General features: G+C 42.9%; 1 protein-coding gene and 1 long non-coding RNA gene across 4 annotated transcripts; both read left to right on the top strand.

Annotated features, from left to right (window-relative positions):
* The first annotated feature begins 56,558 nt into the window (after window positions 1-56,558).
* Window positions 56,559-272,244, top strand: LOC124556744. 3 transcript variants are annotated; one of them, XR_006968676.1, is made up of 7 exons: window positions 56,559-56,753; window positions 160,591-160,684; window positions 221,160-221,305; window positions 251,613-251,699; window positions 251,775-251,986; window positions 252,139-252,382; window positions 272,089-272,244. It is a non-coding gene; the product is annotated as an uncharacterized LOC124556744 (long non-coding RNA). The 3 variants fall into 3 exon arrangements; XR_006968675.1 differs by having other exon boundaries at window positions 160,591-160,700; XR_006968674.1 differs by having other exon boundaries at window positions 160,591-160,704.
* On the top strand, window positions 236,042-238,421 carry LOC124556743. Its single transcript, XM_047130743.1, has 3 exons — window positions 236,042-236,369; window positions 236,615-236,809; window positions 236,902-238,421. Exons 1-3 carry the CDS (start codon window positions 236,312-236,314, stop codon window positions 237,054-237,056), a joined length of 408 nt encoding a protein of 135 aa, XP_046986699.1. The 5' UTR covers window positions 236,042-236,311; the 3' UTR covers window positions 237,057-238,421.
* Window positions 272,245-288,358: the final 16,114 nt, after the last annotated feature.

The following is a 288,358-nucleotide window of genomic DNA, read 5'->3' as shown; positions in this document are numbered from 1 at the left end:
CCAGACCCCACGTTCTGCAAAGAAACATGGATGTCTAACCATTTAGTATCTAGTGGTAGTTTCACTGTCCTACCTCTTTCCATAGATGCTCATGACAGTAGCATGTGAACATTCAACCAGCTACATCATTTTCAAGATACTCACTCACAGGCTCTGAGTAATACTAATCTGCCCTTTGTCAAAGTCATTTATCTCAATAGATTTCCCCATTTGCAGGCCATATCTTCGCTAGGGTGATCCCCTGTACATGTCTTCTCTGCTTACGTACTTTTGTAACTACCGCATCACATGCCTGCAATGCCACCAGGCAGCATCCAACATCACAGTGGGCAGTGATCATAATGTTTTGGCTTATCAGTGTACAATGACAGAGCCGGAGCAGATGTCAGCAGCTCCTTAAGGATCTTTCTTAAACCTAATGCCAGGAAAGTTTGGCATCTCCCTGCAGTAGTTCTTGCAAGGAATATGCATGGTACAGAAGTTCTTTGTGCATCGCTGGTAGTAAGAGTACATTCCAAGAAAACTTCTCACATCATGAATGTGCCAAGGAGTCAGAAAATCTTTGATTGTTTTATTTTGTTTGAAACAGGGTGGACTCATCGCCATTAACTAGGCACCTCAGGCTTTTTATTTCTTGGGAGATGAAGAGGCACTTTTACAAAGTCCTGTGGAGGTCTGCAGTCTGAACACTGAGACAGTACATCCCTGTCAGTGTGACCAGATACCTTAAAAATAGACATGGCCATACACATGCATTTTGTTGTGATGTTAGGAGCAGATGTGGTCAAGTTGGCATGAGTGTTTGACAGCTGAGGAGACATGGTGGCCTAGTCGGGCAGAACTCAGTAGCTGCACGGGTTTTGTGGTGTCATCAATACATGGTGGCACCCTTTGAGCTGCAGTGACTGGCCAACCCTCTGAGTATGAGAATTATGAAGACCACAGGTCAAGTAAACAAATGCTCTGGCCATGTGGTCAGAAAAACTCGGGCATTCCAGCCATTGGCGTGAAATATGGAGGAGTCACAGCCATAGTTGAATTGTGTCCAGAACAAACATCACATAAGACAAAATTCAATAAACCTTAATCCAGCAAGTTACAGAGAAGCAAGTAGCATAGTTGCAAAAACAAAATGAAGTCAAGTGCATGATGAAAATGCGCCCTCGATAAGAAGTAATTTTTTTGTTATTTTATTTTAAGTATTTTATGTACAAATGAACTTTGAAAATCAATACATTGACTATGACTTAAGTGATTTTCACAAACAAAGTCTATACAAATAAGTGAACCATGAATTTACTTTCAAATTTTGTTTTCCTTAAAGAATTGACTTTATTTACTGGCGATTCATCAAGAACATTGACACATTTAATCACACTAGGTGAGCGTGGAAGTAGTTGCCAGGAAGTAACTGATGGAAAACTACTTTTAACAAATATGAATTTTATTCCTAAAAGCTTTTTCAAAACAGAATTAAAATTATAAGCAGAAAAGCACCCTCGAAATATCAAGTCCCAATTTAACAAATGTGAATTTTATTCCTAAAGGCCTTTTCAAAACAGATTTAAAATTATAAGCAGAAAAGCACCTTCAAAATATCAAGTTACAGTTTTATTTAGAGGCAAAGAACAATATTAACAGTAGGAGCCTTCGGGCTGAGAAGCTTGCCTGCTCCCTTTCAACACGGCCGTAGTCATGACCACTCACAATAACCCCTGAAAGAGTACACTGGTGCAAATCTGCAACACACCAGATTACTTTAAACAAAAAATTTTTAACAACTCACACAAACATTTAAACTATGCATGCTGTAAGAGGAATGGAAATGGTACAATCCTCATATTATTTGCCACCGAAAGTGCACCTTTTTTTTTTTTTTTTTTTTTTAAATGCAGACTTACATAAAATGTACAACATGCTCTACATTACACATATACCACCTCGCAAGATGATAGGCAAGACAGAAACATATTTCAAGAATTCGACCTTTAAGGAATAAATTCGTTAACACCAAATCCGACAAACATGACAGAGGCAGCTATTAATGTATGGCAGACTGACAAGGAAGGGACGAGGGGGGGGGGGGGGGGGGTTGTCCACTAAACAACCCGAACTGCAGATTGCTCTAAGCCTCCCCAATTCCACAAAGGAAAAACGGACCACCCAATTCACAATAACCACCTTCCCACTGGTGGGCAAACGGAGAAAGAATGGTGGGATGACCCCAAAACAAAGCGGCTGGTGACCTCACCAAGAAAACAGGTGGAATTTAACAAGTAAATGAAACAACATATCTCCAACCACTTAACTTCTAATAAACTGCGATTTCTGGCGAAGACCTGGTGCAGCACCCCACAATGCTCTCCTGAACCGTCCGCTGACAGCCGCTTCAATGGACACAGGAAAACATGCCGATCTCCCGTCGCACAGCTTTGCAGCTTGCCCCGGCCAGCCCAATGTCGTGGTTTCGCTCCTGCTGCTCTCTTGTGAATCGCGAAGCCATTACCCCTTTCTGTATGGCGCTGCCCACTGTACTCACATGGGGACCTGACATGTGCCAATGCTCAAGACAGACAAATCATCTCGTGTCTCAGTGTGCGACCAACCATCCGACCAATCCAACTGCCAATGACTGTTGCCCGTGCAACTCAAGCAGACTGGTGGCCTAACGCGCAGACTCAGATGCAAGAACTCGGCCCCAACCGAGTGACCACTAGCTGAATTCTGTTACTGGTGGAGTGGCAAGACTCTCATTTTCTGCCTTTAAGGTTTGATCCACACGACAGACATACTAGCACTCTAATGACAGACAGACACTAACTGCCACACAAATGCAAACGAGAGACAGACCAGCAACTGGTGACGCGAGACTGACCTAGCCTCACTCCGACTGACCCCCAGAGGAGCTGATAGCGCCCCTTAAATGCATGTGAACGGGCAACCTTTCCGCTTTCCCACCAGAGGGAGACACCAAAGCTGCGATTACCACAGCGGCGCCACCACCAGAAACAGAGGGCGACTGCTTCACACAACGCGCTGCGGCGTGCTCTTCAGAACAGCAGTTTTTTGCCACGCCTCAACATCCTCCCCTCAAGGTAGAACAGGCGCCCGAATTCAGAGACTTCACCTGGCTCAAATGAACTCGATATTTCCTACCGATCTGATCATGTCTGACTAACATGTTAACCGGCCCCAACACACGGAGCACTGTGCATGGACCTATAAAGCGGGGTATGAACTTCCCTACTTGGCCCCCCATCCTTCGTCGACCCTGAACATTCTTAATACACTCCTGGAAATGGAAAAAAGAACACATTGACACCGGTGTGTCAGACCCACCATACTTGCTCCGGACACTGCGAGAGGCCTGTACAAGCAATGATCACACGCACGGCACAGCGGACACACCAGGAACCGCGGTGTTGGCCGTCGAATGGCGCTAGCTGCGCAGCATTTGTGCACCGCCGCCGTCAGTGTCAGCCAGTTTACCATGGCATACGGAGCTCCATCGCAGTCTTTAACACTGGTAGCATGCCGCGACAGCGTGGACGTGAACTGTATGTGAAGTTGACGGACTTTGAGCGTGGGCGTATAGTGGGCATGCGGGAGGCCGGGTGGACGTACCGCCGAATTGCTCAACACGTGGGGCATGAGGTCTCCACAGTACATCGATGTTGTCGCCAGTGGTCGGCGGAAGGTGCACGTGCCCGTCGACCTGAGACCGGACCGCAGTGACGCACGGATGCACGCCAAGACCGTAGGACCCTACGCAGTGCCGTAGGGGACCGCACCGCCACTTCCCAGCAAATTAGGGACACTGTTGCTCCTGGGGTATCGGCGAGGACCATTCGCAACCGTCTCCACGAAGCTGGGCTACGGTCCCGCACACCGTTAGGCCGTCTTCCGCTCACGCCCCAACATCGTGCAGCCCGCCTCCAGTGGTGTCGCGACAGGCGTGAATGGAGGGACGAATGGAGACGTGTCGTCTTCAGCGATGAGAGTCGCTTCTGCCTTGGTGCCAATGATGGTCGTATGCGTGTTTGGCGCCGTGCAGGTGAGCGCCACAATCGGGACTGCATACGACCGAGGCACACAGGGCCAACACCCGGCATCATGGTGTGGGGAGCGATCTCCTACACTCGCCGTACACCACTGGTGATCGTCGAGGGGACACTGAATAGTGCACGGTACATCCAAACCGTCATCGAACCCATCGTTCTACCATTCCTAGACCGGCAAGGGAACTTGCTGTTCCAACCGGACAATGCACTTCCGCATGTATCCCGTGCCACCCAACGTGCTCTAGAAGGTGTAAGTCAACTACCCTGGCCAGCAAGATCTCCGGATCTGTCCCCCATTGAGCATGTTTGGGACTGGATGAAGCGTCGTCTCACGCGGTCTGCACGTCCAGCACGAACGCTGGTCCAACTGAGGCGCCAGGTGGAAATGGCATGGCAAGCCGTTCCACAGGACTACATCCAGCATCTCTACGATCGTCTCAATGGGAGAATAGCAGCCTGCATTGCTGCGAAAGGTGGATATACACTGTACTAGTGCCGACATTGTGCATGCTCTGTTGCCTGTGTCTATGTGCCTGTGGTTCTGTCAGTGTGATCATGTGATGTATCTGACCCCAGGAATGTGTCAATAAAGTTTCCCCTTCCTGGGACAATGAATTCACGGTGTTCTTATTTCAATTTCCAGGAGTGTATATACTTGATCCTCTGGTTTTCCCTGATAAGGGAGATTGATGACCATGGGCAGCCGCTATATTGCGACAAGACCGATTCCAGTTCTTTCTAATTAATCCCGGGGATACCCACTCAGGAAGTAAGTCTTCGATGCGCCGTAAGTTAGACAAAGGCAAATTGATAGGATAGGCCAATAAGAGAGAGGCCGGAGTAGTCTTCAATGCCTCATGTACCACAGCGTTAAACGCAAAATTAATCCAGGGCAAGTTAGTATCCCACTTACTCAGTTTAACTTGATGGTAAATTATTAAAGCTGAATTTTGGTTGCGATTCACATGTTCAGCAAAGGACCTCTGAGGGTAATACAGTGTTGTGTTTATGTGCTTGATGCCATTCCTATAACGAAAGGCCTTAAACTTATCTGACACAAAAGCAGGGGCATTATCACTAACCAAGCTCTTAGGAGGCCCAAAGATTGAAAAGATGTTAGTAAGGTGAGAAATAGTTACGTTAGTAATACTACTTGTACTGGGAACAAGCCAAGTAAAGCGAGAAAAGGCATCAATTACCACCAAAATATACATATTTCCTCTACTGGAACATGGCAACGGACGCACATAATCGATATAAAGATGATCCATCGGATAATTTTCACGTTCTGAACACAATAGACCTTGCTGTAGGGCATTGCTAGGTTTCGCGGGCCGGCACAAATGACAACTGGCTACTAATTTCTTAACGTCACGCTTAAGATGAGGCCAGGTCACATACTGCTAAATTTTCTGAATTGTTTTATATGTGCCTAAGTGACCTCCCATCAAAGAGCAATGATAATACTGGAATATTGGCTGGATTAATAGTCGTGGCAGACAAATTTGGATGTGGCGCTCTCGACCCACTGCCCTACACAGAATGCCTTTCCTCAAGCTGTAACCTTCAACTACCTCACCCGACCTAATCCACTGCTTGATGGAACCCAATTCAACATCCTGTTCCTGGTTTTCTTCGAGATTACTAAACAGTTGTGGTACTTCCCACAAAACCAAAAGCTGACCCTGAAGTGGACCCTGGTGGTGCTCCTCCGAACAATCGGATGGTGGGTCAAACATCCGGCTGAGGGCATCCACGACCATATTCTTGGAACCTTTAATATGCCTCACCTCAAATTTAAAGGCTGAGATTCTCATGGCCCAACGTGCAATCAGATCGGTCTTATGTGGCCTAGCCAAGACCCAACTCAAGGCTTGATTATTGGTCTCCAGCAAAAAAGGTTTGTGCTCAAGTTAAAACCGGAACTTTTCTAATGCGAATAGGACCACCAAGGTCTCACATTCGTAAACTGAGTACCTTGCCTCAGCATCATTCAAACAGCGTGAGGCATAGGCCAAAGGTTGCCGCTGACCTTGCCATTCTTGTAATAAGATGGCTGACACACCCGCACTCGACACGTCCGTCTGAACTACAAAAGGCTTATCAAAATCAGGCACCACAAGCACCAGTGGATTAGCAATGGTGGTTTTGATCTGTTTGAAGACCGCCTGCTGGGTGGGACCCCAAGTAAATTTAACTCCTTTTTTACGAAGATGATTCAAAGGGGCATCTAAGGCCGCAAAATTCAGAACGAACCTCCTGAAATAATTTGCCATACCAATAAACTTAGTGACTCCCCGCTTATCAGTAGGAGGTGGAAGTGCGCTCAAGGCTTTATTACGATCTTGACTGATCCAAACCGCATCGCCTGAAACAATATGGCCTAAGAAGGAAATCTGGGGCCTTGCAAGTGTGACCTTGGAGAATTTAATGGTTAGACCAGCCTGCTGAAGTTCAGTAAATACTTGGTGCAAATGACTCAAATGTTCGTCAAATGATTTTACTGTATACCACGAGGTCATCCAGGTAATTACAGACAAAGCATAGTTTAAATTCACCCAGTATACTATCTAACAAATGAGTCAAAACAGCAGCTCCAGTGGCCAGGCCAAAGGGCACCCGGTTGAATTCAAATAGATTCCAATTGGTGCAAAACGCTGTGACATGTTTACACTCTTCTGTCAATGGGACCTGGTAATAAGCCTGATTTAAATCAAGAACCGTGAACCAAGACGCACCTGAAAACCAAGTAAAGGAATTGTGTAGGTCAGGCACTGGGACTGACTCCAAAATCACCTTTTCATTTAAACGACAATAATCAACCACCACCCTGAAATCACTACCCTGATCCTTCAGTACCAAGAATATTGGAGAGGCATACGGAGAAGTCGAGGCATGGATAACCCCTTGATCTAACATCTTCTGTGCCTTTTCCGGCAATATTTTCATCTTAGGTGGTGAGAGTCGATATAGGGACTGTCTAACCGGAATATTGTCAGTCAAACGAACATCATATTCTAATTTATTCGTTACCCCAAGCTTATCACTAAATAAGCCAGGAAAGGCATCCAACAACTCATGGACCTGTTGACCTGCCATGGAGAAAGATGACAGAGATCAATATCATTACTAGGAGTGACTGACAAGGAATGAGGCATGGATGTTAACACTGCTCGACATTCACAAAATCCAAACTTCTGATTCAGCGCAAATTTAAAAGAAAACTTACGCGCAGAATAATCCAAAACTAGTTGAGTTTTAGAAATGAAATCACAACCCAGCACCGTATTTACCGGCAAGCTAGCAATGAGAGCAAAGGTCATTGGCCACAAAAACTGCCCTATGGTAACACTAACCCTAACCCACCCGTCAGAGGCAACACCTGACCATTGGCCACACGACATCTCCGAAGCGGGATTTTTTTAGGTCTCAGTTTGATAAGATTGCCAAATTCCAGAAACCAAGCCTCATTAAGCAAGGAATACGTGCTACCAGTATCTAATAAAGTGCACAGAGGTTGCGGGTGATGTACACCCACCAGGACTGCAACACGATGCCTCTCACTCGACGATTATGCCAATTTCGCCAGACGTTTTCGAGCCTGCAACAATAAGTGAGGTTAGGAGTGTGCATGCCTCCAGCTATCAAACACCTTTGTTCCCACCACATGTGCCCTCCCTCATCGACTGTGCAGTTACCTCCCACAGATCTCCGTGCAGTGCGGGACCAATGCCAGTTTCTGCAAATCCTTCATCGGACAACCTACTACCACCAGGACAACGATTTGCACGCTGCAATCCGTGCAGTACCACACGGATACCTGCCACGTGGCTGGAACTGCTTCATCCACAGGTCTACCTCCTCAGCATCCGACCACACCCGCGTCAGCCTCAGTCCAGCATCAGCACATGCCTTCCTACTTCGATACCTCGGCCTGCAACAGTAACAATTACTTGTTATCTGTGCCTGGCCTCCATCTCCGTCCCACTGCTATGCCTCAGTGTTTTGTGCCACGACATTCACCTTATCCGCACACCGTTTTGAGTGGAGTGTCTATGAACAGTGAACATTCACACATTCCGTCCCATGTTCGACATCATTTCCCACACTGTGCTTCTGGACAGTCCGCACCTCCACAGCCTCCCTGCAACACAGGTGGCCCTGGCTCTGATCATACATCGAGCTTTCTGCGGACTAACATGCGTTCTCAAACTTTGAACTTTTTCTCACCTGTCGCCCCCATGCCCGCTCCAGTCGAGCTTCCGCTACCGTTCTCGGCACATCTCGGTGCCTCATCAGCATCGGTCTTCCGCGACACGTCAATCCGAACACACCCACAATGTGTTGAGCTTCCCCAACCACAATCGACACATTATGGTGTCTCACCCGTGTCGGCCTTCCGCGTCGTGACGCATCGCGCTCAACCACAACGTGTCACCTTCACACTGCCACCCAAACAGCCATTGTTGCCACATCCCCTGAGGCACACTCTCCTGTAATACTACAGCAACAACAGCTCAATGCAGGCAGTGCCCCGACAGACTCAACTCAACCTGTTCTTCTGAACATTCTACAGTGCTTACTGACGCTGCCACTGTTTAATCCCGACAGAGCAGGAACCTGGTTCAAAATTGTGGACAAAGAGTTTGACCGACCATTACAAACTCGACGAGTCAACCAGGTTCCTGTGCCTCATCACCCACCTGCACGACCAGGAGGACTTGATTGCTGACCTGGTCGACGCCCCAGACTCATCTCCCCAGTACACTCTAGCCAAAAAGACAGTTCTACTTCAGCTTGCACGCTCAACTGAGGCAGCGATATGGCAAGTGCTCCACATCGAGCAACTAGGCAATGACAAACCTTCCCATCTCTGGAGACGGCTACGTGCCCTGGTCAGCGCTGATTTATTCTCTGACACAGCTCCCCTCACCATCTGGTCAGATAAACTATCTCCTCACATCCGCTTTGCTCTGGCTCAGTTTCCTGAACCTGTCGAGCAAAGAATGACAATTGCTGACAAACTACACGATGCATCACTGCTCCACTTCACCAGCCACTGCCTACCTGACAAGTCTCAGGTTCAGGCTCATCGCCCTACAGCCGGACGCGGCCGGGGCCTACTGTACCGACCATTCCGCTCACTCCAGGAAGCAGTAAACAAGCAACTGGGACGTAACCGGCTCCACCCACCGTCACGCCCCATCCTGCAACCGAACCTGCTGTGGCCACCGAACCTCGGCCACCGCCACTGGCAACGAACTTTCCACAGGAAATGCAACCACACTACCTGTACTGTTACTTCCACACATGGTTTGGTGAGGCAGCACGAAACTGCAGACCATCCTGCTACTTCTCAAACGCCAATCGCAGGTAGGTCCGGGTGCTGCCTCCTGTGCACAACATGACAGACATCCCCAAGTGCTCCATTCTGTCTGGCAATGACCGGATAATTGCGGACGACTTTACATTAAAGACATTTCGTCCGGATACCTTTTCGTCCTGGACACAAGCGCCGATGTTTCACTGCTGCCTACGTCCTTAGCATCGTCGAACATCCACCCTCATCATACTTCACTGCAAGCCGTGAATTCAACTAAACTACAATGCTCGGGTTCAACTTCCCATGCCGTCTCACTCTCCGCAAACTGCAAACTCGAGTGAACTTTCTTAGTGTGCGAAATTGACAAACCTATACTAGGCATTGACTTCTTGCGACACCACAAACTTTCACTGGACCTAGTGTGAAACACCTTGTTTCATCATCCGTCTAAGACTCACTTCCCCTGTGCTCCGTCGAGCAATCCCCCCCGTGACACATCGGTCTGGGCTCATCTAATCCGTACATGCTCGTCTCTGTCGACGATGTTACAAGAAACCATGCACAAGTGCCTTGTCGAGCTCGAACACGTCACTCGCCTACGCAAGGAAAACTTCGAGCTCTCCCTCCGGCTCCACGAAACGCAGCTCCAGCTCTCCGATGCAGCAAAAGGAATTACAGACACTACAGCAAGGACAAAGCAAGGTCAGTAAATGCGCTGAATCTGCTTGCAATCCTAGCAATCGAGCCTTCATGTGTCTACGTCCTGCTACCCCTCACAACCGTGCTATCAAGACTACCATAACGTGTACTGACAGTTCCGGAGGGCCACACCCTCCTAACACGGCAGCGTTTGACACTCGGCCAGCATAAGTGTGCATGCGCGACGAGCGTCACGTGTTCCCGAACTGGCAGCTCCCACTCCGCCCCTTGCGGACAGCACCTCAAACTATGCAACTGCGCGCCGCCGTGCGACCGCCACTGAGAACACAAACAGTGCACTTGCACCAAGCGTTTCGCCCGCGATGGTGTTGCCACAGGCCGCGCCCTCAGACAATGGACTCACTAACGGCTCACGAGCTCTACCGAGCTCGCCCGACCACGGTGCCACTGCTTCGGGCCGGCGGCCATCTTGTCACGTTGACTCCTGGGACACTTCGCCGCCTCAGCTCCCGTCGGATCCGCCGAGTGGCTCCGAACACCAGGACCTCGCCTCGCCTGCCCCGCCTGCCACACATTGTAAACAAACCGCCTCCCGTGCCGCCGGCAACATTTCCGTCGTCACCAACGGCACGGTTCACAAGCTTCGCCTCACGCCAGGTCCCCCGATCTCCAGTAAACCACGTCGACTTTGTCCCGAGCGCCTCTCCGACCTTAAATATCAGAGTTCTGAACTACTAAGCTCTGGCGTCATTGAACCCTCTGCCAGTAGCTGGTCTATGCCTGTACATATGACACCCAAGAAAGACGGGTCCTGGCGCATGTGCAGAGACTACCGTCGACTAAACGCACAAAGAATTATGGACACCTACCCCATACCCAACGTTACCGACTTTACCAGTTCCCTCGCAGGTGCGACCATGTTCTCTGTCATTGATTGCAAACGGTCCCACCACCAGATCCCCATGGCACCTGAACACATCGAGAAGACAGCAATCACCACCCCGATCAGGTTATTTCAGTTTGATTCATGCCCTTCGGTCTGAAAAACGCAACCCAGACCTGGCAACGCTTCATCAACGAAGTGCCATTCGACCTAAAATTCTGCTTTGCATATCTTGATGACATTCTTGTGTTCAGCTCACTCCGTTGTGGACAACATTCGACTTGTGAAAACTGTTATGAACACTCTCGCGGCAGCAGGCATCGAGACCAACTAGGACAAATTGCAGCTACATCAACCCGCTGTCAGTTCTCTTGGTTTTCGGGTCTTTGCCGACGGCATTTCACCGCCCCCTGAGAAAGTACAAACAATACTAAACCTACCCAGACCTTCATCATTCAAAGAGCTCCGGCACTTTCTGGGGACGGTTAATTATTATCGGCCGACATCTACCTCGGGCTGTGGAGATTCAGGCTCCACTGACGGACGCCTTGGCAGGCACCAACACTTCTGGATCTTGGCCCGTTCCATGGACCACTGCTATGACTGACTCTTTCACTGCCCTCAAAAATCTTCTTGCCGAGACCTGCACCATCGCGCATCCTCATCCCAATGCGCAGCTTTTCATCACCACAGATGCGAGCGATACTGCCATTGGCGCTGTCCTTAGCCAGACAATCGACGGCCAAACTTTGTCTCTGCAGTTCTTCTCGCGCAAGCTCACCAATGCACAACGGAAATATTCCGCATTTGACAGGGAGTTGCTCGTGGTCTACGAAGTGATCAAGCATTTTAAGACTGACGTTGAGGGACGCCCTTTCTATGTTTTAACGGACCACAAACCCCTGGCTGCGGCCATTACAAACCCGCCAGCTGACCCACCTCCTCGCTGCTTCAGATACATGGACTTCATATCTCAGTTCACCACTGATGTCAGACACATAAAGGGTGCTGACAACATAGTTGCTGATTTCTTTTCACGAGTTGACGCCGTCCATTCGCTGTTAGACCTCACTGAACTGCCTAACCTCCAACCCGCCGACAAGGAAACACAAAACCTGATTTCAGACTACTTCATCACTACACTTCGTCCGCACCACCTTCCCTGGCATTTCTGGTGAGATCTGGTGCAACGACAGTATGGGCACATTATGCCCCCTCATCCCAACCACACTCCGTCGAGCTATCTTCAACGCATTGCATAATTTAGCCCACCCCGGTGTTCGCACATCTGCCCGCCTCGTAGCAGAGTGCTTTGTGTGGAGAAATGTTAACAAGGACTGCCAGCAATGGGCACACTCCTGCGTCGCGTGCCAACGCTGCAAAGTACACAAGCACACTTCATCCCCCCTCGGCGCCTTTTCGATCCCTCCTGGGCGTTTCCAGCATATTCATATTGACAGTGTTGGCCCTCTCTCCCCCTCTAACGGCTTTCGTTATGTTCTCTCGTCTATCGACCGAACAACTCGCTTGGTCGAGGCTGTGCCCCTCCCCAATATTATGGCAGAAACTTTGCTCGAGCTTTCATCGAGTCATGGGTATATCACGTTTCAGATGTCCAGCTATCTTCACGACTGACCAGGGCAGACAATTTGAGTCGGCCCTGTTCAACGAGATTTGTAACATTTGCGGCATCCAACGCATCCATACCACAGCATATCACCCGCAAAGTAACGGGCTAGTCGAGCACTTTCAAGGCGGCTCTTCAATGCCACGACTCTCTATGGACGGAGGCCCTTCCCCTTGTGCTACTCAGCATTCGTGCGGTCTATAAGGAAGACCCCAAAGGCACAATAGTCGAGTTCATATACGGCCAGAACATTGTTCTCCCTGGCGAACTTGTGAGCCCTTCCACTTCTCTCCTTGAGCCTGACTTACCTTCCTTCGTGGACCACGTCAGACACCACTTCATCAACCTCCATATTCCTCCGCCCGCCAGCCATTCCCGCCCTAAGGTTCACGTCCTGAAATCTCTGGACAATGGCGAGTACGTCATGCTGCGAGGTGACACTGTCTGTGCTCCCCTCCAACCTCCATATACCGGCCCGTACCGAGTTCTCCGGGACTCAGCCAACACCTATGACATCTAGATGAAAGATTCAGCTGTTACAGTTTCTCTCAACAGACTTAAGCCTGCTCATGTCGAGCCTTCTTCTGCCCCCCCCCCTCCTTCAGGCCATGACCACGCCACTCACTGTCGTGGCTCACGATGCTCCAACCATTCCGTCCACGGTCGGACTTACACACTCTGTTGAGAGATTTCCAGTTCCAATCGTCGAGGTCTCCTCCGACCTCACCCTCTACTCCGGTTTCAAGCACTCTGGGTGACCACATGCTCCCCACGTCGAGCTTACCTATGATCATGCCCTCGCCGCCAGCCCCTTCGCCAGTCCCTTCAACCTCTGCACCGTCGCCTGCCTCACCCTGTCAAGGTTTCTCATGGCCCCCCATCTTGAACATGCCCTCACTCGATGTGTTTGTGCCTGTCCCCCCGGACATAATCCATGACATCTCAATAATACTGCGCGATGATACACTGTTCGTTGTGTGTTTCCCTTCATCCAGTGCTCATGGCACAACCTCCGCCATTCCCTGCTACCTGGTGAAATGTGTTCATCTCCCGCCCGACACCGACCTGGGCATGCTTTGTGTGTTCGCCACGCACTCTGGAGACACTGTTATTTTCGCTCCGTTCCACCCGCGAACTGCTGGCCTACCTGTCGCCGCATGCCCGGCTCACTTCAGTGACTTCCTTTATGACATCTACCCACACACCTCCCCAACGACGCTGTCGAGCTGACCGTGGTCCAGCCCCGCCGACCCCTGCTGACACCTTAGTCACCCCAGTGGCACTTTGCTTCATCTCAGACATATGACTTAAGGCATCCACTACTTGGTTATTGGAACCCTTTGTGTGCCTCACTGAAAACATAAAATGCAGATACGTGGATTGCCCAAAGGCAATTCTTCCAATTTTTCAGAGACTCGCGAAAACCCCATTTCATGACTTGGTTACCATCTCTAATTTAAAGCATTTGTGCTTGAGATAGAAGCATAATTTCTCTAAACCAAATAACATGGCCAGGGCTTGCAATTCAGAAACTGGCTATTTCATTTCAACAATAGACATGCAAGCAATAGCCAACATCCCCCATCTTGCTCCTGGAACATAACGGCTGCTACTACAGCATTGGATGTGTACATTTGAAGCACAAATTCTTTCCCAAAATCTGGGATTGTTGGAACCAGTATATTACTCAAAGTCATATTTAGTGTGTCAAATACTGGCTGTTGGCTCTCAGGCTAGTGAAACTCCTCACCATTTCCCTGAAGTAATTTTAATGATGTGAACCACAACACAAATTTTGGGATGAATTTTCGAAAAAAATATTGATCACATCAATGAATCATACTAATCCATTTCTGTCTTTTGGAAGTGAATCTTAATTATATTGGCCCTTTCCTTGTCGGTTTTCATACCTTGAGTGGAAACCAAACGTCCCTGGAAGGAAATTTTGGAACATGCTAAATTAACTTTAGTATGCTTCACTGTAAGACCAGCCTCCCTTAGGCACTTCAAAACCTGCCTTAAGTGATCAAGGTGTTTCATGAAAGTTCTACTGTAAGTGACCATGTCAGCCAAATAATTATACACAATCTCAGATTTTAAATCTCCCAAGATGGAATACAATATGTGAGATAGCACTGCAGCCTCCTTTAGCCAAGCCAAATAGGACTCCAGTGAATTTGATCAGATTCCATTGCATTCCAATGCAGAAGGCTGTAAGGGATTCAGATCTTTTGGTTAAAGGTACCAGATAATAGGCCTGATTTAAATCTATTACAGTGAAATAATGGGCTCCTGCAGTTGTGGAGATCCAGTAGTGAAACTCTGTAACACAACATTCTGGTTTAGGGGCCGATAATCCACAACGGATCGGTACCCCCCAGGTTTCTGTTTGGGAATCAAAAACATAGCGGCTGTGTGAGGCAAAGTAGAGGGCCTAATGATGCCATCCTCTAGCAAATGGTTAAGGGTCAGCTTCAACTCTCTCATCTTAGATGGGAACTGTTAGTTAGGTGACTACCATACTGGCACCAGATCAGTCAATCGAATGTCATATTTGATCTTGTTTGTAATGGCTAACCACTCTGTCAACACAACTGGGAATTTATTCAGCAAATTCAACATCTTTTGGGCTTCTACTGGTTTAATTTGATCTGATTGAAATTTACTTCCAGCATCTACCAGTGTATTAGTACCACAGGCCCGATTATACTCAGACACTATATACTTCTTCTCAGGCAAAATTTATATACGAAGCTTTTCCCAGCATAATCTAGAACCTGCTATGGTGAAGTCATACCCCAAAATATCACATGAAAGAAGACCCCTAGCTACCTTGAAATCCAAAGGACAATCCCGAATTTTCACGTTGACCTGGACCTTAGCGGGCAATGTCAAATTTTTGCCATTCACAGTATGGCATTGCTGATTAAGTGACTGCAAGGGTGGCAATTTACAAATGTGTGTATGACTTTGGTACCATTAAGGACACAAACCCACTCTCAATTAACAGCAGCGCAAATGGAGAGAAGGCCACAGTTCACCCCCATGATCTTGTTGCATTTCAGTGGCCAACAGCTTTGCTGATATCATCAGCTGTTCTTAAGATCCAGGTGCTGAAACTTACAATCTCTAGCCACATTCTCCAGCTGATTACATCAACAAATACACTCCTGGAAATGGAAAAAAGAACACATTGACACCGGTGTGTCAGACCCACCATACTTGCTCCGGACACTGCGAGAGGGCTGTACAAGCAATGATCACACACACGGCACATCGGACACACCAGGAACCGCGGTGTTGGTCGAATGGTGCTAGCTGCGCAGCATTTGTGCACCGCCGCCGTCAGTGTCAGGCAGTTTGCCGTGGCATACGGAGCTCCATCGCAGTCTTTAACACTGGTAGCATGCCGCGACAGCTTGAACCGTATGTGCAGTTGACGGACTTTGAGCGAGGGGGTATAGTGGGCATGCGGGAGGCCGGGTGGACGTACCGCCGAATTACTCAACACGTGGGGCGTGAGGTCTCCATAGTACATCGATGTTGTCGCCAGCGGTCGGCGGAAGGTGCACGTGCCCGTCGACCTGGAACCGGACCGCAGCGACGCACGGATGCACGCCAAGACCGTAAGATCCTACGCAGTGCCGTAGGGGACCGCACCGCCACTTCCCAGCAAATTAGGGACACTGTTGCTCCTGGGGTATCGGCGAGGACCATTCGCAACCATCTCCATGAAGCTGGGGTACGGTCCCGCACACCGTTAGGCCATCTTCCGCTCACGCTCCAACATCGTGCAGCCCGCCTCCAGTGGTGTCACGCCAGGCGTGAATGGAGGGACGAATGGAGACGTGTCGTCTTCAGCGATGAGAGTCGCTTCTGCCTTGGTGCCAATGATGGTCGTATGCGTGTTTGGCGCCGTGCAGGTGAGCGCCACAATCAGGACTGCATACGACCGAGGCACACAGGGCCAACACCCGGCATCATGGTGTGGGGAGCGATCTCCTACACTGGCCGTACACCACTGGTGATCGTCGAGGGGACACTGAATAGTGCACGGTACATCCAAACCGCCATCGAACCCATCGTTCTACCATTCCTAGACCGGCAAGGGAACTTGCTGTTCCAACAGGACAATGCACGTCCGCATGTACCCCGTGCCACCCAACGTGCTCTAGAAGCACTACCCTGGCCAGCAAGATCTCCGGATCTGTCCCCCATTGAGCATATTTGGGACTGGATGAAGCGTCGTCTCACGCGGTCTGCACGTCCAGCACGAACGCTGGTCCAACTGAGGCGCCAGGTGGAAATGGCATGGCAAGCCGTTCCATAGGACTACATCCAGCATCTCTACGATCGTCTCCATGGGAGAATAGCAGCCTGCATTGCTGCGAAAGGTGGATATACACTGTACTAGTGCCGACATTGTGCATGCTCTGTTGCCTGTGTCTATGTGCCTGTGGTTCTGTCAGTGTGATCATGTGATGTATCTGACCCCAGGAATGTGTCAATAAAGTTTCCCCTTCCTGGGACAATGAATTCACGGTGTTCTTATTTCAATTTCCAGGAGTGTATTCCCCGAATGAAAAGAACTATGCCTATTCCTTTCCGCCCTCAGGTTCACTGCACTTGCTGTTATTGATTTGTGGTCAATTGTACTCCTCATTCCGTCATTAAAGAGTAAGCTTTTGATGGCCAAGTTCCACAAAATTTTTAGGCTTCCTCACAAAAACCACTCAAGAGCAGTTCTCAGGGGACATGCCTTCCAAAATATTGTTAATTGTGTCATTTTCAGTAATCTCTAAACATACTATGAGTCTAGCCCTACAGATATCCTCCACATAGTGGGCAAAACTTTCATTACAACCCTGAACTCTAAAATAATACTTATTAGTTAACTTGTTTCTATGCCTACTGAAGCGATTTTCATGAATGATTTTCCTACACAATCTACATCTACATCTACATTTATACTCCGCAAGCCACCCAATAGTGTGTGGCGGAGGGCACTTTATGTGCCACTGTCATTACCTCCCTTTCCTGTTCCAGTTGCGTATGGTTCACGGGAAGAACGACTGTCTGAAAGCCTCTGTGCGCACTCTAATCTCTCTAATTTTACATTCGTGATCTCCTCGGGAGGTATAAGTAGGGGGAAGCAATATATTCGGTACCTCATCCAGAAACGCACCCTCTCGAAACCTGGCAAGCAAGCTACACCGCGATGCAGAGCTTCTCTTGCAGAGTCTGCCACTTGAGTTTATTAAACATCTCCGTAACGCTATCACGGTTACCAAATAACCCTGTGACGAAACGCGCCGCTCTTCTTTGGATCTTCTCTATCTCCTCCGTCAAACCAATCTGGTACGGATCCCACACTGATGAGCAATACTCACGTATAGGTCGAACGAGTGTTTTGTAAGCCACCTCCTTTGTTGATGGACTACATTTTCTAAGGACTCTCCCAATGAATCTCAACCTGGTATCCGCCTTACCAACAATTAATTTTATATGATCATTCCACTTCAAATCGTTCCGCACGCATACTCCCAGATATTTTACAGAAGTAACTGCTACCAGTGTTTGTTCCGCTATCATATAATCATACAATAAAGGATCCTTCTTTCTATGTATTCGCAATACATTACATTTGTCTATGTTAAGGGTCAGTTGCCACTCCCTGCACCAAGTGCCTATCCGCTGCAGATCTTCCTGCATTTCGCTACAATTTTCTAATGCTGCAACTTCTCTGTATACTACAGTATCATCCGCGAAAAGCCGCATGGAACTTCCGACACTATCTACTAGGTCATTTATATATATTGTGAAAAGCAATGGTCCCATAACACTCCCCTGTGGCACGCCAGAGGTTACTTTAACGTCTGTAGACGTCTCTCCATTGATAACAACATGCTGTGTTCTGTTTGCTAAAAACTCTTCAATCCAGCCACACAGCTGGTCTGATATTCCATAGGCTCTTACTTTGTTTATCAGGCGACAGTGCGGAACTGTATCGAACGCCTTCTGGAAGTCAAGAAAAATAGCATCTACCTGGGAGCCTGTATCTAATATTTTCTGGGTCTCATGAACAAATAAAGCGAGTTGGGTCTCACGCGATCGCTGTTTCCAGAATCCATGTTGATTCCTACATAGTAGATTCTGGGTTTCCAAAAACGACATGATACTCGAGCAAAAAACATGTTCTAAAATTCTACAACAGATCGACGTCAGAGATATAGGTCTATAGTTTTGCGCATCTGCTCGACGACCCTTCTTGAAGACTGGGACTACCTGTGCTCTTTTCCAATCATTTGGAACCCTCCGTTCCTCTAGAGACTTGCGGTACACGGCTGTTAGAAGGGGGGCAAGTTCTTTCGCGTACTCTGTGTAGAATCGAATTGGTATCCCGTCAGGTCCAGTGGACTTTCCTCTGTTGAGTGATTCCAGTTGCTTTTCTATTCCTTGGACACTTATTTCGATGTCAGCAATTTTTTCGTTTGTGCGAGGATTTAGAGAAGGAACTGCAGTGCAGTTTTCCTCTGTGAAACAGCTTTGGAAAAAGGTGTTTAGTATTTCAGCTTTACGCGTGTCATCCTCTGTTTCAATGTCATCATCATCCCGGAGTGTCTGGATATGCTGTTTCGAGCCACTTACTGATTTAACGTAAGACCAGAACTTCCTAGGATTTTCTGTCAAGTCAGTACATAGAATTTTACTTTCGAATTCACTGAACGCTTCACGCATAGCCCTCCTTACGCTAACTTTGACATCGTTTAGCTTCTGTTTGTCTGAGAGGTTTTGGCTGCGTTTAAACTTAGAGTGAAGCTCTCTTTGCTTTCGCAGTAGTTTCCTAACTTTGTTGTTGTACCACGGTGGGTTTTTCCCATCCCTCACAGTTTTACTCAGCACGTACCAGTCTAAAATGCATTTTACGATTGCCTTGAACTTTTTCCATAAACACTCAACATTGTCAGTGACAGAACAGAAATTTTCGTTTTGATCTGTTAGGTAGTCTGAAATCTGCCTTCTATTACTCTTGCTAAACAGATAAACCTTCCTCCCTTTTTTTATATTCCTACTAACTTCCATATTCAGGGATGCTGCAACGGCCCTATGATCACTGATTCCCTGTTCTGTACATACAGTGTCAAAAAGTTTGGGTCTGTTTGTTATCAGTAGGTCCAAGATGTTATCTCCATGAGTCGGTTCTCTGTTTAATTGCTCGAGGTAATTTTCGGATAGTGCACTCAGTATAATGTCACTCGATGCTCTGTCCCTACCACCCGTCCTAAACACCTGAGTGTCCCAGTCTATATCTGGTAAATTGAAATCTCCACCTAAGACTATAACATGCTGAGAAAATTTATGTGAAATGTATTCCAAATTTTCTCTCAGTTGTTCTGCCACTAATGCTGCTGAGTCAGGAGGTCGGTAAAAGGAGCCAATTATTAACCTAGCTCGGTTGTTGAGTGTAACCTCCACCCATAATAATTCACAGGAACTATCCACTCCTATTTCACTACAGGATAAACTACTACTAACAGCGACGAACACTCCACCACCGGTTGCCTGCAATCTATCCTTTCTAAACACCGTCTGTACCTTTGTAAAAATTTCGGCAGAATTTATCTCTGGCTTCAACCAGCTTTCTGTACCTATAACGATTTCGGCTTCAGTGCTTTCTATCAGCGCTTGAAGTTCCGGTACTTTACCAACGCAGCTTCGACAGTTTACAATTACAATACCGATTGCTGCTTGGTCCCTGCATGTCCTGACTTTGCCCTGCACCCGTTGAGGCTGTTGCCCTTTCTGTACTTGCCCAAGGCCATCTAACCTAAAAAACCGCCCAGCCCACGCCACATAACCCCTGCTACCCGTGTAGCCGCTTGTTGCATGTAGTGGACTCCTGACCTATCCAGCGGAACCCGAAACCCCACCACCCTATGGCGCAAGTCGAGGAATTTGGAGCCTACACGGTCACAGAACCGTCTCAGCCTCTGATTCAGACCCTCCACTTGGCTCTGTACCAAAGGTCCGCAGTCAGTCTTGTCGACGATGCTGCAGATGGTGAGCTCTGCTTTCATCCCGCTAGCGAGACTGGCAGTCTTCACCAAATCCATAGCGACACACATCGTTGGTGCCGACATGAGCGACCACCTGCAGATGGGTGCACCCTGTACCCTTCATGGCATCCGGAGGGACCCTTTCCACATCTGGAATGACTCCCCCCGGTATGCACACGGAGTGCACATTGGTTTTCTTCCCCTCTCTTGCTGCCATCTCCCTAAGGGGCCCCATTACGCGCCTGACGTTGGAGCTCCCAACTACCAGTATGCCCACCCTCTGCGACCACCCAGATCTTGCAGACTGAGGGGCAACCTCTGGAAAAGGACAAGCAGCCATGTCAGGCCGAAGATCAGTATCAGCCTGAGACAGAGCCTGAAACCGGTTCGTCAGACAAACTGGAGAGGCCTTCCGTTCAGCCCTCCGGAACGTCTTTCGCCCCCTGCCACACCTTGAGACGACCTCCCACTCTACCACAGGTGAGGGATCAGCCTCAATGGGGGCAGTATCCCAGGCAACCACAGTCGTAGTCCGATCGGGGCATGCGTGGGACGAGCTGGCCGTCCCCGACAAACCCCCATCCGGAACCCCACAGTGACGGCCATTGGCAACAGCCTCAAGCTGTGTGACCGAAGCCAACACTGCCTGAAGCTGGGAGCGAAGGGATGCCAACTCAGCCTGCATCCGAACACAGCAGTTGCAGTCCCTATCCATGCTAAAAACTGTTGTGCAAAGAACGTCTGAACTAATCTACAGAGAGCGCAAACAAATTGACACAAAATTTAAACGGTTATTAAAATACAAGATTGCCTAGTAAATGCAGTAATGCTGCTACGTGCGCACTGCTGACACACTGCTCGGCGGCGGAAGGAGACTACGCGATTTTACACTATTCAGGTACTAAAACGCGATGCTACAACTCTCAAATACTATAATACGCCCAAAATTTATGAATTAAACAATGCAATTTCCAAAAACACGCAAAGAAATTAAGAATTAAACTATGTAACAAATGAGTGAGCTAGGAGTATACGACTTGCTGCTGCAGCTGCTTATCCAACGGCGGCATGGAGCACACTGACTGTGACCAACCGACACTGGCCGTTCAAAACAAAAACAGAAGACAAACGACTACGCGAATTTACACTATTCAGGTACTAAAACGCGATGCTACAACTCTCAAATACTATAATACGCCAGAAATTTATGAATTAGACAATGCAAGTACCAAAAACACGCAAAGAAATTAAGAATTAAACTATGTAACAAATGAGTGAGCTAGGAGTATATGACTTGCTGCTGCAGCTGCTTATCCAATGGCAGCACGGAGCACACTGACCCCTCCAATGACCCCTGCTTGTGGATAATTTGGTCAACAAGTCCACTCAGTCTGCCTCTGGCAAAAGGTTAAATCACAGAAATACAAGAATTTGGAACAAATCATGAACTTGACTGGTCAAGTGGCTTAGGAATACAAAATATTTGCTTAGGGGAAGGACTGTTGTTTTGTGAAAACTCAATATTGGCTTGCACTGTGGAGAAGCATTCGGAGCGCAGGTTAGCCATCACACCTATCTCACCTACATCCCTTTTACTCAGTTGTAGTGGGCAGTCTAATGTGCCACAAAATCTCTGTGATAGTTCTGTCACACATCTCTCAACAGAGCAGCCCCTCAGAATGAGTTCATATTGTAAAAACTCATTTAAAAATGCAAGATACCAGTCATCTCTTGGGTGCCCATATGTGCCAGTGAAATAACATGAAACACAACACAAGGAACAGTACTGAGGAATGAAATTCTGTTGACTTAATTTCCTCAAATTCCCAAATTACCTTTATGTTTCCATGTACAAGATCTTCTACATATCACACAACCACATTCTTGCTACCACTTGTAATTTAGCAGTTCACAGAGCAGAGAGTAGTAAGTTGCTTCCACAGCTTTTATTTAATCCTGGAGGTATTAACAAAGGAAAACTTGGCACAATGTAAAAAGACAGTATTCAATATGAGTTGTACAGGATGGGCATATGGGCAGGCAGTGGGTGTTATGAAATGAATAGGACAAAATTTAGACAAAGGCCATTTATTGGCGAAAGCATGTTAAAAAGGGGTCACATGGGCCTAGGGAGGTGAGGGTGAGCCACAGCATAGAGTTTGGCAAAACATAGTTCGTGAAGCTAACATAAGTTGTTGTCTGCCAAAACTAAGTCGACAGTGCCGCAGCACCGGGAGAAGTGGGAAGGTCTAAAATGCTACAGGGCACACGTGCGACTTGTGGGTGAGTAAGAATACAAGAGAGCGGGCCTGGCGACAGGTGGCTGGGTATATTCAATGCACCATGCGGCTTCCGCCGCCCTGACTGGTTGGAATCGAGAAAACCATGTGGGCGGCATGGAAATTTCCAGAGCGTTGCCTACTAAGCGATGCCTGGGTCGATGTTGCCTCGTAAGCACATGAGGGAGGCGCATGTTCAAGGTGCCCTTCCCCGGTGCTGACTTCCTGTTACTAGACCATGCGACGAAAGAATTTACAGGCAGCTAACACTGCCAGCCGTGGCTTGGCCGCAGTGAAAAAATGAAGTTATCACTTGGAAGCTCATATAATAAAGTAAAATCCCCTACTACCTGGTGCATCCTTTACGGAGCTTAAAAGAACAGCAAAATCATTATTTTCCAAATTACATCTTTACAATTTTTTGAAATTAACAAATAGAAGAAAAGTTTCAGTTATTAACAAACTTTCTCCTTCTCTGTAGTAAGTGTGCCAATCAAATACATCATTCCCAGCTGGCCTCTCAAACATGATCATATAGCTTACTAATTCAATTACGAAAAACTGCACTAGCAATACAGTTTACTACGACATAAGAGAACAGAGTTACCTCAAGCAATGCTAATGATTACACAAAAGAGAATGCACACACGTGATTAACAATGAAAATGAAAATTCCTGGCAAAAATAATTACAGCCTAAACACTGCTCAACATGTAACTGGCCATTTAAATAATTTTGCAGATCAAATGGTAAACATTCATGAAAGGATTGATATCAAAACAAGACTTGGCCCATAGCCCCTAAAAGACCTTCTTCTGCAGAAGCACACCTTATCTAAAATAACAAGACTGTTCTCACCATATAAAAATACCCATATCAGAACATGTGAATGACAACTACCACTGTTACTCTTATTTTACTTCCTCAAAGCTAAGCCACAAGAATTATGTTGGTGAAATAATGCCTTCAGTGAAAGCAAATTCTCCTCATTGGTTGCCACAGAGCACCTGAACATCAGTAGATATGCCTCTGGAACTCACGACCAAGAGTTTGAGCCCTGCTTGACTGTAGACTCCCATCGATTAGCTGTGAACTATACATACGAAATGATTATGACTAAATAGCACACTGTGTCACAATAACTATCACTGCATCTCACATGGGACATACACAATAGTTGCAGTCTGTCCAAAGCACAACCTACTACTCCAGAACTGAGAGCTAGCAACAAATACCAAGAATATGGACCAAGACAGACTTGTGAACATGCTCAGAATTACGTTTACTTCTCTGCATACCTCTTATCAAAATTCCACAAAATCCGTCACCTGGCAACGAAATAGCAAAGTCTCTGGCACACTCAAAACTCACTGACACAAGTTGGTGCATGGCTCGAAAGTCATGACCAAAAGATCGTGAAATTCTGATGTTTCTAGGTAACCACTGTCGGTGTACCCCATTGTCACAAAATGTAAAACGGTGCATCCTCCTTCACAAATCTTCACTGATTACCTTCTTTGCCAGCTGTTCAAAGACCTAAGTCTCTCCCCCCCTCACACTCCTATTCCCCCAAGTGTAGCCTTTCTTTCCACCATGTCATGTTTTATCTTATAGGAATATCATGTTCTAGTGTTTCTGTATCAGAATTATGAGGTTAGAAAACCATGTATTTATGCAGCTTCAGAAACATCTGAACCATCATTACTAAGTTTATTTATCTTTGGTTTACTGACATTAACCACGACATTTCTTTTGCTCTCCCTACCTATTGTCCTGGATGTGTCAGTGAACTGCATAGCTGGAGTAACACTGTTTACATCAGTAACAAACTTTTTTAAATATGCAACTGCGGAAGATTATTCAAGGCTTCTTTAGTTTTAGGAAACTCACTAGATGTGCCAAGATAATATTTTCTTGTTTATTTATTTATTTTACTTTTTATTTATTTTTTTCTGTGACAAACTATTCTGCAATTAATTCTTAGGAACGCAGCTAAAATGAAGTGCATGTGTTGGGAATACTGGGCAGTGACTATACCCTACTCACTGGGAAAGAAGCTAATATAATCCTAGGAGGCAATAAAATAAAATACATCTACATAAACACTCTGCACACCACTGTATGGAGTGTGACAGAGGGTAACTTGTACCACTACCAGTCATTTGCTTTCCTGTTCCACTTTCAAATAGAGGAGGCAGGGATTCGCATTTGAGTTTCCTAAGTATTTCCATAGTACTTGCATGCTGATCCAACTTACCAGTAACAACTCTAGCAGCCCACTTCTGAATTACTTCAATGTCTTCCTTTAATCCAACTTGAGCAGGTCCCAAGAATGGGTCGCACTGGGGTTCTATACGTGGTCTGCTTTACAGATGAACCACACGGCTTAGTAGTGTGTGCACTATTAATGAACTTATCGCTTAAATAAGCAAATGCCTTGATAACAAAATGTGCACATTTTGGTATCTTTTGTGACCTCACTAAAGCATTTGAAGTGGTAAACCATAAGCTGCTGCTTTGCAAAATGTCTGCTTATAGTTTACATGGAAAATCTTAAGCTGGTTCTTGTCCTATCTCAAAAATAGAAAATAGATGACAGCAAAACAACAAAGAGGTGGGAGAGCCTGTCCTAACTGGAAACAGATACAAGTGGACCTCAGGAATCCATAACAGGCTCACAACTGTTCCTGTACTAAATAAACAACATGCCATGTAAGATGACTCCATAAACAATATTGTTTGCAGACAGCTCAACACCAGAAGTTGTGGTAGCCCACTGAGCTAGCATCTAGATGTCAGCTGTAGTTGCACAAGTGGCACATACAGCAAGAGAGTCACTCTGCATTCACTATTGTGAAGCTTAGCCACTATGGGGAGACACTGTGGCCAGGTGACCATGCATGATGGCTGCGCATGTGCCTATGAGCCCCACCTGTAACATACTGTCTACGTATGCAGTCATTGCCTGGCAATCGCCCTCAGTCTGCTCTTGCTCATCATGCTATTTACCATGCTAGCTAGAACTGTACTGCACCTGTCTTGCCACGTGGCTACACCATACATTGTATCTGTTGTGAAATATTGTCCTGTGAGATTATTAAATATACTAATACCAGAGGTGCCATATCATGTTTTTTCATGTTATGAGTTACAACATAATTGGCAATGATTGTGGGCATTTTCTGTGTTCATTACATAAGAATGGACCTAGCGCAACAGGTTACCTTACAAGATGTCTTGATGGAAGTCGTACTACAGAAATTCCTACAACAGTACTTAGAGGGACAGAAACATCAGTAAGCCTTTCTGGTGCTGCTCTCCCAGCCATTGGCTACAAATCCACCACCATTCCCCCTTATTCTGAGGCAACAAAAGCATGGGAACCATATGAGAAGCACCTCCAGCAGCACTTTGCTGCATTCCAGATAATGGATCCAGCTGTGGTAAAATCACTTTTTCTGTCACGGATCTCACCCAGTATGTACCAGCTTTTGTGCAAACTGGCATATCTGAACTTTGAGAAAATGTGTGCTCTATTAACAACCTACTTTCACTGGCACTACTATGGCACTGTATCCTGTGTGGAATTTCATCAGTGTCATAAACAGCCAAATCAGGCATGCCACAGATGGATAGCTGAATTGGAGGGACTCAGTAGGAAATGCTGTTTTGTGATTCCAGTAAGCAGGAAATCGTTGGTTGGTTGGTTGACTGGAGGAGGGGACCAAACAGTGAAGCCATTTGTCCTATGATCTAAGGTGGCAGAAACCAAGGGAAGAACTACACAAACAGCACAGTCCAGTCAAGGGGAAGGGAAAGCAGGTAAAAAAAAAAGGTAAAAGGAATGTCAGGGCAGTAGGAAGAGTGCAGAACCGGGGGGGAGGGGTGGGGGGGGGGGGGGGGGTGAGAGCAGGGGCATCCCAATCCCAGAAACATTACTTGCATTGGGGCACCTGCACCACAATGATCCTTCCTCATCCCCACACCATACCATCATCATATGGTCACGACACAATGGGGACAACACCAGGGGAAGAAGACACAAGAAAAGAGGAAACAAAATGACACAAAAGAGCAGATAAAATGTAGGAAAAAGTGGAGAGAACCTGACCGGTGTGAAGGCAGAGCCGAAAACTCCATAACCAACACCAACTGAAGGCTTCCAACTCCAGATGGAAATTCAGGTACTTAAGACTGGGTAGGACAGGCCACTTTCATGAAGAAATATAAGGATCAATGTAACCATGAGAGGATCGTCTGTTAACATGCAGGACAAGAAAGGTGGGTGGGCATATTTGGTGTGGAGGGCAAAAACGGCAGGGGCAGTCCAGTAAAGTATGGATCACTGTGACAGGGACCCCACAACTACAAAGAGGGTTGGGGGGTTTGCTCACGGCCGAGTAAAAAACCATGGGTCACTCTAGAATGGCTGATACAAAGATGGCAGAGGATGGTACAGTCCCATCAAGAGAGGTGAAGTGAAGAAAGCCATGTTGTGGGAGTCTCCTTGATTTCAAGAAGCTTATTAGGCAGAAGTCCACACTTGGGCAAAAAGGAATTTGATTTAAAGCTGGAAATTCACCGTCAGAGGGATCATGGAGATCAGGGGGTAGGTGGCCACCCCTCAGCCAGACAATCGACAAGTTCATTACCCAGGATACTCACCATGGCTGGGAACCCATAGGAAATCAATCAACAAGCAGCAGCATCAAGATCAACGAGAAGGTCGTGGATGGCAGACACCAAGGTATGATGGGAAAAACACTGAATAATAGCTTGAAGGCCACTCATTGAGTCTGTACATAACAGAACTTGGGTGAGGGAGGACCATTTAATAAAGCAGAGGGCCACATAGATGGCCATCAGTTCCACAGTAAACATGCCACACATGGCAGGTAATAGATGGCATTCCGTGTCAACAGAAGAAGTGAAGCCACATCCCATGTGATTTGTGGGTTAAGACCCATTGCTGTAAAAAACAACAGTATCCTGAAACTCCTGTATGAGTGTGCAGAAAAAACAATGGAACACCATTGGAGCAATGAAGGCTTTCAGACCCAGAAGAGAACCAGGCGAATCTGAGGCTGAGGAACTAACTAAGGGGGGTGGTTGGGAGAGGACATGGGGAAGAGGGCAGGGAGGGGAGATGGAAACTGGAATGGAGAGAAGTGAGGCGGAGCCCAACTGGTAGACCCACTTGATGGTTGGCAGTGGGTGGGTTATGTCCCAAAGCTGTGAAAAGAGTAGAATAGGAGGGATAATCAGGGGAAGAGCAGATAGTGATGGCATAGTAGACCAGGAGCTGGGACTGCTGAACTGAAAGGGGAGGAATCCCAGCATCAACCACAAGCCTGTCAACAGGCACCATTGGCTAAATGGATACCATGATTGTGAACCATGTCCAAGAGGAGCAACGTGGAAGGGGCAGCTGATCCATAAACTTGACAACCATAGTCCAGCTGAGATGGAACTAATGTCCGATAAAGACAAAGAACAGTCAAACGATCTGTGCCCCAAGAGGTGTGGGCAAGAAAGCAAATGACATTGAGTTTACAAAAACAGCCAACATTTAGAAGGCAGATATGGGACAACCAAGTAAGCTTGTTGTCAAAAAGAAGAACCATGTAGTGGACCTGGGGACCATGGTCACGTGTTGGGTATTGAGTGAGAGCTCAGGATGGACTGTAGTAAGATGACAGAAATGCATGACCCTTGACTTAAGGGGAGATAATTGAAAACTGTACCAGAACTGGCCAGCAATGAACTGGGCCTGTTGAGCTGGGAATGGCAATGCCGTTTGCACAAATTATCTTATTGGACAAATCACAAACGTCTTCATCAATATAACATGACAAAGAAGGTGTAAACACAGCACAGCAGGGTAACCTGGCCATCAGGAGGTGGGAATTGAATGAGGGAATCAGTGGGAAATGGTCATTATCTCAGAGGTTATCTTGTGGTGACCAGTGTAAGGAAGAAAGAAGGGGAAGGGAAGTGATCAAAAGATCAATGGCAGAGAAAGTGCCATAGGCAGCACTAAAATGACTATGGGAACCATAATTAAGATGGCACAGGTCATGGTCAACAAGAAACTGATCAGTGAGGACTCAACTAGATGAAAAAGCAGTGCCTCACAATGGATGATGGGCATTAAAATCATCAAGGAGGAGGAAGGGAGGGGTAGTTGCTGAAGGAGTTAGTGTAGTGGGTGTGGGTCACCTGTCTGGAGGGAAATTGCAAACTTTGACTGCAGATTCCAACTGGACCTGGATGGCAACTGCTTCCAAAGAGTTATGAAGGGGGAGCCACATACTAATGATGTCCTTATGGACCAATGTGCAGACACCACCAGAGGCTCTCAAAGGGATGATGCCATCCCAGCCATACCCTTATCTCCTTCCGTTTACAGGCTGCCCAAGATGGACCAGATATCAGCAGAAGATCAAACTGTGGTACTGGCCCTGCCCCGCCTACTGTAGTTCCCTTCCATGGTAGTACCCAATGTGGGCATGGAAGGGTCTCCACAACCGGCATCAGAGCCACCAAGGCTCCAACTGCACTGCTGGGCAGGGACCTGCTGGCCATATGCTCCCATCCGCACCAAAGGACATCGGCCATTGTCACACGACTGGCACTTACAATGTGGCAGTCACACCACATCCAATATTGTGAAGTATAGCCACCAGGGGCAGGCACCACGGCTGAGTAACTGTGGACAATGGCTGCACATGCAGCTCCCAGTGCTACCTGTGACACACCATGTACATATATGATCACTGTTCAGTGAACACCCTCAGTTTGATCTTACTTATCATGATATTTACTTTGCTAAGTAGAACTGTACTGTACCAGTTTTGCCACAGGACTACACCATACACTGTATGTGTTGTGACCTATTATCCTGTGAGACCATTAAATATAATTGTTCTGGAGGTGCCATCTTGTGTTTTTATGTTGTGAGTTGTAAAAACAATGAAGAATTAGCACAGAATACTAAACAAGCTCTTCAAGAACTTGAAACTTGGATAAATAGTAACGCTACAAAAATGAACTTTACAAGAACACAAATTGTACATTTCAGTACCAAACAAACTTCTGAAAATATAATACAGGTAAATTATGAGGGCAGATAACAGACTCTGTTAAATTTCTTGAAATTACTGTAAACAAAAACTTGTCATGGACTGATCATGTGGCTTGCTTAGTGAAGCTATTAAACAGTTTCATTTATGCAATGAGAGTTATTATTAGAGAGTTATTATCAGAGTTGTGGTAGGAACAACAATATGCAGATCATTATTCAAATGCCTTGACTTAATAATAATTCATTGTATGTTTATACATGAAATGTTCCTTTCTGAGCTAAAAAAAATCACAATCTTTTTAAGAAAATTCTTTTACACATGCTTACAAAACAAGGCATAGATCAAACTACATGTTGTCTTGTTACAGGCTCAGCTTGTTGGAAAATACCCCACGTTCTACAGCACTGAAGCCTAGCAGTAAAATATGATCCAAGTTCAAGGGCTAAAGTTAAAATCTACAGAAGAAAATGTTGAATAGCATATGTTATTACCATGTGAAAGGTTTTATAAATGAAGAAGCTAAGTAGCAGATACCGTAAATTTCTGCATTATAATCTTAACCCCCCCCCTCTCTCTCTCTCTCTCTCTCTCTCTCTCTCTCTGTCTGTGTGTGTGTGTGTGTGTGTGTGTGTGTGTGTGTGTTTCGATAGCTGACTGCCATGCACAGGACTCGGGTTCTATTCCCAGTATTGCCAAAGATTTTTCCTGTGTGGAAGAACTGGAATGTATGCATTCAGCCTCATGATGCAGAGTGAGAAGATACTTAACTGAGTAGTAGTGGCACCAGGTCTGCTAGCCCAGCAAGAGCCAGAAGTGTGGTGTGCTGAACCCTGTCTATCAGTGCTGCATCCCCATGACACCACTGAGATGTCATGTGATAGTAAAGATTGTATTCTGTTCCACTCAGTAGCTCAGACATCAAGTCATCACTAAACAAAGAAGAGAACACTTGAAAACCTAAGTTGAAACAAGCCTCCTAGTGTACACCTGATTACATCAGAATTATTGAGAGCCTCGGATAATCTAAAACCCTAAGGAGGCAGGAGCTTACAAGTGCAAATATTTCTGAACTATCAGTTGAATAGGCCATGGTTGCAAAATGCTTACAAAAATTATTCACAGAAGAATGGAGAAACTGGTAAAAGCTAACCTCAGGGAAGATCAGTTTGGGTTCCAGAGAAATATAGGAACATGCTAGACAATACTGACCCTATGATGTATCTTAGATGAAAGGCTCAAGAAAGGCAAATCTTTGATTAGATTAGATTAGTTTAGACATATTTTTCATTCCAATTGGCCCATAGTGAGGAGATCCTTTGTGATGTGGAACATGTGGGAAAACAAGAAAACACAATAAATATTTACAAAATAAGAACAGATATGCTAATGTACCTTCCACAGATCCCAAATGAAATTGCCCTTGTGGATGTGGAATCAGTAAAAAAATCTTAAACATCATTACATTTAAAAGGATATAAAACTTGTCACCAAATATTAAATGTTCAGTACAATTAGCTGTATACAATAATTTTTAGGCTATTATAGTCACACATCATCATATAAAAGAAAGTAATTTTTTAAAAAAACATTTTATAGAACTTATTTACAATGATCACATTGCTGCACAAAATTTGTACAGAATTCAGACAGTACGCAGTATTCCCTTTATGTGATATTATTAATAAGATACATGCATCAATTGGTTCTGCTAAGAAATTCATTAGTGGAGTAAAAAAGGAGTTGACCACCAATAAACCCTTCAGACCCTTCTCAAATGTATTGCTGAATAGTGGACACCTTTCCAAACCAAAGCAAGTTACATTAAATCTTTGCGAAAGTTATTCTTATATTTTCGGAAGCAGTAGTTAGTACCTCTCTTTCCTTAAACAGCCATTTGTGGGAAGTGCTTGAGTTCACACAATAAATAATTCATATTGCACATTTTTAGGCTCTTTAGCTTGGCTTGATGAGTTACCCCAGAAAATAGCCCCATGTGACATTATGGAACGAAAGTAAGCATAGTACGCTAGCTTATTTTTATATCCCCTACATCTGACAACATTCGCATAGCAAATGGAGATTTGTTTAGGCACTTCAGCAGTTCTGTGATACATTCCCCCTAAATTTATTATCAAGCTGTAATGCCAAGAATTTAACACGTCAACTTCTTCTATCTGCTTGTCATCATATTTTAGGCACATATTGGCACGAAACATTCTGAACTGTATAGTATGTTTTTTTCAGTGATTAGTAACAGAGAATTGGCTAGAAACCATTTATTAATGTCCATGAAAATTTCATTAGCCAATCTTTCTAAGGCTACACCTGATTTACCATTCATTGCAATGTTTGTATTGTATGCTAACAAAACAAACTTGAGATCTGGTAATGTTACTAATAAAAGGTCATTGATGTTGTTGTTGTCGTTGTTGTGGTTGTGGTTTTCAGTCCTGAGACTGGTTTGATGCAGCTCTCCACGCTACTCTATCCTGTGCAAGCTTCTTCATCTCCCAGTACGTACTGCAGCCTACATCCCTCTGAATCTGCATAGTGTATTCATCTCTTGGTCTCCCTCTATGATTTTTACCCTCCACGCTGCCCTCCAGTACTAAATTGGCCATCCCTTGATGCCTCAGAACACGTCCTATCAACCGATCCCTTCTTCTTGTCAAGTTGTGCCACAGATTTCTCTTCTCCCCAATTTTATTCAGTAACTTCTCATTAGTTATGTGATCTACCCATCTAATCTTCAACATTCTTCTGTAGCACCACATTTCGAAAGCTTCTATTCTCTTCTTGTCCAAACTAGTTATCGTCCATGTTTCGCTTCCATACATGGCTACGCTCCATACAAATACTTTCAGAAACGACTCCCTGACACTTAAATCTATACTTGATGTTAACAAATTTCTCTTCTTCAGAAACGCTTTCCTTGCCATTGCCAGTCTACATTTCATATCCTCTCTACTTTGACCACCATCAGTTATTTTGCTCCCCAAATGAGAAAAAGGAAGGACCTGAAGATGGAACCTTGCGGGATGTCATGTTATTGGTTTCCATTGGATGATGCCTGATAACTCAATAAACGTCTTTTGCCTATTGACAGCCTTTGTTTTTTGTCAGAGATATAGGATTTGAACCATTCTGCAGCATTTCCTGTTACACCATAATATTCTAATTTACTTAAAAGGATATGGTGATTTACACAGTCAAATGCCTTTGACAGATCACAAAATATACCAGCAGCCTGTAATTTGTTACCTAATGAAGTAAGTACATTCTCATTGTATGTGTTAGATAACCTTCTCGATATTGGAACCCTTTAGAAACCCAGTCTTGGATAATATTTTAATTGTGGTCAGAAAGTTAAGAAGATGACTATATTATTTTTTCTAAGACTTTTGAGAATGTGGGCAAAACTAAAATTGGACTGAAGTTTGATGGTATTTCTTTATCTACTTGCTTATACAAAGGCTTAACTGCAGCATATTTCAGCCATTCAGGAAATGTTCTGCTGATAAAAGAATGGTTACACAAATAACTTAAAATGCTACTAAACTCAGAGGCACACTGTTTAATCAATTTTGTTGGTGTATTATCAGAACCACTAGAATTTTTTGATTTTAAGGATTTTTTTGGTGGTCATTACTTCTGCCTGTTGTGAGGATCATACTCATATTATTGTAGTCATTTGCAGTGACTGGTCTGAGATATTCCATGGCAGCAGCTGCTGAATCTGACAACCCCACCTTTACAGTAACAGTTATGAAGTGCTTATTGAAAAGTTCAGCATTATTGCACACATCTGTTACCCATGCATCATTTACTCTTAATGCTATTATGTGCTCCTCTTCAGCTCTGGTTCTAATAGTCACTTCCTTCACTATATCCCATAGTGTCTATATTGTATATGTTCATAAAACTTGCTGGCTGAATGGTGTTGCGAAGCAGATCCAGCAGGGTGCAGTATAACAACAGCCAACACTGCAATACGCTAGTGGAAGGATGGACACCTTTCCTCACTTGCCACCAAGGAAATGTTTAGAGTACATACCTTAAGCCCTAAATGAACATAGTCTGGAGCATATAAGTACTCAGCCATTTGTGTACTAAATCATTCTTGTCTCAGCATCACAGCCTACACCACAAGCCTGTGACACACGGAGTGAAATCCTGGAATGCAGTACGGTGTCCACTGTTCAACCACAAGGTAGTGCAGCCTGCCCTAAGCAATGAGGGAGCCGCCCAGTTGCTGGAGGAAGTTCACGGCTATCATCAGCTGTGCCGCCACACTGTCATCATGGTCGCAGCTGGCGGCATCGCTGACAGTGGCATTCAAGTGATGCCACCCTTGGCCCCATTCTTTGTGCTGTCAGCAATGATGGATGTCTACTGTTCCACGTGAGAGGCAACTGGATGCCTCCACCAAGCTGTTCCTGATGTACTGTGGCTGAGGGCCGGAATAAAGAAATTAATGGTACAACTTGACTTAAAGAAGGGATCGGTTGATTAGACACATCCTCAGCGATGACAGAATAGTCAGTTTGGTAATGGAGGGGAGTGTGACTGGTAAGGTTGTAGAAGTTGCAGAGGGACAAAGAAGCTTGGAAATGGTGGACCAGCGCATAGAGTTGTATTAAACCAAGCTTTAGACTGAAGGCCACAACAACAATAATGTCTAGTTAAAATATTACTAAGATGAAATATGATTTTTTAACAATTTTCAAATGATTATTCTAGCCAGCTGAGATTATATTTACATGCAACTATTTAAAATTACACTGCAACTGATTTGTGTTGATCTGAAAATAAATGTAAAGGTTCTGAAATTCTGTACTTACAAGAAAATCATCTCCATTTAATGTTAATTCCTAGCTCCCCCCCCCCCCCACAGACACACCTGTACTCACCATGTGTCCCTTGATCTGTTTGGAACCTTCTCTCAGAGTCCAAAACTTCTCCAGACACTCACTATATTGTAGGTCAGTCAACAAAAGTGTAATATTTTGGGGCATGCACTGACACCAATGTCTTACTATTTTATCATCATTCAGAATCTGACATGCACAGTCCTAACCAACTAAACACCACAGCGTGTAACAATGTTCTTTACAAATGAGTAGGAACTCATCTTGTTCACATAATATATTTTACTCATTGGTTCCCTTTTGAAAAAAAATCTTACATAATTTGGTCTAATACATCGTGTCGGAAGTTCCATGCGGCTTTTCGCGGATGATGCTGTAGTATACAGAGAAGTTGCAGCATTAGAAAATTTTAGCGAAATGCAGGAAGATCTGCAGCGGATAGGCACTTGGTGCAGGGAGTGGCAACTGTCCCTTAACATAGACAAATGTAATGTATTGCGAATACATAGAAAGAAGGATCCTTTATTGTATGATTATATGATAGCGGAACAAACACTGGTAGCAGTTACTTCTGTAAAATATCTGGGAGTATGCGTGCGGAACAATTTGAAGTGGAATGATCATATAAAATTAATTGTTGGTAAGGCGGGTACCAGGTTGAGATTCATTGGGAGAGTGCTTAGAAAATGTAGTCCATCAACAAAGGAGGTGGCTTACAAAACACTCGTTCGACCTATACTTGAGTATTGCTCATCAGTGTGGGATCCATACCAGATTGGTTTGACGGAGGAGATAGAGAAGATCCAAAGAAGAGCGGCGCGTTTCGTCACAGGGTTATTTGGTAACCGTGATAGCGTTACGGAGATGTTTAATAAACTCAAGTGGCAGACTCTGCAAGAGAGGCGCTCTGCATCGCGGTGTAGATTGCTCGCCAGGTTTCGAGAGGGTGCGTTTCTGGATGAGGTATCGAATATATTGCTTCCCCCTACTTATACCTCCCGAGGAGATCATGAATGTAAAATTAGAGAGATTAGAGTGCGCACGGAGGCTTTCAGACAGTCGTTCTTCCCGCGAACCATACGCGACTGGAACAGGAAAGGGAGGTAATGACAGTGGCATGTAAAGTGCCCTCCGCCACACACCGTTGGGTGGCTTGCGGAGTATAAATGTAGATGTAGATGTAGATCTTGTTATATAATTTAAACCACTTCATGATGATTTTAAAACATGTTTTAGTGCTTATTTAATCTAGGAAATATTCTTGTCTGAAGCACTGTCATAATTTCAAATAGTATACCCGTTTTCATGTCAGACTGCATTACACAATATGGGTTCACATTAAAAGTCTCAAAATATTTATATTAAAGTATACATTGTCTGCTCTCAGCTAAATAGTTTCACCTTTGTTGACTATCACCTGTTTCCTTCTAACACAAAACCTACTATCAGATCATTTTCCTCGATTGTGTAATTTCTATTTTCTGTTTCTTAGAAGTTGCCAGGTATTTTAATATATCAGCTTAGAACAGTCATCAGGTCTGTAAAAGGCTTTTGATACAGTAAATCACAAAACATTACTGACGAAAATTGAACAGTATGGTATAAGAGGACTTGTAAACAAATGGATTAAGTTGAAACAGTCTGTTGTAAATAAAGATTACTTATTATAAGCAACTATTTGGTGTATCTACTCTAACAATCATGTCAGCCATGTGGGATAGCTGTGTGGTTTGGGGCACCTTGCCACGGTTCATGCGGCTCCCCCTGTTGGAGGTTTGAGTCCTCCCTCCGGCATGTGTAGTTTAAGTTATATTAAGTAGTGTGTAAGCCTAGAGTCCAATGACCTCAGCAGTTTTGTCCCATAGGTACTTACCACAAATCATGTTGTTATCAAACATATATTACGCTGCTGGTCCTAAAGAAGAAAAAATGGATTGCATCATTCCTAAATAACTGCACACAGAATGTCAGCATGAAGTACACCAACAAACAATTCACTTCTATAACTGAAATTCTGTCTGGTAGAAAAATCAGTAAGCAAGTTGTGCCTCAGGGTTCATTACTGAGACCTCTGCTATTCCTCCCATATATCGATGGCTTGAGCCAGAATGTCAGTGCTCACAGAAGCATTGTTTTTGCAGATGACACAACTGTACTCTTCAAAGGGAGCAATGCTGAGGTCCTATAGAAAGCTATGAACCTGCCTGCTGAGCAACTGAGTAACTGGGCTACAAACAACAAATTAACCATCAACACTAAAAATACTGTTTCAATGAAATGTCACACCACACAAAACACAAACTCCTCTCAACCACTTGTAACAATAAGTAACCAATCAACACTAACTAACAGCAAATTCAATTTCCTGTGTCAATGTGATGGGATGTTGTAACTGAATGTTACTATCAATTCAGCTCAAACATCCATGGTAGCATAAAAGTTATTTTCTACTATGGTCTATTAAAGGTGGCACTATGCACAGTAGTAATATCAAATTTTACACTTGCATTACAGACCAGCACTAGAACGGAAATGTGACAACACAATAAGAAATAATCAATAACATTTACAAATAGTGAAAATACAGTTTTACTTAACTTTGGTAACAGTTTGATGCATGGAACTAGATGCTCTATATCTAATACAATGAAACACTAAATAACTTTGCAGTCTCTTGGCAGTCTATGATTTAGCCACTAAGACTGAAAGTATTGTGCTGACACTTGTAATCAACTGTTTCATTTGCTTCATAAATAGTGACTGCTATGCTGGAACTGTAGTCTTATAATGAGAATTTCCAGAACCCTCGAACTGCAGGAACTATAGGAACTGCCAGTGTTGCAGTAACTGTAGCAACTGAGTGAGTGTTGGCAGCATTTTGTCTTTTGCGCCTGATGGCAGATGGATCTCCATCTGCACTAGTACTTGGTGGAAATAAAGTTGTCCACAGTTGACAGTGCTTTCTCTGGTGACTGGAAACACTATCAGCAGATGAATTTGGCATGCCAGTAGACGTGGAGTGGAAGCAGGAGGCTTGATTAGTGAGCATCATCTGTAGGCCGCTGCTTGGAACTGAGAAGGTGCCTGTCGAGTGATGTGCCTATGCGATTGTGGCCTCTCGTAGCACTGCTGATTACCTCTTGATAGATATACACAGTGCTGTGGTTACAAGATAACCTGAAATGGAATAAACATACTGAACAAGCAATTGATAGAATAAGTACTGAGTGTGCTGCAAGCATGCATTAACAAGAAAATGATAAATGCATACTACGCATACATGTTGGCTCACCTAAGACGTGATGTGATATTCTGGCAAAATTCTTCAGCTGCCCGTAACACTTTTAGAATCCAGAAGAGAGTTTGAGGGTCATTAAGGGAAGCAAAACTAGGAACTTTTGCAAACCCATTTTCTAGAAGCTGGAGATCTTAACAGTGCCTTGCTTATATGTTTATGAGACTGTAAAATTCTTTTAAAAAAAACAGAGTACCAGCTGAATGGAGGCTTAAGAAAAACAATGAGATTCACAAGTATAACACATTGTAAACTCAGACCTGCATGTGTCGCATATTAACACACAACTCTGTCAAAATGGAGGATTCCACACATGGGCCTACAGCTATTCAGTAAACTCCCCTCAAGTCTAAAATCTACAGAAGATAATACACATATGTGTGAAGCCGTGAAGTCATATTTGCTGTTTCACTCTTTTCATGCTATAAAAGAATACCTAGAGCAGCAAACTTAGTGGTTATGCATAAGTCCAACACAGTAACTATTCAGTGAAGCAGACCTTATATAAACTTGTTGCAATGTCCTGTAATTAAATCATAATCTACTCAATGCAAATATTCATATATTTTGTCCAACGTCCGTAGCACACTGCTTAATATCAGATTACGTGATGAATAAAGAAATAAATAAATGGTGGTTCTTGTGATTCTGCAAGTATATTTAATTAAGTACTGAAATTGTGGAAATGTGAATAGGTATACCTGAGCAAACTTTCCAGTTATTCAGTACTTGACAATGTATTTTGCAGCATAATGTAGTTGGTAACAGGATTGAAAGTTGTTGTAAGTGAGAACTGGGAAAGAACTCATCATACTTAATTAATCCATTCCTAGTTTGATAGATAATTTTCATGATAAACTTTATGATGTGGAATACATCAGTTGAACAAACAATTTTAAAGAATATGAATATGTGTGCAGCATGCTAGCCATTTACAGTGTTACAATCAACTAATTATTTCTGTTCAAGAATTCCTCTGTGGTATAGAAGAAACCATTAAAGAGAAACAACTTTGCTCTAGATCTGTCTGTCACATGTTTTATCTCATTGGGGAGGTTATCACAGAGTTTTATAGCTGAGCACTGCACTCCTTTCTGAGCCAAAGTTAAATTCACTTCAGGGAAGCACATATAATTTTTCTTCTAGTATTATATTGGTGAATATTTTAAGTCCACTTCTTCAAAAACACAGATTTTATGAAGCACAAATAAATATAGAATGTAATAGCTCTTCACTCCTCTGGAAAAACACAAAATGAATAACTTCTCAGAATGGATACCTCTTACCCAACCTAGTACTCTGGAAGTTTGTTAAATAACACATAAGTTAGTGCAGGAGAACCTTGTTTGTAGATTCAGTGGGGAAGCACCCGAATACAAACTGTGCTCTCGGTGCACTCAAATACCATTGGTTTGTTCACTGAAAACAACAGTCAAATGAGAGTTATTCAACAATGGAAAATCCAGGATGGAATTTAACAGTATTATGAAAAGGATAGTTGCTGCCCACCATATAGCAGAGATGCTGAGTCACAGACAGACACAACAGAAAGACTGTCAGAAAATGAGCTTTCGGCCAACAAGGCCTTCGTCAGAGATAGAACGAGAAAACACACACACGCACACACACACACACACACACACACACACACACACACACACAGAGACAGAGCTCACACACTCGACTGCAATCTCTGGCTGCTGAGGCCATGCTGTGAGCAGCAATGCTTGATGGGAGACACAGTTGGGTGGTGAGGGTAAGGAGGAGGCTGGGGCAGTGAGGGGGAGGATAGCAGGGCAGGGGTGGGGGATGGTAAAGTGCTGCTTGCGGGAGCATCCAGGGACAAGGTGGAGAGATGGCCGGGTAACTATGGGCAGTCAGGAGATTAGACTGAAGGCAGGGGAGGATTAACAGAAAAGGAGGGAGGTAAAAAGACTGTAGGCGCATTGGTGGAATAGAGGACTATGTGGTGCTGGAATGGGAATAGAGACAGAAGACTAATGAAGGTTAAGGCCGGGAGAGTTACAGGAATGTAGGATATATTGCAGGGAGAGTTCCCACCTGTGCAATTTGGAGTAGCTGGTGTTCGTGGAAAGGATCCAAATGGCAAAGGTTTTGAAGCAGTCATTGAAATTAAGAACATTGTGTTGGGCGGCGTGCTCAGCAATGGGGTGGCCCAGCCGTTTCTTGTCCACAGTTTGTCAGTGGCCATTCATGTGGACAGACGGTGTTTTGGTTGTCATCCCCACGTAGAATGCAGCACAGTGGTTGCAGCTTAGCTTGTACATCACATGACTGGTTTCATGAGAAGTCCTGCCTTTGATGGAATAGATGATGCTTGTGACCGGACTGGAGGAGGTGGTGGTGGGAGGCTTTCTGGGACAGGTCTTGCATCTAGATCTATTACAGGGCTATGAGCCAGGAGGCAAGGGGTTGGGAGCAGCAGTTGTGTGGAGATGGATGAGGATATTGTGTAGGTTCCATGGGTGGCAGAATACCACTGTAGGAGGGGTGGGAAGGACAGTGGGTAGGACATTCCTCATTTCAGGGCATGATGAGAGGTAGTTGAAACCTTGGTGAAAAATGTGATTCAGTTGCTCTAGTCCTGGGTGGTACTGAGTCACTAGGGGAATGCTCCTTTGTGGCCAGGCAGTGGAACTTTGGGAGGTGGTGAGTGACTGGAGAGATAAGGTATAGGAGATCTGTTTTTGCACAGGGTTGGGAGGATAATTATGGTCTGTGAAGGTCTCAGTGAGACCCTGTGTGTATTTTGGGAAGGACCACTTGTCACTACAGATATGATGGCCACGGGCGGCTAGGCTGTATAGAAGGGACTTCCTGGTATGGAATGCATGGAAACTGTCAAAGTGGAGGTACTGCTGGTGATTGGTAGGCCTGGTATGGACGGAGGTACTGTTGTAGCCATCTTTGAGGTGGAGGTCAACAATGAGGAACCCAACAAGCCGCCTTCCTAGATGTTGACCTCCAGCTCAAAGATCACTACATCAGTATCTCCGTCCATATCAAACCTACCAACTACCTGCAACATGTCCACTTTGACAACTGCCACCCATTCCATACCAAGAAGTCCCTTCCATACAGCCTAGCCACCCATAACCATCACATCTGTAGTGATGAGCGGTCCCTCTTAGAATACACCCAGGGTCTCATTGAGGCCTCCACAGACTTTAATTATCCTCCCATCTTTGTACACAAACAGATCTCCTGTCTTATCTCTCCAGTCACCCACCACCTCTCAAAGGCCCACTGCCCAGACACAGAGAAGCAATCCCCTCATGACTCAGTACTCTCAGGAACGGCACAACTGAATTACATTCTCCACCAGGGTTTTGACTACCTCTTGTCATGCCCTGAAATGAGGAATATCCTACTCACTACCCTTCCCACCCCTCCCAAAGTGGTTTTCCACCACCCACCAAACCTACACAATATCGTCATCCATCCCTACACAACTCCTGCTCAAAACCCCTTGCCTCCTGGCTCATAGTTCTGTCACAGTCCTAGATGCAAGACCTGTCCCATACATCCTCCCATCAACACCTACTCCAGTTGGGTCACAAGCACCACGTGTCCCATCAAAGGCAGGGCTACCTATGAAACCAGTCATGTGATCTTCAAGTCAAGCTGCAACCATTGTGCTTCATTCTATGTGGGCATGACGACCAACAAGCTATCTGTCCACATGAATAGCCACTGAGAAACTGTGGACAAGAAACAGCTGAACCACCCCACTGCTGAGCATGTCACCCAACCCAATGTTCTTCATTTCAATGACTGCTTCAGAGCCTTTGCCATCTGGATCCTTCCCACAAACACCAGCTTTTCTGAATTGCACAGGTTTGAACTCTCCCTGCTATATATCCTATTTTCCCGTAACCCTCCCAGCCTCCATCTAACCTCCTGCCTGCACCTAGCTGCCCGAGCCTCTCTCCACCTTAACCTTGTGTGCTCCTGCAAGCAGTGCTTTACCGTTCCCCACCCCTACCCTGCTACCCCTCCCCCTCCCTGCCTCAACATCCTCCTTATGCCCACAACCCGGTAGTGTCTCCCATCACGTGCCGCTGCTCACAGTGTGGCCTCAGCAGCCAGAGACTGAGACTCAGCATTTCTGCTATATGATAAGTAGCAACTATCCTTTTCATAATATTGTTACTTGCATTAGGTAAACAAACAAGTCCATGTGGTAGCCAAACATTGACAAAAGATAACAACAAAGCCCACACCACAGTCCAGCATAAGACCACATAGTACAGGGTCATTGTCAGTAGGTACACTAGAGAGCTTGTTGTAAACATTGGCTTGTTCTGACAAGTGAGGCCATTGTGGTCTGCAGCAGCCCTTAAATCTGCCATGGATCTTTTGCCACGTGACTTGGTGCTGGCTAGTGTATCCTTTTGTGCCATGCCTAGTGACCTCACCAGACATACGCATAAAAATATTGAGTCATCCTTTGCTAAATCTGGTGGAATTACAAGAAATATATCTTATTGCTCTCAAATTGCCATGTCTTATTGACAACAAATTTCAAGTAGCTGAACCTAAACTTTTTAGCATGTCTACTATATGATTTTTCCAAATTACGTTTTAATCAACTTCCATATTCAGGAACTTAAAACTTTCTACTTTTTTTTTTTTTTTTTTTTTGGTAAATTAGTATTTTTGACAGTGCAAAATCTGATGAGCTGTGTTTCTTAAAGTTCAAAGCTAGTCCATTTCTGCAAAACCATACTATTTTCCCTGTGGGTCTTCTTTGTGCACAGCTGTGGAAGTGGAGCCTGGTCAGGATGGGCATCAGAAGGGAGTTTTTTGAAATAAAAGAGCTGGATAAACTAACTTCTGGTATATTCTAGGCACTTAGGATACAAAAGGTTCACCCGGGCCAGATTGAGAGTCTGTCCACCAGTTTAGATGACAGTAGAATAAAGGAATAATGAGAGGAAGAGAAGGTGGTTTACATCTAAATTAACCAATGGGCAATCAAAAGGAATGGAGCCAGTGACAGGTGGCCTGAGCCATTCAGTATGTAGGAAGGCTGGAACATAGGAGAGATAGAGCCAAACAACATAAAGCCATCTGCTCTGTCTCAGAGCTGAAGTACAAGAGAGTGACGAGACTGGGCTCCTTCAGTCCAAGGCAAGGCCAGTACCTACAACATGCCTCCCATCACTTAACAATGGTGGCACATGTAGTTGGATTTGACAGTCAAGTACAAGAAATGGTGGCATCTGCTGGTACCTTGGTTGTGCCTGGCACATATGCACCATGGAATCTTATGCTGGTAATTGGCTAAAAGGCATACAAAAAACTCAGAATTAAATTTTGCATCAGAATCCTAAAATGTTTCCAGATTGGCTAGGCATCCTGTACATGTTATTGGCTTCAAAATAATGCTTATGTTATCAGCTAAAAAAATTAATTTTGCCTCCTGATTCAAATAAAATGGTACATCACTAACACAAAAAATGGATCAATGATCAAACTCTGCAGAATGCCCATAACAATTTCTCCCCTTGAAGATGATGTGCTGTCCCTATTTATATTACTCGAACATCTTAATGTAACTTTCTGTATCTTGTTTCTTAAATAGGAGCTAAACTAAGCATGAATTGAACCATATATTCCTGAAAAACTTAAATTCTCTACTAGAATGTTGTGATTAATTTCTTCATGCATGCACAGAGGTCTCCGAGAGCATACAGTATCACAGAATTTATTAACAATTTACAACAGCAACATGAAGTCCACTCCACAGTACAGTCCGGGAATGCTACTGACAGAGTGACCCCACATCTAATTTCACAGAGGAATTATGTTTCAATGAAGCTTAAAAAGTTAAATTTTAGTACATTCTGCAACACTGTCAAGGCCTTTTACATTCCAAGATATCACAGCAATGATATCTGCATCACTAGATAATGAGAAGCAAGGAGTTACCCACAAAGAGCCCTCCCCAAGTGTGACATTAAGTGTGTAGTTGGGAAAAATCGAATCTAGTGTTTAAAAAAAAAAAAAAAAAAAAACTTAGAACTTGGTTCTCTGTTTTTCTGTCATATACAAATGATCTCCCAGTGTTGTCAGTCAGTCTACCCACTTCCATATGTGAATATGTTAGTGTGGCACATGATCAGGAGCTAGCCTCTTCTAATCTTGGTCATGAACGAAACTTTTATTTTCTGTACTAGGTCATCAATAGGAATAGAGATCTTGGAATTAAGTTACTGATCACTATTCTATGATCCAGCGTTCTGGTATCTCTTGAGAGCACATGACACTGTCCACGATAATCTATATCTAAGATGTCACTGTTGACTCTTGTTTAGAAAACTTAATATACTCACAGTGTTACTATATATTAAACTGAATGTAAAGGAATTTCAAAAAAGAGGAGATATCCATCAGCTTAACATTAAGGGAAAAATTAAAATGGATACTCCAAAATACAGACTTGTAAAAGTAGCTTACTCACCCAGAGTCAGCTTGCTAAACATTTTTAATTATCACCCTCAGCATGGTCCATGTCTTAGAAATTGTTTCATAGAAAACTGTATAGCTGGTTGGTTGAAAATCCCGTTTGTAATATAAGAGCACTTTTTCATGTATAGATTGTGAACATACATTAAAATTTAAAATATATGACTAAAAGTCTGTAACTGAGTACTTAATTCAGTACATTGATATTACGTATAAGAACGCTATTCCATTGTACATAGGGTCAATGCCAAATAAAGATGAATTATGATCACTTAGCTGTAAGTGAGGGCCAATGGGTACAATCAGAAAATTTAGACTTGCAATATGAAATATCCTCTTGCAGAGAACATTTTGCAACTTACTATTTGTAACCTCAGTTCCAGCTTCCCCTGCAGGTGATCTGAATTCTTACTTCAGCCACCAGTATCTAACAACAAAGTGGGACTTACTCTAAAGCATGTTTCTTGCTATGCATTTCACATCTGACCTTGAGCTACACTTTTTACCATTGGCATTTACCTTCTATTAAATGCCACTTCCTACCCTGTCCCCATCTGTAGTACTGAAATGCATTCCTACTCCACAACTGCTAAAATAAATGGTAGGTATAATGCACAAATGTGCTGTGACCTCTGGTGTCACTGCTAAGTCTCTTGCTTTCCACACCACCTAGAAACTTATAGGTACACCTCACACACATGATTAACTCATTCACGTTTATGAATACAATTGAATATTTTCATGTTGCAGTGTATTATTATTATTATTATTATAACTAGTACCACTACTACTGCTATTAACTTATTTATTAGTTAAATAAACAAACAAATTTGTCTTCATTTAAATGTTTTTCTCTGTATAAAATGTTGTATAAGAGTTCTGGACTTCAACATATGAAATCTGTTGTTTATGATTTTTACAGTTTCACCAACATAACCAAACTCAGGAAGGTTATGACACATGACTTTTCCTACAGTGAGAGAAAACAGCTCTCCTGCTTTCCTCACATTTTGCCTTTCCATACCTGCAACAAGCAAATGGTTCATGATCAGCTTATGGGTATATTGTAAATCTTTGCTGGTGCTTTAAAGTTCTACTACTTTCATGAACTTTTCTTTTGTGAGCAGACTTAAGTCGATATCCATCAACAAACAAATGATTTGTTAACAGCTTTAAGATGTTTCCATAACAACTTTAAGGCATGAGACACACCACAAAAACCCATACTTTCCTGAATTGATCTGATGGATTTTTTATCCCAAGTCTTGAAATGTAACCTTTAGTCTCTGTATAAGTTTGCTACTTGAAGGCCTCATGTCACATATAAATGCTCTTACTTTAAATCAAACATTTTGTATGACTTAGACCATTTCAGTCCTCATAAACAGTCACGTTCTTATGAATAGCTATGTCAAGATTATAATAGATATACTGCATCCATTTTTCTACTAAACCTCTGGTGACCATGACTTTTACATTTTTGTGTGATTCCTCTGACAGTCTCCTCTACCTAGCCAAACATAACTCACTATTTACTCTTATTTCATCAAAGCTCACAATCAGATCATTTTTAGCCAGTAAGTTTGATTGTGTTTTCATGATGTTAAGGATTCAGAACTTGATAGAAAGTTGATGGAAAGCTAAACTGCCTCAGTCTTCTTTTAATAGTGACTACACTAGGAAGAGGATATTTCAGTACATCCCTGACAAAACATAACACTATGTAAGACATACAACATAACGTTGCAGCCCCTCTTCAGATGATCAATTAGTACACAGTCCTTTCATAACCAACTATCATCGGCAGAAAAAAGAATCCTCAACTACCTTTTGAAACTATTTTATTTCAAATAACTAAGGATTACACCAAGAGGGAAAAGCATGTAACTCTGTATTCTTTTACCCAAGTTCTTTATCTATTCCTCAGTCATTTCTGTTCATTGGCACAAACATCCACTGTCACATTTTTGTTTTGTTTTCATTATTAATGTTTTCTTCATTATTAAGTTTCTTCATTAGTTGGCAATATATTTACCCATAAAATCTCCTCTACTTATTTATGCTAACTTAATTTTTGTGTCTGAATTTTTTTCTCATTAGTAGGCCAACTGCAACCACTTAAATCGACTCCTTCAGAGGATGGGAGGAATAGAGCTGGAACAGCATCAGGCATCAACTTCCATTTCATAGAAAGATTAAACAGTCCAGTTTTCAAATCCTTTCGTAACGCCACTCAGCTAAAGTATTGAGCACACACACATTAGCACCTGAAAAAAAATGGCCATGTTTACTAGCATTTATCCATATTTGTTTCATCTCCTTGTTCTTAGAAAATATGTGAAACTTAATCCCTAACTTTCTATTGTTGTCTGCAGTGGTTAGTACAGTTCATGATTGTGCAGCAAACTTTTATTTTTAACTGGCAACAGTTCAAAACACACTCTCAGAACCCTCAATACACTGATTACTTTAGTATAACTACATACTTAATCATCAATAATAAGTAAGAGCTTATAGTCACATAAACAACCTTGTAGTCACTCAAAAGTGCAATGATAACACAATAAATTTATGGTGGTGGGAGCCTACGGAGCAGTGGCTGGGTCAGGTGCAATGCCAGTGTCGCATCTTGCTTCTGCACATATGCCCCCTGATATCTAATGTGCATTCTATTAACCATGTCCTACTCCACTGCATTCCCTCTCTTTTATATTATGCAGCTTATCTGGTTGTATTACCTTTCCTTCATTTACACTAACTGATTCTTCTTTCCCATTCCTATGAATATTTTAAGTTTCCTGCTTCATTATATCATAATTGGTGAATGGCATCTCATTAATCTGCCTCTTATCCCACTGTGCTAAGTCATGCATGAAGTGGTGTGACTTTTCTGTGAGACAATTGTGAATTGTGATTCATTAGTCTCACAACATACACTTACAAATCATGTGATTATGGTACAGGAGACACGTCAAAAATTACAAACTAAAATCTAATATTAATTTTTAAAACTATATTTAGTCTATGTAGCAGTATCTATATTTTTCTTATTTTCCAGCATAGGTAAATATCTTTCTTGATAATGGGGTTGGATTCTGCTCAAATTATCAGTTCATCTTCCATGAACTCTTCTAATGAGTAATAACATTTGTGTATAAGAATTTCATGTAACTTCTTTTTTAGTATCTCTAGTTCCATGTTTAGAATGTTTTTGCCTTTAAGTTTGTTGTAGACTTTCATGCCCATATATTGTGGGGACTGAACATATAATTTCGATCTATGGGCAGGAAGCATAAAATTATCTTTATTCCTTGTACTGTATGGATGATCAAATTGGTTTCCAATGAACAATTCCGGTTTGTTGTGTAAAAATATCATTAGCTCGTATATGTATAGGGAGGAGACAGTCAAAATTTTTAGTTTCTGTAATAATGGACAACATGATTCTCTTTGCTGTGCAGTTCACATATTTCTGATAATTTTCTTCTGGAGCTTCAGTACATGAGATATATTATTGGAGCTCCCCCAGAAAATAATGCCATATCTTATCACTGATTCAAAGTAACTCAAAAATCCCAGAAATGTTTATGTATACCAGATTAGTTAACTATTTGGCAAACATAAGGTTCTCATACCCTCACAACATGGTTTCAGAAAGTGTAAATCTACAGAATCAGCAATTGCCAGTTTAACAGAATACATTTTACAGTCCTTAGATGAGAAAAAGGTTGCCTCTGCAATGTTTCTGGATCTTTCAAAGGCATTTGACACCATTGACCATGAAATGCTGATACAAAAATTAAGCCACTATGGCATTCGAGGGCAACCAGGTGAATGGATAAAATCATACTTGTGCAACCGCAAGCAGTATGTATCATTAGGAAACTCATACCAATCAGAAACCAAACCCATCAAATATGGAGTGCCGCAAGGTTCGGTAATGGGGCCATTGTTACTTAATGTGTTTGTTAATGATATAGGTGTTGAGGAGGAAGAAAAGGAAATATTGTATGCTGATGACATGACAATACTAAATAGTGACCAAAATATGGAACAGCTTGAGAGAAGAGCATACATATCTGCAAATGTCAAAGCTCAATGGCTGTTGGAAAATGAACTTGTTATAAATCTAAAAAAGACTATGTATGCAGTGTTTAAAAACAAGGAAAAAGCTGTAGATATGGATTTAGAGGTTGATGGAACAAGGCTGGAAGAAGTAGAATCTGCTAGATTCTTAGGTATTCTTATGGATAATGCACTGAAATGGAAAAAATATATTAACAATGTCTGCAAGAAACTGAGCTCTGTCATATTCTTAATGATGCAGCTATCACAGTATTCAGACAAGAACCTTCTGTGTACAGTGTATCATGGACTTTTCAAACCATACTTACAGTATGGAGTGACTGTGTGGGGAAACTCAAACAAACAAGAGACAAAACGAGTGTTCACTTTACAAAAAAAAGCAATTAGGACAATTTTAAGAAGAAAGATCTCTGAAACGTGTAGAAACTGTTTCAAGAATTTAGGTATCTTAACTTTTTCATCGTTGTATACATACAAAACAATATTGTACATCACAAAAGGTAGTGAGGACTGGATTGCAAATGCTAGTGTACACACCTACAATACAAGAAGGAAGAATGAAGTACGGAGCATACTCCACCGACTGGTAATGCTAGAAAAAGAACCCCAGTACTCTGGTATCAGACTACTAAGAAGTCTGCCTAAAAACCTGCAAGATAGTGTACTTCACAATGACTTTCCAAAGAAATTTAAAGACTATCTCATTGAAAAAGAGTTTTACAGTGTTTCAGAATACTTATGCCATTAAATTTGTATATATTGTTATTCATTATCAATTATGTAAAAATGTAAGCTAAAGGTGTAGAAAAATAAGTGATAATGAATGGTAATACTTTGAAATGTCCTATATTACACGTACATTTACTGTACACAATGTATCTTACAGGATCCAATTAAATTCAATATGCTACTTTGTGAGTGGACATGTTAGTAGCACTTGACAATATATGCATGGCATATGCAAAGCTACCCAGTTTGCTGCACAGGTACTCAATATGTGTGTTCCAGTTTAAATTCTTATCAAGGTGTAGACCTAGAAATTTGGCAGAATGCACTTCTGTTAATTCTCCACTTTTATGATTTATACTACTTTCCTGGTCTCTTGACTGTCTGGTTCTGAATTCAATCAAGTTTGTTTTTGATATGTTAAGCTTCAGACCATTTAACTGGAACCATGACTCTAGCCTGTTTAATGTACCAGTGACTATCAGGAATCGTTTCCATTCTTTGCTTTCTATCAAGACAGACGTGTCATCAGCAAACAGAATGGATGGTGAATTTGTGTTTAATTGTCATTGACATACAATAGAAAGAGAATTGGACTGAGGATCGAACATGTTGAGAAAGTAGTACAGATTTCACAGCTGAAAAATAATAAACAACAAATTGGCAAAAAGAAATTTTATTTTAAAGCTAGATATTGTGTTGTGCATAAATGGTTACTGAGATCACAACATAAGTAGAAGTTACTGAGTGTAAGTCTGTTGAAGACAAAAGAGCTATGATCAGCACTACACAGTTCATAAGAAAGGCCAAGTATGGTTGTTTTGAGAGCAGCATGACTACAACCAACACCAATATCAAGTTGCATTAATAAGCAAAGCAGAAGAACATCTTAAGATCAAATTTGAAACCAAAGGAAAAAGCTCAAGTTGATGTAAACCAGCAAATAACAGTCCAATGGCAGCCAAAGAATGTCTAGATGCAACAGCAGGGTCATGTTACTTCAGATTATAGGTCCTACTAGAATTAACACACACATCACAGACTCTCATAGATCATAGATTCTCTAACTTAGGTTCCAGTGAAGTGTAAGTAATTAACACTGTCATTGGTTTATCCAATCACAATGGTCTTGTGCTTACAGTTCCCCCAATGTCTGTGAGAGAAACAGCTCCATACCACATATATAAAAGATTTTTTTCTAAAGAAAACTGCACACATTTTGTCAATTGTCTAACTCATGAATGCTGAGCAGCTGTGCTGTCAGAACCAAGTGCAAATAATGCATATAATATCTTTTCTTCTTTATTCATGACATGATTTGAAATTTGTTTCCTAAGAAAATAATGATGCCCAAGTATTCAGAACAAAAAATACATAAACCCTATATAACTACATGTATTAGGATTTCCAGTGTAACTACGAGAAAACTGAAACAAGAAATCAAAATGTGCATAGATCTACAGTTCGTAGACTATGTAAAAACATGCAGAAAAATATACCGAAAGGCATATATAATATATAATGGTATTTCAATCAATAACTTGGACAACAAATCAAAAACTATATAGGAGTTTGTAAGAAATGAAACCAGTATCATTTGAGAAGAAGAAATAAACACTCAAAAACAGTGAAAATTACAATACAGAAAAAAACATTAATAACCATTTTTTATTTATAAAATGCATAGTGAACCATCAGCTGCTTTTATTTTAAACCCACACAGCTACTGGTTTTGGTCTTGCACCGTCATCTTGGATGAAGGGTTAAAATGGCTCATTATTCATTACCTAAAACATGTTTTGCATGTCATGAATGTAAATATGACACATGTCTGTAAAAGCAAACAAACAAATACCAAATGTACCCAGAGCAGTACTGGCGACTATGTTTGACCATCCGCAACATGGCATGTATGTGAAGCTGTCAGTAAGCCATTATGTGTAGTGTGGCCATAAATTCTGTCATACACTATCCTTTCATTTACCTTTGAGAATGCAGGCAGCTGAGAGATGGATCAGTAGGTGAATAGTAAACTTTTGTGGGTTGGCATCACTCCTACTAGTTTTAGTCTAGCTGGAAATTCTACAGTTTTCATTGATTGGTTACACAAATAGCACAATATGGACTAACAAATCTTACTCACTCACCCTAATTTCTAGAGCACTGAGAGCCTTTGAAAAATCTTATGATTTTTATGATTTCTTTAGGAGTTGTGCTTTTTAAATGAAGTACTTTGTATGGTGTAATTGCATGTGATTAAGCTGCTCTAGTCTGTGGGAGATTAGTTATTGTGGTTCCCAGTTTTTTCAGCGACAACTTTGTTTTATTCTGAGGCTGCAACTTTTTGATTATACTGGTCTATAGCATATCCCTGCTTTTTCTGATTTTATGTTTCTATTTGTCTTACATTTTAATATGTTCCAGATGTCTTTTTTTCCTTACTGTTTAGCCTGCTGATTTTTTGTGCATAATGTATGTGTTTGGCCTTTCCAATTACACATGTTAGGATTTAATTGTATTTCTTGTACTTTAATTTCACTGATAGGTTTGTACCAGTGCTATGTTCTATTTACAGATCCCTCTTTTTGGCACATGATATTCTAATCCCAATTGACAACCACTCTCTCCTTCCACTTCAGGTTGGTCCGATTTTAATGTTAATCTGTCTTTGGGGAAAGAAGGCTTCAAAGATTTTGAGAGAAAAGTTTAGGAATGAACTGAGTTTCTCATTCATTGTGTCCGCCTGGTATACTCTCTCCCATTGTTCTTACTGTATACTGTTTCTAAAAAATCTAGTAGATTCAATAACAATGTGAAAAGGATAGATTGCTACTCACAACATAGAGGAGGCATGGAGTGGTAGACAAGCACAATGAAAAAGACAGCTAGATATTATTCAGCTATTAGAGTAAGTCCTTCATCAGACAGAAAAAACTAAACTCACACACACAGCATCACTGTCATCTTCAGATTTTTCATATTTGAAGCCAGTAGATTCATCATTCATTGTTCTAACAAACTTAACTTGAGTGTAACCATTTACTGTGTTCTATTGGCGAGTTTTAAGTTTGTCATAAGACCATCATGATCAGACACACTATATATTACATCCTGTGTTCTTACTTCACTAAAACGTGGGATTCAGGAACAGATTATCACTCATGATCTTGCTGTGCCTATATACCCTTTTTGGGAATGACATCATAGTGAGAAGGTTGAACTTGGACAATCATCATCCCAGTTGTTTATGATTATTATTGTTTGAAGGAAAATTAATGTCCAAATCTCCAAACACTCTACTCTTAATGATGATCAGCCAAGTCATGGTGTCATCAATTGGCTGATAAATCAAGAAGATTTAATCACTGAATCACGGAAAAAACATGCATTCCCATATAATTTCACTGTTGTTCCTGTAAAGTTTTATAAGCCCTGCACCCCTTTGGTGAGGTAACATTGGCATATTTCGGTACTGGATTGCAAGATCTATCATGGTGCAGACTATGGCAGTGACCATACTATGCTGTCCATGAATATGCAGGTAAAACTGAAATTAGGGAAGAAGGCAAGAATAAGACAGGTTCATATTACAGATAAAAGTAATCTCCAGGAGTCTGGAGAAGGAATAAGACTCAAACTCCAGCAAGTAATGGATAAAGCAGTAGCCCCCAAAACATTGGACAAAATGAAGGAAATAATCAGTTCGTCTCTTCCTGAAGAGGTTACTAATATCCTCCAAGTGAAGAATCCCTCGATACTGAATGCTACTCTACTACTGATTGAAGAATGGAGCACACCAAAGAAATGTGGCATACAAACTGCTCAAGATGGAGAAGCAAATAAAGTATTTTGATGCAAAATGCAGTCCAACTGCTGAACTGACAAGACACAGTATCTCACCAGTATTTGTGATGAAATATACCAATACCAAAAGCTAAATCAAATACATCACCTTGTCTAGAAGATAAACAGTCAAGAGTTCAAATCCCACATGTGGGAGATAGAAGTCATAAATGGCAATCTTGTTGATGACAAGAAAGAAGTGATATTACTTAGGTGGAAACAACACTGTTCAGCCTCGCACTGCAAAGGAAATAATGCTGAGGAAGAAAACATTTGTGTGGAATCAGACACGGAACCTGATATGCTATTTGGTGAAACTGACAATGCCATCAAGCATTTGAAAAACAACAGAGCCTTTACATTTAGTTTGTAACATGGTGTGGAAAACTGGTGAATGATCTAAAGACTGGACTACATCTGTTATAATTCCTCTTCACAAAATAGGGTCAGTTAGGGACTTTTCCAATTATTTGGCTGTAGTACGCCAACAAAGTCCTGCTGTACATACTGAAATTTCTGCAATCTCAGATTTCTGCAGAACAAACAAGTTATGTAACATGCAACAGTACACGAGTGGTGTATGTGGATTTGAGACAGATAACTGAAAGATGTCATTAGTTCTGTGTCTCTGCCTTCATTTGTTTCCTAGATTATGAAAAGGCCTTGATTGTGTCACATGGGACAAATGGTGGTGTATGCTCAATGAGTCTGGGGTTTCAAAACACCTAATATCATTATTAAAATACTTTTGCATTGTAACCATAAAAGTGGTTGGTGAATACTTAAAGTTTTTCTTTCTGACAAATGGAGTCAGACAGGATTATATACTGTCAACTCAGCTCTATAACATCTATGCAGACTATGTCATCACAGATGCACTGGGTGGCTGGGATGTAGGAATTTCCAATTGAAAATCAATGATCTGCGTTTTGCTGATGATACTACCCTTATAGCAGGAAATGAAATTTCAGTCCAGAGATAAACATGAAAAAGATCCAATTAATGGTTATTAAGCAATAAGGTTTAGATCAAAGCCAACTTACAGATTGCTTACAGGTTCTTGGCCAATATGAAATGGTTAAACTCACTAAGATCTGCCAGAACCAGGCAATATCCAAAAACAACAAAGATGTACTTGGTGGAATCATTGGTGTTCTCTGTGTTCTTGTGTGGCTGTGAGATCTAGACTACGAAACCTAGTGACAAGAGCCAAATTGATGTCCTCAACATGTGGTGTCGATGGAAGATGTTAAGTGTACCATGAACAGAAAGTATAACCAATGCTCCCAGTACAAAGTAACTTAGCATCACAAGAAGTTTGCCTTACCATTTCAGTCAAAGCTACTCCCAGTTCCTTGGGCACATTTTAAGAAGAAAAGGGGATAATTTAGAAAAGACCATCTTACAACACAAAAGCAAAGGCAGAAGACCACAAGATGGAGCAGCACGCAAATGGTTGGCTCAATCAAAGAAGATTACCTACCTACCTCTTCTGAAAATATTGAGATGAGCTCAAGTTACTATGAATGGAGGCACCTAGCCAAAGATTCAGTTACTTAAACAACGAATGAAGAAATGATGTTACAACATGCAGCATTGATTAAATGGGCTAATCATGACGATGTGGGGATATATATGACTACATGCTTATTTACATAAGTAAGCAAATATTACCTATGAATCACCTGCTATAAAGTTTGCAGCTCATTTTAGTTTCGTCACCTACGCTTCCAACTACGCTCAATGGAGCACATTATCATGATTTCATACGGGATACTCTACCTGTGCTGGTAGAACATGTGCCTTTACAAGTATGACACAACATGTGGTTCATGCACGATGGAGCTCCTGCACATTTCAGTTGAAGTGTTCGTACGCTTCTCAACAACAGATTCGGTGACCGATGGATTGGTAGAGGTGGACCAATTCCATGGCCTCCACGCTCTCCTGACCTCAACCCTCTTGACTTTCATTTATGGGGGCATTTGAAAGCTCTTGTCTACACAACCCCGGTACCAAATGTAGAGACTCTTCGTGCTCGTATTGTGGACGGCTGTGGTACAATACGCCATTCTCCAGGGCTGCATCAGCGCATCAGGGATTCCATGCGACGGAGGGTGGATGCATGTATCCTTGCTAACGGAGGACATTTTGAACATTTCCTGTAACAAAGTGTTTGAAGTCACGCTGGTACGTTCTGTTGCTGTGTGTTTCCATTCCATGATTAATGTGATTTGAAGAGAAGTAATAAAATGAGCTGTAACATGGAAAGTAAGCGTTTCCGGACACATGTCCACATAACATATTTTCTTTCTTTGTGTGTGAGGAAGGTTTCCTGAAAGTTTGGCCGTACCTTTTTGTAACACCCTATATAATGTTCAGCGGTAACTCATCTTTAAGAAAGAATCTTCAGCGCTCAAAAACTTGCTGTACAAATAATTGAGGTGCTCACCCATGATCATATGGTAGACATTTGTTTAAGGAGTTGGGTAGCCTTATTGTTGCTTTACAGTTTATTTATTCTCTCATGGAATTTGTTGTAAATAATCCACTACAGTTCAAAAATTACAATACCAGAAGGAAAAATGGCATTCATTACTCCACATTAAGTTTGTCTTGAAGACAACAAGGGATGCACAATGGCACAATAAAAGGTTTTGTTCACTTGCTCAGTGATATAAAATGTCTGACAGACAACAAAGTAAAATTTGAAAGCAAACTGTGAAAGTTTCTCCTTGACAGTACTTCTATTCGGCAGAAGAATGCCTGTTATTATAATGTGTAAAAGGCGGTGAGTAGGAATTGCTAACTCACATATGTATGTTTTTTTCCAAAAAAATAAATAAATGAAAATCTTATAATGTTTAGCATTTAGCCACATTTACAAATTAATTTGCTACGTGAATGTAAAATGACTTGATTCACATCATAAGGATTTGTCGTGAAAAATGATCCATGCAACATGAAACTAACCAATCTTATTTACAGGTAAAGATCAGAAGAATGAGAAAACTGCATAAGAAATGGATATATTTTTCGGGCGACGCAATCATATATACCGTATTTTCTTTAAGTTTACAGCATATTCATCATGACAGCAATGATTATGAATTGTTTTATTTATTTTACTAGTACTCTGTTTTGTCCACGTGCATTTGCATTCAGAAGAGGAAAGCGAGCTATGTTAACTGCAGAGTTGAGAAGCTCATTTGAACGTGGCGCGTTTCGCTCACCAACGGATTACGTATTTTCAAACATCGACAGTCAAGTGTTCATTGTTTGTGCAACGGGGAAAAGACGTGTGCTTCACTATTTTGCGTATGTGCAGTGATAAATAATTAGTGAGGTGCGTGTGTAATAGGTGTTCTGGGTGCAGGAAGTGCTTATTTGGTTTATAGTGAAGTGAATCTAAAATGTGAAGTGTAGTGCCACGGATAACGTCATATTACCGCCACTTGCAGGTTAACGGTAAGTAATTTGAAATTGACATTGCGGGCATGCAAATTCCGCTTGATTTACAGTCTTTTTCAGTCAAGAGTTTTCGTGTGATGACCTATTAATGCTGTGGAGTTGAAAAAGTAATTCTTCGTATTGACAAGCAATATAATACAGTTAATTTGTTACGACACCGTTAGTGCTTAATGTATCGAGCGGCTATCTTCTGTAGTCGTTTTGGTGTGCCCTTGTACGTAGTAATTCGTGAAGTCTAGAGAGTGAAATCGTTTAGATATTTGCTTCAGCTTACTATAGTTTTAACTTTCCTGGATTTTTATGGAAGTGATATACTTTAAGCCCACAGTCTTCCAATTACCGTATCATTTTCTAGTATATACAACATACAGTATTTCTTTCACGTTAGTGTTAAAGATATGTGTTCTTTTATGCAACATGTATCCCATAGAATTTGCCGTTGTTACTATTGGCTTCCAAATTTTATGACAAAACAGTGATGCAATAGCTGGTGGAGGTAGAGCATTAGGCTACCCACATCATTTCTTCCAACACAAACAATGAATTTTTCTTATTACGATCATATATTGAGATGACGTCTTTATGTGGGCCTAACTGTGTGTCAAGCAGGCTTTACTGATTATGAAACATTCCAGTAACTTTGTAACTTACCGTGCTTTTTAGGACGCTTAGGTGATATCTAGTTTGGATGTACTGTGTGTAGCGCGCGCGCTTTTAATAAAGTTAAAGTCCAAGTTCACATACAAAAAGAAAGAGAAAACATGCTTACCCATCAATAAGTGCTTTCTGTTAAACTGTGTTCAATGTTGCCTTTCTGAAGGTTTTAAATGATTTATTATTATTGCCTACTGAGTTTATAATAGTTCCTTGGTGGACATATTCCTTTGTTTATGAAGGCATGATCTACCAACTGTCAAGTGAAGGGACCCATGTATTCCAGTCTAATATCGCCCTTATTACCTGATTCGGTTAAGCGCTAAGCATCTTCAAATCTGTTAAAACTAAATGAAAGGTGTTTTGTGGGTAAGTGAGCGTTACTAATCCAATAATAAATTAATAAATATAGTTCTATGCAACTAGCGTTGTATCATATAGGTCAACGTTGTTTTATTACATGTAGTTAGGTATAATTAAAAAAATGTGTGCATTGATGAAAAATTGAATTGGAAGAAACACATCGATGATCTGCTGCAACGGTTAGGTACAGCTACTTATGCTATTAGGGTTATTGCAAATTTTGGTGATAAATATACCAGTAAATTAGCCTACTATGCCCATTTTCTTTCAGTGCTTTCATATGTCATCATATTTTGGGGCAATTCGTCATAAAGAGAGAGAGTATTCATTGCACAAAAGCGTGTGATGAGAATAATTGCTGGAGCCCACCCAAGATCATTGCTGAAATTTATTTAAGGAACTCTGGATATTCACAGTAGTTTCACAATACATATCACTTATGAAATTTTTCATTAATAACCCATCACAATTCAGAAATAACAGCGAAGTGCATAGGTACAACACGAGAAGAAAGGATTATATTCACTATTCTGGATTAAATCTCACTTTGGCACAGAAAGGCGTGAATTACGCTTCCACAAAAATCTTTGGTCATTTGCCAAATAGTCTTAAAGGGTCGACAGAAGTGTCCGATCCCACGCGTCGGCTTTGACCCGTGACGTAAGGGTGTGTGGTGTGTGACGTCATGACGGCGCGGAGTTTGGTTTGAGTGTGGCATGTTTGGTAGATGTCGTCGTGTTATGGTTTGTTGTGCCGTCTGGTGGTATGTTCAGGGTTTTCGTTTGTGTGGTGTAATGGGGTCAGTTTGCTCTTGCTCATTATCCAGTATTGTTAGTGTATTTGTAGCGGAATTCGTTTCAGTGAGTTGACGATTTTGTGGTTTTGTGTGAAGGTTAATTTAGTGTTGTTCGCTGCACTTCGTGTGGTATTTTTATTAAATTTAATCGGTTTTTGTTTTTTTTGTTCAGGAATGAATATGACAGACAAAATTAACAGTGCGCGTCTGAGGGTTATGATGGGAAGACTCCTTTGGAACTGATTAAGTTTTTGCAGCTTTTCGGTTTAATTGCCGAGGGTGTCAAATGCTGTATTTGTGGCGAAGATATGAAGCCTAATGACACTAACGGGACAAGCGCGGGAAATGGGGTGTTTTGGGTGGGGGGCAAACTGAATATAAACAAATTTAGACGCCTTGCGTAGCTACAACGTGTAAGTGAAGACAGCCATGCATGAATACCCACCCACCCACCTCCCCAGGGGTCGTAACCCCTGCAACCCATAGAAGATAAAGATGTTTCAGTAGCTGATTAGTGTTTTTTGTCTTTAAAAAAAAAAAAATCTCACGGGATAGAACGAACAGATCAGAAAGATAAATATAATAAACTAAAACAGAAATTCGAGGAAACAGATAATTAAAATAAGTAATAAGTGTTTTCAAATTTTAAAAAAAATCTCACGAGATAGAACGAACAGATCAGAAAAGTAAATAAGATAAAACGGAACTGGAGACAGCCACACTCAAACCAAACTCCGCGCCGTCATGACGTCACACACAACACCCTTACGTCACGGGTCAAAGCCGACGCGTTGGATCAGACGCTTCTGTCGACCCTCGAGGAGTACATAGAACTGGGGTCCACAGTATTTTCAGATGCATTTTCTTCGTATAGGGGGTTGGGTGAGAGGGGATTCCATCATTTAGTAGTTAACCATAGCTTAGAGTTCAAAAATTATGAGACGGGGGCTTGCACCAATACAATACAGGGGATGTGGGGGGGCTGTGAAGTCAGTTCTTGGGAGGGGGAAGAAGTGCTCTTCCAACCTTCAGTCTCATTTAGATGAGTACTGTTGGTGGAAGAGTGTCCCTGAGGGCTATTGTGTTTTTCGGGTTTTCTTAAGGGCTGTCAGTAAAATGTATAGGCCGAAAGTGGTTGGTTAGGGTAGGTAGGTAGGTGGGTGGCTGCGGCTCAGGGTGCGGTGGGTGGTTTATTTAGTGTTTGTGAGAGGGGGGGGGGGAGTGTGTGTGTTGGTTTGTGTTTTAGTTGTGGAGTATCTAGTTTGTTGAAGTTTTTGTTGGGTTGTAGTATGTGACTGAAATTTTATGTTGCATTTGGTTTTTGTTTGTGGTTTTTATTTTGGGATGGGTGGGTTGCTGTGTGGGTAGGTTGGGTCTTTCTTTTGGTTGAGTATTTTTTTTGTTGGGTTGTGTGCGGGCGATTGTGGTGGCCAACCTAGTTTGTGGCCCTGGAACTTTTTTGTGGTAAGTTTTTATTCTTTTGTTTTCAGTATATATGTTGTGTGTTGGGGTCTAGGGAAGTGTTTTATTGAAATATGTGGCTGTGAAGGTTGGTATTGGTACCGGGGGATGTTTCGGAGTCATATAGGTCAAGGGAAGTGTTCCGTCCCAATTTATGGGATCGGGAGCTGCTGTTGAGCTATATAGGTCAGGGGAAGTGTTTGATTCTAATTTATGGGATCAGGAGCTGCTGTCAAAGCAGACAGGTGGGATCGGACGCTTCCGTATTTCCGTATTAAGTCTGACAGCCAACCAACATTTAAAAGCAAGTTAAAAGAATTTCTGAATGACAATTCCTAAACTGTATTTTTAATTTCTAACAAATCTGAAGATGTTCAGCACTAGAACAAATTGGTAACGTAAAAATGATCCTGCGCATGATAGTTTTGCTGAGTACACAGGAAGTAATTTAAGGTGCGCCAGTACTAAGAGAGCTAACATTTGACTTTTCTTTTTGAGATAGCTGATAGTAGGCTTCTGCAAGTAAACTGAATGCCACTGCATTTGTCAGTCATATTCATATAAATTATGAATATAAACACACACACACACACACACACACACACACACACACACACACACACACACACACACACAAATGGAGGGAATCATGTGATTTAAAGTTTCTCTGCCTGTTCATGAACTATTGAAACAATTTTTGACCAAAGTTTTGGGAGTCATCAGGTTTGGCAAGGGACAACTGCAAGTTATAGTACATGCCAGTGAGTAAAATTTGCTGTTGCACAGGCAATGGGACAGTGCAGCAGATCTGTTCTGACGCTGATCTGCCTTTACTGTGACCTCTCGAAGTAAGAGATTAGCAACTAGAGAGCATGTATCTACGTAAAGATAGTAGGCTTCTGCAAGTAAACTGAATGCCACTGCATTTGTCAGTCATCCGCAAAGGAAGGAAGTATGTGAGATATGTCTGGAAAGTACTGTAATGAAATACTTTTTTCTTAGCACTCCTTTTGATACCTACACATTTGGACCGGTTTGTGGGAGGTGCAGTGGATGGTAATATTTTCACCTTTTAATGCTTCCTAGCTCAGTCCTTTCTGCTGTGTAAGTGGACAGCTGTTTCTGTGTGAACCTCCTGAGAATGCATGTGTTACAGTGCACAATTTAGTTCTGTTCTAAAATCAACAAAAGATTTAAGACATCTACCAAGTGAGACAGCAAGCCTGTGGACACTCTGCATGTCATATTCTCAAGTTTTTGAGGGCTGAATTTGTTGGAAGAATTTCCAGGAAAGGGTCCCCCACTCAAAGGCCATCAGCCATAAAAAGTGACAAATATTTTTTTTATCCATAATCTTTCCAACACTGACCATTAACCATGTGATAAATGATAGCAGATACACCCTTTGTGGATGTACACAACAGCTTAAGACAAAAGGGCTTTTCAACCACAAAAGGAGGTATTAAATACCTGTCAGTTGCACCATGACATCACTCTCTGTCCGGTATTTCTTGGTCAAGCACCAGTTTGTGTTGCTGTTCCATCCTATGTGCAGTCCTGACATGGCTCCAGCAAACTTTCCTGTTAGAGACTCAAGCAAAGAGTTTCTTTTGGGGTCTTTAAAGCGATCCAAATGGTCGTGATGTATGCTCTAAACAAAGCTCCATTTGATGACTTTCCAGAAATATGCAGTGCATAGCAGTCAGTGAAATATATTTGTAAATGCCAAAGTGGACCATGTCAAAGAATTTTGTCTGTAACAATATCTTTAATAAATTTTTGTACAGATGTAGTTGCATCATGTTCCAGACACGTCTGGTATGCAGGGACTGGGTAGAGATTCATGTTGGACTGCAGCTCAGTAGAGGCTTACTCTTTTTAAAGAGTTGTGCTAGTATAAATTTCATGATGAAAGCAGACAAATTTTGATGTAGCAAAAATCTTAAACCTGTTTCTCTCCAACAAACATCTGCAGATGATGTACATTCACTGATAGCAGTGTTTGAATATATAATTTGTACAACTTTAGTGAACACACAGCTCTTCTTGTGTTTCCACAAGAAATTCTGACTGTGCAGACCTGTCTTAATTAGGTGCTGCAGTAAGTGCAAAACTAGAAACCCCACAAGAACATGGTGCTCGAGAAAGATTATGATTGCTTCGTACATCACTTGCTGAAACATCTATCACAATTTTATTTAAATCAGAGTATATGTATGGAGGTATTTTTGCAACACCACAGTCCAACTCTTATCATTTATGGCTCATTGTGGAAATGATTTTATTTTTTTTCGTGTAGCAAACTATTCCATGCATGGAGTGACCAGCACTGTTCATTTGCTTATTGATACAGGCAGTTAGCAGTGTGTTTTGTCCGGAACTGATTTATTTTTGTATGTCTTTAATCGTTTTGCTTAGTTTCAGGACACTTTATACACACTTTTGAAACATTTTTATACACATTTGTGTGGGGGGGGGGGGGGGGGGGGCTATTTTTGACAAAGACCTTGTTGGCCGAAAGTTGACTTTCAGACAGTCTTTTTCTTGTGTCTTTCTGTGACTCAGCATCTCTTCTATATATGGAGTAGCAACGATCCTTTTCATAATATTGCTACTTTAAATGTAAATAGTTGGCTGACTGAATTAGGCAAGGCTGGGTACAGCTTGACACTTGCCCACATAAATATGCAGTTTCTCGGGAACCATGTTCAGGATGTTTAGCTTCCTGATGTTTTATGTTTTCCATGTTGTGGATATGTTTAGTCAAGTGCACTGTTGCATTAAGGCAAAAGTGAAAATTTGAGAATGAGCATATTGTGGTGCTATTGGTTGAGTATTAATGATCAGTTATTAATATATAAAAAAACCTTGCTATTTCAGTGCCTATTCATCTTTTGTATTACACCTGAAGTCACCTATAGCTTCGCAGTTCGAAGTATGTTTAATATGGTCTTTGGGCCTACTGCACATACCAGTTTGTTGCCAGAACCTTTAGTTCATATTCACTTCTTTAGATGAAAACCACACTTCTAAACTAACCTAGACCTTGGGACTTGTGTTTGTGATTGTGTTTTTTAATTTCGAATAACACTTTCAGAGATTGTAGCAAATCAACATTGTATCTACTTCTTTGTTTTCATCTGCAATTTCTTTAAGGTCCACATTTATTCAATTTTGTGGTAATGTTAGTCCTCCTCTTCTTGTGTCCACTTTATTCCATTTCCTGAGATATATATATATATATATATATATATATATATATATATATATATATATATATATATAAAAACAAAGATGATGTGACTTACCAAATGAAAGTGCTGGCAGGTCGACAGACACACAAACATACACACAAAATTCAAGCTTTCGCAACAAACCTCATCAGGAAAGAAGGAAGGAGAGGGAAAGACGAAAGGATGTGGGTTTTAAGGGAGAGGGTAAGGAGTCATTCCAATCCCGGGAGCAGAAAGACTTACCTTAGGGGGAAAAAAGGACAGGTATACACTCGTACACACACACATATCCATCCACACATACACAGACACAAGCAGACATATTTAAAATGTTTGAAAGCTCTTGTCTACGCAACCCCGGTACCAAATGTAGAGAGACTCTTCGTGCTCGTATTGTGGACGGCTGTGATACAATACGCCATTCTCCAGGGCTGCATCAGCGCATCAGGGATTCCATGTGACGGAGGGTGGATGCATGTATCCTCGCTAACAGAGGACATTTTGAACATTTCCTGTAACAAAGTGTTTGAAGTCACACTGGTATGTTCTGTTGATGTGTTTCCATTCCATGATTAATGTGATTTGAAGAGAAGTAATAAAATGAGCTCTAACATGGAAAGTAAGCGTTTCCAGACACATATCCACATAACATATTTTCTTTCTTTGTGTGTGAGGAATGTTTCCTGAAAGTTTGGCTGTACCTTTTTGTAACACCCTGTAGAATAAAAAGATTGAAATATGTAATGATGAATCATGACAAAGACACCAGATCTTAGAAATTTTTCGAGTTGTTCAGACTTTATGTCACTTCCCAGACATCAAGACCTTTGATTTTGCCTTCACTAGAGATTAATAAACACCTGCAGAACATAATACAAGTTGTCAAATTTAACTGAGGACCAGTTGAATACGGACCGATTTTCAATGTACCTCCACCCATTCTTTTTTTTGTTTTTTATAAGGGCTTTATATGCTTGCACCGCAAAACCAAAATAGTATATGTGGTTTAGAACATGGGCTATTTAATGAAAAGAGTTTGAAGAAGACACTTTTTTTGTAAAAGTGGGCGAAAAATGACCATTTCTGACGTTTTCGGAAAACTTAACTTTGCCCTCAATTTGTAAACTATTTACAAAAAACTGGAAAGCAGTATGAGAATGAAAATTTATATTCTAATACCTGGTGTTGGTAAAATTATTGTGTGCAAAGGTCCAGCTTTATCCCACAATTACATCCAGTGATATGAAAAACTAAACTTCACATTTTTAAAGCATCTATTTTTTCAGCCAACTTTGTTTCAAATTATCCATATGCAAAACACCCAGGGAATCCTTTTTGTTATTTCACTTACGAGAGTGCAAAAAGTTGTACAAGATGGCCTCCTTTTGTTTCAGTCAATAAAATATTGCCGGGGATACTACGTCCGAAAGTTGCACGAAGCTCACAGGTGCACTGTTGAATGATGTGCTGTGGGGGCAAACGAATGACTATATCTACAGAAGTATAGAATTACTGAGCGTGAAACTTCACCAGCGATTATGGGGAACATGTACTAATTTTCATACAAAACCTGTGAGGATCATATGGGAACCTCTAGACCATACAGCACGGAATGACCCCAAAGAAAGCCACAGACACAAGAATACATAAAATGGAGAAGGTCTTTTAAATAACAAGAAACATACACTAAAAAAAAATCTTTATCCGGGAACAGCGGTCAGACAAAAAATACTCTATGCAGTGGAAACTAAAAACCGTCTACACAGGGTCAGCTATAAAACAAACAATAGGCGTGGGGAGGGGGGGGGGGGGGGAGGAGAACAAGACATGGAAAATACTAGGACCCAAAAGCAGCAAAGAATCAGAAGATCTAGTAATGCAGTGAAGCAGTCAACAGTCTGAAGATTGCTTTGACCACCACAGCACTTTCCTATGGTCAAGGTAGCTTAAGAAACTCCCCGACAGCTCAATGCACTGTTGCAAGCTTTCAACTGTGAAGTGCTAATGCCTGCAAGCGAAAACCATAGCTGCCTTCAGAGCTGTGACAAAACTAAGGTATTGCCACAAAGATGTTGACAAAATTGCGTTGCATTATTGGTTGAGGTAGTACCACGAAGCTGCCACACCAAGCCCACTGCAATTGTCAGGGATCAACTTATGCCGACTCAGCTACCCGCACGGTCCTGCTGTTGCCTTTCTTTGACCTATGATCTGACTTAACCAGCCAGTTACAGGAGGACTTATGGTTTAACCTGGATTCTAAAAATCATTGTGCAACTCAGCATTTTTCACATCAACAAACATTGTCAGAGGTGACAGAAGTGATAAGTGACAGATAAAATCCTAGAATTAATTATAGAACTACAAAATTGGAAAGTGGAGACATGGAATGAAAAAAAAAAGAAATTAAAATTCTATGCACATGCAACCAGAAAGTAAAAGAGTAACAAAACAAATCCCTAGCTTCCTAAATAATTACAAATTTGAAATCATATGGTTGAGAAAAGTAGGAAGAGGTACTGAAAACGCGGGAATCAACACTGACACAATAAGAAACAGAATACTTTTTAAAACAGCAACAGAAAATACAGGCTTTCAGGGGGGGGGGGGGCATATATATATATATATATATATATATAGGGTTATAATAGAGGGAAACATTCCACGTAGGAAAAATATATCTAAAAACAAAGATGATGTGACTTACCAAATGAAAGTGCTGGCAGGTCGACAGACACACAATGAAAGTCAAGAGGGTTGAGGTCAGCAGAGCGTGGAGGCCATGGAATTGGTCCGCCTCTACCAATCCATTGGTTACCGAATCTGTTGTTGAGAAGCGTACGAACACTTCGACTGAAATGTGCAGAAGCTCCATCGTGCATGAACCACATGTTGTGTCGTACTTGAAAAGGAACATGTTCTAGCAGCACAGGTAGAGTATCCCGTATGAAATCATAATAAGTACAGTACATACTGACGAAACTAAAATGAGCTCTAACATGGAAATTAAGCGTTTCCGGACACATGTCCACATAACATCTTTTCTTTATTTGTGTGTGAGGAATGTTTCCTGAAAGTTTGGCCATACCTTTTTGTAACACCCTGTATAACTACAGAATCAAACTGGTTATTAACTTTACAATTTAACTGTGCATTACTAAGACAATGGAAATCATGTTAGTAAAATTGTTGCATAGTTGCTTCAGCGCACTTCATATAAATAACTTTCAGTTTTTACACCATTATCATGTGTAAATTTTGAAGTTCAAAGCAGTCTTCCTGACATTTTTAGAATGGATCCATATTATTAGTTCCCACTGCGGGCCCGTGGGTTAGAATAGGCCTGAGGTGTTCCTGCCTGTCATAAAAGGCGACTAAAAGGAGTCTCACACCTTTTTGCCCTATAAGTTCAGGTCCCATTTTATAATTTGATGCGCCACTTTCAAAATTCTACAGAAGTGCAGGCTATATGGGGAAGGATGCCTTACGTGGTGCAAGAGTTATCCATAGTGCCCTTAGTTTCAATCTCCTGAATCTCTTGTCATGTGTTTGCATCCCCACCTGCAATTCAACTATTTGGGTGAGTACACTTTCCGGGGTCTATCATCTTCCAGTGACTACCGTCCTCTTTTGCCCCCATGTAAATATTGTATTTCTCAGCACCAAATATCCAGCATGGTAGCCAGTCCGTTGTGGTGGGGCCATCATGTACCCATTTGGTAGTAGCCCCCCTGACAACACAGGGATCTCACTGCTGATGCCTAAGCTGTAAACTCCCCATGTATGCTGAGGAGTAGATGTCTGTCTTCATGGGGCATCAGGGCTCCCGGCAATGGCCATCATGCCATGTGGCCTTTGCTGTGGCTGGGTGGTGCCCATGGGGAGAGCCCCTGATCGGAGTGGGTGGCATCAGGGCGGATGACTCGCAATGAAGCGGACTAAGTCATCTCTTGCTGGTGACCGTATGGCACCAACAGTCTCTAAGAAGGGCAATATCGAATACAATGTGACAGTGCTGTCCAAGATACGAAACAGCACAGTCTTGATTCAACAGCATCCCCAGCACAATCCCAAGCGTTACTCGCCTGTGACAAGGTGGATGATATTCCTGTTTCTGTCACTCCTCGTAAAAACCTCAACATGGTCCAGGATATCATTTTCCATCACGATCTCCTTTTGTAGTCTGATGTCGAGCTCCACGCCAATATAAAACGGTGGGGTGTTCATTTCATCTGGTGCATTTACAGGGGACCCAAAGACAACAGGGTTGCTACTGGCACCTTCATCTTCGTCTTTGAGCATGATTCATTGCCTGAAAAGGTCAAGGTGATGGTTTACCACTCTGACGTTAAACCATACATCCCTCCCCCATACGGTGCTTTAAGTACTGGAAGATAAGGCACGTCTCTTCCCGCTGCACTTCCAGCGCAACAGGTCGAGACTGTGGACGTCCACTGCACCCAGATACTCCATGTGCGCTACCTCCCACTTGCATCAACTGTGGAGAGCACCACTCACCCTGCTCACCAGACTGCCCAGTACTCCAAAAGAAGTGGAAAACCATGGAGTACAAGACCCTTGACCGGTTGACTTACACACACACTAAAAAAAATTAAAAGATTACACCCCACTCGCTTGATGTCGACATAGGCTGCAGCTACATCACCATCGCCCTCCCAAGTGCCAGTGGTTCCTCACTCTGTGCCACAAACAGTGGGCCCTCCGGGCAACCAGAATACATCCACCCCCTTGGTGTTAGGGGACAAATCTTCCTCCGTTACTCCCTAAGCACCTACTTCAGGAGCAAGGCCCCCCAAATGCTATATGGCGTGCCTCTGCATGAACCCTCTCAAACGGGTTTCAATTCTCTCCTTTAAAATGGGGGTGGTCCACTTCTGTCGCCGTACTATTGTCCAACCTGAGCCAGAGGTCTACCTCAATGCATAACGATTACCTGTGGTCCCACAGTTTCATTTCCTGGGTCTTCTTTTCGACTATAAGCTCACTTGGCTGCCTCGTATCAGACTTCTGAAGATAGGATGTTTCCGTAAACTGTGTCCTTCACTTCCTTGCCCACACCTCTTGGGGTGCGGATCGTTCCACTCTTCTCCGCCTTTATTGGGCTTCAGTGCTGTCTTGCTTGGACTATGGTTGTCAGGTTTATGGTTTGGTTGCTCCTTCCACACTGCCCCTCCTGGATCTGGTCCGCCATCGTGGTATCCGTTTGGCCATCAGTGCCTTTCATACTAGCCATGTTGATAGTCTCCTGGTTGAAGCTGGGATCTCTCCCCTCCCCTTCCCTTTCTGATTGGTGGTCCCAGCTTCTGGCTTCTTGTGTAATCGCTGTCCGTTCCTCTCCCACTCATCCTTTCAATTTTATCCTGTTCACAGACCAAGATTGTCGCTCACCTGATTCCTGCCTTCAGTCGGGTTTACCGATTGGACTCCGCTGTGAGTCTCTTTGCAGCTTCCTTCTTTGTCCTGTCTCCCACATTCCCTGCCCAACCCCTCCCTCCCCCCCCCCCCCCCCCCCCTTGGTTAGTTCCTCAGCCCCAGATTCAGATGGATATCTGCCGATATCCGAAAGATTCCATTCCCCGATGGTGTTCCGTTGTTTTTTGCGCCGAATTTCATGGGATTTCTGGGATGCTGATGTTTTTTACACCGATAGCTCTAAATCTGCTGATTGTGTGGGATATGCCTTCACACCCTCCTTGGCATGGAAAATAGTCTCCTGTCAACTGCATGTGGGGTGTTTATTGTGGAACTGATGGCAATTTCCCAGGCCCTTACCTTTATTAAACAGTCCCAACTTAACCGCATTATGGTACGGACTCAGTGAGTGGCCTTCAGGCTATTGACTGGTGTTTTTTCCGCCATCCCTTGGTTTCAGCCATCCATGATGATCTTGCTGATCTTCACTATACTGCTTGTTCCATTGACTTGCTTTGGTTTTCTTTTGTGTAATGAGCCACCCCCACTTTGTGGTTGTGGGGCTTTCCATTAAGTAGCCCACATTTTGGTGGAATGCCCCCTTCTTTTGGCTCTGTATGCTAAGTACAGGTGAGGGGTGGGGTGTCTCCCACTGTAAGCTGTGTTTGGAGATTCCTGACTCCCCTCCCTGGCCAAGATACTCTCCTCTCTCCTTTTTACTCTGTTTTTATCGCATTTTAGATTTGGTTAGTTTCCTTTTACAATATGCACTTTTACATTCTAGTTGTTGAACACTTTTGAATAACAGGTGGTCTTGCCTGCACTACATCAGAGGTAACTTCCCTCCTTTTCAATTTCCATCGTAAATTTGATGTTGGGATGAGGGCAATTAAAATGGTCCAATAACCGGTGCAAAGAGTCTATTCCATGTGGCCAAACAAGAAACATCGTCAACATATCTCAGAAAACACGAAGGCTTCAAAAAAGATGTTTTCAGGGCCAAATCCTCAAAGTCCTCCGTAAAAAGATTAGCGGCTATGGGGGATAAAGGACTCCCCATAGCCACGCCGTCGGTTTGTTCAAAATATATGTCATCAAATAAAAAATAGGTGGACATCAGAGCATGTCGGCAGAGCTTCGTCATTTCCATATCAAGTTCTTCATTAATTAAAAGCAATGACTCTTCAAGAGGGACCCGAGTAAAAAGTGACACCACATCAAAACTAACAAGTAAATCAGAAGGACCAAGATGAAGCAACTTTAAACGTTAAATAAAATCCATGGAGTTGGAAATATGGTGTTCAGATTTACCTACATGGGGGCTGAGAGCAGACGCTTACCTGTTTTGGATGTACTAGTTTATAGAAATGAAGACTGAACTCTTGGACACAGTATTCACAGGAAACTGAATCATACCGACAGGTATTTACATGCTACCAGTTGCCATCCACCTTTTCAACATACAGGAATCCTTCGGAACTTGGTTAAAAGAGCATATGCTGTCTCGGATGCTGAAAATTTACCACAGGAGCTGCAACATCTTAAGGAAGAGTTCAATAATAACGGCTATAAGGACCGACAAATTCCACGTGCTTTTGAGTTTGGACCTCTACCTGAACCTTCTAAAGACACCTTTAGTTCTGTGGCTTTTCTTCCTTATGCTGGGAATGTGTCCGCCAAGATAGGTAGACTTTTGAAGAAATGTGAGATCAGATGTGTTTTTCGTCCGCTAGCTAAGATTCAAGCACTTCTTGGCTCTGTCAGAGATGACTTAGGTTTGAGGAAGCCTGGCGATTACAAAATATCGTGTGAGTGGAAAATTTACATTGGCAAAGCTATTCATACCATTGACGACAGATGTATTGAACACCATCGCCATACACAATTATTACAACCAGATAAATCTGTGGTGGCTGAGCATTGCCTTACAGAGGGCCACAGGATGTTATACAACAAGACGCAAGTAGTTGCAAATGCTTCTCGGTACTGGGATTGTGTTTTAAAAGAATCTGTTGAAATCAGACTAGTGGATAATATGATTAATCATGATAATGAATTCCCGCTAAGTAGAACATGGATTCTTGTTTTATCAGACATGAAGAAACAGCGACATCTGAATCGGCCGGCTACGAATAATCATTTGTAACGATATATCATTTTCAACAGTATTCACCACTGGAGGTGCTGCAACTCTCTTGGCACCAGGGGGCAGCAGGAATGATTGAGTGCGTGCGCACTGTATCTAGCGCATGTGCTGTTGTACTTCCAATGCATATAAGGGTGCAGTCATTTGCGAGTGGAATCAGTTATCGGCGAGAGCAGCGTAGCTTTTCTCACCTGATGATGGCGGCCAGGTGTACCGCTGAAATATTGTGCTCAGATGACAGTTTGATCCGGCTGGAAACCCGACAAGAATTTGATGGACTCCGCTGTGGTAGCATCAGAAGGCACAGCACCAGGACCTAATAACATTGACTAAAGCATGTTGTGATGATAGAGTCCTCAGGTTATGGGTTTGAAGGGTAGTTCTCAGATTCAAGGAGGAAAGTAATTGTGGTCCCTTCCTGAAACCAGGAGTACTGTCATACAGAGACAGCTGTGTACTAGAATGTTGTGTTCTTAAGTTATGTGCAAAAAATTCTAAACTGCCACCTCATCTGGATTACAAAAATCTCATGGTTGAATGAGGTTTCAGAAAGTATCTTTCTTTTGGATAACTTTACCAAGGTGGAGTTAGCCATATGAGAGGCAATCCTGAAAAAGCACATATGATAAGCGTTTTATAATAAGAAAGCGTCTGATACTTCCTCTACGTAATTTTTTTATGTCAGTTTCATTCACAAGTTTTTTGGTGCAGAATGGGAGGTACTTACTTTTTTAGCATAGTTCTCTAAAATAATTATATTTCCTGCAGTTGTACTTAAATGCCTCTTTCCTGGCAGTTGCTGTTACCTAAATTTCAACAGTAAGAAATACAATCCCGTGTTGCTTATTTGTAAATATTTTTTATATGTTACTAATTCTCTATCCTTACCACAGTTACTTATCCATTGCAATGAAAATTGTCCAACTGGAGAATTGAACAGGAAATACAAGTTTGTCATTTTCATATGACAAGATTTTTGTGCTGAATTTAATTGTGCATATTTTTACTCCACTGCAGTTGAAAATAGGAGACACCATGTTTTTAAAAATACTGTAAGGTACCTCAGCCTTACTTAGACAGTATATTTATGTGGCATCAAAACCACAAAGATCTTTAAAAAATCAATCAAAGCACTAAAATCCTTAATCCTCTAAGTGACTAAATGGTTTTCCAGCATAACAGTGAAGTAATGTCAGCACTTACCGTTTGGGAATGTTAATGAATAAAATTACTCAATTTATTATTTATTTTTAAGTTCCTGTCCAGGGGGCTCTCAACTCTCTTGTGAGTATGTGCGTGGTTACCACGGGGCCCCAGCCTTTGCATCATTACTTCCTTTCCATGCTGCAAGCTTGTACTTCCACTATCCTTTCCCCCTTCGCCTCTCCATTGGATGGTTTTCTTGATACAGACCCTGCTTGGACTTGGTTTATGATTAGGACGGGATTTTCCATTTCTGTCATTTACTACAACTTTTCATTAAATAAACAAATGATCCCCATTGTTGGGTTTGACCTGCCATCAGTTTTCAAAATTCTCCGGAAGTGTGGATTTTGCAGGGAAGATTGCCCAATGTGGTATGTGCTCCACCTTTGTGCCCTACCATCTTTACACCCTTCCCTTTAATAAGGTAATATACCCAGAACCCAGAATGGTAGCTGTTCCGTTGTCGGGGGGGGGGGGGGGGGGTGTCAAGTACCTGCATGGTAGTAGCCGCCTGACCCCACTGTTGGTACCTGAGCTGAAAACTCCCCATGTATGCCAAGGAGTATGTGCCTGTTGTGACTGGGACACAGGGGCTCTGAGCAATGAATTACTGGCCAGGTAGCAGTCACTAGGACTGGATGGTGCCCATGGGGAGAGCCCCCGTTCAGAAAGGGAGGCACCATGGTGGATGAGCTGCAAATAAAGCGGATGAAGTTATCTCTCACTGGTGGTCATACGGCCCCAGCAGTCTCTATGAAAGGACAATTTTCTTTTAATGCAGAGAGCTATGACCCTAAAAGTTCCATTCCCTGACTACGCTTTGGGAGGAACATAGGGCTGAGTGGCTAGCAGAGAAATACTCCTCCCAGTACTTAGTTTGCGTAAGGACTGATGGGGATTCCTTCTTGGCCACGAAGCCTTTATTCCTTGTAGAAACTATAGAGGTCAAGTTTGGGGGAAGTTGCAGCCATTTCCAAAATGAAAAGTGGGTAAATTTTGATCAACAGCATCCCCTGCCGAATTATGGGCACTGCTCGCCTGTGCAAAGCTAGGTCACATACTGGTGACTGTCACTCCCTATAAAAGCCTTAATATGGTTCAGGGCATCATTTTCCAGGGAGATCTGCTCTTACAATCTGATGACCAGCTACCACCAACTTGGAGCGAAGGGATGTTCACTTTGTATATTCTGGGCAACATTCCCAATGCTGTTTGGGGTGACCATAACTGAATGGAACGGGAACTGTCCACTCAGCCTGTAGAGCCTCTTGACCAAAGGCACGTCAGTGGGATACGACATGCACAGCTCACGCAGAGGCATGCCAGCTCTTATCTCTCGCTGTGGCTGCCATCGCACTCGAAGCTCGGGATGCAGCCCGGGCTCTGCCATCTCTCTGTCACACATGGGTGTTGACAGCTGCACACAGGAGTTAGTGCATGTGGTTGCCTACTGTCAGTTCTTCGCAACGCACAGTGTATGGAAGTAATATTTTAAAGGTTTCTAAAATATTAAGGGGACACATGATAATAGGCTCGGTATAACGGTGGTGACAGTATTAATGTACAGATAATAGTGTGACGCTGCATGAGGGGACAGAACACTGTAACCCAGAGCTAAGAAACAGATCTCTCTGATCACCCCACCTGTAGAACAATAACATAGAACGTAAGATAACATGTATAAAGTAGGTAAAATACACTGACCGAAGGTCATTAATAATATAGTAAGTTACTATTACTATGCTTAAATTTGCGATACCATGGTGTAAGAATGCTTGGAATGCAGGTTTGTGCTGGAAGTGGAAGGTTCCTTGGCTTACATTTAGGTGCCTATGTAGACACAATACATGGGGCAGTGCTGCTTGTCCACAATTAGGTTTCAGTCTACCGAAATGGATGATCTACATAATGGACTGCCAGTTGTATTCCAGCATTGACTTAAGACATGTAATTTGGTAGGGCCCCTCGTATGATGGAGAAAATGTTTTGGTCATCTCCGATTTGATCGAAACGTTCTGCAACAAGACCTAGTCATCTGGTTGATATGGGTGTATACCCGCTCCTTTAATGCTTCTTTGAACCCACTTTGAAGGTGTCTGGAAATTATTTAGCTACACTTTCCTCCAGATATTTTTTAATTAGTGGGCTAGACTTTCCACTTCCCCCGAATCAGCTCCTGGTGACTTTATCTTGTCCACAGTGCAACTCAGTCGCTTTTCATGGAAGTAGAGATTGCTATCTATTACTGACTTCCTGTGCACAGTGTTTACAGAAGGCAACTGACTGTTGGCACGAAACAAAGTTCCTTTGAACTGTGTTTTGGCTGTATGGTACTGTAAAAACTAAAATTCTATGTGGTGTAGGTGTTAATTGTCCTATGTTATACTACTACTGTGAATGTAGGTCAGGACTGCTTAATGCACAGGATACATTGTGTGAAAAATAGCATGACCGCGACTCCCAGGTGCCCATGCTAAATAGTGCCCGGCCACTATTCGGTACCCGCCAAGGGTGGTCACTTCGCCTCACTCTTCCCTCTGAAAGACGAGCTGCAACTCTTGCGGGGTAAGGCCAGACACCGTCACAGTCACTGGCATCAGCTGCTGCTAGAGCACAGAAGTAGAGGAACCTTTTCTGTGGCGAAGGACTGGAGGGCGTGTGCCCGGTCCCTCCACTCCTTGGGTAACCAGCGTGCATAGCCTAACACCAGTGTCGCTACCATTTTCTCTGTATTTGCTTGTTTTCTCACTACCTTATATCACCTTTCTTTCAGGTTTGTTAGTTGTCAAGTTAACCCTCTATTCCATGATTTTTAGGAAATCTATTTCAATGAAAAACATATCTGGGGGTTGCATCTGGCACACAAAATACTGTGTAATAGGTTAAACATAGAAATTTTGATCTAATAGTGATGTATTCAATATTTTAGGTTTGTTGCCATATGGCAACACCATGTGTATGTCAACACACTTCCCAGAAGACTCACAACACTTTCATTTACATACATGTATAAAATGACTTATGAAAGATACACAAATGTGCTTCTACATACATTTATGAAGAGTTTTAGGTGAAAACTTACTTTTCTGTTTTTAAAAAAATATTTTCTCATATTATTCAACAATTCGATACCTCATTTCACCACTCAGTTCAAAAAACAGTTTTTATTTGCAGTGAAACATAAATGCACCTTGCATTTAAAACGCTCCGCTCTCACAATTCCATTGCATGATGGAACTTTGCACCTTCCTTTGATATCCATAAGTCAAGTGTCCTATGCCACCCAGCCACATACCTTTTTCAGGCAGGCAACTGTTGGTTCTTTCTTGTTCTCCGCCATATAGGCTCTCTCAGTGGAATTACTTCTAGGTATTCCATGCTTTCTTGCCTCACTTTTCCCCTGGAACAATGAACCTCTACCTATGGCCTTCTTCAACTCTCTTAAAGTGAGCGTGTTTTTCCAATGCATTCCACTCGGTAGTGCACCTCTTCTGTAAAGAAACCAAGCATTCACTACCACCAGGTCTAGAATATGAAGAAAATATTCTGTGATACTATGTTTTGGAACATATCTGGATTCTATACAATGCTAGAACTGAATCCACAAGATCTACACCTCCCATGAAGTGATTATACTCTACCACTGTGCTGGGGCAAGGCACCTTGAGTGACTTCAACTTTTAGTGACATCCTTGTACTTCAGTCATTGGATTTGCCCCCACATTATTGCTGAGTAATGTCACAAATCTGTTGTATGCTACATAACAGGAAAATACTGCATATTTCTCATGGAACACTGTCTTTTATCTGTTGCACCTCTTCCAGATCCCTTCATTTTCATGCCAGAGTCGAACACACAGTCCTTTAGACGATTGGAATACCCCCCCCCCTCCCCCTCTGTGGGTCTGGGGATTAGAATAGGCCTGAGGTATTCCTGCCTGTCGTAAGAGGCAACTAAAAGGAGTATCGCATTTTTCAGCCTCTGTGATGGTCCCCTGTAGGGTATGATCTCCATTTTTCAAAATTTTCCTGAAGAGCCATTTGGGGAAGGGTGCCTTACATGGTGCATAGTGTTCATCATGCCTTGAGATCATTAGCCCACTTTCTCATTGTCGCGCTTCAGTCCAGCTCATTCTCCATCTCTTGGGTGAGGATGCCTTCCTGGGTGCATTTTCCACCATGCACTGTGCACTGTAGCTTTTTGTGCTGATGACCATGGACCTCTTTGCACCTCGTATCCAGCACAGTAGCTAGTCCATTGTGATGGGGCCACCGTGTACCTTGTTGGTTGTAGCCCCCTGACAACACAGGGATGGCTCTGCTGATGCCTGTGCCGTTAACTCCCCACGTATGTCAAGGAGTAGATGCCCATCATCCTGGGGCATCGGGACTCCCAGCAATGGCCATCCTGCCAGGTGGTCTTTGTTGCAGCTGGGGAGGCCCCCTGGTAGGAGTGGGTGGCATCAGGACAGATGTCTACCAATGAAGTGGACTAAGTCATCTCTTGTTGGTGGTCAAACACCAGCAGTCTCTAAGCATTCCAAGTCTCAGTACAATGCAAGAAAGTAAGACCCTAAATCACTCCCCTCCCTGGCCACACCAGGCTAAAGATGGCAGCGAACCTTATTCACCACTGTACCTCGTATGTACGAGAACTAATGGAGACTCCTTTGTTTCGATGAAGCCACATCTTTTTGTAGAGCACTTAGAGGACAAGTTTGGGGAGGTGGAGGGCTTGTCCAAAATGCAATGTGTCAGTCTTGATAAAAACGGCATCCTCTGCCCAGTCAGGAACATTACTCGCTTGTAACAAGTTGGGGGACATTTCTGTTACCACCACGCCACATAAGAGTGTAAATATGGTCCAGGGTATTATCTTCCACAGGGACCTTCTTTTGCAGTCTGACAAGCTGCGCGCCAATTTAGAGCGGCGAGGTGTAGCGCGTCTATCAGGGTCCGAGGGATAATCTGGTTACCACCGGTGCCTTCATCTTGGCCTTAAAGGGTGACACCTTACCTGAGAAGGTCAAGGTGATGGTCTACCTCTGTGATGTTCAGCCATATATTCCTCCCCCGATGCGGTACTTTAAGTGCTGGATGTTCACCCATATGTCTTCCTGCCGTACTTCCAACATCACATGTCGAGAGTGTGGGCGACCATCACATCCCAATAATCCATGTGCCCTGCCTCCCATCTGTGTCAACTGCGGAGAGCGTCATTCACCTTGCTCGCCAGACTGCAGGATTTTATAGAAAGAGAGGAAAATCATGGCATGCAAGACCCTGGACTGACTTACCTACAATGAGGCTAAGAGAAAATATGAGCGCTTACATCCTGTGGCAGTGACCACCTCATACACTGACTCTACGAGAACCATTGTAGCCCCATCAGTTCCGTGAATACCCAGAAGGCTACACCTGGCCCCTTGATGGTGGGGCACTTCCCCCACTATTGCTCGTGCGCCACCTACTTCAGGAGCAACACCCCCCTGTCTCCCCCCCCCCCCCCCAAACCATTGGGGATATCAGTCCCCACGTTTGAGCTGGAGAAGCACAAGTCTTCTTCGGCTCCTCTCATCAGTTAGGGGTCCCTTTGGTCACTCCCTTCGCAGGTTTGTGCTAATGGGAAAGATGACGCCCGCCAGTGGCTGAAGTGCCGAAAAGCACCTGGTCGTAGGGCTTCACAATCATCCTCAGTCCTGGAGACTGAATCATTGAAGCACTCTCAGCCAGAGAAACCCAAGGAACAGCGAGAAAAGTCCAAAAACAAGCCCTGTAAGACCAAGGAAATAGCGGTGGCACCCACACCACTGCTACCTACAAGCTCTTCGTCTGGGGATAAGGTGGAGATTCTGGCGCCCGCTGAGGACCTAGAGCTCGCCAGACCCTCAGGCAAAATGGATATAGACTGCTCAGGCAATAAGTCGATAGCAGCAGTTGACGCTGAGGCGTAAACTGCTTCATTGAGTGTTCCATGCCTTTCCAGTCTCACAATGACGCCATCCTCTAGTGGAAATGCGGCGGTTTTTTCCACCGCCTGGCTGAGCTACGGGAACTGTTAAGCTTTACACCTGCTTTCTGCATTGCCCTCCAGGAAACCTGGTTCCTGGCAATGCGGACCCCAGCCCTTCACAGCTGTAAGGGATATTACAGGACCCGTAGTGACTATAATCGAGTGTCAGGTGGAGTTTGCGTTTATGTAGTGAACCTGTGACCCTTCAAACCCCTCTTGAAGCTGTGGCTGTCAGAATAAGGACGACGCAGGAAATAACTGTCTGCAATGTATATCTTCCTCCAGATGGTGTAGTACCCCTGAATGTAATACCATAGCTGCACTGATTGATCAACTCCCTAAACGTTTCTTACTTTTGGGAGAGCTTAACGCTCATAACCCCTTGTGGGGTGGCACCATGTTTACTGATCGAGGCAGAGATATCGAAACTTTGCTGTCTCAGTTCGACCTCTGCCTCTTAAATACTGGGGCCGCCACATATTTCAGTATGCTTCGTGGTAGTTACTCGGCCATTGATTTATCAATTTGCAGCCCAGGACGTCTCCCATATATCCACTGGGGAGCACATGACGACCTGTGTGGTAGTGACCACTTTCCCATATTCCTGTCACTGCCACAGCATCAGGCCCACGGACACCTGTCCAGATGGGCTTTAAACAAGGCAGACTGGGAAACTTTCACCTCTGCGGTCACCGTTGACACCCTCCCACACGGGAACATCAATGTGATGGTTGAGCAGGTGACAACAGTCGTTACTGCGGCGGAAAACGCGATCCCGCGCTCTGTAGAGTGCCCCGGCAAAAGGCAGTTCCTTGGTGGTCACCGGAAGTCGCTGAAGCAATAAAGGAGCGTCGGCGAGCTCTACAGCGGCATAAGCGGCACCCTTTCCTGGAGCACCTCGTAGCCTTTAAGCGGCTCCATGCCCGCCAGCTTATCATTAGACTGAAGCAAGAGTGTCGAGAGAGATACGTCTCGACCATTGAGTGCCTTCCCAAGTCTGGGCGAGGATCAGACGTCTTTTTAGGTACCAGACCCCAGCAGGTGTCCCTGCCATTACCATCAATGGCGTGTTACCTACCGACACAAACGCGATTGCTGAGCATTCTGCTGAGTGAGCGCTGTGCTCAAGCCTCAGCGTCAGAAACTACCCCCCCCCCCCCCCCCCCTCCCAGCCTTTTGCGCCCTCAACTGGCGGATGGAAAGGAAAGTCCTCTCGTTCGCTACACACCACAGTGAACCCCATTTACAGAGTGAGAGCTCCTCAGTGCCCTTGCACATTGACCCGACACAGCTCCTGGGCCAAATTGGATCCACGGTCAGATGATTAAACATCTCTCGTCTGACTACAAGCGACATCTCATCATCTTCAACCGGATCTGGTGCGATGGCGTCTTTCCATCTCACTGGCGGGAGAACACCATCATTCCGGTGCTTAAACCCAGTAAAAACATGCTTGATGTGGATAGCTATCGGCCCATCAGCCTCACCAACGTTCTTTGTAAGCTGCTGGAACGTATGTTGTCAGTGGTTGGGTTGGGTCCTAGAGTCACATGGCCTACTGGCTCCATATCAGGGTGGCTTCTGCCATGGTCGCTCTACCACTGATAATCTTGTGTCCCTCGAGCCTGATATCCGAACAGCCTTTTCCAGATGCCAACACATGGTTGCCGTCCTTATTGATTTACGAAGAGCTTATGACACGACCTGGCGATATATCCTTGCCACATTATACAAGTGGAGTCTCAGAGACCTGCTACCGCTTTTTATCCAGAATTTCGTGTCGCTTCGTACTTTACATGTCCAAGTGGTGCCTCCTATATCCGTGAGAATTGGGTCCAGCAGGGCTCCATATTGAGAGTATCGCTATTTTGATGGCCATTAATGGTCTAGCAACAGCTGTAGGGCCGTCCGTCTCACTTTCTCTGTATGCAGACGACTTCTGCTCCACCAGTACTGGTGTTGCTGAGCGGCGCCTACAGGGAGCCATCCACAAGGCACAGTTTTCAGTTTTCTGTCACGAAGTTGTGTGTTATGCACTTCTGTTGGCGTCGTACCGTTCACCCGGAACCAGAACTTTACCTTACTGACGATCCCCTGACTGTAGTGGAGACATATCTATTCTTAGGACTGGTTTTCGACGCCCGATTGACTTTGCTTCTCACCTCCGTCAGCTTAAGTGGAAGTGCTGGCAGCACCTCAATGCCCTCCACTGCCTGAGCAACACCAACTGGGGTGCAGGTCGCTCTACGCTGCTGCAGCTCTACAGAGCCCTTGTTCAATCCCGCCTTGACTATGGGAGTTAGGTTTATGGTTCGGCGGCACCCTCAGCGTTGCGTTTACTCCACCCAGTGCACCAATATGGCGTTCGCCTATCGACAGGAGCTTCTAGAATGAGTCCAGTGACCAACGTCCTAGTGGAGGCCGGAGTCACTCCATTGAAGGTTAAGTGTTTGCAATTGCTCTCCAGTTATGTTGCACACGTTTATAGTTCTCCTGCGAATCTGAATTACCGTCTCCTTTTCACACCCACGGAGGTTCACCTCCCGGATCGGCGGCCCACGTCAGGGCTTACACAATTGCTGTTTGTGCGATCCGTACTCTCTAAACTGTCTTCCTTGCCTTTTCGGCCTATACTGGAGGTTCATTCACAAACACCTCCATGGTGTCCACCTAGGCCGCGGCTTCGCCTGGACCTTTCACATGGCCCTAAGGACTCGGTTAACCCTGCGACTCTCCGCTGTCACTTCCTCTCGATTCTCGACATGTACTGGGGCCGTTAATTGGTGTACACCGATGGCTGATGGTCACGTTGGCTTTGCCTATGTTCATGGAGGACATATAGAACAGTACTCCACCCCCTGCGGGTCCGGGGTAAGAATAGGCCCGAGGTATTCCTGCCTATCGTAAGAGGCGATTAAAAGGTGTGTCAACCATTTCGGCCTTCCATGTGATGGTCCCCCTTGGGGTTTGACCTCCATTTTTCAAAATTCTACAGAAGTACGAGCCTTTTGGGGAAGGACACCTTACGTGGTGTACCACTGGTCCTCAGTGCACTAAGACCTTGGCACTCAGCATTGTACCAGCGTTGTAACCATACCCACTATTCCTCAAATTGGGCCTAAACGCCTGATGGGTTGTACAAGTTACGTCCATAGTGCGTCCCCATCTGCACCTACGATCATGATGGACTTTCCACGGCACCAGAAATCCAGCACGGTAGCCAGCCCATTGTGGTGGGGTCGTCATGTACCCTCTAGGTTGTAGCCCCCTGACAACACAGGGAACGTACTGCCGATACCTGAGCTGCACCCTCCCCACGTCGGCCAAGGAGTAGATGCCCGTCTCCTTGGGGCATCAGGACTCCCGGCAACGGTCATCCTGCCAGGTGGCCCTTGCTGAGGCTGGGTGGCGCCCGTGGGGAGAGCCCCTGGTCGGAGTGGGTGGTATCGGGGCGGACGTTTCGCAGATGAAACGTCAACACGTATCAGGTCGCTCTGCGGCCGAGTCTTTCAAAAGGAAAGGTACTGTCTCTGGTTCTGGTTCTCCTGCCCTTTCCCCCTTGGCCACTCCCTGGGAGGAGGGACAGGCCCGCCGGCTTGGGGCGAAGTACTTCCCCCGCTGTTTGGTCTGTTCTCGAACTGATGGGGGGTACGTTCGCCACCTCCAAGCCCATGTTCTTTGTTCGGCACATTTTGGACATCTTCGGGGAAATCGAGGCTCTCACAAGGGAACCTCTCCATCGCACCCCCCTCAGATTTAGTTATAAGTTGGCACAGTGGATAGGCCTTGAAAAACTGAACACAGATCAATTGAGAAAACAGGAAGAAGTTGTGTAGAACTGTGAAAAAATAAGCAAAATATACCAACTGAGTAGTTCAAGTGAAGATAAGCAACAATAAGGACGATAGGAACGCAGGAGCGCCGTGGTCTCGTGGTAACGTGAGCAGCTGCGGAACGAAAGGTCCTAGGTTCAAATCCTCCATCAAGTGTAAATTTTAATTTTTTTATTTTCAGTTTATGTGACAAACTCTTATGTTTTCATCACTTTTTTGGGAGTGATTATCACATCCACAAGAAAACCTAAATCGGGCAAGGTAGAAGAATCTTTTTACCCATTCGCCAAGTGTACAAGTTAGGTGGGTCGACAACATATTCCTGTCATGTGACGCACATGCCGTCACCAGTGTCGTATAGAATATATCAGATGTGTTTTCCTGTGGAGGAATCGGTTGACCTATGACCTTACGATCAAATGTTTTCTGTTCCCATTGGAGACGCACGCCCTTTCGTCTACTAATCGCACGGTTTTGCAGTGCGGTCGCAAAATACAGACACTAAACTTATTACAGTGAACGGAGGTGTCAATGAACGAACGGACAGATAATAACTATGCAAAATAAAGTAAAATTTTCAGTCGAGGGAAGACTTGAACCAAGGATCTTTCGTTCAGCAGCTGCTCACGCTACCACGGGACCACGGCGCTTCTAAACACACTTCGTCCATGATGTTGCTTATGTGGCCCGTGGACTACTCAGTTTGTATATTTTGCTTATTTTTTCACAGTTCCACACAACTTCTTCCTGTTTTCACAATTGATCTGTGTTCAGTTTATCAAGGCCTATCCACTTTGCCAACTTATAACTAAATCTGGGGGGGGGGGGTGCGATGGGGAGGTTCCCTTGTCAGTAAGATGCGTTCGGGGTCCGTTCTTATAAAGCCCACCTCCGCCACACAGTCGGCGGCGCTCCAGGCGTGCGACCGCCTAGGGGACATCCCAGTGTCCATTGCCCCGCATCTGGCACTAAATAGGACGCAGGGAGTTATTTTTCATCGGGACCTCCTGCTGCAATCTGATGATGAGCTCAGGGCCAACCTGGAGCGCTGAGACGTGCATTTCATCCGGCGAGTCCAGCGCGGCCCCAAAGACCGTCGCATCGACACAGGGGCCTTTATCCTCGCCTTCGAGGGGGACGTTCTCCCAGAGAAGGTAAAGGTGATGTGCTACCGGTGCGACGTGCGACCTTACGTCCCCGCCTCCTATGCGCTGTTTTCGGTGTTTGCGTTTCGGGCACATGTCGTCACGGTGTGAGGCTGAGCCCCTTTGTGGCGATTGTGGATGTCCTCTTCGTGAGGAACATACATGCACCCCACCACCTCAGTGCGTTAATTGTCCTGGCATCCACTCGCCTAGATCCTCAGACTGCCCCGCACATCAGAAGGAGAAGAAGATACAAGAACTCAAAACTTTGGATCGTCTCTCTTATTCTGAGGCCAGGAAGAAGTATGACCGCCTCCATCCCGTGCCGTTGACCACTTCATTTGCCTCAGTTGTGTCCACTCCTTCCGCAGTATCCTCACCCCTATCCTGTCCCCCCTCCGCCTCCTCCCCCCATCCGGGGTCTCTGCCTCCGCCTCCCAAATCCCTCCCTTCCAAATCCTCCCCCCCCCCCATGGCCCCCGCCCCCTCTGCCCCAGGGGCCACCCTTCCTCCTCCTACTACCCCCCCCCCCCCGCCCCCCGCCGCCTGAGAAGCGATCCTCTTCTCAAGCGTCCATCGGGGAAATGTTCCGGACCCCAGCTTCCGAGGTCCGGCATTCCAAAACGGACCCCGCGCGCGAGGACCTTCTTCGGGTCCAGCCCACCATCCCTGTGCCTCCTCGGATTTCCAAGAAGTAGTCTCTATCCCCTCTCCACCCCGGCGCGTTTCGTCTGACGCTCCGTCCGTGAGTCGCTGCTCCCGGCCGTTCTCAGTTTCGCCGGGACGCTCTGCTGCCAGGCGCTCAGCTGGCCTCTCGTCGGCAAATGATGCTGCCCCTCCTACACAACCAGGGACAGCGGCCGCAGCTGGCGACGACTCGATGGAACAGGATCCGCCTCCCGCCGGTTGTAACGTTGTTCGCTCGAAACCTAGCCCTCCGCGGGCGTCGAGGTGACCAGCTCTTCCCCCGTCTCGTTCCCCCTCTTTTTTGACTAGCGATGGCCTTGTTACATTGGAACATAAGAGGTATTCAATCTAATTGGGAGGAATTACAACTGCTCCTCCGCCTGCACTGTCCGCTCGTCCTTGGTCTCCAGGAAACCAAGTTGCGCGTAACTGACCGTATTGCCTTTACCCACTATACCTCGGAGCGGTATGACCTCACCCCTGTGGACGGTATCCCAGCTCATGGTGGGGTCATGTTGCTCGTTCGGGACGATGTCTATTACCATCCCATCCCATTGACAACCCCACTCCAAGCAATAGCTGTCAGTATTACTCTTTCTGCTTTTACTTTTTCAGTTTGTACCATCTACACTCCATCGTCATCCGCTGTTAGTCGGGCTGACATGATGCACCTGTTTGTTCAGCTTCCCCCGCCGTTTTTATTGTTTGGCGACTTCAATGCCCATCATCCCCTTTGGGGCTCTCGTGCATCCTGTCAAAGAGGCTCGCTCTTGGCGGATGTCTTCAACCATCTCAATCTTGTCTGCCTCAATACTGGCGCCCCGACTTTCCTCTCGGACTCTACTCATACCTACTCCCACTTGGACCTCTCGATCTGTTCTACCACTCTTGCCCGTCGGTTCGAGTGGTATGTCCTTTCTGACACCTATTCGAGCAACCACTTCCCCTGTGTCGTTCGTCTCCTGCACCACACCCCATCCCCACGTCCTTCGAGCTGCAACATACCGAAAGCTGACTGGGGACTTTACTCCTCCCTGGCGACCTTTCCGGACCACAATTTTCTCAGTTGTGACAGTCAGGTCGAATACCTCACGGCTGTTATCGTCAATGCTGCCGAACGTTCCATTCCTCGTACTACCTCTTCTTCACGTCGCGTTTCCGTCCCCTGGTGGAACGAGGCTTGTAGAGACGCTATCCGTGCTCGACGACGTGCTTTACGCACCTTTCGCCGCCATCCTACGTTGGCGGATTGTATTGGATACAAACGACTCCGAGCGCAATGCCGTAGAGTCATCAAAGACAGCAAAAAAGCTTGTTGGGCCTCTTTCACCAGCTCCTGTAACAGTTTTACTCCCTCTTCTGTCGTATGGGGTGGCCTCCGCCAGCTGTCGGGCATTAAGGCCCACTCCTCGGTACCTGGCCTGACCTCAGGTAATGAGGTCCTCGTTGATCCTGTGGCTGTCTCCAACGCCTTCGGCCGGTTTTTCGCGGCGGTTTCAAGCTCCGCCCATTACCACCCTGCCTTCCTTCCCAGGAAAGAGGCAGAAGAGGCTCGGCGACCTTCCTTCCACTCGCTGAATCTGGAAACTTTTAATGCCCCCTTTACTATGCGGGAACTCGAACGTGTGCTTGCACTGTCCCGGTCCTCTGCTCCGGGGCCTGATGCCATTCACGTTCAGATGCTGGCACACCTTTCTCCAGCGGGCAAAAGCTTCCTTCTTCGTACCTACAATCGCGTCTGGGCCGAAGGTCAGGTCCCCATGCGTTGGCGTGACGCCGTCGTTGTTCCTATACCCAAATCCGGGAAGGATAGACACCTTCCTTCTAGTTACCGCCCCATTTCTCTTACAAGCTGTGTCTGTAAGGTGATGGAGCGCATGGTTCATGCTCGGTTAGTTTTGATTCTTGAATCTCGACGGCTACTTACCAATGTCCAATGCGGCTTTCGTCGCCGCCGCTCCGCTGTTGACCACCTTGTGACCTTGTCGACATTCATCATGAACAACTTTTTGCGAAGGCGCCAAACGGTAGCCGTGTTCTTCGATTTGGAGAAGGCTTATGATACCTGTTGGAGAGGAGGTATCCTCCACACTATGCACAGGTGGGGCCTACGCAGTCGCCTGCCCCTTTTTTATTGATTCCTTTTTAACGGATCGAAAGTTTAGGGTACGTGTGGGTTCCGTATTGTCCGACGTCTTCCTCCAGGAGAACGGAGTGCCTCAGGGCTCCGTTTTGAGCGTAGCCCTTTTTGCCATCGCGATCAATCCAATTATGGATTGCATTCCACCTAATGTCTCAGGCTCTCTCTTTGTCGATGACTTTGCGATCTACTGCAGTGCCCAGAGAACATGCCTCCTGGAGCGCTGCCTTCAGCGTTGTCTAGACAGCCTCTACTCATGGAGCGTGGCAAATGGCTTCCGGTTCTCTGAAGAGAAGACGGTTTGTATGAACTTTTGGCGATATAAAGCGTTCCTTCCGCCATCCTTACATCTTGGTCCCGTTGTTCTCCCATTCGTGGAAACAACTAAGTTTCTAGGGCTCACACTGGACAGGAAACTGTGTTGGTCTCCGCATGTCTCTTATTTGGCGGCCCGTTGTACACGTTCCCTTAATGTCCTCAGAGTTCTTAGCGGTTCATCTTGGGGAGCGGATCGCACTGTCCTGCTTCGCTTGTATCGGTCCATAGTCCGATCGAAGCTGGATTATGGGAGCTTCATCTACTCGTCTGCTTGGCCATCCCTCTTACGGCGTCTCCACTCCATCCACCATCGGGGGTTACGTCTTGCGACCGGAGCCTTCTACACTAGTCCTGTCGAGAGTCTTTATGCTGAAGCTGCCGAATTACCATTGACCTACCGGCGCGACGTACTGCTGTGTCGGTATGCCTGCCGGCTGTGTCTATGCCCGACGACCCCTCTTATCAGTACTTCTTCGCCGATTCTCTCGACCGTCAGTACGGGTTGTATGTGTCTGCCCTGCTGCCCCCCGGAGTCCGCTTCCGTCGCCTGCTTCGACAATTGGATTTTGCCCTCCCTACCACCTTCAGAGAGGGTGAGAGCCCGACACCACCTTGGCTCCAGGCTCCGGTTCATATTTATCTCGACCTCAGCTCACTCTCGAAGGAGGGTACTCCGGCTGCAGTGTATTGCTCACGGTTTGTCGAACTTCGTGCTCGACTTGCCGGTCACACGTTTATTTACACCGATGGCTCCAAAACTGACGATGGTGTCGGCTGTGCCTTTGTCGTCCGGGCTGCCACCTTTAAATACCGGCTCCTCGACTAATGTTCCAGCTTTACGGCCGAGCTTTTTGCTCTCCATCAGGCCGTTCAGTATGCCCGCCGCCACCGCCATTCATCGTATGTACTCTGCTCTGACTCACTCAGTGCTCTTCAGAGCCTTGGAGCTCCCTATCCGGTCCATCCCTTGGTTCAACGGATACAGCAGTCCCTCTATTCTTTCGCTGATAATGGTTCTCCTGTCAGCTTTCTGTGGGTTCCCGGACATGTAGGAGTGCCTGGGAATGAGGCTGCGGATGCTGCAGCCAAGGCTGCAGTCCTCCTGCCTCGGCCAGCCTCCCATTGTGTCCCGTCATCTGACGTTCGTGGGGCTGTTTGTAAGAGGCTTGTGTCGTTGTGGTGGGATGCTTGGTCATCCCTCCAAGGAAACAAGCTCCGGGCAGTAAAACCGCTCCCAACTGCTTGGACAACCTCCTCCCGACCATCTCGGCGAGAGGAGGTCCTTCTGACCAGGTTGCGGATTGGGTATTGCCGGTTTAGCCACCGCTACCTGCTCTCCGGTGACCCAGCCCCGCAGTGCCCTTGTGGTCAGGCATTAACAGTGCGCCATGTTTTATTGTCGCGTCCCCGCTTTAGTCAATCTCGTGTTGTCCTGTCCCTGCCATCTACTTTACCGGATATTTTAGCTGATGACGCTCGAGCAGCTGCTCGTGTTCTGCGTTTTATAACTTTGACTGGCTTGTCCGAAGACATCTAACTTTTTTACTTATTTTATCTGCATCTTTGTCAAGCCTTTCTGGTGTCCCCCCCTCCCCTTGAGTTTTACTAGATTCCATGTGCTCTAATAACTGTGACTGGGCGCTAATGACCTCAGTAGTTGAGCGCCCTTAAACCCCACCAAAACAAAAAGAACAGTACTCCATACCAGATGGCTGCAGTGTTTTCAGTGCAGAGGTGGCAGCCATATCTCGTGCTCTTGAGCACATCCGCTCATGCCCAGGCGAGTCATTTCTCCTGTGTACTGACTCCTTGAGCAGCCTACAAGCTACCGACCAGTGCTACCCTCGTCATCCTTTCGTAACGACCATCCAGGAGTCCTTCTGTGGCCTGGAACGGTCCAGTCGTTCAGTGGTGTTTGTCTGGAGCCCAGGTCACGCCGAAATCCCAGGCAACGAACTTGCCGCAGGCTGGCCAAACAGGCTACGCGGAAACCGCTTCTGGAGATCGACTTCTCTTAAACTGACCTGCGTTCGGTATTACGCCGCAAGGTTCTGCGGTTTTGGAAGACGGAATGGCATAACCTCAGTACGCACAAGCTGCATGCCATTAAGGAAACTACGAATGTGTGGAAGACGTCCGTGTGCGCCTCTCGCATGGACTCTGTGGTCCTCTATCCGCTCCGCATTGGCCATATGTGGTCCATCCCATGCTGGACTGCCCACTTTAAGCCGCTCTGCGGCGGACTTTTTACTTTCCCAGCACCCTACCTTCAGTGTTGGGTGACAATGCCTCAACAGCAGCGTTAGTTTTACGTTTTATTCGTGAGGGCGAGTTTTATCATTTGCTCTACGTTTTAGCACATGTCCTTTGTCCCTGTGTGTCCCTCGCCTTAATGGTTCCATGGTGGAGGTTTTAATGTGTGGCTGGCTTTTTCTTTTTATCCTCATGGTCAGCCAGCCATTGTAACCTGCTTTCTTGTTTTAACATCTTCTACCTGTTTCTTGAGTCTTTGTGGTTTTCTTGTTGTCCCCTTTTTCCCATTTAAGTGTTTGTTGCCCTTCGGTCATTGTGGTTTTTCCTTTCATTCTGTATTGTGTTGTATGTCTCATTGTCTTATTCTCACCCTTGTGGCATTGTTTCTTTCAGAAAAAGGGACCTATGACCTTGTAGTTTGGTCCCTTCTCCCCTCCTTTAAACCAACCAACGATTGGAACAAACAGTGCCTGGGCTGTAGATTCCTCTTTCTGCCGGTTTCATTTGCAGATGTAAACTACAGAACCAGTTGCACAAAAAATATTTTACTTTTTTTGTGCTCAGGTATTATACTAGCTAGCCTTGGCACAAAATTTCCACTGTATCCTATGTCAGGAAGATATTTATTTTGGTTACTTCTGCCAGTATACAGGGTGGTCCATTGATAGTGACAGGGCCAAATATCTCACGAAATAAGCATCAAACGAAAAAACTACAAAGAACGAAACTCGTCTAGCTTGAATGGGGAAACCAGATAGCGCTATGGTTGGACCGCTAGATGCCGCTGCCATAGGTCAAACGGATATCAACTGCGTTTTTTTAAAAATAGGAGCACCCATTTTTTATTACATATTCGTGTAGTACGTAAAGAAATATGAATGTTTTAGTTAGACCACTTTTTCGCTTTGTGATACATGGCGCTGTAATAGTCACAAACGTTTAAGTAAGCGGTATCACGTAACATGCCGCCAGTGCGGACGGTATTTGCTTCGTGATACATTACCCGTGTTAAAATGGGCCGTTTGCCAATTGCGGAAAAGGTCGATATCGTGTTGATGTATGGCTATTGTGATCAAAATGCCCAACGGGCGTGTGCTATGTATGCTGCTCGGTATCATGGACTACATCATCCAAGTGTCCGGACCGTTCGCTGGATAGTTACATTATTTAAGGAAACAGGAAGTGTTCAGCCACATGTGAAACGTCAACCACGACCAGCAACAAATGATGGCCAAGTATGTGTTTTAGCTGCTGTCGCGTCTAATCCGCACATCAGTAGCAGACAAATTGCGCGAGAATCGGGAATCTCAAAAACGTAGGTGTTGAGAATGCTACATAAACATCGATTGCACCCGTACCATATTTCTATGCACCAGGAATTGCATGGCGACGACTTCGAGCGTCGTGTACAGTTCTGCCACTGGGCACAAGAGAAATTACGGGATGATGACAGATTTTTTGCACGCGTTCTTTTTAGCGACGAAGCGTCATTCACCAACAGCGGTAACGTAAACCTGCATAATATGCACTATTGGGCAACGGAAAATTCACAATGGTTGCGACAAGTGGAACATCAGCGACCTTCGCGGGTTAATGTATGGTGCGGCATTATGGGAGGAAGGATAATTGGCCCCCATTTTATTGATGGCAGTCTAAATGGTGCATTGTATGCTGATTTCCTACGTAATGTTCTACCTATATTATTAAAAGATGTTTCACTGCACGACAGAATGGCGAGGTACTTCCAACATGATGGATATCTGGCATATAGTTCGCGTGCGGTTGAAGCGGTATTGAATAGCATATTTCATGACAGGTGGATTGGTCGTCGAAGCACGGTCCGCACGTTCACCGGATCTGACGTCCCCGGATTTCTTTCTGTGGGGAAAGTTGAAGGATATTTGCTATCGTGATCCACTGACAACGCCTGACAACATGCGTCAGCCCTTTGTCAATGCATGTGCGAACATTAAGGAAGTCGGAGGAATGTCGTTACACGTATTGCCAAATGCATTGAGGTTGACGGACATCACTTTGAGCATCTATTGCATTAATGTGGTATTTACAGATAATCACGCTGTAACAGCATGCATTCTCAGAAATAAGTTCACAAAGGTACATGTATCACATTGGAACTACCGAAATGTTCAAATGTACCTACGTTCTGTAATTTAATTTAAAAAACCTACCTGTTACCAACTGTTCGTCTAAAATTGTGAGCCATATGTTTGTGACTATTACAGCGCCATCTATCACAAATCGAAAATAGTGGTCCAACTAAACCATTCATATTTCTTTACGTGCTACACGAATATGTAATAAAAAGTGGGGCTTCCTATTTAAAAAAAACGCAGTTGATATCCGTTTGAAGTATGGCACCGCCACCTAGCGGCCCAACCATAGCGCCATCTGGTTTCCCCCTTCAATCTAGACAAGTTTCATTCTTTGTAGTTGTTTCGTTTGACGCTTTCGTGAGATATTTGGTCCGGTCACGATCAATGGACCACTCTGAATAGTTCAAAGTTGTATACTAAACCATTCACATCAGATAGTACAAGCATTTTGTAGCCCCATGTCTTTGGTTTCTTTATTCTGTTTCATTGAATGACGCCCTTTGATGGTATAATCTGCTCATCGAGGCTGAATTTTTCCAGCTTCGGTCGCACTTTACACTTAGAAACAGTATGGTCAATAAGGCTTCTAATTTTGTATATAGGATCATACCCTGACCCTCCTTTGGGTATTGTTCTCAAATTATCAGCAAAATGTACGTTACTTTTTATTTGTTCAGTTATTTATACGCATTCTATCAGTTGCAATGGGAACTAGAGTCTCAGGATTCCAGTAATCTCTAGTAGAAGGGAGTCTAACCACAGACATAAAGAACACCATTCCTATCCAAATTTCTAATTCTTGTCTGTCTAGTTTCAGCCCTTTTGTACGATTTTTTTTTAAATGGATACTCTGGCTCCTCAACAATAATGTCCAACATTTCACTTCCAAGAGGCGTATGAAAATATTCTTTCGGATTGCATACGTAAGAAGGGATGTCAAGTGTGCCAGTCCATTTTGGCATAACTAATACTTTCTGGCATTTCTTCCAACTACAACGCATGTTTAGGCCTTTTATTTGGATTTGGAGCACTATTTTCTTCTGCCGCTACAATGTCAGTTTGATGTAACACATCGTTTTTGTCTCGTTCCTTTTCCTCCTCTTCGCGTTCCTTTTCCTCCTCTTCGCGTTCCTTTTCCTCCTCGTCGCGTTCCTTTTCCTCCTCTTCACGTTCCTTTTCCTCCTCTTCGCGTTCTCCTTCATTGTCATAGTCATTCCCAGAAACAACTATAGTCAAGGTTCCATGAGGAGTATTACATCCCTGAATCATCTGCAAATACTTCTTCACTGTTGGTGTTGCCCAATTCCGAAACGTCACCTTCTTCGAGAATATTCCTAATTGCCGCTGAATGTCTGCCACCATAGAAGCATGAAGCTGGAATTGATGTCATATCTATAAAATAAAAGTAATAAACAGCATTGTACTGAATCCGCCCATGTTGAAAAAGGTCATGTTAACATTGGCAAGACCGTAGTGTTGCCATATGACAACAAACCGAAAATACTGAGTAATCATTTATCATTCAGTGACAGAAACATTATCTGTGATATCATTAAACATCATTTTACATACCTTAAAAATATAATTTCTTTAGGTGTGATCTAAGTGGCAGAAATAATTCACTTTTTCCGCTGCTGTAGCGTGTGTTTATGTATTGTGGAACTCCAGCAACGACTGTAGACTATCAGCAGTTTCTGCCAATGTAACGACGCTAAACAGAGTCTAGCGTGACGCAGCCAGACTGTGTGTTGCTATACGGCACCACCACACATATACAAGCAGTTTCCTTAACATTATACATAAATTTATGGTTTGTTGCCATATGACAACACCATGCAATAGAGGATTAACTATAACATGTGCATTTTACAACTGCCTATGGCAGAATGTGGGACGAAACATTGTTTACACACAGGTGGGACCAAATGCCTCCGAAAATACTCGAAAGTACACGTTTGACGCACGCGGCTCGGCATTGTAGAGTCACGTTGTAGTCATAGTGCATTATTATTGCTGTGTGCGTATTTTTAGCGTCTGCTGAAATGGATAGTCATCCCGCAAATATAAGTTATCGAAGAGTACGCTCAGATAGAAAAGTGTTGATAAATAACGTAGTCCAGTTCTGTCGAGAAGGTGGTTTGCTTCGTTTTAAAAAAATGTTAAAATAGGACATTTCTGTTTGAAAAGGGGGCATTCTAGAATGGTGTGCACACTTTCTTAGAACAATGAGAGAAAATGAGGAAGGTGCGAAGTAACCTACAACTGGGATCTGAACCTCAACTCCAGTTATTAGAAAGTAAAACAGCTTTAATTTCGTACTCTTATCTCTCTAGAAAATGTATTAATAGTTTTTTTCATTTCCTACACTTTCCTGTAGAATAATACATTAAAAGCGAAAGTATCGTTGTCTTCCACACGCACAGCTGCATTGTTAGGCTGTAAAACAAGTTTCATATTCCTACTGTTCATTTCAACTGTTTTGCTGTAATTTATATTAACAGAATGTTTGTTTGTTTTATTTGCTGCACGTATACAAAGTAAAATTCTGGGACGTCGTTACATTTTGATTGAGTGCAGTTATATTGCACAAGAGTTATTCAAAAACAACAAATACAACAACACATCAATAGTTCGTAACGCGGTCAGCTAAAACAGCAATTGTAAAATGAACATGTTATACATAGATGTGCGAATAAATTCAGTAATACAGGAAACGCTGTGAACAAAATAATGTAGGTGATATTGTTTCCTGACACGAGGCGGCATAGACTTAAAAAACATGCAGCGTCATTAGCTAACGGCTCCCGGCGTTTTTCAATTTCATTTCCAGCTTCGGTTTATATCGGCAGCGTACTGGGAATGGCAGTTATCGCTAAAACAACCGGTTTTCGGTTATATCGTTTTTTTTTCGGTGTCTTGGCGGCTGCAGTGTAACACGTTTTAAGTTCGGCTCGCGAAATTTAGTTGAATTCGAAGGTGTTCTCGCAGGTGGTGTTGTCTAGTACAAGTGGAAATCGTGAAAACAACAGTGTTCTGTGCAGTAGTGCTATTTTTTTTCTGTGCTCCGCCAATATCTTCGAGAAAATGGTAAACAGAAGAGTCAGCAGCAGCGCGTCCAGCAGCGGGGAAGCGGAAGGTGCGGCCGCGGCTCCCGGTATAGCGGAGCTGGTCCGCTCAGAGGTAAACGCTGCGCTTCGCGATAAAAACATTCTCGATCTGATAGCAGGCACTATATCAGATACTGTAACGGCAGCAGTATTGGCCAAAATGCGTGAAACTGTTGGCCAATACTGCCGAAATTACAGCACTACAAAAGTCTGTGTCTGAATACGAGAAAAAGGCACGAGAGTTGGAAGTGAAACTATCTGCAGCAACTGACGAACTAGAACAGTACCAAAGGCGAAATAGTCTACGACTGTTTGGAGTAGTAGAAAATAAGGAAGACGACACGGACAACCTGCTTATACAGGTTGCGCGTGAAAAATTAGGCGTTGAAGTGACCAAGGCAGACATTGACAGGAGCCATCGGGTGGGACGAAAACTACCAGGTGGCACCAAACCTCTTCCAATAATAATTAAATTTGTCTCGTACCGAAAAAGGGCAGAGATCTTTACCCAGAAGAAGAAGAAGAAGTTAGCAAGGACAGGGCTTACAATAAGGGAAGATCTGACACACGAACGGCTAAAGATTTTAAACAGTGCCATATCCCATTTCGGTCTTCAGAATGTGTGGACTCAGGATGGCAGAGTAATCATTAAGACAGCAGCTGGAAAGAAGACAGTCACAAACATGACAGAACTGAATAGTATTAAGTGAAGCTACTCGAGCCAAAAGTGCAAACTTAACACCATTTGCAAATTGTAACAGCCCTATACTCAGATATAGTCTTGTAATTTTATTAATTTTTTAATTATACCCATATTTGTACCTTCAACTAATTGTTTTTGTAACTGTATTAACTTTTCACTATTTTTTTGTCTGTAGCTCTAACCATTACTTAATTTTAGTTACTGCTAATACTTTTTTCATTTTCTCAGTTTATTCTCTTCCGTTCTGAAATAGTTCTATTGCAATTATTAGTCTCTCCTTTAGTTCATTAATCACCCATCTCTTCGGTTTAAATTGTTCATAACAAAAATCACTATCAGTATCACTTTAGCAATTTTCAATCTAATTGTAGCTGATTTGATCCATTATAAATGGTTTTTGAAAGCCTGCGACTGTAGATACAATAGGTTTGTTTATAAATAAATAAATCTTCTGCTACCAGTCACGATTTTCTTTATTTTACTATTTGCACGACGCGTTTCGAGAAATAATTCCCATTTTCAAGTGCGTTTTTATGATGTGTGTTAAGCCATTTCTTTTGATGTTGTCAGTGTGTGTGAGTCTGCTTCATTTTGTTGACTTTTACTGTAATACATAAGAAACGCGATTTTTAGTTGGGTGTCAATATTTTCTGTGAGGTTAGTGGCTAAAGTTTGAGAACAATTTGTACTTACAATTTTCTAATGGTCCATTTGTGTAGAGAGTCACACACACTTAACATCACACACAACTTGTACATTTTATACATCGAAAATATCTGATATAAACAAAACAGTTACAAAGATCTTCTTATAGGTAGTTCACAGAGATAACATTATAGGTCTTCCACAGATTATGATATGCTTTTGTACAGAGGTTAATTTATCTTTACAATTTGGCTCATGAATTACTTATACTGATTTTACATTTGTGCTTATTTCTATGTTTTACTATTTTTATTTAAGTATATTATCAAAACATCTGAAGAAATTCACTGATTCATTTTCAAGTTTTTCATTTAATATTTTATCTTCATATTTTCTATAATGTGAATATATCTCCAGTTCTTCAAGCAAATCCATTTTATGTCCTTTATCTAGTCGGTGGAGTACTTTGACATTTTGCTCTATTTTTCCAAATGGGTGTCCTGTATTATGTATGTGTGTTGCTATTGCTGATGTAGCGTGTTTGTTGTGGGTGTATGCTCTAATGTGCTCTGTGTACCTGGTGTTGATATTTCGGCCTGTTTGTCCTATGTAGAACTTGGAGCATTCCTGGCATGTTACCTTGTATATTCCAGAGTCTGAATATGGATCATGATTACACTTTATATTATGTATTAGTTTTTGGTGTAGTTTATTGGATGTAGAAAACCCAATTTTTACTCTGTGATTTTTGAAAATATTTGCAATCTTCTGTGATACATTGCCTATGTATGGAATGCTAGATATATATTTGTTTTTCTCTTTTTCTTCTGTGGTGCAGTTTGTACCTGGGTTTCTCTTCATTTTGTCTAAGATTGTGTCAACCATGGAAGCATTGTAACCATTGGCAACTGCAATCTTCTTCACTGTGTTTATTTCTTGTTGCATATTTTCTTGGTTCAATGGTATTTTTGTTGCCCTATGCAGCATTGACCTGTAAGCTGCCTGTTTATGAATATTTGGGTGACATGAGGTTGCAGGGATTGTGGTGTCCGTCATTGTGTTTTTCCTATAAATTTTGAATGTGCATGTGTTGTTGTGTCTTGTAATATTTAGGTCCAGAAAGTTGATACTTTTATTTTGCTCATGTTCCACTGTAAATTTGATTTTCTCATTTAGATTATTGAAATGATTAAGAATGTCTGTGATGTCTTTGGTATCTCCTTTCACTAACAGTAGTGTGTCATCTACATATCTCCTATAAAATTCTATTTTCTTTAGGCAGGGTTCTTGGCTGTCAAATAATTTTTGTTCTAAGTGATTTAAGTATATGTCAGCTATGGTACCGGATATACATGATCCCATTGCTAGGCCATCTGGTTGCTTATAAATGTTGTCATTAAAGGTAAAGTAGTTGTAACTTAGGGTTAGCTGAAGGAGTTCCATAAATTCAACAATCTCTGTGTATGAAAGTTTCTTGTGTTGCATAAGGTTCTTTTGTATTACTGTTAGAGCTTCTTGTATGGGTATGTTTGAATAAAGGTTGGTGATGTCAAGTGATATAAACTGTGCATCTTGGGGGAGCTTTCTGGTTCTTAGTTCTTTGGCTAGAATCATGCTGTTTTTTATGGCATATGTTGTTTCATATGTATAATTTTTCACCAGTATGTTATTCAGTTTTTGAGACAGTTTGTATGCTGGGCTGTTTATAGAGTTGACCATAGGACGTATCGGGTATCCATTTTTGTGTATTTTTTGGTTGTGCTCTTAGGCGTGGTGCTTTTGGATTCATACATGTAAGGTATTTCTTTTCATTTTCTGTCAATAGGAAATGTGTGTTCTTTAATTGTTCCTTAATTTTACTTTGGAATTGTTTGGTTGGGTCTTTTTCAATGTGCTGAATGTTATTAGCAGCAAAAAATTCATTTGTTTTGTCTATGTATTCTTTTTCTTTCATCACAACTAATGTATTACTTTTGTCTGACTTTACAACTATGGATTGGTTGTTTTTCAGTTTATTGTTTATAGATTTTAAAGTTTTTGTATCATTTATTGTATATTTAGATCTAAACTTATCTCTATTCATTTCTTTCTCAAGAAGCTTGCTTACTTTGTGTCCTATTGCTGCTTTTGTATTTGAATTTAATTTTGCAGCATCTGCTGCACTTTTAGTTGCAGCTATAACCTGTTTCAGTGTATGGTTGTTGAGGTTAGGTTCTACGTTGTATTTTAGTCCTTTTTGGAGTAGATCGTTTTCTCTTTGGTTGAACTTTATGTCAGTGTTGTTTACCACTCTACTGTAAAATGTGTGTTTGTTTTTGTCAGTTATCTCAAGGTTGGATCTCTTGTCTTGTTTGGATGTCAAGGTCTGTAGTTTCTTGTTATGTGTGTTGCAAATCGTCAAGTACTCTTTGTCGACTACTTCCTGGATATGCCTGCAAATTCTGTCATAAACTGTAGGTTCCATGTTGTTTGCTGCTTCTATCTGCATGTTGAGTAGCTTTCTGTTTAGTAAGTCCTTTTTCTTATGTAACTGCCTTATTTCGGTTTTCAGCCAGAGTTTTTCTGCTTTATGTTTTATAAGTTTTGCTATGTTGCTGCTAGAACATATTTTCACTTTTATATATTTCGGAATTATGCCTAGTTGTTGACAGTGCTTGTTGAATCTTGTGTGTGCAACTGTTTTTAGTACTTTCATTTTGAGGTTTTTGTATTTATATATAGCTTTCATTGCCTGGCTTGGCACTAATAATCTGATTTGATCCATTATAAATGGTTTTTGAAAGCCTGCGACTGTAGATACAATAGGTTTGTTTATAAATAAATAAATCTTCTGCTACCAGTCACGATTTTCTTTATTTTACTATTTGCACGACGCGTTTCGAGAAATAATTCCCATTTTCAAGTGCGTTTTTATGATGTGTGTTAAGCCATTTCTTTTGATGTTGTCAGTGTGTGTGAGTCTGCTTCATTTTGTTGACTTTTACTGTAATACATAAGAAACGCGATTTTTAGTTGGGTGTCAATATTTTCTGTGAGGTTAGTGGCTAAAGTTTGAGAACAATTTGTACTTACAATTTTCTAATGGTCCATTTGTGTAGAGAGTCACACACACTTAACATCACACACAACTTGTACATTTTATACATCGAAAATATCTGATATAACATTATAGGTCTTCCACAGATTATGATATGCTTTTGTACAGAGGTTAATAGAGCAAAATGTCAAAGTACTCCACCGACTAGATAAAGGACATAAAATGGATTTGCTTGAAGAACTGGAGATATATTCACATTATAGAAAATATGAAGATAAAATATTAAATGAAAAACTTGAAAATGAATCAGTGAATTTCTTCAGATGTTTTGATAATATACTTAAATAAAAATAGTAAAACATAGAAATAAGCACAAATGTAAAATCAGTATAAGTAATTCATGAGCCAAATTGTAAAGATAAATTAACCTCTGTACAAAAGCATATCATAATCTGTGGAAGACCTATAATGTTATCTCTGTGAACTACCTATAAGAAGATCTTTGTAACTGTTTTGTTTATATCAGATATTTTCGATGTATAAAATGTACAAGTTGTGTGTGATATTAAGTGTGTGTGACTCTCTACACAAATGGACCATTAGAAAATTGTAAGTACAAATTGTTCTCAAACTTTAGCCACTAACCTCACAGAAAATATTGACACCCAACTAAAAATCGCGTTTCTTATGTATTACAGTAAAAGTCAACAAAATGAAGCACTCACACACACTGACAACACCAAAAGAAATGGCTTAACACACATCATAAAAACGCACTTGAAAATGGGAATTATTTCTCGAAACGCGTCGTGCAAATAGTAAAATAAAGAAAATCGTGACTGGTAGCAGAAGATTTATTTATTTATAAACAAACCTAATTGTAGCTTCCTACGATAATCACTACCAGTATCACTTTAGTAAATTTCAATTTAATTCTAGCTTCCTACGATAACCTATTAATTATTAAGCTTACTTCTCTCTGCTGGCAGCATCGGCCTCTTAAATCACTCCCTTTTCCCTTATTTCCACCCTAAGCTGTTTCAAATACGCTAATTACATTTCTCCTCTTACGACAGAGGATACACAGTGACACACCGCCGTCACTATTTTGGTCATATTCTACTTGCACCGAATACCACTAATCCATTTTCTATACTCCCGCAACCTCAGGAAATCTCTAGCAGTCGCCTTTCTTTCGGCACTCGCGGTGTCACAAACAGGGCGCGCAAGATCTCGGACACCCCTGTGTTATGTCACTTGGCGGAAGCAGCGGCCAGTGCCCCTCGCGGCAGGTAGTGCCTAACAAAGGGACAAACCAGTCTGCCACCCTACTCCAGGCTGCTCAGCGGAACGCGTCAGAGCTTTTAGCAGCTCACTGCAACATCCAGTCTTTACCTGCGCATTACGAAGAACTTAGCCTCCTCTTCAACCAACTAAACTACCACGTAATCCTCTTATCCGAAACGTGGTTGAAACCACACATATCCTCTGCATCTTTTCATCTCCCAGGGTACACATTTCTTAGGGCAGACAGATCAAAAAAGCGAGGTGGCGGGGTCGGCGCGTATATACGAACAGATCTCAAAGCGAAAGTCTTATGTACGTCAAATCCTGCTGAAGAAAAAGAGGCTGAATTCATGTTCATTGAAATAAATATACAAAGTCGGAAATTCTTGACTGGCGTCGTGTACAAGCCGCCGAAAATAAGCTCAATGAGTTCCTTCCAGTCGGAATTACATTCACTTCAGTGTCAATACGAACATGTCATCGTAATGGGTGACTTGAACATAGACCTGCTAAGAGACACTCCCTCCGCAATAAACCTAAGAAGACTGTTTAGTTGCAATAGCTTGAACATTCTTCCATTACAACCTACACACCATACGGCGCACAGTCATACACTTATAGACGTAATCGCAACGAAACAGACTGACAAAGTAAGAGATGTTGGTCAAACATCGGCCCCTGGGCCTCTCAGCACATGGTGTAATATTCCTGGCCTACTCTGTGCAGCCCCCAAGGATCAAATCGCGTTACATAACTTGTAGGAACATGAAACGTATTGACCTTGACGCTCTAACAGCCGATTGCTCAGAAATCTCATGGCATCAAATAATCAAAAAACCCACAATCGACGGCAAAATTAATGAACTTGGTGATAAACTCGCTGCCCTCTATGACAAACATGCACCTGTGCGCACAATCCGTGTAAGAAAATCTCCTGCTCCATGGCTGACAGCTGAATTACGTCAAATGATGACTAATAGGGATGCTGCCCACAGGCGTTTCAAGGCAGATCCGAAACCCGAGCGTTTCGAAGAATATAGAAAGCTACGGAACAGAGTGAAATAATGCATTCGCAATGCTAAAATCAGGCACGCTCGCTCCCTTGTATGCAGCGATCTGACGCCCACGACTCTATGGAAGAATCTCCGTAGCTTGGGGGTCGGAAAGGCAAAATCGGAAACTACTTTTCATGTGTCAGCTAACGAATTAAATGAATTGTTCTCTGCACCTCTGAATACCAGCACAGCTGATAATTACCGTCCACAAGAATCCCCAAACAGGATAACTAACAACGATACCTTCCATCTAAAACATGGAACAACAAATACGGCAAGAAAAGCAATAATGAGAATCTCTTCTGATGCAATAGGCAACGACAGTATCGGTATAACCATGATTAAGAATGTTGCCGATATCTTAGTACCTGTCTTAACTGACATATTTAATTTTTCCCTCGTGAACGGAATATATCCCACTGCATGGAAAAGAAGCCTAATTCGACCCATCCCTAAGATCGAAAACCCGCAACTGCCTAGTGATTACCGACCAATTAGCATACTGCCTGCTGTTTCCAAAGCACTTGAATATATTGTTCATGGCCAAATCACTGAACACTTGCATGAATTCAGCCTATATGACAAATTTCAATCCGGTTTCCGTAAACATCACAGCACAAACACTGCTCTAATTAAAGTAACTGATAACCTGAAATATGCCATCGGCAATCGAAAGGCAACAATATTGACGCTACTGGACTTCAGCAAAGCTTTTGACACTTAACTTTGACATATTGCTCAGAAAAATGCAACAGCTTAATTTCTCTGATAGTGCAAAGAGATGGTTTGAAAGCTACTTAAAAGACAGACAGCAATGTGTTGTCTGCGTAAATGAAAAATCTTCCTGGAAACATGTTTCCTCGGGAGTGCCACAAGATCAGTCTTCGGACCACTTTTGTTTTCTTTATATGTCAACGATATTTGATCGGTTCTGTCCTCCTGTAAATATCATTTCTATGCCGACGACCTCCAGCTCTACCTAAGCGTCAGATCTGAAGATGTAAACACTGCAATCGCTCAGATGAATGATGATCTGTCTTCAGTAGTGACATAAGCGAAAAACCTGGGGCTTAAACTAAATGCAAAAAAGACGCAAGTAATCTTAATAGCCCATCAGAAATTAATAAGTTCAGATTTCCGCGAACGGCTACCTCCTATTCTGCTCGACGGTACTCCAATACCATATCAGAAAACAGTGAAGAACTTGGGTGTAACTTTGGATGAGCATCTCAACTGGGCGTAGAATACAGTCGCAGTGTGCCGAAAGACGTCTGCTTGTCTATGCTCTCAAAAAGTTTCGGAACATATTTCCACAGGACTTGAAACGCCAGCTCGTGCAAGCACTAGTTCTACCGAACCTCCACTATTGTGATGTAATTCAACAAGGCATGAGTAGTGAAAACAAAAGACGGCTAGAACTAACCATGAATGCCTGTGTGCGTTACACCTGCAACATTCTCCGATATGATCATGTTAGTGCTTCATACTCCGAGCTAGGGTGGCTGCGGCCGGACAAATTGCGTGACTACCACACCCTGTCTACTCCACCGACTCCTCGTCGCGCAAGCACCCCAGTACCTTGCTTCAGAGATTAAAAACCTGTCATGTCATCATAATCGAAACACGAGGTCACTCTTATTTTGCAAACTCCTTCTCAGTTGCCGCTGTCCGCCTCTGGAACAAACTGCCCCTTACCTTGCGCAAAATTCGATCTCCTGCTGCTTTTAAGAAGAAGTTGAAGCATTTCCTACTATCATCCTCATAAAGTTCTCCACAAAATTAATGTACAAGGGCAATCCCCTCATCTGTCAAATAGCAAAGCTAGCGTCTCCTATTTTGCTCCTGAGATGCCTTCCTCTTCATCTATCTCTATTAGCCACGCAATCTTCTTTTCCTTTATATTTCCTTAATTATGTTTCATCATGTGTCTATTCTTCTCCTCCCTTCACCATCAGTCTCCCTCATACTCCCTGCTGCCAGCACTCCTATCTAAAATGTCTCCTCAATAATGTCTAATTATAACAGTACTTGTGATCTAAGAATATAAACTCTATATGTATGTATTTTTCCAGGTGTACCTTTCAGATTGTTTATTTCACTTTTTGTACTAGATGTAGTTTAACATGCCTACTAAAACATATGAATGTAAAATAGACTGCCTGGTTAGATGTAAGAGAGGGCCTGATGGCCCTAATCTTGCCAGGTTAAATAAATCAATAAATAAATAAAAAAATAAATAAATTTAACCTAACTGTTAAAACCACTCCAAATAACCAGTTTCCGAAGTAACGATTTTCGGTTTTTTATTCCTATTATTGCTGTAATAAACGTAGAAATCGAACAAAGATGGAAAAAAATTGACTCCCTCAGTTCCAAGATACGCAGAATCGAAGAATTTAATTAAATTGACAAATAAAAGAAAACTTAGTCCAACCATCGAACGCTACGTTTCTCGAAAAGTGATCAGTAGTTGATACTACAAAAAATCACCAGTATTCTCCTATTAATTCAAATTTTTTGAAACTCTGCTCAAAAATCATGTTGTTATCGAGGATCATACTAGTGTCTGGTCATAACGAATAGTCAGTCCTAAAGGGTGAAAACTGAGGTTGAGGAGCTCTCTTTTTCCTCTTAATTTGTCCGTTTTCAAGGACTGCAAGCAGATACAGATATTCCTGGATACAGACAGAACATAAGCTACTGTCTATATCGTGAACTATGAATGAACTGTTAAGTTTCAAGTCTTCTACCCATATGATGTAGCAAACTTCTTTGTTGTGGCTCCTCCTGTTTTTAATCTTTTAAAGCAAATGGAACATTGTACTTCGTTGATACCACACTTTGTAAAACATACTATGGATGGTGTCATTCTGTAACAACTAAGGTCTGTGAGAAACTACCATGTAGACCAGATGGAGCAAATCTTGCACACTGCATATACAAGCATACCCTCTAATAGGCCACGCCACATCGCATCAGGTACATTACTATCTCAGCAGCACTGTACCAATTCTTAAGCCACGTGTTTGCTGACCGTTTCAGTCGTCGTCATTGTTAAAATAGGACTGATCGCTCTTCGCATTTTCTGTTAGAACGCGAATGGAAATTTTACCAATAATAATTATTCGGTTTTTAGAAAAAAATTATTCAAAAACCAAAAATTTTAGCACTCTTGCTATGGCTAATTGAAATTTCAGTTTTTTACTCAGTTATTAGTAAAAATAAAAAACCTATTAAATCGGAGGCCAAACAAATACCGAAAAATACCGGTAATCGGAGTAAAATACCGGTATTTATTTCAACCAGTTGGTTTTTTCCTATCTTTACAGCGTAAGAGCACGAGAGACGAGGCAGCTCCGCACTCCGCATAGCAGGCTTCAGTAGCCACACATGTGGCGCGCAGCTGTCAACCTCGTTGCGGAGAATCTGCTATATATATCTCACGTATGTTTTCGCGAATGAAAAGAGGTATCGCCCTCCTTCCACCGTTAAAGAAAATTTCGGTATGGTAACTATATTTCGTGTGCAGTACTGGTTGACATAAAACACGCCAAACGTAAGTGGGGAGCGACACATTTTTAACTGCAAATCTTTCAAAATATGCGCAGCATTGTACTTCATTTCGAAGTATCACAATAACTATGGGCGTAACGGAAAGAAAAGAAAGGTCATTGTAAAGCTGGCCACGGTAGAGGACAAGAGGAGTGATGCCGGGACTGACAAACTGGATTCCTTACTGGAAACTTAGGAAAAAGGGTTCTTTAAACATGTGTCTGGAAATGCGTAGTTGCCCAACCGTATAGACAGAAGACCATACACCACGTTATAGTCGTAGGTCATTGTAAATCAACCTCAATGTGCTCCTTCACTTCTACAATCTTGCCACTTTTACCTCGTCTGGCCTGTAATGAGTAGTAGGGCAAAGAGGGCGTAACCCCATTCTGCATTATTGCCAAATTTATCTAAGAAGGCGGCAATAGATATGGCAATGTCGCAGAGAAATCATGGCAGGAAGTTCAAATTTTGAAGAGAAGATAGGTCACTTGGACTACCTACACCAACCTGTCATCCGAGTGCCACCTATTCCTAGGAATTGGTGGGGAAAGGTCTCGGCCTGTGCTGGGCTGCTGGATATGATCGTGCAGGCAGTCTTTATTTAAAGAAATTTCAGGCAGTCTTCATTCAAACAATTTGAGACAGTAGCTCCATCCAGTGTGTTCACCATGAGGTCCAGAGCCCTACTGACCTAGTACACAGTACTCGGCACCATAGGATGCTGTTGTCCCATGGCCATCTTGGGGGAAAATAGTGGGAAAAGGACTCAGGCTATTCTGGGCTGCTGGATAGGAAGGAGTGTACTTTATTTCAGAACAATTTATTTAGGGATGGATTTCACGTTGTTTATTTATTACTCTGATACAAAACACTCACTCTGACGTGCATGGGTCGCAATACACAGCCTACAGACCTGCAAACTACTAGTAAGTCACTAAAATAATGCAGTTCACTGATGTGCAGGCACGCTAACAACTCGTAAATTGTCAAAAAATAATGGATGTAAAAGGCTCTGCAAAGACGCTTACAACACTTAAACAGCCAAAAATAATGCACTGCAAAAACGCTTTCGAACTGTCGTCAACCGCAACGTATCAGTGAACTGCCCTCTACAAAGGTTCCAACGCCACCGAATCTGGAGGCGAGCCACCGCCGGAGAGACGAACCCAGGGGCATGAGCCACTGCTCTCAGGCCGTTGCCATTTACAGTCAGCAGGTGAAAGTCTCGTCTATTGTCGGGTATACAGTTAGAATTCTTAGTGTTTTATGCTGACGGCACATGTCTGTGTAAGTAAAGCCAAGTCACCTTCTGGACGCGCACGTGTTCACCTAATCACCGTGGCTGAGGTGTATCTGCTGGTACAGAGCCGAGAGATATGTTTGCACAGCGGCTCACCCTCAGACACAGCTAAAAGGTTCAAATGTCATAGTGACGTCACAGGTCGTGCAATGAAAATCTGTTCCAATGCTTCCCAGAATAGCACAGGAACATGTGAGCTGTGTCTAGCCGTGCACGCCTTTACCAGCCTAGTGTGGCTGACGCATCACTGCGAAATGTTCGGGTAGCGACTCAACATTGCAGGCGGATCTAAAAGGTTCTCAATGTTATACTTACGTCACATAGCTATGTAAATAAGAGCTAAGTCGACCTCTCCGAAATAGTAAAGTGCTGCAGAAATAGTTAACGATCGCTTTTGTGGGAGCTTTCGTGATGTCTCAGCATGTCTGCATGGAAATTCTTGTTCTGACAGAACCTGTTTACGCAAATAGCCCAGAATAACTCTGAATGCCTTCCTCCTGATGGTCCTAACATGGCACCCCGTCTGTCGAGTTTTGCCGTTCCTGGAAATCATTAAGTCCTGCTTTCAATAAACATCTCTGAAACGTAAACGTTCTCACCGCTATGTAGAGCCTCCTACGTCACGGCACAAAGGATGTCTTGTGAATAAATGGAGCATTATGAATGGCTCTTATAGAATTTACCCACCAAATTACTGATGCTGCCGGTGTGGAAGCACTGTCCGCCATTTTCTTTCTGCAGACGAGACTTTCAGCTGCAAAACTATTTTGTACAGTACAGTTGAACCCTGCAAAATTGGCCTACATATCGTCAAATACGGAAAGACTATTACTCAATTACACTGCTCTGCCGCTGAGGATAGAAACTTGAATATTCCAGCGTGAAACCAATCTCCACATACATATCGATGTAGTAGACACACGATTCGTATCCTGTGCCATACAAAATCGCCACTTTTGCACCAGGCATATGGCTATGGACTGCCAGACATCTTACATATACTCCGATGACAGACAGCATAAGCACATGCACCGTAGTTATGCCCCTCGCAGGACCAGATATTTCCCGCGAGGTCTGGCGGTCATCCACCGCAGTCCATGGTCAAGTCATCCGCTCCTGACACGTGACCAGAGTGCTCTCAGTGGACCGAAGTCACTCAGAAATGTTGTACAAAGTCGGGCACGTTTCCCCTCGGCACAGAGTCGTTACTGTTTCTGGCCCCGGCCCCGACCAGCTTGCTTGCTTTCTACACGCCTCTCCAGACTCGGGGATTACAAGAACATACGTACTTTCACGTGGTTTGCTAGAATATTATACCATTTACGCGATACTTCTCGATATCAAGCACACAGCAATATTGCTTGCATAGCATCACTCGCACAGTATAATTCCGAAGATTATACACTCGAAATTATTTCCCTAGAAACTTGAAACTTTTGTCAGGTGGAGTGTGCTGTAAACCACTGAGTAACTAGAAACTTATTCCGTCTGCGAAGACCTTTACGTTAAAACTCGAAAAAATAGAGGAAACTGATATTTCCACTCGCGAATAGCGATGTCGGTGATGTAACAGATTCCAAATCATCATTATAATCTACAAAGTCAACTAAGGTGTTTGTCAAGTCTTCAGAACCAGCAAACGTGTCCTCCACCCGTCTTTCATCTGCTAGATGCACAAACCACATTCGATGTCTTCTCAACTAAATAAAGGCGCGAAATCTGTAGAAGCAATCAACTGGACAATTTACCTGGGAGGGAATAATGGTCCAGCGCAAACACATGTCGATGTTGAATGTTCTCAAATTTCCACGCGATCACGAAAGCTATCAAACACATACGAAGTATTAGTTCAATATTCGGCCGTCTGAAGCACGACACGATTAAGTGCATCCCAATAAGCCTCTCCATTCAGACAGTTCCTACCGTTAGCCGGAAACGTGAATCTTTCCGCCACCGGCACAGAATATTCCCAGGAAACCAGGCACATAATTATATATTTTATCACTGCAATTACAATTAAATATTACCATCGCAGTCTCAATTGGATGACCTTCGACAATGAGCGAAGTATCGGAAATACACCCCTGCTGACGGCCGTGGCCTCGGATATAGAAATATCTGTACCTTTCTTATAACTTGACATACTTTCCCCTTTGCTATCACAGTATTTCACTTCAAATCCATACCTTCCTTACGAATGGACATAGTCATTACCTTTGCGCATCTCAGAACAGACATACTTATAAGCCTGATGCTCCAGGCAAACCTGTCACGCATCCCTTACTGCTAAGTATAATAGTCCACCAATAACTGATTGCTGGCGATAAGAAATAATACTGACTGAAATCAGCGACAGGCGGACATGTCTCATAAGTTTTTCTTGCAAGTGGTACCACTGTGTCTAGAAAGAGAGACGTAACTGTCTTACAAACCGCCAGATATTAAAAAACCTGACCATATTACTATCACAACCGGTTTTGGTTCTACAGGTTCACACAAGTATCCACGTTAGAAGCTATACCGTCTTTATAAATAGAGATGTGGCATTACCTCTGAATGAGGTGGTTTTTCCAGACAAATACTGTGATGCTGAATATAGATGGTGATCGCCAGAGTGTATATTATTATCAGACCAACAGTGCGGTTATACATCGCCGACGGTGCAACCTCAAAATAAAATTACGTAATATTCAAAGTGATTTGGTTAAGGAGTGTGGTACGAAACCAGTATTTGTAACTCCCTCATCCAACCACTAGACATTTCTCCAGTATTTGTAACGCATTCTGTCTCGATGCCATGTCAGAGGTTTGGCGATATATCGACTGGGTTATAGGCGATAGTTGATTGAGAAGGATCACGAACAGTAATAGATGGTGTGCTGATTGAGGCCATAAAAAAATGTACACCAGCTTTTCAGATCTAGTGCTACGCTTTCCGGTAGAAATGATGCCTATAATTTTAGATAGTTCCTATGTCTCCTGCAACTGCTGCCATTTCTGCAGTTTTGCGCATGTGATTTATCCAATTTGTCGGAACTGAGCAGAAGTCAGAGCTATATCCACCACCTTCTGCAACCCATGTAGAAACAGAGTGATCTGAGTTAGTGCGACAGGAGCATGTTTTGACCATTCGGTGGAAATGGGAACAAGTTGTCATAGCTCTGCCAACAGTGTACGATGTGTAGGGTCAGCCTGCTGCTGCAACATGAGATACTATAAAAGACAACATAGGAACTGGGAGAAGGATGAGGATTTCGCTACTGCATTGTGGTGCTTCCCTAAACTACATACAGATACTGCAGTCCAAAGCAGATCCGCATCCCTCAGGGCCCATTCACGTGTATCACCCCAACATGCTATCATCATTGTTCTGTACCATCCAACAGAGAAAAATTACCAACCATAAAAGCTACACTAACTTCATCCGATAAAGAACTCCATAAGATTTTTACTGCACCTCTCCCCTCCTATATATCGAAAACAAATACCGTCTGCGTACCAGCATCGAGCTCATGTGACGATCCTATTAAGTATACAGGTATTGATCCATTGCACAGGCCAGCGTAAAGTTGCATCGCCTGTACTGTAGGAGGATGACAGTACCCCACAAACTATACTATAAGTAGCAAGACCCTGTGCCGTTGTTTCAAACATTGCTTCTTTTTCTACTATAACACACTTTGTACACTGCCAAACATTTTGTTTTTTCCGCCACGACTTCTAGGTCTGTGTCAGGTTCTAAACTGACATTAACATATTCTGATGCATTGCCTCTCGCAGAAAACTAGACATTGCATGGTGTAAATCATGTTGTTACTGCTGCTACCATAACAAACCACACACACTGGATGATTTTAAATAAAAGACAGTTACAACATAAGGAAACTGGAAGAGTTTGGCGGTGTTGTGTGGAGGTTCCAAACTGCAGTCTGAAGGTGATAGACGACCTCTACATTTAAACTCATCTGTCACAGTGATGGAATAGCTGATGGCTCTGCCTTCCGATTTGACTGATTCCTTATATTGCAGTCATTTACGCTATCACTGTTTTGGTGCTAGCTATCCCCAGAATGCGTTGCCCCTCCACCAAAACTCTCTCCAACTGAAACAAGCGATGTCAGTTAATCATGTGGTAACCAACAGCGTACCAGTGGATGGATGGGATTGAAAAAGACAATGTCGGTGTACTGTAATAATAAGCATCACAGTTGATTGGGCGAACAATTTTACAGTAATTTCAACTCTGACCAATGATGCGACACCATGTTTCCCAATTTCAGTATCATAGCTAAACCGTCCCTTCTCTACTTTGCGAGTATCATTGCGAATGTATGACTGTGCAGTATGTCCATTCACGGTTAATTCTCGAACATATGAGGGTGAGTCAAATGAAAACCTTAAATATTTTTTAAATATTATTTATTGTGCAGAAGTGGTACAAAGGTATATCACGCACTTACAAAGTGCATAAATTCCTTTACAAAAAAATTCTTTTGCTAGTCCGCGCTACCACTCATGCACCGCGTGGCGTACCTCTTGATCAGAACGGAACTTCTTTCCTCCCATTGCGTCTTTGAGCGGTCCAAACATAGGGAAATCACTTCGGGCAAGGTCTGGTGAGTATGGTAGATGAGTGAGACACTCAAAATGCAGGTCTGTGATTGTTGCAGCTGTTATACAGCAGGCAGTGTGGGGCCTTGCATTGTCATGTTGCAAAAGGACACCTGTTGACAGCCATCCACGTCACTTTGATTTGATTGCAGGCCGCAGATGATTTTTTTTTTAGGAGATCTGTGTATGATGCACTGGTGACAGTGGTCCCTGTAGGCATGTAATGCTCCAAGATACGCCATTTTCGTCCCACAAGAGAGTCAGCATAACCTTCCCTGCTGATGGTTCTGTTCGAAACTACTTTGGTTTTGGTGATGAGGAATGGCGCCATTCCTTGCTCGCTCTCTTCGTTTCCGGTTGGTGGAAGTGAACCCAGGTTTCGTCCCCAGTAACGATTCTTACAAGGAAGCCATCACCTTCTCGTTCAAAGCGCCGAAGTAGTTCTTCACAAGCATCAACACGTCGTTCTCTCACTTCAGGAGTCAGCAGCCGTGGCACCCATCTTACACACACTTTGTGAAACTGGAGCTCATCATGCACGATGTGGTGTGCTGACCCATGACTAATCTTTAAAGACGCTGCAGTGTCATTCAGTGTCACTCGGCGGCTTTCCTTCACTATGGTTTCAACTGCTGCAATGTTCTGTGGAGTCACAACTCGTGCCTGACCTGGGCGAGGCGCATCTTCCACTGAAGTCACACCATTTGCGAACTTTCTACTCTACCGTAGTGAACCTTCATTCGTCGATGAATTTCAACAGGTTTCATACCTCTACTACGCAAAAACCGAATAACAGAACGCTGTTCTTCCCTGGCCCAAGGCCGGCCAGAGTGGCCGAGCGGTTCTAGGCGCTACAGTCTGGAACCACGCGACCGCTACGGTCGCAGGTTCGAATCCTGCCTCGAGCATGGATGTGTGTGATGTCCTTAGGTTAGTTAGGTTTAAGTAGTTCTAAGTTCTGGGGAACTGATGACCTCAGAAGTTAAGTCCCATAGTGCTCAGAGCCATTTGAACCTGACGCAAGTCGCAAGTGGGGCGGCCATCTTCATACTGATATTGCGACGGTATATGTGCATCTGCACTATGCTGCCACCTACAGGCCATTCTGCACGCTGTTTGTAGCACGCTTACCAACTTACAGGATAACGGCGCGAAATTTCGATTTATTACAAATTTAAGGTTTTCATTTGACTCACCATCGTATATGTCAAAATATGTCAGATAGTGCTCTATGTATTTCTAGCACCTCGAGCATAATGCTAAATTTGCGATCTGTCTCTATGCGGATGGGTGTCACAGAGCATTATCGCAGTTTTAGCCTGAAAGACCCCCTCGCACTGTCTTTGACCATCCTTCCCTGCAGCACCGTTACCACTTTAATCTGCAGCTGACCAGAAGCAGACCGCTACATTCTGCGTCCCGTGGATGAATGGAGCTTTGCCAAATCCTCGTCCATCCAAGTGCACAAGATTTCTCCAGATTCGTTCCTGCCGAGGTCAGCTCTCCTCGGTGTGTGGTAATAGATTTGAAAGTGTTGTGATGTAATAGTAGACGATTAAGAAGAAGAAGAAACGGGTGATTTTTATGCATGATGGAGCTCTAGACGGAGTTCATAGCAGTTTACGTAAATCAACTACACTATCAATTTTAAAAGTGCTGTTCTAGTGTCTTGGATCATTACCAGGAGAGTATTGGTAAGAGAAAATATAAACACACTCACTCCTAAGGCTACACGGTGCATGGCTGTGAGGCGACTACGACGATGGACACTGTGTTTCCGTTACATCCTGTTGACGTGGACGACGACTACATCGACCAGGTGTTAACCAGACCTGAGGAAGCTCGGCAGTTAGCTTGATTCCACACGCTGCAGGCTCAAGAAAACGATCGCCGAAAATATGACGCGAGCCACCGCCCTGTTGTCTACCACCCTGGTGACCTCGTCTGGATCTCCGCTCCTATTCGGAAGGCTGGTCTCTGTGAGAAGCTGCTCAGGCGCTACTTTGGGCCTTATAAGGTTGTAATACAATTGTCTGATGTTACATATGAAGTTGAAGATTTCGACCTCGACACAAGACGACGAAAGATCAGAGATACGGCCCACGTCCTTCGAATGAAGGATTCTGCAACCCAGGGTAAATGCGAAGCTCCAGCGATAGGCAACAAGCGGAAATGTGACGAAGAGCGTAGCGGCAAAAGAAGTTCTAAGAAGAGCACCGCCAGGGCGAGAATCAGTCATTGGGAGTCAGAGTATGCAGGACCGATGACGTGTTCCCGGACTAGGACGACGTAACATCGAGACGCTGTTCTCTTAAGGAGGGAGCAATGTCGCAGCAGAAGCTGAGTAGCACCGTGGTGTAGTGGTTACGAAAAAACTTTTCCATGAAGGGTCGTGGGTTCAAAACTCACCTGGACTGTAAAATTTTAATTTGTGTATTCGGTTCGAGTAATTCTAGAAGTATCCACAAATGTCAAGAATCATTCTACTGGAATGTTCTGTAGCCGTATATCTACTTTATTATGCATTCGGGCCGGAGGCAGTTCGCTCCATGCTCTTGTATGTGCAAGTGCTGAATATGGCGGATTATGAAGATTTAAGTGAGTTTGATCGTTGTTATAGTCGGCGCACGAGCAATGGGACACAGCATCTCCGAGGTAGCGATGAGGTGGGGATTTTCATGTACGACCATTTCACGAGAGTACCGTGAATATCAGGAATCCGGTAAAACATCAAATCTCAGACATCGCTGCGGCCAGAAAAAAGATCCTGCAGGAACGGGACCAACGACGACTGAAGAGAATGTTCTACGTGACAAAAGTGCAACCCTTCCGCAAATTGTTGCAGATTTTAATGCGGGGCCATCAGCAGATGTCAGCGTGCGAACCATTCAACAAAACGTCATTGATATGGGCTTTCGGAGCCGAAGGCCCAGTCGTGTTCCCTTGATGACTGCACTACACAGTTTTACGCCTCTCCTGGGCTCCTTCAAAACCGACGTTGGACTGTGGACTGGAAACCTGTTACCTGGTCAGACGAGTCACGTTTCAGATTGTGTCGAGATTGTGTAGATTGCATAGACTTCAGCACTGTTTACGATTCAGGTGCCAACTTACTAAAATTATGTAAAGGGGCCTGACTAAAGTGGCCTGACTAAAGAAGATAGTACCTTCTGTTTATAATTTGCAGTGTTTAACCCTGCAAACAAAGAAACATTAATAAAACTGAAAGAAGCGACAGATATAAATCGTACAACTGACGCGTGGCATCAAAACCGTCACCTTCTGATCTATAGTGTAGTGTAGTTGTCTGCGCTGACTGGGAGCAGTTAATAGTCGCTTATCAGTAAGATCTGTATGCCATGTGAGTCATATGTATTTGGAGTCCTAAAATATTTGGACACAGTTTAAAGTGGAATGATTTCATGACACGAAAAGGGATACACGTGGATGACTTATTGGCACTACTACTGATAAAATCCCCAGAAGTCCGCTGATTTAGGGGTATAAGAGGTGGGGCGTGCTCTGTGCGCAACACATTGTGATTTGTCACCAGTAGCGTACTATAGCACTAGTACTTGGTATCTTTGCGTATTTTTATACGCAATAAGTTACATTTAAATGCGTCAAGATCCCTTAGTAATTAACCCAACCTCTGCAGTTAGCTATACCCAACCTCTGCAGTTAGCTATTACATAAAAACGCCGGAAATCTATTTTCAAAGAAAATCATCACTGTGCGACAAATGACGGATGTGTATTGCGGCATTTTTCCATTAATGCATGTTGCTCGAATTCTGCGTACAATTCTATATCACACTTAAAACCTAAAGAATAATAGGGTTGGCTGAAAAGTAATGCCTCCACCTTCTAACTCTTCAACAGTTGGCAACATTGGTGTGCGGCAGGTGCTGGCTTGTTCCGTAGCGTCTTCTCTACAGCTCCAGTTTGCGGGACCTTAGCATTGAGTGGTTGTGTTGTTACAGTGTAAAGTATGGAGCCCTGCGCAGACGGTCGGTCAATGTGATTTAAGCAACGTGTAGTCATTGAATTCTTAACAGCAGAAGATATCATCCCAAAGGAGATTCATCAGAGACTGAAGTTTGAAGATGTTGAGACAGGAACATCTGACCTGTGCAATAGAGTTGGACGTCCTCTGACAGCAACCACAGAGTTTCACAAGCAGAAGTTGACAGATTTAGTACGATCGTCGTACCACTCAGAGAGAGATTGGAAGCACAGTCGGCATTTCACAAGAACGTGTGGGTCACATTATTGCTTTGCTTGGCTATCGGAAGACCTGTGCACGATGGGTGCTGACTCCTGAAATGAAATCGCACAGACTTCAAATTTGCCAGAAACTCCTCTCGCGTAACGAGAATGAAGGTGGTGCCTTTCTCCATTCAATTGTGACAGGAGACGAAACGTGGGTACACCATTGCGATCCGGAGACGAAACGTCATTCCGTGGAATATCGACACAAACTCGCCCCAGAAAAAGAAATTCAAGGTGCAGCCCTCAGCTGGAAAAATCATGACCACAGTGTTCTGGGACGCAGGTGGTGTAATCCATGTTGATTTCCTTGATCGTGGAACAATAAAAAATTCAGAACGTTGCATCACAATTCTGCGAACTCTGAAGCGATGGCTAACAAGGGTCCGAAAGGAAAAGGGAAATGTTTTCCTGCAGCATGACAATGCCAAACACACTTCATGTGCCACCACAGCAGAACTTCAGAGACTGAATCTCACCACCGCATGGCATTCTCCATACAGTCCATACCGTCTGTCTTCCATCTTTTTCCGATAATGAAAGATGATCTGCGGGGACATCATTAGGCTTCTGATGAAGACGTTGAGAGAACTGTGAGACTGTGGTTACGGAAACAGTGTCGACTTCTTCTGTGACGGCTTCAGAAAACTTGGTCTTAGTTGGCAGAAATGTATCCAGTTTGGCTGGTGATTATGTGGAAAAGTGAATATTGGTAATTAAAGATCGCATTCTAAGAATTATTTCTGCGTTTGATTTATTAAAATATTCCCGTCCAAACCCAATTAACGTAGGTGGAGGCATTACTTTTCATTCAACCCTCATATGAGGAAGGGCTTAAGAATGTAATGCTGCTCCGACCTCTAGGCTGCTTTGTGCTTCAAAGTTCATCACGTGTTCATGAAGTCATTTCTGGTTCAGACTGTGAAATTCTAGAATACGTCTATTCTACATACATACATACTCCGCAAACTGTTGGATGGTGCATGGCGAAGGGTACCTTATACCGTTCTTAGACACTCCTTTTCCTGTTCCACTTGCAAACAGAGCGATGGAAAAACAACTATCTGTCTGCCTCTGTATAAGCCCCAATCTCTCTTACCTTCGTGGTCCTTGCGCGAAATGTTTTTTGGTGGCAGTTGAATCGTTCTGCAGTCAACCTCAATTGGCAGTTGCCTAAATTTTCTCATTTGTGTTCCTCGAAAAGAACATTGCCTTCCTTCCAGGGATTCCTATTTAGTTCGCCAAGCATCTCTCTAACACTTGCGTGTTGTTCGAACCTACCGGTAACAAATCGAGCAGCCAACCTCTGAATTGCTTAAATCAGTGATAGTCAACTCAATCCCTACCGCCCTCTTCTGAGCGTTCCAGCTTTCATTGTGGGCAGTAGGTGGTAGGGGTTTTTAATACATTTTCACAAAATTTTGATATGAAGTGCTTGATTAGTAATTATTATATGATGCTTTAACTTTCCGTAACTCGGCTTCATGTATTTTATAAATTAAAATTAGTTCCGAGCTTTATAAATCACCTATAGTGTGGAACAGACGGACGGTTAGAAAAAGTTACTGCTAACAGAGGTACAAAAGTGGGCGGTAGGTAAAAAAGGTTGACTACCACATGACCTAGATTGCTTCCTGTAATCCGCTTTGATGCGGCTACCAAAAGCTCGAGCAGTACAATTGGTCACTTTAGCGTCCTATATGCGGTCTCCATTTAAGTGAACCACACTTGCCCAAAATTCTCCCAGTAAATCGAAGTTGACCATTCGCCTTCCCTACTACCATCTTCACGTGTTCGTTCCGTTTCATATCGCTTTGCAACGTTACGCCCAGACATTCTGAAACGTTCCGTTAGAAAAACTAATGAATTACTGTGCTGATAAAACTCTTCCGTTCTTTGATTTTCAAACTGCTGAGCAGAACTGAACGTACTGAGACATTTCTCTCTTTGCTTATTCTGATCAACACTAAACTGACACACAATATTTTTAGCGCAACGCAATCTGACTTTTAATAATCCCTACAAAAGAATGGTCCTGACCAACATTAACCTATACCTTTCACAAATCACTTACCTCACAAAAATCTTCGTTACTCGAACTACTGCAATACAGCGAGCGCCACTACTGACAGCTAAATAAAAGATTCAAACTACTGAATGCGCTAACTCCTGATAGGCATAGTTAGCAAATGAAAGATTTTGATAGAGAACAAACAATGTATTTACCTTAATAGTGTTCAAAAGTTATAATATATATATCAGTTCATGACATCCAGTCCTACAAATTTACTGCCTCTGATGGACACACGTCCAGATCATCCGCTCTCAAAACTCCATCTCGCTCCCCACATCCACTACTGCTGGCAGCTCACCTCCAACTGCGCAAGGCTACGCGCTGTTAACAGCCAACTGCCCAACACCACAATAGCGAATATTACAACAATGCCAACCAGCCACAGACTGCACACAGCACATTCAGTGATTTTCATACAGAGCGCTACGTGGCGTTACCAATATAAAAACCTAAACAGCCTACTTACATAGCCCCCATGCTCCCCACAAAAAAATTTTACTAATTGTTTTGGGCAGTGGCCAATACAGATTTGGAAAAATTTTTCATAATTACAATAACAAAGAAATCAAATGCACACACGTATTGATACAGTGTTGGTCAAAAGCTAAAATTTTCTCACAGTCCATAAAGACAGTCATGATCATTCATCACAGTAAAATTGCAGTTTTTTTTTTCAAAGTCTGAGCAGTAAAAGAAAATGCACAAGAAAGTAGTGGTTTTCCATGCAGTCTTGAAGAAGTAGTGTTGTCCTTCCAACGGAAAGACAGTGCTGACTCTTGACATGCAGGCAAGTAATGGGCCACAACAGAGCAAACCCACAGCAGAGTCAGTCGAAGTTTTGAAGCATATTGGTAGGTAGGTCATCACAGAGCAGACCCACTGTAGCCCTGGTAGAGATTATGGTATTGGTGGGCCACCAGAGGTGCAGACCCACTGCAGTCCTTGTAGAGACAGCCAGCAGCCATCTGTTGCGACTGTGCAGGTGCACAATCACCATCGAAGAATCTTGTGGACAATATAGCAAGTCCATATACCACCACTTGTGCACTCACAAAGTTTTTGGAATTGTCCTTAGAACCAGCAATGCTGTTAACTAGTCCCTTGCTGAATTATCAACACACGTGCGAGCACTAACAGTCCTCTTTTTTTTTCACATATTGTGCATATAATATGACCAACAGAAATGTGTTAATTTGAAGAAATGGTGTCTATACAATTATACAGTTACAACATAAGAATACAATTACAAAGGTACAAAATACATCATTAAAGAACAGAACAATACAGATAACATTTGTGGTAATATGGGCTTTACAAAAGAATCGAAATATCATACATCAGTGTTACAGGAATTATGACATAAGTACATGCATAAAAGATCAGAATAACTTTTGAAAATATCTAAAAATCTTTACAAAGTAAATAACATATTATTAATGCAAATTATATTTAAAGATAACAGTATTCCTCATCATAGTGAATGTAGCTTAGTACTAGAAATATTCTACAACATAAGGCTTATCAGAAAAACCAGTTTAAGACAGGAAGAACACAAATACACAAGGTACACACACACACATAGTGGAATAACATAAAAGTACAGGACAGGGTTTGCTTTCAGTGTGACATTTGGTACTGCAGTCCAACCCAAAACTTCATTCCATAGATCTTTCCTCTTATTTCAACATTTGTTCCTGCAAAAAAAAAAATAATAATAATAATAATAATAACAATAATAATATAATAATAATCATCATCCTATCCAAGCATGCTTTCTGTATTCTATTAACATCGTCTTTGAAAATAGTTATTCTCCATTGTACACTACTTTTTTGGCCAAACCATTATCTTATAGCATCTCAATGCATTCTTTCCCTATTCTTCATAGTTAGATTCTTATATAGTCTACCCCCTCTTAAGCTAACTTAAATCTGAGTTCAGATGCTAAACTAAGGGACGAGGCAATGCAGCAGCACAAAACAATTTAACACAAACAGCAATGACAAAAAATGCAAATTGCCAAAGCAAATGCAACATTATCATTAATATGAGCCAATGTGCAGAAAAAGAAAAATAAATCGGTAGTAAAACTGGCTTAATACAATGTAAAATTCAGTAGAACTATACCTGGCAAACAGCAGCAAATGCTATAATTTACACCTAAACATGACAAAGCTCAAGCAGAAAAAATATTACAGTAAAAATAGGAAATGTCTAAGACCTACGTCAGAACTTAACACTAGAGTGATGCATCACGATAAATTACTCTATAAAACAAGTTACCCAGTCATTGAAAAAAAATTATGTATGCAATTCCTGTGAAGAGAAATGTTTATTTTTGCTCCCTTTTTTAAGAAAGTAGATCATAAAATTGTTTACTGTGTCTGTAGACAGAAAACGTTTCTATTAGTACATCTATTAAACTTTAATTTAAACAATGCTGCAGTGCAACTAGAAACAAGATATTAAACAAGCAAAGAATGAAACATCATTCACTAGCCATATGGCATTTCATAAGGCAGTAAAAAAATCTCTGCTAGAAAGACAGTAGTCATAATCAGGTGTATAGACATAAAATATTTCTCATCATTTCATTAGGCATTTAAGTAAATGTCAGAAAGTATCTCAAAACTGTAATAATATGTTTCAAGTATGAGCGTGACGTATTTGCGATTCTTTCTGCAAAGAAATGTCAATAGCGAGGAAATGGCCTCTTTTTTTCTCCACCTAATGGCGTTCTTTTTTCAGACGACTGTCTCTCAGCTGGGCGTCCCCTTAGAAAGATTAAAGAATTACTGTGCTGATAAAACGCTTAAGTTATTTGATTTTCAAACAGCTGAGCAGAACTGAACGTACTGAGACATTTCGCTCTTTACTTATTCTGATCAACAGTAAACTGACACAATATTTTTAGCGCAGCGCAATCTGACTTTTAATCATCCCTACAAAAGAATGGCCCTGAATAACATTAACCTATACCTTTCACAAATCACTTACCTCACAAAAATCTTCGTTACTCGAACTGCTGCAATACAGCGAGCGCCACTACTGCCAGCTAAATAAAAGATTCAAACTACTGAATGCACTGATGGGCATAGTTAGCAAATGAAAGATTTTGATAGAGAACAATGTATTTACCTTAATAGTGTTCAAAAGTCATGATATATATATATATATATATATATATATATATATCAGTTCATGACATCCAGTCTTACATATTTACTGTCTCTGATGGACACACGTCCAGATCATCCGCTCTCAAAACTCCGTCATCTCGCTCCCCACATCCACCACTGCTTGCGACTCACCTCCAACTGCGCAACGCTACGCGCTGTTAACGGCCAACTGCCCAACACTACAATAGCGAATATTACAACAATGCCAACCAGCCACAGACTGCACACAGTACATCCAGTGATTTTCATACAGAGCGCTACGTGGCGTTACTAATATAAAAACCTAAACAGCCTACTTACAATTTAAGCGACGTGACTGTGTCAAGCAGGACACTACTAATTCTGTATGCGAACAAGACTGGTTTGGTTTTCCTACCCACCTGCATTAACTTAGATTTTTCTACATTTAGAGCTAGCTGCCATTCATCACACCAACTGGAAATGTTTTCTATGCCATCTTGTATCCTCCTACAGTCACTTAACGACGACATCTTACCGTACACCAGAGCAGCAGCAGCAGCATCAGCAAACAGCTGCTGACTGCTGCTCACCCACTCCGCCGGGTTATTTATGTATATAGAGAACAAGAGCGATCCTATCACACTTAACTGTGGCACCCGTGATGATTCCCCCGGCTTCGAGGACAACGTACTGCTATCTGTTATCTGTGTGGTCGTATCTTCGTTAAGTCTGCAGTGGGTCACTGTGCCAAATGCAGATATAGGAATCTGGAATCTGCTTGTTGCCCTTCATCCATAGTTCTCAGGATATCATGTGAGGAAAGGGCAAGCTGAGTTTCGAACAGCGCTGCTTTCTAAAACCATGCTGATTTGTGGACAGAAGTTCTTCCGTCTCGAGGAAATTTCTTGTATTCGAACTGAGAATGTGTTCCTTTCTGCAGCAAACCTATGTTAAGGATTTGGTCAGTGATTTTGCGGATCCATGCTTTTATCCTTCTTGTATATAGGAATCACCTGCCCCTTTTTTCCAGCATTTTGTGCTGGGCGGGAGATTCGCGATAAATGCAAGAAGCTACGTAAGTGGCCAATGCCATAGAGTACTCATTGTAAAACAGAGTTGACATTCCATCCGGACCTGGCAGCTTACTTGTTGTCACCTCCTTGAGCTGATTCTCTGCGTCAGGGATGCTTATTACTGTGTCGTCCACCCTGTAGTCTGTTCGGTTGTCAAACGACGGTAATTTGTACGATTCTCGTGCGTGAACGTTTTCTTAAACGCGAAATTTAAAACTTGGGTTTTCGTTTTGCTAGCTTCAGCTGCCACACCAGACTGGTGAAAGAGTGACGTCCCTCCAGGAATTCTCATGTGAGTTCATGAAGCATCTCCCTAATATTCGGGCGTTGATCGAACCTATCTGTAACAAAGTGACACTATTGATAAAATCGCGTTACGGGATGTGTCATTTAGTGATGTTTTCGATGTCTGTTAGGTGCTGTTTTCACCTTTATTTCAGCGACCTTACTGCTCTAACGATACACACACAACAGTGTGTGTTGCAGTGCCCATTACACAACACTATTTGTAATACGACGTCCGAACCGATTTAAAACTGGAATTTATCACTTGCATGGCACATTTCGGCCAATGGTTCCGATTTTCAAGTGCGCATTCTTTTCCACATATAATTCGTGGTGTGTTACAAGGATTATGAGAAAGTAAGCGCACTCAAAATGATTGATAAATTATAGTTCATACATGCTGAAGTCTTATGGACCATCAATTTTAATGAATTTTAGGAAAATAACGAAGGTATCATAAACTGATGGTCAGTTACTCACTTGTAATGTAACGATATTAATAACTCGTTACTGGAAATATTGTATGCAATACAATATTTTTATATTTTTATCTTTGGCTTCCTCTGGTACGTAGACGTTGATGGCGGGCAGGTATCTTTCAGAAGCAAAGTAATGCTGGAGCACATTGCTTCTGTGATAAACACCTGCCTTCTCAAAATGTCCAAGGTGTGGAATGCTGAACCGTTGGTGGACGGTGCTGCAAAGAGAGGCCAAGGCCATCTTCCTCTCTATTGTCAACCATGTGTGGGACTCTTTCAGCAGTTTCTGGGTTGCCGGCAGTCAGGGTGTTTGATGTCCGTAAGTTAACAGGTGTCGCCTTCTTATCGAGACGGCCCTGGGTGATCGGATAGCTCTGCTTCTGGCAAGCGCTGATTCCCGCGACTGGGAGCATACTGCTCGACACAGTCACGTCCACTAAATATCTAGGCATAACGTTGCAAAGCAGTATGAACTGGAAGAAGCACGTAACGACGGTAGTAGCGACGGCGACCGGTCAACTTCGGTTTATTAGAAGAATTTTAGTGAAGTGTGATTAATATGCAAAATGGAACGCTAGTGCGACACAGTCTTGAGCATTGCTCGAAGGTCTAGGATCCCCTGGCTGTGGTGGGGTCACTTACGTGCCTCGACGATACAGACAGCTGTACCGTAGGTTCAACTACAATGGTGGGCTGTGTGTTGAGAGGCCAGAAAAACGCGTGGTTTCTGAAGAGTGTCAGTAGCCTTTTCAGTAGCCACAAGGGCAACACTCAGGATGATTGACTGATCTAGTCTTGTATCATCAGCCAACAGGGCCTTGCAGTGCTGGTACTGCCTACGGTTGACTGCAGGGGGAAGCTACAGCCGTAATTTTTGCGGAGAGCATTCAGCTCTTATTTTATAGTTAAATGGTAATGGCATCCTTTTGAGTAAAATATTTCGGAAGTTTGTTTCAGTTTTATTAGCTCTGTCCACATTCGTTCCTTTTAATGTGTGTCAGGGCGCTGATGACCTCGACGTTGAGCGCCCATAAGCCCCAAAAAACACACACACACACACACACACACACACACACACACACACACACACACACACATACACATTTCGGAAGTAAAATAGTCCCCCATTCGGATCTCTGGGTAGAGACTACGCAGGAGGATGTCGTAAGGAAAACAAAACTGGCAGTCTAGGCGCCAGAGCGTGGAATGTTAGATCCCTTAATTTAGCAGGTAGGTTAGAAAATTTAAAAAGCAAAATTGATAGGTTGAAGTTAAACATAGTGGGAGGTAGTGAAAGTTGGTGACAGGATGAACAGTACTTATGCTCAGGTGAGTACCATGTTATAAGTACAGAATCCAATATGGATAATGCATGAGTATAATAATGAATAAGCAAATAGAAATAGGAATGCCGATAAACCACTACCAACAACATAGTGAATCCATTATCGTAGCCAAGGTAGACAAGAAGCCAACACCCGCCACTGTAGTAAAAGTTAATGTGGCAACTAGCTCCGCAGATGAAGAGATGAAAGAAATATACGATGAGGCAAAAGAAGTTATTCAGGTAGTTAAGGAAGTGGGAAATTAAAATTGTGATGGGGATTGGGATTAGATAGCAGGAAAAGGGCGAAAAATAAAAATAGTTGGTGAATATGGACCGAGGGAAAGAACTGAAAGAGAAAGGCGCGTGATAGAATGTTGCACAGAGCATAAATTAATCATCGCTAACACTGGGTTTGAAAATCGTGAAAGTAGGTTGTATACGTGGAGCCGCCGGAAGGTTTCAGAAAGATTACATAATAGTAAGACAGATTTCGGAACCAAATTTTAAACTGCAAGACATTTCCGGGGGCAGATGTGGACTCTGACCACAATTTATTGGTTAGGAACTCTAGATTAAAACTAAAGAAATTGCAAAAAGATAATAAATGAAGGATATGGGACCTGGATGAGTTGAAAGAACCAGAGGTTCTTGAGAGTTTCAGACGGAGCATTCAGTAATGATTGATGACTACAACAGGGAAAGGAATACGGTAGAGGACGATGGGTAGCTTTGAGATATGAAATACTGAAGACAGCAGAGGGTGAAATAAGTAAGAAGGCGAGTGCTTGTATATCACAGGAGATACTGAATTTAATCGGTGAAAGGAGAAAATATAAAAATACAGCAGGTGAAGAGTTGAAAGCAAATACAGACTTTTAAAAAAAAGGAGAGATTGACGGGAAGTGTGAAGTTGGTAAGCAGAAATGGCTAACGGACAGATCACGTGACATAAAAGCATATATCTCAGGAAAGTTAGAGACGTTTGGAGAAAATAAAAGCAGGTGTAACGGAAAACCAGTTCGAAGCAAAGAAGTGAAACGTGGGTGGAGTACATAGAGGGGGCGTGGGGGGGGGGGGGGGGCTATACAAAAGAAATGAAGATGGGGTGGGAGATAAGATACCGCGAGAAGAATTTTGACACAGCACTGAAAGACTTAATTCGAAACAAGGCACCTGGACTAGATGATATTGCGTCAGAACTGCTGATGCCATTGGGAGAGCCAGAGATGACAATTATTCCATCCGGTGTGTTACATGTGAGACTGGTGAAATACCCTGACTTCAAGAAGAATGTAATAATTCCATTTCCGAAGCAAACAGGTGCTGACACGTTAATCCCTAACCCTAAGAAGGCAGATCCTTACACGTGTGTTTATTACCGAACTACCAATGTAATATAAAATGTCGAATCAAAACACCGTCAGCCACCTAAATTTCCAGTTATTTTATTTGAGCAGCCAGTTTCAGCACTACATTACGCTGTCTTCAGGCCCCATGTTCAGTCGGCAAGTGATGATCGAAGGGATCGCCGTGTTAAGAAGAAATCTACGGATAGCAGTCATTGAATGCTCTCCCCTATTTTGACTGGACTACGCGTTGGTCAGGTGGCTGATGATGGCGTAATGTAACGCTGCAACTTGTTGCTCAAATAAAATTACAGCTGGAAATTTAGACGGCTGAAGGTGTATTGATTCGACATTTTATGCTGAACAGTTGGAGTACCGCAACCATATGTATAAAAAAAGACTTAACAGAGACTGCTGGTTTAATAAGTTACGGTTGCAAAATACTAACACTAATTCTTTACAGAAGAATGGAAAAACTTTTAGAAGCCGACTTCTACATCTACATCTACATCTACATCCATACTCCGCAAGCCACCTGACGGTGTGTGGCGGAGGGTACCTTGAGTACCTCTATCGGTTCTCCCTTCTATTCCAGTCTCGTATTGTTCGTGGAAAGAAGGATTGTCGGTATGCCTCTGTGTGGGCTCTAATCTCTCTGATTTTATCCTCATGGTCTCTTCGCGAGATATACGTAGGAGGGAGCAGTATAATGCTTGACTCTTCGGTGAAGGTATGTTCTCGAAACTTTGACAAAAGCCCGTACCGAGCTACTGAGCGTCTCTCCTGCAGAGTCTTCCACTGGAGTTTATCTATCATCTCCGTAACGCTTTCGCGATTACTAAATGATCCTGTAACGAAGCGCGCTGCTCTCCGTTGGATCTTCTCTATATCTTCTATCAACCCTATCTGGTACGGATCCCACACTGCTGAGCAGTATTCAAGCAGTGGGCGAACAAGCGAACTGTAACCTACTTCCTTTGTTTTCGGATTGCATTTCCTTAGGATTCTTCCAATGAATCTCAGTCTGGCGTCTGCTTTACCGACGATCAACATTATATGATCATTCCATTTTAAATCACTCCTGATGCGTACTCCCAGATAATTTATGGTATTAACTGCTTTCAGTTGCTGACCTGCTATTTTGTAGCTAAATGATAAAGGATCTATCTTTCTGTGTATTCGCAGCACATTACACTTGTCTACATTGAGATTCAATTGCCATTCCCTGCACCATGCGTCAATTCGCTGCAGATCCTCCTGCATTTCAGTACAATTTTCCATTGTTACAACCTCTCGATACACCACAGCATCATCTGCAAAAAGCCTCAGTGAACTTCCGATGTCATCCACAAGGTCATTTATGTATATTGTGAATAGCAACGGTCCTATGACACTCCCCTGCGGCACACCTGAAATCACTCTTACTTCGGAAGACTTCTCTCCATTGAGAATGACATGCTGCGTCCTGTTATCTAGGAACTCCTCAATCCAATCACACTATTGGTCTGATAGTCCATATGTTCTTACTTTGTTCATTAAACGACTGTGGGGAACTGTATCGAACGCCTTGCGGAAGCCAAGAAACACGGCATCTACCTGTGAACCCGTGTCTATGGCCCTCTGAGTCTCGTGGACGAATAGCGCGAGCTGGGTTTCACATGACCGTCTTTTTCGAAACCCATGCTGATTCCTACAGAGTAGATTTCTAGTCTCCAGAAAAGTCATTATACTCGAACACAATACGTGTTCCAAAATTCTACAACTGATCGACGTTAGAGATATAGGTCTATAGTTCTGCACATCTGCTCGACGTCCCTTCTTGAAAACGGGGATGACCTGTGCCCTTTTCCAATCCTTTGGAACGCTACGCTCTTCTAGAGACCTACGGTACACCGCTGCAAGAAGGGGGGCAAGTTCCTTCGCGTACTCTGTGTAAAATTGAACTGGTATCCCATCAGGTCCAGAGGCCTTTCCTCTTTTGAGCGATTTTAATTGTTTCTCTATCCCTCTGTCGTCTATTTCGATATCTACCATTTTGTCATCTGTGCGACAATCTAGAGAAGGAACTACAGTGCAATCTTCCTCTGTGAAACAACTTTGGAAAAAGGCATTTAGTATTTCGGCCTTTAGTCTGTCATCCTCTGTTTCAGTACCATTTTGGTCACAGAGTGTCTGGACATTTTGTTTTGATCCACCTACCGCTTTGACATAAGACCAAAATTTCTTAGGATTTTCTGCCAAATCAGTACATAGAACTTTACTTTCGAATTCATTGAACGTCTCTCGCATAGCCCTCCTCACACTACATTTCGCTTCGCGTAATTTTTGTTTGTCTGCAAGGCTTTGGCTATGTTTATGTTTGCTGTGAAGTTCCCTTTGCTTCCGCAGCAGTTTTCTAACTCGGTTGTTGTACCACGGTGGCTCTTTTCCATCTCTTACGACCTTGCTTGGCACATACTCATCTAACGCATTATGTACGACGGTTTTGAACTTTGTCCACTGATCCTCAACACTATCTGTACTTGAGACAAAACTTTTGTGTTGAGCCACCAGGTACTCTGAAATCTGCTTTTTGTCACTTTTTCTAAACAGAAAAATCTTCCTACCCTTTTTAATATTCCTATTTACGGCTGAAATCATCGATGCCGTAACCGCTTTATGATCGCTGATTCCCTGTTCTGCGTTAACTTTTTCAAATACACTCCTGGAAATGGAAAAAAGAACACATTGACACCGGTGTGTCAGACCCACCATACTTGCTCCGGACACTGCGAGAGGGCTGTACAAGCAATGATCACACGCACGGCACAGAGGACACACCAGGAACCGCGGTGTTGGCCATCGAATGGCGCTAGCTGCGCAGCATTTGTGCACCGCCGCCGTCAGTGTCAGCCAGTTTGCCGTGGCATACGGAGCTCCACCAGTCTTTAACACTGGTAGCACGCCGCGACAGCGTGGACGTGAACCGTATGTGCAGTTGACGGACTTTGAGCGAGGGCGTATAGTGGGCATGCGGGAGGCCGGGTGGACGTACCGCCGAATTGCTCAACACGTGGGGCGTGAGGTCTCCACAGTACATCGATGTTGTCGCCAGTGGTCGGCGGAAGGTGCACGTGCCCGTCGACCTGGGACCGGACCGCAGCGACGCACGGATGCACGCCAAGACCGCAGGATCCTACGCAGTGCCGTAGGGGACCGCACCTCCACTTCCCAGCAAATTAGGGACACTGTTGCTCCTGGGGTATCGGCGAGGACCATTCGCAACCGTCTCCATGAAGCTGGGCTACGGTCCCGCACACCGTTAGGCCGTCTTCCGCTCACGCCCCAACATCGTGCAGTCCGCCTCCAGTGGTGTCGCGACAGGCGTGAATGGAGGGACGAATGGAGACGTGTCGTCTTCAGCGATGAGAGTCGCTTCTGCCTTGGTGCCAATGATGGTCGTATGCGTGTTTGGCGCCGTGCAGGTGAGCGCCACAATCAGGACTGCATACGACCGAGGCACACAGGGCCAACACCCGGCATCATGGTGTGGGGAGCGATCTCCTACACTGGCCGTACACCACTGGTGATCGTCGAGGGGACACTGAATAGTGCACGCTACATCCAAACCGTCATCGAACCCATCGTTCTACCATTCCTAGACCGGCAAGGGAACTTGCTGTTCCAACAGGACAATGCACGTCCGCATGTATCCCGTGCCACCCAACGTGCTCTAGAAGGTGTAAGTCAACTACCCTGGCCAGCAAGATCTCTGGATCTGTCCCCCATTGAGCATGTTTGGGACTGGATGAAGCGTCGTCTCACGCGGTCTGCACGTCCAGCACGAACGCTGGTCCAACTGAGGCGCCAGGTGGAAATGGCATGGCAAGCCGTTCCACAGGACTACATCCAGCATCTCTACGATCGTCTCCATGGGAGAATAGCAGCCTGCATTGCTGCGAAAGGTGGATACACACTGTACTAGTGCCGACATTGTGCATGCTCTGTTGCGTGTGTCTATGTGCCTGTGGTTCTGTCAGTGTGATCATGTGATGTATCTGACCCCAGGAATGTGTCAATAAAGTTTCCCCTTCCTGGGACAATGAATTCACGGTGTTCTTATTTCAATTTCCAGGAGTGTAGTTCGGGTCTGTTTGTCACCAGAAGGTCTAATATGTTATCGTCACGAGTCGGTTCTCTGTTTAACTGCTCAAGGTAGTTTTCAGATAAAGCACTTAAAAAAATTTCACTGGATTCTTTGTCCCTGCCACCCGTTGTGAACGTCTGAGTCTCCCAGTCTATATCCGGCAAATTAAAATCTCCACCCAGAACTAAAACATGGTGGGGAAATCTACTCGAAATATTTTCCAAATTATCCTTCAGGTGCTCAGCCACAACAGCTGCTGAGCCAGGGGGCCTATAGAGACATCAAATTACCATGTCTGAGCCTGCTTTAACCGTGACCTTCACCCAAATCATTTCACATTTCGGATCTCCGTCAATTTCCTTCGATACTATTGCACTTCTTATCGCTATAAACACGCCTCCCCCTTCACTGTCCAGCCTGTCTCTGCGGTATACATTCCAGTCTGAGTTTAGGATTTCATTACTATTTACGTCTGGTTTCAGCCAACTTTCTGTCCCTAGTACTATATGAGCGTTGTGACCGTTTATTAATGAGAGCAGTTCTGGGACCTTTCTGTAGACGCTCCTGCAGTTTACTATTAGCACATTAATATTGTTATTCCCTGTTGCATTTTGCCTACTCCTACCTTGCTGCGTCTCAGGCGTCTTGTCGGGCCTAGGGAGGGGATTCTCTAACCTAAGAAACCCCCATGTGCACTCCACACGTACTCCGCTACCCCTGTAGCCGCTTCCGGCGTGTAGTGCACGCCTGACCTATTCAGGGGGACCCTACATTTCTCCACCCGTTAGCGGAGGTCGAGAAATTTGCACCCCAGATCTCCGCAGAATCGTCTGAGCCTCTGGTTTAAGCCTTCCACTCGGCTCCAAACCAGAGGACCGCGATCGGTTCTGGGGACGATACTACAAATAGTTAGCTCTGATTTCACCCCGCGAGCGAGGCTTTGCGCCTTCACCAATTCCGCCAACCGCCTGTACGAACTGAGGATGACCTCTGAACCCAGACGGCAGGAGTCATTGGTGCCGACATGAGCAACAATTTGCAGTCGGGTGCACCCAGTGCTCTCTATCGCCGCCGGTAGGGCCTCCTCCACATCTCGGATGAGACCCCCCGGCAAGCAGACAGAGTGAACACTGGCCTTCTTCGACCTTCCCGCTATTTCCCTAAGGGGCTCCATCACCCGCCTAACGTTGGAGCTGCCAATAACTAATAAACCCCTCCCCCCGTGTGCCTGCTCGGACCTTGCTGAAGGAGCAGCCACATGTCCACTCACAGGCAGAGCGGGCGATGCCACACGGCCAGCCTCCACATTGACCCTCCGCCTCGTGCGCCGCGAACGCCGCTGAACCCGCCACTCCCCTTGGGGAGAGGGTGGCCCAACCGCGCCCAGTACACGCGAAGATGTCTCGACAGCAGGGACAGTGGGTGAAGCATGTAACACCTGGGGTGTACCTTGCGACGCACCAGACTCCCCACTGCCGCTACACTCCGAGGCAGCAGCCTGAAGACGGCTGACCGCGGCCATCAACACGCTCAGCTGTTCGCGAACAGTGGCCAGCTCCTCCTGCGTCCGTACACAGCAGTCACACATCCTATCCATCCTAAGGAATCAATTTACTGAAGAGAGTTAATCAACCTTTAACTAGACTGCTAATTCACTAAAGGCGGCTGTTTATTCACTAAACTGTGGTTGCTGGGCACTTCTTGTAGAAAACAATGGAAATAGCACTACCTGTCTCTGGACTGTATTGCAAACAAACACTAGCACTACTGGCACTATGGTTGACTAAAGGGACTCTCTCTGACTGTATTCAAAACAAACACGAAATCTATGGAACTATTAATAGCACTCGACAATTAAAGCTTCCTAAAAGCAAATACACACGGAAGAAGAAGTGACAAGTAAGAAAAATACAGTTAATACTTAAATTAAGGTAGCTCGCTGCACAACAGACGTGAAGCAGACGGCAGTTACGACGACACTGACTCTACTGGCACTATGGCTGACTAAAGGGACTCTCTCTGATCTTCGGAGAATTGAATTCTAGAGAATGTGGGAACACTGCGAGGCAATACTTTTAAGAAGATAGGTTAAAGAAAGGCAAACCTACGTTTATAGCATTTGTAGGCTTAAATAAGGCTTTTGACAATGTTGACTAGAATACACACTTCGAAATTCTGGGGGTTGCAGGAGTAAAATACAGGGAACAAATGATATTTGCAGCTTGTACGGAAACCCGAAGGCAGGTTAGATGAAGCGAGGGGCATGAAAGGGAGCAGTGGTTGAGAAGGGAGTCAGACAGAGCTGTAACCTATCACCAATGTTGGTCAGTCTCTACATCGAACAAGGCGTAAAGGAATCGAAGGAAAAATTTGGAGAAGAAATTAAAGATGAGTATGAAAAAATTAAAACTTTGAGGTTTGCCGATGACATTATAATTCCGTTAGAGACAGCTCAGGTCATGGAAGAGCAGTTGAATGGAATGCACAGTGCTGTGAAAGGAGGATATAAGATTAACACGAACAAAAACAAAAGAAGGGTAAAGGAATGCAGTCGAATTAAATTAGGTGATGCTGAGGGAAGTAGATTAGGAACCGAGATACAAAAATCGGTAGATGTGTTTTGCTGTTTGGGCAGTAAAAGAACTGACGGTGGCTCAATTAGAGAAGATATGTAATGTAGACTGAGAATGACAAAAACAGTTGTTTACATCGAACATAGATTTAAGTGTTAGGCAGTATTTTCGGAAGATGTTTGTGTGGAATGAAGGACGGTAAACAGTTGAGACAAGAAGAGAATAGAAGCTTTTGAAATTTGGCGCTACGGAAGAATGCTGGAGATCAGATGAGTATATCATGTAACTGAGGAGGCGGTACTGAATAGAGTTGGGGAGAAAAGAAATCTGTGGCTCAACTTGACAAAAAGAAGGGAATGGGTGGCAGGACACATTCTGAAGCATAAAGTGATCACCAGTTTAGTATTGGAGGTGTATGAGGAGGGGTTAAAATTTGGAGGGAAACCAAGGGATGAGTACAGTGGACAGGTTCAACTGGATGGAGGGTGGAGTAGTTACTCAGAGATGAAGAGGCACGCACAGGATAGAGTAGCACAGAGTAGAGATGGGCAAACATGTTCTTTCCACAGATCGAATCAGTGTCACTCACTGGAATGGAGTAGTTTTTTTGATGACTCACCACTCCCACAAATAACTAAAAGGTAGGCACATTGCCCTTTTAATTTAGGCCACTAAACCTGTATTTCATCTGATGTGGTACTATTTTGAAAGAACATATAAAGAGGAGCAATAATTTTGTGTTATGTCCCTAGTAATTTTCAGATAGAAAAGTTTTAAATTTCGTTCGTCTGCTGTAAAAATCATAAACGTTACAACAAAATCCAAAATGTTTTTCATAGAGTGGAAAAATTTTAAGAATGAAGACTGATTCTGGTTGTATTTTGATGCTTTTATTGGAAAAATACGATATAAGAATTGCAAGAATTATAACAACTGTAACTGAAGTGTATCTGCAGTAGTGATTTAAAGTTGGTATTACCATATATATGTATCCAAAAATGAGAAATTAGTCAGTATTGTCATTTATAAATAAAATTTGGCTCATTTTAGTCGATTTGAGTCCGTTTCTCTTCTCAGTGATAAATTCTCCTGCACACAGGGCACTGATGTTGCTGTGATACATAATACTTTTAGAACAGCGTTGGCCACAGGAATTTGCTTGTTTCCCACCAGTCTGAGAGGTCTCTGTTTCTAGGCAAATATCCCATTAAGTATTTGTCCAATCCGACAATTGCCACACTTTTCGGGTCGTGACTTGCTTGAAGCTAATAGTTTCATCGAACTCCTCCCACATTGAAGTAGTCCCGTGCGTACGGTGGTAACTGGTTAGGAATGAGCTGTGTTTTGTTGTTGAACAGCCAACTGTTTCATTTCTGCAATAGCGTTGCTGTAGCAGTCCTGAAATGTTTTGTCGTCTAAAAATCTGTGCCTTAGAATCGGGGTCTCAGCGACGTTGCCTAACCAATCAGTTGGTTGCTGGAGATAACCCCCACATCGTTCTGATAACCGTTTGAGCAAATTATCAACAAATCGCTATTTCTTGAGGATATTATTTATTTTTGTCCTTAATAGATTTTAGTTGTTGTTCCATTAATCTCGGCAAAATTTTCAGTTTTGAAAGGGAGACTCTATTTCCTCAGAGGACACCTCGTTGGTTGCCTCATCGAAAACTTTCAAAATCTGTAAGACCTGTTGTATTATCTCCCAGTCTGTATCTTTTAATTTTAAGGTGATCTATTTTCCACCTAAAAATAGCGAGGCAAGAAATTATGGAATCCTTATTTAAAGTAAAACTTTGCAACATTTCGTAAGTAGAATTGCGTCTGGTTGGTTCATCTTGTTTGTTTCAGTCGGTCTTTTAAAATTTTCTTGCATTTCAGCAAGTTTGATTAAAGCAAAGGATCTCTCCTTAAAAAACATAACAATTCATTTGACCTCGCCAACGCTTTTCTGTATGGGCTTCTGAATTGCCTGTTGCGCAGTGAGGTTCAAAGAACATTGATATTGTATTTGGGATAAGAGACTTAACCCAGTTTGAGATGTTTTCCGCAGTGTGTGCCTGTTTTAGAATTGTGAGCACTTTAAAACGTATGACTTGAGTTGACTCTACTCATATACGAAATGTGCAATGAGTGCGTAGAAACTAATGGTATTTACACTCGTCCACTCATCAGACGTAAGGCAGTCCGCCTTTGCCGTGGCCAAATTAAAACTGTTTAATTTTATCAAACATCGTATGATGCAAACTGGGCGGTAGAGAGTCTGACAACGTTTTTCGACTTGGTAAATTATAACTTCGGCAAAGTATAATCACATTTTAAATTCTGTATGTTAAACTATAGAGAGAAGATGTTCTCTGCAAATCATTTTTAAAAGCTGTACATCTAATACTATATATTTATTTAACGTGAGCGGCTTTATAATATTAAAAAAAATTACGTATTGTTTGTTGTAAATGAAAAGCAGTTAGGGTGAGGGCATCACAAAAGGAAATAAATCAGGACTTGGTCCAAAACCTGACGACACTGATGGGGTGGAGATAGCGTGAGAGTCAGTTTGCCTTTCTGGGAGGATACCTTCACCCGAGATGGAAGCAGACGTCACTGAGGACGGTTCACGAGAAATGGTTTCTCGAACTTCTGCATCGACTGATTGCGATCTTGACCCACATCGTTCCAGAGCTACTGTAGGATGCTGCAGTAAATTAGGACTTAGTTTTATAAAACAGATCTGATGATGGTCATTATAGGCCGAAACCGGTAATCTGTTAACAAGAAGTTTGTGACTATAGAAGTAAATTAAAGGAAACTGCTTGGCAATTATATAGCACACATTCACAGCTCACCTAAACACCTGAATCACTGTCTCCTTTTCCTTAATACAGCGATCCTTCTCCCGCAATGGCAGTCCAGATTGGGGATTACAATTGCAGTCCGTGTCTGTTCTGTTCTCACTGAACTCTAGTTTTTCCTTCTACCAGTTCTCCACCGGGCCATTCACGTGTAGCTCCATGATGTACACCTTCACCACAGCTTTGTCTGGACCTATCGTAAGTCCCAAAAGACTCAGTTCATCTTGCGGCCCATCGCCGCCCAATTCTCTCTGTTCTTGACGAGTCTAAGGGTTCAGAAGTAGTTTACATGGGTGGCTCGGTGATTGATGGTAACGTTGGGTTCGCTTATGCTCATGCAAGACACGCCGACTTGTACTCCTAACTTGGCTGCTGTGTGTTCACTGCAGAGCTAGTAGCCATCTCTTACGCTCTTGAGCATATGCGTTCCTGTGCCTGGGACCCCTTCCTCATTTGCAGCGACTCCTTGAGCGCATTACGAGCTCTCGACCAGTTCTATTCTCGCTATCCTTTGGTAATGACCATGTAAGAGTCCATTTACGTCCTTGAACAATGTGGACAGTGAGTGGTCTTCGTATGGACCCCAGGACATGTCGGAGCTCAGAAAAAGAAATCGACGACAGGCTAGCCAAAGAGGCTACTTGTAAACAAAGTGTGGTGGACAAATTTAAATACCTGGGAGAATTTATAACGGGAAGGAACAGGAGCAAGGAGGGAATAACAGAGAGGATAAAGAAGATGTCAGCCTTCTGCATGACGAGAGAGAGATATACAATAAAAATAATATATCAACAGAGGCAAAGATAAACCACCACAAGGCAACTGCGAGGAATGCAGTATTATATGCTGCTGAGACGATGACACTAGGAGGAAATGGGGCAGAACAACTAGAGAAAGAAGAGAGAAAAATACTGAGAACAATACCAGGTCCCAAAAGAGGTGGATGCGAAGACCTAGGGAAGGACTGTACCGGAACATGAGAACAATATCTGGGGAAATCAGACTCAAAAGGGCAAGGTTTGCTGGACATGTAATTAGGATGAGTATGGACAGAATGACGGAGAGTGTGGGAAACAACAGGGAGGACAAGGGGAAAGACAGGAACCAAGTGGGTTGTTGAACTTTGGAAGGACTGGTTGGAATTGGGGATCAAGGTCGAAGGAAAGGAAAATTGCAGGAACAAATGTACACCGACCAATATGCCGGAGGTCAATGACAGAGAAGAATACAGAAAAAGATTAGTGTGTCACCAGTGGAGCCAACAGGAGAAACGGACACTGAAGATCTCGGAAGAAGAGCGGGAGAGAAGAAGAGAGAAAATGAAGAGGTTCTGGGAGAAGAAGAGGGGAATGCAGTCCACGAAGGGGTTAGCCGTGGTCCTACAGAGGCCGTAACGCAAGAAGAACAAGAAGAAGAAGAAAGTGTGGAGATCGGCATACCGTTATCTGATCTTTGATCGGTATTACGCCACAAAGTTTTTGGATTCTTGAATGCAGAATGGTGCTCCCTGACTTTGTCAAATAAGCTACGAATGTGTGGACGTCCTCCATGCGAGTCTCTCAAAAGGATTCCCTTGTCCTTTGCCGGCTTTGCATCGGCCATACTTGGATGACTTACGGTCGCTTCCTAAGCTGCAAGAACCCACCTCAGTGTCACTGTGGTTCACGTTTGACAGTGGTTACATCTGTTTGGACTGTCCAAATTTAACCGCTCTGAGGCAGACTTTAATCTCCGTGACGAGCTCCCTCCGTTTTTAGATAACAAAGCCTTCAATGTGTAACATAATTTTATCTATGAAGGGTATTTTTATCATTCTATTTAAGTGTGGGGGCCTTCGCCTCATCTTTCAGGTTCTCACCCTACCTGCATTTTACCTCTTCCTCGATCCCTCTGTTCAACTTGGTGTTAGTCTTTTCACCACCTGTGTTTCTCTTGCCTTGTGTTTTTAGGCTGGAGATTTTTAGTGTGTTGCAGAGTGGCTGGCTCATTCTTTTTCATTCTCTCGATCAGCCAACCCCAAGGCTGTCTGCTATATTGTTTTAACGCCTATCACTTTTATCCTTTTAGTTAATGTTTTCAATTTTGGCTTGATTCTTTAGTTTTCTACTTCAGAGCGGCTACACACGCAGTTTTGCGAATTTTGTTTCTTCCAGTCATTTCAGGCAATGCTATTCTGTTAGGATATGGTTGTAATCTCAGACCTGTGACTACGGAAAAAGGGACTGATAACCGTGCAGTTTAGTTCCTCTCATGAACGAACGAACGAACCAACCAACCAACCATCCATGACTTGTTCTCATAAGTATTCAAGGAATAAACTGTGACTGACAACAGGCAGAGACTTTAACTGTATCAGTGTAACTTGAATTTGCAGCGGAGGCAAAAGAGAGAATTTGGGAGACGACTTCCACTCCATTCCTCGACGTGAAAGACAAACTCCATGGATTTATTACAAAACTAACTGTATTGCACAATAAATACGCCCCCCAAAGAGCAGAAATCTGATCGGAAAACTTGCACCTTGGCTAATGGAAGAGCTAAAACAGCTCATTAATCTCGGTGACACTGCACATCGGACTTACAAACGACCCCGTATGCATGAAAATAAAACTGATTACAATTAGCAAGCAAACAGAGTCAATCAATCTGAGGGAAACGATAACTAAAGCATGCCAATACATTAATCTAAAACATAAAGACCACAAGCACAATGGAAAAGCTTCTGTGATCTAGGGAAGAGTGGGCAAAGTAGAAGCTGTAGATGATCCCATTGTCCCAGCCAAGGAACTAAATCAGTACTTGACTTAGTGATAACCGTCAAAAAATGGTTCAAATGGCTCTGAGCACTATGGGACTCAACTGCTGAGGTCATTAGTCTCCTAGAACTTAGAACTAGTTAAACCTAACTAACCTAAGGACATCACAAACATCCATGCCCGAGGCAGGATTCGAACCTGCGACCGTAGCGGTCTTGCGGTTCCAGACTGCAGCGCCTTTAACCGCACGGCCACTTCGGCCGGCATAACTATCATTGAGCTGTAAACAAAAGATAGACTTGAAACTTCCTGGCAGATTAAAACTGTGTGCCGGATCGAGACTCGAACTCGGGACGTTTGCCTTTCGTGGGCAATTGCTCTACCATCTGAGCTACCCAAGCACGACTCACGACCTGTCCTCACAGCTTCAATTTTGTGACCCACTACTGCTCATAATAACTACTGCTCCCTAGATCCTGAAACACATTCCTGGACAACACAACAGAAACATTCAGTCCCATCAGAATACAAGCACTATAGATCCGATTGCTAAGAAGAGTAGCTGCGTACGTTCTGTCTGACAGGAGAATGAATGCAGACTTCAGAAAAGAACTAAGAGTGAAAAACGTAAATAAGCAGAGTAAAAAATACAGAAACAGCTGGGAGGATTATGTCACAAGAATGGAAGGTGACGATTACCAAAATTGATAATTATTACCCAGTGGGCAGAAGATATTTAGGTAGACAGAGGAAAATCAGCTATCTCAACCAGGAGGGCATAACAGGCAGATGCCTAATACACGTGGAGAGAAGAAGCAATATCATATTAAAAATATTATGATTTTTAAATAACTGTGATTTTAATAAGTTTTGTAATTACATGTTAAACTCTGCTCTGATGTAAGAGGGCTCCTGAAGGTATTAGTGTGTTCAGATTAAATGAATAAACACCAAATTAAACATAATGTACAGGTTGCCCCAGGATGAATGGTAAGTATTCTGGGATATGACAGGAACGATCATTTGAAACAAAAAAACTTCATGTGGACATACGCACTGTTCTGAATGGTTTACGACATAAAACAATGTAACGTACAGTATTATTTATTTTCTTTATTATTCAGTGCATTCTCATTGTTTGCAACATACTAAAATAGTGTAGATGAATTCGATACGAATAATTTCATGTAGGACACGTGGTCTACCAAGTTGGGAAACTAAAATCGGCTTACAAAACCTATCTACAACGTAACGAATGCGCGCGCAAGACTTTCATTATTATCTCGGTGTCTTCGCGCAGCCTATAAGTGTTTGAGCAAAATGAATAGGACCTTTTTTTTTATAGGAAATTTAGTGTACTTTAAATTTATACTTCGAAAAGTGTTCGCTAGAGGCAGTGGATTTGTTGTTAGTCAAGAAAAAACGTGCTAAAGTAACTTTAAATGTGTTCCGCGTGTGTTCCGTCTCAGAATCCGTTCGGAATAGGGCATATGTCCATATTCAGTTTTTTGCGTCAAATGGTCATTCCTGTCATATCCTTGAATATTGACCATTGCTCCTGAGACAGTCTATGGACAGTCATGTATGTCAAAATAATTGTGTTATACATACAGTTATTTTTATAGAGAACTGAACTCGGATGGGGAGGTGCTCAGTCAAGAAAGTGAAGTGCAAGCTGTATCACTGTGTCAAGAGAGAATGGAGTGGCGGCTCAAATTGCCATTGCGATCTGCTCCCTGTGATCTCGTCTGCGATAGTGGTAAGGAGCAATGAGGTACCATGAAATCCGATCCGTAAGAGTGATGGGAGCAGTGAGCTACCTTGCAATCCGATCCCTGAGAGCGGTGGGGACCAGTGAGATAGTGAGACAGCTTACGGTCCGATCTGTGGGAGTAGTAGGGAGCGCTGAGTTGTTGGGAGTGGAGTGGTGCCTGGCTCCATTTGTGATATGCTCCGATCGGTGGCTGAAGACCACGACTCCTTTTATGATCACTGACAACATATTCAGTGTGCGATGCTAAGTCATATGATAAAAAGGAACAACTGACTCACAAGTATGTAATGTTTATTAAGCTCCTGAAACTTGAGATATTCTTTTCACATCAAGAGCAGAAACGTAATGCTGGAAGTGTTTCTTGTGTAAATGCAGCATTCTGAAGAACTTATCTGCCGTTTGCCTCGGTTGCTGCGTGGTCAGCATGGCGGATTGCCAATTGAAGAGGCCCAGGTTCGATTCCCGGCCAGGTCGAAGATTTTTTTTTTTCCACTCAGAAACTAGATGTTGTGTTGAGCTTGCTTTCAAATTGTTTTAATTAACATTACTATTGGGATGGCTGAGTGGGTATGGCTCAACAGCCAATACATTAAAAAAAATGGAGCTTGCTTTATATGGCGTTGTGTGCTGTTGTAGCAGCCTACCACAGATTTTCATTTGGCTTGTTATAGCCACAAGAGACGCATTTTAAAATCAGATGAACTACTATACATTTTTTCAAATCACTCTTCAGCCACTTCTTAGAAGGATCTGGCTCTATGAATCAATTCAGGAGCGGACTGCCCATCTGTAAGCAAGGAGATTAGGACCAGATCAGTCTTCGGACTAGAGACGACGACGACGACGTCGACGATGACGACGAGGACAGATTTGATTAGCACGCGAGTATTATGGAGACGTTTCATGATTTTAAATGGGACTCCCTGGATGAAAGACCACATTCTTTTCGCAGAACACCATTGAAAAAATTTGGAGAACCAGCTTTTAAAGATGTCTGCAGGAGGATTTTTCTGTTGCTTACCTGCATTTCACGTAAGAACCATAAAGATACGAGAAATTATGGCTAGTATGGAGACACACAGTCGGTCCTTTCACCCTCACTCTGTTTGCGAGTGGAACAGAAAAGGAAATGACTAGTATTGGTACAAGGTACGCTCCGCCACCTTTGGAAGTGCGCCAATTTTTCAGTGACGTATTTATGTGCTTATTTGGAATAATGGCTGAAAAATAGGCCAAAATAAATTCCAATGGAAGGTGTTAATACATTGAATTGTTTATCCCATTGTTTTTAATGCACAATGATTTCACACTTCAATAATGTTGTGAGAAGTTCCTCGTAGATATATTTTTGCAGTGTGTCAGTTATTCAGTCCCGTTTTTACGTGCGTATTAGGTTGACGATCTTGAAAAGTGGCAGCAAATCAGTCAGGAAGTAACAAATTTTAAATTGCGCTGGTAGCGCTCATACCGCGTGGTCCCTGGTGAATAAACTGCTTTCGATTTTGGCCACCACGTGCAAATCTGGCGCTGTACGCTTTGTATGACGGTATGAAATCCACGCGGTCATTTGGAAAGCCACAATGAGTGAGTATGGCTATTGAGAACAGAGACCATGAAATGTTATCCTTACTGCCTCAGAATGTTCCACACCTCGCTCCACTGCTTTACGGTGCCATGTCCCAGTCTCCCTGGTTGACTGCGGCATACCTTAATGTGATTCGTATGCGGAGACATGCTGTCTGTGTTTTTAACTATCATCCTACGTAGGCGACCTGTATTCATTATAAACAGTTGCCTGTGCAATGTTGGGGTAGCAAAAAAGTAAGCTGGCTTTCCTTCTCTAGTTCTTTTAACAGTTTCGTTCCCTCCTCGGCCGTCTGCGACAACCTCCGTTGACTCTTCAAGCTCAAGTTCCATTCCCCGATTCCCGGCATGGCTGTAGCAGATGATGTCATTGTGGACACTATTGCTCTCTCTTAACACCTTGGGCCGCCATTTTGTGGAGATTTCTAACTTCACTCACTATCACCCCTGCTTCCTCCCTCGGAAAAGAGTGGAGACGGCTTGGCTAATATCCTTCTACTCTCAGAATCGTGAATGCTACAGTCCTGCCTTTACTGTGAGGGAGCTTGACCATGCTCTCACCTCATCCCGATCTTCCGCCACAGGGCTAGACAATGTTCACATTCAGATGTTTTGGCACCTCCCTCTTGTGGGCAAGCACTTTCTCCTTCATACATCCAATTGCATTTGGCACATTTCCCAGAAGCTGGTGTGAAGCCATAATTTTAGGTGAAAAATAGTTTTAAAGTTTTTTTAAGCTTTTTAGAATCATATGGTCAACATTAGAACCCCGAAAAAATGGACTCTCGATAACTTGACACTCCGGGAAACTCTTCAAGCCTGACACATTTTTTGGCTTTGAAAAAAGAAACAAAACAAACACACGGGGTATTTTCGTAAAGAGCTAATTTAATTTACAGTAATAATCATGCTTATGGACTATTAGAGAGCAGTGAATGTGTAGCTCTGAAAAGATTGGAATTATACTTAAATAAATCCTAAACTTAACACTGAAGAAACTGCAAAAAGGTGGGAATTTAAGGATATGGGACCTGGATAAACTGACTAAACCAGAGGTTGTACAGAATTTCAGGGAGAGCATAAGGGAACAATTGACAAGGATGGGGGAAAGAAATGCAGTAGAAGAAGAATGGGTAGCTTTGAGGGATGAAGTAGTGAAGGCAGCAGAGGATCGAGTAGGTAAAAAGACGAAGGCTAGTAGAAATCCTTGGGCAACAGAAGAAACATTGAATTTAATTGATGAAAGGAGAAAATATAAAAATGCAGTAAATGAAGCAGGCAAAAAGGAATACAAACGTCTCAAAAATGAGATCGACAGGGAGTGCAAAATAGCTAAGCAGGCATGGCTAGAGGACAAATGTAAGGATGCAGAGGCTTATCTAACTAGGGGTAAAATAGATAATGCCTACAGGAAAATTAGAGACACCTTTGGAGAAAAGAGAACCACTTGCATGAATATCAAGAGCTCAGATTGAAACCCAGTTCTAAGCAAAGAAGGGAAAGCAGAAAGGTGGAAGGAGTATACAGAGGATCTATACAAGGGCGGTGTACTTGAGGGCAGTATCATGGAAATGGAAGGGGATGTAGATGAAGATGAAATGGGAGATATGATACTGCGTGAAGAGTTTGACACAGCACTGGAAGACCTAAGCCGAAACAAGGCCCCGCGAGTAGACAACATTCTATTAGAACTACTGACAGCCTTGGGAGAGCCAGTCCTGACAAAACTCTACCATTTGGTGAGCAAAATGTATGAGACAGGCGAAATACCCTCAGACTTCAAGAAGAATATAATAATTCCAATCCCAAAGAAAGCAGGTGTTGACAGATGTGAAAATTACCGAACTATCAGTTTAATAAGTCACAGCTGCAAAATACTAACGCGAATTCTTTACAGACGAATGGAGAAACTGGTAGAAGCCTACCTCGGGGAAGATCATTTTGGATTCCGTAGAAATATTGGAACACGTGAGGCAATACTGACCTTACGACTTATCCTAGAAGCTAGATTAAGAAAAGGCAAACCTACGTTTCTAGCATTTGTAGACTTAGAGAAAGCTTTTGACAACGTTGACTGGAATACTCTTTTTCAAATTCTGAAGATGGCAGGGGTAAAATACAGGGAGCGAAAGGCTATTTACAATTTGTACAGAAACCAGATGGCAGTTATAAGAATCGAGGGACATGAAAGGGAAGCAGTGGTTGCGAAGGGAGTGAGACAGGGTTGTAGCCTCGCCCCGATGTTATTCAATCTGTATATTGAGCAAGCAATGAAGGAAACAAAAGGAAAAATTCGGAGTATGTATTAAAATCCATGGAGAAGAAATAAAAACTTTAAGATTCGCCGATGACATTGTAATTGTGTCAGGACTTGGAAGAGCAGTTGAACAGGATGGGCAGTGTCTTGAAAGGATAATCAACAAAAGCAAAACGAAGATAATGGAATGTAGTCGAGTTAACTCCGGTGATGCTGAGGGAATTAGATTAGGGAATGAGGCACGTAAAGTAGTAAAGGAGTTTTGCTATTTGGGGAGCAAAATAACTGATGACGGTCGAAGTAGAGAGGATATAAAATGTAGACTGGCAATGGCAAGGAAAGCGTTTCTGAAGAAGAGATATTTGCTAATATCGAGTATAGATTTGTCAGGAAGTCGTTTCTGAGAGTATTTGTATGGAAGTGAAACATGGACGATAAATAGTTTGGACAAGAAGATGATAGAAGCTTTCGAAATGTGGTGCTACAGAAGAATGCCGAAGATTAGATGGGTAGATCACATAACTAATGAGGAGTTATTGAATAGAATTGGGGAGAAGAGGAGTTTGTGGCACAACTTGACTAGAAGAAGGGATCGGTTGGTAGGACATGTTCTGAGGCATCAAGGGATCACCAATTTACTATTGGAGGGCAGCGTGGAGGGTAAAAATCGTAGAGGGAGACCCAGAGATGAATACACTGAGCAGATTCAGAAGGATGTAGGCTGCAGTACGTACTGGGAGATGAAACAGCTTGCACAGGATAGACCACAACAACAAAAAATCCTAAACTGTAATTAAAAGAATAAAACATAAAGTATTGCTGCCGCACAGTAATAGCACTTTGATTAATAAGTGAAAGAGCTAATTTAAGGTTGCTTTCAATATGGCTCAGGGTTCATTAAATAAGAACAGTAGCTCAATGTTAATGCTTTTATACAGTTAGTAAAGTTAATACAGTACGCCTAATAATTTGTCAAAAAGTTTGTAAATAGAGGGTTTCAATTGGGTCTTACACCCTAAAAATATTTTAAGTATTTGAAAGGAACTAATATAGTGCTAAACTAGTACTAATATTTGAAACTGAAAATGTAACATTATGTATTTAATTCTCTAATTTATAAAGATATTTAATATTGCTCTAAATGTCATTATTAGGGCTAGAGTGTCTTTAGAAAGGTGCAAATGTCGACCGTCTGACTGGATACTGAATATGAAGTTGATGACTGGTCGGATATCCAATTCATCCAAAACATCTCGGTGGGCATGAAGAACAGCCAAGTTGTTCAATGGTTTCTGTTACATTGTTGATCGGAGATATGACTTCAGACGTCTAAGAGCGCTAAATGACCGTTCTGCTGTTGCTGTCGTGATTGGAACTACTTGGAGAAGATTGATGCACTTCACTACTTCACATAACATTTCTCCAACTGCACACTCTTGTGTAGTGTACTTTCTTAAATCACGCATGTTTTTTAAGACCAGTTGTTTTTTATTAACAATATCGGTTAACATATTCAAGTGTAGGCGCAGTCTCGCAATGTCGAGGTCATTTTTGAAAAACTCACTTGCTTTTTCCAAATTTGTTTCACCTCTGTTTACTGAAAGCGGGCACTCTTGTTCAATTGCAATGACCTGTGTGAGTTGAAGCAAACCGCTGAGTAATGTAAGATTGCACCGTTTCACAAACTTCAATGTAAATAACTTTGTAGTATTGCTTAGGGGGTTTGAAAGTGTGCGGTGAGCTGGCTTCGTTGTTTTCATACTTCTTTGGTACACTTCGATTCCGAGGAAGCGAAGGATCATCAACTTGTGAAGGTTTTTCTTTTAAACGCAATTCCCAAAAGTGTTCAAAAACTATCACGCCTTCCATTCAGTATACAAATCAAGCCCTTATAAATTTTTTCCAGATCAGCAACACTTCGATGAGGCACTGAGTTTTTTCATTGACGTCGTCTACTGGGTTCATTGCATGGCAATAAAGACGTAAAAAGAAATAAGTCTTGAATTGTAACATTGGCTCAAGGTAGCCTGCACAGTTGTAACCTGTCCCTGTTTTGTCCTCTGCAGAAAATGTTTCAAAAAACTGTAGAAGTTCTTCAACGTTTTTCAATATGCTCAAGATACTAGAAGCTCACGTAGTCCATCGAGTCGGGCAAAGGGGTCGTAGACCAGCTTGGTCGTTGGCGCTCTCACAGCGTATGTTGGACTCCCTTACGGTGTTTTTGTTTAGTCCTTGGCCAAAGCCATAATATCCCTCATAGACGTAAGATGGTGGACACTGTCTACAACTGCCAAGTCTAAACTGTGAGCAGTGCAGTGCACGTAACGTGCTTTTAGTTGTATATCCAAAACTAACTTTTTTTAGTCCTTTGAATACCTCTCATATTCGAGACACCATCATAGCACTGTCCTCTTAAGTTATCCATTAACAAATCAAGACGAGCAAAAATGTCTTATAAAATACTAAACAGAGTTTTTGATTCAGTGTTGGGGGGTCTTAATAAACCAATAAAGTCTTCTTTGATAATTAAGGAATCATCGACAGTACGAATACAAAATGACACTTGCACGTGAATCGAAGAATTACTTGTTTCGTCAACTACACTCCTGGAAATGGAAAAAAGAACACATTGACACCGGTGTGTCAGACCCACCATACTTGCTCCGGACACTGCGAGAGGGCTGTACAAGCAATGATCACACGCACGGCACAGCGGACACACCAGGAACCGCGGTGTTGGCGGTCGAATGGCGCTAGCTGCGCAGCATTTGTGCACCGCCGCCGTCAGTGTCAGCCAGTTTGCCGTGGCATACGGAGCTCCATCGCAGTCTTTAACACTGGTAGCATGCCGCGACAGCGTGGACGTGAACCGTATGTGCAGTTGACGGACTTTGAGCGAGGGCGTATAGTGGGCATGCGGGAGGCCGGGTGGACGTACCGCCGAATTGCTCAACACGTGGGGCGTGAGGTCTCCACAGTACATCGATGTTGTCGCCAGTGGTCGGCGGAAGGTGCACGTGCCCGTCGACCTGGGACCGGACCGCAGCGACGCACGGATGCACGCCAAGACCGTAGGATCCTACGCAGTGCCGTAGGGGACCGCACCGCCACTTCCCAGCAAATTAGGGACACTGTTGCTCCTGGGGTATCGGCGAGGACCATTCGCAACCGTCTCCATGAAGCTGGGCTACGGTCCCGCACACCGTTAGGCCGTCTTCCGCTCACGCCCCAACATCGTGCAGCCTGCCTCCAGTGGTGTCGCGACAGGCGTGAATGGAGGGACGAATGGAGACGTGTCGTCTTCAGCGATGAGAGTCGCTTCTGCCTTGGTGCCAATGATGGTCGTATGCGTGTTTGGCGCCGTGCAGGTGAGCGCCACAATCAGGACTGCATACGACCGAGGCACACAGGGCCAACACCCGGCATCATGGTGTGGGGAGCGATCTCCTACACTGGCCGTACACCACTGGTGATCGTCGAGGGGACACTGAATAGTGCACGCTACATCCAAACCGTCATCGAACCCATCGTTCTACCATTCCTAGACCGGCAAGGGAACTTGCTGTTCCAACAGGACAATGCACGTCCGCATGTATCCCGTGCCACCCAACGTGCTCTAGAAGGTGTAAGTCAACTACCCTGGCCAGCAAGATCTCCGGATCTGTCCCCCATTGAGCATGTTTGGGACTGGATGAAGCGTCGTCTCACGCGGTCTGCACGTCCAGCACGAACGCTGGTCCAACTGAGGCGCCAGGTGGAAATGGCATGGCAAGCCGTTCCACAGGACTACATCCAGCATCTCTACGATCGTCTCCATGGGAGAATAGCAGCCTGCATTGCTGCGAAAGGTGGATATACACTGTACTAGTGCCGACATTGTGCATGCTCTGTTGCCTGTGTCTATGTGCCTGTGGTTCTGTCAGTGTGATCATGTGATGTATCTGATCCCAGGAATGTGTCAATAAAGTTTCCCCTTCCTGGGACAATGAATTCACGGTGTTCTTTTTTCCATTTCCAGGAGTGTATAATAGAAAAATATTCAGTCTTCTTGATTGAAGCCAATACCTTTCTCAACACAGACTTTCCTACTAGATCAATGACCTCGTTTTGAATATCGTGGGACGTCCACTTACATCCCGAACGCCCTAACCAATCTTTAAACTCAGGTATGTCATTCTTTCGAGGTTCCAAGAATTGAAAAAAATTTGAGTTTACATCTTCGTGCTCTCTGATAGTCCTTGTCGGCATAGAAATTGCACGGTAGTAAAAATTGTCTCAAAAGTTAAACGGCGTTTCTTCATATCACTATCTAACTGTTCATTCAATTGGGAGGCCACACTTTGGTTAGTGATAGAATTTAGTTTCAGAACACCTTCTCTATGCGCAAACGTATTTTCATGAAGACGGAATTTTTCCAAAGCCTTTTTCCCGTTAGAAAACCCTATGGAAGTAAATGCATCTTCTTTTTTTGAAGACAATTGTAATAGATTTTTAGCATCTGCCTCCTTGCATGTACCGGGTGATCAAAAAGTCAGTATAAATTTGAAAACTTAGCAAACCACGGAATAATGTAGATAGAGAGGTAAAATTTGACACACATCCTTGGAATAACACGGGGTTTTATTAGAACAAAAAAAAAAAGTTCACAAAATGTCCGCGTGAAAGATCTCTTGCGCGCGTCGTTTGGTGACGATCGTGTGCTCAGCCGCCACTTTCGTCATGCTTGGCCTCCCAGGTCCCCAGACCTCAGTCCATGCGATTATTGGCTTTGGGATTACCTGAAGTCGCAAGTGCATCGTGATCGACCGACATCTCTAGGAATGCTGAAAGACAACATCCGACGCCAATGCCTGACCATAACTCCGGACATGCTTTACAGTGCTGTTCACATCATCATTCCTCGACTACAGCTATTGTTGAGGAATGATGGTGGACATATTGAGCATTTCCTGTAAAGAACATCATCTTTGCTTTGTCTTACTTTGTTATGCTAATTATTGCTATTCTGATCAGATGAAGCGCCATCTGTCGGACATCTTTTGAACGTGTGTGTGTGGTTTTTTTTTTTCTTCCCCTAATTAAATCCCATGTCATTCCAAGCATGTGTGTCAATTTGTACCTCTCTATCTACATTATTCTGTGGTTTATTCAGTTTTCAAATGTATACTGACTTTTTGTTCACCCGGTGTATTTGATCAACCAAGAATTCTGAAATGATCTTCCCTTACTGGATTGTCCAGGTTTCGCCTGTGAACAGTTCTCGCCTGAAAACGACGAAGCAATTGACGACACAATAATCGTTGGAGGTTGACTTGCAGTATCATCAACTTCCAAGCGCGCCTTTTTTTGTAACAAATTTGTCCATTGCAAACTTAATTCACAATACACTAAGAGACTAAACTAAACGAATAAAATACAACCATATGTAATAGTCCGCTAGATACTAAATTTGGAACACTAAACACGTCTGCAGCATGCACTGAACGAAACTATCAACACTGAATGACTGCGACAGCAGGGTGGGCTTTATATAGCCGTGGCGTCATAATGTCTCGAAGCGGTAAGTCGACGCGAGGCGGAAGGCTCCAGGTGCTTCTGCTCCAGACCTTTTGTCGCCGCCGCGGCAGTAGCGCTGGCACGCCGGCGCCAGACTTCACCCGAAGGTCCGCGCATCGGGACAATTTCTAAGTGTGCCCGCAGCACTGTAACACTATCATGATTCACACCATTCGTTTTCAGTTAAACTGCTTACTACCGTAATAATTATTTGTTTTAACTCATTACTGAATGTATTTTAAAAGGTAACTATCGTCAAACAAGGAAAATACAAAAAGTTCCAACATAATTGTGTGATTTTACAAATCATGATGTAATTAATAATTTTCTTAAATTATTGGGGGGTTACACCCCCCCCCCCCCCCTCAAAATAATTTTTGAAGGGGTTCGGACCACAGGCTCCATGGAGTCAGTGCCATGACAAACACCTTCCATCTAGCTACTGCCCCATTTCGCTCACCAGTTGTGGTTGCAAGGTGATGGAAAGTATGATTTATGGCTGGCTATAATCTGGTGGATCAATTCTCATAATCTATTAACTGCTGCACAATGATGATATTGTGTGCACCGGTCTGCAATTGACCATCTCGTCACATTGTCAGTCCATGTCATGAACGGTTTTCTGCAGAAATACCAAACAGTGCTGTGTTTTTTGATTTGGAGAAAGCCTATGACATCAGCAGGAGGCATGGTATCCCCTGTACTGTATACATGTGGGCTTCGGAGTCCGCCTGTGCCGTTTTCTTCAGGAATTTTTAAAAGACCGAGTTTTCTAGGTACGCGAGGCATCAGCGTTGTCGGACACCCCCTTTCCAGGAGAACGGGATGCTTTAAGGCTCTGGGGAGGGCACGCGCGTGCGCACACCTTATTTTTACGTACACCAGGTATGATGATGCACTATACATACTGTGCACATGCTAGTAGAAGTACTTTGCAAATGTGTCCCCTGAGGAATTCTGACGGGTAAGCTCTGCAAGTGCATACCGCAAATTTCCTAAAAATCCGTACACGTATTCACACCATCTGCGTTGTTCGTTCGCAGCATTCTGAATGCTCGAACTGGTACACACAAAGTTTCTGAATGTTCATTCTCGAATGTGAGTGCTGCATTCCTCAGTATCCCAGTTTTTATACATCTTAACTGTTCTTGAGTATATATTTTTTGAAACATTGTTCATGCAAACAACAGCGGTTGAAAACCACTATTAAAAATTTTAATTAAAAAAAAAAAAGTTGAGCTTCACGGCTTCCCAGATCGGTTCGTGCTCCGTTCCAATCACCAACAGTCATTATGAAGATGATCTCAGACGGATCATAACAGATCAGCTCTTAAAATAAAAATAAATTATTTAATGTGGCCAAGACTGTTTTTTAATTAAAATATTTTAAATGTTCTTGGGTAGGTGTCACCACACATTATGGTGATATCACAGGCGCTTGACTATTGAAAATACGATCTGAGGATTAAACTATAACCAAACGTTCACTACCAGTCGAATTTAGACTGTACATTATAGAGAATAACATCACCTTAACGGGTATGCCATAATAGCGGTCTGAGAAGGGGCGCCGATGACGGCGGTAATGAGAATTCAGTGTTGTGCACCACATAACCGATTCCTACGACGCTGCTGCTGTGGTAGCACAGGGCACAGGCGACAGAACGTCGAACATATGCGTGTCCTGCTCCATGGAGCCTAATACGTATTTTCGAATGTGACAGTCTTTTTGTTATTCTGGTCGGTTGCGATGGCTGATCTATGCTGCTGCTTTATGTTCCTTTTGCTACAGCGTATAGACCACTCGAATGATGAGGTTCATGCAAATTGGAATAATAATAATAACAATAATAATAATAATAATAATGGGGGGAGGGCGTTCCCGCAATTTAAATTTTTTCCCATTGGTCTAGAGCAGCGTATCCGAACTACGGCCTGCGAACACCATCAGTCTGGTATCCGGCCCGCATTAATTTATTTTTAATACAGTCAAACCTTGTTTATCGAGCACCTCCTATAATGAGTGATTTGCACAATAAGTAGAAGATGTAAGAAATTGACTCATTTAACCATCGATGTTTCACATAAAATGTCTGATTAGTGTTATTTTTTCAGTCTTAAATAACCATTTCAAAAACCACCTTCTGGCCTGGATAGATCTCTTTGGCCACTATAAATGAGAACTAAGTCACGCTTTCTCCTGTTAACTACCGCTCTGTAAAGAAGCTCCGGCAATGTTGTATTCAGTGAGCTGCACTGATCGCAGTGGGCCTCGCGCCGCAATTGTTGTCATCCGTACCAGTGCTCGGGCTTCAGCGTCGATATCGCAAATTCTCTTAAAGGATGTTGCAAGATCTTTTCTTCGTCGGCGCGTGCAAACACGTTCGCATGCAGTAGCTCCTTATGAGTTCCAATTCTAATTTTCCGTCATTAACGAACACGAATTCATTTAAAGATGCCCATAACGCAGTAGCTATGCAAGCTGCAAGTTTAATTAACGATAATGCTATTTCTCTTCTTCGACAAATTTGGAAGTACAGGCGTAAAGAAATACCTTCCAACAACTTTCCTCTGACGTAGGATGTAGGCTTACTGTACCTTACAAAAAAATTACAGTACTATTTTATAAATATGAGTACTTATTTTTTTAGAAAGTTTTCAATTGTAAAATGTACCGGAAATTGACTCTCTGTTTACTGACTGTTTGTTTGGCATGATTAAAATGCGCGAAACATTTTTTTTATACAGTTGTTCGGACAGTACCTGGTTTTCTCCTCGTAATTTTAAATTTAGGTCGTTTATATGTTTAGTTAAGTCTGCATAAAATAACTTCCATAGCCACTCTTTGTTTTGTAATTAAACCAGAAACGATTCCTTTCATTCAAGAAAATGTCTGTTGCTGTCAGGAGCTCAAAACATCGCGTGAGAGCTTTTCCATAGCTAAGCCAGCGTACTGCTGTGTAATACGGTCATTTTCTTCAGTCTCTTCAAAAAACTCTTGGGAATTGACGATGAGTGAGAACATGTGATCTTAACATCATTAACAGCTGACATGAGTGGCTTTAAAACTTTTGACATATCCAAGCATTATCCGCACAAAGACTGTTGATGAATGGTGGAATGTACGATTAATGTTTTCATCCACCGTCATTTTCTACAGCATTTGACACGAGAGCAATGACACTTTTATTCTTTCCATACTCGTTTTTACCAGTATCGAGACTTTAAATCGGACCTTTTGCATTTCTCGGGCAAGTGCTCTACCAACCGAGCTACCCAAGCACGATTCACGACTCGTCCTCGCAGCTTTACTTCCGCAAGTACCTCATTTCCTACCTTACATTCATTGCCTTATTATTTGACACAATCACGAAATATTGATCTATCTTTCGTTTCTTTTCTATATTTACACAAATAGGCACAAAATGTAACTTCAAATCAAAATGATTCCGATTAATAGTATTAAGAGTAAGCATTCTGAGTAAAGAATTGCACTGGATTTATCTTTCAAGCAATTGTAATTAAATTACTCACTTTTAGACACTCTGTCCCTTTACTAAGAAACTGCAGTCACAAAACACTCTACTTCACAATATTTTGCTTCTAAGGTCGCACATGTAATCGCTACCCACAAGATGGTGCTGTGTTACTTCACTCAACTTCTCTGCTCTCCTGAAGACGTCACTGCTTTATATTTAGCATTGTCGGAAGTAGTCTACATCTACATACATAATCCGCAAGTCGCCGTACGATGCGTGGCGGAGGGTATCCTGTACCATTACTAGTAATTTCCTTTCCTTTTCCGCTCGCATATAGAGCGAGGGTAAAAGGACTGTCTGTCTGCTCCTTATATGAGCCCTAATTTCCCGTGTCTTATCTTCGTGGTCCTTATGCGAAATGTATGTCTGCGGCGGTAGGATCGTTCTACAGTCAGCTTCCAAAGCCGGGTCCCTAAATTTTATTGACAGTGTTCCTCGAAAAGAACGTCACATTCTCTCCAGGGATTCCAATTTGAGTTTCCGAAGCATCTCCGTAACACTTAAGTGTTGTTGGACATGCCAGTAACAAATGTAACAGCCTGTATCTGACTTGCCTCGATGTCTTCCCGTAATTCGACCGTGTGTGGGTTCCAAACATTTGAGCGGTAATCATGAACAGATTGCACTAGTGTCCTATATGCGATCTCCTTTACAGATGAACCTCACTTTCCTAAAATTCTCGCAATAAACCAAAGTCAACTATTCACGTTCCTTACCAAAATCGTCACATTCTCGCTCCATTTCCTATCGCTTTACATCGTTTCTCTCAGATATTTCAAAGACGTGACTGTGTGAAGCAGCACACTATTAATTCTGTATCCTAAAGTTATCGGTTTGTTTTTCCTACTTATACGCATTAACTTAATTTTTCTACATTTAGATCTAGCTGCCATTCATCACACCAACAGGAAATTTTGTCTAAGTCGTGATGTATCATCCTATAATCACTCATCTCCGACACCTTCCCGTACAGAACAGCACCATCAAACAACCGCAGATTGCTTCTCACCCTGTCTGCCAGCAGTCCTATCACAGCCGGCCGAAGTGGTCGTGCGGTTCTAGGCGCTGCAGTGTGGAACCGTGAGACCGCTACGGTCGCAGGTTCGAATCCTGCCTCGGGCATGAATGTGTGTGATGTCCTTAGGTTAGTTAGGTTTAACTAGTTCTAAGTTCTAGGGGACTAATGACCTCAGGAGTTGAGTCCCATAGTGCTCAGAGCCATTTCAACCATTTCAGTCCTATCACACTTCTGTGGGGCACTCATGACGATGCCCCTGTCTCTGATTACCCCTGTAGGTCTGGGGGTTAGAATAGGCCCGAGGTATTCCTGCCTGTCATAAGAGGCGACTAAAAGGAGTCCACACTTTTCATCCCTACGAGTTCAGGTTCCATTCTATGGTTTAACCTGCCACTTTAAATCTTACAGAAGAAAGGGCCATATGGGGAAGGATGCCTTATGTGGTGCAAGAGTTATCCATAGTGCCCGTAGTTTCGATCAACTGAATCCCTTATCATGGCTTTGCACCTCCACCTACGATTCAACTGTTTGGGCGAGGACACTTTCCGGGATGTGTCATCTTCTTCCGTTGTCTCCTGTTCTCTTTCACCCCCATGACAGTATTGGATTTCGGTGTGCCCAAGATTCAGCACGGTATAGTCCGTCTGTAAACTGAAGAGCGAGCAGCGCTTTTGGTGGGGGAGGTGGCCTTTCCCGGAAGAACGCTGCCACCGTCCTACAGGGGCACCCAAAATCTGTTGGCCGTTACCTGTCTAGCGATGCAGATCGTCGTGCAGTGATATACGTCGTTTCTGTTCGTGGGATCTTAGTTGCCCGTGTCAGTTAACTTTGTATACTTACTGATATACTTCGATATCCGGAAGTGATGGATAATCGTCTAGCATTGCAAGAAAATGTGCAGAATACGAAGAAGTCGAGGTATTTGCGGAGTAACGAGCGTTCGATCGTCTCTAATGTTATTACAGCGTGTATCAAAGAGGCTGCCCAAAAAGAACTGTTGGCTAATATGACATTCCCAACCAAACGGCTGCAATTTATGCCAACGTCAGCTTCGCCCAACAGGACGAATAAAGAAGGAACGCGGAAATAAGCCGCATGGTTTACTGGAATCCCCACGAAGGAAAAATAATAATTTTGTGAGGAAACCCATCGTTATAGAGAGTTTCAAAATCACGTAAAACCTTTGATGCTGATGGAACACTAAATCTCCATCTCGATCACTAAAGACATATTGCTTAAAACATGTGCGCAGTAGATATTGTAAACACTGTTGAAATTTCCTTCGAAACACGTACCCGGATTCTGGACTTCTAAGCAGAAAGCTTGACACACGAGGTGCGCTTACATATTAACTTTTATTTTTTGGTAAGAACTTTATTTGTTAGTCTACAGCAATGTTATATTATTCAAAATATTCTCTATTACATACTATACACTTATGCCAGTGCTTTTTCCAATTCGCGAAACACTTTAGGAACTGTTTCTTCGGGATAGTTTATAGGTCTCTTAACTATGCATTCTTAATCTCATCCACACTTGTAAAACTGCTGCCCTTTAAGACCCGCTTTGAAATGTTTATACCACTTGTATGCCCTTGGTATACTCATAACAGGCTCACCAAAAGCAATATTCAACATTTCTAAAAAATTTCATACATTTTATTCTATTCTTACAATAAAATTTAATACAGATTCTGCAATCTATTTTTATATGAAACAAATAATCGTTGATGCTACCAAAACACATGTAACTTTTTGACAGCTGACAATACAGTAAATAGCCAATATGCATAACATTGTACACATAGTTTTGAGACATGTTTACGAAGACAGTGACAAAAAAGTTGTGCAAATCGGACTAACACGCAAAATTATAAATTTCTGCTTACTTTTTAAACACTCTTCATGTTGCAAGAATTGTTAAGTTTCAAAGAACACTTCTACCTTCCAGTAGAAACACAAAATAAGGTCAAGCCTTAAATCCTACAGATTGATTGCATTAAGTGCGGGCCGTTTTACGAATAGCAACAGAGGAACATATATTCACATGAACAGGCATTCGGTTCTATGTTTGTAGTAGAATCCTGACTTCCATTCTTATGTTAATATTATTTACTTTATTGATGTGTTTCGAAAGAAGCTATCGTTTTTTGCATTCCTTATGGCCTTAATTCATTAGTCTAAAAATAAACGCAGCCGAGACGTATCTGTACACGGCGTCGCCACAGATTTAAATCGCGCGCTGCGGCAGGGCCGGTACTACGTTGTGAAACAGCCTGTAGAAGCGCCCTGTGACGCAGCTGGGTTGGCAGAGTGGGGACTCGCTCGCTCGCTCTTCAGTTTACCGACAGACTATAGCCAGTCCGTTGTGGTGAGGCAGTCATGCATCCATTTAGTGGTAGCCCCCTGACAACACAGGGATCACACTGCTGATGCCTGAGCTGTAAACTCCCCATGTATGCCAAGGAGTAGATGCCTATCCTCCTGTGGCATCAGGACTCCCAGCAACGGCCATCATGCCAGGTGGCCTTTACTGTGGCTGCGTGGCGCCCATGGGAAGAGCCCCTGATTGCAGTGGGTGGCATCAGGGCCGATGACCCATAATGAAGCAGACTAAATCATCTCTTGCTGGTGACCGTATGGCGCCAGCAGTCTCTAAGGACAAGATCTAATACAATGCCGACAGGTATGACCCTAAATAGTTTCCCTCCCTCGCTACACCATGGGAGGAACGTAGGGCTACAAAACGGAGAGAGCCATATTCACCTCAGTTTTTAGTCTGTAGCAGAAGTGATGGTGACTCCTTTGTACCTACGAAGCTTCAGTTTTTCGTTGAACACCTTGAGGATAAGTTTGGAAAAGTGACAGTGCTGTCAAAGATGCGAAACAGCGCAGTCTTGATTCAGACAGCATCCCCAGCACAATCCCGAGCGTTTCTCACCTGTGACAAGCTGGGTGATATTTCTTTTTCCGTCCCCCCCCCAATAAAAGCCTCAACATGGTCCAGAATATCATTTTCCATCGTGATCTCCTCTTGCAGTCTGACCACGAGCTCCGTGCCAATTTAGAATGGTGGGGTGTTCATTTCATCCAGCGCATTTACAGGGTACCCAAAGACAACAGGGTTGCTACTGGTGCCTTCATCTTGGCCTTTGAGGGTGATTCATTGCCTGAAAAGGTCGAGGCGATGGTTAACCGCTGTGACGTTAAACCATACGTCCCTCCCCCTATGCGGTACTTCAAGTACTGCCACATGTCTTCCCACTGCACTTCCAGTGCAACATGTCGAGACTGCGGATGTCCATTGAACCCAGATACTCCATGTGCGCCACCTCCCACTCGCATCAACTGTGGAGAGCACCAATCCCCCTGCTCACCAGACTGCCCAATACTCCAAAAGGAGCAGAAAATCATGGGGTACAAGATTCTGGACCAGTTGACTTACACAGAGGCTAACAATTTGAACGATTACACTCCATTCGGTTGACATCAGTAGTGGGGCAACTTATGTATGGGGACACTCTGCATTGTTGCCAAATTTATTCAAGATGGTGGCGACGACGTCATCCAAGATGGCGGTGTGTAGACTTGGCAACAGCGCATGGCGTCAGTCAAGATGGCCAATTGGGCAGTTCACTAATCTAACCCTCCAGAAGAAATTCGCTCGAAATTCAAATTCCAACACGATACTGCCTGCAAACCTGTACTTCTCTTATTATTCATTATCATTTATTATTATTTATATCATGCACGTGTGTATGCAGTTCAACTGGCTTAGTTCATATCTCAGCCACCAAGATGGCGGATTTTGGCTGGAATTGGGCCACATCCACTCAGCTACCGTATGACCTTAGATGCTCCTGCACATTCACTCTTTGTTGAGCTGTCATTGTCAAACCATCTCCATGCGTTCGATCATTGAGATGAATGTTGGGGATAGAGCACGGGGAAAATAGGATTGTGCTATGTCCACTAACGTAAACCTCCAGAAAAAGTTCACCCCAAATTCAAATTCCAACAGCATAACGCCTGCAAAACCATACCTGTCTTTATTATTATTCGTTATTATTGATTATCACTGGCCTACTTCCACCAGAAAATTGCCCCCCCCCCCCCAATTATTCAAATTCCAACACGATAATGTCTCGAAAACTGTATTTCTATTTATTATTATCATTTATTGAAGATGTCCGATTTCGGCGGGAAGAAAGCCATTTGCCTTACATCCATAACAAAAAACTGTCACAAGTTCAAATTCCAACACCGTAATTGATCACTCTTACCAAATAGTCCATAACCTACGAACTTTGACTGTCACTTATATTTTTTCACTGCTTACCCATCAAAATCGCGTCAAATAATAAACTGCTCTTGTACTAGCCTAATTCACAATCAGTTATTTTGCAGGAATTCAAATTCCAGCACAATAATGCGTCACACCACGAAAAAGGCGGTAAAATAGAGCAGTTGTGCTATGTCCACTAACCTAACCCCCAACCCCCTAGAAAATGGCGACAAGTTCAAATTCCGACATAAGAATGCACCATACCGCTCTTATCTCTACTAAGCAAAGAAAATCGCACGAAAATAGCTCACTTGGCCTACCTCCACTAACCTAAGTCACCCGACCGCCACCACTTCCTACGAACTGGCACAATCTTAATTATTTGCCGTAAACAAAATTCAGTTCCCATATGTCTACTAAGCTAACAAAATGGCGCGAAAGAAAAGACACTTTACGAACCTCGGTACCAGACTGCCCCCACCTCCTAAGGATTCGTGGGAAAAGGACTTGCTCATAAGACTTTAGTTAAACAATTCCATGCAGGTGTGTTCACCATTAGGTCAGGACTCCAACTGGCTTAGTTCAAATCGTTGCCAGGAGAGGAAGCTACCGCCGGCGCCACCGCCAGTTCGCGAGCGAGCGGGCACCTCACCCCACCTCACAGCCGTCGGTAGCGGTCCGCGCCTCCAGCGCCCGCTAGGACTGTGCCGGTCTAGCGGCGTAAACCTGTTATCGTCAGACACGCTGGAACCTACCGATTCTGACGTCACAGCGATCAACCACGTGGTTTCGTGGTGGACAAAGAACACGTTTGGTGCAAAAGTTGTTTTCCTGGAGAGTGGAATCCGCCCTGGCGTCACACAACCGCCGGTCAATCACGTGGAGTGCTCGACAAAAAACGCTCTCGCTATGTTAACTGACTCAAGATAGTATACTGTATCTCGCGCGCGTTAAAACCAGACACGCGCCGCGCCGCCGCCTCGCGGGGGTCCGACCACTTACGTCACACACCCTCGATCACCGCCTCCATACACGCGCCGGACATAGTCTTCTGTAAATATGCTAACACCCGCATCGCGCATGTAAGCTATCAATTGCCTGAGTACTTAATTTCATCATCGGATTACGAACCCGAGCGCTTACCGCTGCGCCACGACGCTGTAGAGATTTCTTAATCGTCGAGAGTATTTCACCGCAACGGTTTCTTTTAACTGTCGATTTTCTCGACAACGGCTGAGAAGTGCATCTTGGTGCTTTGCCACATTACACCTCTGGCCATGAGCTTTTATTATGCGCAGTATGAATCGAATCTGAATTTCACAATTGGCGGACTCCCCTTGTGAGTCCATAGCCCAACTGTCTTAGTTCATGTCGAATCTGCTAGAGGACGCTGCAGTGACGCAAGTACCGTAATCTAAGATGGCTCCACCTAGTGTGTTCACGACGAGGTCTAGTACCCAGTACCAACAGCAGAGAACGCTACCGTTATTTTCGTGACGTAAACCGAGATGGTGAGGGAAAACTAATCACTCGGATCTGCGCTGCAGGGGCGTGAAATATTGACAGCACTCTATTTATTTTTTTGAAACAACTTATTTAAGCATACAGTATATCTATCACACTATCACAAAACACCCACCCAGATGTGACCCAGGCCATGTTGCACAGCCCACAGACACGTACCCAACTAGTAATTTCAGTACACACAATAGCAATCTGCTCCTAAATAATTACGCCCGGGTTCCCGGGTTCGATTCCCGGCGGGGTCAGGGATTTTCTCTGCCTCGTGATGGCTGGGTGTTGTGTGCTGTCCTTAGGTTAGTTAGGTTTAAGTAGTTCTAAGTTCTAGGGGACTGATGACCATAGATGTTAAGTCCCATAGTGCTCAGAGCCATTTGAACCATTTCCTAAATAATTCTTCACACTGATGTGTAGATACGCTCAGTGCTCGTAAACTATCCAAATAACGCATAGCAGAGCCTGCAGATCCGCTCGCAAAATAACGCAGCAGACGTGCGCAGGTACCCCCTACCGCATCCTGTCCACAGGATCGTGAAGTCACGCATCTGTCATATCTCAGACCGCGCGCACAGACCCTGCTCGGCTTCCTCAAGCGTGAGTTGGTGCAGTCGACGCGCTCGTCAGCTGTCAAAGCACACACAGACGTCCGTCCAGAACCGCGATTCGTAACAGCCCCGAGCCGCGGCCAACTAACGCAAATGAAAGTAAACTTTATATCAACATAGCATAATTCCAAATCGCAGATTCCATATGCTAGGCACGTCATAGCAGCACATGTATTTACCTCCTATGACACAATAGTACACTGCGCATTGCTCCTGACACCACATTACACAACCCTTTAACTAAACATACTATACATCCCTGCTCTCGCCTCGTCGCGTGACCAGCTATCTAAAACCTTCTCAATATTATTTTTAGTTTACAACATTTAAAAAAAAAATCTAATTTACTCCTTCCACTGCACCTAACCTCACACCCGTCCCACCATCAACATACGCAAACGTCATCAACCCTGTCTTGACGATCATATATCACCCCACAAACCATGTCCATCAATCAATTTACCATTCTCATCCCCTCTTTTCGAATTAGAAACGTCGCCTCTATCTAAACACCAATCAACTGATCTTTCTCGCACTCACAACAGTAAAATTAATTCCACACACATCCCTAAATACCAAACGCAATTAAAGCCCCAAACTTTTATACAGACCATCAAGCGCATACCACACTCACACCAATATTCAAAGCCTGGTCCATGTTTACCACCTCCAACTTGAATTAAATATTATTACCATGGCTCCAATATTCTGCCAGCGATCGATTTGGGGCTATTTTTCCACTCTTAACTGCTGACACTAGCGGTCGAATATCACTATGCATATATTGCATAAATTTCCACATAAAAAATCTACTTCAATTATCTATGTCCTCAAGCTGCACCCTCTCACGGAAGCATACAAACTCATCTTCTCTAGTCATTATACAACTTTTATCAGCGACACGCCTCAGTCGCTATCCCCGATAATGAATACCTGACCAGCTTGTGTAAGGTCTGTGAATACATCGCCGACGTGGGGTGGGGTGCTTTAATCATCATGACATTTCGTTGATCAACAAGCTAATATACGAATTCGCTCGTGCTCGATGTTCTAATGCCTCACGCCTTTCATCCTGCATCACATTTCATCCATTTAACATACACATTCATCCGCGCCACCATTTAGAGACTCCTATATCCGAACACGTACCATCATTCAACAACTATCAATTGCTCTTATCTAATAACTCATCCATTAGGTCTGGGGGTCAAAGTCACCCTTTTCTTTCAGCAGGAGACAGCAACCCTTTTTTTTTACAGCGGTAGCTAAATTGCGCAATCAGCTTAACATTACCAATCGCGAAAAATATCTTCAAATACCTAAACACCCTTACTCAATTACACAGCGTTCCCGCTGAGGACATGAGCTTCAATATTACAGTTCTTTATCCAATAACCACCAAAACAAGTACTAAATGCTCAAACTAATCCCATTGCACCTTACAAAGCCCGCGTCCGAGACCCGTCGGCGGCATGTGAAAGCCACATATCTGTCCATCTAAACAGCCGTCCACTCAGCCTCAGGACCAGCATGCCGAAGTGGGCTCTCTCTCTCTCTCTCTCTCTCTCTCTCTCTCTCTCTCTCTATACCTGCTCTCCAGCTATTGTCTAAAGACATACACTGCACAAATGGATTCCTGAATAGCGCGGATCTCTATCTCCAGCTCGACATGTAAACACTGGCTCCCCCAGCCAGCGATCCCGACGTCACTAACGCTGGGCTGACAATTTCGAGTGACAAATCTTAAATACGCTCATATATAAAGGCCTATTCACTCCTGCCAAAACTCACTTAATAATAAAAAATCATTCTCCCTTTCTAAGCATAGATGAATATGCATTTAGAAAAAACATAATTCCAACCATAAATCATACATATCATTAAAAAGACAAAAAATGACCAATTTACGTTATACGGCACTTATTTACATGTCCTAATGATACAGTCGTAGATGAGTCGTGTCATTCACTCGCTCATTCATTCAACACACGCTTTCACAGAACTTGTTCAACCTATAAACAACGGAGGGTGAAAATTTACGATTTCCGCCCTTAATGACTGTAGTGGGGGTTGTTCAAAGACAGCTCCTCCAATAGGATGGACTCGAGATCCCTACCGCCCGCTCGCCTCAGGGCTTGTCAATGTCCGTCACGACTCAGTCGGTGATCTAGTGCTCGGACCATGGAGACTACCTGTGCGTATCCATTTCCCAATAATTCTCATAAGATTAATAAATTAATTATTTGATAATTATATAAATAATATTAAATAAATTAATTTTTAATGGTGTTATTTTATTCCAGTCACGGGGCGGTCGTACTGCCACTAAATATTAATGTAATGGTGGAGGAGGAGGATGCGGGGGCTGCTGGAGACACAATTTCGACTGCTGATAAGGTCGAGTTTAATGCCGGTAAGTACGATACCTCATATGCAGTTAATATATTAATCTGTAATTAACAATATATAAATAAATTTTAGTAATTTAGTTATTTTTATTTATCTGCAGGAGAGATGTACATTTCGGATGACGAGCTAAATCAATATGATCTCACAATGGATATCGATGAAAACCATGCTGAGTACATATTCGCTTTAAATATAAATTTATATTTTATTTTAATTTTAATTGAAGAAGATGAGATGATTTGAATCTTAATTGAAGTAGATAAGTTAATGTATGCGGGGCCATCAGTGATAAGTTAGTCTGCACCGTACGGTCATTGTTCATTTATCTTTCATAATATGGTCATTAAATATGTTAACGATTAAATTAATTTAATATTAGATCATAATCATTCATGAATAGAATTGAGAGAGCGTGGTATAATTGTAGTATACGTTAATTGAGCGTAAATTTACATTCAGTGAAACGCGTTACCCTCTATATACGTGGCGAATATCAGACGTGATTCATCGAAGCGTTTAGCTCGCACATAGTTTCATAGAGTTCATCACATTTGTAATTAAATATTTACTGTAAAATTATCGTTTTAACACACAAAATTAATTTAATAATTGTAGAATGGCTGGGTGTAAAGTTATCATTTTTATCTACCAGTCGTCGCCTTTATATGAAGTGTATTCTGTATGTGGCGGATTCGCTTCCCAGTTAGCTAAAAGTACGAAATGAGTAATTTCATTCCACCCGATATGCTATTAATGAAGTGGACGTATAAAGTAAACGCTGCGCTATCTATACCGGACCAGAACATTAAACTACATGATCCACCCTCCAGTCGCCCTGATTAAGTCAAATCGTACTTCATTTAAACGTGGCGACTGTTCATTATCTAACTCCTACTACACTTAGTCTTCTTTGATGATGTGCGGCCCACCACATGCTGCGGTGGCTATCAAATGGAAAATAATTTATCTTTGAGGACAGTGGGCGGTCCAAAGTGTATATACAAATAGATGTGCGTCTCTCTCTCTCTCTCTCTCTCTCTCTCTCTCTCTCTCTCTCTCTCCTCTCCCTCCCTCCCTCCCTCCCATGTGTGTGTGTGTGTGTGTGTGTGTGTGTGTGCGCGTGTGTGTGTGTGTGTTGAGCTTCTATGCGACTGAATTTGATCTCTTTATTAGAAATCAAATATGTAATTAGAAGAAGATAAAGTAATAGATGCCGTGTAAAAAGCTTGTGCACAGTTCATACGAATTCAATAAAAATAATGTTTAGGTAAGTTTGTGGGCGTTTTTGAATGAGAGTTAATTAGTTCATCGCCTAATGTCGTTCAAGTGAGGTCGGTTTGGTAAAATTCACTTCTATGCATGGTGTTACGTGAGGCTGATTTTGGTACAATGATTGTGTGTGTGTGTGTGTGTGTGACCGCTGTGCAGGTGAGCGGTGTGGGAGTGATAAAAGGTTACAGTTAATTAGTTGTGGATGTGAGTGTAGCTCAGTTAAGAGCGATATAATTTAAAATGTTAAATATAATATTTAATATGTGGTGGTTAGCTTTGGTGATTGGGTTGAGGTTTAAGAAGAGGGTGGTGTGTTTGGGGGAGGACCTTATTAGGTCTGATCTAAATTTGATCACTCTTTGAAGGACGATATTTGTATTTAATTGAAAGGGGAACAAATAATTTTTCTCTGTCTTTGTAGGTTCTCTATAGACGAGAAGGGATTTAGTTCTTTTATTAAAAGAAAAATTATAAATTAAATTTAGAAGGTCTTACAAAGAAGAGATTGTTATTGAGTACTGAATATATAAATTTTTTATATTTACTTCTAGTTAGTCATAGTTCTATGGCACGCTAAAGTACTAGGACTGTGCTTGATATCGACGAGTATGAGATGGTTCAAATGGCTCTGAGCACTATGGGACTTAACATCTGTGGTCATCAGTCCCCTAGAACTTAGAACTACTTAAACATAACTAACCTAAGGACATCACACACATCCATGCCCGAGGCAGGATTCGAACCTGCCACCGTAGCAGTCGCGTGGTTCCGGACTGAGCGCCTAGAACCGCTAGACACCGCGGCCGGCAGTATGAGATGAATTTTATGATATTATATTAAAAATATTTTTGGTTTCCTAATACGCGAGTGTGTAGATATCTGTAGAAAACGGGGGTAGGCTCTGATCAGAAAGACTGACGCGTTTCTGCCAGCGGTAAAACGCTCTCCAATCAGCTGAATTGTTATGAGAGCGACTTGGGTTGATTGAGGGTGCACTGATGTAAAATGCTCATTTTGTACCGTATAGGAAAATTAATTCTGTCTTTATTAGAAGTACAAGGTGTACGTGGGAATATTGTTATCTTTGGTATGTGTATAAGTATATAATATTAAATGCACTATCCTCAGTGAGGGAGGTGTGTATGTCGGTGAAAGTATTTTTTCATTTGACTACACGTAAGCGTAATTTAGTAAGTTTAATTGTTCACCAAATATGACTATCTGTGGAAAATGGAATTATTATGTTCTATTGAGCTGGGTTCAATGTGGGGGCGTAAATGCTTGTATAAAATTATCATAACGGGGTGGGTGGCATATAAGGAGAACAAGTTCTGTGAAAGCGTGTACTGAAGGAATGAGCGAGTGGATGACACGACTCTCATATGACTGTATCTTCAGGACATGTAAATAAATGTCGGATAATATAAATTGAGTTTTTTTTTTTTTTTTAAATCATATGTATGCTTCTGCTTGGAATTATGTTTGTCTGTTCGCTCTAAATGCATACTCATCTACGCTTAGGAAGGGAGAATGCTTTTTTTATTATTGAGTGAGTTTTGGCAGGAGTGAGTAGGCTTTTATTTATGCGAGTGTTTAAGATTTGTGAGTGGAAATTGTCAGCGCAGCGTGAATGACGTCGGGTTGCCTGGCTGGGGAGACGCTGTTTACATGTCGAGTTGGAGATGCAGGGGAGGATAGAGACCTGCGCTATTCAGGAATCCATTTGTGCACTGTATGTCGTTAGACAATAGCTGGTGAGCAGGTACAGAGAGAGCCCACTTCAGCATGCTGGTCCTGGGGCTGAGTGGACGGCTATTTAGATTGATAGATACGTGGCTTTGACATGCCGCCGGCAGCACTTGGACGCTGTCTTTGTAAGGTGCAGTGGGATTAGTTTGAGCATTTAGTAATTGTTTTGGTGGTTATTGGATTAAGAACTGTAATATTGAAGGTCATGTCTTCAGCGGGAACACTGTCTATTTGAGTAAGAGTGGTGATGTTAAGTTGATGCCGCAGTTTAGCCACCACTGTAAAGAAAAGAAAAAAAAAAAATAGCTGAAAGAAAGAAAGGTGGTGAACTTGCCACCAGACCTGATGGATGAGTTATTAGATAAGAGAAATTGATAGTTGTTGAATGATGCTATGTCTTCGGATACAGGAGTCTCTAAACGGTGGCGCGAATGAATGTGTATGTTGAATGAATGAAGTGTAATGCATGATGGAAGGAGTGAGACATTAGAAAATCGAGGACAAGCGAATTCGCATCTTTCCTTGTTGTTCAATGAAATGTGATGATGATTACAGTACACAAACCCGCGTCAGTGATGTCTTCACAGGCGTTACGCACGCTGGTTGGGTATTCATTATTGGGGATAGTGACTGAGGCGTGTCGCTGATAAAACTTGTATAATGACTAGAGAAGATGAGTTTGTATGCTATCGTGAGAGGGTGCAGCTTGAGGACGTAGATAATTCAAGTAGATTTATTTATGTGGAAATTTATGCAATATATGCGTAGTGATATTCGACCGCTAGTGACAACTGTTAAAGGCGGAAAAATAGGTCCAAGTCGAGCGCTGGCAGAATGTTGCGGCAATGGGAATAATATTTAATTCAAGTTGGAGGTGGTAAATATGGACCAGACTTCGAATATTGGTATGACTGTGGTATGTGCTTAATGGTCTGTATAAAAGTTTGACTCTTTAATTGCGTTTGATATTTCGGGGTGTGTGTAAAATTAATTTTACTGTTGTAAGAGCGAGAAAGATCAGTTGCTTGGTGTTTAGATAGAGGCAACGTTTGTAATTCGAAAAGAGGGGATAAGAATGGTAAATTGATTGATGGACATAGTTTTTGGGGTGATATATGAGCGCCAAGATAGGGTTGAAGACGTTTGCGTATGTTGATGGTGGGACGGGTGTGAGGTTAGGTGCGGTGGGAGGAGTAAATTAGATCTTATTTTTTTAAAAAAAGAAATGTTGTACAGTAAGAATAATATTGAGAATGTTTTAGATGGCTGGCCACGCGAGGAGGCGGGAGCAGGGATGTGTAGTTATGTTTAAAGGGCCGTGTAATGTCGTGTCAGGAGCAATGCGCAGTGTGCTATTGTTGGTTGGTTGTTTCGGGGAAGGAGACCAGACAGCGAGGTCATCGGTCTCATCGGATTAGGGAAGGACGGGGAAGGAAGTCGGCCGTGCCCTTTGAAAGGAACCATCCCGGCATTTGCCTGGAGCGATTTAGGGAAATCACGAAAAACCTAAATCAGGATGGCCGGACGCGAGATTGAACCGTCGTCCTCCCGAATGCGAGTCCAGTGTCTAACCACTGCGTGTGCTATTGTGTCATAGGAGATAAAGACATGTACTGCTATGACGTGTCTAGCATATGGAGGCTGCGATTTGGAATTATGCTATGTTGATATAAAGTTGACTTTCACCCGCGATCGGTGGTCGCGGCTCGGGGTTGTGACGGATCGCGGCCCTGGACGGACGTCTGTGTGTGCTTTGACAGCTGACGAGCGCATTGACCGCACCAACTCACGCTTGCGGAATGCGAGCATGGGCTGTGCGCGGTCTGAAATCGGACAGATGCGTGACTTCACGTCCTGTGGACAGGATGCGGTAGGGGGTACCTGCGCACGTCTGCTGAGTTATTTTGCGAGCGCATCTGCAGGCTCTACTATGTGTTATTTGGGTAGTTTATGAGTACTGAGCATATCTACACATCAGTGTGAAGAATTATTAAGTAGCAGTTTGCTATTGTGTGTAATGAAATTATGAGTTGGGTGCGTGTCTGTGGGCTGTGCAACATGACCAAGGGCACATCTGGGTTTGTTTTTTGTGTAGTGTGATAGATATACTGTATGGTTAAATACATTTCACGCCCCTACAGCGCACATCAGAGTGATTGGTTTTGCCTCATCATCTCGGTTGCAGGCGAGTAGTGAGTGTTTTTGCGGAGCCGTTAATCGTGTGTGTCAACGACCTATGGGCTATTCCGACATTAGACGTGAAGGCAGGTGCAGACCTGAGACGCCGGCGGTATACGTGAGAAGAACAATGTGTCAGAGGAGACTGAGCTTTCTGGTCGACTGTCACGAGCGCGCGGAAGCTAAACTTGGCTGGAGGCTCTGGGAACCCCCCTCCCGCCGACCGCACGGGCGCGCGGCCTGCCATGGAACGTAATCTAAGGCGCATAGGTGATATAAATTTCTCCGGTGTTAGGCGCGAATGCGACTGTGTGGAGGTGATGTTTGGGGGATGCCGAGCAGAGACCTTTGGTTGGTTTGGCAGCTGGGCGCAGTGTATTGGGTGAGGGTGTTCGGGCGCGTCTGTTGCACTACTTTGCGAGTATGTCTGTGCACTGTGCTGTGCGTTATTTGGAGAGTTAAAAGAGTACAGAGCTCGTCTGCGGATATTGTGTACTGCATTATTTAAGAGCAGTTTGCTATTGTGTGGTGAAATTAGTTCTTTACGTGTTTGTGGGCTGTGTCACATGACCACAGACAGATAAGTGCGGGTGTTTTGTGAAAAATATACTCCATGACTAAATACAAGGGCTAGAAATCAATAGAATGCAGTCCTTCCTTACTTCCCCGAGCAGCACAGCCCAGTCTGAGCGGTTTTTGCGCAAAAACGGAATCTGGTCAGACTGTGAGTGAGTCGACAAATAACTGGACAAATTTATCTGTAGAGGAGTTCCAGGTCTGGATTGGAATGAATATCTTGATGAGTGTGGTTGTTGCCAAGTGTAGTGCACTACTGGAGTTCAGAACCTGCCTTAGGTCAGCCTTACATATCTAAACCTATGGACATACAAACGTTTCAAAAAGATAATTCACATATTCTGATGTCAGGGGAGGTGTCCTGTGTTGATGGTTCTGTGTACTAGGTCAACTGGACCGTGGACTGAGTGACGAATACATAGGGTGGTGGTGCAGTCTATCTCTAGTTGTTTAAGTAAAGACAGGTGTATGATTTTAAAAAGTTGATGATTAGTGAGCAGGGTATTTTAGATGTATTATTATTTAGAGAGATTAAGAGTTGTTCGGTTCTATGAGCGTGAATGTTTTGAATTATTTAGGTGTGCTTCACATGTCGGTAGGCTGTGCACTGACTTTTTTGACGGTTTACAATTAGCAAGCGTGTGTGTAGAGCCTTATACATGAGTTATGTAGGAGTAGTTAGCAGGTCTGTATGCTGTGGGGGCATGTCAGAGCGTGTGTTCTGTGATACATATACTCCATCCCTAAATAAATTGCTTCCAAGTAAATAATGTACACTCTTTCCTCCTCCTATCAGCATAATGCGGGTTGAGTCCTTTTGCCACTCGCCCCCTAGGAAGTGGTGGTGGTACGCTTCATTTTCAGCAGTTTTCTTACATTGGTAGCGAAGACACAAGTGAAGTTTGTTTACCGGCAGATTTCACACTTGGCGCCTGATCCTAGGAGGAAGTGGTGGTCAGGTGGATGAGGTTAGTACAAGTGCCCTTTCTTTACGCGCAATTTTCATAGGTTTGTAGCGAAAGCGCAAGTGACATTTATTTACTGACAGAATTCAATCTCGGTGAGGGTTCCTAGGAAGAGTTGGCGGACTGGTCATCTAAAAGTAGTTGAAAGTAGGTAGTTGAACACCTTTGCATATGTATATGAAATTGTAAAGTGAATTATTTAATATGATTAAAATTGAAATGGAATTAAGTACTTAGGTAATTGGTAGGTTAGATGCGCAATGTGGGTGTTAGCATATTTACAAAAGACTGTCCGTCGTGCGTGCGCGCGCGCGCGCGCGCGAGAGAGAGAGAGAGAGAGAGAGAGAGAGAGAGAGAGAGTGTGAATTAACCTAACGAGGGGTCTTGTGGCGACCAAACGTGCTCTTGTACAGTGATGGCGGATTCAACTGTTGAGCAAACTTTGGCGCCAAAAGTGTTGCACGGCGTTCTCTGTCGAACAAGGCCACGTGATGGGAGCGATCGCTGGTCCAGCGGCTAGCGGGGGCCGGCCCCAGCGCGGCGCCAGTCCAGCGCGCGAGCAGCCACCTCGAGTGACCGCCATCGGCAACGGCCTGCGCGCTGGCCGGCGGGGCCATCGGGTGGCGACGATTTGAACTAATTCAAGTTGGAGCGCGGACGTCGTGGCGACTGCGCTGGGTGTTGCTGCGATCTCGAAGATGTGTACTGATTGTATTGGAGAACAAGTGATGACCGTACTGCTTGAAATAAAGACTTCAGTCCCTTTCCCCATGCAAAATCAAAGGACGTGACTTAGGTTAGTATAAGTCCATCTTATTATTTGATGCGATTTTGATAGGTTAGGAGTGAAAAAAAGATAAGTGAGCGCGAAAGTTCGTAGGATGTGGATTATCTCGTACGTGTGTTCGATTATGGTGTTGGGATTTGAACTTGATAGATTTTTATTATGGATGTAACGCAAATGGATTTCTCAAAGCGAAAATCGGACATAATAATAATAATAATAAATGATGAATGATAATGAATAATAACCAATAATAATAATAAAGAGAAGTGCAGTTTTGCAGCCATTATCGTGCTGGTGTTTGAATTTGGCGCGAATTTTCTAGTGGAGATAGGCCAATAATAATAAATGATAATGAGTAATAATAAAGAGAAGCCAGCCATTATCCTGTTGGAATTTGAATATGGTACCAAATTTTTCTGGAGGCTTAGGTTAGTGGACGTAGCCCAATTGACTTGTTTTCCCGCCAAAATTCAAATTTCCCGCCATTTTTTCTGGGAGTTAGGTTAGTGGGCATAGCACAATTGGCCTCCCACCAAAAGCCGCCATCTTGGATAACGTCATGCGCTGTTGCAAAGTCTACATGCCACCATCTCGGATGACTTCATCGCCGCCATTTTGAATAAATTTGGCAACAATGCAGCGTGACGTGACACGAACCTTGCTGTATTACTGCCAACACCTTGCTGCCGTATTTTTTGATTTGCGAAAAGCGTATGACATCATCTGGCAACATCATATTCTTGCCACATTATACGAGTGGGTTCTCCAGGCCTGCTCCCGATTTTTATCCAGACTTTTCTGTCGCTTTGTACTTTCTGTGTCCAAGTTGGTGCCTCCCATAGTTCCCCCAATATCCAGGAGAATGGGGTTCCGCAGGGTTCTGTATTGAGTGTACATCTATTTTTGGTGGCCATTATCGGTCTAGCAGGAGCTGTAGGGCCGTCTGTCTCATCCTCTCTGTATGCAGACGACTTCTGCATTTCGTACTGCTCCACCAGTACTAGTGCAGCACCTCCTATAGAGGAAAGCCTGCGCGCCCGCTCAGTGACGTCACGCACGAAGTCTGGTGCCGGTGCTCGCAGTCCGTTTGGCCACAGCAATAGACTGTTACGGGAACCGTACGAGGAAAATTCGTAAAGAAATCTGACATACCTCTCTCATGAATTACAAGATTTCCTTTCTCAAATGACCCAGTTCTTTTGTCTGTAACTTATTTCTGCATACCTTTTAGTCCCGACGTAAAAAGTGGCTGTAATAACTTTCATTATCTGAAGCATCAAAACTCCCAAATGAATGGACCCATTTCATTGTAGTTTATTTTAAAGGTGCTTTAATGGGGATTGTCACGACTTGTTTGATGGCAGTCTGGTTAGCCGTTCAAAGATCGTCAGCTACACAAAGTGCAAGTGTTTGCCACCAGTGTGCTCTTTCCCAATGCCATTCCTAAACTGTAAGTGCTGTAGTATAAATTGTAAATCTCGAAAAGGCCAATCTAAACGTCTGCAACGGTATACATTTATCTTTTATGGCTGACCACCATTCACCATTCTTCCGTTTTGCAGTTCCTGTGTAAGACGATTTTTAATGACAAAAATTTTGATTGAAAGCCATCCGCGAAAGATTCTCGTATGCTCTCGTGGACTTTCTTTTAGGGGTTTTGTTCTGTTTTTTAAGTTAAATATTGCATCACTTTGACGCAGGTCTAATAATGTGGACGGCACTTTGCAAAGTAGCACACTGGCAGCTAACATTTTACGGACACTGTTATTGCCGCTGTTTATTCCTTATGTAGCAAAATCCATTTTAAAACCTGATTGGATGATATACCTGTTAATTAAAAAAAGAAACACGAAAATTGGGCAAATAGTGTTCGAATTATAACACCCCCTATAGAGAGGCACTGGTAATAAGCAATAGTATGAGTCGTTTCAAAAACTAACACTGCCCTGAAAGACATGTTCTACATATGTTTTAGTCCACCATTTCAGCAACCTTGTATTCATGCTTTTTTTAAAAATTTAAAGAAATTTCTCCTGTTAATATTTTTTAAGTGAAATGCAGTTCTAATGAATGATATGATATCTCTTCTCAGTTTGTGCACCTTTCCCTAAGAAAGTTTCTTTCCATTAAGAAAATCTCACTGACCTGAGATGAGTATGTAATGGTATTGCCATAAAGTTTTGGTATGCCAATACAAATTTCAATGAATTCTCTTTTCCCAGTAAGTTAACTAAATTTCCATTATGTATTGAAATTACAAGAGGTCTCAAAATACAGATTACCAGGTTAGAATTTCGCTGCTCTAAACTGAATACCTTTGAAGAAAGAATGTTTCTGTACTAAGAAGTATATACTTTGAAACAAACTGTTTGCATGAATTGCACATAAATAAATTTCAACTACAAAGTAAACTTTCATTTCATCTGTTGAGAAGTTTTATGACGTGATGTGACCTGTGATGAAATAATTGTGAAAAATGAACACTTACCTTCATTTGGCATCACATTTGGGCTGCACTCACCAGTGGCTTAGATACTTCATCCTTCCGTAAGTTTGGGGAAAGGGGTGGGGGTGGTGGTTCAGCTCTATTTAGTTGCAATACTTTAACAGATCATCATTCCAAAATATATATACTGGTAATTGTTTAAAAGTGGAAAACAAGTTTCATCTACTGACCATGCTGATATGAATGAATGCAAATTAAGTAAAAAAATTCTGTGTATGAATGAATTTATTTATTTCTTTTGTTCATCTTCCATACACTCTTGTCAATAATCACTAACACATGGAATGAGAAAAATTTTAGATTATAGTGGTTCACAATAGAAAATTATAGATGTACAGCATGAATACTATGTAGTGACTAAATAATTAAGACTTATGGACACCAAGGCCAAACATTAACAATAACCACATTCTTGAGACTTAAGTTTCATAATTTTAGGAATAATAATGATAAATTTTGAACAACATTAATGATTAAATTGCTATTTTATAATCTCCAGGGTAGTAATGGAAGGTCTTTAAGTGGGACACTAAAAGAATGCAAATAAAACACTGCACCATAAAGTTTTGTGTAGGAAGAATGAATATGAAAGCACTGTAGTAGAAAAATGGCGATGCATATAGACATTATATTAGGTCACCCTGTAAATTGCAAGTAATTACCAACTGTAAGTGTATGTTATGTGGCAAAAATGTGTCAAGTGGTGTTGGAATATGATCTGGTTACATTAATTAGATTAGGTGAGTGAAAAGCAATTGTGACAGGCTTAAGCTTTTTTAATATTCTTTTATAAACAAATATATTCAAAAAGCCAACAGAAGGGCATACCTGAGAGTCCACCTCAGATATTTTTCTCCTCAGCAAAGATGAGCTAACAAGAAGGCACTTTATGGCACAGAGCAAGCATCTATTTAAAGAGCTCAGTAATTAGTCAACCTGAGAATTAGTGGCACTCAATAGTGCTTGTAACAGAAGTGAGAGCTGTTCCACAATTACATTACTATTAGATGAGGAGACCTGCCAATCATTATACACAAAGAAGGCCATGAAAGTACTGCAAAGCCCTCCCCTACCAGCTTCTCCATTTGTAATGGTAGTAAAATATATACAAATATGATCTACCTAAGAAAATGTTGACAGAACAACAGTTATAACAGCTGCAGAGAAAGTAGTAAACTCAGAAAAAGAGAGGCAATTGTCACAGCATGCACATCTGCACTCATAACAGTGACAGTAGTAGAAGACAGAGGAACACCACAAACACTACGTGAAATCGAAATTTGTCTACCTAAAGAATCCATAAATACTATAGTAGCTTTTTCAACAGTAACAATTAATGAATCATTACAAATTGGCAGATTTCTCACATGTATCACAAGCTAAAGTAATAACTTCAGTATACAAAGAAAAGTGTTGCAGAGAATGTAGAGAACTATAGAGCAATTTTGCTCTTGTCTCCCATTTATCACCAAAACAAAGTAACCTTGTTTGCAAAAAAAGTGGAGTCTGCTATAGCACAGTTTGTGTAAGTTTTTCTCAAAATAATAAAGGAAGGTGATCAAAATGGCATTGTCTTGTCATGGTCAAAGGCATGTGCCATGTTGGGCCACATAACTTTATTACACAAATTAGAAATACTATGAATAAGGCATGCAGCAAAGAAGTGGTTTAAGTCATACTCGGAAAAGCAAGCGAATTGATTTTTAGGTTTCACATACTATAAAAAGATTACTATTGGTCCTCCCTCCCTCCTGTATGCATCATTCACCACCCAACTTCAACTGAGAAAAAATTAGTGTAAGATTCTTTATATTAAAGATTAATTTCTTTCATAAAAATTTCACGTTAGGCTATTAGTGTTGATAGCTGTTAGCAGCTGTATATTAAAATATTTATACAAACTCTCAGCCATAAGTTACAATTTGGTAAGTTTGACTAGTTTCAGATTAACCTGACTAGTTCAGCTTAAGAGGCATTTGTTGATGTGGCAATATTACTGATGACAGGTTTTGTATTAATGATTTAAAAAGAATCTAAGATAAAGATTTCAAAGTTATGTTGTAAGAGTTTGCAGTTTTCGCTGAGTGTTTTTTGAAATTTTTTTTCCATTAACCTTTTTACAGTAGTTGTTTAAAAATATATTGACACCAACCCAAACAACACTTTTCATTATTGCCTGGGATGAATGTCCATTGCAGCATACCCCATCAAATAATAAAAAGTCATTTTCGTGAAGAGTAGCAAGTGCTACTGCACAGGCAATAGCACGTTGATTCGTACAGGCAAGAAAATCTCTTTCATGTTCTTTGAGAAGTTTGCTGATGACAATATAAGTGTAGACAATCATATTTAAAATAGTGTCTGATGGGTATTTCAGTCCTCCATGATCAAGTCTCTGTATCAAACTAAAATGTTCGTTTATTGGCAACTCCTTTTCAATCACAATTTCATTAAGGCAACTCTCACATTTCAGCTTCTTAATCACTGCATGAGCACAGTAGCCTGCAATGAAAGTTAAAGACGTTGCAATATCTTTCACTGAAAGAACATCGTCTTGAGTTACACTGACTTCTATGTCTAATGTGTCTGTTTCTTCAACTTCAGAAAACATAAAATTTTTTATGGCCCCTACTGTGATATTGCCATAGGAAGGAGAACATAAAACTAAAGGCATTACACTTTGAATTCGAAGCTTCTTTTCTGCTTCATAGACTTGTGTCACTGAAACATTGTATTGGGAACCTGCAAGCTGTCTATACTTTCCAAAACACCGCTCAAGCACATCTGTTTGTAGCTTGGCTGTCAGTAAATAGCTCATACCTAGCTCTTCAGTACAGTATCGAGCAATCTCTACAACGGCATATGTTGTATGCTGAATAGCAAAAAATGTTTCTTTTGTGAGAAACCCACTTGACAAACCTTTTGCTTTCCACACATCAAGCCAGTCTAGAAAATCTAGCAAAAATTGCATAGAAACGCTATCAGTTGTCAACGGATCCATATAAGGATTCTGTTTGTGTTTCCCTTTAAACACTGATTTCACATTCATGACATCAAACCATTTTGTTATTATTCGAATGTATTCTGCTGTTGATGGTGCATGTCTCAAATCAAATTTATCACTAGCTACCTCAAGGCCCTCTGACACATGTCGATTGAATATCTGCAGCACTAATTTCATGCTCTGTTTTTCTAATGATGTAGGGCAAAGTGATTTGAGAGACAATGTGTGACAATATTTTACTAAAGAACTGGAATCTATGTCATAAATCTGTTTCAGTGTTTTAAAAGAAGCTACAGAAAACTTATTTTCTTCCACTTCTTTTCTAACTGGAAACTGAGGATAAAACATATCTTTACCATCATTTTTCTGTCAAAATATCCACGGGTGTGCTGCCGGTCTATAGTGTCCAACGGGCACAATATTTCGGCGATCATACATGTCGCCATCATCAGGTGAACTGACGGACTGAGCTCCTGTGAACGTGCCGGCACGGAGATCCGTACGCTATGGCTGCTCAGAGGGAACTGGGTTCGGTCGCGGCGGCGGCCGATTTAAATACCCTCCGCCCGCGGCGCGCTCCCTCCGCCGTCCGCGCCCCGCGCCACGGTCGCGCGGTGGAACAGATTGCGACGGCGTCTGAGATGACGTCGGAGTGATGGCTCTGTCCGCCGTGGTCGTCACAACTATACGTTTGCTCGATTTACTCTTGATTAACCCGATCGCTGGTTCCCAAGCCTTGCTAAGATTATAGCCACAGTCACGGTTTATGAGGTCGTCATTGGTGCGAATTTCGATGGCCTCTCTAACAACGCTGTCCCAGTATCTCGACGTCTGTACCAGAATCCTCGTGCGGTCATATTCCATGGCGTGATTTTCCGACAAACAATGTTCAGCGACCGCCGACTTGCTCGGATACATCAGGCGAGTGTGCCTCTGGTGTTCACGGCATCGATCCTCGACGGTACGCATCGTCTGACCAATATACGACTTGCCACATTGACACGGAATCTGGTACACGCCGGCCTTCCTCAAACCGAGGTCATCTTTGGCGCTCCCCACCAGTGCACGAGTTTTATTTGGAGGACAAAACACAGTTCCGACCCGGTGTTTCTTCAGAATGCGAGCGATTTTCCCCGAGAGTGCGCCTGTGTATGGAATAAATGCAGTGCCTACCTCCTCCCTCGTGACTTCATCCATCTCAAGAGGTTGTGCTGCAGTGGTTGGGCGGAGAGCACGTTGAATCTGCCACTCTGAGTACCCATTTTTCCGAAATACAGTTCTCAGATGTTCCAATTCCTGGGGTAGACTCTCTGCGTCAGAGATAGTGCGCGCCCTATGTACTAGAGTTTTAAGTACCCCATTCCTCTGTGAAGGGTGGTGGCAGCTGTCTGCGTGCAAATGGAGACAGATCAGTGTGCGTAGTCTTCCGATACACCCCATGACCTAGGGTGCCGTCAGCCCTTCTCTTGACCATGACGTCAAGGAAAGGTAATTTACCCTCCGTTTCAGTCTCCATAGTGAATTTGATGTTGGGGTGTATGGAGTTTAGATGTGTAAGGAAGTCAAGGAGTTTATCCATACCATGTGGCCAGATGACGAACGTGTCGTCCACGTAACGGAAAAAGCAAGTAGGTTTCCATACGGATGACGACAGGGCTTCCTCCTCGAAGTTCTCCATGTACAAATTCGCTACCACCGGTGAGAGTGGACTACCCATGGCGACTCCCTCCGTTTGTTCGTAGTATTCTCCATTAAAAAGAAAATACGTGGAAGTCAAGACATGCCTAAAAAGTTCAGTGGTCTTCTCGTCAAACTTCTGACTAATCAATTCTAGTGACTCTCGCAGGGGTACCCTCGTAAACAAGGAAACGACGTCAAAACTCACCATGATATCTGACTCATCCAACCTGAAGCTGTCAAGGCGTTTAACAAAATCCACGGAATTACGGATGTGATGAGGGCATTTACCCACATAAGGACTTAATAATCCCGTCAGGTATTTGGCCAACAAATATGTAGGTGCCCTGATGTTGCTGACAATGGGGCGTAATGGTATCCCCTCTTTGTGAACCTTCGGGAGTCCATATAGTCTAGGCGGTACCGGACCTTGGGGTAACAATTTCTTAGCGTCACCCTCCGGTAAATCTGCGTCCTTGAGAAGCGCCCTCGTCTTGTTCTCCACCTTCTTTGTAGGGTCAACGCTGATCTTCCGGTAGGAATCGTCATTTAGCAGGCTCTGCATCTTATCAGTGTAGTCCTTATGGGAGACAACAACTGTAGCATTGCCTTTGTCAGCCGGTAAGACAACAATTTCAGAGCGCTCCCTCAGATCACGAATGGCCGCCCTCTCTTTACTGCTGATATTTGACTTCATCGGCTTGGATTTCGTCAACGCACGACAAGTTTCACGACGTATTTCCTCGGCTGATTCTGGCGGAAGTCGAGCTGCAACCTGTTCAACAGCACTAACAATTTCTGCGACTGGAGTGAACTTGGGGGTGGGAGCGAAGTTGAGACCTTTCTGCAAAACCGAGACTGCATCATCACTCAACACCATGCCACTCAAATTGATGACAGTCTTGCACGGAACCTGCAGAGATGGTTTGTCAAGGAGACGTGAGAACTTAGCTGTTTGACGTCCCGTAGCCTTCTTATGGGCAGAATCAGCTGACACCCAGGTGACACCATCAATCCAATCCCAGGAACAAGAAGTAAACTTACTAGCCAGTTGCAAATGTAGTTTGAGTAATTCCTGCGAGATAAACTCAAGGCTCCGGCGGGTGAATTGCACTCTCTCACGTACCAATGCGAGGCTGGCTCGTTTCTTGATTCTCTTAGCTGCTGCAGAATCGATGTGATGCATAACCTTAGCAAAATTTGGAACAACATTCTCGGAACGACATCTCTTTAGAAAGGCAAGAGTACTTAGCAAACGACATCTACGGTGGCGCAACTTTTCAAATTTCTTCATGCTGCGATACATCTCCTCCCCGTAAAGGTGTATGATGTGATTCTTGAGTTTCTCCCGGCGTATTTGATAGTCAAAATATCCACGGGTGTGCTGCCGGTCTATAGTGTCCAACGGGCACAATATTTCGGCGATCATACATGTCGCCATCATCAGGTGAACTGACGGACTGAGCTCCTGTGAACGTGCCAGCACGGAGATCTGTACGCTATGGCTGCTCAGAGGGAACTGGGTTCGGTCGCGGCGGCGGCCGATTTAAATACCCTCCGCCCGCGGCGCGCTCCCTCCGCCGTCCGCGCCCAGCGCCACGGTCGCGCGGTGGAACAGATTGCGACGGCGTCTGAGATGACGTCGGTGTGATGGCTCTGTCCGCCGTGGTCGTCACAACTATACGTCTGCTCGATTTACTCTTGATTAACCCGATCGCTGGCTCCCAAGCCTTGCTAAGAATATAGCCACAGTCACGGTTTATGAGGTCGTCATTGGTGCGAATTTCGATGGCCTCTCTAACAACGCTGTCCCAGTATCTCGACGTCTGTACCAGAATCCTCGTGCGGTCATATTCCATGGCGTGATTTTCCGACAAACAATGTTCAGCGACCGCCGACTTGCTCGGATACATCAGGCGAGTGTGCCTCTGGTGTTCACGGCATCGATCCTCGACGGTACGCATCGTCTGACCAATATACGACTTGCCACATTGACACGGAATCTGGTACACGCCGGCCTTCCTCAAACCGAGGTCATCTTTGGCGCTCCCCACCAGTGCACGAGTTTTATTTGGAGGACAAAACACAGTTCCGACCCGGTGTTTCTTCAGAATGCGAGCGATTTTCCCCGAGAGTGCGCCTGTGTATGGAATAAATGCAGTGCCTACCTCCTCCCTCGTGACTTCATCCATCTCAAGAGGTTGTGCTGCAGTGGTTGGGCGGAGAGCACGTTGAATCTGCCACTCTGAGTACCCATTTTTCCGAAATACAGTTCTCAGATGTTCCAATTCCTGGGGTAGACTCTCTGCGTCAGAGATAGTGCGCGCCCTATGTACTAGAGTTTTAAGTACCCCATTCCTCTGTGAAGGGTGGTGGCAGCTGTCTGCGTGCAAATGGAGACAGATCAGTGTGCGTAGTCTTCCGATACACCCCATGACCTAGGGTGCCGTCAGCCCTTCTCTTGACCATGACGTCAAGGAAAGGTAATTTACCCTCCGTTTCAGTCTCCATAGTGAATTTGATGTTGGGGTGTATGGAGTTTAGATGTGTAAGGAAGTCAAGGAGTTTATCCATACCATGTGGCCAGATGACGAACGTGTCGTCCACGTAACGGAAAAAGCAAGTAGGTTTCCATACGGATGACGACAGGGCTTCCTCCTCGAAGTTCTCCATGTACAAATTCGCTACCACCGGTGAGAGTGGACTACCCATGGCGACTCCCTCCGTTTGTTCGTAGTATTCTCCATTAAAAAGAAAATACGTGGAAGTCAAGACATGCCTAAAAAGTTCAGTGGTCTTCTCGTCAAACTTCTGACTAATCAATTCTAGTGACTCTCGCAGGGGTACCCTCGTAAACAAGGAAACGACGTCAAAACTCACCATGATATCTGACTCATCCAACCTGAAGCTGTCAAGGCGTTTAACAAAATCCACGGAATTACGGATGTGATGAGGGCATTTACCCACATAAGGACTTAATAATCCCGTCAGGTATTTGGCCAACAAATATGTAGGTGCCCTGATGTTGCTGACAATGGGGCGTAATGGTATCCCCTCTTTGTGAACCTTCGGGAGTCCATATAGTCTAGGCGGTACCGGACCTTGGGGTAACAATTTCTTAGCGTCACCCTCCGGTAAATCTGCGTCCTTGAGAAGCGCCCTCGTCTTGTTCTCCACCTTCTTTGTAGGGTCAACGCTGATCTTCCGGTAGGAATCGTCATTTAGCAGGCTCTGCATCTTATCAGTGTAGTCCTTATGGGAGACAACAACTGTAGCATTGCCTTTGTCAGCCGGTAAGACAACAATTTCAGAGCGCTCCCTCAGATCACGAATGGCCGCCCTCTCTTTACTGCTGATATTTGACTTCATCGGCTTGGATTTCGTCAACGCACGACAAGTTTCACGACGTATTTCCTCGGCTGATTCTGGCGGAAGTCGAGCTGCAACCTGTTCAACAGCACTAACAATTTCTGCGACTGGAGTGAACTTGGGGGTGGGAGCGAAGTTGAGACCTTTCTGCAAAACCGAGACTGCATCATCACTCAACACCATGCCACTCAAATTGATGACAGTCTTGCACGGAACCTGCAGAGATGGTTTGTCAAGGAGACGTGAGAACTTAGCTGTTTGACGTCCCGTAGCCTTCTTATGGGCAGAATCAGCTGACACCCAGGTGACACCATCAATCCAATCCCAGGAACAAGAAGTAAACTTACTAGCCAGTTGCAAATGTAGTTTGAGTAATTCCTGCGAGATAAACTCAAGGCTCCGGCGGGTGAATTGCACTCTCTCACGTACCAATGCGAGGCTGGCTCGTTTCTTGATTCTCTTAGCTGCTGCAGAATCGATGTGATGCATAACCTTAGCAAAATTTGGAACAACATTCTCGGAACGACATCTCTTTAGAAAGGCAAGAGTACTTAGCAAACGACATCTACGGTGGCGCAACTTTTCAAATTTCTTCATGCTGCGATACATCTCCTCCCCGTAAAGGTGTATGATGTGATTCTTGAGTTTCTCCCGGCGTATTTGATAGTCAAAATATCCACGGGTGTGCTGCCGGTCTATAGTGTCCAACGGGCACAATATTTCGGCGATCATACATGTCGCCATCATCAGGTGAACTGACGGACTGAGCTCCTGTGAACGTGCCGGCACGGAGATCCGTACGCTATGGCTGCTCAGAGGGAACTGGGTTCGGTCGCGGCGGCGGCCGATTTCAATACCCTCCGCCCGCGGCGCGCTCCCTCCGCCGTCCGCGCCCCGCGCCACGGTCGCGCGGTGGAACAGATTGCGACGGCGTCTGAGATGACGTCGGAGTGATGGCTCTGTCCGCCGTGGTCGTCACAACTATACGTTTGCTCGATTTACTCTTGATTAACCCGATCGCTGGTTCCCAAGCCTTGCTAAGATTATAGCCACAGTCACGGTTTATGAGGTCGTCATTGGTGCGAATTTCGATGGCCTCTCTAACAACGCTGTCCCAGTATCTCGACGTCTGTACCAGAATCCTCGTGCGGTCATATTCCATGGCGTGATTTTCCGACAAACAATGTTCAGCGACCGCCGACTTGCTCGGATACATCAGGCGAGTGTGCCTCTGGTGTTCACGGCATCGATCCTCGACGGTACGCATCGTCTGACCAATATACGACTTGCCACATTGACACGGAATCTGGTACACGCCGGCCTTCCTCAAACCGAGGTCATCTTTGGCGCTCCCCACCAGTGCACGAGTTTTATTTGGAGGACAAAACACAGTTCCGACCCGGTGTTTCTTCAGAATGCGAGCGATTTTCCCCGAGAGTGCGCCTGTGTATGGAATAAATGCAGTGCCTACCTCCTCCCTCGTGACTTCATCCATCTCAAGAGGTTGTGCTGCAGTGGTTGGGCGGAGAGCACGTTGAATCTGCCACTCTGAGTACCCATTTTTCCGAAATACAGTTCTCAGATGTTCCAATTCCTGGGGTAGACTCTCTGCGTCAGAGATAGTGCGCGCCCTATGTACTAGAGTTTTAAGTACCCCATTCCTCTGTGAAGGGTGGTGGCAGCTGTCTGCGTGCAAATACAGCCCAACCACTGCAGCACAACCTCTTGAGATGGATGAAGTCACGAGGGAGGAGGTAGGCACTGCATTTATTCCATACACAGGCGCACTCTCGGGGAAAATCGCTCGCATTCTGAAGAAACACCGGGTCGGAACTGTGTTTTGTCCTCCAAATAAAACTCGTGCACTGGTGGGGAGCGCCAAAGATGACCTCGGTTTGAGGAAGGCCGGCGTGTACCAGATTCCGTGTCAATGTGGCAAGTCGTATATTGGTCAGACGATGCGTACCGTCGAGGATCGATGCCGTGAACACCAGAGGCACACTCGCCTGATGTATCCGAGCAAGTCGGCGGTCGCTGAACATTGTTTGTCGGAAAATCGCGCCATGGAATATGACCGCACGAGGATTCTGGTACAGACGTCGAGATACTGGGACAGCGTTGTTAGAGAGGCCATCGAAATTCGCACCAATGACGACCTCATAAACCGTGACTGTGGCTATAATCTTAGCAAGGCTTGGGAACCAGCGATCGGGTTAATCAAGAGTAAATCGAGCAAACGTATAGTTGTGACGACCACGGCGGACAGAGCCATCACTCCGACGTCATCTCAGACGCCGTCGCAATCTGTTCCACCGCGCGACCGTGGCGCGGGGCGCGGACGGCGGAGGGAGCGCGCCGCGGGCGGAGGGTATTTAAATCGGCCGCCGCCGCGACCGAACCCAGTTCCCTCTGAGCAGCCATAGCGTACGGATCTCCGTGCCGGCACGTTCACAGGAGCTCAGTCCGTCAGTTCACCTGATGATGGCGACATGTATGATCGCCGAAATATTGTGCCCGTTGGACACTATAGACCGGCAGCACACCCGTGGATATTTTGACTATCAAATACGCCGGGAGAAACTCAAGAATCACATCATACACCTTTACGGGGAGGAGATGTATCGCAGCATGAAGAAATTTGAAAAGTTGCGCCACCGTAGATGTCGTTTGCTAAGTACTCTTGCCTTTCTAAAGAGATGTCGTTCCGAGAATGTTGTTCCAAATTTTGCTAAGGTTATGCATCACATCGATTCTGCAGCAGCTAAGAGAATCAAGAAACGAGCCAGCCTCGCATTGGTACGTGAGAGAGTGCAATTCACCCGCCGGAGCCTTGAGTTTATCTCGCAGGAATTACTCAAACTACATTTGCAACTGGCTAGTAAGTTTACTTCTTGTTCCTGGGATTGGATTGATGGTGTCACCTGGGTGTCAGCTGATTCTGCCCATAAGAAGGCTACGGGACGTCAAACAGCTAAGTTCTCACGTCTCCTTGACAAACCATCTCTGCAGGTTCCGTGCAAGACTGTCATCAATTTGAGTGGCATGGTGTTGAGTGATGATGCAGTCTCGGTTTTGCAGAAAGGTCTCAACTTCGCTCCCACCCCCAAGTTCACTCCAGTCGCAGAAATTGTTAGTGCTGTTGAACAGGTTGCAGCTCGACTTCCGCCAGAATCAGCCGAGGAAATACGTCGTGAAACTTGTCGTGCGTTGACGAAATCCAAGCCGATGAAGTCAAATATCAGCAGTAAAGAGAGGGCGGCCATTCGTGATCTGAGGGAGCGCTCTGAAATTGTTGTCTTACCGGCTGACAAAGGCAATGCTACAGTTGTTGTCTCCCATAAGGACTACACTGATAAGATGCAGAGCCTGCTAAATGACGATTCCTACCGGAAGATCAGCGTTGACCCTACAAAGAAGGTGGAGAACAAGACGAGGGCGCTTCTCAAGGACGCAGATTTACCGGAGGGTGACGCTAAGAAATTGTTACCCCAAGGTCCGGTACCGCCTAGACTATATGGACTCCCGAAGGTTCACAAAGAGGGGATACCATTACGCCCCATTGTCAGCAACATCAGGGCACCTACATATTTGTTGGCCAAATACCTGACGGGATTATTAAGTCCTTATGTGGGTAAATGCCCTCATCACATCCGTAATTCCGTGGATTTTGTTAAACGCCTTGACAGCTTCAGGTTGGATGAGTCAGATATCATGGTGAGTTTTGACGTCGTTTCCTTGTTTACGAGGGTACCCCTGCGAGAGTCACTAGAATTGATTAGTCAGAAGTTTGACGAGAAGACCACTGAACTTTTTAGGCATGTCTTGACTTCCACGTATTTTCTTTTTAATGGAGAATACTACGAACAAACGGAGGGAGTCGCCATGGGTAGTCCACTCTCACCGGTGGTAGCGAATTTGTACATGGAGAACTTCGAGGAGGAAGCCCTGTCGTCATCCGTATGGAAACCTACTTGCTTTTTCCGTTACGTGGACGACACGTTCGTCATCTGGCCACATGGTATGGATAAACTCCTTGACTTCCTTACACATCTAAACTCCATACACCCCAACATCAAATTCACTATGGAGACTGAAACGGAGGGTAAATTACCTTTCCTTGACGTCATGGTCAAGAGAAGGGCTGACGGCACCCTAGGTCATGGGGTGTATCGGAAGACTACGCACACTGATCTGTCTCCATTTGCACGCAGACAGCTGCCACCACCCTTCACAGAGGAATGGGGTACTTAAAACTCTAGTACATAGGGCGCGCACTATCTCTGACGCAGAGAGTCTACCCCAGGAATTGGAACATCTGAGAACTGTATTTCGGAAAAATGGGTACTCAGAGTGGCAGATTCAACGTGCTCTCCGCCCAACCACTGCAGCACAACCTCTTGAGATGGATGAAGTCACGAGGGAGGAGGTAGGCACTGCATTTATTCCATACACAGGCGCACTCTCGGGGAAAATCGCTCGCATTCTGAAGAAACACCGGGTCGGAACTGTGTTTTGTCCTCCAAATAAAACTCGTGCACTGGTGGGGAGCGCCAAAGATGACCTCGGTTTGAGGAAGGCCGGCGTGTACCAGATTCCGTGTCAATGTGGCAAGTCGTATATTGGTCAGACGATGCGTACCGTCGAGGATCGATGCCGTGAACACCAGAGGCACACTCGCCTGATGTATCCGAGCAAGTCGGCGGTCGCTGAACATTGTTTGTCGGAAAATCACGCCATGGAATATGACCGCACGAGGATTCTGGTACAGACGTCGAGATACTGGGACAGCGTTGTTAGAGAGGCCATCGAAATTCGCACCAATGACGACCTCATAAACCGTGACTGTGGCTATAATCTTAGCAAGGCTTGGGAACCAGCGATCGGGTTAATCAAGAGTAAATCGAGCAAACGTATAGTTGTGACGACCACGGCGGACAGAGCCATCACTCCGACGTCATCTCAGACGCCGTCGCAATCTGTTCCACCGCGCGACCGTGGCGCGGGGCGCGGACGGCGGAGGGAGCGCGCCGCGGGCGGAGGGTATTTAAATCGGCCGCCGCCGCGACCGAACCCAGTTCCCTCTGAGCAGCCATAGCGTACGGATCTCCGTGCCGGCACGTTCACAGGAGCTCAGTCCGTCAGTTCACCTGATGATGGCGACATGTATGATCGCCGAAATATTGTGCCCGTTGGACACTATAGACCGGCAGCACACCCGTGGATATTTTGACTATCAAATACGCCGGGAGAAACTCAAGAATCACATCATTTTTCTGGTTCAGCCACACATTTCTTATGCATTTAACAATGTGTATGGCATCAATTAAAAAGAAAAGTGGGCGATTAGGATCAGATGGATGTTTAAAAACTATATTAACAGCTTTATCCAGAGAAAACATTGACATGGTTTTGCTATTGATTTTGTTGTTGTCAGTTACCACACAAAAAACCCTATAGCCTATTAGTTCAAGGCCATTTATTATGGCCAGTAGCACATCGTATAATGCATTAGATGAAATGGTTTTCACCGGTAAAATGTGAACAACATCCCTGTACAAAGACTTGACACTCTGCAACATAAATACAAATGCTGAATTTGCAGCACATTCAGAGTTATATGACATGCCCAAAACACTACCTCCTTTATATTCCAAATAAGAATTTAGATGAATTTCATCTACACTCAAAACAACATTGACATCATCGCTGTTCAAGTATTGAAATTTCTGTCTTGCATAGGACAGGAAATTACTTCCCCCAAGCCTTTCGTGAGATGGATTCACATTAAATTTGCTGCAGATCCTACGCAGAGTGCTTGGATGTGGCATTTTCATTAATGAGCTGCTGCGTAAAAAATTGTAAGCATGAGATGAAATTGAAAATAGCAAACAACACAGTATCATAAATGTAGAACTAAACCTATGATTAAATTTCTTTACATTTATGAGACTAACTTGTTCATATATAAAGTCTACCATCTCCTTTTCACTCTCCTGTAAACTGTCTTTCAGCACTCCTAGACTGTCTTTCACTATCTCTACAATACTATCTATAGAAGTTTCTGAGTGCCCACAATCTGTGTCTGAAAACTCCTGCAGTACACTGACAATTTCATGGATATTGGTTACAATTACAGGAAAAGATCTTTTTCCTAATGTCTTAATTTGTACATCTTTCTTAAACAATGAAACATTTAAATTACTATCTATAACGACAGAATGTGTGATTAATGGTGCTGGATTTCTTATTATCTTTAAAAAACAAACAAAATCACTGTGTTTTTCGATCACACTCCACTCGTTGGGCAAATCCACTTCCTTTGTACGCAACATCAACTCTTCTAAAGAACTGAAGCTGAAAGTGTTTTCATAGTCCTTCTGTGATGCTAAACTATATTGTAACGCTGCAGCTAACTGCTCATTTTCAAGCCTTTGCTTTTTCTCCTCTGGCCCTTCACGTCTACTTTCTTCCTTTGAAAGGTAGGAAGGACAGTTTGGGAGTAGTGATGGAACTGCATCTGGTCTCAAACGTGGTTTGAGAAGGGGGGCTCTTAATAACTGACCAGTCCTTTCACCCACAATTTGTGTTTCCCAAATAACATCATCCTTGTGGAAGTGAACATGACATACCTGTAATTAAAAATGAATAAAAAATGAAAAAGGTGCTTACAACTGAATGTGATGACAATATTAATAGTGTGAAAACAATTTATGAATATAAAGTTAGTTTCTAGTTCTAAAATACAAATAGACTCCCAACTAAAATGCAGAAGAATGCTCAAATGATAAATGTGGCCATGGCATAGTAACTCTATAAAACAATAACACTACAATATCAAAACACATGCAGTTACATGTCATGGCAACAAGCTCTTAAAGAGATGGTGAAATGAAGAAAGTACTTTCCCCATCAAAAATTACAAACATTGACTAATGTTTGTAGCATAATTCAATAACAGTGACAATTTTTTTTATAAGTTAGCCTTGAAGCTCATATTTACAAGAGGGGTGGGATTTTTGCTTAATGTCTTGCTCTATTCCCCCCCACCCCCCACCCCCACCCCACACACACACACCTCGGACACAAGAAAGCATGATGACAACAAACTCACACAGGTGTAATCCAAGAAGCAACTGTGACACAGTAACAGAATAATACAAAGTAATTGTCAACACTGTGTAACCTTTAGAACTATGAAATACTTAAAGGTAGTGCTTTTTATCAGATAGACACTGTTTTGCTTTTGATATCAGTTCATAACTTACATAAAAACTGACAGTATGATGAACTAATACATTGCCACTTATGTGCTACCTATTAGGCTAAACATGAGCACACAATTGCTTTCAAGTACTTTAGCTGTGTATCTATAAGACAGCTGTGTAGGCCACTGGCATGTATCTGAAATTCCAGACCCAGAAAGTAAGAATTTGTAAAATCCACAAGCATTTTTTATATGTTTTCACAGTTTCTCCCTTTGCATTTTGTGATGGCCTGTTAATCCATTCATGTACTCATTCATTTTTCCTGTCTATGGCTCACTGTTAAGTCTAAAGCCTACTATATTCCCTAATAGTAACATTCCTTGTAATGACTTCAAATTCCCACCAATAATTTATTAAAAACAAGCGACTGAGACACTGTTTTTACTTCATTTTCAATTTCTGGGTACACCACATTACTTATTTTTGAACAGGCAACTTCCTAAAGACTTTTACAGCAAAAAGAAACACAAATACAGAAGCAGAATACATCGAAAATCGTCTGTATCTTAAGTGCACGTACTTAATTATAAACCGACTTTTATTCCTAACAACAGGCAGCATAAACAGTAAGTATAAAGATATACTGAGATATTTAACTACGTAAGTATGACTGTGCTTAGGCTATACTGGTTGAACTTGCAGAATACAGAATTCATATAACCTATACCAGCTAAACTGTAGAATTGCCAGGGCAAGAAAACGAAACGCTATTTTCTTCGGCACTTATTCAGTTAAGATCTGATATATTAGTCAAAATGTCGCTGACCTTCCTTACTGCATAAGTGCCTAATCTTTGTTAGCACACTTAACCTCTTTTAAGAAATAAACAAAACAAATACTTACTCTTGAACTTGAAGAAGGAGTGAAGTTATCTCTGCGAATACTTGACAACCATTTCTTTCTCATTGCTTCATCCTCCGGAAATTTAAACACGGTTACTTTTGGTCCACCGTCGTAATTTCCTCTACAATTCGGCACACAACAACGATACGGCATTTTGCAGGCAACGAAATTTTCACAGGCAAGAAAAACAGATCACCAGTTTAGTGCACAGAAACTAAACAACCAAATCACGTACACTAACGCAGGAACACCATTCACTATAATAGTAAACTGACGCGAAACTCGCCGAACGACTATTCACAAGCACTGTTCCGTGAAACTGTTGAAGAAAGGACTATGTGTGTAGCCATCTTGTGACGTCACGCACTACGTAGACAGGCTTTCTTTTACAGGGGGTGCTGACTAGTGTTGCTGAACGGCGCCTACAGGGAGCCATCTACAGGGCGCAGTCATGCCCTCTAGCCCACGGCTTCCAGTTTTCGGCCGCGAAGTTGTGTGTTCTGCACTTCTGTCGGCGTCGTACCATTCATCCAGTACCAGAACTATACCTTACTGACGATCCCCTCACTGTAGTGGAGACATATCGATTCTTAGGACTGGTTTTCGACGTCCGATTGACTTTGCTTCTTCACCTTTGTCAGTTTAAGCGGAAGTGCTGGCAGCACCTCAATGCCCTCCACTGCCTGAGCAACACAAACTGTGGTGCAGATTGCTCTACGCCGCTGCAGCTCTACAGAGCCCTTTTCAATTCCGCCTTGACTATGGGAGTGTGGTTTATGGTTCGGCGGCGCCCTCAGCGTTGCGTTTACTCGACCCAGTGCACCACTGTGGCGTTCGCCTATCGACAGGATCTATTTGGACGAGTCCGATGACCGGCGTCCTTGCAGGAGGCTGGAGTTGCTCCTTTGCAGGTCAGGCGTGCACAACTGCTAGCCAGTTACGTTGCACACGTTCGTAGTTCTCCTGCGCATCCGAATTACCGTCTCCTTTTCCCACCCACGGCGGTTCATCTCCCGCATCGGTGGCGCAGGTCAGGGCTTTTAATTGCAGTTCGCGTCCGATCCCTTCGTTGCGAACTGGAGTCATTGCCTTTACCGAGGTCCATTCGCGTACACCTCCATGGTTGTACATCTAGGCTGCGACTTCGCCTGGACCTTTCACATGGCCCAAAGGACTCCGTTCACCTCGTGGCTCTCTGCTGTTACTGCATCTCGATTATCGACACGTACCGAGGCCGTGAAATGGTTTACACCGACGGCTCGATGGCTGATGGTCACGTCGGCTTCGCGTATGTCCATGGAGGGCATATTGAGCAGCATTACTCGCCCAATGGCAGCAGTGTTTCCACTGCAGAGCTGGTGGCTATATCTCATGCTCTTGAGTACATACGTTCATGCCCTGGGGAGTCTTTTCTTCTATGTACTGACTCTTTGAGCAGCCTACAAGCTATTTACCAGTGCTATCCTCGTCATCCTTTGGTAGCGACCATCCAGGAGTCCATCTATGTCGTGGAACGGTTTGATCGTTAAGTCGTACTTGTGTGGACACCAGGACACTTCGGACTCCCAGGCAGCGCACTTGCTTACAGGCTCCTCGGAAACCGCTTACGGAGGTCGGCGTTCCAATAACTGACCTGCGTTCGTTTTTAGGCCGCCTGGTTTTTCGGGTTTTGGAGACGGAATGGCATAGTCTCAGTACGCACAACAAACTGCGTGCCATTAAGGAGACTACGAATGTGTGGCAGTCCTCCATGTGGGCCTCTCGCAGGGACTCTGTGATTCTCTGCCGGCTCCGCATTGGCCACGCTCGGGCGACCCGCGGCTACCTCCTGCGCCGTGAAGACCGCCTCAGTTGTTGCGGCGCCCGGTTGACAGTGGCCCATATTCTGGTGTACTGCCCCACTTTGACTGCCCTGCCACGAAAACTTCCGTTACCGGACTCGTTGCCGCTAATTTCATGTGACAACGCCTCATAGGCTGATTTAGTTTTACGTTTTATTCGTGAGGGTGGGTTTATCATTTGATCTAAGTTTTAGCGCATGTCCTTTGTCCGTCTGCGCCCTCCACCCTAGTGCTTTTAGGGGGGAGGTTTTAATGTGCTGCCCCGTGGCTGATTTCTCTTTTTTATTCTCATGGTCAGCCAGTCATGGTAATCTGTTTTGTCGTTTTAACCGCTTCTACCTGTGTCTTGCGTTTCTGTGTTTTTCTTGTGCCCTTTTATCCATTTGTTTGTTTTCCCCTTCCGTCGTTCTTGCCGTTTTTCCTTTCTCGCCGTTTTGTGCTGTCAGTCACGCTTGTTTTATTCTCACCCTTGTGGCATTGTTTTGTTCGGAACAAGGGACAGATGACCTAGCAGTTTGATCCCTTCCCCTCTTTTAAACCAACCAACCAACCTTGTCTGTGATGAACGCTTGCTGTCGAGGACAACGCACTGGTTTGTGCTACTTAAGAAATCTTCGAGTCACTCATGTATCTGGGAATCTATCCCGTATGCTCGTACCTTCGCTAAGCCTGCAGGGTGTTATCGTGTGAGGTGCTTTTCGGAAATCAAGAAATATGGGATGTGCCTGTTGCCCTTCATCCATAGTTCAGTGTATCATGTGAGAAAAGGGGAAACAGAGTTTCACACGAGCGAACTTTCTAAAACCGTGCTGATTAGTACACATAAGCTTTTGGGTTTCTAGGGAATTTATTGTATTCGAACTCGGCATAAGTTTTAGAATTCTGTAGGAAACCGATATTAAAGATATTGTTATGTAATTTTGCGGGTCCGTTGTTTTACCCTTCTTATATACAGGACTCAACAATATGTAAAGCGCAGCACCGCGTTGTGACCGCGGCAATTAAATGACCTGGACACAGAAATTGTGGAGTGGAGTCAACTCCGTTTCCTGCGCCATAGATATCTCTGTCATTGTCTAGTCCTGAAATAAGAATTTGTGCGTAATTCAATACTACATTGCATTAGTATGATGAACTATCGTGACAGCTGTGGCAGCAGGGAACGAAGAGATAATCTGTAATGCCGCCGTGTCGCGAGAAATATTGCGGTGGGAAGATATTACGCTGTGCTCATACCATATGCAACTCGTGCTGCGTTCTTACCGTTGTTAATGACGCACGAAAGTAACAGGGTATCGTGAAAGCGCGTTACAACGACCTTCACGAGTGCTATTTATTTGTGGCAATGTACATGAAATGAAATTAAGGCCACAGGTCAAGATCAAACAACAAGCGGTTCACTGCGTAATGACCACTGCCCTGCCACTCACTGTCAGCTCTTAGAGATTGGCAGCAGTAGTAAGCGTCACGAAAACTTCTGAATTGTAACGAGGAGTATTAGGACATCAGCTCTGAAGAAAAGTTAGTCTTGGCTTTTGGTCCGTAGGCTAAAGTGTTTGGAGACCCCTGATCTAGAGAGAAAAAGGGGAAGGGAGAGTTTTCGTGCTGTTTTAATGTGTTCCTATTTGTCTAGGGAGAGAAGAGGTTTTACGTCTTCCTATTGGCTCAGATAAGTGGATGGAGGATGTCCGCGTCTTCGATCATCATCTGCGCCAGAATGTCACACATTTGCGCACTATGGATGGGCGGGGTTACATCCTGACCTGACTTTATTTCCTGGTATCGTGAGCGTGACTTTAAGATAAAATCGTTATCTTAGCCAGAAACCGCCGTGTCCCCTCCTCCCTTTTATTCACTTCATTTGCGAGTGGAAAAGGAAGGGAATGACCAGCAGTGGTACACGTGCTCTCCGCCGTGCACCATATGGTGGCTTGCAGAGAATGTATACAGATGTAAATGTACACTGTTCGAAAAAATACCCAGCAAACTCTCCAGAGATGAAATGAAAATTTAAAGAAAAAAGTTGTGTCTACGGCGATGTTTCAGAAATATCCGGAAGACACAGGAAATCGGTGACATACTAAAGCAGACGTCGTGCATCAATAGAGACAACACGACATGCGATTTTGCAGTTTGGGTGCTTTCGGTGGGAGCGCCAGACTGATACTAAATCATCTGCCTACCACAATATAAGCTTGCTTACAATATCCAGCTACTGTTATAAGCTGTTAAGTAACAGAATATCTGAACAACGTGAGAGCGTGCAGCCGTCCGAGTGAAGAGTAGTCCTCCCCGCATCGTGTAATTTTGTCCGCATCTTACGGCGAAAGGAAATCTTCCTGGGGCCCGGTGCCTCCTCCATCGCACGCCACCGCAGGGGCAACACGATCGTGCAGGATGCCGCATCCCATCCGCCCGGAGCTGGTCGCTCGGAAACATTCATTAGTCTTGCTTTTTTTGTTACGTTCCGTGTTTTCTCCCCCAGTCCATTAGTTTCATCTGAGTCGTGCCTTGTGGCTGCCGTCCTTATTGTGTATTATCTTGGCACCGTTGCCATGCCTCCAGCCGTCGCTAATACTCGCGCTTTCCTTTGTTACGTACTTTTCTGCACAAACTCCAGTTTGAAATAGCGTTCAACAATACGTCTGTAAAAGTTGCAACTATGAAGGCATCATCAAGAAACAGTACATTCTGATCACATACGATTGTTAATGGAGACAAAGGAATCGAAAGTTTGTTTGAAAACATTGTTCGGTGGCTAGCATCGTATGACTGACGGAGGACTCTGCTGAAAGTTCGTAACCACCCGAAAACATTTAATTTATTCTGTAGACCTGGGAGAGGCTGCAAGTAAGATGGGGCTGGACGTTTTAGCTGTTTGTGACATTCGGGTAAGGGGTGAGAAAGAAGAGGAAGTGGGAGAATACAAGGTCTACCTGTCAGGAGTCAAAGCAGGAATAGCACAATGGGGTGTAGGGCTTTACATCAGGGAAGAAATGGAACCCAGCGTAGTTGCAATAAGGTATGTAAACGAACGACTGATGTGGATAGATTTGACAGTGTCTAGCAAGAAAATTAGGATTGTGTCAGTATATTCGCATTGTGAAGGGACAGATCAAGATAAGATGGATAGTTTTTATGAGGCACTCAGTGATGTAGTTGTTAGAGTAAAGGACAAGGACAGTGTTCTGCTCATGGGTGATTTTAACGCCAGGATTGGAAATCGAACAGAAGGGTATGAAAAGGTTATGGGTAAATTTGGAGATGATGTGGAGGCCAACAGGAACGGGAAACAACTCTTGGATTTCTGTGCCAGTACGGGCTTACTAATCACAAACTCCTTTTTTAAACATAAGAACATTCACCGGTATACTTGGGAAGGCAGGGGAACCAGATCTGTCATTGACTATATAACAACAGATCAGGAATTCAGGAAGGCTGTGAGCGACACACGTGTATTCAGGGGATTCTTTGATGACACTGATCATTATTTAATCTGCAGTGAAATTGGGATTGTGAAGCCGAAAGTGCAGGAGGTCAGGTCCATATGTAGGAGGATAAGGGTGGAGAAACTTCAGGATAAGAAAATCAGGCACAAGTACATAACAGCGATCTCAGAAAGGTACCAGTTAGTTGAATGTAGTCAATTACAGTCATTGGAAAAGGAATGGACAAGGTACAGGGACACAGTACTAGAAGTGGCTAAACAATGTCTTGAAACAGTAGTGTGTAAAAGTAGGATGAAGCAAACAGCTTCAGTCAAGGCAGCCTGTAAAAGGAAAAAGAAGGCGTATCAAAAATGGCTACATACGAGAACCCAGGTAGACAGAGAAAGTTATGTTGAAGAAAGAAACAAAGCCAAACAGATAATTGCAGCATCCAAGAAGAAATCGTGGGAAGACTTTGGAAACAGGTTGGAGACTATGGGTCAAGCTGCTGGAAAACCATTCTGGAGTGTAATTAGCAGTCTTCGAAAGGGAGGTAAGAAGGAAATGACAAGTATTTTGGACAGGTCAGGAAAACTACTGGTGAATCCTGTGGATGCCTTGGGCAGATGGAGGGAATATTTTGAAGAGTTGCTCAATGTAGGTGAAAATGCGATTAGTAATGTTTCAGATTTCGAGGTAGAATGGGATAGGAATGATGATGGAAATAGGATCACATTTGAGGAAGTGGAAAAAATGGTCAATAGATTGCAGTGCAATAAAGCGGCTGGGGTGGATGAAATTAAGTCGGAACTCATCAAATACAGTGGAATGTCAGGTCTTAAATGGCTACACAGGATAATTGAAATGGCCTGGGAGTTGGGACAGGTTCCATCAGACTGGACAAAAGCAGTAATCACACCAATCTTTAAACATGGAAACAGAAAAGATTGTAACAACTACAGAGGTATCTCTTTAATCAGCGTTGTGGGTAAAATCTTCTCAGGTATTGTTGAAAGGAAAGTGCGAGTATTAGTTGAGGACCAATTGGATGAAAATCAGTGTGGGTTTAGGCCTCTTAGAGGTTGTCAGGACCAGATCCTTAGCTTACGACAAATAATGGAGAAGTGTTATGAGTGGAACAGGGAATTGTATCTATGCTTTATAGAACTAGAAAAGGCATATGACCGGGTTCCTAGGAGGAAGTTATTGTCTGTTCTACAAGATTATGGAATAGGAGGCAAACTTTTGCAAGCAATTAAAGGTCTTTACATGGATAGTCAGGCAGCAGTTAGAGTTGACGGTAAATTGAGTTCATGGTTCAGAGTAGTTTCAGGGGTAAGACAAGGCTGCAGCCTGTCTCCACTGTTGTTTATATTATTTATGGATCATATGTTGAAAACAATAGACTGGCTGGGTGAGACTAAGATATGTGAACACAAAATAAGCAGTCTTGCATATGCGGATGACTTAGTTGTGATGGCAGATTCGTTTGAAAGTTTGCAAAGTAATATTTCAGAGCTAGATCAGAAATGTAAGGGCTATGGTATGAAGATTAGCATCTCCAAAACGAAAGTAATGTCAGTGGGAAAGAAATATAAACGGATTGAGTGCCAAATAGGAGGAACAAAGTTAGAACAGGTGGACGGTTTCAAGTACTTAGGATGCATATTCTCACAGGATGGCAACATAGTGAAAGAACTGGAAGCGAGGTGTAGCAAAGCTAATGCAGTGAGCGCTCAGCTACGATCTACTCTCTTCTGCAAGAAGGAAGTCAGTACCAAGACTAAGTTATCTGTGCACCGTTCAATCTTTCGACCAACTTTGTTGTATGGGAGCGAAAGTTGGGTGGATTCAGGTTACCTTATCAACAAGGTTGAGGTTACGGATATGAAAGTAGCTAGGATGATTGCAGGTACTAGTAGATGGGAACAATGGCAGGAGGGTGTCCACAATGAGGAAATCAAAGAAAAACTGGGAATGAACTCTATAGACGTAGCAGTCAGGGCGAACAGGCTTAGATGGTGGGGTCATGTTACACGCATGGGAGAAGCAAGGTTACCCAAGAGACTCATGGATTCAGCAGTAGAGGGTAGGAGGAGTCGGGGCAGACCGAGGAGAAGGTACCTGGAATCGGTTAAGAATGATTTTGAAGTAATAGGTTTAACATCAGAAGAGGCACCAATGTTAGCACTGAATAGGGGATCATGGAGGAACTGTATAATGGTGGCTATGCTCCAGACTGAATGCTGAAAGGCATAATCAGTCTTAGATGATGATGATGATGATGATGATGTATTAAAGTAACTGTGTGAGTCCAAAATAAATCTTTCACACGGCAGAGGAGTGTGCGACGTTATGAAACTTCCAGGAAGATAAAACTGTGCCTCAGATGGGAACTCGAACTTTAAGCACTTTTTTTTCCAAGAGTGTTAGCTAGCCCAGCAAGATATACAGGAGAGCTTCAGTGGAGTTTGGAAAGAAACGGAGTGTTACTGGCACAGTGAAACTATGATGGCGTGTCGTGAATCGTGTCTGTATATTTCAGTCGCTAAGGGCATTGCGCGCCAAGGCGAGATCTGGAACACTGTTTTGATCTGCCAGGGTGTTTCAACTTCATGAATCAGTAATTCCATAAAAAACACAAGTCCACTGATTGGCAAATTTTAGTTATTTGCTGGGTAGCCTTCGTAAAACACGCTTCTGTACAAAAATCACCCATGTCCTACACGTATTAATGCTTTTACAGGCATACCGTTTTACACGATCTTTGCAATGACAACGTGAGTAATGGACTCACGTTATTATTTCAAAGAATTGTAGAATCAACATCAGTCTTGGATTTGTGTTGTGAATGCAGTTTTTATCAGATGGCAACACCATACCTACAAACTCTGTACTGGTTTCGCGTGGTGAGTGGAATGCCTACCAGATGGCAGCACCTTTATATACTCACTTCTGACGCTTTTGATCTTGTTATCTGTTGTGCTTTGCTGTAGCAACTCTGTGTATACTGTCGTTTACTTGTGTTTATAGTGCATGTTCCTTTAAATAAGCTGAGCACAATGTCGAGAAAGAGAGGTGGACAACAAGAAATATATAAAACAAATGTCATGAAAGCTGCTAGAACGAAAGGAATTGGGTATCTGAATTGCAGCAGAAGTGAAGTGAATGTTGTAAAAATAGGACCTGACTGTAGATAAGTTGAAAGTCTGTGTGAATTAACCTCGTGTTTGTGTATTTTTTACTCGTTAGTTTCCCATCTGTGCTAAGTTTCAGTGTGCAAATATACGGATAATTCACTCATTAATAAAATGCATTGTTTTATTTTAATAAAAAATTTCTCAATTCATCTACATATCCTGACATTTGGTATTCGCGCGTTAATATGTTTCTGACAGAAGAAACTGTGTTTCTAGAGCAGTGGTCGTCAGACAGCGGCCCGCGTGAAGTACTCGTGCGATCCGCGTTTCTCAGCCGTATTTTGTAATAATATCCATCTAGCACCTAACAGCCGAATCCAAGAACGTCAACAACGTCAAGAGGACCGTAACAGTGTAGTTTTCCTGCACAGTAACAAACAAAAATACTTAGAGAGAGACAATAATATTTTAAGATGTGATTCATTTTAACTGCCGTCGCTGAATTCGGCCATATCAGGGGCAGAGGAGTAACTAGCGCCAACACTGCGGGGTTAAAGGATGTACTGACAAGTTCCACACGTGAGCGCTTCGTACTCACCATATGGTACGGTATACATTTTTTACACAGAAGTAACATGGATTCGTGAATGCGCTTTATTTAGACGGTCATATTCAAATGCGGTACATGTTCGTAGCAGGGAATATGAAATTAAATTAAGGCTGTTGTAATACAACGAAATGAGTAGTAGGAAAGTTACATTCAAAACAATTAGCAAGCATTTGTGATAGTGTCTCATATTGCACAATGCATTTAAATATAAGTAAAATTACTGCTATTAGTCAATCATCCGCTCACACTGACAACACAACGGTGTTTCGTCAAGTTATTACAGTATCACAACTTCTGAGTCGCTGAAGGTGGCAGCAATTCGAAACAACAGTCGACACGGTGTTTGGAACTGCCAACTCAATGGTCAGTGTGCGGGGGCAGGCGGCCGTCTTTTGAGCCCATACTGTAGCTCTTCTACTGGAGGCTCATAACATACTAATTTATATAGCTTACCAATTAATATTAAGCTCGGTAGATATGCGGCCTTCATTGCTGCCACGACGTCTGTCTTGGTTCTTGAACAAAAAAGTTTGACGGCCACCGTTTAAGAGGACTTATGAAAATGAACGGATAGGCATATCCAGTAAATTTCATGATTTTGAAAGTAAAAACACACAAGATGGATAACTTTTAGGGATGGTCGTAAAAGAAGATATGGTGCGCAGAACATTTCGGAAAAGCGAAGGCCTGCCTAAGCCAAGAGAACTAAATTATCGATATCAAATGTTAACTGGAGATGCTGGGTGGATCGTAGACACGCATTTTGTAACCTTTTTGGCATTAAAAGTGAATGTGTGGCACGAACTTGTTAACTGTGTGGAAAATAATGTTCAACAGTATGACAGAAGAGGATGGGTTGCTTCAAGCAGTGCAACAGCACACCCTGACCTATCGATAAGTGAGGAGCATATTAAAACATTCTTTACGAAAATCTCGCATTACTCGAGCAAAGAAATGTGTTATATGCAGAACTGTTCACGAAGTTAAATCTGCGTACCAAACCATCATATGGAATTTATTTATGGGCTTTCAACGAGCGTTGTAATTTACACTTTGGGCGGCCGTAAATCGATGCTAGCTGCTTGTGAGTCACGTACAGTGGAAATGAAAGTGCCCATCATTGATCATACTACAAAGTGTGTAGTGTAGCGGAACGAATTATTCATAAAAAGAGTAAAAAATTGTATTTAAATATGTATGCAGTAAAAAAGTAGTGTGCAGAAAATTAGCATGTGTAGCATTATGCTTCGATTATAAGCAAACTCTGCAGCTTCCTAAGCTGCCGGTACAGGAAGCATTTATTTGCGTCAACTTAACGTTAATGCATTCTGTATTGCAAACCTAAAGAGCAATAAATCCAAGCCATATCTGTATCACAAAGGACCGGACGAAGTATGTTTGTTTTGGATTGATTATGTCAACGCACAGATTCTTGAATGTGATACTGAATTGCATCTTTTCTCTGATGGGTATTCTGCACAAAAAGTCGTCATCATAATGGTTAGGGTAATGAACTGCCTCGTAAGATCTAGCAGATTCAAATGTGTGTTTCAGTATTTTCCTTGCGTGGCCATTCATATTATCGTGTGATCACACATGTGCTTGCGTAAAACAGGTGATAAGAAAACAAGACATAATTATTCTTTATATGAGTATGTTAAATACAGGGTGTCCATAATTAAAGTTCCAGTTTGAATGAGAACTATTGTTGCTCAGAATGACGTTAAAATCGGAGCAGCGTGCTATTGAAGCAGGGGGAAACGTCAGCGAACAATCAATAAATTTAACGAAAATTTTATCAACAGATGGCGCTGTAAGCGGGGTCGTCGACAAATGGCAGACGAATCGCAATATGGCGGCTGTGGTCTGAGTTCCACATTACACCATCCGTACTGTTCAATGTGCATGACTGCTCAAGTTCGGCAGTCAACAATTGCGTTAATGTTAGTTGGGTAAGCCCATCCGCCACGGCAGGGTCGTACCACATCTGATGAGAAAACTCTGTTGTTAATTGTCCTGTCGCCAAACACAGCATAAAAAGCAAAATACATCGGTTTCTAACTATCGTGAGATGGGCGCAAGCTATGTTCAATATGCTGTCCACAGTTTTCTGCCACAAATTTAAATCGAAAAATAGGATGTTTCACAACAGGAGGTCACATTCAGAATGTGTTGCACAGTGCGTGTCTTCAATTCAGCTACGTTCTTCATTGGAGCACTGAACACATCTTTGAGATAACCCCACAGCCAGAAGTCACTCGGATTAAGATCAGGTGATCTGGGCGGCCAGTCTGTAGGGAAACGACGGCTTATAATTATAGCATTTCCTACATGCCTCTGCAGCAGCCGCTTCGGTGGTTGCGCAGTGTGCGGAGGAGAGCCCTCTTGCATAAAAATGATCCTCTTTCTCACATCCACCGTGTTGAAGGATTGGAACGACGTTGGTACGCGAAAGACACTCATAGCGTTTAACAGTGAGAGCTGGTGAGCGTGCGGATTTGTCCATATTTTTCCATATTTTGCAGTACTGCGTGTTGGCATGTCCTTGGAGATGGAAATGGATTTCGTCTATCCATAAAATGTTCCATGGCCATTTAATGCCCACTTCCACGCGAGCAAGAAATTCCAGAGCTAGCGTTTCTCTTGCTGACAGGTCAACAAGAAGCAACACTCGACATGGGTGATTTTGTGTAGATAGCAATGCAGAATGTTTCATAGGATTTTATGCACCGCGCTCGCAGGGACGTCCAGCGTTCGGGAAATTCGTCGTGCACTGCATGTTTGCATACCATCGCTCGACTCGTTCTGCAATGCTGTGGCCACATCTTTGACAGACGTCGGATCAACTGTTTTCCTCCCTCTGCTACACTACAATGCACTTAAAAACAACCTGTCTTATCGAATTTTGTAACAATTTTCTCCTGACCCTTAGCAGATATCGGACGAATGACTTTTTTCATACCTGGAGCTTCTGCAGGGCTGTTGGCGCACAAGTCATCGTTCTTGTAAAAGAACTAAGCCAGCAGAGAGCGATCCTTCATGGGCGTCTCGGACGCAAGCTGAGAAGCAGTCGTGTCCCGCGCGTCTGTTGGTGTGCATATTCTGACGTGTACAGCGCCGTCTAGTGGTCAGTCTCTCTGTGTTAATAATATGCTGTTCAAATTTGACGTCGTTCTGGATAATGGTTCTCTTTCTATAGTGTTTTCAAACTGGAACTTTAGTTATGGACACCTGTTTGTCACATCTACCAAAAAACAAAATATTCAAGTAAAGCTTGTTGAAACGGAAGAGATTTTGGATTACATCAAATGGTGTCCTAGATTTTATAAGCGATACTGTTTGATGAGAATTATGGTAAGTGTGTGGACTAGAACAGTAAAGTTAAATTCACATTGTCCTTATTTATGAACTTTTGTAGGGAAAGTTGAGTGTCACTATCAAATTAATGGCCTCATAAAATACCGCGTTTTATTGCGACATTTGTTAAACAAAGAACCAAAGCTGCATGCAGAAATGGCATATAATAACAAAAGTTGCGATCAGTGTCAAAAAATTGAAAGATATAGGTCAACTAGTGCAGTATATTCCCGAAGAGCACAAACCTTTTATATGGAATTGGCTCAGTGGCCTTTCGTGGACTTTCCTTTAGATGATTCGTAGAAGAATCTACTGTTTAAAATAATCCTTACATAGCGCTCATCCTTGTTTCTATCAGTATTCTTTTAGGTGAAATAAGAAATTTAAGTTCTAATGTCAGGATTTATATTATATCTTTGGTTTATTCATACATTACGTAAGAAAATTTTGACAGGCATCCTAGAAGTAGTATTGTATATTAAATTTATATAATAAAGTAATTTTTGGTAACATAAGCAGACTTTGATGTTGAAATGTTAGTCCACAATGTTCATTCTGCAATAACCATATAAGTCTATAAAAATTTTTCGTAACAATACAAGTGATTTTAATATGAATGGACGTATCCTGCACTCGATCATATAGGCTGCATACAGTTTTTTTGCTTCTCCTGATTTTTTAACTAATGTTTTCACAATTACCGATTCCTTTGTGATCGACATTGGAGTGTGGCTAGCGCTAGGGGCCAATTATAGCTTTTTCTCGCCGTTTCCGGCTTTCTTAGGTACGTGCGGAGCTTTATCAAGCACGGCCGACTGCACGCTGGCAACACTGTAGGCTGTAAAAGTTACTGTATTCGATCTATAGCAGACATTAGAACTTGGATTCACAAATGAAACCTTAAAGACAAACACAGCCACATTGATGGATCAAAAATCAATATTTTTCTTATGCATCAACTTTTTCACGTGCGATTGAAAGATTGTCGATTGTACAACTGTTTCGTTCAAAGATGGCATTTCACTAATATCGTATCTATAGCGGTGTGGCGAAACACCCTAATTAATTAAATTTGAAGAAAAGACCATCAGTCAGCCAATATTTCTAGCAGGTATACAGGGTGTTCATTTTAACTGAAGACATCAAAATATCCCCAAAACTACACATCGGATCAAAAAAAGTTATAGTTCCAACTTGTTTGTCTGGAAGGGGGACATCCAATACTTGACCCATCTCTCCACCCCTGTTCGGGTGTCTACTTAGAAATCTGCACTGCGAACCTCCGTTTATTTATTGCAGATTACGATTCTACGGGAAAATTTACATACATTTTGTCTGAAGCTGCGATGGTAGGACAGGCCAGAATTTCATAACTTCTAACTGGAAACCCCACTCGCAACGTTGCATTTCTCCCACATATCGAACAGGGGACTACCCGATGCGCCACCGTGGCCATGTAGTGAACTACGACGTATCGTAACAGGCGGTTCTAGGCGCTTCAGTCTGGAACCGCGTGACCGCTACGGTCGCAGGTTCGAATCCTGCCTCGGGCATGGATGTGTGTGATGCCCTTAGATTAGTTAGGTTTAAGTAGTTCTAAGTTCTAGGCGACTGATGACCTCAGAAGTTAAGTCGCATAGTGCTCAGAGCCATTTGAACCATTTGAAGTAAAATCGCTTTTGAATTACGATAATACAGAAGAATGCTGAAGATTATTAGATAGATAGTTCTCCGAGTAATTATTGAGGCATTGAGCCAAACTGGAAAAAAGAACTTCATTGCACATTTTGACTTGAAGGATATCGGTTGGTGGACACACCCTGAGGCTTCAGGGAGTCGTCAATTTAGTATGGAGGTAAGTGTGGGAGATAGAAATGGTAGAGGGAGGCGAAGGGATAAATATAGTAAGCCGGTTTAAATGGGTACAAGACGCAGTAGTTACACAGAGATGAAGAGAATTCTACGGGACAGACTAGCGTGGAGAGCCACCAGTCTTCGGAACGCGACGACGACGACGACGACGACGACGACGACGACGACGAAGAAAACACCGTACTTGTTCAGAGATCTCTTGTACCATTTTCACTGGCCTTTAATGCAGTCAGTTTGAAAGTTCTGATTTCCATTGACATATTTGGGTGCCAAATTGTCGATGTAGCTTCCGATAGAGCGAGTGCCGTTATTCCGGTTCTATAATACAGTAATTCATAAGACGTGACATTGCTTAGTTAAAAATATAGCTACCAGAGTCAGAGTAAATTATCACTATTTCATTCAGTAGCAGAGTGAAAATGTTCTAAATATAGGTTACTAGAACGCCGTCTACCTACAAGATGAGGTTTGGATGAGCGTAATGCGAAATGGCCAAATTAATTGGGGGAGATAGTAATCACCACAGTCTCTAACAATCAGCTAACAGATATCTGGGAGAGCTTACAGTTCGAACATTTCAAGCCGTTGTCATACCTGGATCTTCCTTTTGTCGAACCACAAGTAAAATAATTCACAAATCTGTCCTCACAAGACGCATAAGCGCTTCCATCTTCGACTACATACAGGGAGAATTCGAGCTCCATACTACAAAATTTCACAGGTTTTTCAGGGATATTTCCTTGTTTTGTGGTACAAGAGAACCGTGGTCTCTGGTGGCTTGTAGCAGAGTAATTGAATTTCATTTGATATCTTACCCTTATTTATTGTCATATCTATATTGCACTGAAGATACCTACACAACAGTGCAAACGTCAACGGTATGCGCTGTGTGTCTTCTTTGAAAACAAACTTGTTTCGTTCAGTGTTGCTGTTGACAACACTAATGATCACTTTATTCTTCATCCTCAAGCTTGCATTCAGTACTGCTATGGTTTCATTTTCCGGCAGTGTTAGCTGTACGCTAACAATCGCTATACGCTGTGCCGTGATCATGGTGGTCGTCATTCTTTCTGGATTTTTTACGTTGTCAGCACGGATGGAACACAGTGGAGACGTATGCGTTTCGTCTACCAGTTGTTGTATAATTCGTTGTGTTGTTTATTTTTACGATTTGTATTTCAGGCGTCTTCAGTATTGTGACTGTGTTTTCACAGAAACAAAGGTAACTAGGGTAACGAACTGAATGAATCATAATTACATTATTGCTCTGGTCGAGACTCCGGAGACCACCCGCCCCTTATATCAAAATGCTAAGAAAATATCCATGAACAGCCTCCCAAATTTTGTCAGTCGAAATCGGGTTCATCCTCCATGTGGATTGTCCCTACCGCAGTACGCGAGCATGTGCGATGTTTATAGTTTCTGCTGCCATTGACACCCTTGCAGTCCCAGATATCACTTATACCTGGATGTTTGTATATTTATGATAAGATTTTGTAAATGAAAATTGAAACGTTTAATACTGTCTTGAACATTGCCGAATTCGCAGAGAAAATATAGGCAGCTTTCATATGATGACTATAGAAATTCTGCTGGCCTTACAGAAATCATCATCTGTAGTCCGCAAGTCACCTTAAGGTGTGTGGCAGAGGGTTCTTCGATACAACACATAACTTATTGCCTGTATGTTGAAATCTACCATCTCGAGCGGATTTTTGGTTATGGTAAGTGTGTGAACACCACTACCTGGTAATCGAGATGACTTTTAGCTCTCGGAAACGTTACAGAACAAATTTTTTTTCTTGTGTTGTTTACTAATATCCAGCTCGGTCATTGCAAGTGGATCCCTTGTTACTGTATTCAGTAACACATTTAACGCATTTGAAAACGTAATTTGCACATCTTTAATTTGGAAACTGCGGACGCAAAAAATTCAAGCCGGCGTTGTGAACAAGCTGTTGCAAGTATGTTTTGACTGATTACTGATCATAGGAAGTCAAATAATCAAGCAGATCATTGGATAAGAGGAAATTTCTTACATCGGGCTGTCCTGTCCCTGCTCCTTTTTAACCTGTCCACGATGGACCTAGATGACGCTTTAACACGTTCCTGCCCTCCGTACTCGGTTCATATACTTCTGACGCCAATTTTGTTTGCAGTAATTTTTATTTTACTAACACATTAAAGAATCAAGTGTTCCTACGGAAAAAATTCTTCAGAGAAGTTAAGTATAGTTTTAGTGCCTGTTTGCTTTCACTACGCGAGGCTTGGTGAGGGCGAACCGTACGGTATTTTCCCGAGACGCGGGGCATGGTGTGGGCACTAGGCGTACGTCCATGGTGGCTCGGCAATGTCAGGGATCTCATTCCGTATTTTATATAGGTATATAGACGGCTGTATTTTATTTATTCCTTTTGTTGGTGAGGGGGTGGATTTATTCGAAATATGTTTAGGATTACGAATAACATTGTACTTTTATTCAATAAGTGAGGATAAACAAAATATACATTGGTATTTCTTTACAAAACGAGTACTAAGCTATGTCTAATTTAACAGCAATGTCATGTCTAAACTACTGCTATGTCTGAACTAATGCAAGGCATTGCTTTTTTAAATTGCTAATAAATACATGATAGTGTAAATATTAATTACAGTAATTAGTATATTTGGACAAATGTAACATATTTATATTTGTGAACTTTATTACAATTAACTTACAGAGTTAAGAGTCAGTAATCACGAAAGGCTTGAAAGTGTGGGACGAGACATAGTCCAGGTTGCTTTGGACAAAGAGGGCAATAAAACAAGTGAAAACCCTAACTTTTCCTTCGTCTTAGCTGAGTTTATACCGCCGTCGGATTGTTTTCCCTTTTGAGTCTTTAGGAAATGGCTCTGGAAGGTGAACTTTGTTCAGATGTTTTGGAATTTGTAGAGGTTTTGGGCCTCCGGCCAATCCGTCGATTACAGACTGGCGAAAGTCCAACGGATTCCTTGGCTAGGCATTTCCTGGGTACTTATATAATAATTGCGAGTTGATGAGCGTTACTTAAAAAAATGTAATCCTAATTTCTTCTATCACCTCAGGGTTTTGTTACACGCCGGATAATATGACAGCAGTTGATCCTGCTGGGCTACCCGTGTCATTTACTTATTGTTTTCAACAATAAGTTGCGGCTTATTCGTGATTTCACCCTTCTGTTCCTCGTCTCCACTAAATCTCCTGTGTATTCCGATGATATGCACAGGATATCTCGCTTATCCCGCCATTTTGTGATGCAGATACCTTTCTTTGTATACAAAGAGATTAATTCTCCCCTCTTTAGCTTCCTTTATGTCACTTCCTGAGTGTTACCTTGCCTCTGGGGTTGGAGTGTGATGATGCGGTAGGTTCCATTACGCCAGAGCAATTCTGCCAAAGCTGCTCTAGTACAGTATACAGTCTGTGACAAGTATTTCCATTCGTTGTTATTAAACTGTTTACCACTTTCTCAGAGTGTCTCTTCCCTCCTATATCTTTGTCGTCATCCCCCCCCCCCCCCCCCACACAAATGAAGAGTTTTTGCACAAAACCATTAGCTTCTGCTAGGGCGTATAATTTGAAACCATATTTATGTTTTCAATTTTTTATATATTGCCTGCTTCGTAATCTGCATCTCCATAGGAGCACAGATTCGTCCAAAGAGGTCATTTCCCATGGAATGTACTTGCTCCATCCTGGCCTTAAAATATTGTAAAATTGGTCAAATTTTAAATGTTTTATCAGAGCTGTCGTCATTGATTCTTTTCACGAAAGTTTTGAGCAGTAACAAATACTTGTTACGTGAGATTGCGGTTTGAAAAACAAAAAATTGTCAGCGATAGTCAGTTTCCCAATAGTCGCTAATTCTGTTCAGGCGAGTGAGGCCCATATGAAAAAAAGAGGCTGGAAATATGTGTAGTTCTTCAATATCGGTATCATATTGCATGATTCTGCCTTGAGAGCTCTCGCTAGCAAATATTTATTTCAGGTACCAGCATTTGGAGAAATTAATCGGTAAAAGACCACCGAAAAATCCTATAGGGTCATCTGATACTGGCTCAATTTTGAGAGCTTGTGCCTCAGTGAAGGGTAGCGACAGTAGTGGAACAAACTTCGTATGAGCGCATTTTGTTAGTGCGGGTTGCCTACATCAGCGGCAGGTATGCACTCAAGGGCAAACATTTTGTTCTCCTTTATTTCACAGGTACTTAACCAATTGTCCTCCTTTGATTGACAAGTACTCAACCTCTTGTTCTACTAAAAGGCTCCTTCCTTTATGATTGACAGACACTTAACCTATTGTTCCCCCACCCCTTCCCCCAACCCCCTCCTCTCTCACTGCTACAGGTACACTTTCAGGTCTGAGTTATTGGTATAAGCCCCTCTCACTCTTATACATTTAATTGACTACTTAATTAAACTTATCAGTTAATTAACCTTTCATCAACTGGTAAAAATCCCCTCTCCCCACAAAATGGCGGAAAGTTCAAATTCCAGCAGGGAAATGTAACACACCATGGCTACCTCCACTAACCTTCGAAAATGATGGGAAAAAGGGCACTTTGTGTACCTCCACTAACCGAAGTCATCCGACCGCCACCTCTTGCTAGGGATTGGTGGGAAAAGGACTCTGCCTGTGCTGGACGTAAGTCTTTATTTTCAGTCTTTATTTAAACAATTAGAGGCAGTACTGCCATCAGGTGTGTTCACTCCTAGGTACAGAGTCCAACTGACCTAGCACACAGTACTGCCACCAGAGAGTGCTGTCATCCCTTCTGTGACGTAATCCAAGATGGTGGTCTGTGGTGGTGGAGAGGAAGGATAACAGGAAATTCAAGTGTATATTGTTTATTTATAAAAAAATCAATTTGTTGGGGTTGGATTTCTCTTGCTCATCAAACTCTGCTGTTTGGAAACATGTAGGTATTGTAAGAAGTAATTATATGGAGCAAATATGTTGCATAACCTAATATGTGGCACAGTACTCTAGGTGTGTTGACCTAATGTTTGATCTTTTGTTGGCATTCAACCTACTGCTCGTCACCCCCATTTCCTTAAACTATTGTACCGCCTTTGATACCAAATTAAGTAATTAGTTACGTCCTCCCACCATCTTCTGGTACACTTTTCAAATTCACATTATTTTGAACGCTATTTCTAGCGCATTCTTCTTTGTCACCCACCCCCTTAAAATATTGTACTGCATTTTACATAAAAATTATGCAAATTACCTAGTGCTCTGCACTTAACGTGCTGTTTTGCTCCATGTCACCCACTCACACACACCCTCCCCTTAACTATTCTACCACTAACACCACGTTGATATAAAAATTTATGCAAATTAATTAAATCTATCGTCTTCACAATTATGGGGGAGTTTTTTTTTTAAATCGCAGCATCCTATTGGTCAGTGAAATCGATGGAAGATAGTTTAAACAAAAGATTGCTAATAAAAATCACACTTCGCCACTCGATACCCAACACTGCCCACTCTGCGCATGTCCCCAGGAGTCAGGATGCACCGGCGGTCCCTGCGAAGTGATGACGCGGCCGTCAGCTGCCAAACCATGCGTAGGTGTCAGTTTGGGTCCCGCCAGGATGAGGCAGCGGCGTCTCTTTCATACATGACACACAAGAAATACCTGTCGAGACACATTTTCACCGAGGCACCATTGCCAGGCGCAACCACGCATAGCTGCGGTGCGGGTCCAGTGCCGAGAGAGATGTTGCAATGCTTCCCAGAATAGCACAGGGTGCATTCTTCCTAGCAATCCTAACGGGACAGCCCCTGCGTCACTGAATTTACTTGTCAAACAGCTGATGTTGCTGATGTGGGAGCACTGTCCACCCTTTTTTTTCTGCAGACGAGACTTTCACTGCCGAAAACTATTTTCTACGCATCACCATGTTGCACCCTCAGTTAAACCCTGCAGAAGTTGTCTACAGATCATCAAATACATAAAAGACTCTCAAGAATATTGTGAACCAGGAACATATTTACCAGTGTAACTACAAATAAAAATTACGATTGCTGCTGCAGACAGATACCAATCTATTTACAAGTAATGTCTCCTCTTGGCAGTTGTGGTTCTGGAACAAATCTCAGTATCTATAGCGCACATAATTTTCCACGTAAAAATCTCATCCCCTCATGGTTATCATTGTGCTGCATCTGTGCGTCCCTCATGATAGGACACACACACACACACACACACACACACACACACACACACACACACACATTTTCTCTGGTCATGCCACAACATAAGCCACAGTTACATTACACTGTAATATATACACATTTTACACAACCAGTGCAGTTACCTTTTATATTTGTACAGAACCCTAAAAAGTTATGGTATACCTACACCCACACCTGTTAATGTCTCGAATCAGCGCTTCTGGAAGGTACCACAGCCTGCCGAGATTCTTTCAAACAAGTATTATGAAGGACTGGCATCCGGAACTGTGTGAGATAATGAATACCACACCCTGGAAAGACATCAGCGACGCTGGTTGGTGTACTGTAATCAACATCGCTGTCTATAGAACAAAAAGGAAACTGCGAGGGTACACTTAGGGTTGCTGATGAGAGGACGTATTGTTACAACCGTATTGCCCACCCTGTTTGTACACTGTTTCAGGCCCAGTTGAACACTTGCATTGCTATATTGTGCAGCTGTTTCTACATCATTCGTATAGCTATCGGTCACCAGACACTCGTAAATATACTGCGACTACAGATAACATAAGCACGTACACCGCAGGTATACTGCCGACACTAGATATTTCCCATGAGGTCGGGCGTTCCTCCACTCCCAATGTGTGACTAGAGCACCCTCATTGTATCAAAGCCACTCTCAGAACTGCTGTGCAAAGACTGGCTCATTTTCCCCCTCGCTACAAACATGTTACTGTTTCTGGTCTGGACCTACTTGCTGGCTCACTTTTCTACACACATCTCCAGACTCTGGGATTACAAGAACATATGTAATTTCGCATGGTTTGCCAGAATATCATACCATTTTCGCAATACTTCTAGATATCAAGCACATAGCAATATCCTACCAAGCGCTCGTGCAACTTAATTTCTAAGATATAGACTGGAAATTATTTCGCTACAGACCCGAAACTTTAGCGAGGTGGAGCGTGCTGTAGACCACTGAGTAACTAGAAACTTACCCCGTCTGCGAAAACCTTTATGTGAGAACTCTGAGAAACTTATATTTCCACTCTTGTATACTGATGTCGGTGATGTAACAGATTCCAAATCATTCTTATAATTTACAAAGTCAATTATGGTGTTTCTCATGTCTAGAGAACCAGCAAACCTGTTTTCCACCAGTCTTTCACCTGCTAGGTGCTCATGCCACAATCGATGTTCCCTCAACTAAATAAATGCGCGAAATGTGAAGGAATAGTCAGTCCAACAATTTACATGGGAGGGAATAACGGTCCAGTGCAAACACGCATTCATATTGAATTTTCTCAAATTTCCACACGATCATGAAAGCTGCCCAACAAATACTAAGTACTAGTTCGCTATTCGGCCGTCTAGAGGACGACACAGTTAACTAAGCTACATTCCTGCATTCCAACGGACCTTTCCATTCCGACAGCTCCTGCTGTTTATGGGAAATGTGAATCATGGCAACCACAGACCACGCATAGACAGAATCATCCTACGAAATCGGTCAAATATATATTTGGTCGCTATACTTGCAATAAGCTGGCGATACGAAATAATACTGACAGAAAATCAACGATGGGTGGACATGTCTAATAAGCTTCTTGAGAGTGGTGCCACTGTGTCCTAGAAAGAGAGGCGTAATCGTCGTACAAACAGCGAGATGTTAAGAAAAAACACAACCATGTTACCATCGCAAGCAGTCTTGGTTCTACAGGTGCATACTAGTGCCCACGTTAAAAGCTATACCCGCTTTACAAATCAAGGTATGGTATTACCTCTGAATGAGGTGGTTTATTGTCCAGACAAATACTGCGACGGTGAATGCTAGAGTATATAGTTTCAGACCAAAAGTGTGCATTACACCTCGCAAAATTTTTATGTAAAATGCAGTACAATAGTTTAAAGGGGTGGATGACAAAGAAGAATGCGCCAGAAATGGCGTTCAGAAGAACGTGAAATTCGAAAAGTGTGCCAGAAAATTGTAGGAGGACGTAACTAATTACTTGCCTGCCGAAGTGGCCGTGCGGTTAAAGGCGCTGCAGTCTGGAACCGCAAGACCGCTACGGTCGCAGGTTCGAATCCTGCCTCGGACATGGATGTTTGTGATGTCCTTAGGTTAGTTAGGTTTAACTAGTTCTAAGTTTTAGGGGACTAATGACCTCAGAAGTTGAGTCCCATAGTGCTCAGAGCCATTTGAACCATTTTTTAACTAATTACTTAATTTGGTATCAAAGGCGGTACAATAGTTTAAGGAAATGGGGGTGACATGGAAAACCACTTCACAGAGCAATAGGTTAAATGCCAACAAAGGGTCAAACATTAGGTTAAGACACCTGGAGTACTGTGCCGTACTTTAGGTTATGGAACATGATTGCACCATTTAATTACTTCTTACAAGACGTACATGTTTCCTAACAGCAAAGGATGTTGTGCAAGAGAAATCCAACCCCAACAAATTGATTTTTTTTAAACAAACAGTATACAATTGAATTTCCTGTTATGATATCCTTCCTCTCCACCACCACCACCACCATCTTGGATTACGTCACAAAATTGATGACAGCACTCTCAGTACTGTGTGCTAGGTCAGTTGGACTCTGTACCTTGGGGTGAACACACTTGATGGCGATACTATCTCTAATTGTTCAAATAAAGACTGAGAATAGACATATGTCCAGTACAGGCAGAGTCCTTTTCCAACCAACCCCTAGCAAGAGGTGGCGGTCGGATGACTTAGCTTAGTGGAGGTAGCCAAAGTGCCCTTTTTCCTGTCATTTTCGTAGGTTAGTGGAGGTAGCCATGGTGTGTTGCATTGTCCTGGTGGAATTTGAACTTTCCGCCATTTTGTGGGGGAGGGGAGGTTTACCAGTGAATGAGAGGTTAATAAATTGGTAAGTTTAATTAAGTAGTCAATCAAATGTATAAGAGTGAGAGGTGCCTATTCCAATAACTCAGACCTGAAAGTGTACCTGTAGCAGTGAGGGGGGAGGGGATTGTGGGTTGGGGGAAGGGGTGGGGGAACAATAGGTTAAGTGCCTGTCAATCAAAAGGAAGGATCCTTTTAGTAGAACAATAGGTTAAGTACCTGTCAATCAAAGGGGAAGAATAGGTTAACCCCTGATGTAGGCAACCCGCACTAACAAAATGCGCTCATAAGAAGTTTGTTCCACTGCTAGCGACTCACACTCTGGTCATTGGGTTGACCACTTCAGACCCTCAACTGGCTCAGGAATGGCCTCTGTAATTTTCTTGTGGGGTCAGGTTGAGAATTCTCTATTGAGGTAGGCTCCAGCATCTCTCCTGGTTCTAACATTTTTTCTGCCTCAGAATCAATTCTGGAGTCATGCTCCATTTCGTCACCTGAAGGAGAGAAGATAATTCTTTGAATGTCGTCTACTGTATTGGCACAGTCTCCTTTAACTTTTTTTTTAGCCAGTTGGTCTGTAAACAAAACGCAATACTATCAAATAAAAGATATACTTCCTTATCAGTAGAGTAGAATGTCTTATTGTCTTTCCCCCCGCTGTGTAATATCTAACAAAAAGTAGCCCAAGTTTCATATTTTACCTTCATTTCCGGTCGAGCCGGTAGAATGACAATGGTAAGTCACAAGGAGATATTTCATCTTTGCATTCAACTGGAAAAGATTAAGCAGAGAGCAAAGAATGCTGAGAACGTTGCATACATCCCTTGTCAGATAATCTCAGTATATTTCACTCAGAAAAAAAATTATTGAATGTGTAGTGAAAATACTATAACAATTTTATGATATCGAATGTTAGATGTTTATGCAAAGCATGTAGTGAACAAAGATAACAAAAGACGAAATACGAAGAGTACACATTTTAATTTATACTTATTACAAATTTACCTCCAACAGGAAATAATTTCGTCTTAAGTCTACGCCTGTTTTGAGACATGTCTATAAAAATAAAATTTGTGTGTAATTACGCTTTTATGGTCATAGAACGATAAACTGAAAACAAATGCATTTACCCTGCACCAGTTTCTCCACAGAATGGTAGAAAGATAAACCAATAGCCAAATTGCAACCGACGTTCTGCAGAGTGCACGGGCAGGTCCTGAGGTAAGGGCACCTAACGTGTTAATGTGCAGCTTCAAAAATATGCTGCTGATCTATGCACAGCCAAAAACGCTTCCAGAATGGTAATACGAATTGGAACAGTCGATATCTAAATTATTCTCGTACTTTGAGGCAAATGGCCTATGTACAGTAGTACACTACTGGCCATTAAAATTGCTACACCACGAAGATGACGTGCTACAGACGCGAAATTTAACCGACAGGAAGAGGTTGCTGTGATATGCAAATGATTAGCTTTTCAGAGCATTCACACAAGGTTGGCGCCGGTGGCGACACCTACAACGTGCTGACATGAGGAAAGTTTCCAACCGATTTCTCATACACAAACAGCAGTTGACCGGCGTTGCCTGGTGAAACATTGTTGTGATGCCTCTTGTATGGAGGAGAAATGCGTACCATCACGTTTCCGACTTTGATAAAGGTCGGATTGTAGCCTATTGAGATTGCGGTTTATCTTATCGCGACATTGCTGCTCGCGTTGGTCGAGATCCAATGACTGTTAGCAGAATATGGAATCGATGGGTTCAGGAGGGTAATACGGAACGCCGTCCTAGATCCCAGCGGCCTCGTATCACTAGCAGTCGAGATGACAGGCATCTTATCCGCATGGCTGTAACGTATCGTGCAGCCACGTCTCGATCCCTGAGTCAACAGACGGGGACGTTTGCAAGACAACAACCATCTGCACGAACAGTTCGACGACGTTTGCAGCAGCATGCACTATCAGCTCGGAGACCATGGCTGCGGTTACCGTTTACGCTGCATCACAGACAGGAGCGCATGCGATGGTGTACTCAACGACGAACCTGGGTGCACGAATGGTAAAACGTCATTTTTTTGGGTGATTCCAGGTTCTGTTTACATCATCATGATGGTTGCATCCGTGTTTGGCGACATCGCGGTGAACGCACATTAGAAGCGTATTCGTCATCATCATACTGGCGTATAACCCGGCGTGATGGTATGGCGTGCGATTGGTTACAAGTCTCTGTCACCTCTTGTTCGCATTGACGGCACTTTGAACAGTGGACGTTACATTTCAGATGTGTTAAGGCCCGTGGATCTACCCTTCATTCGATCCCTGCGAAACCCTACCTTTCAGGAGGATAATGCACGGCCGCATGTTGCAGGTCCTGTACGGGCCTTTCTGGATACAGAAAATGTTCGACTGCTGCCCTGGCCAGCACGTTCTCCAGATCTCTCACCAACTGAAAACGTCTGATCAACGATGGCCGAGCAATTGGCTCGTCACAATACGCCAGTCACTACTCTTGATGAACTGTGATATCGGCTGATGACCTTGCTGTTTGGTCCCTTAAACCTCAACCAACCAACTGTGGTATCGTGTTGGAGCTTCATGGGCAGCTGTACCTGTACGCGCCATCCAAGCTCTGTTTGACTCAATGCCCAGGCGTATCAAGGCCGTTATTACGGCCAGAGGTGGTTGTTCTGGGTACTGATTTCTCAGGATCTATGCACCCAAATTGCGTGAAAATGTAATCACGTGTCAGTTCTAGTATAATATATTTGTCCAATGAAATCCCGTTTATCATCTGCATTTGTTCTTGGTGTAGCAATTTTAATGGCATGTAGTGTGGTATGTACCATCCCGCGGGTATGAGCTTGGGCCATATGACTTTCAGGTCTTGACAACTGTTAAATGTCTGTCTTTCCGTTGACAGCAAACTCATTGGAATTGACGCATGAAACATACTGAAAAGTGACAGGATGCATTAAATACACTTTGTTCGCTAAAGGAAGTCGCTTAGAGAGTAGAATTCCCAGTCGGACTAACTTTATACTGCGCTGTAGTCGTTTTTTCCCTCGGTGTGTTCACGAGTGGAACAGGAAATGAAATGGCTAGTAGTGGTGCAGGGTACCCTCCGCATGCCCCATACTGTCGCCTGCGGAGCATGTGTGTAAATGTAGATACCTAGTCATCAGCTCGCCGCACTTATTCTACATGAAATGTTTTTTGCTACCTATACCATTTACATAGGTATACAAGAATTACAGTTGTCAGTATTGAAGACAACATCGTGGAAGTTCTGGAATCATCCTTGCGGTTTTATATCTGGAAAGACTGCAGAAGATAGGTGAAACGGTATTCAACAGCAGCAGGAAAAAAGATGGGCTGGATATTGCGTTTTGTGGGGCTCAAGGTTATGACAGTGCCGCGTCAATGTCACGTGTACACTGGTGAGGGCAACGAAAAATTTGATAAGCCAATCTAAATAGTCTGTTCAGTCACTGTCTATAATAACTCCTTAAATATTTATAGAGTTCATGCATTCTCATGTGGTCTCCTCCGGCATCACCTGCTTTGGAACTGTAGAGAAGCAGTTTTCATTCTTCTCATCTTATACATATAGACGGGAATTACTAGTAGGGGAAAAAACCGTAAAAGTTTGAAATGGATGTGTGATAGGCACTGCAGTGGTCATTACAATTCAGTTAGTCGTAAAAGAAAACTTGGAAATAATTGTAAGCGCTTTGGAAGATACGCAAAATCCAGCCAAGGCAAACCTTGATCTGCAATAACTTTTCTCCTTCCAGTTATATGCGATTTTACCTTTCTGACCTAAATCAGCTTTAGACTCACGACACTGGAGATAGTAAATGTAGTCTGACAATAATCCTGAATGAGGTTTTAATGACGGCACAAACTAAAATTATAAGTAAATCTGTTACTTTTGGCACTAAAAAATTCAGTGGTATGAACACTTACGATGACCGACGAGGAAAGAGGAGGGTAAATAAAACAATGCCGAATAAATTAGTTCATGACGTTGAATTACCGATTCAGGAAGTAGTTCGTTGATCAGTCATTGAATGCATAGACCGATTTGTATAAGAATTATCACAACGATACACAGACTTGAAGGAAATCACAAAAATGTTCCAAGTGTTTGAAACAAAATTTATATATACTTGAAGCTTCCGATGACCCTCTGATTGTAGCACTGGAGAATGTGGTAGAAATTTACGACGAGATTGATAAGAAGCTGATGCTGCTAGAAATAAATAGGTATCGTCGCCATCTACATCTACATGATCACTCTGTAATTCACAATTAAGTGCCTGGCAGATAGAGGATTCGTCGAACCATCTTCAAGCTATTTCTCTACCATTCCACTTTCGAACAGAATGCAGGAAAAACGAACACTTAAATATTTCCGTACAAGTTCTGATCTGTCTTACTTTATTGTGATGATCATTTCTCCCTCCGTAGGTGCGCACCAACACAATATTTTCACACTATGAGGAGAAAGTTTGTGATTGAAGTTTTATGAGAAGACCCTGCCGCAGCGAGAAACGCCTTTTTTTTTTAATGGCTGCCACCCCATTTCGTGTATCATATCGTTGGCACTCTCTTCTTTATTTCGTGATAATACAAAACGAGCTGCCCCTCTGTGAACTTTTTCGGTGTCCTCCGTTAATTCTATCTCCACATCGCACAGCAGTTCTCCTAAATAGGGCGGACAAGCGTGTTATAAGCAGTCTCTAGACCTGTCACATTTTGTAAGTGTTCTGTCAATAAATCGCAGTGTTTGGTTTGATTTCCTCACATCATCTGTGTGAGCCTTGCAATTTAAGTTCTTAGTAATTCCCTAAGTATTTAGTTGATTTTACAGCCTTGAGATTTGTGTGATTTGTCGTGTACTGAAACTTAGCGGATTCTTTTTAGTGCTCATGTGGATGTCTTCGCACTTTCCAATTTCCAAAATTTACAGTCAATTTCCATTTTTTGCACCATACAGATTCTTGTCTAAATAATTTTGCAATTCCTTTTGATCATCTGAGGGCTTTATATGATGGTAAATGACAGCAATATCTGCAAACAATGTAAGAGGGCGGCTCAGATTGTCTTCTAAATTGTTTATGTAGATCAGGAACAACAGACAGCCTATCACACGACCTTGGAGGAACGCCAGATATTACTTATGTTTCATTCGATGACTTTCCGTCAGTTATTGCGAGCTGTGAACTTTCTGACAGGAAATCATGAATCCAGTCACACGACTGTGATGATACCCCATAGGCACGCAATCTAATTAGAAGTCACTTGTGAGGAACGGTGTCAAAAGCCATCTGGAAATCTAAAAATATGGAATCAATTTGATGTCCCCTGTCGATAGCCCTCATTACGTAGTGAGAGTAAAGGGCTAGTTGTGTTTCACGGGAACGATATTTTCTGATTCTTTGTTGGCTATTTGTCAATAAATCGGTTCCTTCGAGGTGATACATAATTTTCGAGCACAGTACGTATATGTTCCAAAATCCTACTGCCAATCGTCGTAAGTGATATGGCTCTGTAATTCTGATATTACTGCTATTTCCTTTCTTGGGTGCTGGTGTGATTTGCGCAACTTCACAGTCTTTGGGTACGGATCTTTCTACGAGCGAGTGGTTGTACATGATTTCTGACAAAGGAAACTCCCCATCGCACCCACCTCACATTTAGTGGTAAAATGGTCCAGTAGATAGCCCGTCAAAACGTACAGTTCATAATTTTGTGGGGAAAAAATGGGGCATGAGGAGGGTTTGAACGTGGATCTTCCCCTTCGCAGTCTAACACTGTGACCACATAACCACGACGCTGTCTACCCAGTCTTCTTTCTTGAAGGAATTTAGGAAAACGGTGTTCAGTAACTTTGCTTCAGTGGCGCTGTCGTCAGTATCATCACCAGTTACCGCGCTGTGAAGGTATTGATTGCGTCTGCCACTGGTGTACTTTATATACGACCGGAATTTATTCGGGTTATCTGCCAGATTTCGAGACGGAGTTTTGTTGTGGAAACTATTGAAAGCATCTCACATTGAAGTACACGCTAAATTTCGAGCTTCTGTTAAACTTCGTCAGTTTTAGAGATTTTGCATTCTTTTAAATTTAGCATGCTTTTTTCGTTGCAGTAGTGTTCTGGCCTCTTTTGTTTACCATGGTGCATCTGCATCATCTCTTATTAATTTATTTGGTGTGTGTATATATATATCTGACAGTTGTCGTCGGTACTATTTCTTTGAATTTAGACTACATCCGGTCTACGATTACATAGTCAGATTGGAAGGAGTGGCGACTGTCGAGAAGGTATCAGGCAAATTTTTATCCGCTTTTTGAAATAGATTTTGCATTAACTCTTGGTGGGTTTGGATGTTACGGTATCCAGTCTAGCTACAACGACGTCGTGGTCACTAACCCCTGTATCTGTCATGATGCTCGATATTTGCTCAAGATTATTTGTTGCTAAGGAGTCAAGGTTGTTTTCGCAACCATTTACATTTCGAGTGGGTCCCTGAACTAGTTGTTGGAAATTTTCTGCGAAGGATTTCAGTAAGATTTCGGACGAAGTATTATGCATACCACAGCCTTTAAATATATATTTTCGCCAACGTATCGAGGGTACTTTAAAGTCAGCACCAACTCTAAATTGTAAGAGCCGGATATCTATTTGAAATGACATCCAATTTTTCTTCGAACTGATCAGAAACTGTATCGTCTGAGTCACGGCGGGGAGATCGATAAAAGGAATCAATTATTAATTTATTTCGGTTGCCAAGTATAACCTCTACCAATACTAACTCACAGGAGGTAGTTCCTTCAATTTCAGTACAAGATAAACTACTTCTAATAGCAATAAACACTCCATTACCAACTGTATGTAATCTGTCCCTTCTGAACACGGGTAGGTCTTTTGTAAAAATTTCGGCTGAACTTATTCTCGGCTTTAGCCAGCCGTCCGTACCTATAGCGATTTGAGATTCAGTGCTTTCAGTTAGAGCTTGGAGCTCTGGTTCTTTCACAACACAGCAACGACAGTTTACAACTGCGATATTGATTGTTCCTACGTGCAGTCGATAAGAGTGTGCTGTCAGATCCTTCAGTTTATAATTACATGAATGCTTTCGTGAATCATTAGCCTGTGCATCACGTACAATGCAGTCCTTCTTGACCATTTGTGTCTTAGTCGCATCATCAAAGAGAGGTTTTTATAAACTGAAACTAATGAAAAATTATCTGCGCTCTATGATGAATCAGGAACGCCTAGCTGATCTGCCCATTTTAACAAATGAGAGAAAAGTTTAAAATGAAATGGATTTCAACGGCTTCATTGACAATTCCAGTAAAAATAAAGGCACGAAAACAAGAGCTATGGTAATAGTAATAATAATAATAATACTTATTATTATTATTTCTTTCTTGTCTCAGACGTTATGTCTGGTTAAAAATGGAAGGTGACGTGGACCTTGATCAAGCGTGACTTCCTTTTAACTGTACGGTATATGTTACATTGCATTTAGGAACTTTCGGGTAATTGAACAAGTGTCAATAATTACAGATTTCTGTAGTTGTATATATAAGTTTGGATGTAGCTGTATTGCATTGATGTACTGGTGGATATTGTGTGGTATGACTCCTGTAGTTGATAGTATAATTGGTATAATGTCAACTTTATCCTGATGCCACATGCCCTTGACTTCCTCAGCCAGTTGGATGTATTTTTCAATTTTTTCTCCTGTTTTCTTTTGTATATTTGTTGTATTGGGTATGGATATTTCGATTAGTTGTGTTAATTTCTTCTTTTTATTGGTGAGTATGATGTCAGGTTTGTTATGTGGTGTTGTTTTATCTGTTATAATGGTTCTGTTCCAGTATAATTTGTATTCATCGTTCTCCAGTACATTTTGTGGTGCATACTTGTATGTGGGAACATGTTGTTTTATAAGTTTATGTTGTAAGGCAATCTGTTGATGTATTATTTTTGCTACATTGTCATGTCTTCTGGGGTATTCTGTATTTGCTAGTATTGTACATCCGATTGTGATGTGATCTACTGTTTCTATTTGTTGTTTGCAAAGTCTGCATTTATCTGTTGTGGTATTGGGATCTTTAATAATATTCTTGCTGTAATATTTGTTTGATCCTGTATTGCAATCATGAATCCTTCCGTCTCACTGTATATATTGCCTTTTCTTAGCCATGTGTTGGATGCGTCTTGATCGATATGTGGCTGTGTTAGATGATACGGGTGCTTGCCATGTAGTGTTTCCTTTTTCCAATTTACTTTCTTCGTATCTGTTGATGTTATGTGATCTAAAGGGTTGTAGAAGTGGTTATGAAATTACAGTGGTGTAGCCGATGTATTTATATGAGTGATTGCTTTGTGTATTTTGCTGGTTTCTGCTTGTTCTAGAAAGAATTTTCTTAAATTGTCTACCTGTCCATAATGTAGGTTTTTTATGTCGATAAATCGCCTTCCTCCTTCCTTTCTGCTTAATGTGAATCTTTCAGTTGCTGAATGTATGTGATGTATTCTATATTTGTGACATTGTGATCGTGTAAGTGTATTGAGTGCTTCTAGGTCTGTGTTACTCCATTTCACTACTCCAAATGAGTAGGTCAATATTGGTATAGCATAAGTATTTATAGCTTTTGTCTTGTTTCTTGCTGTCAATTCTGTTTTCAGTATTTTTGTTAGTCTTTGTCTGTATTTTTCTTTTAGTTCTTCTTTAGTATTTGTATTATCTATTCCTATTTTTTGCCTGTATCCCAGATATTTATAGGCATCTGTTTTTTCCATCGCTTCTATGCAGTCGCTGTGGTTATCCAATATGTAATCTTCTTGTTTAGTGTGTTTTCCCTTGACTATGCTATTTTTCTTACATTTGTCTGTTCCAAAAGCCATATTTATATCATTGCTGAATACTTCTGTTATCTTTAGTAATTGGTTGAGTTGTTGATTTGTTGCTGCCAGTAGTTCTAGATCATCCATGTATAGCAGATGTATGATTTTGTGTGGGTATGTTCCAGTAATATTGTATCCATAATTTGTATTATTTAGCATGTTGGATAGTGGGTTCAGAGCAAGACAGAACCAGAAAGGACTTAATGAGTCTCCTTGGTATATTCCACGCTTAATCTGTATTGGCTGTGATGTGATATTATTTGAATTTGTTTGGATATTAAGTGTGGTTTTCCAATTTTTCATTACTATGTTTAGGAACTGTATCAATTTAGGATCTACTTTGTATATTTCCAATATTTGTAGTAACCATTAGTGGGGTACACTATCAAAAGCTTTTTGGTAATCAATGTATGCATAGTGTAGCGACCTTTGTTTAGTTTTAGCTTGATATGTCACCTCTGCATCTATTATCTGTTGCTCTTTACATCCTCGCGCTCCTTTGCAACAGCCTTTTTGTTCTTCATTTATAATTTTGTACTGTGTTGTATGTGTCATTAATTTCTGTGTAATGACTGAAGTTAATATTTTGTATATTGTTGGTAGGCATGTTATGGGGCGATATTTAGCTGGGTTTGCTGTGTCTGCTTGATCTTTAGGTTTCAGATAAGTTATTCCATGTGTAAGTGTATCAGGGAATGTGTATGGGTCTGCAATGTAACTGTTAAATAATTTACTTAGATGTGAATGTGTTGAGGTGAATTTCTTTAGCCAGAAATTTGCTATTTTATCTTTTCCAGGGGCTTTCAAATTGTGAGTAGAATTAATTGCTTGGGGGACTTCATGTTGCAAAATTATCACTTCAGGCATTTGTGGTATCATCTTGTATGTATCCGATTCTGCTTGTATCCACCGTGCATGCCTGTTATGTTGTACCGGGTTTGACCATATGTTGCTCCAGAAGTGATCCATGTCTGTTATGTTTGGTGGATTGTCTATTTTAATGTGTGTGTTATCTATTGTCTGGTAAAATTTCTTTTGGTTTGTGTCGAATGTTTGGTTTTGTTTCCTTCTATTTTCACTTTTTTTGTATCTTCTAAGTCGTTTGGCCAATGCTTGTAATTTCTGCTTCTTTTCATCTAATTGCTCTATCACTTCTTGTTGTGAGAGTTTACCTAACCTTTTTCGTTTTTTTTCTGACATTTCATTTCTTATAAATTGTGTTAGCTGTCTGATGTCTTTTCTCAGTTTTTCTATTCTGATCTGTAGCCTGTGTTGCCATGCTGGTTTTGTGGGTTTCTTCTGTGTGTTGGTTGGTTCTGATCTCTGCCTATTGTGTATATTTAGTGTAGTGAGTGCTCCTATATAAACCAGTAGTTGTAACTCTTCCATAGTTGTATTTTCATTTATTTTGTTGTGTATGATTGTGTTGATAGTTTTTGTTGTTGTTTCGACTTGTGGGTTATTTGGCGGTCTATGCAAGAATGGTCTAATGTCTGTATTTGTGTCTTTGTATTCTATATATGTCAGCTGAAATTTTTCTTCTATATCTAACATGTGTGTCACTTCATGTTCTATTTGTGCTTGTTCTGGTGGCTGTCTTAAGATTTCGTTTTCCTCTGGCTGTTTAATTGATGCATGTTGTTCTTTGTTTGTTTGCTCTGGAATGTTTGAGTCCATTACTGTATTTTCTTCTTCTTCTGGTTGCACATTATTTTGTTCCAGTATTTGTTGTACTTGTTGTTTGATGTTTTCTAATTCTGACTGGGGTATCCTGTTATTTTTGATTATTACACGGATCTGATCAGCTAGTCGTTGTTCTGTTAAAAATTTTAATTCTGGGTATCTAGTAATAAATGTTGTGTATACTTGTGATCTGTATCCAGTTGTGTTGGTTCCTAGGTTTGTTGCTTGGTAATAACAGAACATGAGGTGTCGATTAACTTCATCTGACCATCTCATCCTCTGTCTTTGTTTTCCTTCTAGGGTGGTTGCAGTGTGTTGAAAATGGCTGCCTTTCTGTTTCAGGTGTGCACTGATGGTGACAAGCGCCTTCGTGTCATCAGCAGCACTGACGTACGTCTGTCATCGGACCGACTGGGTTCCTGACCATCCAAGCTCGCGTAATTGGCTGCCCCTCTCCACCACCCGATCTCTCTGGAGGCACAAATATCGTAAGTTAATCAATTGTGTAATCGTTCTTTGCAGAAAGACGCTGCGCCGCGGTATTCATTGGTTCAACTTTTGTGTAGATGTGATATTTATTTGTTTATTTCGTCTCGTATCATCTTCTCATGACACAGAAGTGGAACGATAATTGACTTCCATATGCATCCCAATGATTTCGTTCTTTCTCTCTTAAGCGAGTCAAACAAACGATCCGCTTTAGCAGTCTGCAGATATATACTTCAGTAGAAACTTCACGGCATTCGACTTCCGGTTTAGTTCCTCCTTGCCATTTGTCGAAGCCAGTCTGCTCGTATAGTAGGCAGCTCGAGAATGCTTGTGATGAGTAAGGTGAGAACGGGGAAACATTCGCCCCCTCGTTCCTTCCTAAGGCCTGTGGTATTGTCGCCCTAGGAACTTAATATTGCCTTACTAGTAGATTTGACTGCCAGATTTGTTGTGTTGTTTCGGACCAGAAGCCTGTAACACTGGCGATGTTTTAACTGAATAAAACGAAAAGTATATCGTGACGCAAAACGCATTTCAGTAATTGTTTGAAAAATACCAGCGTTAATGAGCTACTTATACGACGGCTACCGTGAAACGTGGACTGTAGGCAGAAATGAATTGAAATCTATTGAAGCGTTTTGGGGTATGGTACGAGAGACGCCTGTTAAAATAAATTGAACAGATAAAGCCATCAACCAGGAAGTCCTGCAAAGAATTGTCGGATAAAGGCCATTTAAGAGAATGATCGAACGAAGACGGCACGATTGAATTCATCACATAATACGACAAAATCAGGCACGACCGAAAGAACAGTCTTCACGCATTCATATAACTGAGTCGCCTCGATGGGCTGTGAATCCACAACCTTCAACGCGGATGCACAGTCACGTTTGACGTCCTGCGGGAATCTCAAAATAGCGAGTACTGAGAACATGGACTGTGGATAGGTGGTGTTAGGTGGAAATGTGGCTCGGCCGAGGGGCATACCGAGACAGTCCGCGCAATTGCCATATTATACACATTCTCTGGGTGGCGCAATGGTTACTGAACTGCCAAGTAAGCAGGAGATCTCGGGTTCGAATGCCGGCCCGATACACGTTTTCACTCGATGCAGCTGACATCATGAGTTCCTTCCGTTCCTTTTCCTATCTCCACCCTCTACCTTCAGTTATATTGATGTGTGTCACAGTTGCGGATTCGGCTTGGTGTCTCTCTTCTTTCGGACATCTCCGAAAGATCATACACCACGCATTCATATAATTATCTGTATTTGCTTCCCAGTTGTTCACTGCTATATTTTGTGGAGTATATTTACTCTTGAGCCAAGGACGTGCGACCGCATTGTGCCAAGTATAGTCACAAATCACAGTGGAGCAACGAAATGAAAATCTACAAATAAAGTGTTTGGCACTCTCCAAAATCTCTTGATGAAGAGAAAAGTGTGTCCCGCACACCTTGGCTCGTGAACAAAAACTAAGACGACTCGTTGACCCACGCCGCGACTTTATTGAATTCAAAGCGTGACGGCACTTGGTGTTATCGTTACGAACCTGCCACAAAACAAGATCGAGAAATTCATGTGAAGTGTGAAAGCTTTCACCGCATAACCGACAGTCAAACCAATGTGACGCGCGAGTTGATCATAGTCTTAAAAAAGACTTGGACAATTTTACATGGTTGTATGAAATTCTGTGCGTTGCACTTGGTGGGCAACGGGCGAGGCGAGACTGCGTAGAACACCTGGAACATTAAAGCCACCATCTTAAATGAAGATTTTGCTCCCGTGGGGTTCCACAGCCTCTTACGTCTTCAATAAAAGAATAAACTGTCCGTTGTAGGCTGTATTAAAATCGTGCTAGTAACTAATTTCGGACAAGATCCGTTGTCAAGCACATTTGCTATGTCATGTATTACATATGGTGTGATGAGCACGATATGTAATACATGTCGTAGCAAATATGCTTGATAATGGCTAAGGGCTAAAATTAGCTAATAGCAAGATTTTGATAAAATACAATGCAGCCTACAACGGACAACGTATTATTTTACTAACCATCTTAAATGTTTCTCCGTTTTTTAATTTATTCATTGTCGAAACTTTTTTAACTAAAATTATTTACGAGAAACTGCGACCCCATCTGAACTCCTGCCCATAGAATGGGCGCTAAGATATGACATTGCCATCACAGCTAATCGTATCTTAATAATCACGGAATAGCTGCCCAACATGTTAACACTGTCATCAGTTGGTAAGGACAAAGGGAGTTGTGCTACGGTCGCAGGTTCGAATCCCGCCTCGGGCATGGATGTGTGTGATGTCCTTAGGTTAGTTAGGTTTAAGTAGTTCTAAGTTCCAGGGGACTGATGACCACAGATGTTTAGTCCCATAGTGCTCAGAACCATTTTGACAAAGGGAGTTGTTGTTGTTGTTGTTGTTATCAGTCCTGAGACTGGTTTGATGCAGCTCTCCATGCTACTCTATCCTGTGCAAGCTTCTTCATCTCCCAGTACATACTGCAACCTACATCCTTCTGAATCTGCTTAGTGTATTCATCTCTTGGTCTCCCTCTACGATTTTTACCCTCCAAGCTGCCCTCCAATGCTAAATTTGTGATCCCTTGATGCCTCAGAAGATGTCCTACCAACCGGTCCCTTCTTCTTGTCAAGTTGTGCCACAAACTCCTCTTCTCCCCAATTCTATTCAATACCCCCTCATTAGTTATGTGATCCACCCATCTAATCTTCAGCATTCTTCTGTAGCACCACATTTCGAAAGCTTCTATTCTCTTCTTGTCCAAACTATTTATCGTCCATGTTTCACTTCCATACATGGCTACACTCCATACAAATACTTTCAGAAACGACTTCCTGACACTTAAATCTATACTCGATGTTAACAAATTTCTCTTCTTCAGAAACGATTTCCTTGCCATTGCCAGTCTACATTTTATATCCTCTCTACTTCGACCATCATCAGTTATTTTGCTCCCCAAATAGCAAAACTCCTTTACTACTTTGAGTGCCTCATTTCCTAATCTAATTCCCTCAGCATCACCCGACTTAATTCGACTACATTCCATTATCCTCGTTTTGCTTTTGTTGATGTTCATCTTATACCCTCCTTTCAAGACACTGTCCATTCCGTTCAACTGCTCTTCCAAGTCCTTTGCTGTCTCTGACAGAATTACAATGTCATCGGCGAACCTCAAAGTTTTTATTTCATCTCCATGGATTTTAATACCTACTCCGAATTTTTCTTTTGTTTCCTTCACTGCTTGCTCAATATACAGATTGAATAACATCGGGGAGAGTCTACAACCCTGTCTCACTCCCTTCGCAACCACTGCTTCCCTTTCATGTCCCTCGACTTTTATAACTGCCATCTGGTTTCTGTACAAATTGTAAATAGCCTTTCATTCCCTGTATTTTACCCCTGTCACCTTCAGAATTTGAAAGAGAGTATTCCAGTCAACACTGTCAAAAGCTTTCTCTAAGTCTACAAATGCTAGGAATGTAGGTTTGCCTTTCCTTAATCTATTTTCTAAGAAAAGTCGTAGGGTCAGTATTGCCTCACGTGTTCCAATATTTCTGTGGAATCCAAACTGATCTTCGCCGAGGTTGGTTTCTACCAGTTTTTCCATTCGTATGTAAAGAATTCGCAATTGTATTTTGCAGCTGTGACTTATTAAACTGATAGTTCGGTAATTTTCACATCTGTCAATACCTGCTTTCATTATATTCTTCTTGAAGTCTGAGGTTATTTCGCCTGTCTCATACATCTTGCTCACCAGATGGTAGAGTTTTGTGAGGACTGGCTCTCCCAAGGCCGTCAGTAGCTCCAATGGAATGTTGTCTACTCCAAGGGCCTTGTCTCGACTCAGGTCTTTCAGTGCTCTGTCAAACTCTTCACGCAATATCGTATCTCCCATTTCATCTTCATCTACATCCTCTTCCATTTTCATAATATTGTCCTCAAGCACATCGCTCTTGTATAGACCCTCTATATACTTCTTCCATCTTTCTGCTTTCCCTTCTTTGCTTAGAACTGGGTTTCCATCAATGCTCTTGATATTCATGCAAGTGGTTCTCTTTTCTCCAAAGGTCTCTTTAATTTTCCTGTAGGCAGTATCTATCTTACCCCTAGTGAGATAAGCCTCTACATCCTTACATTTGTCCTCTAGCCATCCCTGCTTAACCATTTTGCAGCTCCTGTCGATCTCATTTTTGAGACGTTTGTATTCCTTTTTGCCTGCTTCATTTACTGCGTTTTTATATTTTCTCCTTTCATCAATTAAATTCAATATTTCTTCTGTTACCCAAGGCAAATAACTCCCTAAATATGAAAAAAATACTCCTTGCCGCAACTCCACCATCGAGGTATCGTTCTCCAGGTATTCGCAAAATTAAAACCTTCCATGATTTTGCCACACGGTATTTTGTCATTCATCACTCCAAATCACTCGTTTGCGGTAGTCCACTGTGTTGTGGCGTCGCTCTTTACATCACCGTAAGCGTCGCTTAGCATTGACTACTGAAATGTGACGTACGAGTAGGTATTCGTTGTACCTTATCCTTTGTAACTCCATACGTACAGTCATTGTGCTAGCTAAACTGCTGGTAGCACATTCGAACTCATGAGTGATTCCTTCCGTTGATTACATGCGATTTTTTATAACCACCCTCTGCAGTGCTCGGTGTTAGTTGTTTGGCAGTAAGTGAGGTCTGCCTGGTCTTATTTTAGCAGTGGTTGTTCCGTGATGTTCCCACTTTTCAGTCGCATTAACAGCAGTCGACTTGGGCAGCTGTAAAATGATTGAGCGACAAAAGAAGTGCGAAATGGTTCAAATGGCTCTGAGCACTATGGGACACAACTGCTGAGGTCATTAGTCCCCTAGAACTAAGAACTAGTTAAACCTAACTAACCTAAGGACATCACAAACATCCATGCCCGAGGCAGGATTCGAACCTGCGGTTCCAGACTGCAGCGCCTTTAACCGCACGGCCACTTCGGCCGGCAGTGCGAAAACGTTGAGGAATACAGCAATGTAAAACACTTGGGAATGAAGTAAATAGGAAGTGTAGGGAATCCAAGGCGAGTAGAGGGACAAAAAAATAGTTCTACGCCACTTTGTCAAACTAATTATGCAAATTAATTACATTGATAAATTAAATACCCCCACTCTCTGATGAGATGATTAGTATTCCCCAACTGGCATGTTCCTCTCAGGGAACTCCCCCCCCCCCCCTTCTCTCCTGTGATGTAATCCAAGACGATGACAAGGGGAAAAAATGGCGGGAAATTCGCTCTGTCTGTGCCGAGCTGCTGGACTGGAAGGACCTCACGGCGGTTGGCTAATATAGCATGCATATGGCATTGATTAGACATTTTGTTTAAGAATATCGTTTGTTTATTTCTGAAATTGCAATATACTTCAAAATTGACGTTGGTGTTTAAACAATTTAGATGATGATAAACAATTGTGTTACTTTCTTTTATTCCGATAACGAAAGGAACCACATAATTATACTGTCATAGATCGCGCTAAACTTATCTGAAAACCTATATCGCGCGCTCCATCCTTCGGAGTTGTGGCCAGTAGAACAAGGTGTACACTGGGCTTGCGGCAACGGCCAGGATTGTACACACAGCAGCTGCAAGGCTGCGGTAAGAAGTTGGTGGTGCGCTGTAAATACCCCAGTGTCCCTCCTCTCCAGTGCGCTTTCTTTCTTTGTGACATGCCAGTCATGCCATGTGCGGCCGGCAGACTAAACCAGGCAACCTTCCGCCCTGGGACACTTCGCGCACTTACATTCTGAGGAACACCGCCACACCTGAAAAGACTCTAAAAAGATTGCGGCGGGTTCTGGCACACTTGGGGGTTTCACAAGTCTTCATCCAACTTTCCTCCCTGAGACACTTAACGTGCCTTTGTGACGATCCAATCCGTATTAGTAGTAGTAGTTGTCATGGCTAGATGTCAGAGGTCACTGAAACACTCACACGTCCGTCGTGTTCGTGTCCTGATGCCTACACACCAAGCCCCTCATATGTCGCCAGCACCAATGCTTAGTTCAGTGAAAACTACGGCCGCGACTGCAGCCACAGTCATGGATGTGCATGTATGCCAGGCCATGGAGGGCATCGGAGTAAGATTGGAGCGCTAGGAATTCGAATGTTACCAGTATGTCCAGCGCCAACATTTTGCAGTGATCTATATTGAATCGCTTCGTTATCCACAGAGAATAACGTGCAACACAGGGGATTGCAGAGGCAGCCCGACGCACACTGAAGATTAGTTAGCTATTCAGCTATCCAAAGGGCACACCCACTGGGACCTGCCCCTGCAACTGAGGGCAATATCCGACTAGCTGGCTGGTCGGAACTTTCCTTTGTATCTGCCATTCACGAGAGCCTTCAGCCAGAAATGCCCATCCGTTTCGGCCACAGTCTACCTCTGCCACGTTCCTCCACACGCCAAACAGTGTCATCCTACGAAACCAGCCCCATATTTATCACTGTAATTACAATTAAATATTACGATTGCAGTCCCAATCTCATGATATTCAAAAAAGAAGGAAGTATTGGAAATACCTTCTCCTGATACCTGTGGCTCTGGAAATATCAATATCTATATCCCTCCTATGACTTGACATAATTTTCCACACAAAATCTTTCACTCCCCTTACGATTATCACTGCATTGATATCGCTACCTCCCACATCAAATCCATACCGCCTTATGAATGGACAAAGTCATTTTCTTTGCACATGTCAGAACAATGACCGCAGTAACTTTACACCCAACACAAACTTTGTAAGTATGCTGATCACAGCGAATCCATCACACATCCCCTACTAAGTATCATACTTCGCCAATAACTGAATGCTGCTGGCACCAAACAATATTGAGCGAAAATCCGCAGTGGATGGACATGCCTCATTTGTTTCTCTTACTAGTGGTACCAGTGTGTCTCAGGAACAGAGATGTAGTTGTCTGATAAGTGCTCGTATGTTAAAAACACGGATCACAACGGCCATTTTACTGTCACCCTAGATAAAAAGAGAAATTAAATTAGCTCTCATAGGGAAGCATATAGGTACTCTTTTTTCCTTCTCTCTGTTTGTGAGTGCAACAGGAAATGGAATGACCAGCGTGGTGCGTTATTTCACACATAAAGTGCGGTGGTTATATATTTGTCTATTTCCTAGTTGTGTCATGCATTTACCATTGATCATGATTTTACAGTACTGATACAAGCATAGCATAATTTCCCTGAACTGTAATCTTGTGTGACATTGTCCTGCTCATGAATGGGCATTTCCGGATTACTGCACGGGCTGCTGCTGGGCTGTCCCAAACCAGTCAGGTTGGGTGTGAGTGTCCTATTGACCTACGGATGTGTTTCCGCGATATCTATGGTCTGCGACATTCAACCATGACAACAACAGAATGTATCGATTTATAAAGTGCTCAGTCCATAAATCAAGTATTCAAACTGTAGTGATTCTAAGTCGGTGACAGGGAATTGTGAGATACTGCAAACTCTGTGTACACATATGCATGACAGCAGTTGTGTGTGGAAGAGACTGTGTTCTGTTCAACAAGTGTAGCATGGTATGCAATTCTGCAAATCAGACATCGTGGCTATGCTTGCCAACACCTCCTTACTACTGACCCCAGGCACCAGAACAATACTTCAGAACTGATAGCACAGTTCATTTATGCAAAATGCTTCAACCTCCGTCTGTCCGGAGCTCAATCATGCATAAACCACACGTTTCTTCATAACTGTTTGTTATATCACCACAACACTCCCATATCTACTGTACAACGATAAGCAGTGCTAACCACCTCAACATGCATGCATCTGGAGAGATCTTGTGCTGTTGGATGGGTGCCATTAGTAAGATTGGTGCGGAACAGTCTTTGCTGAACGGCAGTTGGAGACTCATCTCGCTGTGTTCCTTCATGAGATGTGGATTGTAGCGGTCTGGTCAGTTGCAAATTAAATCGAGGACAGTGTTACACGGAGGGTTGGTCAAAGACCATGCAGGGGAGAACTTTCAATATGCAACTTTATCCTATGAATGCGAGAACACTTGGTGAATTCCATGCACATAGGGAAACATGGCCAATCGTAATCGTAAATTCAGCACTATGATGGAAGTGCTTGGAATATGTATATTACCTAACTGCATTGCTACAGGACACTGTCTGCATACTTTGGTGTATATGTTCAAGAATTAACAGTGAATGGACGTACCGCACATCAATCTATCTACATTCGCAGTCTAGTATATGGTATTCGCAAAGTACGGGAGGGGTGGTTTAGTGATGATACAGAAACTGAAAACCATCCGGCCGTGTCTTTGATTGACATTGAAATTGCAGAAACCCTGGTAAAATGACTGAAAGTGACCACACTATAATTTGTGGTACTTATTAGAGTACATTGTCCCATATCATTGGTGTCTTTTCCATTTGATCTGTCTGCTGGTACGATGTTGATTACTGCATAATGACTGACTGACATCACAGTTTGAGATGGAGAGAGTCTTGGGATGACCAGCACCAACACAGTGATTGCATGCATAACTGAATATGTGGAATCAATCTGCTACCCCATCACTGTGGAAGATGAGATTAAATGTAAAGGTCATCACTTTCGGACAACTGTTCAGAAATGCATTAAAATGCCACAAGGTCTTCCAGTTTCCTTATGTTGTGATGTCTTCCACATTTTGGTCAATAGGAAACACCACCTCTATCTTTTATTTCAACCATCCTGTGTGTTGTGTGAGCAGCAGCATAGTTTACACCATGCTATTTCCAGCCTTCTTTCGGAGTTAATTGATTGAAACTTGTTAAGGTCTGTTTAGTACCTGGTACAGCCCCCGAAGTCATGGTAGAGAAACAATGTGTGGCTATTTACAGATGTGTAGTCGCACATAGCTTCGTTGCGTTACAGCAAAAAGCAATGTATCAAACAACACAAGATCCGCCTCCTTGAGACTGATAGTCGATACGGTCTTCCTCCAGTACAGGCAACAAAACTTTACACAGGTCCATGGAAGCGACTTCAACCACTGGTCAGTTACTCCATTGGAACAACGCATGTATATTTAATGGGATCACAACATATGGTCAACGTCAACATGCACAGTGTGTGTGTGTGTGTGTGTGTGTGAGAGAGAGAGAGAGAGAGAGAGAGAGAGAGAGAGAGAGAGAGAGAGAATGTGCTCTCAACGAAGACTCCATGACCATTGCTGTGTCGTATTTCTAGTGTGGTTATCATAGGAACACAATAAAGGAGATTAGAATATGTACAGAGTGATATTTATATACCGTCATTCGATATCAATGAATTGTAGGTGTTATGCTACCGAATTTCTGTGTAGAGTCCGTGGATACTCTACTTGGTTTTGAATTTCCTCTTTTATGTTAGAATACAATTTTTCTCGTTGTGATAGCTCTCCATCGCTGGCCGCTGTGGACGAGCGGTACAAGGCGCTTCAGTCAGGAACCGCGCGGCCGCTACGGTCGTAGGTTCTAATCCTGCCTCGGGCATGGATGTGTGTGATGTCCTTAGGTAAGTTAGGTTAAGTAGTTCTAAGTCTAGGGGACTAATGACAGCGGATGTAAAGTCCCATAGTGCTAAGAACCATTTCAACTTTTTTTTTTTTAGCTCTCCATCTGTCAGCCTTCGAACTAACGGAACAGTGCTGTTGGAACGTGATGGGATTTCGGGAGATTTAGCAGGGATCTGTAACTTGGTGGCAGACATCTCTTACTCGTTGGAATCAGGTTGATTCAATTGCTATATATTGAAGGGTGGAGAATGTGGGTGATACTCTGGCGAAAGTGGAGTTGAGAGGTGAGCTCTGTACCGTTTCTTCTAAGTATTGTCGTCAAACATTGTGCAATCTCCCACATATGTCTCACTAAGTGACTGCAATGAGAAAATTAGGGGTTAATATGATGGTTTTCTACAGAGAGACAATCAGCAGCAAAAATAAATGACAACACTCTTCCACGAGTTTTGTGTGCATATAAATGAATGGACTGACATCTTAATAGCTAGACTAAATTTACATTTACATCTTTGTGCTTATTTCGCAAGCCACTCTACGGTGTGTGGCGGAGAGTACCCTGTACCACTGCTAGTCATTCCCTTTCTTGTTGCACTCACAAACAGAGGGAAAAATAGTACCTATATGCTTCCCTGTGGGCGCTTTTTTCTCTTTTTATGCAGGGTGACAGTAACGTGGTCGTTGCGATCGTGTTCTTAACATCTGATCGCTTATAAGACTGCTACATCTCTGTTCCTAAGAGACACTGGTACCATTAGCAAGAGAAACAAATGAGGCATGTCCATCTATTGCGGATTTTCACTGAATCCATATTTTTTGGTGCCAGCAGTATTCATTTTGTGGCGAAGTATTATTCTTAGTAGGGGATGTGTGATAGATACGCCGTGATTGGCAGAATTAAAATGTTGTATTGGGGTGTAAGGTTACTGCGTTCATTTCCAACATGTGCAAAGAAAATGATTATGTCCTGTCGTAAGAGGGGTATAGATTTGACGTTGAGCTACTCGTATTTGCATAATTTCCAGAAAGCAGTTGGCACAGCGGAAAGGCTTCAGACCAGTAAACCGAATGTATGCAAAAACTTTATTTTCACCTTTTACGTTTTTTTCTCTGGAAATCAATGGGAAGAATGCTAGATATTTTGGATTTATTACAGTTTTCATTAAAGACATGAGAAGCAAAGGCCAAGAATAATTTGGGATTGAAAATAAATTTCCAAGTAAGAACTGTAAGGTCTACATGAAAACATCGTATATAAAATTATTTAGTTATTTTGCAGCTGACGATTTGCACATGCTGGGGTGGTATTCGTCGTAAGAGCAGGGAACCTATTGTTCGCATGCAGCTGCTGAGAGCTTCTCGAAAGCCGAAATGAAACTCGTGGATTACAAAGACTTTTACATATCAGTTAGAATCCTTTCTTGGAATGTTATTTACAGAGTCCTCATGGGTGATGTAAGTACAATCCTTGGAAATTACTTGCAATCCCAATTTTTCTGTTGCATTCCCTTGTCATGCCTTTTATGAGGGTATTAATAAATGGAATGCATTCAACATTTATTCAGTTTGTTTGCCTATAAATAACTTAAAAACTGAAAATAGTAAAAAATAAGTTTCCATATAGGGACTGGACCCCACAGTCCTCGGATTACAGGTCTAAAGCCTCCTCTGCGCCAGCTCCCATCTGGACTGAGTACTGACATAAGTGGCTCATGCCTCACCCGATCCTTGCCGAAGTTCCAATTTTTTTAAACGCTTGGCCATCTGGAACTCCCAGTTCTGTCACTTCGATTTCTGCCCAACCACCGGCTTAATCGTAAATTTGAAGGAAAGCAATGATGATGAGTAGGCGCAGTCACCATGTGAGATAAAGAGGTTTGCACAAGGCAGGAATTTGTGGGAGATTGCATGAAACCAGTCAGAAAACTAATGACTCAAAAGAAAGAAGAAGAAGAAGAATATGTTCCTGATGGATTTGTTACTCAGGTAACATCAAATTGCTTGTCCATGTTCGAAGCCACTGAGCTATTTAAGACTCGTCCATTCATCTGTTATTGCTTCTCTGTTGACAATACAGTATACTGATGAGTCTGCCTCTCGTGATACTGTGTTCCAAAAATGAACAGCATAGAGACAGAAGTGATGACACTTTATGCAGGACCTGACCATCATTTTGCAGGACAATGCTCAAGCACGTACAGTGCAAGCTGTTACTGATTTGTTTGACTGATGGGGCTGCTAAGTGCTATACCACCTGCTGCACTCCCTTGACTTAAGCCCTCGTAAATTCAACCGAGCGAGGTGGCGCAGTGGTTAGCACACTGGACTCGCTTTCGGGAGGACGACGGTTCAATCCCGCCTCCGGCCATCCTGATTTAGGTTTTCCGTGATTTCCCTAAATCGCTTCAGGCAAATGCCGGGATGGTTCCTTTGAAAGGGCACGGCCGATTTCCTTCCCCATCCTTCCCTCACCCGAGCTTGCGCTCCGTCTCTAATGACCTCGTTGTCGACGGGACGTTAAACACTAATCTCCTCCTCCTCCTCGTAAATTCAGCTCGATTTCTAAATTGAAGGAAACATTTCACGGCATTCGCTTCAGAACTGCTACAAATTCGTCGGGCAGTAGATCGCGCCGCTCGAACTGTCAACACAACTGGTGCTGCTAAGAGTATCCTACGACTTCCACATCGCTGGCAACGGGTTATACACAATTCTGGTGACTACTCTGAAGGTCAGTAAAACTCTGAAACACGTATCTATTTTGTACGAGCTGTAAATAAATAGTTGCCACTATTAAAGTCTCAACCCTCGTATATGGCGTCTGCAGGGTAAAACCGTATATTCTAGGCACGCGGCCTATAAGTATAACAGAGCAGACAGTACGGTTTGGTTGTAGAATACTTGAAAGCATGCCCAGTTTACTGAATCTAATATTCCTAAGAGCAATTATCTTATTTACAGAAAGATCTACGAAAGGACGGTGAGAAATCGTATTTGACAGGTGCTCATAAGCAAAACAAGTGTGGAATACCGGAATATTATTAAACCAGCTTTAGCAGGCGGACGTAGCACCTTGAAAGGAAAGTATATGCTACGACTACTGGAACGAAATAATAGAACGTTTGTTTACATTCTTAACTGACGTTAATATGCGGGATTATCAATTAAGTCAGTGTACAATACTCAGTATTTACGTTTATTAGTGTCATTTAGACTCGATACATTGACGGTAGCAGTTTTTATAAGTTTATTAGGTCATTTTCGCGTGTACGTAAACGTTTGTTTACATTGCAAATACGAGGGATAATCAGTAGGTGTAACTTACCTTAGGTTACTGTTTAATTCTTTAATAATATTCACTATATAGCCCCTAGCAGGAAAAAAGGAGCGGATCTAGCTTCTACCATACATTTTTATTGTTTTTCGTTGTTGAGTGTCCTTTCTGCCAACTAGAGTGTAGTTGTTAACCGTGGGTGGCGGTAGGTTTCCTTAAGTTTCTTATAGTAAACCACATATTAGCTAGATCGATAGGGACTGTGTCTGTCGTGTGCAGATGTAGGAGGAGTTGGCCACAGTCCAAACGCAGCTGGAAGCTTTGTTGGCCACAGTCAACAGGCTCCAGAGTGCCACTTTGAGGTGCGGTGGGGATGGGGTGCCTGGGGCAGCCTCTGCTGTACTAGATGTGCAGGGGGGGGGGGGGGGGGATGTCACAGCTCTCTGTCACTGAGCCGACCTCAGGTGCGACTGAGCCGGCAGGCCCACTCTCACCTCAGTGTGCGTGGCAGACTGTGTCGAGGTCGCAAGACGAAGGCTGCATGGGGAACGCAGGCTCCTGACAAATCCCATGCACATTGCAAATAGACTCAGTGTGCTATCTGATGATTGGGGGATGGGGTGGGGGGGGGAGGAGAGGCTGAGTCAGATCAGAATGCACCTTCTGCCAGGATAGTGGTCGCTCCTTCAGCAAGGTCCGGACAGGCATGTGGGGATGGGGGTTTGTTAGTTATTGGGAGCTCCAATGTTCGGCGGGTCATGGAGACCCTCAGGAACATAGCGGCTAGGGCAGGGAAGAAGTTCAACGTTCAATCGGTGTGCTTGCTGGGGGCCATGTCCGGGATGTGGAAGAGGCTCTTCCGGCGGCTATCGAGCGTGCGGGGTGCAGCCAGCTGCAGATTGTTGCACATATCGGCACCAACGATGCCAGTCGTCGGGGTTCCGAGGAAAGCCTCGGGTCCTTTCGACGGCTGGCTATATTGGCGAAGGCGGCCTCCATCTCTAGAGGAGTGGAAGCCAAGCTCACGATTTGCAGCATCGTATCCAGGGTTGATCGGGGTGCTCTGGTTTGGAGTCGAGTGGAAAATCTAAACCAGAGGCTACGTCGACGTGACGAAAATGGTTGTAGATTCCTCATGTTACTAAATTGTCGAAGTGGCTGTAGCAAGATCCCCGAGTTACTCTCCGAAATAAACAGTAGTAGTGCCAATATTGTATTAGGTACCGAAAGCTGGTTGAAACCAGACATAAATAGCAGTGAAATTTTGAACTCGGGTTGAACAATGTTTAGGAAGGATAGGACTGATGCTATGGGACGTGGTGCGTTCATGGGTTCATTGCAGTTAAAAGTTGTTTAAACGCAGTTGAGATCGATACTGGGTCGGACTGTGAAATAGTCTGGATAAAGGTGTCAATCAGACAAGGAGTGACGATTGTATTAGGACGTTTTTATAGACCACCAGCATCCGCAACAAACGTCGCAGAACGTTTCAGGGAAAGTCTTGAGTACACAGGAAGTAAATATCCAAATTATCCATTAGATATAGGTGGAGACTTCAATCTGGCGTCCGTTGACTGGGAAAATTATTCGTTTATCACAGGAGGCAGAAGCAAAGTCTCGTGTGAAGTTATTCTGGGAGAGCTTTCAACATACAACCTTGAGCAATTGGTTAGAAAACCAACTCGAGATGGGAACACATTAGATACCTTGGCGACAAACAAACCTGATCTTTTTGAGGAAGTTAATCTAGAAGAAGGTATTAGCGACCATAATGTCGTTGTGGCTTCTATGTCAGTGGTAGTTGCAAAAGCACCAAAGAAACAGCATGTTTGGGAAAGCAAATAAATGTGTCATTAATCAATATCTTCATAGTCAGCTCCAAGCATTCACCGCGGGACACAAAGATATTGAGCATCTTTGGTCGGAATTTAAAGGTATTGTCCACCATGTGCTAGAGAAATATGTGTCTAGCTAAAATATCCTCTTCGTTCCAGCGGTCCACAAATGTGGACCTACGTTCGTTATTGTTTTTCTCCGCAAATACGCGTATTTTTCCGCTTACAGACCTTTGGTCCACCAGCGTGGACCTTCTATTTCTCAGTTTCAACACGAGAGCGCAGCACGTCGCCAGGAACGACTGATGTATTTGTTTACAGCTGGCTGTGCACTCAAAATGGCTGCTACTAGAAGTTGGAAAGGTATGTAAATAATTATTATGCTCAAATATTAGTCTAAAATGCTATGATTTTTTTCTCAAGTGTGTTAACTCTTCTAGATGTTGATAGTTAGTTCCGATTTGAATATATTTTGTTTATTACTATGAAATAACTCATTTTCTGAAGGTCCTCGTATGTGGACCAAAGGTCATAATATGAATTTGCTGACTTCAATTTCGTCTTCGACAGTAGAGTACTGAAGTAACTGTCCTTTTTATACTTTACAGATATGAATGAAATATTAACTGACGAGCAGTTGGAAGCGCTTCTGAACGACAGTAATGCCGAATTATCTGATGGGGAAGATGACGAATTTTCATTTTTGACTGGAGATTTTCCTGTTGAACCTGAAGCCAATGATGAAGATAAAGCAACAGTAGGTGAGACTGTGGATTCTTCTGAAGAATTAGACGATAGGAATGGTAGGTTTACCCCATATAGTAATGATCAATAATATTATAAATTATGTAGCGAACTTACTCATGTTTTTTCTTACAATTTTGTTTATTTGTAGATCCCCAAGACGAAATTCTTGTTCCACAACATCTGCCAGTGCGATCTATGAAGTGGAGGAAGAAAGAAATGCCGTATTCGAATCCTCGTGAGAGCGAAATCCATCTTCCAGATTATGAAGAAGAGAAAGGAATTTTTGAATCTTTCTTGGAATAACCTCCTCTGACATTCTGGGAAGAACATGCACAACAAACCAATTTGTATTCAGTTCAAAAACGACAACATAAATCTGTTAACACCAGTGGAGAAGAAATGTTGCATTTAGCTGGAATACGTGTTGTTATGTGAGTTCTGGGCTATGCACAAAGTAAGCTGTACTGGCAGCAAGATACTCAGGTTCCAGTTATTGCTAAGTGTGTGACAAGAAACCGTTTCTATGAACTGAGAAATTATATGCATTTTGTGGATAATACAAGTGAGCACAACGAGAAGCTTTGGAAGGTAAAACCTTTTCTTGATTGTGTGCAGGAGAAATGTCTGACCCTTTCAAGATCACATCATCTTTCCATTGACGAACAGATGGTGCTATTTTCTGGTAAATGGGGCTTTGTGAATTACGTACCATCAAAACCTAATCCATTAGGTTTAAAATGCTTCATTCTGGCTGCACCTGATGGCCTTGTGTTGGACTTCATGTTTTATACTGGGTCAGGTACTGTGTCAGCTGAAGATATGAAAGAATATGGTCTCAGTGCAGCAGTTGTTAAGGTGATGACAGAAAGTGTTCCTAGAGACAACCAGCATTGTGTATACACTGACAGATTTTTCACAAGTGTAAAATCTGTAGACATGTTGCCAGGAAGGAAAATTTATCAGACAGGTACAGTTATGAAGAACAGATTGGGTCCAATAGTGAAGAAATTGAAAAATGACAGGCTATTTCAATGGGGAGAATGGGAAAAATGGGAAAGACAGTAAAAGTGTCCTAATACTCTCATCATGTGTTGGAAGCAGCCCTCCAACCACATGTAAGAGGTGGTCAAGAGAACAGAAAAAGAAGACAGATGTTCCTCAGACAGTGGCAGTGAAGCTTTACAATGGAAACATGGGAGGTGTTGATCTCTGTGATAGATTTTTGTCATATTACAGATGCTACATTCGCACATCAAAATGGCCTGTAAGAATGTTTAATCATTTTATAGATCTTGTGATGTCAATTGTTGGGTGATGTACCGCAGATGGTGCTCATAAAATGAAATACCCAAACAAAGAAGGTTTTCACTGATGGATTACAAAATGCACGTAGGCGAAGCTATGATTAATTATAAATATGTTGAACCTGTAGCTAGAAGAAGAGGGCGGCCTTCTGTAGTCAATTCCTCTGATAGTGAAGATGTAGATGATGTACAAAATATGGATAAAAAGGCAAGAAGAGCTCTGTCACAACCAATTGCAGAAGTTAGGTTTGACAATGTAGGCCATTTACAGAAATTTGTTGAGGCAAAGAATGCCTCAAAATGCAGGAATCATGGCTGCAGTTCCAAGACAAGGGTCATCTGTATCAAATGTGAAATGTATTTGTGTGTCATGAAAAATAATTGTTTTGAAGCCTATCACAAAAAGTAAAGATTCATTTATGGACAATATCAAGTTATTATTTGGCAGAAATTGTTGTATGATTTTTTTATTTTCTTTCATTTGTGGAGTATCAACAGAAACCTGTATTGGAAACACTGTATTTAAAAATACTGAAATTAAAATACTTATTTTCTGTGTAAATTAACATGTGTAGTTAAGTTTACAAAAAATTATTATTTTGTTGAAAAAAAGTGTTTTTACTGAGGAAGAGAGAGAAAATGTAATCAAAGACAAGTACATTATCATGATAACTGTGACCCGAGGACCACACATGTGGACCTCCATGTATGCCCTAGTGAATAACCAATTTTTTTTCTTTGGCATATGTGTCATGCTAGTATACTAGTTTGTTGGAAAATATGAAAAGAAAAATCGCCTGTAAATTTTTTTCATGTCAGGAGTGAAGAGGATATAGGGGAAGGAAAGGATCCACCCTTGTTCAACAAACATACTAGGAAGTTGCTGAAAAAGCAAAGAATTTTGCACAGTCGTTTTAAACGTAGTCACTATCCCGCTGACAAACAGAAATTATGCGAAATGAAAGCAGCTGTCAAAAGGTCAATGAGAGATTCTTTTAACGGATTTGAGAGCAATATTTTATCTACAGATTCTTAAAAATAACCTCAAAAATTTTGGTCGTACGTATAATCTATGAATAATATTTCAATACCTTCTCTTGCTGACAGTACGCGTAATGTAACGTATGATGATAACCAGCTGGCCGGAGTGGCCGAGCGGTTCTAGGCGCTACAGTCTGGAACCGCGTGACCGCTACGGTCGCAGGTTCGAATCCTGCCTCGGGCATGGATGTGTATGATGTGCTTAGGTTAGTTAGGTTTAAGTAGTTCTAAGTCTAGGGGACTGATTACCTCAGATGTTAAGTCCCATAGTGCTCAGAGCCATTTTTTTGATGATAACCAGAAGGCCGAAATTCTAAACCTAGCTTTCAAAAACTCGTTTACGGTAGATGACTGCAGCACCATTCCCCCTTTCAACTATCGAACAAAGGCAAGGATGGTTGACATGGTGTTTAGTGTATGTGTGATTGTAAAACAGTTAAGATCCTTAGACGCCAGTGAGACATCTGGCCCAGGCGGTATCCCCGTAAGATTTTATGTTAACTATGCTGCAAATATAGTACCATTCTTATCCATCATCTATCAGAAATCATTGGAACAGCGGAAAGTCCCACGGGACTGAAAAAGACCCAGGTCATACCTATCTATAAAAAGAATAGAAAATCGAATGCACATAATTACCAGCCAATTTCACTGACATCGATTTGTTGTAGAACCATGGAACATATTTTGTGTTCAGACATAATGACGTTTCTAGACTGAGAAGCTCACCTGCAGAAACCAGCACGGTTTTAGGAAACAGCGGTCATGCGAGACACAGCTGGCCCTCTGTGTGCATGATACACAACAGGCTCTAGATACCGGCTCCTAGGTTGATGCCACATATCTCGACTTTCGAAAGGCGTTCTTCTCAGTTCCGCGTTGTCGCTTGCTCCAAAAAGTGCGCGGTTACGGTCTATCTGATGACATATGCAGTTGGGTAGGAAGTTTTCTAACAGACAGAGAGTAGTATGTCGTCCTGAACAGGGTGACTTCAACAGAAACAAGCGTAATTTCAGGTGTGCACCAGGGCAGCGTAATAGGTCCGCTGCTTTTTACGATTTATATAAACGATGTGGTTGATCGTATTGACAGCGGCATTAGACTGTTTGCCGATGATGCTGTAGTCTACAGGATAGTAGTATCACACAAAAGTTGTGAACAAATCAATGAGGATTTGCAGAAAATAAATGCGTGGTGTAATGACTGGCAGCTGTCTCTCAATATTAGTAAGTGTAACCTACTGCCTATAAAAAGCGAAAATCCCCATTAATGTAAGAGTACAAAATAAATGCCCAGTCTTTGGGAGCGGTAACATCCTTCAAGTATATGGGTGTGACTATTCGAAATGATCTCAAATGGAACGATCAGATTACACAAGCAACAGGTAAGGCGAACTCTAGATTGCAATTTATTGGTAGAATCCTGAAACAGCGCAGTTCTTCAACAAAGGAAATTGCTTACAATACTTTAGTTCGTCCACTCTTCGAGTGTTGTTCGTTTGTATGGGGCCCTGACCAGTTGGGTCTGATTCAAGAGATTGAGAAGGTCCAAAGAAGAGCGGCAAGATTCGTGACTGGTACATTTATCCATCGCGAGAATGTTACATATATCAGAGAAAGTTTGAAGTGGGACACACTTGCAGATAGAGGACGCGATAAACGGAAGGGGCTGCTCATTAAATTCCAAAATCCGATCTTCGCCGAGGATGTAGAGCATATATTATTTCCACTAACTTCCATATAGCGCAATGATCACCGTTCAAAGATAACGGAGATAAGAGCTCGTACTGAGGCGTTCAGACAGTCGTTTTTCCCTCGCGCGATCCGGGAGTGGAACAGAGGGGGGCGGGGGAATATGACTTTGGCGCGAAGAGTGCGCTCCGCCACACACCGCTTGGTGACTAGCGGAGTATATATGTAGATGAAGAATGGTTACATCTGCTTACAGCTTGAGCCAGCATAGGAATACAGCTCTCTAGATTGAAATTCCCCAGGGGGCTCGCCACTCTTTGGCGAGTTCATGCTCGACCACCATGGGTCCCAGCCTTTGCAACATCTTTACCCTTCCGTGCTGTATGTCTGGGTATGTGCTCTGCATTTTCAGTAGCCTAACATCAGAACAGTCCCTCTACTGTTTTTTCGGTCTTTTTTTATTTCTTTGTTCCATTTCTATCCTTCCTCTGCTTTGGTGTTTCAGATTCCTCTCTTTCTTCTTCCTCTCTGTGTGCTCCTGAAGGCCGACACACCCGTCTGACACCTAACAGGTGACTGGGTAATGCGTAATTCCCAGCCCCTAGTTGACAGGTAGGGTTCACACGAACCTCCTGGTACAGGCTAGGCCCAGGGTGGAGTGACTGCCTGAGCTGTTACCTCTCAATTTGCCAATTGGTTCCTCTGTCAGGTGTTCGGGAGGTGTGACCTGAGATGTGAACAATCACCTAAGTCCACCCAGTTGGAAGGAGCACGCCATTGGAGACACTGGCAATCATGGGGATTTTCTCACAATGAGACAAACGACGTCTTCACAGTATACGTCTACTAAACGTAAACGGAATGAGGCTAAAGGTTGAAAGAATCACCCAGTTGCGCCTCGGCTCTTTGTGGTTTCACGTACTGAAGACAAGTCAGTCCTTTACTACAGTTAATCCATTTATTAGTCAGAAAGTTGTTGATGCAGTTGCCCGCCCTGTGAAATCCAGCTCTTGTTTATGCAATGGCACTTCGCTTTTGGAGGCTACTTCTGATTATCAAGTGCAAAAACTGCTAGCAGCTTCACTCCTCCATGGCTATTCTGTTCGTGTCAAGGCCCATCGAACGCTGAATTTTTCGCGTGGTGTTATGTACACTTGGCTGCTCAATGGTCTGACCGAGACAGAAAGTCAAACTTATCTCTCTGGTCAGGGGCATCACTGCAGTCGTATCAGGTAATGAAAAAGGTTGATGATGCAACCTTAGTGCCTACAAACACTGTTTTTCTCTCACATTTAGTGCTTCCATCAAAGATCAAAGCAGGCTATGAAGTTATAATGGCCAGACTATACTGATGCTTTGATACCAGTGTCGACGTTACTACAGCTCTAGCATTTCCAGTCAAACTGCGGCCAAATGTGGTGCTTGTGGTAGGGTGCTCCCGTGTATATCGATGAGCAGCCCATTACTGAGATCCAGCTGAAAGGAAAACTACTGTCACTCACATGTTGTTTGGCAGTCAAAACTCTGTGTTTTACCATTTGGCACTTACAGTACTGTTCTTACTATGCCTCGCTCCACAAAGGACATGGTCACGCTGACTTGCGATCTTTAATACAGCACTGCAGTTGTAAAATCACCCAGTATCACGGTAGCATCCCCGTCTCCTTCTCCTCCAGCTGTGCAACAAACCACCAAACTTTTGCCCCCAGTGGCGAAATCACGTGCTTCACAGCCAGAAAGGACAACAGAAGTACTGCACCGAAGATTTTTTTTTTGCGTCCCTCCAGTCAACAAACATCTGAATCGTCATCTGCCAACCACATAGGCTCAAAGATATTAAAAAAAAGGCAAACGGTCTTCTCCGTCTCTGACTCGGAGATCCTCTTCAGTGGTGTCGCCGCATGACACCCTCACGCGGCCAACCTCTGTGTCGCCGGTGTGCACCGTCAACAGTTCTTCTGCCCTGGACCCCATATATGCCTCTTTATATCTCATGGAGCAGGATCCTCTAGCCTCTGCACAGTCTAGCAGTGTGTCTTCGAAGGCTGGCATGCAGCAGCTGCTGAGGTGACACCTCTTCATTTTTTCTCTCCTTCCCTTTCCCCTGTCATGACTCTCCTCCAATGGATCATACGCAGTCCTAGATCCAACAAGGAGGAATTATGGCTGCTCTTGGAATCACATCTTCCACTTGTTCTCTGCCTGCAGGAAACAAAATTGCACCCTCACAACCGCTTTGACATGGCGCATTTCTTTCTGGTCTGTGGACTGCTTTGACCTTGCCGCCCCCCCTCCCCCCCCCCCCCCCCCCCCCTTGGCTATGGCATTACATGTCTTGGGGGAGTCATGCTGCTCATCTGGGATGTCATTCATAGTCATACTATCTCCATGAACACCCAGCTGCAAGCTGTTTCAATCCGCATTTTCCTTCCTTGCTTTACCATTTTCCTTTGTACTGTTTACATCCCTCCGTCATTCAGTGTCACCAGCGCAGACTTCCTCCAGCTTATTGTGCAACCCCCTCAACCCATCTTGCTGCTCGGTGACTTTAACGCACGCCATCCCTTTTGGGGCTCTCCCAGAAACTGTCAGAGAGCTTCTCTTCTCAATCAATTCAATTCAACCTCATCTGCCGTAACACTGGAGCACCCACGTTCTCTTCAGACTCCACACATTCCTATCCCCATTTGGATCTCTCATTCTGCCCATGTTGCCTGTCGTCTTGAGTGATCTGTTCTCTCTGTCACATACTAGAGTTACCATTTTCCGTGTGCTGTCTGTTTGCTACCTCATACCTCACCTATGTGTAAAGCCAATTGGCAGCTTTCTATGGCCGATTGGAGGCTTTACTGCTCTCTGGCGACCTTCGATGAACAACTGTTCCCCAGTTGTGATACCAGGTTAGAATACTTTACAAACGTTATCCTTACCACCACAGAGCATTCAATTCCCCGCGCTTCATCTTTCCCACGCCATGTCCCTGTCCCTTGGTGTCGTGCCGCGACGCAATTCGCTCGCAGAGACGTGCTCTCCACGATTTTACCATCATCCTACGATGACAAACTGTATTCGTTAGAAACAGTTGTGTGTGCAGTGTTGTCGCATTCTTAGAGAAAGCAAAAAAGCTAACTGTATGTCATTTACCAGTTCTTTTAACAGTTCCAGTACCTCTTCCATCATGTGGTCCAACGTCCTATGGCTCTCTGGAACCAAGGTCCATTCCTCAATTTCCGGCTTGACCATAGCAGATGATATCGTTATGGATCCCATTGCTATCTCCAACACCTTGGACCGCTATTTTGCGGAGATTTCTAGCTCTACCCACTTTCACTCTGCCTTCCTCCATTGGAAACGACTGGAGGAGGCTCGAGCGATACCCTTCTCTTCTCAGAATCATAAGTGCTATAATGCTACTTTTACTATGAGGGAGATAGATCATGCTCTCATTTCATCCTGATCCTCCACCCCAAGGCCGGACGATGTTCACATTCAGATGGTGCAGCACCTTTCTCTTGGGTGCAAGCACATTCTCCTTTATATATACAATCGCATCTGGACAGAGGGCTCATTTTCCATATGCTGGTGAGAAGCCACTGTCATACCCATACTAAACTAAGGACGGACGCCTTCCTTCTAGCTACCACCCCATTTCTCTCACCAGCTGTTTTTTGCAAGATGATGGAAAATATGATTCCTGTCCTGCTGGTATAGTGGCTCGCAATTTACTAACCGCTGCACAGTGTGGGTTTCGAGTGTGCTGCTCTGCAGTTGGCCATCTCGTCACTTTGTCAACCCGTCACAAGTGGTTTTTTGCGGAAATACCAGACTGTGATCATGTTATTTGATTTGGAGAAAGTCTGTGCCACCTGCTGCAGGACTGGTATCCTCCATACTGTCTACATGTACGACTTCCGAGACCACCTTCAGGAATTTTTAAAAGACAGAGTTTTCGAGGTAAGTGTGAATTCTGCCTTGTGGACACATTTATGCAGGAAATCGGTGTGCCTCAGGGTTCCGTCCGGAGTGTCGTCCTCTTTGCTATTGTCATTAGCCCTATTATGGCCTGTTTCCCGTCTGGCATCTCCGGCTCCCTTTTCGTTGACGATTTTGCCATCTACTGCCATTCTCCATGGACTTGTTTCCACGAGCGACGTCTTCAGCGTTGTTTCGATCGTCTTTACTCGTTGAGCACCGAGAATGGCTTTCGCTTTTCCACTGACAAAACCATTTGTATGAGTTTCTGGCGGCGCAGTGGGTTTCTTCCACCATCTTTACGTCTTGGGCTGTTGCTCTTCCATTCGCTGAAACTACAAAATTCCTGGGACTCACGCTCGACAGGGTACTTTCCTGGTCCTACCGAGGTTTATGTGGCCTCTTGCTGTGCCCAGTCCGTCAGTGCCCTCCGTGTCCTCAGCAGTACTTTCTGGGGAGCAGATCGGGCCACCACACTCCATTTATAACGGTCCTTTGTCCTTTCGAAAGTAGACTGTGGGTGTCTCCTTTATTCACCTGCACATCCGTCCATCTTATGCCGTCTCAGTTCAATCCACCATCGTGGCATCTGTTTGGCCACTGGCGCCTTTCACACTAGCGCAGTTGAGTGTATGCAGAAGCTGCTGAACTACTGCTGTCATAACTCCATGATTTTCTCCTCAACGTATACACAAGAAGTTTGTCTGCCATCCCTGGCCACCTATCCTATGCCTCCTTCTTAGATGACTCCTTTGATCACAGAATGGGACGCAGCCTTCTTCTCAGTTACCTCTGGAGTTAGCTTTCAGCTATTGCTCTGGCAGTTTAACCTCATGCTACGTGCCACTTTTTCAATGGGTGTGAACCCTTAACAACGTTGGCTTCGTATGGCGGCCCTTGTTCACCTTGGACTTCATTTATTTCCGAAGGACACTACCCCACTCGCTCTATCGCTGTAGTTTTCTCGACCTTCATACGGAACTTCGCGATAGTACCTTTGTGTACGCTGGTGGCTCTTGCACTGGTGGTTTCAGGTGTGCCTTCGTCGTTGGCACCCGACGATTTTCGGTATCGGCTTCTAGAACACTGCTTAGTATTTACTGCGCAGCTCTTCGCCCTGTGTCAGGCCGCCCAGTACATTTGGCGATACAGGCTATTCAATTGTGTCGTTTGCTCCGACACTCTGTGCCCTTCAGAGTCACTTTATGCAGTATACCATTCATTCCTTCGATCACGGCGTCCAGGAATGCTTTCACTTGTTCACTCTTGATGAAGCCATGTGATGTTTATGAGAGTCCCATGATCACGTCAGTCTAATGGGAAACGAGGCCGCTTAACCTGCTGCCAAGGCTGCAGTCGTCGTACCTTGTCCTGCTAGTTCCTCCATTCTCTCCAATAATCTCTATCTTGCCGTCTGTCAACAGGTGGTGTCACTTTGGCATCACCACTGGTCTTCCTTTCATGGGAACAAGCCCCGGGGAATTAAACCTCCCCTAGCAGCTTCGCGGACCTCTCGGCTAACTCGCCGCGAGAGCTAGGTTGCGTATTGGGCACTGTCGTTTCAACCATCGTCATTTGTTAAGTGGTGATCCCCCTCCACTTTTTGCTCATTGTCATCAACCTTTTCGGTTGGCCATTTCATGGCGTAATGCCTTTTTTAACAACGTACGTTCTAATTTATGTTTGTCGTCTGAATTACCGGCCGTTTTAGCGACCGACGCACGGGCTGTCGCCTAGGTTTTACTTTTTCTCCGTCGTAGCAATATGGCGAAGGACATTTAATCTTTAGTTCAGGACCTCCTTTGTCTCTATGGCATATTTTATGGACCTTTCTCCATGAGAAAGGCCTTGCTTTTACTCGTCTTTCCTTCCATCGATTGGGCTTAACTTGTAGTCGCTTTTAACTCCTTTGTTGTAGTCGTGTTCTACGGGTCTGACATGGCCGCGGATGACCTTAGTTGTTTTTGTGCCATTAAACAAAACAATCGAATGAAATTATATCAATAATTTCAGGACCAATGGAAAAGACACATCGAGTAACAATATAGAACACCAAATATTCCCACATAGAAGCATTAAAACAAGAAGTTTGGATAATTCATAGCTGGCAGATCTTGTCAGTATAATACAGTATTCATGGGTGAATAGAGGTTTCAGATATATGAGGCGATCAGAGTACAAGTGGTGTAAATCCAAAAAATTCGTGTTTTGAGAACAGAGGCGTTGTACACTATGGATTACATTTTCTTTCCCGGAGACTATTTACAAGGGAACCTTCCCATCTCACCCCCCTCAGATTTATTTATAAGTTGGCACAGTGGATAGGCCTTGAAAAACTGAACACAGATCAATCGAGAAAACAGGAAGAAGTTGTGTGGAACTATGGAAAAAATTAGCAAAATATACAAACTGAGTAGTCCATGCGCAAGATAGGCAACATCAAGGAGAGTGTGAACTGAAGAGCGCCGTGGTCCCGTGGTTAGCGTGAGCAGCTGCAGAATGAGAGGTCCTTGGTTCAAGTCTTCCCTCGAGTGAAAAGTTTAATTTTTTATTTTCAGACAATTATCAAAGTACAGGCACTCACAGATAATCAACTTCATTCTCCAAAATTCCAGGACATGTTCAGATTTGCTTGGACATATGCAGGATTCGACGGTCTACACACGGAAAAAATTGAAAACGTTAAAAACATGTTTTGACAGAGCATAGGGAAAACATGCTACTGTGAAACTGTTACTACATTCATTTGTTGCAGTTTATGTGACAAACTCTTATGTTTTGGGGAGTGATTATCACATCCACAAGAAAACCTAAATCGGGCAAGGTAGAAGAATCTTTTTACCCATTCGCCAAGTGTACAAGTTAGGTGGGTCGCCAACATATTCCTGTCATGTGACGCACATGCCGTCACCAGTGTCGTATAAAATACAGGGCTATTACAAATGATTGAAGCGATTTCATAAATTCACTGTAGCTCCATTCATTGACATATGGTCACGACACACTACAGATACGTAGAAAAACTCATAAAGTTTTGTTCGGCTGAAGCCGCACTTCAGGTTTCTGCCGCCAGAGCGCTCGAGAGCGCAGTGAGACAAAATGGCGACAGGAGCCGAGAAAGTGTATGTCGTGCCTGAAATGCACTCACATCAGTCAGTCATAACAGTGCAACGACACTTCAGGATGAAGTTCAACAAAGATCCACCAACTGCTAACTCCATTCGGCGATGGTATGCGCAGTTTAAAGCTTCTGGATTTCTCTGAATTTTTGGCGCGGTTGCAACAGCTCATGGAAGAGGATGCATTCAGTGCGAAACTTGTTTTCAGTGATGAAGCAATATTTTTTCTTAATGGTGAAGTGAACAGCCACAATGTACGAATCTGGGCGGTAGAGAATCCTCACGCATTCGTGCAGCAAATTCGCAATTCACCAAAAGTTAACGTGTTTTGTGCAATCTCACGGTTTAAAGTTTACGGCCCCTTTTTCTTCTGCGGAAAAAAAAAAAAAAAAAAAAAAAAAAAAAAAAAAAAAAACGTTACAGGACACGTGTATCTGGACATGCTGGAAAATTGGCTCATGCCACAACTGGAGACCGACTTCATCTTTCAACAGGATGGTGCTCCACCGCACTTCCGTCATGATGTTCGGTGTTTCTTAAACAGGAGATTGGAAAACCGATGGATCGGCCGTGGTGGAGATCATGATCAGCAATTCATGTCATGACCTCCACGCTCTCCCGACTTAACCCCATGCGATTTCTTTCTGTGGGGTTATGTGAAAGATTCAGTGTTTAAACCTCCTCTACCAAGAAACGTGCCAGAACTGCGAGCTCGCATCAGCGATGCTTTCGAACTCATTGATGGGGACATGCTGCGCAGAGTGTGGGAGGAACTTGATTATCGGCTTGATGTCTGCCGAATTACTAAAGGGGCACATATCGAACGTTTGTGAATGCCTAAAAAAACTTTGAGTTTTTGTATGTGTGTGCAAAGCATTGTGAAAATATCTCAAATAATAAAGTTATTGTAGAGCTGTGAAATCGCTTCAATCATTTGTAATAACCCTGTATATCAGACGTGTTTTCCTGTGGAGGAATCGGTTGACCTATGACCTTGCGATCATATGTTTTCGGTTCCCATTGGAGAGGCACGTCCTTTCGTCTACTAATCGAACGGTATTGGGGTGCGGTCGCAAAACAGAGACACTAAACTTATTACAGTGAACAGAGACGTCAATGAACGAACGGACAGATCATAACTTTGCGAAAATAAAGAAAGTAAACATGAAAATAAAGAAGGTTAACGACTTGAACCAAGGACCTCTCGTTCCGCTGCAGCTCACGCTAACCACGGGACCACGGCGCTCCACAGCTCACGGTATCCTTGTGTTGCCCATCTTGCGCTTGGACTGCTCAGTTTGTATATTTTGCTTATTTTTTCATAGTTCCACACAACTTCTTCCTGTTTTCTCGATTGATCTGTGTTCAGTTTTTCAAGGCCTATCCACTGTGCCAACTTATAACTAAATCTGAGGGGGTGCGATGGGAAGGTTCCCTTGTTAGTAAATGAAGTCCCTAGTTGAGCTTTGTGGTGCCAGATGGCAGCACTTTACTTGGCAACTGAAACAGCGGTTTATTGTTTCGAACGCCAAGTGAAGCAGGTCCACACCTTCAAAGTTTTCCAGTTGCGTTACATCAAAGAATCGTTACTGTGGACAAAGGCGACTTTTCAGAAGAAAATGAAGGTAAAGAAATGTTATTTAGAACGTACTGAGAAACAGAGGTCACATTTTTATCACTTATACTATTTGTATACTTGGTCTGACAACAACATACCTGTTTTTGAAGCCGCTAATGGAATATAATTTCTCTCGAATTTTCTTTGGTGTTTGTAATAGCTATTTTTATTATAGTTTTTGTTATACGGCTGAGAGAGGGAATCGTAGAGAATAGTCGGTTACCATTAAAGGAGAGAGAGGAAGAAAAAGTACATGAAATGTGGAGACCTGGAAGACCAACTAAAGGGAAACTCTCCGAAATACCGGACAAGAGTGGGCCTACTAACCAGAAAAGGAAAATTGGTTACAGAAAATGTTTTACCTACAGAATCTCTGCGCATCGATTGAAATACTCCACAGGAGTAACAGAGATCAATCTAGGACAGTGTTTGATTCTTTGTGGAACCTGGGTGACTATTCACAACAAACTATTTATCTTCGGGCAACAGTGCAGTCATTCAGTGTGCAAAGGAGACTGCCACGAAATGGTTCTGGAAATTAGAAATCAACGTCATTTAAGTATTTGCTAGGGGTGGAAAACCAAAGCGTCCAGGTTTGTAAAGCATTATTTCTGAACACATTTCAGATATCCAATGGGCTACTTTACCATTGCATATCAAAGCTGGACGTTTCTGTTGTAGTTGACTCTCGTGGCTAGAAGACCCCAGGCAATAAAACTGATGACATGGATGTATGGAACATAAAAAAATCATTTCCAGCCTATAAAAGTCATTACACAAGAAACAAAAATTCTTGAAGAAATTACTTGAACGCAGATTTGCCTATTTCCAAAATGTACAGCGTGTTAGTCCAGGAATGCCCAGTGGGTGCTGAAGGTGATCTCTGACGAATGACTGCTCAGAAGCAGAAATTCATACCTACCAAATAATGCCAACTTTGGATTAGTAAGAGCAAAGGGTAGAAAAGCAATTAATATTTATTTGCTAAATGACTAGATAACAATTATGAAAGAATCCAAGAAGGAAAAATTCGTTTAAAACAGTTCGCATGATGCATACTGACTTTTTGTCCATGAAGAAATAGGGAACAGTAATTGTAAACCTGAACAAAGCAGTTGATGGTCACAAAGTGAATTGGCTAGACATACAGTGGTTGAGGAACGAAAAGGGATGTACATATTCACTAAAATACAAAAACAGCCTTGATGCTGACATTCAGTTCCATGAACTTAATTTGTCAAAGAAAGATAAAGGAAGACCCGTATGTCAGCTACCAGAACAAGACATTCTCTACCAGCAGAAACATGCAGTTACGGACACAAAGAAGGATATGTTGTATTTACTGCCTTTTATTCCTCCCATTCAGCACCAATTCTTCAGACATATTCATTGCGTTGCAAACACAAGTCACAAAAGGTTTGATGAAACTGATGCTGAGTCTTATGGCAATAATGAATTGAATTGTTCTGTGTGTTGATACGTAGGTAAATGTAACCAAAACAAGAAGGGATATGAAAATATTAAACATTGGGCTGTTATATTGTGTACTGTTTTTTTTCCTATAATTTTCGGGAGACTAGTAAGCAAGTCCATATTTTCCATTCCAAATATTGTTAGTCTCCAATGCTTCTTCTGTGTACTCCATTTTGTATCTAACAAGTGACGTACAGTTGTATGTTTCAAAATAAAGTAAATTTATGTTTGTAAAGTTAATGCTGTTTTTTTATATCCATGTATCTTTATCCATCAATATCTCAGTAACATTTTTCTGTACTTGCACCACTTGTATTCTGAATACCTCTTATATTAATGGTTATAGATACATATTCCAAATTCACATTGGGTCTGCCTGTTAAAGCAAAGATTGGTTATGTTGCACATATGTTTGAGCATCTGGTGCAGACAGAAATGAACATATGCTTACATAATCTGTGAACCAATTGTGGTGATGAATTCTAAAACAAGTATATCAAGGCTGTAGTCGATTGGTATGGAATATGACACTACTTTGTATTTTCACATTTGGAACCAAGTATTGTTGAACAATTGAACAGAATGATAGTATCACATATGTGCGAGAAATTCTCTCATGTGTTCTATATCTTTATTTCTAGATGTGATAGACATCAAACCACTCTGAAGTCTCAACCCAGTGGCTGCTGAAGATGATCCCTGGCGAATGACTGCTCAGAAGCAGATACGTGAGTAATAATTCTTCCTTTATTCTACAGTAATAATATTTTTTGTTTTTACTTATGAGATGCTTTTGTTTGTAGGTGTGCATGATGAGAATATCAGTTTTAAGACACCACTATCAATCGCTGGTGCATCGGCGCTTGTATTGTAATTTGGGAGTGAATTGTGTCAGACACTTCCCCCAGCCAGTGCCACACACCTCCGTCACTCATGCTGAATACTCTTCTAATGCATGTTGATTATGGGCTGCTGGATGTATATTTTGGCAATGAGCACAACAAACATTTTATATGTAAGTACCCAAAAATTATCTTCAGTAATGGCATACTGTTTACTATTACCTTTGTTGTTGTTGTTGTTGTTGTTGTTGTTGCTGTTGTTGTTGCTATTATTTATTTCTGAATCATTAGATACAAATCAATTTTGTTCTTCTCTTCTGAGCAGAGTAATTGGGAAATGGCGGTCTTATGACCTCTACACAGTGTGGCCCCCTCACTGGCAGCCTTGGCCTTTGAGTTGGTTAGCCCGACTGTTGGTAGTGGCTGCACCTGCACTAGTGGCGGGATCGTCATGAGCAGCAACACCATCTGCGGAACCCGGGCCATTGATGTGGGGTCAATGTAGTAATAGTGGCTCTGCCAGCAGCAGCCCAGCCGCCTGTTCCGACACTGAAGATGAGGATGTACAGGTATGTCTCACAGAATTACCATTTACATTTGTTCAAGGTGCATTTGGAGACAGGATCTTGATTACTCACATCAGTAACATGCTCGGGTATCAAGACCAGATTTTTATCGTGAATGGGTGTCCGCCTGTTCGATAATGTGGGATACCTCAGTTTCTAAATGGTTAGTGATGGTACACTGAAGCTGAGCTGATACAGAGCGAGCTCTCTGTAGAGTTCTGTATTTGGACTTACATGTACACTGCCCTCCTTAAGTGGGGAAACGCCAAGTGATTATGGACAATTGAAAGGAAAAACATTATAAAATTGCATTTTATTATTTTCTACATGTCTATTAAGCTCGAACAATACATAGACAAAAGGAAATATTAAATTTTAGATTCGTCAAAATAACAACCCTTTGCTTTAATCACTGGCTTGCATACTTTCGGCATGCGATGGGTCAATTTTGCCAGAATTTCAGTTGGAATTTCCCCCCAATTCTTACTGCAGGGCCCCAAAAGTGTGTCCCACTCATGAGTAGCTGTTTTCGTATCCTTGTGTCTAACTCGTCCCATATTCCAACACAAGTAGGATGTATGTTTCGGGTTGTCGTCTTGGTTTGTCGCTGTAGAATGGCGTGATAATCCATTTGGGCCATTTTTCCACCTAATTTCACAAATTCTCTGACTTTATCCTCTCTGGAAGACCCCCCATACCATCACGGAACCCCCTCCAAGTTTCACAATTGGAATTACACACTAAGGATTCAAGCGTTCATAGGCTAAATGGCATGTGAATTGACATAGTTTACTTCCAAGTACATCATACATGGATTCATGAGTTAATAACACTTTCACAATCCCATGCTGTCCAATGTTCGTGCGTCATAGCCCATTGAAGTCTTTCCTTCTAGTTAACAGGGTGCAACAGTGGTTTCCTTGGTGCTACATAACCCTTGAGATTTTCTGCCAGGCACTGTCTCACTGTTTACTCATTCGCTGGTGCATTCCTAGTTGTATTTAGTTCAGCAGTCAATTAACAGACAGTTTTGAACCTGTGACATTTACTAGTCACTACCAAATTCTTTTGCCATTGTTCAGTATTTTCCTGTGTGCTCCTGAGTGAGGATGGTAATAATAGGAGTCTGTATCTTGATGCTGGTGTAAGGTCTTGACAGCTGATGATGAAAATCTTCAATTTCTGTTATATTTATCAAGCACTATTGTCTTCTTGGTGTAAAGTAATCATCTTTACCCCTGATTCATAAGAAATCTAGCACTTGGTGCCATTTTTTTCAGTCGCTTTTGCTGCATGTACTACCTTCTTTCGCAGTGTGACATACCGTCATAAAAACAGAACTACAACTGAACGACTGCTACGGCCGCACGTTCGAATCCTGCCTCGGCCATGGATGTGTGTGATGTCCTTAGGTTAGTTAGGTTTAAGTAGTTCTAAGCTCTAGGGGACTGAGGACCTCAGATGTTAAGTCCCATAGTGCTCAGAGCCATTTTTTAGCCACAACTGAACAGAACTGTAAACAAGGTACCTCTACACGATCGTGCCATCTACTGGTGCAACCTGGCGTGTTTAATGGAACTGCTTCTACAATACAATACTGTATTATTATTAATCGTTCTTTGAGCATACTATTCAGTATTCTAACCAATAACTCACATAGATCACTCTCATCTTGCTCCGTTCTGATACTTAGGATAGTTTTTCCAAACTTATGGAGGGCAGTGTAAATGTGTGTGATTAAATACATGAGGGTCCTTACATATCTGCCTTCCAAGGGATGTAGCTGATAAAAAGGCCATTATTAATGTCCAAAATAAAAACTGGTATCTCTTTCTGGGTCACTTCTGGCTTGCAAAAGAAATTATGAGAAAAATGCTTGCCTTGTTGAAGCAATATACGCAGTGATTATAATTAAAGTTAAACTCTCAAACTGCTGTAGAATAACACCACTGGTCTGATTGACGTCAAATTGCAGCGGAATACTATCAGAGAAGGGAGAAAATGTACGTCACAAGAAAAATGAATATTTACAAAATGTAGCAGTAGATGGCACTGTTAGCATGATAATTTAATAGTGGTCAACTGCAAATGACAAATTAATCATACAACAATGCCTAAGGTGTATGTTTGACGTGAAACAAACTGTACTACTCGGTGTCCGTGGGTGTACAGGTGTGATATTGTTAGTTACGTTAGCCCATCCACCATGGCAAAGTCATATCACATCGGATGGGAAAAATCAGTTTTCAGTTGTCCTGAGGCCAACAACCCACATAAAAAGCATCAATCACATTAGTTTTTAATTGTCCTGAGGCCAAAAACCGCATAAAAAGCAGTAATCAAAATCAAATCAGATTATTAATTTCCCTGTGACTGGTGCAAAACATTTTCAATATTCTGTCCATTGTTTACTGCAACAAGTTGAAATTGAGAAACACCATGTTCCACAACTGATCGAAGTGTTTCCGGGGTCACATTCATAATGTGTTGCACAGTGTGTGCCTTCAGTGCAGCTAAGTTTGCAGTTGGAACACTGAACACAACATCTTTCAGATAGCCTCACAGGCAGAAGTCACACTGATTGTCAGGTGATCGGGATGGCCAGACTGTAGGGAAATGGCGGCTGATAATTCTAGCATTTCCAAAATAGCGCTTCAGCAGCTGCTTAACTGGTTTTGCAACATGCGGGGGTGCGCCATCTTGCGTAAAAATGATCCCATCCACACATCCACGCTCTTGGAGGGGTTGCACAGAAGACACTCATAGCACTTACCAGTGACTCTACAGGTAACAGGACCGGAAGCATCTGTCTCTTCGAAAAAATATGTCCCTATGATAAATGATGCCGTAAACCCGCACCACACAGTGGTACTGGTTGATTTGCGTGTGGATTATCCATTGCCCAAATTTGACAATTCTGCTTGTTCACATATCCTGTGAGATGGAACTGTGCTTCGTCTATCCACAAAATGTTCCACAACCAATCATTGTCCACTTCCATGTGAGCAAGAAATTCTAAAGTAGAGGACTCTCTTGCTGGCGGGTCAACAGGAAGCAACTCATGCACATGGGTAATTTTGAATGGATAGCAAAGAAGGATGTTTTGTGCGATTTTACGCACCATGTTCACGGGTATTTCCATTGTTCAGGCAATTCTTCATGCACTACACGTTTACACACCACCACTCATCTCCTCCTGCATTGCTGTGGCCACTGTTTCCACTGATGTCGAATCAGTTCGTTTCCTCCCTCTACCAGCTTGCACACCAAAAGAACCTGTCTTTTCAAATTTCTGAATCATTTTCTCCAGACCTATGGCAGTCATCGAACAAGTGCCTTTTTTCAAACCCTTCCGTGTCTGGAACTTCTGCAGAGTGACATGTGCACAGTCATCATTCTCGTAATACAGCTTTACAAGCAGAGTGAAATCCTGCATTGAGACGGTCATGGCGAACTTCGTGGACACGAAAGGAGGAAAAGCCATGTACTCGGCTTGTTTATACCAACGTTTTATTCCTGTCTATGCATAACCCTCCTATCGGTCTGAATGCTCGACATACGAACAAACACATCCATTACATATTGTATCATATTCTGAAACTGTTTTTTGATAGCAAAACTCCCCTGGAAGTTTCATCTATAATGTCTGTCAGTTTCCTACTTTTCTCAACAAACATAAACCCGTACTGTGTATAACCCCAGTGATCTGTGCAGATGTTTATAAATTCCTTGAACGTATTGTTGGTACTGGCATGTACCCGGTGAATGCGTTTTATATTTATAATGTGCTGTTTGAAAGTGATTCTGTGGTTAGTGCTATCATGGATCAACAGCTTTGGAATCAAGGAATATGTCTAGCTCAAATAAAATACATTTGCTTTTCCATTATGGCCGACTGATAAAACAGGACAGGTGGTGAATTGTGGCAGAGCTAATATCAAACTTTAATGCTAAGCATAGTCCAAGTGAGTCTGAACACACAGTGCACCAAAAATTCCTAGTGATGGTCCCTTAGAGCTGACGGCCCATGCATGTGCCAATGTTAACACCACGACATTAGCAACTGTGACAGAAATGGGCACACAACTGTTCACACTGGGTGCTGGTGCAGTGGTAGAGTACTGCATGGTCTGATGAATCCCGATACCTTCTTCATCATGCTGATGGGAGGATGTGAATTCGTCATCTTCCAGGGGAACAGCTGTGGGACAGAGACAAGCTGGTGGTAGCTCCATTACATGCTGGGGAACATTCATGTGGGCATCCATGGGTCCAGTGGAGCTCATGCAAGGCACGATGACTGCCAGAGAGTATCGTACATGGGTTGAAGACCAGGTACACCCCTTCATGACAATCCTGTTTCCTGACAGCAGTGGCATTTTTCAGCAAGATAATACACCATGTCACAAGGCCAGAAGTATGATGGAGTTGATCGAGGAACACAGTGGTGAGTTTCCTCTCCCCCCCCCCCCCCCCCCCCCCAGCTCGCTGGATTTGAACACGATCGTACACATTTGGGATGTGATTGAATGTGGCGTCAGAGCTCATCGCCATCACCCTACTCAGAATTTACGTGAATTAGGTGACGTGTGTGCAGATGTGATGCCAGCAACCCAACAAGGCCACATTGCTTCCGTGCTATGACGCTTCACTGCTGTTATCAGAGCCAGAGGTGTACGTACTGGCTGTTAGGTAAGTGGTCATAAGGTCCTGGCTGATCAGTGTAAATAATACAAATGTGACTTACTTCATGCTTTTTTATTTTTATAAACTCGTACATGTTGCTGGGTATGCAAACAAATGGAACTTCATGCCAGTATGTGGCACAGCTGCATCATACATTGTTCCATCCATGACAAGCTGCTGGTATCATGAAAATGAGCAACTGTTTCCTCCGGGGTGGGGGGTGGTGTTTGCTGTGCTGGCTACAGTAAAATCTGTTAATGGTTGGTTGCCAGCTGAATCTGTGGCCAGTGCCTACTGGATCGCATAACTACCATACGTTAAGTTCTTGAAGGTAGTTTCCTGCAAGTACATACATTCACTCTCATTAGAGAGTTTTACTGTTCAGATGCCTCCTGCTGTAACTATATGTTTGCCCAACACTACTTACTGCGACTGTATGCTTCCACAGAAGATTGATTCCATCTGCATTGAGTTAACAAACAGGCAGTTCCATTCATCTCTGGAAAGTATTACTTTGGGGCCACTATATTTGGGGTTAATTTTTCTGACTACATTAATTGTATCAGCACTAATACTTACATGACTGCATACTTGCTGCACAGTGAGTAGCTGAAATGTAGGACATGACTTGTTGAAGTTCACTTGGTCACATGACAGCAGTTGAACTACCATTACCTGCTTATGTAGATTTTTCACCAGCAGTGTTGCAGCAATTGAAGCATATAAATGTAAGTGTGCAATGAGCACAGCAGTCAGTTTAAAGTCACAGTAGCAATGTCGTCGTGTTTCTTGATGCTTGAATGTCGCACTGTAGGATATTCGCTCTCACCATTAACTTTTGTGAATGTGGTGAATGTATTACTGATGGTGAGTGCAGATATATCTCTTAGTGGATTCAAATCTCTGCTGCTGCTGTAGGGTGATGACAATGGTGAAGGAAGGACCCCAGTATTTATGACAGAATCACCTTAGCAGAATGTGTAATCTGTGCTACAGCAAATTATTACTGCAGAATGGTGCACACTGGTTCCATTTGAAGATTATGGAGTAACTATTCTATATGTGCTTCGTGTAAAATCTAAAAATGTGTGTAAGGTGCACTTTGATGTTTATGAAAAGCTTGGAAAAAATGGCAGTGTCCGAATGCTGTTGATTATCTATTTCCCGTGTAAGTTATACCATGATTGTGTGATATCCCACATGGATTTCTTTGTTACCTCAAGTGTTCAAAAATAATGCTGTTATTTCTAAATGTGGAGCCTACTGTAAGCACACTTATGTGAATGGGCAGTGTCAGATTGATGGACCACCGTCCATTAAAATGCATTTTGTAGGATATAGAGAAAAAAGCAATAAAAAGTCCTTATTACAAGTGGTTTTTTGTTCATAAAATGTATGTGATGAGCATAGGTAAAATTAGTCTGTCATGTTAATAGTACTACTGATGCTACATATGAATCTAGTATTATACCGACTGAGCTTTAATGATCTCACATGATATTCACATATAATTTTAATGCATACAATATAATGTATGATTTATCTTGGGGGGATTTTTCAATGTATTAGCCATTCAGATGATAAAGCTCATCTGGGGCTCATGTTAAACCCAATTATATAAGCGTTTGTTGGTGTCTGCAGAGTGCTGCCCTTAATCACTTTCTTGAAATCAGAGATCCTATAATGGAAGCATACTCTCACTCTCATAAAAGACAAAGTGTACTTACATGTCTTCTTGGCATCAACTGCAATGATATGTACAGAATGGTTTTTCACATTGAAAATTACATTGTGATTCATTTCTTCTTCTTCTTCTTCTTTTTCAATTAGTTCATTATGCAGGGTGAAGCAAAATTCGCGCACTCTGCCTTTGCAGTGCGACACCTCACATTCCAGCGATAAAAAAATGTCTGTCACAAAATTTCGTCTGGCAAGTACTTCAGGCAGAAAAAGGGCATTAAAGAGTGACAATCTGGCAACACTGTAGCCACATGTATGGTAAATATCTGTATCAGTACATGTTAGTCGTACTGTACTGTTGGTGCAGTGGGTAGACTTTTGGGTTAGCATGCACGAGGCCGAGGGTTCGATCCTGGGTTGGGGTGCGTTTGTTTACTTGCTAATTTCATTCTGGCATTTCATACTGTAATATACATTGTTTCTTAGGTCACATGTATCCTGAATTTACAACATTTTGTAACTCTGAATGTAACAAATATGTGGTTAGACAAACAAGAAATAGACAGTTCAAACAAATGACCTGTCATAGAAAAGAATAACTACAAAAACAGTATCAATTTCGAGATGGTAGAGATGATAGCACAGTACAATAACACAACATCTACTTATCATTTATACTACCTGTAATATGAGTGCTAAGATGTCGCACATTAGCAACCAGTGACCATAATAATGTCCATATTAATGACTGCATGAACATCACAACTGAATACATTGTCCTCACAACAACAGATGCTCAAAGCAAGCTCCCTGCATGTCCAAACATTGCGCAACTTGCTGAATCATACGGGCTCCTTCGAGTGGCCTCACAGGAAGAAATCCAGGGGATTTAGATTAGGTGAATGTGATAGCCATACGACTGGACCTCCACATCCGAGCCATTTCCCTGGAAATGTTCTGTCCAAAAACTGTCGCACACTAAGTGTTGAGGTGCACCATCATGTTGGAATCATATCCTCTACCGAACATGTGGAACATCTTCCAGCGCATCAGGCAGATACTTTGAGAGGAATATATGATACCTTCGTGCAGTCAACCATTCAGGTAACATGTAGGTTCCCAAACACCTGTTGCCCAATAAGCTGGCCCAGACGTTGATACCAAAAACGAACTTGATGTCCATGGTCATGGGTGACATGTGGGCATTGTGCATATTGAAGACATCCTCATGAGGGAATGATGCTTCATCTGACCATATTATGGTGTTCACAAAGTCATTGTTGGCATCCTGTTGTTGTTGAGACCATTCACAGAACTGCATCCCCTGATGGCGATCTGCAGGATGTAGGTGTTGCATGAAAGTATACTGATGAGAGTGCAGTGCATGCTCGAGCAACGCGTTAGTGACTGTGCGTTGTGACACATGAAGATGCCTTGCTACGCTACGTGTACTTCGCTAAGGTTCTTGGTGTATAACCTCCAGAATAACTTCCTCAGTAGCTGGAGTACAGAGAGTCAGTCATGCGATGGTGGAAGGAGAGAACCTGACTCCCAAAGGTGCAGCTCCAGATGACGAAACACATTTTTATCTGGATAGCATTGATGAAGGATATCTAGCAGCATATTCATGAACGGCAACACCAGCCCAGTTATCAGGTGCACCAAGGACCAGAAGTATATCCACAACTTCATCGTCTGTGTTTGCCATATATCTGCCACACTGGTTAAGAGGTTTACAATGAGAAGATTTGATTTGTTGTGTGCATGTACATTGGAGTCTGTCACAGGCATGTTACTCCACTCGCAACTAGTTCTTGTCTGGTGGACAGCACACACAGTATAAACACGCTGTCAGACGTGCGCGCTATTTCACCTAACACGCATTACCCCTCTGACAGATATTATTCTGCACGATTCATTCCGACACCACTAATTGTGAAATGTTCGGTTTCGAATTGCACTGTTTCCCTAACAGTAATAGACGTGATGTTTCCACAATCTCATCAATAGAATAATAATAATAATAATAATAATACTCACCAATAAAAAGAAGAAATTAACACAACTAATCGAAATATCTATACCCAATACAACAAATATACAAAAGAAAACAGGAGAAAAAATTGAAAAATACATCCAACTGGCTGAGGAAGTCAAGGACATGTGGCATCAGGACAAGGTTGACATTATACCAATTATACTATCAACTACAGGAGTCATAGCACACAATATCCACCAGTACATCAATGCAATACAGCTACATCCAAACTTATATATACAACTACAGAAATCCGTAATTATTGATACATGTTCAATTACCCGAAAGTTCCTAAATACAATATAACATGTGCCGTACAGTTAAAAGGAAGTCACGCTTGATCAAGGTCCGCGTCACTTTCCATTTTTGACCAGACATAACGTCTGAGAAAAGAAAGAAATAATAATAATAATAATAATAATAATAATAATAATGCATTGAGATACATACTAAAAAGCATGCAGTTACCAGACTCACTGTTGAAAAGCATAATTGGTGGGACCATGGAGATAACACATACAAATAGTTACAGAGTTTGGACATTATTTGCAAACCACGTTGCTAGTCCTACTGGTGACGTAAGGCCCTAACGAAATGTAATGGACCTGAACGAGGCAAGAATTATAGTTGGTCCTAATCTATGGGACCATTGGAGGAGGGTACAAAGAAAATAGGTTTCGCACTAGTAGTGAAGTGGGCAAATAATTTCTCATCCACGACATGGAAAGGGCTTCTTTCAAAGCTGACCAATCTTCCATTTCTACGATTGTAGTATTAAGTGCAGATGTTTTCAAGAGGACCCACTGTAATCGCTGCTGGTGATTAAGATGCCAGATACTGTACCACCTGGACTACATTTACTGAATAAAAAACATAGGCCTCAATCCCGGATTGAACCCTCAACCTCCTGCATGCTAACCCAAAAGTCTACGTACTGCACCAACAGTACAGTACGACTAACATGTACTGATACAGATAGTTACCATACATGTGGCTACAGTGTTGCCAGATTGCCACTCTTTAATGTCCTTTTTCTGCCAGATTTACTTGCCGTACAAAATTTTGTAAAATACATTTTTTATCAGTGGCATGTGAGGATTCACACTGCGAAGCCCAAGTGCGCGAATTTTGCTTCACCCTGTATAGCTGCCAAGAATGTCGACATCACAATTTCTAGAAAATTGTAACACCAGCAAGTTGCTCTGATCGCTTCTGCAACACTGCAAATGGAACTCACCTGCACTACATCATTGTCATCGTCATCATCATCATCATCATCAAATGCCATGGAAAAAATATAATAAAAAGCAATGAATGCTTAGCATTGTGACATGATACTGGTAAGCTTTTTCAAATACTTGCAGTTGACATCTTCCATCATCACTGCCAGGGCTCAAATGTAGTGAGAGAGCACTATGCACGGATATTTGTTGTTCTTTTTTATTTTTATTTTCGACACCACATCACTGCTTCACACACTATTTACAGACTGCTGTAAACACTTCTGCTACCAATTTAATAGTAAGAACAAAAAATAAAGCCCTAAGTATAATGTCGTACAAACATAAAAACATTATTATAGATGAATTACCAGTGCTTCTTGCACGGTGGGAGACTGGATCGGCATTTTAGGACAGGTTTAGAAGTCCAACATGTGCGGTGTGGTGTGTTTGTCATGTAATGCATTTTCTTGCAATTCTGCTGCATTGCCATTATTTGCTGAACAACATTCCACCTGTCTACAGTCTTGGGCTCCTCCTCACTTATCATGCCCCTCCAGTCTTGATGTAGAAAACTGAGCATATTTCTTTGCTAGATTTTTACAACAAAGACACTTGTGAAATTCTTCTCGAGTGTCTTGTCAATTGAACACACGATGCACCTGTAAGATAGTGCTGCTGAAAAAGCAACATTAAAACAGTTATAATAGCAAGACTATGATACTATCAATATTTTGATGAATACTATTATTTGTTAATACTTACTGGCTGCTTGCTGTGGCTACTGGTGCTCCTGCTGCTGGTGGATGACTGGTTGTGGCACTGTCTGGACAATTGATAGTGTGAATAGGGGAGCCCATGAGCTCTATGCCCATTGACTGAAAAAGTACAATGGCCACCAAGCACTTTGGAGGGGTGGGGTGGGGTACTCGAGAGAGAGTGAGGGGAGGGGGGGGGGGGGACTGGCTCCAGGAGAGAATGTCAGAGCCCAAGTAACGAAGTTGTTATTGGGGTCAAAGGTCAAGATCATTACGATTACGATAACGTTATCAGTATTCTACTTTGTGCCACAACCTGCCCAGTACACCTACTTGCATCTGCCAATTTGAGGCCTCTCTGAAACCAAGGGTACAGATTTGCATAAGCAGCTTGGCTTACTAACATGAGCACCAGCCTATTTCTATCTTCTTAGAAAGTTAGTGGGTTGGAATCAGAAACTGAATAGTAGCATTTTTATACGTAGCATCCATCACTGTTTAAGACTTAAATGCATTTGGGACTTTCTTTTGACAAGTTACTGCATGTTGGAAGATGTATGGAAAAAATACTGTTTATACTGAGTGAGGTGGTGTAGTGGTCTGAATCAGGAGACTGGCAGTTCAAATCCCTTTCCAGTCATCCAGATTTAGGTTTTCTGTTTCCTATAAATAACTTAAAGGCAAATTACATGCCTGATTTGCTTCAGCATCCATGCCCTGTCAGTGCTTGTGTGCTGCCTCTGCATGCCTACCTCACAGAACAACAGGTTTTATGACACCCATAGACAGTTGAACATGTTGGCTGACAAGCACCTGACATCCAACCCAGCAGCATACCCAACAGGTTGGATGTACTTCATACATTGTCGAGCTTCAGACCTAGTGTTGGTACAGTGTCGTGTGCAGTATATTTTGTAGTGGTTGTAGCTGTATGTGATGAGCAAAAAGGAAAACCACCTTGCTTGTCGGCAAATAAATACCTATTAGAGCAAAATAAATTTAATCATATGTCTCTATTGTCACAACTAGCTGTCAACGAGCCACGAGGTTATAAAAACTGTTTATGAATGAACAAGGAGACCTCCTTGCACGAGTTTCCAATCTTATTCAAAAGTAAGATATAGGAGGAGGGAATCTATTTCTCCTAAAGAATGGCTCGTTGCCACACTTCAGTTTTTAGCCACTGGAAGGAGCTAAGAGAAGCTGAAGCTCAGTTGTGTGATATCAGCTCAAACACTCAGGACTGTGCCAGAAACATGCACAGCTATTTTTGATCTTCTCCAAAAAGATCTCTTAAAGATAAGCACACCATGATTGAAATAAATTTGCATTAATGTGAACTTACTAACCATTATCACTTAGATTTGTGCTTTGTAACATGTCCTAGTGGAGAAAGTACTATACTTACAGATAATAAGAAACTGGAACGTTGTCGTCGTCCGAAGACTGGTTTGATGCAACTGTCCATCCTACTCTATCCTTTGCAAACCTCTTCATCTCCAAGTAACTACGGCAACCTACATCCCTCTTGATCTGTGTACTGTATTCATCTCTCGGTCTCCCTCTACAATTTTTACCCCCCCCCCCTCCCCCCCCCCCCACACACATACCCTCCCTCCCTCTCTCTCTCTCTCTCTCTCTCTCTCTCTCTCTCTCTCTCTCTCTCTCTCTCTCTCTCTCTCTCTCTCTCTCTCTCTCCCCCCCTCCAGTACTGAATTGGCGATCATTTGATGCCACAGAACGTGTCCTACCAACTGATCCCTTCTTTTAGTCAGGTTGTATCACAAATTTCTCTTCTCCCCAAATCTATTCAGTACCTCGCGCGTGCTTGTATATAAAAAGGCTACCCAACCATTGACCTTCGTCTGTGCGAATGCGCACAGGTTGCCCAAACTCTTATGGGAATCGCCAAAGCGTGCGCGAGTAATGAGTGGATGGGCAAATGTCTATAAGGTACATTACATATGTAGAATTGTGGACAGTTGGGAATGTGAGTCTCACGGGAAGCGTGCAAGGGATAAGTCCCTGCAGTCGCGCTATTAATCTGTGTCCTCAGTGGCTCAGATGGATAGAACGTCTGCCATGTAAGCAGGAGATCCCGGGTTCGAGTCCCGGTCGGGGCACACATTTTCAGCTGTCCACACCGAGGTATATCAACGACACCTGGCGGCAGCTGAGGATTTCAGTTAGTTATCAGTTATCTAATTTTTGGTGGAAATATAAATTTTGTAGTGAGACAGTTGTAGCACGATAGAATAGTGTGTTAGACTAGGACTCAAACCCGGACCCATGCGTTTCGTGGGTTGACTTGCTAACAATTTCCAATTTCATTTTTGCGATACCATTCAGGAATAGCACGTCAAGGAGAAATTGTGATTGAGAAATGGTTGTAACCCAAGATGAGGTAAAATGTTACAGTTGCGCTACAAAGTTCTCAAAACAGCGAATACTCTGCTAACAAGTCACAGCCTAACAGCATAAATATTGTTATACATTGAGAATAAATCAGTGGTCCTTTGTGTTTTAAATGTGAACATTTTTCATAGTAATCTAATGAAATTTAATACAAATCAGTATGTGTAATTCAAACCATATAATTATCAATTCATCAAAATATTCAATGTTACATTTATCTTGGGTCTGCGTGAAACTTTCAGCAACCTGCATTAGCACAATATTAATAGATGACTTCGTGTGCAAGTCACAAGATTCTGAAATTATATTAAAAAATGCCACTGCATGGCATTAAAAATAGATTTATTCAAAGCATCTTGAAAAAAAAATATAAAGTTCAGGGTGTATACGTCACGGGAAATCCAGGAAAAATCCGGGCATTTCTTCATCGGGGAGAAATCCGGCAAAAAGGCGGGAATTTTTCCATTGTTTTATTTTTCAGTCATATTTTTGTAGTTTTCACTGGTAAGAACTGATACTCTAACGAAGAACTTTAGTTTGCCCGCTAGTACTGAATAATACTGCAGCAATAAAACATAAACGAGAGAATAACACCAAAATAAAACTTCATTTGCAAAGAAATTGTCCCATTTATAAAAACAAAATACAGCGCACAGACAAGCGTCTGCCGACAACAAAGTGTGTGAAGGCTATGCAATACTTCGTAACAACAAACTGCTTTTGACACGTCTTTCTCGTGGGCCTCGTGTGAGCGCGACGTCACAACTGTTCACATTTCGAACAGGTCGCAGGAAAGTATTACGAATGGTAATTTGAGAACCACTACTTTCAAGGTAAATTCCTTGTACACGAGATGAATTATGTTACGTGTGAGAATATACGATGAAGTACTTAAATGCGGAATGTAAGATTCTTATTCAGAACGTAACACTTTGAGGACTAGCCACTTAGAAAAATTCCAGCCCAGAAGACCAGCCATTTATGTGATTATTTAAAATTTTACTTGTATTTTTGTGTTTGGTATCTCTCAAAGGGTAACATAAGCTAAAAAAGGCCAAGCTTCAATGTTAGTTTTTCATAGTTATTTTAGTTCTTTCATAGAACACAAATTATGCAATAACGATGACAAAAGTATTATAAGCCTTTCAAAAAATGCGAAGTGATTTTTTACAGAAAGTATATTCAGCCAGGTAACCCATGAAATGTTGGTTGCATATCAGTGAAATTTATAATCGTTTTGTGAGAAATATTCAGCTGCTGCAATTTACGTTGTGCGTTTAGGATACTGTGTAAAAACACCCTCGGAAAACAACGGCAAAAAAATTTTAGCGACCAATATTAGATGTGAAAGCTCAGCTTTTTTCGTAGCTTTACTTACGCATATTAATTTGAATCATTATTTTATCCTATTTGTGTGTTCGAGCGGAATGATGTTGCTACTGGGTGACTGCATCACGTGTCCGTGAATATCTGCTGCCATTGACTGGCGAGATCACATGGCATAAGCCATTAGTGGCTGACAAAAGCGCGTCGCAGTCTCGATTTCAGTGTTTCGGAAGCTATCGTGCCACGTTTGGTGGAATTCATGTTTATACATTCGTAATACGAAAGTAAGCATTGTAAATGTTGTTGCACACCAAAGATTTTGCCAAAATGCGTTGTTTTTGTTGGGTTTCGTTCCTAAAATGCTGGGAAGTTCCATGCCGGTGTATAAAATCTTTGCGCGACTGCTACGGTCGCAGGTTCGAATCCTGCCTCGGGCATGGATGTGTGTGATGTCCTTAGGTTAGTTAGGTTTAAGTAGTTCTAAGTTCTAGGGGTCTGATGACCACAGTAGTTAAGTCCCATAGTGCTCAGAGCCATTTGAACCATTTTATAAAATCTTTACCATTCAAAGGATTGATAAGTTTTACTGCTCCAAGGGGAGGTATATTGTCATTTAACACAGAAAACACGTGTTTACGCCAGCGGTATGCTGTTTTTTCACCCAGGAAAAATGTATTTTTAGCATAGAAATCAGGGAATTTTTTTCCCTGTGTGCGCATACACCCTGTAAGTTAGATTTTATTCATTGTTCGTCATTTGCAATATTATCCAGAAGCAAAATCTCGTAGAGTTCGTCAGTGATCTCTTGACGGTTAACTTCTTCATTAGAAGAGGTATTATCTGCTTGTATTTGAAGAATTATATTCTCAGAATGTGGCATACTTGGGGCAGGTGCCCTTGCTGCATTTGAAGACTTAGAATGAGCAGTTTTAAATTTCAGTATTCTTTTGTAAAGAAGGAAATGAAATTCTAATAATTTTAAGGCCACTAAAACGCTCAATTTGAGTCACGTTATGCCTGTGACGTCACTGGCTAGCTTGCTGCTCCTACTGTTATAAAGTTAATTCACAGTGATGTCTACCGGCAAAGTGCTAGCATGTGGACAGGCGATTTCAGTAACTTAATTAAAAATGTGTTGTACTGTAAAGTTTACAGTAACTGCAAGATATTCTGTCCCACTGTTACAACGAAGGATGGCGTCTTTCAACGAAATTTAACTTCTAGTGAAAATTTGCGTTTTATCCAGCTACAACTCAGTTATTCAGTAGCTCAGTTATTAGAGTGGTAGATGTCAAATTTTATAAGATTATGTCCATAGATTGCTGGTTCAAATCTAACCTGAAATAATATTTTGACTTATTTATAAAACGACTGGACAGTCCCTCGTGTGAAAATCAGATCACAATAACAAAACTTCACCACACCAATCAGAAACAGAATGGTATTGTGTTTTCCTTGCTGCTTACATGCACGTACATTTGCAATCGCTGTTCACACATCATGTTCAAAAAGATGTTTTCTAGTTAATGTGACCACACGTAGAAACAATGCTTTTTATCATTGTAATTTTCAGCTAGGATCCTTGTTGTTTAAACTTTTGCAGTTTCATTATCTTACATGAAGATGAAGTAAGTGTGCGTCCGACGCCAATGTTCGTTCACACTCACAAACATCACAGTCCTTTTGTTTGTGTCACCTGCATGTTGTACACGTTTCACCTCTCTCTGTATAACCACGTCGTCCTACACCTCATTGTACTGTGGGCTTATAGTGACAGCTTCACTACTAGCAATGCTTTCCAAAAAAAGTGAATTGTTTGCTCACAGAGCAAATGCATTTATCCTCTGTTGTCCATTTCTCAGACTAAGAGTAATGTGAAGCTATATATAATACATCCCAAAATCAAAACAACTGCTACAATCAGTTCTTGCTGACACTATGTTCGTATTTCCTGTAAAGCTTATAAAAATATGACCCTTCCAGGATTCGAAATGTAGAGAGGGGAAAGTTGGACTTCAGATCCAACTGTTCTGAAACCTACAAGCCTCTCTCTCTCCCTATGGGAGCTCGAATCAGCCTGATGATGCACCTGGTCACGATCAAATCTGGTATTGCATGCTTCGACATTTGCTGCCAGTGTCAAAGGATCCTCCTCAAATATTGTAATCTAATGTGGTATACAGGCGACTTCCCCAACTCGTGAAGGGAGACGTTTCTGATACCTCTCCTAAAACCATAAAAGTATCTACAGTAGTGGGACAACAGGGACGCCACCCCACTCTCCATTGTTGCCAAATGTATTCAAAATGGCAGGTGCAAGATGGCGGCGATCGATATGACAATCTCGCAATGATGTCATGTCCGAAAGTTCAAATTTTGGAGGGAAGGTAGGTCAATTGGGCTACCTCCACTAACCTAAGACATCCGCCGCCATCTCTTCCTAGGAATTGGTGGGAAAAGGACTCAGCCTGTGCTAGATAGCATGTACATAAGTCTTTATTTTGCATGCAGTGTTTAAATAAACAATTTGAGGCAGTAGCCCCATCCAGTGTCTTCACTATGAGGTCAGAAGTCCAACTGACCTAGTGCACAGCGGTGCCACTATAGGGCGCCATCGTCCCTCCAGTGACGTAAACCAAGATGGTGGTCTGGAGGGGAAAAATGGCGGGACTCAGCCTGTGCTGGTCTGCTGGAGAGAGGAAGTAGTGAACTTTATTTATTTTGAAATAATTTATTTAGCGATGGATTTTGCGTGGTTCATTTATTACACTGATACAAAACACTCGCTCTGACGTGATTGGGGTCACAATACACAGTTTGCAGACCTGCAAACTACCTGTAAATCACCGAAATAATGCAGTACACTGATGTGCAGACACGCTCACTAATTATAAACTGCCGAAATATTGCATACAGTTTATTTAGAGACAGATTTCACATAGTTTATTTAATACACTGGTACAAAACACTCACCCTTGCATGCTTGAGGTCACAGTAATTAGTCTACAGACCACCGAAATAATGCAGTACACTGATGTGCAGAGACGCAAATAACTCTTCAATTGTAAAAATAACAAATGTAAAACGTTCTCCAAACACGCTTGCTAGTTATCAGCTGTCGAAATCGTGCACTGCATACCTGTTCACAAAATAATGTAACACACGAAAAAACTCGTAAATTGTCAAAAAATAATGCATGTGTAACGGTATGGAAACACACTAGCAATGCTTAAACACCCGAAAATAATGTAGAGTACAAACACTCAGTGCACGTAAAAAACGCAATGTATCAGTGAACTGTTCCAACGCGCACACGTGCTTTGCAGGGCAACCCAGACGCAAGTCAGCACCGGAGCGCGAGCCATTGCTATGACACCGCTGCCGACGGCTGGTGAAAGTCACGTCTACAGTTAGTTTTTCGAGTGTTACACTGACGTATCATGTCTGTGTAAATTAGAGGGAAGTCACCTCCTGGACCATGCGCAAGTGTTCAACATTGCTGACACAATTCCTCTCTCTACCTGCAGTCCATCGATGACCTGATTGCCGAGCGACTCACCCTCACAGACACTGCAGAAATCCGTCCCAGAATAGCACAGGCTGCATAGTTCCTAGCGATCCTAACGGGACATGCGAGCTATGTCTAGCCATGCACATGTTGACCAGCCAAGCGTGACTGACGCATCGCCACTAAATGGTTGCCTAGCTACACACTATCACAAGTGGATCTAAAAGGTTCTCAATTTATACTGGTGTCACATGGCTGTGTAAAATACGAGCCAAGTCGACCTCTCGGTATTTGTATAGTGTCCATGAGATAGCTACCGGTCACTTTTGTAGGAGCTTTCGTGATGTCTCAGCTTGTCTGCATGGACAATTCTTGGCCTAACAGAACCTGTTTACGAAAATAACACAGAATAATGCCGAATGCATTCCCCATGATGGTCCTGACATGGCACCCCATCCATTAGGTCTTAACCTTCCTGGAAATCATTAAGTCCTGTTTTTTTTTTTTTTTTCTGCAAACGATACTTTCAGCAGCACTTGTATATGTCTATGGCAAAGCATGTTTCGAAGTCTTCTAGTTCAGTGGACTCCATGTACACTTAATCTATAATAGAGTGATGGTTGAACGACTGACTGTTATCTTCCATATGTCTTCACGGTCCTTATGCGCAATGTATGTTGGCGGCGGTAGAATCATTTGGTAGTTTGCTTCAAATGACATTCTCTAAATATCCTGTGTTTCTTCACTCTGACCTGGTACAGATCAAAGACACTAGTGAAGTAAGCAGGATGCCAATAATACTGCATCCGAATGTTACGGGTTTGTTACTTCTATTCCTCAGCATTAACTTGCATTTTTCCGGATTTAAGGCTAGTGGCCATTCATCACACCAACTGGGAATTTTGTCTAAGTTGTCTTTTGTCCTCTTGCAGTCACTGAACTTTGATGTCTTATCATATGCCGCAGCATCGTCAGCAGACTACTGTCCGCCAAATCATTTATGTATAAAGAGAACAGCAGTGATCCTATCGCACTGAACAGCATATTGGATATAGCCATTCACATATCTCTGATCCTATTGCATATGCTTGTGCCTTTAACAGGCTTCGATGGGACATAGTGTCATATACTTTCCTGAAATCTATAAATCTGTAATCTACCTGTTACCCTTCATTCATAGTTCTCGATATATTGTGTGAAATAAAGGCATGCCGAGTTTCTCACGAGTGATGCTTTCTAAAACCATGCTGATTCATGAACATAAACAGCTTAGCCTCAATAAAGTTTATTATGTTCGAACTGAGTATATCTACAAGGATTCTGCTGCAAGCTGAAGTTAGGGATATTGGTATGCAATTTTGCTTGTCTGTTACTTCACCTTCCTTATATACTGGAGTCATCCACTCTTTTTTTTTCGAGTCATTTGGGCCTTTGTGTTGGACGAGAGAGAGGGAGATTCATGATAAATGCAGACAGAGTAATGGACCAATGCCTTAGAATACTCTTAGTAAAAATCGAATGGGATGCCTTCCGAACAAGATGATTTGTTTGTGTTTTTCAATCTTTAAGTTGCTTCTCTATGTCAAGCATACTTAATTATATGTCATCCATATGAGGGGGTCTGTTTGAAACCCAAGAGACGACATGTTTGCACGGTTCTTCATGCGAGAACGATGTGTTAAATGTGAAATTTATAACTTGCGCTTTGATTTTGCTGTCTTAAACTGCTGCACTGCACTGGACTGGTCAAAAAGGTGCTGAATGGAACCCTTAGATTCGCTTACTGATTTTACATAAGACGTGAGTTGCTAGTCATCTAATATAAGTCAAATTATCCGCCATTCTCATTTCTCCATTTATGTCGACGGTACTCGATTCATAAATATACTGTATACATGTGGTATTGTTTAGTGATCCCTGCAGTACGGGGTGTGACCTGGGTTCTATGACAGGGTCTGCTAATACACAGAAAATTCGTGGCGGATTTCTGTTCATATCTGATGCTGTGTGTATGTGGTGCATAGAACTAAGTTGATTGTATTTCATCGTATTTATTTATTTATTTATTTTTGTTTCAGGGGCTCTACCAGATAGTATGGTGTCACTGTCACCGCAGAACCCACAATCACCACCACCACTACCACGGTGGTATATGTTACCCGAAGAATATAAAGATGATGAAATAATGAGGGTGTAATTTTCTTATACAAATTAATAAATACCAATTAAGAGGACTATATTTCTTTATCTACAAACAAAAAGAAAAAAGCCTCTCACCTAATATCCAACATCGTCTACAAGGTGGATCCCTTACATCAGAGTATACCGCTGCAACAGATGTGTGTTTGTTTGATGCTTTATAAATACGCCATATGATTCCTATATACATGTTAATTCAGCTTATGGTCAGCTGCAGACTATATTGGTGACTGTGTTGCATGGACAGTCAGTCTCTAACTTTGCAGGAGAGTGCTTCGTTTGGCGCTGACTTTGCACATCGCACACTGTTGGTGGAGTTATGACAACATGCCCCCCCCCCCCCCAATTTCCACCAAATGGTCAGAACACAGTCCTATAACTCTAACTCAGTTTAGCCTGTTTCTGCAAAGGTTGCAGGAGGTGGTAGATATAGATCTCTCTGACTTCTACTCAGTTCTGACTTGAATTGGAACGATCACATGTGCAAAGCTGCAGGGTGGGTGTGCAGAGTCTGGGAGGGGGGGGGGGGACATTTTGGAAGATGTATAATGGCCGTCTAAAATTTTACTGAAGCTGATACGTTCGAAAAAGGTGACTCGTTTCGAGATATGACAGTGCCAGAAATATGATTCTCTAGTGACAGTAATCATTAAAGGACTTCTCCATAGCACCCAATGCAGGTATGTTGTTGAATGGAAAGATTTGATTCCTAATCCCAGACAGCATTTCTACCAGAGAGTGTAATACTAGAGATCTGAAAGCCATGTGTACATTTCTTACCACCTCAATCAGCACACCATTTACAGTTCGTGATCCTTCTCAACCTACCTTCACCTATAATCCAGTGGATATACTGCAGAACCTCTGACATGTCATTGAGGCAGAATACATTACAAATACTGGAGAAATATCTAGCAGCAGCATGAGGGAGTTGCAAATACTGGTTTCATAGCATGTTTCTTAGCTGAATCACTTTCAAAATTCCGTGATTTTATCACAAGGTTGCATTGTGGTATACGTGTAACCGCACTGCTGGTCTGATAATATACACTCCAGCGATCACCGTCTATATTCAGTGTCACAGTATTTGCCCGGAAAAAACCAATTCATTCAGAGGTAATGCCATAAGTTGACTTATAAAGCGAGTATAGGTTTTAACATGAATACTTGTGTGCACCTGCAGAACCAAGACTGGTTGTGATAGTAATATGACCGTGTTTTTTAACATACAGCGGTTTGTAAGACAGTTACCGTCTCTCTTTCTAAGACACAGTGGTGCCACTCACAAGAACGGCTTATGAGATATGTCCACCTATCCTTGATCCTCAGTCGGTATTATTTTGTATCACTGGCAATCATTTATTGGCAAAGTATTATACTTAGTAGTAGGGGATGCATGATAGGTTCGTCTTGAGCATCAGGCTTATGAAGTATGTGTTAGTGTTCAGACATGTTCAAAGAAAATGACTATGTCCAGTCATAAGGAAGGAATGGATTTGACGTGGAATATTGTGACAGCGAGGGGGGAAAGTATGTCAAGTCATAAGAATGGTACAGATATTTCTATTTCAAGAACTACAGCCGTCAGCAGGGAGTATTTCCGATATTTTGCTCATTGTCGAATGTCGTTCAATTGAGAGCGCGATAGTAATATTTACAGGATGTTTGGGGGGAAAGGTCAATATTTTACACAGTGATAGTATAAGTAATTCTGAACATAAAATGTTGTATGAACATAGGTCCGCAAATGCTTTGTTAGGGAGATATGGGTATTGAAAGAAACTTTAATTCTACACAATTGATGTGCACAATGTGAACGTATACACAACACAACTGGACTGTTAGGTGATTTTCTTGAAGACAATGTTACAGAGAAGTACAGTTGTGTTAGACATTTATACATAATGTTTGTTTCCTTTGCATTTAGTACATAATGTATTACAACATCCATTTTACATGTATTCAGTTGAAAAGACGTACTACGTCTTTCACAAACGGCTTTAACACTTACCGTACAGGTGTTGTACAGTTAACAGAACAGGTTCAAATATCCCACCATGAATGTCAATGCAGTTTTGCACTCTAGCGATAACATGTTGTGTTGCTTGTTCAATTGTCAGTGGTTGGTTCCTAATGAATTCAGCAGTGCCCAGGATTCAACGAAGCAGTTTATCTTGTTTATCTATCTTCACTTTGTGCACCTCTGATTTCATCCAACCCCAGAAACAGAAATCTAAAGGTGTAAGGTCAGGTGATCTTAGGGGACAGTTAACAGCACCACCACAGCCAATCCACCGATGAGGATAGGTGCGGTTGAGATGCTCCCTCACACTTAAGGTAACATGTGGAGGGGCACTGTCATGCTGAAAGCACATTCCAGTTCACTTGGCTAAAGCAACGTCTTCCAATAGTTCCACAAATGAATTTTCCAAAAAAATGCAGGTACCTCTCTCCCTTCAATTGCTGATTGATAATAAATGGACCTACCAAAAGTTACCGATCATGCCGCACCAAACGTTTATGGCAAAACGGACTTAGAAATTGCTATCCACTGAAGCATGTGTATATTCCCGTGACCATCGATGATGATTATTGAGTGTGTTGTTTATTCCGTGTCGTGAAAACCAGGCTTCGTCAGTGAATAGTATGTAGGGAAGCAAATGACTATTCTCAATTACCCAGTGACAGAACTGTAGTCGTTGGGCATTGTTGCCAATGTGGAGATTTTGGACACGCTGTATGTGAAATGGCTACAGGTTTTCTGCATGTAATGTTGCCCATACACGTGTCTGTGGTAAATTCATACGCAGGGTCATTCTTCATATGCTCGTACCGAGGCTTCGCTCAACACTTGAGCTAATTTCTTCCTGTTCTTGCAAAGTTTGTTGACATGCACACTCGGATGAGAAATTTCTACTTGGAAGAGAGCCTGTTGCACGCAAAGTGATAAACACTTTGGTAAACACACTCTGATCATGTAGTCGAGTTGGAAAGCGCCTGTGGTGTTCTCTTGCAGTGGTACCACTACCTTCGCAGGAACCATAGACATACACCATTTCTGCGTAGTCCTCATTACTGTAGACGTGTGGCATTGTTAGCAGCGCTTGAATGAACACAGCTAACACACTACACAGCTTACCAATTCATTGCCAGTAGACTACACAATGCAGCTTACATGTCACAACTATGCAAACAATGGTGATAGTACTATGTACATCACACGACAATAATACATGGTAGGTTGCATAGCGTAAATATGGCATGTACCTGTGCCTTGTTAAGAAGATCATGTTACGGTCCTCTTGTATTGCATATACATTCATGTTGTGCACATCAGTTTTGCAGATTAAAGCTCATTTCAATACCTATACCTCCCTAACGAAACATTTCCGGACTTATGTTCATATAACATTTTTTGTTCAGAATTACTTATACTATCACTGTTTAAAATATTGACCTTTCCTCCCGAAACACCATGTATATATGTTGCTGGCTTTCTAGGATGATGATTCTGCCTAGGCGTGCTTGGCGTGCAGTGTTGGTGACCCGTGGTGGGAGTGATTCATGTTTCTAGCTAACAGTAGGATCTGTCTGAATGGAGAGGTCTGTTGAGGTGTAGGAATGTAGCTGACTTAACCATGGTGTCCTCTAGGCAGTTGAATAGCAAACTAATACTTACTATGTGCTGGACAGCTTTCATGATCGCGTGGAAATTTGAGGAGATTCAGTATGGACATGTGTTTGTGTTGGACCATTGCAACTGCAAACTGTCCAGTAGACTGCTTCTGCACAATTTGCACTTTTATTTAGATGAGGGAACATCGATTGTGGTGTGTGCATCTAGCAGGTGGAAGACACGTTTGCTGGTTCTCTAGGTGTGAGAAACACCTTAGTTGACTTTGTAGATTATAATAATGATTTGGAATGTGTTACATCACTGACATCAGTATTCATGAGTGGAAATATCAGGTTTTTTTTAGTTTTGATGTAAAGGTGGGATAAGTTTCCAGTTGCTCAGTGATTTAAAGCACACTCCGCCTCGCTAAAGTTTCGGGTTTCTAGAGAAATAATTTCCAGTGTATATCTTCAGAATTATGTTGTGTGAGCGATACTACTATGCAAGTGATATTGCTATGTGCTTGATATCAAGAAGTATTGTGAAAATGGTATGATATTCTGGCTAACCATGCGAAATTACATATGTTCTTGTAATCCCAGAGTCCGGAGATGGGTGTAGAAAAGCAAGCAGGTCAGGACTAGGAACAGTAACACGTTGGTGCCAAGAGGAGCCGACCCTGAATTTGTAGAACAGTTCTGAGAGTGACTTCAGTCCACTGAGGGCGCTCTGGTCATGTGTCGAGGGTGGATGACTGCCAGACCTTGCGGGAAATATCTTGTGCAGCGAGGAGTATACCTACAGTGCATGTGCTTTTGCTGTCTGTCTTCACGGTATATATACGAGCGTCTGGTGTTCGATAGCTATACGAATGACGTAAAAGGGGCGATTTTGTATGTTGCAGGATACGAATTGTATGTTTACTACATCGACAAAGTATGCGGTGATATATTGCCGGGTTGGAGATTGGTTTCACGCTCTAATATTCAAGCTCCAGCCCTCAGTGGCAGAGTGGTGTAATTGAGTAAGAGTCTTTCGGTAACTGACGATCTGTAGGCCACTTTGCAGGGTTTAATTGTTGGTGCAATATGATGATCTGTACAAAATGGTTTTTTGCCACTGAAAGTCTCGTCTGCAGCAAGAAAAAAGAAAGTGGTCAGTGCTTCCACACTGGCAGCATCAGTAATTCGGCGCGTAAATTCAATAAGAGCTAATCATAATGCTCCATTCATTTACAAGACATCCTTTGTGCCAGGATGTAGGAGCGTCTACATAGTGGTGAGAACGATTGTGTTTCAGAGATGTTTCTTGAAAGCAGGACTTACCGATTTCCAGGAAGGATAACACTTGGATGGGGTGCCTCGTTAGGACCATCAGGAAGAATGCAATTGGTGTTATTGTGGGCTATTTTTGTGAACAGGTCCTGTTAGGATAGGAATTTCCTTTCAGACAAGCTGAGATGTAATGAAAACTACAACAAAAGTGAGGGTTAACTATTTCTGTGAAAGTTTACCAATTCCTAGAGGGGACTGATAAGTAATGGACAAGCTGTCCCATTTGGATCACAAGGGAGAAAACATTCAATGTTGTTCTGGGCTATTTTTGTTAACAGTTACTGAAAACATTGCAGAAAATTTCTATAGTGCATCTAGAGGGGGGCTTGGCTGTTATTTTCATATAGACAAGAAACATCAGTATAACATTGAGAGCATTTAATTGCACTTGCAATGGTGTGTAACTACACGAGCATTTCACGGTGATGTGTCAGCCAAACTTGGCTGGTAAACGCGTGCGCGTTAGATTCAGCTCGCATGTCCCGTTAGGATCGCTAGGAATAATGAAGCCTGTGCTATTCTGGGAAGCAACGGAATGGATTTCTACAGCATCTGTGACGGTGAGTCGTTTGGCAGTTAGGTCTTCGCTGGACTGCAGGTAGAGAGGGATCGCGCCAACAACGGTGAACACGTGCGCACGGTCTAGAGGGTGACTTCTCTCTTATTTACATAGACATGTGACGTCAGTATAACACTCTAAAAACTGTAACTGTACACACGAATTTCACCTGCCGTCGGCAGTGGCACGATTGCAATGGGTCACGCTCCAGCGCTGGCTTGCGTGCGGGTGGCCCTGCAAAGTGCATGTGCGCATTGGAACAGTTCACTGATACATTGCGTTTTTTACGTGCTCTGAGTGTTTGTGCACATTATTTTCTGGTCTTTAAGCATTGTGAGCATGTTTCAGTAGTGTTACACATGCATTATTTTTTGACAATGTACGAGTTGATTTCGTATCTGTTGCTTTATTTTGTGAACAGGTATGCAGGCTGTGCAATGCACGATTTCGACAGTTGATGAGCAGCAAGCATGTTTGGAGAGCCTTTTACATGTATTATTTTGACAATTTAGGAGTTGTTTGCGGCTCTGCACATCACTGTACTGCATTATTTCGGTGATTTACGAGTAGTTCGCTGGTCTCTAGACTATTTACTGGGAGCTCAAGCATGCTTGGGTGAGTGTTTTGTACCAGTGTAATGAATAAACTACGCAAAATAAATTGTTCCAAAATAAATACAGTACACTCCTTCCTCTCTCCAGCAGACCAGTGCAGGCTGAGTCCTTTTCCTGCCATTTTTCCCCTCCAGACCATCATCTTGGATTACGTCACTGGAGGGAAGATGGCGCCCTCTAGTGGCAGTACTGTGTACTAGGTCAGTTGGACTCCGGACGTCATGGTGAAGATACTGGATGGAGATACTGCCTCAAATTGTTTAAATAAACATTGCATGCAAAATGAAGACTTACGTCCATCCTCTCCAGCACAGGCTAAGTCCTTTTCCTACCAATTCATAGGAAGAGGAGGCTGCAGATGACTAAGGTTAGTGGAGGTAGCCCAAGTGACCTATTTTTCCCTCCAAAATTTGAACTTTCTGCCATGACATCATTATGACGTTGCCATATCTATCGCCGCCATCTTGGATCTGCGATTTTGAATAGATTTGGCAACAATAGAGAGTGGGGTGGCGCCCCTGTTGTCCCACTACTATCTGTATCTCCCAGTAGCTACAGATGTGTTTCCCAATAGTTGTAGAAGTATTGCCTTAACGAGGTGTTAGGAAAGACCCTGGAGCTAATGATTAACCACCATCTGCTCACATTGTTAGAGACCAGGCAACTCCTTAGCCACTCTGTGTGAATTTCTCTCCTATGTAACTATCACTGTATCTGCATATTCTTTGATATCAGTGAGGCGTACGATATTACTTGGAAACACTGTATTCTTTCACAATTGCATCAGTTGGGCTTACATGGCAACCTTCCCATCTTCATGCGATCATTCCTGTCTCAACGGTTTTGTGACACCCGAGTTCGTATGTCGCTGTCAGATCGTTTTGAGCTGGTGAATGGTATCCCTCAGGGCAGTGTTTTAAGCGTTACTCTCTGTGCCATAGGCATAAGCAGTATTATGTCTATGGAGTCCTGTACAGTGCTCCTTATTTGTGGACGATTTTGCAGTTTCGTGTTCCTCCAACAGTGTGTAATAGTTCTCGCCTTATTTTTAATTTGCCTGCCTTGCATATGGGGGACACCATCTTACATTTTAGAGACTCGGTTCGATTTCTGTGCCTCGTTTTTGACTCTGAAATTTTCGTGGTTTCCACACTTGAGAGACCTGAAAGCCAGAACCCTGAAGGCACTGAATATCTTAAAGTGCTTTAGCCACAGGTCGTGAAGAGTAGACAGCGTGCGTCTTCTCCAGTTTTATAGGGCTTTCGTGCGTTTGTGACTGGTCTGTGGGTACATGGTGTATGAATCAGCGAGGCCATCTTCTTTGAAGATCATTGATGCTGTTCACTATGAGAGGTACGGCTGGCCACGGGTGCTTATAGGACCAGTCCCATAGCCAGCCTCTGTGCTGAGGCCGGGGAACTGCCACTTACCGTCCGGCCGCAGCTCTTCATGGAGCATCAGGCGTGTAACATCCTCACAGCTCAGACTTCACCCGCACACCGTACCGAAGCTCATCCACCTTTGGAACGCTTCTTCTCCAACTGTCGACGGGCCACAATGCCGTTTGGGGTCCGCGTGCAGCGTGCGCTGGAGACAGTGTGTGGAGCGAGTACAACCCCAAATCCAGGGTTTTAACCGTCTGCCACCCTGGTTACTTTAGAGGCCCAGAGCGATTTTAGATGTGGTGCAGTACAGTAGAGATTGCACTCCTGCTTCCGTTTTTACTGCGATGTTTTCTGATATATTCTCTGAGCACAACTATTTAGTTTTTTTTACGGATGGTTCGAAACAGGGGGATTCTGTTGGTTGCTCTGTTGTTTTCCCGGGTCGTATCCTCAAGATTCGACTGCCTCAGGCCTTTACTGTCGTTGATGCAGAGTTACATGCGATCTTGCACTGGAGCAGATGAAACGTTCTTCCAATGTTAACTTTCTTGTCCCGATTCTCTGAGTGTCCTTCACTCGCTGGAACGTTTGTACCCAGCAGATATAGTAGTCCAGAATATCCAGGATACCCTCGAACTACAACGACTGGGGAAGGAGGTGTGTTTCTGCTGGTTACCAGGGCACATGGGAATGGGATGGCCGGCCGCGGTGGTCTCGTGGTTAAGGCGCTCAGTCCGGAACCGCGCGACTGCTACGGTCGCAGGTTCGAATCCTGCCTCGGGCATGGATGTGTGTGATGTCCTTAGGTTAGTTAGGTTTAAGTAGTTCTAAGTTCTAGGGGACTGATGACCACAGATGTTAAGTCCCATAGTGCTCAGAGCCATTTGAACCATTTTTTGGAATGGGATGAAAGGGCGGCGTGTCTTGATCCGGAGGTGCTTCACTGTGCCATCTCCCTGCATGCTATGACCTCACTGTTGAAGCCCAGAGTCTTGCGTCAATGGGAGGATGAGTGATTTGAAGTGACCGACTATAAACTCCGTGTAGTAAAACCCACAACTCGGTCATGGCGTACCTCCTTCCAGTGTCGTCGACGGGTCGATGTGCTCCTCATTCGTCTTCGCATAGGCCACAGCTGTATGACGCATGGCTTCTTACTTTCTTACTCTGGCGACAGGACTCTCGTGTGTGTGGCGCACAGATCACTGTGCGACACGTTTTATCTGACTGCCTTTTATTTTCCGACCAGCGGGCCGCGGCTGAGTTGCCGATGGACCTACAATCTGTTTTACGTAATGATTAAACGAATGTGGTTAGAGTTATATAAAGTTTTGTGAATTGTCCAACACGTTTACTAAAATTTTAGGGAGGTGGTTTGAATATGTTCACAGGGTGACTGGCTCGCCCATATTTTACGTAAGTGACATATTCCTGTGCCTTCCTTTTAGCTCCTTTGTCATTTTACTTGTGTTTTGGTTTCCTGTGTAGCATCTTTTATCCTTCCCGTTTTCTCAGCGTGTATGATCACGTTTTAATATCTTTCCACATTCGTGTTTTTTAATGTGTGTAAAGGTGCTGATAACCTCATCGTTGAGTGCCCATAAGGCCCCCCCCCCCCCCCCACACACACACAGGATTCGAACATGTGACCCCTTACTCTCTAATGATTACGCCATCCGTTGCGCCACCGAACGCATAGTGATCAAATGGTCTTCGCTGAGTGTCTTCTAGAAAGGAAATCAGCAGTAAGTTTGGCCAAGAATAATTGTGTGTTTTGTGTCGCAGCTCGTGACTGACAGTCGACAATCTAGCTATAATATACGGACCCATTTGCAAAAAGTGCTACAGTTCTTTAGTTTTGAGCGAGTTTTATGATGTTGCAGGGAACAGGGGAAAGAATGGCGTCGTTGCACATATCGCTGCTGTAAGTGGGTGGAGCATAACGCTTCATCTTTCGCAAGGCTTTTATTATCACCGTTCACAAAATTCCATCCTATTTTTACTTAAAAGTTGTAACTGCGTTTTCCATCACGAAGTAGCTAAACTGTTTGCGGAAAAGTCCGGAACCGCGGGACTGCTACGGTCGCAGGTTCGAATCCTGCCTCGGGCATGGATGTGTGAGATGTCCTTAGGTTAGTTAGGTTTAAGTAGTTCTAAGTCTAGGGGACTAATGACCTCAGAAGTTAAGTCCCATAGTGCTCAGAACCATTTGAACCATTTGTTTGCGGAAAAAGTAAGTTCAAATGGCTCTGAGCACTATGGGACTCAACATCTTAGGTCATAAGTCCCGTAGAACTTAGAACTACTTGAACCTAACTAACCTAAGGACATCACACACACCCATCCCCGAGGCAGGATTCGAACCTGCGACCGTAGCAGTCCCGCGGTTCCGGACTGCAGCGCCAGAACTGCACGGCCACCGCGGCCGGCAAAAACTAAGTAATGACTTCATAACTTCTGCTAATGCTCCATCAATACATGTATCGCTTCGTCGTACTCCTAGCCTGTGACGTCACCAGACTATCAGCCAATAACAGAGCGTTTTCGATCGTGTGACCAGATATTGATATTTAATTATTTTTAAGCCTAGGAGGCGCTGCAAGCGATGTCGTGCTATTAGCAAAGGCACTCGCGTCGGTCGTCTACCGCAATGGCCTATTATCGCCAAATTTTGCCGCACTGTCCTGAGGGATACGTTCTTCGTACGCTCATATTGATTTCTGTCGTTATTTCAGTGTTGCTTGTTTGTTTACTGTGGCAACTGTACACAAACGCCCCTGCTCTCGATCGTTAAGTGAAGGCCGTCGGCCACTGCGTTGTCCATGGTGAGAGGTACTGCCTGAAATTTCGTATTCTTGGAACACTCTTGACACTGTGGATCTCGAGGTATTGAATTCCTTAACGATTTTCGAAATGGAATGCCCCATGCGCTTAACTCAACTACCATTCCGCATTCAAAATCTGTTAATTCCCGTCGTGCCGCCATAATCACGCCGGAAACCTTTTCTGAATCACTTAAGTATAAAAGACAGCTCCACCAACGCACTGCCGTTTTATACCTTGTATACGCGATACTACCGCCCTCTATGTATGTGCATATCGCTGTCCCATGACTTCTGTCACCTTAGTGTGTATACATAGCTAATGTTGTGGAATTCAGGTTACATTTAGACAGTAATTTAATAAGTTTTCGAAATGGTCACTTGCATATGGATTGAGGCTTGGAACTCCTAGCGTCAAGTTTTAGTAAGCAATAAATGCGGTAGTCGTCGTCTTCATTCAGAATACTGGTTTGATGCGCTTTTCCGCGGTCGTCTGTTCCGTGCAAGTATCTTCAGCAGTGGATAACCACAACTTGTACGAACGTGCTTACAATATAGTAGTCCTCCACTTCTTTCACGTACCACATTACCCTACTTTTGCCAACTTGATGACTCGGTAGGTCTCGATGTGTTCCATTAACCGATGCCTTCTTTTTCAAGTTGTACTATAAATTTCGTTCCTCCCCGATTGCATTCAGTTCCACTTCAAGAGTAAAACGATCTATCGATCTGTTCTTCTGCATTCGTCTTTAACTCCATGTTTCACAAGTTTCTGATGTCTTCTTATCTTGACTGTTTATCGTCCACGTTTCACTTCCACACGAGGCTTAACTCGACACAAATAGTTTCAGAAAAGACTTGATTACACTTTGTTCCGGAAAAGCTTTTCTTGCTCATGCCAGTCTGCATTTTATGTAAACTTTGTCTGCCATTGTCACATATTTTTTAGTTTTCGTTTTCTAATCTCATTCTGCTAGCATCACCTGATTTTATTCAACATCTACATCTACATTTATACTCCGTAAGCCACCCAACGGTGTGTGGCGGAGGGCACTTTACGTGCCACTGTCATTACCTCCCTCTCCTGTTCCAGTCCCAGTCCCAGTCCCAACATTTCGTTCCCCTTTTTCTACTTTTGTTGATGTTCGTCTTATGACTCCTTTTCAATACATTATCTATTCTGTTCAACTGCTCTGCCAAATCCTTTGCCGGCCGGCCGCGGTGGTCTAGCGGTTCTAGGCGCTCAGTCCGGAACCGCGCGACTGCTGCGGTCGCAGGTTCGAATCCTGCCTCGGGCATGGATGTGTGTGATGCCCTTAGGTTAGTTAGGTTTAAGTAGTTCTAAGTTCGAGGGGACTGATGACCACAGCTGTTAAGTCCCATAGTGCTCAGAGCCAGCCAAATCCTTTGCCGTCTCTGACGGAATTATGTTATCGCCAAACCTATGTTTTTATTTCTTCTCGCTTAATTTCAATTCCCTTTCCAAATTTCTCCGTGCTTTTCTTCACAGCTTGATCAGTGTACCGATTGAATAACATAGGGGATAGGCTACAAACCTGTCTAACATTCCTCCCCCCCTCCCCCTCTTCTCAACCACTGCTTTCCTTTCATGGCCTTAGACTCTTATAACTGCTGTCTGGTTTCTGTACAAGTTATAGATAACCTTTCTATCCCTGTGTTTTACCCCTCTTACCTTCAGAATTTCAGGTTGTATTCCAGTCAACATTGGCAGAAGTTCTCTAAATCTACAAATGCTGTAAAGACATCGCTCCATAACCCTAACTGATCTTCCCCAAGGTTGGTTTCTACCAGTTATTTCCATTCTTCTCAGTATAAAGCTTGAACAACGAGGGAGATAAGTTCATGCCTTGTCTGCCCCACCACGCTTAAAGCATACGATAATGTGATTGTGAAAGTTTAATTCTTATCTTGAAAAAATCCATTCTTAACCTGGCAGTAGTGTACCTATGTGCATCAATCGTGGACTGGGGAATTATGGCCCAGTTACCAAAAATAAGTAAAATCACTGTTCTAAGTGGAAATTCATTTTTTATTACTTTGAAACTACTGTTAACAATTCAACGCATAGTGAAATCAATTTCCATGTGATAATTTACATAAAATCGGGGCGTAGACACACTTCATGTATTCTGCAAATAATCTGTTACATTTTTCAAACTTAAACGTTGTGTTTTTGTTGTTCTTCCTGTGATAAACACAACAGCATCCTGCTCCAACAGTATTCTCTCGTGGGATGATCTGTAGAATTGTAACTTCAGGTTATTTTCCCAAATTAAGAGAGCTATCGAGGAAGTAACAGACGTTTTAGTCTATCGCGCCGGTGAGCCAGGGTTACAGACACCATCTGGGTGCCAGATGTCAGAAAGTTCCTACACTCAGTACGCATCCCGTGGCAGGAACGTGTGGTCAGTGATACTGCTATACTTCGCTTTCTACGAGGTGTTAAAATGTGCGCTGCAATAGAAAATCCAGTCGCTTGTGAGGTGTGTTCTGTGATTACGTTTTTATTCGCAGAAAACTGCGAACCAGTTGCAACTTATCATGACCTTTGTAATGTTTGCAGAAAAGATAACGAATGACAGCCGAGTGAGGCAACGGTGCATTGATTTTAAAAATGACCATACCAGTGTTCACGATGAGAACTGCAGTGGTTGGCCTAGCCTTGTGATTGACGAACTGTTGAGGAAAATCAACGACAAAATTCGTGAAAATCATCGTTTCACGATTTCGGGACTTTCGCTGCATTTTCTCCAAATTTCATGGATTTTGGTGCATGATATTGTGGCGGAGAAACTTGGTTACCACCGTTTTGTGCTAGGTGGGATCCCAAAATCCAAAAGGAAGACCGTAAAAAACAGACTGGCTGCAGTGCTGGTCTTCCTCGGAGATTCCGAGAAAAATGGTAAGAAGTTATCGATCGTATCGTAAGTGGGGAGGGCGAGACTTAGGGTAAAGCATGTCAGTTGTGAAACAAAATGGCAGTCGATGGAATGGGCGGGGCGGGGGGAGGGGGGGGGGCAAATTCTCCCAAGAAACCATGGAAGTGTCAGCAGGAAAGTTCATGGCTACTGTGTTTTGAGATTCTTGTTGATTTCCTTGAACGTGGCACAGCAATTGACTCAGATAGGTATTGTCAATCACTGAAAAAGTTATGGTGGATGCTGCAAAACAAATATCGGGGAAAACATAGCGCAAAAGTTTTTTTTTTTTTTTTCACGGCAACGTACGTCCTACGTCCACACACGGCTAATCGTACCCGAGAGCTGCTACGAGGTTTTGGATTGAAGGTTTTCGATCATCCACCATACTGCCCATATTTGTCACCTAGCGGCTACCATCTCTTCCCCAGATTGAAGACGGCTCGCTACACAACGCTTTGATAACGACGTCGAACTACATGCCGGTATAAACCAGCGGCTGCAATTGTAGGTGGCAGATTTCTACAGAGACATAGTGAAAACTTGTGCCTCAATTTGAATGGCGCCTGTGTAGAAAAATAGCGCAAGAGTGTACCTTCAAAATGTATATAATAAAATTTGGTGTATCCATATTGTTAATTTTTTTAATTTCAAAACGTCTGTTACTTTCTGGGCAACCCTCGTTTCGTATCATCTACTTTCACATTATCTTTAACGTGATCGTCATCACTGCATTTCGTATACATCACTGCCTCCATGTTAGTCTCCTCGTTCAGCATCATAATCATCTTCACAGTAAAGTATCCTGAGAATCTCCTCGCCATTGATTGAAGAAATAAAAATCAATTACTCATTGCTTGGCCCTGCATGATTTATAATCATTAGGCCTATATTATTATTGGAATACTAGCACAGTTGTGTACCACTATAAAATCCTTCATAAAAACGGAAACGCGGTTCGTATCACAGAATGCTGCTTGTGAGAAACACATCCGCTACAAACAAGTTTGGAGCTTCCCGGCAGATTAAGACTGTGTGCAGGACCAGGACTCAAACTGCTTTCAAAGGACAAGTGCTCTACCAACTGAGCTACCCAAGCGCGACTCACTATTGGTCCTCACAGCTTTTCTTCCGCCAGTTTGGAGGGTGGTAGTTGGAGTGCTGGCGGAAGTAAATCTGCGAGGACGGGTCGTGAGTACGGTTGCTAGATTAAACTGACAGAATTATCGAACATTGCATGTCGAAAGGATTTGCTGCGCTGAGGGCGGACACAAACACTTCGTGAACATCATAAATCATATTTATTGTTACTTGTTACAGCATTCAACAGATTTTTGTTACCTTTAATTTTTTGGGAAAAGTAGTTCTTCCAATTACAACGAACGTATAATCCTGCTTTCAATATACCACATTAAGTTTGTTTCTAGCGTCAGAGCATAACTGATACATGCGACCGAAGACTACATAGGTAATGCTCCAGGGAACTGCAATTGTCCTTTTGATGATTTATTTTTATTGTGAGTTTCTTCTCCATTTAAAAATATTTTCTACGAAAACGACGTTGTGGAGGTAGAAGATTGACATTGTAATTGTTCCAAAGTTTTATTTAGTATACGGATATCTTTGTAAAAACCATCTTTATTGATGTCTTCTTCAGTACCCTCCACCTCTTGATGCTTTTACGTATTTTTCATATATAGGAGTATCTTTAAGACAGCCATGTAACTGAAAATCTTCGTTGTCAAACCACTTTCTAAGATACCCGTCGGCACTTTAGTAGGCTACGAGAGCTTCACTCTTGAATTTATTTCGCTCAACCTCATTTGGTTTTAACATTTCTTTGATAGCTTTTGTTCCGAAGAAACAATCATTCTTACGTGACTCAGTACCCTCTTTTAATATGACCATTTGTATTGTATTGTATGTTAACCGGAGACCTAGAAACGACGGAGAGACTCGAGACTCCGTCCCCGCCGCAGCCGCAGTGGTCCACTTCCCCCCCTCCGCCGCCCCACACCGAACCCAGGGTTATTATGCGGTTCGGCCCCGGTAGACCCCAGACCCCCCCCCCCCCCCCCAGGGAACGTCTCACACCAGACGAGTGTAACCCCTATGTTTGCGTGGTAGAGTAATGGTGGTGTACGCGTACGTGGAGAACTTGTTTTGCACAGCAATCGCCGACATAGTGTAACTGAGGCGGAATAAGGGGAACCAGCCCGCATTCGCCGAGGCAGATGGAAAACCGCCTAAAAACCATCCACAGACTGGCCGGTTCACCGGACCTCGACACAAATCCGCCGGGCGGATTCGTGTCGGGGACCAGGCCTCCTTCCCGCCCGGAAAGCCGTGCGTTAGACCGCACGGCCAACCGGGCGGGCTTAATATGACCATAATATTGTATAATTCTACAGGATTTATGTATTCCGATTCCAAAACTTTAATATGTTTCTGAAATAAATTTAATACATGATGTTCAAAACAAAAGTAGCTCTCTGACAATCCACTTTGTTAGCGACGAAAGACCAAATAAGCCCGTCACACTCATTCTTACCCTCTTGGCAGAAATACGTTTTTATCGCTTTCCAATCAAGCAAAAGCCTTTATCCAGTTGGCAGTAAAGTTGCCCGCCTAACTGTTGTATGGCGAAACACGACTTGATAATCTTGATTAACAAAAGTAAACCATTCTTTAAGCACCTTCACTCTCTTAGCATTGATAGGAGCTTCACCAAAAACCTTTAGCACGAAACTTTCCACGTCGAAAGATGATAATTTCATGCAGTGTTTTGCTGTATTATGCACCACATGGCAGTTGCTGTTAGTTTTAGGAATATTTGGGCTCAGATTTTGTAACCTCTGAAACGTCGAGCAGGTGCGACCA

The sequence above is a fragment of the Schistocerca americana genome, chromosome X (genome assembly GCF_021461395.2).
Source record: "Schistocerca americana isolate TAMUIC-IGC-003095 chromosome X, iqSchAmer2.1, whole genome shotgun sequence".
In the NCBI taxonomy this organism is placed as follows: domain Eukaryota; kingdom Metazoa; phylum Arthropoda; class Insecta; order Orthoptera; family Acrididae; genus Schistocerca; species Schistocerca americana.
This window is presented reverse-complemented; position numbering and strand designations above follow the sequence as displayed.

Bases quoted from the DNA above. Each gene is read 5' to 3' on its own strand.
- LOC124556743 (XM_047130743.1), top strand. From the start codon at position 236,312: ATGTATTTGTTTACAGCTGGCTGTGCACTCAAAATGGCTGCTACTAGA. The intron at 236,370-236,614 runs GTATGTAAATAA...TATACTTTACAG, and splicing joins TGCTACTAGAAGTTGGAAAG to ATATGAATGAAATATTAACT. The intron at 236,810-236,901 runs GTAGGTTTACCC...GTTTATTTGTAG, and splicing joins AGAATTAGACGATAGGAATG to ATCCCCAAGACGAAATTCTT.